At 42.8% G+C, this 271,909-nt stretch overlaps 5 protein-coding genes across 10 annotated transcripts in view; 3 read left to right on the top strand and 2 right to left on the bottom strand.

The window, feature by feature from the left end:
- Positions 1-1,223: 1,223 nt before the first annotated feature.
- Positions 1,224-13,116, top strand: LOC111146070 (zona pellucida glycoprotein 2). The gene is made up of 18 exons (XM_022501447.1): positions 1,224-1,310; positions 1,400-1,488; positions 2,518-2,601; positions 2,986-3,080; positions 4,879-5,031; positions 5,828-5,869; positions 6,246-6,410; positions 7,175-7,271; positions 7,366-7,547; positions 8,520-8,646; positions 9,287-9,474; positions 9,558-9,649; positions 9,751-9,875; positions 10,031-10,220; positions 10,836-10,971; positions 11,043-11,139; positions 11,743-11,826; positions 12,946-13,116. Exons 1-18 carry the CDS (start codon positions 1,234-1,236, stop codon positions 13,089-13,091), a joined length of 2,169 nt encoding a protein of 722 aa, XP_022357155.1. The 5' UTR covers positions 1,224-1,233; the 3' UTR covers positions 13,092-13,116.
- A 9,269-nt stretch (positions 13,117-22,385) lies between these two features.
- Positions 22,386-42,748, bottom strand: LOC111145909 (transmembrane protein 159). 5 transcript variants are annotated; one of them, XM_022501214.1, is made up of 6 exons: positions 42,673-42,732; positions 42,000-42,151; positions 39,963-40,162; positions 32,314-32,482; positions 30,529-30,667; positions 26,565-27,451 (listed from the first exon to the last, which is right to left on the bottom strand). In XM_022501214.1, the coding sequence occupies exons 3-6, from the start codon at positions 40,056-40,058 to the stop codon at positions 27,370-27,372; spliced, it is 486 nt and encodes a 161-aa protein (XP_022356922.1). In that variant the 5' UTR covers positions 40,059-40,162; positions 42,000-42,151; positions 42,673-42,732; the 3' UTR covers positions 26,565-27,369. The 5 variants fall into 5 exon arrangements, with proteins under 5 accessions (XP_022356925.1, XP_022356922.1, XP_022356923.1 ...); XM_022501216.1 differs by lacking the exon at positions 42,673-42,732 and adding an exon at positions 28,742-28,782 and having other exon boundaries at positions 27,384-27,451; positions 42,000-42,438; XM_022501217.1 differs by lacking the exons at positions 26,565-27,451; positions 42,673-42,732 and adding an exon at positions 22,386-22,441 and having other exon boundaries at positions 42,000-42,438.
- A 22,210-nt stretch (positions 42,749-64,958) lies between these two features.
- LOC111145753 (dynein axonemal heavy chain 3) lies at positions 64,959-229,039 on the top strand. Its single transcript, XM_022500938.1, has 61 exons — positions 64,959-64,988; positions 69,081-69,185; positions 69,721-69,949; positions 73,129-73,198; positions 73,570-73,744; positions 75,588-75,777; positions 77,832-78,027; positions 81,368-81,493; positions 82,602-82,797; positions 84,758-84,937; positions 89,313-89,449; positions 91,291-91,396; positions 91,588-91,766; positions 97,144-97,328; positions 98,536-98,659; positions 102,277-102,430; positions 103,224-103,368; positions 108,877-109,088; positions 113,156-113,247; positions 117,590-117,704; positions 120,206-120,322; positions 121,134-121,313; positions 122,967-123,103; positions 126,622-126,823; positions 128,763-128,855; positions 130,530-130,640; positions 133,507-133,621; positions 136,523-136,721; positions 138,397-138,505; positions 138,732-138,845; positions 139,559-139,735; positions 142,101-142,192; positions 143,075-143,294; positions 143,864-143,998; positions 145,365-145,476; positions 147,394-147,635; positions 149,699-149,799; positions 152,366-152,471; positions 154,927-155,056; positions 157,730-157,975; positions 176,782-176,885; positions 179,735-180,029; positions 181,824-182,003; positions 186,660-186,783; positions 187,310-187,466; positions 187,708-187,851; positions 188,789-189,455; positions 191,407-191,572; positions 193,269-193,485; positions 194,766-194,948; positions 200,967-201,165; positions 204,452-206,593; positions 211,453-211,678; positions 214,188-214,432; positions 216,131-216,247; positions 220,512-220,666; positions 221,453-221,620; positions 223,216-223,358; positions 226,136-226,340; positions 227,016-227,153; positions 228,686-229,039. Exons 1-61 carry the CDS (start codon positions 64,959-64,961, stop codon positions 229,037-229,039), a joined length of 12,213 nt encoding a protein of 4,070 aa, XP_022356646.1.
- Positions 229,040-233,487: 4,448 nt separating this feature from the next.
- LOC111145754 (LYR motif containing 1) lies at positions 233,488-252,106 on the bottom strand. Of its 2 annotated transcripts, none has more exons than XM_022500940.1 (4): positions 252,075-252,106; positions 239,577-239,736; positions 235,363-235,455; positions 233,488-234,237 (listed from the first exon to the last, which is right to left on the bottom strand). In XM_022500940.1, the coding sequence occupies exons 2-4, from the start codon at positions 239,733-239,735 to the stop codon at positions 234,121-234,123; spliced, it is 369 nt and encodes a 122-aa protein (XP_022356648.1). In that variant the 5' UTR covers position 239,736; positions 252,075-252,106; the 3' UTR covers positions 233,488-234,120. The 2 variants fall into 2 exon arrangements, with proteins under 2 accessions (XP_022356648.1, XP_022356647.1); XM_022500939.1 differs by lacking the exon at positions 252,075-252,106 and adding an exon at positions 238,342-238,477 and having other exon boundaries at positions 239,577-239,635.
- Positions 252,107-252,648: 542 nt separating this feature from the next.
- The window catches only part of LOC111146138 (defective in cullin neddylation 1 domain containing 3), a 35,746-nt gene continuing 16,485 nt past the window's right edge, over positions 252,649-271,909 (top strand). Inside the window, exon 1 of the mRNA XM_022501548.1 lies at positions 252,649-252,784. The gene's annotated coding sequence lies outside the window, so the exon portion shown is untranslated. The remainder of the gene's footprint in view (positions 252,785-271,909) is intronic.

Here is a 271,909-nt window from a genome sequence, read left to right as displayed (position 1 = left end):
AAAGATATGTCGATTGGGCCTTAGAAAATCTGAGTTCTCAACATGGCTCTGACACTCGGTTGTCAACAGGCTGGGACAAGTTGCTTTGCCTCCTTTTTCCCATGTGTAAACTCCCCACTGGTACAATATGACACTCTTATTTAGATCACTCCTCTCTTTGACCCAGAATTTCTACCTCCAGGAATTCATCCTGGATGAACTGGAAAACGAAGCTTTTTAATGTCCATCATTAGGAACAGTTAAACACTGATTTATCTAGACATTGAACATGAGGCATCCTTAAAAATGGTAATGGCAATCTTTATGTTTGATAAAGAAAATGTCCACCACATGTAAAATAGTGAAAGCTGGTTATGAAACAACTTAAACTTTGATCCGAAGTTGTTGGTTTTAAGTGTGTGTGGTGTTTGTATAAAAAGTCCATAAAGTTACATACCTAAATCTTAGCAGTGGCAAGATTACAGGTGACTTTTTCCTTTGCTCTGTAGCCTTCTATAATGGCCTGCATTTTTTTGCAGTAGTTTTAACTTTTATACTTGGGGTAAATAATATATCATCCATTTTCTTTTTAAAGATTTTATTTATTTATTTGACAGATAGAGATCACAAGTAGTCAGAGAGGGAGGCGGTGGGGAGGGCGGAAACAGGCTCCCCACTGAGCAGAAAGCCTGATCTGGGGCTCGATCCCAGGACCCCAAGATCATGACCTGAGCCAAAGTCAGAGGCTTTAACCCACTGAGCCACCCAGGCACCCCTTTATACCATCCATTTTCTGTAAAGGTTAGTTACCAGGGTAATGTCTCCAATAGCCAGGAGACTAGGGGGATTACTTAAAGGAAATGTGGTATGAACAAGAGATATTCATTCCTCAATAAAACCCACCTCCTTCTTTCACTCTACATTGGAGTTGTAAATATTTTGCCCAAAGAAACTAATTTTGCCCAGTGTTATGGAGAAAAACACCAATTCATTCACCTGGAGCCAATTTCAGGGAGCTCTGGTTTCATGGCAGCCTGCAGAGCACCTGGTAGAATAACAGAAATGCAAGTGTCAGAAAGGGCAGAATGATGCTTCCTTCAGGCCTTCCAGAAGGCCTCTTCTGTTCCAAATCCCTCTTTCTCAGCTGGGAGGGCTGGAGAAGACTCAGGTGTCTCCAATGGGAGAGGGCAGGGTCACATCCTGTTTTCTGCTATAAAAAAAAGGAGGCGCCCACCCACCTACCTGGCTGATTTGATGATACATTTGGTCATGGCGTGCGGACAGAAGGGAGTGTGTGGGAGCCCCTCAAGCTGGTTTAGAGCAGATTGGAGGTGAGTAATCCTGACAGTAGAGAGAGGGGACACGATGGCCTTATCTGTTGAAATTCATTCCTCCTTAATCCTCTCCAATCCCCTTTTAGCACCTACAGGTCACTTTCTTTATTCTTCATCCTTGTGACTTCAGTGAACTCAACAGGTGCTTTTCAGTTGGGAGATCCTGTCTTCCCAGGTATGCCTGTTGGGTGAGGGGAAATGCTCTTAGCATCTCTAAAACAGGTTGCAACTAGATAGCTAGGAAACCTGAATACGGCTCAGATAATCTCGACTCACCCCTTTCTTACATTGATCAAGTCAAAAGATTTTTCCATTGCTCTCCTATGGCTTGCTATACTAGCTAAACAAAAGATCTCGCAAAACACCCATACTACTTTCTACTCCCTCATTACCTCAAGATTTATGGTATCTATCTAAAGAACAGTGAAACACAATACTGAGCCCCCAACTTCAGGAGTAGTCATTTTCAAACCCAAACTCGTACTTAAGGAAAGCATCAGCATAACCGACAAAACTGAAATTGTTCCACTCATAAGAGCTTTTCAAACTTTCCCCTGAGCGAGAGGATGTAGAGTAGCAGATTATAAGTAGAATTTAGCCTTTAAAAAAAGGCTAAAAAAGAATTTAGCCTTTAAAAAAAGGCTAAAAAAGAATTTAGCCTTTAAGAAGTGTCCTTTGGCTTACATGAGGCATTTTATTTGAAGTTTACTTAAGTAATCTCTACACTCAACATGGGGCTCGAACTTCCCACCCCAAGATCAAGAGTCTCACATGCTCTTCCGACTGAGCCAGCCAGGTGCTCCATGTAGGGTTTTTTTTGTTTTGTTTTGTTTTTTAAACTGCAAGTTCAAAAGTGTTTAGACAGAATATTTCTTCTCTAGTTCTTCACAGACCTACCATCCCCACCTCCATCAGCTCTGCTGTCAAGGTTCTAGCCTGGTCTCTGTATGCGTGGTTAAACCTAAGCTAGAACTTCAGAAAGCCCCAGGCATTTGATATCTTTCTTATAGTTAGTATCTTGCACAGTAAGTACATCTTTTCCACCAATCTGTGAGCTCCTTGAGGGTGGGGGGGGTCAAGCTTTGCCTCTCAAAAATGGTACCCTTCCTTGATACCTATTGGAGAAGAGGTCCTCCATATACTTCTGGAGGAATCCTGTCTCCTACAGCTCAGATATACTCCAGTTGCTTCCTTTTCTCTTCAGGTACTGTCTTTTGCAATGAAAATAGAATGGTAGTGGAATTTCCAAGCAATCTGGGTGCCGAAAAATGGCATGCATCTGTGGTGGGTAGGTAATGTGTATATTCTTATCTTCGTCTTAGTAGGAAGGCCTGGGCTCAAGGCTAGCCCCATTTTTCAGGTGAACAGAATACACACTCGGGAGCAACTGGCATCCAATTACCATGATGCCCTAGGGGTCTCTGATTTGCATGATACCACCAAGAGTGGAAGACCTTGTCTTTCCTCAGAAATTTATCTCCGAATCCCCTGGGAATTTTTTTAGTTGCAAATCACAGCATCTCTCAAAGCTTGGGTCCTATCACCAGATGGGACAATAAAACGTGAAGTGGTTTGAAATAACTTAGAAATGGATTGGCAGGACTGGCTATGTAGCTTTGGTTTACTTTGCCACTGAAATGTACTTTTTGGCTCTTTGCTCTGGCTTCTGTAGATCCCATTAGTTTTAAATCATGGAACTGCATTTCCATCCTGGACTCAGAAAAGCTCATCCTGAATGTCCCATATGAGACCTGTACCAAGAGAGTGGTAAGTAATAGCTTTGAAGAGTGATTTGGGAATTAGTAACCTAGTAGTTACTACTAGTAACCCTACTAATTAAGGGTATAGGCTTGAAGGAAGAGCTTTTATTCTCAACCAGGGTTGCTTAATGTCCCTAAGCATTGGGACATTGGTTGGTTGTTTTTTTGTTTTTTGTTTTGTATTGTTTTGTTTTTGCTTTCTGTTTTGTCTGCCCAGGGGATATTTGGCAGGGTTTGGAAACATTTTGAAGACCTTATTGGCTGCCACAACTAGAGTGGGGGGGCTGTCTGTACAAGTTGAGATTGCAGCTAAATAGCCCACATTGCACACGGGGCCCCCTCTGACAGGGATTTCAGGCCTGAAATGCCAATAATGCTGAGGTTGAGAAATCCTGAAGTTGGAGCCTTGGTGTGAGTCCTGGCTTTGCCACTATCTAGTTGTGATCTCTAGCAAGTGAGCTAATCTTTCTTTGCTTGCTCATGGCACCCTCTCCAAAGGGTATCTAAAGATGAATGATAAGATGCAGATAGAACAAACGCTCAAAAGGAGCTATTTTGATCTGTAACCTCCATGGGAAAGGGAAGGCTATTTTGGTGCTGGCAAACAGAACTGCTATGCTATAAAAACAGGTGTGGGAAGGAAAACAGCAGCTGAGCAATAGGGTTTTCTCCATTGCCAAGCAACGGTATTGCCTAATCAGGGTTATTGGGAGCCGTAAAAGAAACCTGTCAAGCAGTTCTCCAGCTTGTGTGCAAAGACTCCCTTGGGGAATTGGGAAAGTATAGACTTAGTTCCTTTAGTTCCTTTAGTTGATGACTTAGGTCTGAGATACATGGTAGAAATCTGTGTATTTAACTGACCACTTCATCTAATTACATGGTGAGGATCTTTAGTAATTTTTCCCTTTCTGAAATAGCCCTTAGCAACTTGGGAGCTTAGGATTGATTTCCTGTAGATCAAGGGTTTGCAAACTAAAACCTGGGGGTGGGCACATTTAGCTCATGGTATGCACGTGTGCATGTGTGTAATGGTCCTTGAGCTAAGAATAGTTAGGTTTTTTGTTTTGTTTTGTTTTGTTTTGTTTTTAATATATATTTTTTTTATTTGTCTGACAGACAGATTACAAGTAGGCAGAGAGGCAGGCAGAGAGAGAGAGAGAGAGAGGAGGAAGCAGGCTCCCCGCCGAGCAGGGAGCCCGATGTGGGGCTCGATCCCAGGACCCTGGGACCATGACCCGAGCTGAAGGTAGAGGCTTTAACCCACTGAGCCACCCAGGCGCCCCAAGAATAGTTAGGTTTTTAAGGACTTAAAGTATATGCTAGAAATCATATGTGGCCTAAGATGCCTAAAATATTTACTGCTATTTTATAGAAAAAGGGTGGCTCTCCCTTACTTGAGACTATGACTTCCCTAAACCAGGGGAAATACCAAAGTTGGCTCTGTCTACCACCCGGAGCAATGGCTGCTATGTAGGTGCTCAATACATGTGAGAATGACTTGGGTAGAGACTCCAAATTAGCCATAACTATGATATTCTGACAAAGGTAAATGTCAAGAATTCAAAAATAGAACTCCAATCCCTGAAGCTCAAGGAGCTATTTGCTGCCAAGACTGGCGTCTTCCTGGGGTACCTAAAAAGTCTAGTTGTAGAGTCTGTTGATAGGGGAATGAGGTACCTTCCAGAACCTGTGGTACTGGTAACCTCAAGAGTTGCGCCACTCAGCTGGGTCCAATGATATCACGGATTTGGCTTTCCCACGGAGGTCCCAGCACTTACTCTTCTTATCGTGCCATTTACACACAGCATGGCCAGCACCTGATTGCCATCGGCCTCCTGGACAATACTACTGCTTTACCATCTACGACTTTCATATATCACATCAGCTGTCCAGTTGCGCAAGCAGAAGAAACTCAGGAGCATGTCGGATCCACTATCTGCACAAAGGATTCCATGTCTGTGAGTGAAGCAGGGTGACTGCTTCTCATGGCTACTGCAGGGGAAATGTGCTGGTCTACACAGAGCTGGGGTTAGGAACAGGATCAGGCTTACAATCCTGTATTCAACTACTAATTTGTTGAGTGGCTTTGGATTGATTTCTTAACCACACTGAGCCTTTGATTCCAGATCCGAAAGAGGGGGCAATAATATCTCAGAGGGTGGCGATAAAAATTGAGAGGGTATATACAGTCCTCAGCACATCATACCTGGTAGTAGAAAAGATTCCATTGGTAGCTGCAGTCACGTTAATAATAATCATTCAGCAAATGGAATAGCTATCATGTCCCAGGTTCTATGCCAGATGATAGGATATAGTTAAAAAGCACAATATTCCAGTCACCTATTTAGGAAGTTTATAGTCTAACCTAACAAATATTGATAATGGACAACTAAAATACATTCATGTTTTATTAGAACAATGATAGAACTGTGTGGTTTGACCTAATTCTTGATTCCTATGCATGAAGGTAAAAAATGTGCAACTAAGAATCCACTGTCTTAACTTAAAACTGGAAGGGAGCTTAGATCTTCCGATCAGAAGCTCAGAGATGAAATGATACCTAAGAGGACAGCTGGACAGCTAGTTTTCATGAGTCGACCTGTGCCTTTTCTTACTATACCCACTATCAGGCCTCTTGGTGTAAGAACTACATAGCAGTTGCTCTGGGCATCTTGCACATGCTGTCAGGTAGTGTGATTTCAGAAACTTGCTCCTCTAAATCAACACCTCACATCATGGTTTCTTTTTTTCCAGTTTACCTTCAATGTTATTCCGGGCATGGCTGATGAAAATTCGGTATGGAAGTAACTGTTTAAATTACCTAAGTAACTTTACTTTTATAGTGAAAGTAACCTAACTTGAATCCTGATTTTAAAATATTAAGTATAGGATGCCTGGATGGCTCAGTCGGTTAAGTGTCTGCCTTCCGCTCAGATCATGATCGCAGGGTCCTGGGATCGAGTCCCGCATCGGGCTCCTTGCTCAGCGGGGAGCCTGTTTCTCTCTCTGCCTGAGGTTCCTGCTGCTTGTGTGCACACTTGTTCTTTCTCTCTCTCTCTCTCTCTGACAAATAAAACCTTAAAAAATAAAAAATGAAATAAAACATTAAATAGACAAATAGTCTCGGGGTTAAGGTGAGCACCAGCCCTCTAAATGAAACTTGTGTCTTTAGGATTCCAAGACTCTGATGAGATGGATAATGGAGGTTGGTGATGGTGCAAAAGTCCAAACTCTGACTTTTCAGGAGGCCGTGACCCAAGGATATAGTATCTTCTTCAAGAAACAAAAGCTGAGCATCCAAATGTCATTCAATGCCACCGGAGTGACTGACTATGTGGTAGGTGTGAATCTCCTTGTACCACCACCCAAGCACAGACCAGTATTTCTAAGTCCAAGTGTCCTCTCAACCATGTGTTCATATGAACTGAGAATACAACTGATTTAACAGGTATCTTAATGTGCTAAGCCCTGCACTGAAAACTAAAGATGCAAGGGTGAACAGAACAGATCGTTCTTCCAATAGATGAATACTGATTCTATAATGTGATGGGAGGTGGCACTAAATTCTTCTATGAATTAAGGTGTTCTGTTTTCTCATTTTCCTATAATATGGTTCTACTGTAGGAATTGGTGCTTTGGGGGCCAGCAATCAAGACATGAAGTTAATGAGTTAATGTGCCAAAGTACTTGGAACAGGTCTTGGCACCTAAGAAAGCCCTTAAATGTCCGCCATCTTAACAAGAACAGTCCTGTTAGACATTGATTATATGTCCTGCAAACACTTTCTCTGAATGCTGTTATCATAAAATCAGCTTTTGCTCACATCTGCCTAGCAATCACCTATAAGTCCTATCAGTAAAACACTAAGTTTACTTTACCTAAGAGTAAAACACCAAGCCTCTTGCCAGATGTTACGAAATACAAGATTTTAAAACTAGAACACCTGTTGAACAGTCCCTAGACAAGATGCTCAAATTCTACTTGGGCCAAAATAGTGCCAATACTTAAGCATGTTTGCCCTGACGATTCTTCCAGTGTTGGTTAGAAATTCAAGTAAACAGGTGTCTTTAAAACTGTTTCTACTCCAAATCCCACCCTCAGCAAGGTAACAGGCACCTCTACACAGCGCCTCTGAAGTTGATACAAGAATCTACTGGGCAGAAGCTCATCTTAATAACACGAGTGCTTTGTATATCAGGTAAGGCCCTAGGAAAGGGCAACTCCAGTTGTGGGAGACACTGTTCCGGGGCCTTAAAGCTGATCACAGGCATCATGTCGGCCATTCCTTCTAGATCCCGTGAACTGTAATGCCACACATGTGACACTCACCATACCGGAGTTTCCTTGGAAGTTAACATCTGTGAGCTTTGAAAACAGGAGCTTTGCTCTAAGCCAGCTGCATGACCATGGGATCCATAAGGAAGAATCCAAGGGCTTGAGATTGCACTTCAGCAAAACCCTACTCAAAATCAAAGTATGTTCCAAGCATGAACCACTGAGCTTTATGGAAGCCTAGCTTGAAGCACAGTCTTGAGGATACAGTTGATGACTTGACCATAAATTCTTTTTTTTTTTTAAAGATTTTATTTATTTATTTGACAGAGATCACAAGTAGGCAGAGAGGCAGGCAGAGAAAGACAGGGGAAGCAGGCTCCCTGCTGAGCAGAGCACTTGATGTGGGGCTTGATCCCAGGACCCTGAGATCATGACCTGAGCCCAAGGCAGAGGCTTAACCCACTGAGCCACTCAGGCGCCCTGACCATAAATTCTTAGTTATCCATATAATGGATTCAAATTCTGGAAGGCCTCATTTGATCACTTTGCCTAAGTGAATTTTTAAATAACTGAAATTCACTCTCAAACACCAAGCCTCTTTGAACCACTGCAATGGAAGTTTTCTTGAGTGTGGTTTTTTCCCCCACTCCGTTCATTGCACTGCTTTTAAGTTGCTAATGATGACCCTCCTACGACCTATTTTTAATAGGGCAGCTTGATCCAAACAAAACTGTCATCAATTGTTCTCACTGAGGCCATTCTTAACAGATGCATTTGCCAGGGAGAGCAGAGAGTAATCTTATGTCGGGGTATGGGTGGTTTGCAGTAACATCTGACAACATTTGCAGAGTCCTTTTTACTCAGACCTGGCTTGGCAGACTACTCGGCTTTTTGGAATCTGATCTGTTAATTCAGGCTTCAGTATCTAGTACAAAGAGCATGCAGAGCTGGGTATTTCAGGGCATGAGTTTAAAGCAATAAATTTCCTGCCTAGGAAATCATCCTGATCTGGAGAAGTGATAGGCTCTCTCTGGTTCTGGTTTAAAGGGAAACCCGATTAATTCTGGAGGGTGTCCTACAGGTATTCAGTATACTTCCTTCCTGCCTCACTCTGGGCTTTGCTGGGCCCCCATGGCTGCAGCTGCTCATCGACATTCTTGTCTCCTTTCAGTCCTCTGAAAAATGCCTACCCCATCAGTTCTACTTAGCTTCACTCAAGCTGACCTTCACCTTTAAACTTGAGACTGTATCAATGGTGGTTTATCCTGAGTGTGTCTGTGAGTCACCGGTTTCTGTAGGTAAGAAATCTCTTCTCCCTCAGCTCTTGTGTATAGGGGAAAACATACAGTGTTTCAGACTCTGTATTGCTTACATTGTGAGGAAACTGATATGATCAGAAACCTCAGTGTAGCTGCCATGACAGAGCCTTAAGAAGATAATATCTCCAAAATATACATACGTGTAGATCTCACTATAATGGATCCATGTTTAAGTAGCCTGGATATATTCTGCATTAGGAGCCTGAGCAAATTATCTAAATAAGATTGATTCCAACCTGTAATTAGGACTACTAAACTTTAAAGGACATCACCCAAATGCCTACAAATTGCTTAAGGATGTGGAATATGTGGTTTTGTTCAGTATTGGCTCTGTCCCTGTGCTTACTTATTTACCATATCCCATCAGGCCAATGGGAAAAACTAGTTCCTGCATCAACTAACCACCCCCCACCCATTTCCTTCCTCAAACCACTCAGGATTTGTGAGACTTGAAAGAAGGTACATAATGACACAAGACATTACACTTGAAGCCATAATCTGACCCTCAACTCACTTTAGCCTCTCAGTTTTCTCAGAGTTCTTTTCATCCACACTTGAAGGTTGGTAGATGACCATTAATATGGCAGACATGTTTCTTTAAACTCTCAACACCATCTAGTTATAGGTGACCTTTGTAACCAGGATGGGTTTATGGATGTCAAGGTCTACAGCCACCAAACAAAACCAGCTCTAAATTTGGATACCCTCAGGGTGGGGGGCTCAACCTGCCAACCTACCTTCAAGGTTCCATCTCAAGGGCTGACAGTGTTTCATATCCCCCTGAGCAGATGCGGAACAAGACATAAGGTGAGTACCAGCAGACTTCGAGGTGTTAAGACTGGACTGTAAGATCACTGGTCACCCACTTCTAACCTTCCTCTAATTTTAAGTTCAAGGACGGCAAAGTCATCTATGAAAACGAAATACATGCTCTCTGGGCGGATCTCCCTCCACGCACAATTTCCAGAGATAGTGAATTCAGGTGTGATGAAATTGCTACTTCTCAAGCTCCATGTTAGGTTAAAGCAGTCTTCTAACCTAAAATTCTTCTTACCACTTGGCCCCTCCCCACATTCATTACAGAATGACTGTGAGGTGCCACTATAGCAGAGATGACCTGCTAATAAACACTGATGTCCAAAGCCTTCCTCCTCCAGTGGCCTCCGTGAGGCCAGGTCCACTTGCCTTAAGCATGCAAACCTACCCAGGTGAGCCTAAGAAACCCTGCTTAAATACTTTCAGAGAACTCTGCCCCAACCTGAACTTTCTGATGCTGCCAGACTAATGGAATAGTAGTGATGCTTTAGCTCCTACTGCAACCATCAACCACTTGCATAGTGAAGATGTTTCTATTCCATTTCAGACAAATCTTACCTTCGACCTTATGGGGACAAGGAGTACCCTGTGGTGAGATACCTCCGCCAACCAATTTACCTGGAACTAAGAGTCCTTAATAGGGCTGACCCCAATATCAAGCTGGTCTTAGATGATTGCTGGGCAACACCCACTGTGAACCCAGCCTCACTTCCCCAGTGGAATATTATCATGGATGGGTAGGTATTCTCCACCCATAAGGTAGCTCAGTTAATGAAAAATTACCAGCGAAAGGGAGCCTGCCTGGCTCAGTCAATAAAGCATGAGACTCTTGATCTCTGGGTTGTGAGTTCGAGCCCCATGTTGGGGGTAGAGATTACGTTAAAAAAAAAAAAAATCTTAAAAAAAAAAGTGACAGTGAAGAGGAGATAAAACCCTCCTGGGTTTCAGAAGAGCACAGTCACAAAGGCCCTAATCTTTGTCTGTGGTCATTAGTAACCAGTCTAACTGCCTGGGACATACTAGGCACTCAGATTAGTAGGAAGAATTAAGCCAATGTAAAAACTACATATAAAACTTGAGGCTCCTGATAGGTTTACCTGGCAAACTAATCAGTACTTAAATTGTATTACTATGTTAGAAAAATAGAACTAGTATGTACAACTCATGACTTGATATTGTTGGGTAGACCACATCAGAAAGTATATTAAATAAAAGGCACAGGTAGAAGGTAGAACAGTTCACAAGGTGTTAGAATACATGTGGCTGAATTTGGGCAAATGTTGAGTCAAACTTGTGGGGCGGGGGGGAGGGAATAACGTTGCTGATGTTCTTCCCTGGTGTGTACCTCCCAGCTGTGAATACAATCTGGACAACCACAGAACCACCTTCCATCCAGTTGGTTCATCTGTGACCTATCCTAATCACTATCAGAGGTTTGATGTGAAGACCTTTGCCTTTGTATCTGAGGCCCAAGTGCTCTCTAGCCTGGTAAGCAATTAAGTCCCCTGGGACAGACTGAATATAAGTGCATCAGTTCCACTCGACTCTTCTATCTCCAGGTCTACTTCCACTGCAGCGCGTTAATCTGCAATCAACTCTCTCCAGACTCCCCTCTGTGTTCTGTGACTTGCCCTATGTCATTCAGACACAGGCGAGGTAAAAACTTCAAGTCTTTGTTACCATGAGCCCTCAAAGCAAGACTTATCTTCTCAGAACTAGAAACCTTAAGAATGAGGGCTATGGGGAGCCTGACTGCCTCAGTCAGTAGAGCCTACAACTCTTGATCTTGGGTTGCTGGTGGGTACCAATGAGTGTACAATTCACATAAAATGAAAAAAAAAAGTGGGGGGGCTTTATTGGGACTCTTTATCAGTTCTAAGAAATGTTCTCAGGTTTCTTGTTCCAAGAAACCTCAGGGAGGACTGCCTCCCTGCCCATAGGATAAGGCTGAGATGGCAAGTTCTAGATCAGACTATGAGCAAGTCTGGTTTGGCACATGGACTGGAGCCTGATCTTCTGCACAGGTGACTCTGAAAAGTTACTCTTGCGGAGTCTGGGTGGACTGGGAACTTAATCTTCTTGGGGATATTCCTGGAGAGTTTATTCTGTTTTTACAGTAAAGTATATGCCGTCTCCTGCAAAGGTGGGCAAAACCCACATAGAGCAGGGAACTGGGCAGAGATGTTTAAGTTCATCGACACACCTCCCTATTGGTCACTATTCTCAAGGTCAGATACTAACTCCCATCTCTGTCCCCAGCCACAGGTACCACTGAAGAAGAGAAAATGATAGTAAGTCTCCCGGGACCTATCCTCCTGTTGTCAAATGGCTCTTCACTCAGAGGTATGGATTTAAAGCCTAGGGCACTTCCTAGACTCCAGTTCTTGGCTTTGTTAAATTTAACCATGCACAAATAATACATGCCTATGGTAATCCTAAGTAATAAAAGAATGAGTCTCTCTTCCTAGCCATAACTCTAAGTTTTCTCGTGTACTCTTCCAAAAACGCCCCCTTAAAAAAAAAAAAAATCTTTTAATGCAAGTGGAAACATCATTATCACATATTCTACCTACTTGCTGGAATTTTTTTTACTTGTTTTAAACCATTTAATCTGCACAGAGAACTACCTCACTGCTAACAGCTATATAGGATTCCATCCACACGGCTCTGTCTTAACCACAGTCTTCATTCATGGGTGTCCAGGTTATTTCCAATTTTGTCACTAATGCCCCAGTAGAATCCTCCTCTTAAATCTTTGCCTACTACACAAATTCAGGATAGCTTTTTTTTTTTTTTTTTTTTAAGATTTATTTTAGAACACAAAATAGAGGGGTAGGGAGAGGGGGAGAGAATGTCAAGCAGATTTTGGCTGAGCCCAGAGCCCATCCTGGAGGCTCTAACTCAAGACCCTGAGATCACAACCTGAGCCAAAAGCAAGAGTCAGACACTTAACGGACTGAAACACTCAGGCACCCCTGGGAATCTTTGTAGACGTGAATTATTAAATCAGAAGGCATGTGACTTACTCCTGCCAAACTTCATTCTGTACTAGATTGTGTTCTTGTTAATATCTCCTATCTTGATCCCAGCTGGTCTTAATTACAGACCCATAATTTGAAAGTAAGTGGCCTTAAATCCCTAACAACCTGCAAGAAATCATGCACTTGGGATCATTTCTATTAGTGCCATAATGTTAAAAAGGCTGAAACAGTAAGGTTCTTTTCGGGTGTCAGCTCATCTGATTGTAGAAGGAAAAGAAGCAAGGGGGAGGTGGGAACAGCCGTGGGAGCAGAGCAGAGAGAGGAGGAGGTTGGCTCCAGGAGTAAGACTACATACCTTGCTGTGAGCTTCCCAAATGAGCCCTGTGAGGCTTCATATCACTTCTTTGGGCAGCCTCAGACTTTAACTTAGGCCTTTTGATTTTAAATGATCTTAAGACTTGAATGTCTCCTTCCTTCCCAGATGCTGTGGACTCGAAACGGCCCAAGGCTGCCGGATATGTTGCTTTTAAGACTGTGGTGGTTGTAGCTGCCTTAGCAGGCCTGGTGGCAACTCTAGGCCTCATTAGCTACCTCCGCCAAAAAAGAATCATGATGTTAAATCACTAAGGATTTTCAAATAAAGTGATTGAAGCAAGCTGCTTGCTCTTACCTCATTAAACTTACATGGAGTTCAAGGATGGCTTCTTGGGGTCACACTCGTAGAGAGCATGTAGAACCTCTCCACAATCCTAATGGGCTTCGGCTGTGTAGATGAGGTTAAGGAAATTCAGGACTTAATTGTTTCCTGTCATTCAGCTTTCTCTGACCTCCACTCCCCAAACTGGCAGTGCCAGAAAACTGAACCAGCAGCAGGTCTTAGCTACAGCCCCCCTCTGGGGCTGCCTTCAGGCGACTCCTCTTTCACCCCTCCATTCACATATGCAAGATGTGGAGATGAAAGCTCACCCTTAGTCATGGGCACGATTTCCCTTCCCTAGAAGGGCAGGGTAAGGAGGTGTTCCCATGGAATTAATCTAGCGTTCTGCTTCCATATTTCCTAACTCAAATTACTCTTTGAAAGAAACTTTGCCTAAGAACTTAAAGGTTTTCAGTTACATTGTTCCCTGTATTCATCATGCAATTCGAGACTAGCAATCTCCCTGGGGGGATGGAAATGAATAAAGGTTCTGGTTTTCTTAGGTGCAGTTACAACATTCCTAGTCTCGTTAAGACTCCACAGCTGTACACCAGCCCCTTAGCTGAGCCTGGAGAGTGGCTTTCCCACTGCCTATACGCTATTATTCCTTCCTTCTGTGTCTTTTCCCCTTCAGGGTCCCCCAGCTTCTACACTGCAATTATATCAAAAGGACTAGTGTTTGCTTCACACTGTAGCTCTTAGCAGACTATGTTCAAGATAATACAGAAATGAACTCGCTTGTATCCTTCAACTAGAAAAAGCAGAGATTGTAAGAGAGCTTCAGCTAGGAAAAAAACTCAAAAAGCTTTAAAATATCTGTATGGGGCTAGGAGGTAAAAACAAAGTCTTCAGTGTGTTGGGAACTTTTTTGGGAGTAGTCATAGTCTCGCTTTTTAAAATTTGAAGAATATTAAATATACTGTAGCTCTTTTTTTTTTAAGATTTTATTTGACAGATCACAAGTGGGCAGAGAGGCAAGCAGAGGGGGAGGGGGTAGCAGGCTCCCTGCTGAGCAGAGAGCCCGATGCGGGGCTGGATCCGAGGACCCTGAGATCATGACTGGAGCCAAAGGCAGAGGCCCAACCCACTGAGCCACCCAGACACCCTATACTGCAGCTTTTTGATATGCATTCTGCCTCTTCCAATACACCTTTTCATTCTAAATTATTTGATTACATTTATACAGTAGAACTCAACCATGGTGTGGAGAAGGAAACTACTCACATAGTGTGAAAGCTCTGGTCTTTCTAGAGTTCTAAGAGTCAAAAGTTCAAGTTAGTCATCAAAGCCATTCTTGGGATATTGCTTTAGAAGGGAATAAAGCCTTAATCTGATAATGATAAATGATCTTGGAGTCAAGCTTTTCTGTGACTGACAAGGCACAGTGTTCCACATTAGAACCAGAAAACCCGCGTATGTTGTACTTTTTAAAATGGCATTTAAATTTGGCCACTTAAGGGCTTCCTGATCCCCAGTGATAGGCTAAATAATGACCACCCCAACAGGTCCACTTCCTACTCCCCAGAATCTGAATGTTCTCCTTACATGGTTCCAAATGGACTTTGCAGGTGTGCCCGAGAGTCCTGACATGGGGATATTATCCAATAAGACCCAATCACAAAGGTCCTTATAAAAAGGGCAGAAGGATCAGAGTCAGAAGATGTCCCAATGGAAGCAGAAATCAGAGTGATGGGGGCCACAAGCCATGGAATGTGGGTAGCCAATATTAGCTGGGGATGGCAAGGAAATGGGTCTCCACTAGAGCCTCAAAGAACACTGTTCCACTGCTCCATTTTGGACTTCTGAATTCCAGAGTTGTGAAATAACCTGTATCTCAAGATGCTAAGTTTATATGAATTTGTTACAACAGCAATAGGTAGTAAATACAAACTCTAATGAGTCCCTAAAGCCATCACTTTGCTAGAAATGCACACATTTTACAGAAGAGCAACATAGGCCCTAGGGTAGCTTGTCTGAGATATATGATCTTTTTTTTTTAAGATGTTATTTATTTATTTGACAGAGAGAGATCACAAGTAGACGGAGAGGCAGGCAGAGAGAGAGAGGGAAGCAGGCTTCCTGCCGAGCAGAGAGCCCGATGTGGGACTCGATCCCAGGACCCCGAGATCACGACCTGAGCCGAAGGCAGCGGCTTAACCCACTGAGCCACCCAGGCGCCCCTGAGATATATGATCTTGATGAAGGAGCTGGAGCCTCTCTTCTCCAGGTTGGTCTGTTTGTGTATGGTCACAAGTCAGGTTCACGGTGACCTGGCCTCCAGCCTGTCCCCACAGCAGGGCTTGGTTCTGATGTTTGCCACAAATGCTGGGGCAGAACTTGGGAGAAAAGCTAAGTCAACTGTGGAGCAGCTGCTGGGATGAACACTTGTTGCCATGGAAGCCAGGAACAAGTACAGTAAGTGACTGACTCAAGTTATGCTCTCAACTTCCGAAGGTTCACATCCTCCTACTGTATGTGGGGGAGGCAGCCTTGTGCTGTGGGGAGAGAGGGAGCTCAGATTCCAAGAGACTGCTCCCTCACCAAACTCGTGTTTGCAATCTTGCTTTTGTAGTAGGGATGAGCCATAGTTGTAACATAGGTCCCAGGAGGTAGATGAGGGGTATGTGGATTCTAACACTCTACCCAACAGTTTGAACAGCAAAGGTTACAGGGGCTGGGAATGGACTTGCATGCCTTGGGAAGGCCCCTGTCATGTTGAACTTTCCTTCCCTGACCTGATCTGCTGACTCAGGCAGTTTCATGAAATTTGCCAGGTTCTAGAATAAGAGCTGTGTTTGGGTTCTGGATCTATGTCACTCTTGCTGTGTGACCTTAGGCAGGTGGAACAATCTCTGAGCCTATTTCCACATCTTTAAAATGAGAATAAAACCTATTTTGATAAAAACAAAACAAAAAACTTATTTTGGGGGCACACAGATGGCTCAGTCAGTAGGACATGGGACTCTTGATCTTGGGGTTGTTGGTCTGAGCCCCATGTTGAGTGTAGAGATTAGACAAAGTCTTAAAAACAAAACCTACTCTGAAAGCATGTGAGGGTTCAATGAGATAGTCAGTAGTCAAAGTCTTAGTGTCTGAGCTGCCCAGTCAGCACTGGAGTCATCTAAATAAAACCCCAGGGATAAAATTATAAGCAACTGAGGGTTGGATAAAGCTATGTGCTAGATGAGAGATTCTTAATCAGGCCCATATTTTGAAAAATATACATGTCCTGACCCTATCTACTAAACTAGAACCTTTAAAGAGAGGGGTCTAAGCATGTTTAGGCTCTGAGGCCAATAATGGCCCCAAAATATCTATGTCCTAATCTCAGAAACCTGTGAATGTTCCCTTCCATGGGAAAAGGGACTTTATGTACATGATTAATTTAAGGATCCTGGATGGGGAAATTCTCTCGATCATCCAGGTGGGCCCTAACTGCAATCACAGGGATCCCTATAAGAGGGAGACAGGGTGAGATCTGATGACAGGAAGGGAAGGTAATGTGATGATGGAGGCGGGGACTGGAGTGATGCACCATGATGACGAGGGAGGGGCTACCAGCTGAGGACCACAGATGGACACTGAACTAAAGGAGTTCAGGAAAAAGACTCTCCTCTAGAGCCTCTAGAAGGGACCAGCCTCACTGGCACTTGGACTTTAGCCCAGTGAAACTGATTTCAAACCTCTGACCTCCAGAATAAATTGGTTATTTTTAAGCCACTGACCTTGTGATAATTTGTTACAGCAGCAAGAAGATACTAATACAAGCTGCTCCAGTGATTCTGACATACACCTCTGGGTAAGAATCGCTGTGTTAGACAAAGGCAGAAGCCAGCAAACTTTGTCACAGACAATGTGTTACAAACTCACACTGTTGCTCCTACACAGAGACTAAGAACATGGGAACAGTTTATTGTCTCAAGAGCTTGACAGATTCAAATTGCAACCAGCTTCATTTCTAAACCATAGTATATCCTGGTGGAATTGAAGAGTTGCTGAGAACACAAGTCCATCCTGAGATGGGAATTGAAGTTGTAACCCACTGAGGTACCAGAATTAGAATTACCTTCTACAGTGGTCACTACTGTGCCAGTAAGCAGAAAATCCATGGGGTTACATTGCTTCTGGCTTGAAGGTGGTGGTGCATGGAGTGGGAAGCTACCTCACTGCTGGAGGACAGGAGATCAGCAAAAGGTAGAACATATCCTGGCATATCCGTAGTCTTGGTCATAGCAGCTTCCCCCTGATGAGTCAATGGACTCCAGTGTGTGTAGGCTGGGCTCTTGGGTAGCCTAAGTACCACTTCCTCTCTTGAGAGTAGATTTCCCTGCCAGAGGTTAGAATTCTGCCTAACCTCTCCTTGACCCTGACCTTTGATCACACAACACACAAGGAACTTTGCTTTGTGAATAAACTCATGAGTGAACTGCGACTAATAGTTGGCGTAGGCTGCTTAATCTGAAAAGGTTTCCTTCCCCCTTTCTCTTCCTGCGATATTGTGATTTATAGTAAGAAATATGTATTTGGTCTTTGTCCCCCTGTAGCATAGAGCTCCTAAAACACTTGGAATTTCTTAAGTGTTGAGAGCAATTAAGGAGCCTTTTGTTACATTAACAGATGACTTTGGGAAAGCCCCTAAATAACTTAGAGAAGGGGGCTGGTTGCCAGGGAAACCAATCTTGAACAGAGAGTAGAAACTTTCAGTCTCACCCTCTTGATTTCTGGGACTTGGCCAGTTGATCATGCCTATAACATGAAGCTTCCATTAAAACCCCAAAGCAGAGGGTTCAGAGAGCTTCCAGGTTGGAGAACATGTAGAGATTTGGGGAGAATGGTGTTTTCAGAGAGGACATGGAAGTTCCTTGTCCTTTCTCCATCCCTATGCATCTCTTCCATCTGGCTGTTTCTGAGTTACATCCTTTAATAATAAACCAGTAATCTAGAAAGTACACTGTTTTTCTAAGTTCTGTGGGACACTCTAGCAAATCAATCACACCCAATAGGGTGTCATCAGAACCTCCCATCTGTAGCCAGACCGTGAGGACCACAGGTACCTGGACTTGTGACTGGCATCTGAAGCGGGGTAGGGTGGGTAGGGACAGTCTTGTAGGAATAAGCCCTTAACCTGTAGTATCTGATGCTATCTCCAGGTAGGTAGTGACAGAAGTGAATTGAATTGTAGGACACCCAAATGGCACCAGAGAATTGCTTGGTGGGGAAACCCCCATACACATTGAACTGGGTCCCAGAATCCTCATTTTCTCCCTGTCCCCTTCTTCCCTAATAAGAGAACTTTGACTGTTCTGGAATGGCATAATATATCCCTAGGTGACATACCCTGATGGTGCTAAATAATCAAAACGAAGTCTCACTCCCCTTGCAGATCAGCTACCAGGAGGCATATGTTTCTGTTCAATGAGATTTAAAGGGATATTGCAAGGGAAACATCTGTCTTTTTCTTCCTTGTTTAAAAAAAAAAAAAAAGTATGTAAAGCTAGCCCCTTTTCTTCCTCTCTGTGGATGTGGTGGTGTGACATTGTGAGTCTTTGAGCTGCGGCAGCCATCTTGTGACCATGAGGAAACAGCCTAATGACACTGAGAACGGTAGAGTAAAAACATGGAAAACCTAGATTCCTGATTACTTTGTTGTGTTTCCTAAATCAACCCTGCAATCACTTGCATCTTGTCAAAAAGAAAACCACAGGCCCTCAAAGGGAGTAACTCGTGGTAGGCCAAGTCACCAAACTAGAGCTTAATACCTAATCTAATTACAGTTTTAACCTTCCCCAGAAATGAAGTCTTAACTGGTCAGTCAGGACTTTTCTAGTCAGCACTAATGAGTCAGCACTAATGAAGTAATTGTCACATGGGCCCTCCATTCCCCAAAGGAAGATGAGGTCATCTGTGTAAGACCCCCCAGCCCTTCGTCCTAAGGGAAAGTGACCTTGCCTAAAACAATCTTTTCTTTAGCTAATAACTTCTTTGCTCCACCCTCCTTCCTATAGAAACCTTCCATTTTCTACAACTCCTCAGAGCTCCCCTCTACATGCTAGGTGGGATTCATGACTCACTTGCATGAGATATTCAAGTTTACTCAGTTGAAATTTTGTTCTTTAACAAACTTTCATGTTTAGTAGATGCTAAGGATTCCCTTTTTTAAAGGGATGTAGTCTGTTTCTTGCAGGTAAAAGCATTCAAAATGATTCAGGATTAAAGCAGCATTACTTTTAGGAGATCAGCTATGGCTATAATGTGCATCTATAAGAACACAGCAAGTTACGTGTAAGGTTTCCTTTGGATTAATAGCCAAATTTATATAAACCACAAATAAGAACACCTTCTGTTAACAAATTTACTTTGCTTTGGCTCCCCCAAGGCGCAAGAGAACCAGAGTCTTATTCTGTTCATCTTTGGATTTCCAGTGTTCCTTATGGGAGGGAAGTGATTTGACCAAAAGTATAGTACAAAGAAGCTTGATTCTGTGAAAATTAGTAAAGGGAAACCCCACCAAATGGAACCAGGAAGTTTGGGCAGGGGGAGTTCCCACACCCTACCACTCCGAATCAATTGCAGACCCAACAGGAAGAGATTGACTTGACTGTGAACATAGATACCACTCTTCTATTCCAGCCAGAGGAAGAGCTGCTCTCCTCATTCCCCACCCCCACCCTCTAGGCAACAGCCAATGAGAAGCCACTATACTTTCGACTCCCAGTTTTCTCTAATGGACTTTCAGTTCATAACAGCATTCCCAACTCACCCCTTCTCTCCTTATAAAAGTGAGCCTTTGGGCACATGGGTGGTGCAGTCGGTTAGTTGTCCGATTCTTGGTTTTGGCTCGGGTCATGATCTCAGGGTGGTGAGATCAAGCCCTACATCAGGCTCCACCGTTTAGTGGAGTCCGCTTGAGATTCTCTCTCTCCCTCTCCCTCTGCCCCTCCCACTTGTGTGCTCTCACGCTCTCTCTCAAATAAATGAATGAATAAATGAATGAATGAATGAATGAATAGGCGTGCCCCTCCTTTATTCCCTGGACTTGCCTACAGTTTTGCTGTAGTTTGTTTGCCCCAGATTGCGATTCTCTTTGATTCCCAAATAAACACCTCTTTTGCTGGTAAAGTAACTGGCACTGTATTTTTGAGGTTAAGAATTCAAAGCAGACAATATGGTCTCTTTATGGTCTCATACCTAGGGATGGATCCTCCCCACTGCATTCTGTTAGGGTCAGAGGAGCAGGGAAGATGCTGTGAAGCAAGCCCCAGATGCAGGAAACATGGGTCCCAGCCCAGGTGCTGCAGACTTGCAGTGGCTTCAGGTAGAGTCATGGCCCCTCTCTGGCTTCAGGTGTGCCATCTTTAAAGAATTTTTTTTAAAGGCTTTATTTATTTATTTGACAGACAGAAATCACAAGTAGGCAGAGAGGCAGGCAGAAAGAGAGAGAGAGAGGAGGAAGCAGGCTCCCCGCCGAGCAGAGAGCCCAATTCGGGGCTCAATCCCAGGACTCTGGGATCATGACCAGAGCCGAAGGCAGAGGCTTTAACACACTGAGCCACCCAGGCGCCCCCAGGTGTGCCATCTTTAGAAGGAGGACCGAAGAGGGCTTCTATGGCCTTGCTACCCAAGGTGTGGTCTGTGGAAGGCTTTCCCTGGAAGCTGGCAGAAACTCAGACCTACAGACTTAGGACCTGACTTTTAGCAGGACCCCTTGTACAGATGCACATTAACATCTAAGATGCACAAGTGCAAAGTCTCTTTCAGCTCTAAGGGCTGTTCGCTGCAGAGCCAGCTTCAGATTGCTAGATGTGAGCTCCCTCTTCTGGCTCAACAAGTAAGCACCGACTTTAGGAAACATTTCTGTTCCATTTCCACCTGCTGGTTTTTTGTTTGTTTGTTTTTAAGGGTTTCAGATGGGGCTTGAAGCTCCAGCACCTAAGTCGGGGCATAAGGTCTCCTAGCACATGTGTATGGGGCCTTGAGTCTCCTCCCAAGTCATGGGAAGCCAAACGACACCCACTGTCCTCTCCAACCTAGATGGCTCTCCAATTCCCAACTGCCAAGTAGCCCAACTTCCCTATGTCTCATCCTTCTCATTTCTGCTTTAACAGAAAAGCAGGGAGAGAGGAGCAAACCACGCCTGAGCTGGAAGCCAATGATGCTGTTCTCGTAGCACAGTCACTAGCCAGCTCTGAGACATTTGGCAAATTATTTACCTGTTGGCCCAGTTTCGTCTTCTGCCAGTTGAGGAGTATGGCAGGAAGATGGAAGAGAGGGAACTTGCAAAACTGTTGTGAAAGGTCAAAAATGGTAATGGGTATGTATGAAAGGTCTTTGGAAACCTGACATATTTCACAAATGTCTAATTTGTGAAACCATTACTGTATACCATTACTGTAACTGGCAGATCTAGTACAGGCCTGGCCAATACCAGCCTCATCCCAGATGAGCTCTGCTATCGTGAAGCCTAATGTTCTTAATTCTTGTCTCCATCAGGATTTCTCAACCTTGGCACTGACATTTGTGCCCAAATAATTCTTTCTGTAAGGGGCTGTCAGGTGCATTGTAGGACAGTTAATAGCATCCCTGGCCTTATCCCCCACCAGGAGCATGCCAGAAGGATGCCAGGAGCAGCCCCTCTCCCAAACACACACAGTCATGAGAATCAAAAATGCCTCCACATGGGGTGCCTGGGTGGCTCAGTGGGTTAAAGCCTCTGCCTTCGGCTCAGGTCATGATCCCAGGGTCCTGGGATCGAGCCCCGCATCAGGCTCTCTGCTCAGCAAGGAGCCTGCTTCCCTTCCTCTCTCTGCCTGCCTCTCTGCCTACCTGTGATCTCTGTCTGTCAAATAAATAAATAAAATCTTTAAAAAAAACAAAAAACGCCTCCACACGCTGCCAAATGTCCTGGGATATATAGGCTCTAGATTCACACCTCTCAGTATTTTCTAGTCAATGGAAAATGTTGTCCAGGGGTTTCTATGTATAAGGTTCTAAGCTATCCAAAGTGAATATGCAGGCCTTGTTTCCATGCCCACAGCACTGGTGGAGAGGGGGCAGGTAGGGAGGGTGGGAGGAAAGGTAAATGCAAAAGAATAGCAGCAAATGAGAGACACATCAGTTGAGCAGGGGTATAATTGTTTGATGGTGTTGTAGCACTTTTATAACTAGAGACCACTTGCCTCAGTTTCCCAAAGACTCCAGTCGGATGGCGTTCTCTTTACAGACTGAGGAAGTCAATGCACAGAAAGGCTGTCACTTGCTCAACAGGCCTGTTCCACGAGGGCTGTAAGTATAAAGAGAGCGCACAAAACAAGACATGACTTCACAGAGGTATGAACCTGGAGCTGGGTTGTGGAAGGTGGAAATCTTTTGAGATGGGAGGTTTGGACAAGGGATGCTCCAGCATCACTGGTTTTCAACTTTTTGGCCACACATGATGGATACTATCCACCATAACAACACACCCAAGAGGCCCACCAGATTTGTATGTAATCCCCACACCCTTCCCCCAGGAAGGCAAAGAGAGCACTTCATTAATTCATAATTGTCACAACTCTTACCAATCACTCCAGACGTGTGTGTGTGCGTGTGCGCACGTGCACGCCTATTGAATCACTCACCATACGTATATGCATGCATGCACGTGTTGTGGGCGGTACCATGGCATAGGTAAGGGAAAGCAGGTTATTCTCAAATTCTACCCCCTTTCTCTAGCTCCACCTTTTCTCTCCCACTCAAGGAGGCACAGCAAAACCTACATGAAAGTACTCAACCTTGTGACAACTCACACCCGATCATGCCTTTGCCAGAGTGTTGCAACTTCTGGGCTGAATCTCCTGTTCCTTTTTTTTTTTTTTTTTAACATTTTATTTATTTATTTATTTATTTATTTATTTATTTATTTATTTTGGTAATCTCTACACCCAATATGGGGCTCAAACTCACAAGCCCAAAATCCAGAGTCACATGCTCTACCGAATGAGCCAGCCAGACACCCCTGAATCCTCTGGTCTATGCAGAACAGACAACAGAAGCCACACACAGTGCTAGTTGAAATGGTACCTCTTTGGGGACAACTCTAGGGGAGCCAACCATTCCCATTGCATTTAATGAAACCAGTGATCCCTGGAGTCATTTGACACAGCGGCAAAGGTTACGGATACTGTCAGAGACAGCATATATTAGGGCATGGGTCCAAATCTCATAAGGCCTCAAAGGCAGGTGGAGGAGTTGACATTGAACCACATGCTGAGTACGAGGATGGGTTTTGCAGTCAGGCAAACTGGGCTTGCATCCCACTTGTTTCCATGTGCCCTTGACAACTTAACCGCTCAATCTGTCAGCATTTTCATCTCTAAGATGGGTAGTAGTGAGGACTGACAGAAAATGTGTATTGATTTGTAGAGGGTTTAAGATAGCGCCCAACACATGGCAAAAACAGACACCTGGGGGCGCCTGGTTGGCTCAGTCATTGGGCATCGCCTTCAGCTCAGGTCGTGATCTCAGGGTCCTGGGATCAAGCCCCGCATCACGCTCTCTGCTCAGCAGGAGCCTGCCTCTCCCTCTCTCTGCTGCTCCCCCAGCTTGTACTGTCAAATAAATAAAATCTTAAAAAAAAAAAAAAAAACAGACACCTGGACAAACTAACTGATAAATTAACATTTTGGCTGTATAAAGTCATGGTTTTCATGCTGTAAGGATAAATTACCTTTCCAAATGAGCCACACATTGAACTATGCCTAAAAGGCAGGCACCTTTTGAATAATCGGGGAGTCCTAAAATTCCTCCAAGCCTGGCTGACAGCCTTTCACACATTTCTGTTCCAGTCAGTTTTAAATGATGGTGCACTGTGCATTTTGACAACTATGCTTTATGGCCCTATTCTGGGGCAGGGGTTCTGCTGGGTTTTGTACATTATTTTACTTTGTTTGATCAGAAAAGGCCTTGAGCTCTAGCCAATGTGATGGAGAGCCTGAACTGCAAAGCCATGATTTAGATGCCACGTTTTCTGGCAGAATTAGTCAGTTCTGCTCTAAACTTTAGTTTCACCTCTAAAATCCAGAGGCTGATGGGATATAAAAAATGAGAAGCCAGTAGAGGCAGCTTGTGATGGGTCTTACCCAAGTACAGTGGGAAAGGGAAAGCACCTTGCACTTTGCAGAGTTTGAAGCAAGGATGTTTATGGAATCAGAAATATATTTTAAAACGATCTTTTGGCTACTTCTGGGACAGCATTCCATAAGATGGCTGTGTAAAGCTCTCAGCACTGAAAACACTTCCAAATCTTATATCCCCTGCCCAGACTTACACTCTAAACCAACTGTCTACTTCACACACCCTAGTAGTGTTAAAAAGGCCTACCTGACTTAATATGAGCAAAGGAGATCTTGAATATGCACCCAGCCCCATCTCAGAAAATAGCGTCCCCATCTACCTTTTGGCTCAAGTTTAAAAATTTAGGTGCCATCCCATGTTCTGCTTTCCTTCATCACCCACATGCAACCAATCACCAAATGCTGCTGGCTCTCCAAACAAGGAAGGTCTCCATACCTCCATCCTTGTGTGGTGCCATAACCATCTTCTGCAGACCTAACTGGCCTTCATCTCCTGATCCATTGGCCATGGAGTTATCTTTAAAAATCCAAGTCTGATTATGTCCCTTTAAAGTGCATCATCTTCCCTTTGCTCTTTGGAGTAAATTTCTTACTCTAAGGGGCCCTGAATGATGGGCTTCTGTCTCTCTTTCAACTACCCTTTGCTCACCAGGTCCAGCCACACTGACATCATTTCTTTTCCGGTCTTTGGGCCTTTACATCCCCGTGCCCTGTGCTGGGAACACCCACGCCCCGCCCTTGGCATGGCTGTAACTTCTCATTCTTTGGTTCAGAGAAGAAATCCTTGCTTGCTCTGATGAAAGTGGCCTCCCCTGGTTGTATGTCACCCTTTTACTTTCTCCTGATATGCTTATCACAATCTACTATTTTGTTTACTGGTTGTAGCAGGTAGCCCCTCGAGTTGAGTCCATGATCCTGACCTCTGGTGCACATGCCTTTGTGTGATTCCCCTCTTGAGTGTGGTTGGGACTCGCGATTGCTTCTAACCCATGGAATATGGTGAAAGTGACAAGATACATGTGATACCACATATGTGCTTCGGCTACATAAGAATGTAATGCCTGCCTTGCTAAGAGAATCTCTCTCTTGGTGGCTTCAAAGATGCAAGCTGCCATGCGTGAGGTCCCATATAGCCTGCAAAGAACGGGATGCTGCCCATGGCCATGTGGGTTTGGATGTGGATCCTTCCCCAGTTGAGCCTCAGATGAGAACCCAGCCCTGGCAACACTGTGCTTGGAAGTTTTGCAAAGGACCTGGCTGAGCCAGGACTACTAACACTCTGAAAATGTGAGATAACATATGTTCTTTTAAGTCTATAGTTTGTGGGAAACTGTTATGCAGCAACAGTTAATACACTAGTTAGGCAACTCTTGTGTTAGAAAGCAAACTTCTGGAGGCCAGTGACCTTTTCATTTTTCATTACTACCCAGCTGGGTAGATAGCAGTAGACAGATGCGAGCAGACAATTGCATGAAGAAAAGAAAAATGTAATAAACACCAATTACTACTTCTCCTCGTGCTGGCAGGAAGAGGCAGTTCTTTTCCCTCTAAGAAGGAAAGCCACCTTTAAGGGACAGCCATGGCTATCATAGGATTCAGAAGTTTCCAGATTAAGGCTTTTATGTCCTGCTCTCACAAGTAGCAGGCTTTATATTTTGTCTGCCCAGCAAATACTTCCTCTCCGTCTCATATTCCTTTGGTAGTATGTACCCTACCCCATGTGAAACCAGTGGGGCTTATGTAAACCACCCATGGTTCCGGCTTGAAACTATGGCCCAGCCCCACCCCATCATCATAGTTTACCCTCCTGACCCCTATGACTGGTTCAGGATTGCTCACATGACCCAAGTCTGTCCAATCAGGGCCAAACCCAGATCATCGGCCCGTGCTGTTGGACAAGAGCAGGTTCCCCACTGGTGCAGGTGCAGAGCGCTAACCATGAGGCCGACGTACAGTCAGAGCTGCTGGGACCTCCACGTGTGCACGGCCTTAGTGGAAAAGCAGCTCACACAAGGAAAGCAGTGCTGACGGATAAAGGGAGAGAGATGCCTCAAGATGCTGCTTGAGCCCCTGGATCCAGCAGTGCCTGAAAATCTATCCCCTGGCTTTTCAGTGGAATGAAATGAACTCCCCCTCTTGCCTCCGCCCGCCCATTAACACTACTTTGGGTGGAGTGTCTGTCATGAGCCCTATTACCTGGGATTTGCCATGAAATCAACGAGAAGTAATAAGGCAATCTGATGTCTAGGGGGTGAAAGAAAGAGTAAAGAAAAAAAGCTCATCCAAATAAATATTTAATAAAATGCCACAGCAGGACCACTGAAGGGGAAATCCCACAGGACTTTAAAAGCTTGTTTAGTCCTTAAGCATTTTCATAGGATTTTTTACACAAATGGCTTAACAAGCCACGTTCTTCAAGACAATACAAACGTATCAAGTGCAAGTATTTTAAAGAGTAACGGCACTTAACAGTACTCCACATATCTTTAGATTTTTTCAAAAGTGCCCTTGGCCATATAGTTAACTTTTCCAACTTTGTCTGAAGAGCCATTATTGCCAAATGTTGCTGGTTTTTCTGATAAAATGCTAAGGCAGAAGAGCTTGCTCTGTTCTGCTCTGTCCCCACCTTGTTTCAAATAAGTGAAGATATAAACAGCTTTTCTCATTTCTGAAAGAAAGAAAGAAAAAAAGAAAAAAGAAAAAAAAAATCCACAGTTGCTCCAAACTGGGCCCTCAGCCACAAGATCTAAGTCTTTGGGATGGAGCTGCCCAGGCTGTAGAGGCTCAGGACTGGGCCAAGGTCAAGTCTGCATACTAAGGAGGGCGGGTCACAGGCCAGGAAGTGCAGAGTGAAGGCCAGTCTCTGCTAATTCTCCTGGGAAGGTGGGCCCACCAACAGAACCAAAGGACTCCTGCAAGAGCAACAAGAGCCCCACACTGGCCCCCGTGGGATCCTATGATTATATGAAAAAGCTAGAGGACACTTTCGAGTAGTGCTTGACCACCTAACCCCCTTCTGACTCATAATCCCAAGGGCTGAGTATGATCCACAGCCTTCGAGAGGTGCTTGGGAAAAGCTCTGGCTCCACTGGGCCGGTCATTCCTGGTAGAGCCCCTCTAAGTCTGCGGACTTCATAGCCAGCTGACAGTCGCCACTGGAGTTCTGTTGTGTCAGAGGTCTGTTTGGTAACAAGAAGAAATGGTTAGCTTTAGGGCCTCTTTCAAGAGCTTTACTGTGCAGAGTGCACAACGCTGAATATATGACATTCTTTGTTGGTTTATTTGCTTTGTTGGTTTATCTGGTTCTTGCAACCACACCAGATTTAAGGCTACACCTATTTTAGAGATGAGGAAACTGAGGGCATAAGAGATTAAAGTGACTGGGTTAGGGGTAGGGATTCTGGCCCCTTCCCCGTATTCTAATTTGGGTATTGCAAATGAGCAGAGCATGAAGTTACAAAAACATGTATGGTAAAGGTTCTTTAAAAAGTACAAGACAGACCAGGATACGTTAATACAACAAAGTACAAAAAGGTCACATTTCAATTAACCTTAAAGAAACTACAACTTACTGAGTTCTGGTGTACTATTAAAGAAGAACATCCATAGTTATCTGAAAAAGCTTTTCTGCCCTTTGCCACCCATACCCTTGTGAGGCTGGGTCTTCAAAACCCAGCTGACGTCTACTAAGGCAGACATTAAAGATATTTGTGAAATACAGGGGTGCCTGAGTGGCTCACTTGGGTAAGTGTCTGCCTTCAGCTCGTGTCATGATCCCAGGGTCCTGAGATTGAGACCTGAGTCAGGATCCCTGCTCAGTGGGAAGTCAGCTTCTCCCTCTCCCTCTGTCCCTCCAGCACCCAGGCTTATGTGTACTCTTTCTCTCTCTCTCAAATAAAGGAATAAAATCTTAAAAAAAAAAAAAATTGTGAAATGTAAAACAATGCCACTCACTCATTTCATTTTGTATTGGAAAATATAGTTTTCTTTTTTTTTTCTTTTAAAGATTTTATTTATTTATTTGACAGAGAGAGAGGGAGCACAAGTAGGCAGAGCAGCAGGCAGAGGAAGAGGGAGAAGCAGGCTCTCCACTGAGCAGGGAGCCCAATGCGGGTCTTGATCCCAGGACCCTGGGATCATAACCTGAGCCGAAGGCAGCCACTTAACTGATCGGGCCACCCAAGCGCCTCTAGTTACTTTTCATAAAGATGTTTTTTATATCAGCAGGTAATACTGTCCCTTTTTAAATAAGTATTTTTCAAATTTGTTGTTAATTTCTACTACAGTAATTACTGATATGTTTAAAACAACATGAACAAAACCTTGAGAAGACTCAGTAATTTTGAGAAGCAAAATGTGAAACGCTTGAGAACCACTGCCCTGGTGAAAACAATGGGTCCAGATGCCTTGGTTAGGAGGAGGAGGGGAGTATAAGGAGATCAAGGACAAATCTTGGAAATCTTTTTCACCTCTTTGTTGACAAACAGGCGGTATGCAGATTTTGTTACACCTGTGGTAGAGCAGAGCAGGGTTCAGAGGCAGGGAGAGATTTTGGCTCAGAAGCATCAGCTTTCATAAGCCAAATTTAAGCCCACATTTCTTCTTTTAACTCCTTTAAGACTGACAGTGATCAAAACAATTTTTAGGAAGGGGGACTGCCTGGGTGGCTCAGTAGTTTAAGCATCTGCCTTCAGCCCAGGTCATGATCTCGGGGTCCTGGGATCGAATCCCGCATTGGGCTCCCTGCTCTATGGGGAATCTGCTTCTCCTCCTGCCCCTCCACTCATTCTCTCAATCCCTCTCTCCCTCTCTCAAATAAATAAAATCTTTAAAAAAAAAAAAAAAAAAAAAACAATTTTTAAGAAGTTGGATGTAACTCCAGAGATATCAACCAGGCAATCCTATGACAACCAGCCCTGAGCTATTTTTAAATTATACCCACCTCACATTTTATTTTCTAACCTGAGTAACCACAGGATAACATTTTGGTAAAGAGTTCAAGGGCTACTCTACAGAAAAGCAAAATTCAGGATATTGGTTCTTTTAGAGCAAGGGTTGGCAAATTCCTTGGGGCGAATGCAGCTTGCTGCCTGTTTTTATAAATAAAGCTTTATTCGAACAAAGTCATGCTCACTTGTTTTCTTATTGTCTCTGTTGCTTTTTGGCTGCAACAGCAGAGTTGAAGAGCTGCAGTATGGACCACATGGCCTACAAAGCCTAAAATATTTATCCTCTAGCCCCTTACAGAAATTGTCTGCTGATGCCTGTTTTGGAGTCCCTCGGAATCTTGGTTAAGAGGCTTTGGAGTCAACTGACCTGCATTAAGTCCCTTCTCTGCCACACTTTGCTTTGGGACTTGGCTTCATTTCCCTCACCATAGGATGGAGCTAGTACCCCCCTCACAGGGTGGTTGTGAGGATTCCGTGAGCTGATAGGGCCTGGAAAGTGCATAACAGAGTCCCTGGCACAGAGCAAGTACCTGATGGGTATTAGCCACTGTCATTAATTAAGCAAGAGCTTAAAGGAAGCACAATGGAGTTATATTCTATTTGAGACTTAGATTCTAAATCCAACAAAGAGAAAAAGATAAAAATCAAGCATTAAAAAAAAAAAGTCATCTCTGAAAATCCCTTAGGAGGGCAGCCCATTACAGACAAACATACTGTCATACAGTAATTCCAACACAGCTGGTTTTCCCTCCAGCATTAAAAGAGATCACTGTTCCTTCAGCAGAGGCTCCAGATGGGATGTAGTTGGCATTAGGGGCCATAATGTAGGAATAAGATCCATACCATCCAACCGTCACCACGAGCGTGGTAAGACACTCACATTCTGAAGAGCAAAGAGGATGAAGGTGGACATTGGGAATAGCAGCTTCACGGCCCCCTGTATCACCCTCAGGTATGTGCATGGTGAGTGGAATAATGGCTCATTATTCTTGTAGCCCCCCGCAAAAAAAAAATGCCTTATTTTGAAGTATTGTAAATTTAATGGTGTCTTTTAAAAGGAATCAGTAACAATTACTTCATAGCATTGCCACGACAACAAAATCAGTTAACTGTGTGTGGTGAATGATGACAGCATTTTGTTTGAAACTCCATTGTCAATTTTCATTTGATGTTTGATGTGTACAGGAAACTATATAGAACTCTGGCCTCTCACAATTTTACTTCTAGACATCCAGCTAGGGTCGGGTGGTATTTGTGAAAATCCCCTAAATGGTGAAGATTAAATTACTGCATTAATATGTATTTACCTGGGAGGAAACCAGTAGTTAAAAAGGCTGGAGACCATGACGTAGGACACTATGATTGTCCCTGACATGGCGAGTGATACGAAGCTCAAGCCACAGAGGACACAAAGCAGTGAGAGGCCGCCCACAGAGATGACCAGTCCTAGAGGAGAGCATAGTTAGAAAAAGTCAGCTAAAACAAACAAAGCTGCCAGACCCCAGGCCATTATGTTTATGACAGTTAACTCAGAATTTTTTTTTAAGTGATATTTCTCCTAAAAATCCCGATTTGCCTGGGTGGCTCAGTGGGTTAAGCCTCTGCCTTCGGCTCAGGTCATGATCTCAGGGTCCTGGGATCAAGCCCCACATCAGGCTCTCTGCTCAGCAGGGAGCCTGCTTCCCCCTCTCTCTCTGCCTGCTTCTCTGCCTACTTGTGAGGTCTCTCTGTGTCAAGTAAATAAATAAAATCTTTAAAAAAAAAAAAAAAAAAGGAGGTCATCTAACCACCTGAGTGGGCCTCACTGCAAGGCAAATATCCTTTTCCTTGCTTTGGGAGGGGTCGAACAGCTTAGAACTCCCATCTCATGGCTACAGTGATATAATTTCAGGGATAGACCCTGCAAAGGAAGGAAGTCAGAGACTATAAATGGATGTGCTGCTTTTAACAAAGATTGACAAAATCCTGGATCCATGTTTTTCAAAGTGGGGCCAACAACCAGTGTATCAGAATCAGATGCCTCAGGAAGGCTGGTGAAAAATTCTGATTTCTGGACCCCACTCCAGAACTACTAAAAAACCATCTCTGGATGAGGTCTGGAAGTCTGCATTTTCAAAAAACAAGTAAGACTTACACACACTCAGGTTCTAGACTACTGTTCTAAAGGCTTTGTATGTGATGTGCTGTCCCTCCAGTTCAGTAAGTCTTTCCTTCCCCAAAAGAAACAAAAGTTGTTACATGTCTTTAAATCCTGTCCTCTGTAGAGCTTTGCATGACAGGACCAAAAGTGGCTCCCTTCTTCTAAATCTACTCTTGCCACAGTACTCGTGCACTCCTCCACCCATTCATTCATCCGTTAATATTTCCTCAACAGCTACTCTGCCAGGCTGTATTTAACTCATCCATCAATGATGCTCACCTTCTCCTTCAGAAGCAAACTGCCTTATCTATGGTCCCCTGAGCAGGAAACAACTCTGGGTGCTCTTGGCTCTGGGAAACCAATGAAACAATGGCAACCAGTTCTATAGCCAGTGTCTTGTGATTTGGATCTGATACGAAAAGGCAATCTGAGCCAATCAGATCTGCCTTCTCAGTAATTTTACCTTAGCAACAAAGGGAGAAGGTGACAGTTGGCAGCGTGACCTCAGGAGGAAAGGTGGAGAAGGGGGAACATTAGTGCCTAGCAAGACACCTGGCATGCAACAGTGTTCAATAACAAGGTGTGGAGTAATTGGACTCTGTTACCATTCGTGCACAAGTCACTCTATGCCACGGGCTCTGCTAAATATTTCATAGGACTCTAAGTTTTAATCCCTACCACAACACTTTGAGTCAGTGTTATTATTTCCTCAGTTTATATATGAGGAGTTTGAGGTTCAGAGAGGGCAAATAAATTGTCCAAAATCGCACTGGGGAAGGTAGGATTCTAATCCGGACACCAAAGTCCATCTTGTAACTACTGACAATCTGCCTGGGCCACTGTTGATCTTTTCAAAAACAGGAGAATTTGATAAGAGTGGCAGGTACCCAATACATACTGTGCTCCCAACTGAAACATTTTCCGAGGCAGTGAACAAATGAACAGGATATACCTTCCAGTAAAATGACTCCCACAAAAGCAGCCAGGGCGGTAAGCACCACGATGAGCAGGAAGAACCCAACAGGAATGGCTGACATAGCCACAAACACCAGCACGGTGAGGGCCATGAAAGGATGCCTGTCCAGGTACTGACCCACTGGAGACTTCATAAAGGCAATCACCTGCGGGCAGGGGAGAAAGAGCCAGGACTGAATGCCATGTCTGAACCCCAGGAACCCCATCTGAGCTGCAGGAAGTCAAACCAGAGGCTGTGAAGTTGGACGGCTCATCGGTAACATAACAAGTCAATGCTAACAAGTCTCCCAAGACATAAGTCACCCCGGCAACAGCTTAAGGCAGCTGTAGACAGGTGGCAAGTTTGAGGGTCCCACCCAACCTCAAGTCTTGTGAAAGGAGGAAAGACCTGGCCATGGCTCTACCACTTCACACACACCCTCTCAAGAGACCCTCAGCATGTGTGTGCACGGGTGTAATGTACACACAGTTGATCTCCTACTCCACAGCTGAGCGTTCAGAGTCAAGGCCACCGAGGCACAGAGAGGTTAAGTCCTAGCTACTTGGCATCACCAGGGAGCTTGTTAGAAGTGCAACATCTCAGGGGCGCCTGGGTGGCTCAGTGGGTTAAGCCGCTGCCTTCGGCTCAGGTCATGATCTCAGGGTCCTGGGATCGAGTCCCGCATCGGGCTCTCTGCTCAGCAAGGAGCCTGCTTCCCTCTCTCTCTCTCTCTCTCTGCCTGCCTCTCTGTCTACTTGTGATCTCTCTCTGTCAAATAAATAAAAAAAAAAATTTAAAAAAAAAAAAAAAAAAAAAAAAAAAAGAAGTGCAACATCTCAAGTCCTGCCCCAGACCTGCTACATCAGGTGCTGGTTTTTAATGAGATTCCCCAGGTGACCTGTACACACATGAAAGTCTGAGAAGCAATGGGACTTGCCTAGAGTCACACAGTATCCAAGTGGCAAAATCTAGGCATTCAAAGCTGAATCTCTTCACTTGAAATGTCAAATACTGGTAAGGGCTGCCACCTGGTTAGGAAAAAATGCTTTCACGTTGTCAACATGGATACCGCAGTCAGGCCACAGCCTGATGATTACTGCAAGCTTATGTAATGAACACGTGGTCTTCCTTCACCAGGCAAAAGAGTTTCTGGATCTAGCTCAGTGGGAGGAGGGCTGCTTTAAGGCAGAGCTGACCCTAGAAAATCCACAAGGATGGCCTCTTCTTAAACCCCATTCTGTCTCTCTCCTGACTACAGACATGTTCGTTCCTATTCTCTTAAAAGGTTCCATCATTCCAGAACTTTTCCCCATCACAAACTTCCCAGGTCTCCTTCCTTAAGGCTTTAGAGGGCTGCAGCTGAAATGAAGAGGAAATTCAAGCTACAGTGATCACAGGTATCACTACCCAAAACACGTATGCCTCTTAGCGACTCCAATGCTGGGAATCTGGGGGCCAGCTGGAAGACGGTTTTAAGTTCAAGTTGATGGTGATCAAAGTGCAGTGTTCATGCTGCTTAACTAAAAAAGGCTGTCGTTCCAAGAAGCCACTGCCATCGGTCTTGGGGCTTCACCATTGCCTCCTTAGGAGAATCTCCAGGCATGACAAATTCCACTTCCAGTCCGGCCATAAACAAAAGGCATGATGTCCACTCGCTGTACTGCCTCTAGCTACTCCTACCCGAGAAAAGCTAGGAGACTTGGCTATTCAGCTTCTCTAGCCAGAGGGGCTATACTAGGGATGCCTGGCTCAGATCATCAGAACCCAGTGAGACTCCTGTTAAGGTAGCTGAAGAAGGGTGGGGGATGGGGGGTGCAGGGTGGGGGAGCTGGTCCCTGGAGCTGTCTTAAGTCTTGATTGCTTTCCGGCTCTAGTCCACACATATTCTTAGTAAAACCACCCAGGTATCCTATGATAGACTGAACGGTTCTCTCTGATCCGTTATAATCAAGACACCCAGTATCCACAGTGGGGAGCAGATGAGGCTGGAACGCTCAAAGGCCAGGCTTGTGAGTTTACACGCAGACACCCCAGCACAGCAGCCACATGTGTCCCCTGCATACCTGAGGTGTAGCTAGTGTGACTGATGAACTAGATTTTCAACTTAATTTATATTTAAAAACTGACAGATGCTTCAGTCACTGGAATATTTTTAATTACATTTCACATAAGTTAGGAATGTTTCAAATAAATTTTTTAAAAGTAAATTTTATGAAATCTGAATAGAGAGCAAGTATTTTCAATGAAAATTTAGTATCTCAATTGAGACTTGTGCTAAGCATATTAAAAAAGGTAAATTATCTCATCATTCATTTTTTATATACAGGTTGAGATTATATTATTCTGGATATACTGGGTTATATAAAATATAGTGCTAAATTTAATTTTTCTTCTTTCTTTTCATGCTTTTTAGTATGACTACTAGCAAATTTTAAAATTCCCTACACTGGTTGCATATTATTTCCACTGCAAAGCACTAAAGTTTAAACTTTTAAGTTTTAACTAAAGCTTAACCTTTATCTAGAAAAAAAGAAGCAGCAAACTGTTGGCATTTGAGGATTACAATATAATCAAAGGACTAATTTAAGAAATATAAACATGGCCATCATGTGCAAAAGGCAATTAAGAAGATTTGCGGAAAGTCAGGAAGAGAAACTGATGGCGAAATCTAGGCTGCTGGGGAATATGAAAGTGTAATGACAAAAGAAAAATCAATAGGACTTGGGGACGGTTGGGCACGGGGATCCAAAAGGAGAAAAGCAGATCTGTTCTTCCAGATCCCAAGGAATCTATTTTTCTCTTAGCCTCTCACGAGTCTGAGCCCTACAACCAAAAAACAGAAAGTCATTCAGATATGCAGAGACCATTTAAGATGCAGTTAATTGTAGAAATTGTCTTCCCTCAGGAAGGAGGGCCCTCCCTGCTCAGGCCAGTCTGTCATAGAAGGGAAGGACAGGATTCAGTCACACATAGTAATAGAGAACATTCATTAAACACTGAAGGGCCAAGCACTGTTTCAAGTTCTTTCAATGTATTCCCTCATTTATTTCTCCCTTCAATGCTCAGAAGCAGGTAATGAGGAACATTATTTAAATCCAGGGAACTAGAACATAGCAATTAACGTCTTATTCTCATGGCAACAGGGAGGGATACAGTGGAAGGATGGAAAGGAAGATAGCTTATTACACAGTAACATGAAATGCAATTTTCCATCCCTATCCTGGAAGCAGACACAGGTCATCCAACCTGGATTTTACAGGCATGTTACTGTGCTGAAGAACTCAGGAATGCCAGGCTGGGACAGATGAGCACCATTATGTGCCAAGCTACATGCTACAGCCTTCTTGAACAGCTCCTGAGATTATCCTCACAACAAAGCGATGAGCCCGGCATTGCTTATTTGAGATAAGAGGTGATGGAGATTCAGTGACCTAAGCAACTCGCCCAAGGTCAGACAAAGGCAATTTATTTTAAAATTCACATAAGTATGGCAAGTTCCAAAGTAGGAGTAATGCGGCCAGTATTTAAAGACATGAAGTCTCCATCTGGAACTATTCAGGAGACAGGCCAATTCCCTGGTGTCAGAATGCAAAAGACAACCACTGTCCCCTGCTACCAGACAGGAGGAGGATGAAGGCGTCAAGATTATTTAAAACCACCGGTAAGGGTGCCTGGGTGGCTCAGTTGGTTAAGTGTCCGCCTTTAGCTCAGGCATCCTGGGATCTCAGGATGCTGGGACTGAGTCCATATTAGGCTCTCTGCTTAGCGGGGAGTCTGTTTCTCCCACTTACTCTCCCTCTGTGCTCTCCCCCTACCTCAAATAAATAAAATCTTAAAAACAACAACAACAACAACAATAAAAAACTGGTAATGCCAACTCCAAGGTGCTGTGTTAACATCTCCCAGACCACAGCTTGGGTGTCCCCTGGCATGTGATTCAGGGTTGGCACAAAGATGCTGGAGATGTAATTCAAAAACATCCCTTGTGGAAGGATGGGTCAGCATGGGAGCAAAACTAGTCATAGGTAATCCACAGGTGGAGATGCCATCAGGAGGCATCTGCCCACCCCATGTTCCTTATCTTCCCTCCTCTTGGAACCCTGCTCCCTCCCAGAGCAGAGGCACGCTCCTGAAGCCATGTTTCCCTCCATGTAATGAAAAGTCCCAGTCCAGCTGCCTCCCTAGCCATAGGTGACTTGGTCAAACAGATCCTTTTTTTTTTTAAGATTATATTTATTTATTTGACAGACAGAGATCACAAGTAGGCAGAGAGGCAGGCAGAGAGAGAGGAGGAAGCAGGCTCCCTGCTGAGCAGAGAGCCTGATGTGGGGCTTGATCCCAGGACCTAGGATCATGACCTGAGCCGAACGCAGAGGCTTTAACCCACTGAGCCACCCAGGTGTCCCAAAACAGATTCTTGATCCTAAGAATCAGGTATTGCCAGAGCAAGCCGCTTCGAGGGCTTCAGCTGGGAGCTAAGGGAGACAAAGGGAGTTGCAGGTGCCAACCTGGGCAGTCACAATGGCTCATGTGATTGGAAGAACAAGAAAACCAAGCTGTAGCGGGAGGAGAACGAATCTGATGCATAAGGAAAGTTACAACCAGAAGAAACATGGCCCAAGAGAGGGTGTTGAGAGTAAATCTGACCCCAGTGACCTGCCAGACCCTGATTCACTTCCAGCCCTTGGCTTCTAAGATAGCCTCCCAGTTCTCCAAAGTCTCAGCAGGTCTCAGTATTCATCTGCTTAAGCTATTTCAAGCAGGTTTCTGACTCTCTCAGCCTATGTCAATGAAGACTTGACATTCCAGAGGCTTCCTAGAATAAATTATGGAGCTGTTTCACAAACACTTCATGTGGAAGCCCATCTGGTCTTTTCTGGAATTATGAGGGCCTATTAACTCTGAGGAAAGGTTAAAAATTATCTGGGGGAAAGAAATCATCTAAATATCGTGGAAACAAGGGGATGTTTATATAAATTATGGTTAGGTCAATCTGATGGAAGGTTCTATTACCAAGCAACTGTTCTAAGGACCTAAGATTCAATATGGAAAAACACCAATATGCAATACCAAGCAAAAATAAAAATATAGGACTATATCTGTCATAATTACAACCACTTACATATGAAAGTTACATACTTAAGGTGCCTAATAATAATAGTAATCACAATCTATGGATTTGTTACTGATGGGTTTACAGGTGATTTGCTTTCCCTTTTCCTCAATATTAATCTACTGAGTTAATACAACTCATATTAATACGATTAACATAATAACAAATTTTAAATTTTTTTTTTTTTAAAGATTTTTATTTATTTATTTGACAGAGAGAGATCACAAGTAGACGGAGAGGCAGGCAGAGAGAGAGAGAGGGAAGCAGGCTCCCTGCGGAGCAGAGAGCCCGACGCGGGACTCGATCCCAGGACCCTGAGATCATGACCTGAGCCGAAGGCAGCGGCTTAACCCACTGAGCCACCCAGGCGCCCCATAATAACAAATTTTAAAAGAAACTGCTCTGTCTTAGGACTATCCAAAGAACATCAGGGCTTAGCCAGCTGATAATCTGTCCCATCACTCTGGGAGTCAGCTGGCCTGGAAGCCCATATCTATTCCAATGACCATAACTGAGAATCTACGACAAAAAAGTAAAGAAATGCCAAGAAGGCAGAGGTCACATGCTTTGAAAAGTCTACTTCAGAATGTGGACATAAATTTAAATAAAACATGCCAAATGCCTAACACAGTGCTTGGCATATAGTACTCCTCAATCAGGGTTAATCAATGTACCGTCAATCCCTATTACTTGCAGATTCTATATTTGCACATTCACCTACTCACCAAAATTTATTTGAAGCCCCCAAAATCAGTATCTGTGGTGCTTTCAAGAACATGTACAGAGCATGGGAAAACTTAAGTCACCTGACACACATGTTCCCAACTAAGGTCAAACTAGGGAGTGCTCTTATTTCAGCTCTTTATACAACTGTCCTTTGCAAGGTATATTTAGTACCACCTCTTCTCACATCTTAGGTTTTTTGTTGGTAATTTCACCATTTAAAATGGCAGAAGTACCGTCTAGTGTTCTTCGCTGTAAGAAGGGTGTGATCTGCCTTAAGAGAAAATGTGTGTGTGAGTAAGCTTTGTTCAGGCAAGAGCTAGAGTGCTATTGGCCAGGAGTTTGATGTTGATGAATCAACAACATATACTGAATAAGTTGTCTTTAAATGGAAATATACATGCAACAGTTTATAGGTGTATCAGCTGATGAAAATACTGTGACCAGAAATTTGCCAGAACCTAATCCTGTAGTTCCCCTAGGAGAACTTGTTCAGCATTTGCTAATCTGTTGTTTGCGGTGACCTCAGAGAACATAACTAACACATCTAATGAGAACCAAATGCACAAGGAGATGAGCAGAAGGACCTTTCCTACTAAGTTAACTTTTAGTAACAAGAGTCTCAGTCTGCTGACTAGAAAGCTGCTTGGCCGATTTAAAAATAGCTTGCTAAATCCATAAAGAGGGCCAGAGGCATTTTGGGATGAGTCCAGGAAAGATTTCCATGGAGTATATTGCTCTAGACTGCAAAGTCCTGTCTCTTCAAATAGACCTGAGGGGAACCATGCTATCTGATACAAAAAAACAGATCACAAACCAGTTCATCTTGTTACATACATATATATATTTTATGGGCATTCCGTACAGGAAAAAAACATCTAGAGGGGAATACAACAAACTGTTAGTATTATTTCTGAGAGCTGTTTTCCTTGACGAAATGCTGAATGACATATAGAAGAAAGATAAATTCAAGAAAGCAGAGTATACTATCTCAAGCCCCACTGTCACTGAATGGCTACTAAACACCTGAAAAGTGGCTAATTCAAATGGAAATATACTGTTAAGTGTGAAATACTCACTGGATTTTTGAAGACTTACTACAAAAAAAGAATAAAGAACATCTCCATAACTTTTTTTCATTAGACATTTTTTAGGATTACATATTGAAATATTTAGATCTATTAGGCTAAATAAAACACATTATTAAAATTAATTTCACCTGCTTTTTACATTTTAAATGAGGCTACTAGAAAATTTTAAATTACGTATGTGGTTCATATCATACTTCTATTGGATGCTGGGTTTCTAGTGGAAAACTGGACTCAAATTTTAAAGTAAGCTTTAGCCCCCCTCAGTCTCAGGGTAACGGGAAAATTAACAAAACAAAACCAAACAAGGCTGGTATCTGTGGCATAGACTGAGACCCACCCTCTGTAACCACCTAAAGAACCGCATTTAATGTGAGGGGAGACACACAACAAAATTTTAGTCTATGAGATAGAATTGGAAATGCTGTGTGTGTGACTTCCAGGAAGTCATCTTAAATTAGAGGTGGCTTTTACGTCTTTCTCCCCTTCCCTCCTCCATCCTTATTGCCTGGAATGTGAATACAATGGCTGATGCTTTAGCAGCCATCTTGGACAATGAGTTTGAAGATCACAATTTAGACACCAGGGCAGGGTGGTGAATTACAAAGATTCCTGACCTACCTCCAAATTTCTCCTACTTCAGAGAAAAATAACCTTCTATGGGTCTTTAAGCTGCTGTTATTTGGGGATTTTTCCATTACAGGGCCTGATCGGAAACTGACCTTTAAGTTATTCTGGATGGACTCTACCAACAAAGATAGCTTCTTCTGCAGCTCCTTCAAGTCCTTTGAGGTACTCAGAGGCTCCTCTTTTGCCATCCTGAAATCCACTCCAGTCCCTTTAGGGATTAATTCTTCTACCGGTAAACTGTCCAGGGCAGGGCGCAGTCGAATCACTCATGTCACCCAGTCTCTTGCTGTCACTGGTGAAACAAAAAGTATCTTGAACCATTAGTAGTATTCACCCAGCTAGTTCAACAAAAGCTTCCACTATCCTCACACACTGATGGTAGGTGTGCAGGAGGAAGGAAGGTGGCATGGCAATATCTATCAGAATTTCTAAGTGCACACGCCTTCATCCAACAACTATTTTCCAGGAATCTGAAGGGAATAATGAAAAAGGGATAACAAAACAAGAAGGATGTGCAGTGCAATTCTATGTATGGTAAAAACAGCAAAACACTGGAAAGATGCTAACTGTCCACTAGCAGGAAATTGGTTAAATAATGATAAATTCATAAAATGGAGTACAGCATAGCTGTTAAAATGATGATGTGGACATCTAGTTAGTGATATGAACATACATTCAAGGTAAGTGAAAAAAATTATAAGATATCTCATATGGTTACAGGAACATATGTATTTTATGTTTACATTCCATAGTAAAAAGACTTAGAAGGATATAGATTATTTAATACCGAAATGTTAATGGTACTATCTCTAGGGACTTATGTTTATTTTTTAGCCTGACAAACTGCTGCAAAGAATATAGTAGAAATCTGAATACACTATTTCAAGTCCCATTGCCTTTTCCCCAGGAAGCCTTTCTTAAACAGTGATGGTGGCCAATTTCTTTATTTACTACCCACACTGTACAGGTTGGCTTCCAACCACATAAATCATTCTCTATTTACTTGTAAGTCTCCTCTTAATGGGTGGGGTGTCTCAAGGGCAGACCAAGCCACACATACTCTGTGACTCAACAGCCTTTAATTTCCAGGACTGTCCTAAGTTCGTGCAATTATAAAACCAATTTGTTCAGTAAGGTATCTGTTTTTCTAACCCTTGTCAGATTTTCATATAAACAAATATATTGTTCTTCTTTTCTTTTTGTTTTTTTAAGATTTTATTTATTTATTTGACAGACAGAGATCACAAGCAGGCAGGGAGGCAGGCAGAGAGAGAGAGAAGGAAGCAGGGCTCGATCCCAGAACCCTGGGATCATGACCTGAGCTAAAGTCAGAGGCTTTAACCCACTGAGCCACCCAGGTGCCCCTTGTTCTTATTTTCTATTTCCCAGAACAGCTGTAGGGCCGGACACTGTCTCTTCCTTACAAACGATCTCCTAACTACTGATAGTAAAAAAAACCTCAAAGATCCTATCACAGTGGCCAAAATTTAACTGAGTGATGCTGACATCTGTTTACCGTGTTGACTATACAACATGGCAATTATGTGAGTTAAGGGGGAGGAGTTACTTTATTAACACCTATAGGGTCTAGAATGCAGATTAAAGTGCATTTTCATTACCCCAGCTAGAGAGCCTCTGCTACAACCCGGTTTGTCAAACAAGAACCCTTTGGTCAGGAAAGGACTGACCCCGCCACAGCCATATTCTGTCTTTGAAGCTACAACTGGCACAAACCTTTGATTTAGGATGTTCCCAGGACGTAGCTCCCCTAATCTCATCTCTGCTGCATGCAGATACAAGCCCAGCTCCCCTTACAGGTCTCCAGAGGCCTAGGGAACCCAAGGGCCACCCAGACCGGTTTGGGGAGTCGGATGGGACAAACCTAGGTAGAATGCCAATGCCACAGCCGTCAAATGCAACCACTTGGCTACCAACCCCAGAGACCCTTGTCACTCACTCTACAGAGGGGTTTCCCCAGTAACTGAGAAGTCTCTGGAGGCAAGGAGGCAACCCTCAAGTTCCCCGCCTTCTCTGCTCCCTCCAGAGATCACTGGCCATCCCGCCCCTCCCGGGGCTAACTAACGTCCACCCTGAGCGTTCCAGCTGGAAGGGAGAGGGGGTGCACCTACTGTTGGCGGAAAGGAATGCTGGGCGCCTAGGGCCTACCCAGGCCCCTCCTTCCCCATCTGCTTCCAGTCTCTCGGCCTTTGAAGACACGAGGGGGAGCCTCCAGACGCCCAGCTTCTAGGTATCCATGGGCAGAGGTGAAGAGGAAAGGAGGCTGTGGAGAGAGGGTCCGCACCAGAGCGCACGGAGGCTGAGAAAGGGGCGTTCACGCCGGAGTGGAGTCATTAATTTGGGGAGAAGAGTCCACCTTTGTTACTTGGAGCACCCTCTTTGCAGTGACCGGGGAAGGGGGTGTCCCTCGGTAGAGAAGAGGGTCCTGTGGGAAAGAGGGTACCTATTTTCATTAATCCTGGGGAGAGGGTTTGGAGATTCCTCCTCCAGGTTTTCCAAGAAGGGGCAGGGTCTCGGGGATGGAATGGGGCTGGCAACCCTTTTTACCAAATCTAGTGGGGTGTGTGAGGGTGTGCGCGCGCCTGTGGGCGTGCGCTCCTAGCCCGTCTTGGGGACTCGAAGGGGTAAGACTTCCCTTTAAACTGCGAACTGAGGGCCACAGCTCAGGACATCCGTTGCCCGCTCAACCCACGCCCCGGCGCCCCTCCATTTGCCCCTCCCCGCGAGGGGGGTCTAGCCAGCCCGGGCATGCTGTACCCTAGCATCTAAGCTGCGAGCTCTCACCGGTCCTGTCGGCCGCGTTGGCCGAGGTGTGCAGGCGGAGAGGAGGGAGGCGGGAGTGGGGGAACTAGGAGGAAGAGGAAAAGGGAAGAACTCTCTTGGGCAAGGGCGGGAGCTGGAGCCTGTTTCCTGCCCCGCCCAGGCTGCATCCTTCCTCCGCCCCCCCCGCCCCTTCCTCCGCCCCCCCCGCCCCTTCCTCCGCCCCCTCCCCGCCCCTTCCTCCGCCCCCTCCCCGCCCCTTCCTCCGCCCCCTCCGCTGCAGGAGTCTGCTACGCGCGCGCAAGATTTGGCTCTCCCCGCCCAAGGCTGGGAGGAGGTGGCAAAAGCGCACGGAGTCCTCCGGCTGCACGTTCCGCCAAGTGAGCTCTCCTCCTCGGCGTTTTGAAGCCACCCTGACAGGCCCTGAACAGTTTACAGATGAGGAAACTGAGGCCCATCCTACACTCCTGGCTTGAAGTGAGAGTGCCCGGGCCACCGCCGAGACAGGTGGACTGGCCTCGGAGCACGGGTTTGCGCAGTGATTTAGGGCTTCCCCTGCCTAAATAACCTACACCTGGGCCACCTGTTTTGGAAGCATTCCTGGAGCCCAGGACACCGAAGGATGAGGTATGGCCTTGACCGGCAGGTTTTAGCCATTACTTCTCACACAGATAACATGAACCAGCGAGATCCTTAAAGATGGGTTGGGTTGTTTCCTCTGTTTTTTTGTGTTGTTTTTTTTTAAATATTTTATTTATTTATTTGACAGAGATCACAAGTAGGCAGAGAGGCAGGCAGAGAGAGAGGAGGAAGCAGGCTCCCCGCTGAGCAGAGAGCCCCATGCGGGGCTTGATCCCAGACCCTAGGATCATGACCTGAGCCGAAGGCAGAGGCTTTAACCCACTGAGCCACCCAGGCGCCCCTCCTCTGTTTTTTTTAATAATTGAAAAAATCTAAACCCAAGTCCCTCAGCTCCACGTCAGAGCCCGACGACACATGTTCCCTGGCCCCATATCCGTCCCATAGAGCAGGGTTTCTCAATGGCAGCGCTATTGACATTTGAGGCCGGGAAAGTTTGTATTGAAGGGGCTGCCCTGTGTTTTGTAGAAAGTTTAGCAGCATCCCTGGCTTCGACCCACTAGATGCCAGGAGTCATCCCCTTCCTCCCAGTTGTGACAACCAAAAATGTCCCCAAACATTGCCAAATGTCCTGTAAGGACACAATCTTCCTATTAAGAACCACTGCCATAGGGGCACCCAGGTGCCCCAGTTGGTTAAGCATCTGCCTTTGGCTCTGGTAGTGATCCCAGGGTTCTGGGATTGAGCCCCGCTTCTGGCATCCTGCTCAGTGAGGGCCGTAGCGGGGCGGGGGGGGGGGGGTTAGGAGGGGTCTGCTTGTCTGCTTCTTCCTCTCCCCCTACCCCTCCCTGTCTCTCTCTCAAATAAATCTAAAAACAAAAACAAACAACAACAACAAAAACACTGGTATAGACTGTGGGCTGGGGGAGGGAGGTTCCAACAGTCCTGGACCCTGATCTCAGGGCTGACTCTTACTGTGTGACCTTGGATAAGTTACCTCTCTGGTCCAGGGTTTCATCTGTAAAATGACAGACCTGAACATTGCCTGAGCATTGGCCTGCTACTGCGTAGTTCTCAGGCATTTTTCATCCAGGGACCTCTGTGGACCTCCCTTTCCTCTGTGACCTGCGTCCATAGCAGCCTGGGAAGCAATCACAGGGTTTTAGAGAGGACGGATGCAAAAATAGCTGTAAAGAACTTAGTACCTACCTCGAGTATAGGAGGGATTGAAAAAGATTCAATGGTGCAGTCTTCTACCAACTAATATCTCTAGAAATAAACAGGCTAGTGGATAAAGGAATAAGCTTGAGGACAATAATAATAAAAAGGAGCTAAGAGAGCCCATCTAATTCCACAACAGCAAAAGAGGAGCTGATGGTGGAGATAGGACATGGACAGATAAATGCCCCTAGATTCTTAAGTTTCAGACAGTCCTGTGTGGCTTCATGCATTTTGTTCTGCAGTATAATGAGTACCCCACCTAAGAAAATGTTGTGGGGTTTTTTTCCCCTTTAGAACAAAACATTACAACTGCCCTTACCTGGCTTGGGAAAGCTGAACTGGGGCCTTCCGGAGTATTTTTGTTCAAGGGTGCCATCTAGAGGTGTCTTTGTGAATCCTCTATCTCCCCTTCCCCCATCCCCCAAAACACTGCACACCTCTGTCATTGCTGGGACAGCCGGGTTTTGCTTTTTTCCTTTTATGTTGGCTACCTTTTTCACCATATTATGGGGGCCCTGATGGCTGGGATCTTAGCTTTCTCCATATCATCAGGACTTGGCTCAGGCAACCATTGATGGGTCAATAAAATAAAGCTATATGCAGACTCTTCTATGCTTTTCAAAGGTTATTTACTCTGGCTAAGCAACCATTTCAGGTCTTAGGAAAGACTGCCAGGAGCACTGGGCTCTGAATAAGAAATGTATGAAAATTTCCCAGCAACACATTGAGACCCTAATCTGTTAATATCACAGAGATGGGGACAACCCAGTCTCTAGCTGACTTCTTCTCTCCAAATTGCCAGATTTAGCAAATAAAAATCCAGAACACCCAATTCAAAGTGAAGATAACTTTTCAAATGTAGGTATGTCCCAAATATTGAATACTCACACTAAAAATTTATTTGTTGTTTACCTGAACTTTTAATTTTACTGGGTATCCAGTGTTTTATCGAGCAACCCTGTGTACTTGGAGTTGAGGGATTGAGGGACTTGAAACCTGCATCCCTCTAGGGAATCATTACATAGAAAGTTAAGTCAGACAATTCTGGTGCAGATGAGGTAAGCAAGGTTTGAAGTGTGTGTGGGGGGGGACATGGCATTTTCATTCTCCTTAGTAGCTATTTTATTTATTTTCTACCTTTCTTCAGACCATATGTATGTTTTTGGTTAAAGCTGGGGAGCAGATTCCATAGTCAGGTTCAAATCCCAACTTTGCCACCGACCTCGCTGAGTGACTATGGGCTGGTTACTTAACCTCTCTGCGCTTCAGTTTCTTCAGCTATAAAACTTGGGATAATAATTTTATTTATTTTCTGGGTTATTGGGTAGATTTGGAAAGATGATGCTCATTAAGTGCTTAGCACGGTGCCAGCAGACACATAGAGCTCAACTACATAAAAGCCATAATCATTGTTTTTCTATTTTTGAACACAGGTTGACTTAAAGTACACTGACTTTGAGATGCAGACACGTCTCCTCACCCACAGGATCATGAGGCTCATTAGCATCCTACCAGTCCCTTTCTTCTAATTCACTTTGTTGAGTTACAGCTGCTGGTTTTGGTGGGACATTGGGTTCATGCCCTGTTATAGGAGGCCTGGTTATAATCCCATTTCTGTCTAAACCAAAGTTTCAAACCCTGTCACTAATTCATTTATTCCAGATACTATTTGAAACTGTATATATTATGGTGTCCGATTGGATAGGGGCCCCAGATATGGGGTGACGATCGGGTGGAAGCTGGTGGCATAGTCATTGAAAGAATCCACCTGAAGCAAAACAAAGGAGAGAGCAGTTTATTGAATACACTGCAAGGGAGGGGTAGGTGGGACAGGGACAGCAGAGGAGAGGCTGTCTGCAAGGAGCCAGTGGGTGGGGGCTGTTTTTAAAGGGGGAAGGTGAGGGAGGTGTGGGGACAGAATTCTCCCCTTTTTGGTAACTGTGTCTGGTTGTAAGTAGCCCATTGTTTAGTTAGAGCCTGTGGATATTCTGGGTCTTCTGAGGGGGTCGCTGTGGGCCCCGCCTACATTCCATTGCCCAAGCCTGTTCGCCTAAAAGCCTGCCTCTACGTATTTGCCTGATGATAGAGACTACAAATACAAGAGGTGAGCAAGCACAAGGTTATTTTGAAAGTGTGGAGTGCCCAACTTTGAGGAAGAAGTGAGAAAAAGGAGCAAGGGAAGTACTTGGTGCTGTACAGTGCTCAGCGTAGGATCTCAGAAATGTTTGTGTTCTGGGCAGGTCCTTTGTGCAAAGAGCACTGGACTGGGGTCATGAGGACAGGCTTCGACTTGGATCGGTGTTTCTTAGGACTCGCATCAACTGCGGAAAGTTCTGTATCTTGCTCGATTTTGATTTTCTCGTCCACAAAATGGGAACAACATGGAGTTTGGAGAAAAATTGAATGAAATAACAGATATGCATGCATGGCACCCCAAGAGAGCTCAGTAAGTCTAAACTGGTTTTGACTTAAGAACTTTGAATGCGACCAAGGAACACGTGCTTTGAATGTTTGGGCAGTCCCTAATATTGTAACCTGTGAGTACACATCTGTGCAAAGGTATGTGTTTTTCTGCATTTATAATAAGGATTACATTAGCCTCAACGTCTGTAGAGTGCGTCCTGTATCAGATGACCAAACCATCTCACTTTGCCTAGGATTGAGGGGCTTCCCACGATGCAGGACTTACACTGTTAAAACCCAGAAAATCCCAGGCAAACTGGGGCAACTTGGTCATCCCCCTGCTATGTGCAAATTGTTTTACAGACGTTATCTCCTTAACCTTTAAACCTACCCTCTGAGGTGGGTACTCACATGGTTACCATTTTCTGTTTAAAAAGGACACTTCAGAGAGATTAACAACTTGCTCAAGCAGCTTAGCTAATTAATGGGAAGGGTGGGATCTGAACCCAGCTGTGCCCAGCCCAAGACTTTAACCACCACACTGTTTGCCTTTAGACTTCACCAAAGCCACAGTCTTTTATTGCCACTCACCTCCACATGCCCCATCATTGCTGAACACCCTCCCATCTTCCCTTCTGTCATCAACAATTTCTGCTGCCCAGCCAGGCCTCCAGCAAAGGAAGACACCAGCTGAATCAAGCCCCGTCTTGTATCTGGGCACAGCTGAGGTCCCTCCTTCCTTAGCAACAGACGCTGAAGCCTGGTTACAGCCCCAGAGCCTGGGTGTAAGCAAGCACCTCCAGTGTTAAAATAGCCCAAAGAAGAGGAGAGAGAAGAGCTCAGGCTGCCAGGGTATTGTTTGGTAGGGTTTTTCCTCCCTCTTTTCTGTATTAATATGTAACCCTGCTTCAGTTTTTCTACAGCGAACTCGGTGTGTTCCTGGAAAAGTTCCAAGAGAGGAGCGGCTCAGTGGAAGGGAAGACTGCCCAGACCAGGAGGTGTGGGAACCATAGCAGAAAACCCCAGCAGAGCCCCAGTGCTGTCCCTTCATTCTGTAGCTTCCCTTTATTCTTCTTCTTCTTTTTTTTTTAATATTTTATTTATTTATTTGACAGACAGATCACAAGTAGGCAGAGAGGCAGGCAGAGAAGGGGGAAGCAGGCTCCCCACTGAGCAGAGAACCCGACGCGGGGCTCGATCCCAGGACCCTGAGACCATGACCTGAGCCGAAGGCAGAGGCCTAACTTCCTGAGCCACCCAGGCGCCCCTCCCTTTCTTCTTCTACCAGGGAGCTCCCCAGGGGGCCGAAGTCTATGACCTCAGAGAGGCAGCCCTGTGAACAGAGCTTTCAGAACATTTAGAAAGTTCCATCTTCTGTGTCATCCCCATTATGCTATAAGGAAGTGTGAATTTCAGAGCCACTGGTAGGAGAGGATCGTCTCCCAAGAAACTGAGAGCTCTTTATTCGTATTGTAATAGGTCCAGTGAGAATGGACAATATGAGTGACATGGGTTGCTCATCTCCGAAGGTAGGTATGAATTTTGAGGTGTATTTCTTCTTTTTTTCTTTAACCTGTATTTTCAATATGTAGGAAATTGGAGGGTGGGCGGGAAGGGGATATTTCAATGGTAGACTAATTACTAATTGTCATGTCAGATCCCCTGGACTGAGCAAGTGTGTTTGCCACATTTTTATGTGTGTCCTTTGAAATATGCTCTTTGCTGAATTAGGCTTTTGAGGTTCCTCAGGTTTTACTGTGAAAATTTTAGGGACAGACACCTCTTGTTCCTTTCCCTTCCCAGGCCATTAGATGATCTCTTCCATCCAATAATTCCCAACACTGGGTGTGCATTAGAATATCCTAGATAGCCTCTTGAAAACAGAGACTTAGCCTCACTTCCAAAGGTTCTGATCCAGAAGGGTTGCAGTGGGGTCCCCAAATCTGTATTTTTAACTAAGAATTGAGTGTTCCTGTTATAGCAGGTGAGCATTTGGGAATGGCCCCCAAGAAGAATGTGCAAAGGACATCTGAAGTCAGAAATCAGCCCTCTGAAAGTAATAGTTCCTCCTGATCTAGGTGTCTGAATCTTGATTTTAAAAGCCAAGATCCACTAGGTTGCCATACACTAACATGCCCAAAGGAGCATTTTAAATTGGAACTTTATGAAATTAAAGTGGATTTGTTGGTAATGGCTGAATCTACTACTAAAATGAAAACTCCCTACAGTTTACCAGAGAAACCACTTAAGCATTAACATTTTTAACAAACCATTTTGCATACTGTGTAGTTCTTACAAAAATCACTGTCTCTTACACCTTGAAGATGCCACAGAGAGTTCTTAGCCAGGTATGGTCAATCAAGAAAAGTATCTTTGGGGTGGCTCAGTGGGTTAAAGCCTCTGCCTTTAGCTCAGGTCATGATCTCAGGTCAGGGTCCTGGGATTGAGCCCCGCATCAGGCTGTCTGCTCAGCGGGGAGCCTACTTCCCCCTATCTCTCTGCCTGCCTCTCTGCCTACTTGTGAGCTGTCTGTCAAATAAATAAATAAAAACTCTTTAAAAGAAAAAAAAGAAAAGTATCTTTGTTCTGTTCTGGAATTGATTTCCAGATCTGCTGATGCTGTGTGTATAGGTTTTCCTGTCCCATGCACTGAGATGTTTTCTGCTCTCAGAGTAGTTATGGCTCTGTGTGCGTCTTAGCCTGTGCTTATAAACTAGCTCAAACTTAATTTGTTCTTCAGAGGTTCTGCTTCCGAGGTTCTGCTCTATTACGTTCTGTAAAATTCTTAATGTTGGCTTTCTTGCGAAATGCTTTGCTTTTCTTTCTTTTCCCAAGAGTGGTTTATCTCTTTGTATGATGACTCAGCTGCTTCTGTGTCTGCCCCTTGGGTGACCATCTCTCAGTATGGAGGAGCACAAATATAATTCAATCTGGCTCAAACCCAAAAGGGAATCTCTGGGCTCAAGTAATTGAGAAGTCCAAATTGGATCCCGGAGTTAGCTGATGTCACTGGGAGTCCATCTTTCGCCTTCTGGTTGTTAATGCTTCCTTCTAGGTTGGCTTTATTTTAAGGAGAGCTTTATTCCCGCATCAGGCAGAGATGGGTGTTGAGAGTGCCTCTCTCTCAGTAGGTCTGGTGAAAGTGTCAGGAAAGACTCTGATCAGCCCAGCTTGGGCCACATGCCTGTCCCTGGGCAATCACTGTGTCTAGGAGGACGGAGTGCCCTGATTGGCCAGACCTGTGTTACATGTCCTTCACTGTAGCCAGGGGCTGGGATCAGCCTATTGTGTAACATGGACTGAAATTGGAGAAGAGCCAGTTATGTCCACTTAGGGCTGTGTTCTACTTCTTGGTAGGAAGAATAACTTCCCAACTGGTGTCAGGGCTGATGTCAGGTTTACTCCCACCACGAGCAGAAGCATGAAGGCCAAGGCATCTCCTGAATAATATTAACATCCTCCTCGACTGCAAAAGGTCAGGGTTTGGGGGTTAGTTACTCGTTACCGCTGTTGCTAGTCACTTACTCAAGATGTCTGAAACTTTTAATGTTTGCTTTTTGCTCGTTTAATGAAGACATCTTATTTGAAACAGATTTAAAAGCTAGGCTAAGGGGAGAGATTTCCACGGACCACAAAACCTTGCTTGCAAAGACAAAAAACAGGCAGCTGTAACTTGTCAATCAGTATATGTTGTACATCTGGGGTCCTGAAGGAAATCATAAACAACTTCATGGTGCTAGAAGTGTGTTGTCAGAATCTGCCCCAGATGGTATGGTACCCACTTTGCATGACCAGGTTCTTTTCAGGCTGATGTCAGAGTTTTCTCATTTGTTCAACTGATTGGTGCAGATCTGACAATAATTTTTTTTAAGATTCATTTTATTTGCGAGAGAGAATGTGCACACACGTGCATGCACACGAGTGTCGGGGGAGGGGAGTGGCCAAAGGAGAGACTCTTCAAGCCGACTCCCCACTGAGCACGGAGCCCGACACAAGGTTCAGTCTCACCACCCATGAAATCATGACCTCAGCGCAAACCAAGAGTCCAATACTCAGCACACTGAGCTACCAGGCACCCTCTGATACTGATTTCAGTAGAGAAAATCATCTTGGAGATAATTGATCAATTCTTAGGTCCTCGAAATTGAGGTCAAGAGCAGAGAGAGAGATGTAGTTATTTAAATCAACAAAGTGAACACTCCAAGCTACAAACAAGGTCTGTAGGTCTCAAACTCATCTTGTTTAAATTGAATCCCATGCAACCTGATTTTTAATGAAGTTCTGTTGGTGAGACTGGTGTGCCACCATTTTTGAGAATAACTGGAGCATCAGACCAGTGGGCCTGTTGTATGTTTTTAAAGATCTCAGGCTTGCTTCATATCTGTGTTTATGGGTTTGCATGTTTTCGTTTCATTTTAACACCTTCCTAAAACAACTTGTCCTGTTAGTGATACTTGCCGTTTCCAGTGTGTTGGGATGGAGTCATGTGTATTTAAAAGCACCTCTGTGTGGCTAGGATGTGTTACCTATATTCTCTGAGCTTTAGTTTTTTTCAGGTTGAACATGGGTATAAAAAAACTCATAGGGTTCTAGGTTGCCTAGAAGGAAATAATTCAGAATAATGATAGTGTTATTATTGCTAATATTTTCTGAGGTTGAGTCATCAGTGAGCAGTTGGTTAGGGCATGAGGGTGGCTGACATCTGCTTCATATATCCCCTGTCTGCTACCCCCTGCCAGTTACCCTGCATGACATAATTTGCTGACTCAAGTAAATCAAATCAATCCAGTAATGTCTCATCTTACAGAGTTCAGTCCAAAGTCATTGCCTAAGGTGAAAAATCATGGAGAGTCAAAAGTGCCCTTGAAAATCCCCTAAACCATCTTTAAAGAGCCTTGTAGAAACTCCTCTAAATTAAGCCCAGCCCTGCAGTTTTCCTCTATGTTGGAACACATTGCACTTTCTCCATTGCAACCTCACGTAAGTAGTGGTCGTGCATGCAGGGGCTGGGTCCTAGGACAGAAACACACATAGAATTGCTCAACACTGCATTCGCTTTCAACTCTGCTCAGGAGAGGTGCTTGGAACTGAGAGTGGCCATGGGAGCTACAAGTTCACCCCTACCTGAGGGTCACCCCTAAGTGCACATTCACTGAAGGGATTGGTGGACTCAGATATCCATACCATTTAAGTGATTTTTTTTTTTCTTTTTACAGGAAGCGCAGAGAGCTGCTCATGTGTATGTTACACTCACAATGCCCCTGCATAAGCAAATTTCTATTTGGAATTGTGTATTTGTGAAATGCAAGAGTCCATTTTTTAAAGTTAGCCCCTTGAATCATGACCCAAGATAGGGTAACTTGGGGTCTTCCTGGGAAAATATATGTTAATTTGCTCATAGAGAGGTGCCCAAAGAAAGGACACTAGAGGAGAGATAGGTTGCTAATTTAAAAATGAAACCTATACCATGGATGGATGGATGGATGGGGGTGAGAAGGGCATTTAGTGGACAAAACTCTCTCTAACCCCTTTCTTGGGGATCTCTTTACTCCATGCCCAACCTAGAGGTTTGGAAATCTTTCCTAATTCCTAAAGAGTGGCTTTGTTCCCATTTCCCACAGATCACCAAGAGTGACTCGATACATCATATGAGCCATTCCCAGATGCAGCCAGAGCTGCCGCCTCTGCCTGCTTCTGCTGGAGAGGAACCATCTGAACTCTATCAGGTATGTTCATCTGGCTACTGGTCTTCTGCTGTTACTGGGCAGGGGTGGGGTGGGGGAGGGGAGTGAAGGATAAGCAGTCAGATTTGACAAGTGAGGTCAATGGCTCTTTGGTCACCTCTGCTACCAGAAAAGACTCCAGCTGTGTGGAGGGAAAAGCTATCCCGTAGCACAAAGGTGAGTTAAGATCCAGCCTTCTCCCTTCTCTGTGCTATTGAACCTTTCCAAACTTCTGCATCTTCCATCATTTCTACCTTATAGCCATGTCTGTAAAGAATAAAGACAATAGAAATAAATTACCTGACTCACAGATACACGGTTTATTGAAAGCCAGCTGTTGTCCTTGACATCAGAAATCATGCTCATAGTCGACAGAGAAGCGTAATTGGTGACCATCCAGGAAACATTTGCCTGAGTTTGTAGAAGGTAGAAACAGCATAAGGCACGCGGGTCTCCCTGAGTCTCCACGTGAGTGAAGCTTAAGCTTCTCCAAGAGGTGTCCTTCCCCGCATCATACTCTGTATATCTTCCCTTGTAGACCGTCATGTCACACAGCTTTTATCCCCCCTTGATGCAACGCACATCGTGGACCCTGGCTGCACCCTTCAAAGAGCAGCACCACTACCGTGGACCCAGCGACTCCATTGCCAACAACTATTCTTTGACGGCCCAGGACCTGAAGTTGAAGGACCTGCTGAAGGTTTACCAGCCGGTCACCATCAATGTCCCTAGGGAAAAGAATGTTCAGGGGCTGCCATTAGGTATTTGTAGCAGTGTGCCATACCAGCTCAGAATGGGGTGTTGGGTGGGATTTTTAGTCCTGGGTTCTACTTCTGTCTCCTTGGCTTGCTGCAGGTAACCTTGGATAACCTCATAGACTCTCAGTCAGTGAAATAAGAATGATTGTAACAGCTAAGATTGCATTTACCATATGCCATGTCCTTTACATTTACCACACACCAAACACTGTGTTATTGATTGCTGCATAACAAATTACCCTGAAGACTTAATGGTTTAAAACAACCAGTATTTATTATCCCACAGTTTCTATGAGGCAAGAATCTCAGCATGGCTTAACTAAATGGTTCTGGGCCGGAGTGTCTCACAAGCGCGTAGTCAAGGTATCAGCCAGAACCACAGTCATCTAAAGGCACCCAGGGAAGGATCCTCTTCCATGCTTACTCAGGTCCACAGGTTCTTGTTGGCTGTTGGCCATGGACATCAGTTTCCTCCACATGAGCCTTTCCATGAGGGCAGCTCACAACATGGCTTCTGGCTTCCCTCAGAGGGAACAAGGGAGAGAACAAGAGAGAGAAGGGAGCCAAAAAGACAGAAACCACAGTCTTTTGGGAACTTACTAATTTTGGAAATGACATCCTATCGCTTTGGCTGTATTCTGTTTGTTAGAAGTGAGTCTGTAGGTCTAGCCCACATACGCAATGGCTTGATACCAGGAGGTGGGGAATCCTTGGGGGCCATCTTGGAAGCTGCTTACCATAGTACTTTATTAATTTATTTAATACTACTAGGTACACTTCAATCTACTTATTCTTCAGTAATTCTTACTGCATGTATGTTGGAGACTCTTCATCTGCCCTCTGTCTCAAACTTATTTTCATATTTTTCTTTTTTCTCTCTTCTGTGTCTGGGTGAGTTCCTCAGATGTATCTTTTTTTTTTTCTATTAAGAATTTATTTATTTATTTAACAGAGAGAGACACAACAAGAAAGGGAACACAAGCAGGGGTAGTGGGAGAAGGAGAAGCAGGCTTCCCACGGAGCAGGGAGGCTGATGTGGGGCTTGATCCCAGGACTCTGGGATCATGACCTGAGCCGAAGACAGATGCTTAAGGGCTGAGCCACCCAGGCGCCCCCACATGTATCTTCTAATTCAGTTATTTGCTCTTCAACTCTGTTAAGACTTAAGTTTATCATGTCTAATGAATGTCTTTTTTTTTTTTCATGACAATATCTTTACATTTTCAGATTTTCTAATTGGTTCTACTCAATGGGTGCCACCCCTGCCAATTTCTCATTTTATTCTTATGGGCATAGCTTTTTCAATTCCTGGGAGGATCTTAAACATTTTTTTTGGAGCAATGTTTATAATGCTGTATTATTTTCACTTTGTGAATCTATCCCTTGATTTTTTAGTTTATTAGCTATCTTTCTTAGTATCGGGGTTTTTTCTGGGAGTTTAGTTTGCTGACTTGTGTTGAAAGGTTTTTTTCCGTTCTTGCTACATGATTCCCCCCCCCCATTATTTTTATTGAAGTGTGATTCACATACAGTAAGATGCATAGATCTTACATGTTCAGTTCAGTGAGTATTGGCAATTGTTTATACCATATAGCCACCACCCAAACAGGATACGGGGCATTTCCTTCACTAGAGAAAGTTCTCTTGTACTCACTGCCAATGAGTTCTCTCTCCTACCCGATACCATCCCCGTCCAACATAACCACTTTCTGGTTTTTGTCACCATAGATTAGTTTTGCTCGTTTTCACTTATAATTGTAATCAATGTGTACCTTTTTGACACCTCCTTCTTAATCTGATTTTTTTTTTTATTCTTATGCCTTCATCTGTCCACTTAGGACCTCAACTTAGTATCAGACCTTGTATGGGTGATTTAGGACTCCCATGCTAAGGTGATATTTGGGTCATGTAGATGTGGTCCCTGAGCTGTGTGAAGCCCAGCCTAATTATTATCTGGCTCTCTTGTTATCTCTGGCTGCCATATGAATTGAGTATCTCTGTGCTTTATCTGTATGGCAGTGCTGCTGTGTCTTTGTGGGTAGGGCAGTCTTGCTTCAGTCCTGGCTTTATGCTGTGAGCCTAGTGCCAGTCTCCTACATCATGGAGTATTTTTGGATTCTCTGACTCCCCCAAGTATCAAATACCTAAACTCCTCCCTGCTCTTGGACACAGAAGCCAAGTTTATAACTTTTACTTCATCCTCTGCATTTCTGGTCCACATAGGGAGCATCTTGTTGAATATTGTAATTTTTTTTTAATTTTTAAAGAGGCTATTGTTGTATTTGGAGTCAGTTGAGGAGCTCAAAGTATGAACTCAGAATACATCTAGATTAGGGGTCTTCAGTTCTCTCTGATTCTGTCAAAATGTCGATATAATACTGTCTTTAACATTTCTATGTTACTTGTTAATTTTTTTAGGCTAGAGACTTAAGCAAGTGACAGTATCTAGTTAAAGTTTACTAATATAGTTTTATATCATCTACCAAATTTGTTTGTAGTTACCTTGTATTTATTGCAAATGATATTGGTTTTTTTATTTGTAATAATCATATGGTATTTCCTTTAAAACAAATATACTAAGTTTGAAAGTCCGCATCTATTTAAAGAAAAACATTAAGGAGTAATTTCCAATGTTTAGAAAACAGGGCATACAGGATTAGTGAGTGAATCAAGTAGACAGTTCTCTCTCTCTCTCTTTTTTTTTTTAAAGATTTTTATTTGTTTATCTAACAGACAGAGATCACAAGTAGGCAGAGAGGCAGATGGAGACAGAAGGGGAAGCAGGCTCCCTGCTGAGCAGAGAGCCCGATGGGGGTGGGGGTTGATCCCAGGACCCTGGGATCATGACCTGAGCCAAAGGCAGAGGTGTTAACCCACTGAGCCACCTAGGTGCCCCAAGTAGGCAGTTCTTAATACTTGTCAGTTGTATAAATGAATGGAAGTTATGTGCGTCCACATTTCACAGTGGAGGAAGCTGAGGCCTGGAATGTTGAAATTACTTCTTCAGTCATACAGGTGTTTAGTGGTGCATGTGGGGCGAGATAGCCCATCTCCGGCCTCATCCCACTGTGCCAAGTCTACTCCCCTTAGTATGTTCTGGGACTGTCCTGAGAGTCCTGTCCCTATGGGCAAAGGTTGGCCCAAGGCTACTAGCCATCCCTGATGTGTTTCTTTTCCACTGTTCTAGCAGCTAACTACTCTTCAGAACCCAACAAGAAGAAAAGAAAGTTCTCCACTAGAGGCAAAGAGAATTCCACCAGGTAAGTGTTCCTGTGGGTGTTAGGTTTGCAGGACACCAAGCTGAACTACAGAAGCCTATAGTCTCATTGAAACCCTGCTATGTGTCTTGATTTCAAAGCATTCTCAGATTCCAGGTAATTCATTTTTTTTTCTCATAGTACTCTTAACCCAATTCTTTAAGGCTCTGAATAAAACTAAATTAACCAACAAGTAAAACGAATGCTAGCATCCCTGTGGGTGTTCCATGGTTAGAGGTTGTCACTGAAGGACCCATGCTAGTAGATGACACAGAGGAGAGGGGCTTCCACTGCAGAACAACTCTCAGCAGCTTGGAGACAGTAGACCCAACACAGAGCGGAGAAGCAAGGGCTGAGCTGTGTCTACTTTTCAGGACCAAGCTGGCCTTCAATATCTCAAACTCATCACCCACAAAGAAGGAGGTGGTGACATCTTCGACCCTTGCAGAAAGCAGGCCAATGAGTCCAGAAGAACAAATTAGTGTGATGTTACAGCGGGAAATGGAAATAGAAAGTAAAGAAACCCAGCCATCTGATTCAGACTTAGAGGTACGTTTTTGTTCCTTCCTTTCTCTCAGTTTGCTGAGTATGATTCTTGGCATCTCAGTGATTCAAAACTCGGGGAGAACAGAATCACCCAGGAAATGTTTTAAAAATACCAAAGTCCAGACCCCATAACAGACTACTGAATAACAGGGGTGTGTGTGTGTGTGTGTCTGTCTGTGTGTGATTTTAGTAAGTCTTAGAAACCTTTGGGTCTCTTAGAACTTAAGTTGCAAAATGCTGGCCCATAAGCTAGGGTTGCCAGATTTTGAAAAACAAAACAAAAAACAGGGCACCTAGTTAAACTGGAATTTTACATACACAATGAGTGATTTTTAAAATTACAGCAAAGTACTAAATGTATAAATATAGCTCACTTCATCCTATATTTTATATGGCAATTCTACCATAGGCTGAATTTGGCCTATAGATGTGTTTTAAAAATGAGAGAAATCTCACATAAGCTGGATTTCTAACCTCTTTGGAAAAAATTAAGATATTTGAAGCTGAGAAGTAGCTACTTCCTTTAGATGAAAAGTACATTTTCCAGTTTATGCACGTCTCTAGTATTCTGTATTATTTTCTTATGTGCAGCCAACTTTCAACAATTAACTACCTGCTTGGTTCTAGATAGACTTTTGAGTTCCTAACCTATTTTAAAAGAAGAGGAACAAAACTTTAGAACCAATACCTTATGAGTTTATAGTATGTATAATAAACCAATTTATAATAAAAATCATAGCAACTGAGTATGTGCTACTGGTAAGATTCCACACTAAACCCTCTAGATGCTTGACCCCATTCAAGACCTGGGTACTATGACGATTCCTGTTGTCCAGGTGTGGAAATTGGGGTGAGGTCTGATTAAGCAACTTGACCAAGGTTACACAGTCGATGAGAGGCATAACTAGAACTTAGACCAGCTCTGACTGACAGTAAAGTCTCTGTGACAGCATTTCTCGCACTTGCCTGAAGATAAAAATCACCTGGGGTGCTTGTTGAAAAATCCCGAACTGATTAAGGGGGTCCCATGGATCTGCATTTTAATAAGAGCCTCTCTCCCCACCCCACACGGTTCTTACAATGAGGGAAGTTTGGAAGTTTCTTCTCTCTAAGGAGCTTCCATTTCAGATCAGAGCAAGGTGAGCTCAGCCTCCTCTGACCACAGGCCGTAGTCACTAAAGGTCAGACCTGATTTCCTACACTTTGTGCTTCTCATCCGTCTTAAAGTTTTGGTTTCTAGAGCTCATCAGCCATCCGGCAGCTTAGTGCCCTAAACACACAAAACTTCCTGAAGTCACCAGGTCACACTGGCCATTTCTGTTCAGTTTGTGCATTTGTGTTGCTTTTCTAAACTCAGAAACCCACAGTCAGATTAGAACTACTGTAAGTCTCACTTGGACTTTGGGGAGTTTTCCCTCACTGGCAGCTTTAAGCCACACGATCAAAGTGCTTTGTAGGGCGGGCACTGTTGTTGTTGAAGAGGGTGAATCACTGGGTCCATTTGAGAGCTTGTTAATCATCTTCTTAAAGTTCACCAGATAGGTTCCCTCAGTCCTGGCCTAGTACTCATTCCACTGTTCCTATCTGCATAGCATTTGGCAGGTCCATCCTTATACCCCACCGAAATCTCTGCCTCTGGTTGAATCCTCCAGAGTCAAGGAGAAACTTGCCCACCATCACACTGCAGTGAGTGTGTGGCGATGGGCCCAGAAAGTCCCAACAGCAACGAGTGAAGGGTGAGGATGGGTGCTGTGTGAACGTGCCCCTTGGAGGCTGACAAGTATGGGCAGGTGGGCACCGTTAACCAATCACAGTCATTGTCTTGCCGGTGGTTTGTTTATGGAAGAGGTACTATTACTATGTGACCAATGGCATCCGAAAAGACATGATTGCCCCCGAGGAGGATGAAGTGATGCATCAGATTTCAAAGCTGATTCCTAACACACTGCTGACAAGTCCCTCGCTGGAACCCCTGATGAGCAGCCTAGTGAAGGAGAAGGAAAATGACTACTACAATAGCCTCATGAAAAGCATTGGTAAGGCTGGGGGTAAATGGGGCAAGGGGCTCCTTGGCGGAGGACACCGTCTTTCTTTCACCATCAGTCCACCCTGGTTCCTCTGAAAATGCCAAAAGCATCCTTTTCCTTCAGATGCTTTCCCCCATATCATTCAGGTCAACACCAGCACTTCCTGCCCTTTGATGTGCATCTGCATAACTTGGGGATCTTGCTGATCCTGATGAGACAGATCTGGGGTAGGGCCTGAGAGCCTGCATTTCTTTTTTTTTTTTTTCCTTTTTTTTTTTTTTTCCTTTTTTTTTTTAATCTTTTTTTTTAATTTATTTTCAGCATAACAGTATTCATTGTTTTTGTACCACACCCAGTGCCCCATGCAATCGCTGCAGGAGTCTGCTACGCGCGCGCAAGATTTGGCTCTCCCCGCCCAAGGCTGGGAGGAGGTGGCAAAAGCGCACGGAGTCCTCCGGCTGCACGTTCCGCCAAGTGAGCTCTCCTCCTCGGCGTTTTGAAGCCACCCTGACAGGCCCTGAACAGTTTACAGATGAGGAAACTGAGGCCCATCCTACACTCCTGGCTTGAAGTGAGAGTGCCCGGGCCACCGCCGAGACAGGTGGACTGGCCTCGGAGCACGGGTTTGCGCAGTGATTTAGGGCTTCCCCTGCCTAAATAACCTACACCTGGGCCACCTGTTTTGGAAGCATTCCTGGAGCCCAGGACACCGAAGGATGAGGTATGGCCTTGACCGGCAGGTTTTAGCCATTACTTCTCACACAGATAACATGAACCAGCGAGATCCTTAAAGATGGGTTGGGTTGTTTCCTCTGTTTTTTTGTGTTGTTTTTTTTTAAATATTTTATTTATTTATTTGACAGAGATCACAAGTAGGCAGAGAGGCAGGCAGAGAGAGAGGAGGAAGCAGGCTCCCCGCTGAGCAGAGAGCCCCATGCGGGGCTTGATCCCAGACCCTAGGATCATGACCTGAGCCGAAGGCAGAGGCTTTAACCCACTGAGCCACCCAGGCGCCCCTCCTCTGTTTTTTTTAATAATTGAAAAAATCTAAACCCAAGTCCCTCAGCTCCACGTCAGAGCCCGACGACACATGTTCCCTGGCCCCATATCCGTCCCATAGAGCAGGGTTTCTCAATGGCAGCGCTATTGACATTTGAGGCCGGGAAAGTTTGTATTGAAGGGGCTGCCCTGTGTTTTGTAGAAAGTTTAGCAGCATCCCTGGCTTCGACCCACTAGATGCCAGGAGTCATCCCCTTCCTCCCAGTTGTGACAACCAAAAATGTCCCCAAACATTGCCAAATGTCCTGTAAGGACACAATCTTCCTATTAAGAACCACTGCCATAGGGGCACCCAGGTGCCCCAGTTGGTTAAGCATCTGCCTTTGGCTCTGGTAGTGATCCCAGGGTTCTGGGATTGAGCCCCGCTTCTGGCATCCTGCTCAGTGAGGGCCGTAGCGGGGCGGGGGGGGGGTGGTTAGGAGGGGTCTGCTTGTCTGCTTCTTCCTCTCCCCCTACCCCTCCCTGTCTCTCTCTCAAATAAATCTAAAAACAAAAACAAACAACAACAACAAAAACACTGGTATAGACTGTGGGCTGGGGGAGGGAGGTTCCAACAGTCCTGGACCCTGATCTCAGGGCTGACTCTTACTGTGTGACCTTGGATAAGTTACCTCTCTGGTCCAGGGTTTCATCTGTAAAATGACAGACCTGAACATTGCCTGAGCATTGGCCTGCTACTGCGTAGTTCTCAGGCATTTTTCATCCAGGGACCTCTGTGGACCTCCCTTTCCTCTGTGACCTGCGTCCATAGCAGCCTGGGAAGCAATCACAGGGTTTTAGAGAGGACGGATGCAAAAATAGCTGTAAAGAACTTAGTACCTACCTCGAGTATAGGAGGGATTGAAAAAGATTCAATGGTGCAGTCTTCTACCAACTAATATCTCTAGAAATAAACAGGCTAGTGGATAAAGGAATAAGCTTGAGGACAATAATAATAAAAAGGAGCTAAGAGAGCCCATCTAATTCCACAACAGCAAAAGAGGAGCTGATGGTGGAGATAGGACATGGACAGATAAATGCCCCTAGATTCTTAAGTTTCAGACAGTCCTGTGTGGCTTCATGCATTTTGTTCTGCAGTATAATGAGTACCCCACCTAAGAAAATGTTGTGGGGTTTTTTTCCCCTTTAGAACAAAACATTACAACTGCCCTTACCTGGCTTGGGAAAGCTGAACTGGGGCCTTCCGGAGTATTTTTGTTCAAGGGTGCCATCTAGAGGTGTCTTTGTGAATCCTCTATCTCCCCTTCCCCCATCCCCCAAAACACTGCACACCTCTGTCATTGCTGGGACAGCCGGGTTTTGCTTTTTTCCTTTTATGTTGGCTACCTTTTTCACCATATTATGGGGGCCCTGATGGCTGGGATCTTAGCTTTCTCCATATCATCAGGACTTGGCTCAGGCAACCATTGATGGGTCAATAAAATAAAGCTATATGCAGACTCTTCTATGCTTTTCAAAGGTTATTTACTCTGGCTAAGCAACCATTTCAGGTCTTAGGAAAGACTGCCAGGAGCACTGGGCTCTGAATAAGAAATGTATGAAAATTTCCCAGCAACACATTGAGACCCTAATCTGTTAATATCACAGAGATGGGGACAACCCAGTCTCTAGCTGACTTCTTCTCTCCAAATTGCCAGATTTAGCAAATAAAAATCCAGAACACCCAATTCAAAGTGAAGATAACTTTTCAAATGTAGGTATGTCCCAAATATTGAATACTCACACTAAAAATTTATTTGTTGTTTACCTGAACTTTTAATTTTACTGGGTATCCAGTGTTTTATCGAGCAACCCTGTGTACTTGGAGTTGAGGGATTGAGGGACTTGAAACCTGCATCCCTCTAGGGAATCATTACATAGAAAGTTAAGTCAGACAATTCTGGTGCAGATGAGGTAAGCAAGGTTTGAAGTGTGTGTGGGGGGGGACATGGCATTTTCATTCTCCTTAGTAGCTATTTTATTTATTTTCTACCTTTCTTCAGACCATATGTATGTTTTTGGTTAAAGCTGGGGAGCAGATTCCATAGTCAGGTTCAAATCCCAACTTTGCCACCGACCTCGCTGAGTGACTATGGGCTGGTTACTTAACCTCTCTGCGCTTCAGTTTCTTCAGCTATAAAACTTGGGATAATAATTTTATTTATTTTCTGGGTTATTGGGTAGATTTGGAAAGATGATGCTCATTAAGTGCTTAGCACGGTGCCAGCAGACACATAGAGCTCAACTACATAAAAGCCATAATCATTGTTTTTCTATTTTTGAACACAGGTTGACTTAAAGTACACTGACTTTGAGATGCAGACACGTCTCCTCACCCACAGGATCATGAGGCTCATTAGCATCCTACCAGTCCCTTTCTTCTAATTCACTTTGTTGAGTTACAGCTGCTGGTTTTGGTGGGACATTGGGTTCATGCCCTGTTATAGGAGGCCTGGTTATAATCCCATTTCTGTCTAAACCAAAGTTTCAAACCCTGTCACTAATTCATTTATTCCAGATACTATTTGAAACTGTATATATTATGGTGTCCGATTGGATAGGGGCCCCAGATATGGGGTGACGATCGGGTGGAAGCTGGTGGCATAGTCATTGAAAGAATCCACCTGAAGCAAAACAAAGGAGAGAGCAGTTTATTGAATACACTGCAAGGGAGGGGTAGGTGGGACAGGGACAGCAGAGGAGAGGCTGTCTGCAAGGAGCCAGTGGGTGGGGGCTGTTTTTAAAGGGGGAAGGTGAGGGAGGTGTGGGGACAGAATTCTCCCCTTTTTGGTAACTGTGTCTGGTTGTAAGTAGCCCATTGTTTAGTTAGAGCCTGTGGATATTCTGGGTCTTCTGAGGGGGTCGCTGTGGGCCCCGCCTACATTCCATTGCCCAAGCCTGTTCGCCTAAAAGCCTGCCTCTACGTATTTGCCTGATGATAGAGACTACAAATACAAGAGGTGAGCAAGCACAAGGTTATTTTGAAAGTGTGGAGTGCCCAACTTTGAGGAAGAAGTGAGAAAAAGGAGCAAGGGAAGTACTTGGTGCTGTACAGTGCTCAGCGTAGGATCTCAGAAATGTTTGTGTTCTGGGCAGGTCCTTTGTGCAAAGAGCACTGGACTGGGGTCATGAGGACAGGCTTCGACTTGGATCGGTGTTTCTTAGGACTCGCATCAACTGCGGAAAGTTCTGTATCTTGCTCGATTTTGATTTTCTCGTCCACAAAATGGGAACAACATGGAGTTTGGAGAAAAATTGAATGAAATAACAGATATGCATGCATGGCACCCCAAGAGAGCTCAGTAAGTCTAAACTGGTTTTGACTTAAGAACTTTGAATGCGACCAAGGAACACGTGCTTTGAATGTTTGGGCAGTCCCTAATATTGTAACCTGTGAGTACACATCTGTGCAAAGGTATGTGTTTTTCTGCATTTATAATAAGGATTACATTAGCCTCAACGTCTGTAGAGTGCGTCCTGTATCAGATGACCAAACCATCTCACTTTGCCTAGGATTGAGGGGCTTCCCACGATGCAGGACTTACACTGTTAAAACCCAGAAAATCCCAGGCAAACTGGGGCAACTTGGTCATCCCCCTGCTATGTGCAAATTGTTTTACAGACGTTATCTCCTTAACCTTTAAACCTACCCTCTGAGGTGGGTACTCACATGGTTACCATTTTCTGTTTAAAAAGGACACTTCAGAGAGATTAACAACTTGCTCAAGCAGCTTAGCTAATTAATGGGAAGGGTGGGATCTGAACCCAGCTGTGCCCAGCCCAAGACTTTAACCACCACACTGTTTGCCTTTAGACTTCACCAAAGCCACAGTCTTTTATTGCCACTCACCTCCACATGCCCCATCATTGCTGAACACCCTCCCATCTTCCCTTCTGTCATCAACAATTTCTGCTGCCCAGCCAGGCCTCCAGCAAAGGAAGACACCAGCTGAATCAAGCCCCGTCTTGTATCTGGGCACAGCTGAGGTCCCTCCTTCCTTAGCAACAGACGCTGAAGCCTGGTTACAGCCCCAGAGCCTGGGTGTAAGCAAGCACCTCCAGTGTTAAAATAGCCCAAAGAAGAGGAGAGAGAAGAGCTCAGGCTGCCAGGGTATTGTTTGGTAGGGTTTTTCCTCCCTCTTTTCTGTATTAATATGTAACCCTGCTTCAGTTTTTCTACAGCGAACTCGGTGTGTTCCTGGAAAAGTTCCAAGAGAGGAGCGGCTCAGTGGAAGGGAAGACTGCCCAGACCAGGAGGTGTGGGAACCATAGCAGAAAACCCCAGCAGAGCCCCAGTGCTGTCCCTTCATTCTGTAGCTTCCCTTTATTCTTCTTCTTCTTTTTTTTTTAATATTTTATTTATTTATTTGACAGACAGATCACAAGTAGGCAGAGAGGCAGGCAGAGAAGGGGGAAGCAGGCTCCCCACTGAGCAGAGAACCCGACGCGGGGCTCGATCCCAGGACCCTGAGACCATGACCTGAGCCGAAGGCAGAGGCCTAACTTCCTGAGCCACCCAGGCGCCCCTCCCTTTCTTCTTCTACCAGGGAGCTCCCCAGGGGGCCGAAGTCTATGACCTCAGAGAGGCAGCCCTGTGAACAGAGCTTTCAGAACATTTAGAAAGTTCCATCTTCTGTGTCATCCCCATTATGCTATAAGGAAGTGTGAATTTCAGAGCCACTGGTAGGAGAGGATCGTCTCCCAAGAAACTGAGAGCTCTTTATTCGTATTGTAATAGGTCCAGTGAGAATGGACAATATGAGTGACATGGGTTGCTCATCTCCGAAGGTAGGTATGAATTTTGAGGTGTATTTCTTCTTTTTTTCTTTAACCTGTATTTTCAATATGTAGGAAATTGGAGGGTGGGCGGGAAGGGGATATTTCAATGGTAGACTAATTACTAATTGTCATGTCAGATCCCCTGGACTGAGCAAGTGTGTTTGCCACATTTTTATGTGTGTCCTTTGAAATATGCTCTTTGCTGAATTAGGCTTTTGAGGTTCCTCAGGTTTTACTGTGAAAATTTTAGGGACAGACACCTCTTGTTCCTTTCCCTTCCCAGGCCATTAGATGATCTCTTCCATCCAATAATTCCCAACACTGGGTGTGCATTAGAATATCCTAGATAGCCTCTTGAAAACAGAGACTTAGCCTCACTTCCAAAGGTTCTGATCCAGAAGGGTTGCAGTGGGGTCCCCAAATCTGTATTTTTAACTAAGAATTGAGTGTTCCTGTTATAGCAGGTGAGCATTTGGGAATGGCCCCCAAGAAGAATGTGCAAAGGACATCTGAAGTCAGAAATCAGCCCTCTGAAAGTAATAGTTCCTCCTGATCTAGGTGTCTGAATCTTGATTTTAAAAGCCAAGATCCACTAGGTTGCCATACACTAACATGCCCAAAGGAGCATTTTAAATTGGAACTTTATGAAATTAAAGTGGATTTGTTGGTAATGGCTGAATCTACTACTAAAATGAAAACTCCCTACAGTTTACCAGAGAAACCACTTAAGCATTAACATTTTTAACAAACCATTTTGCATACTGTGTAGTTCTTACAAAAATCACTGTCTCTTACACCTTGAAGATGCCACAGAGAGTTCTTAGCCAGGTATGGTCAATCAAGAAAAGTATCTTTGGGGTGGCTCAGTGGGTTAAAGCCTCTGCCTTTAGCTCAGGTCATGATCTCAGGTCAGGGTCCTGGGATTGAGCCCCGCATCAGGCTGTCTGCTCAGCGGGGAGCCTACTTCCCCCTATCTCTCTGCCTGCCTCTCTGCCTACTTGTGAGCTGTCTGTCAAATAAATAAATAAAAACTCTTTAAAAGAAAAAAAAGAAAAGTATCTTTGTTCTGTTCTGGAATTGATTTCCAGATCTGCTGATGCTGTGTGTATAGGTTTTCCTGTCCCATGCACTGAGATGTTTTCTGCTCTCAGAGTAGTTATGGCTCTGTGTGCGTCTTAGCCTGTGCTTATAAACTAGCTCAAACTTAATTTGTTCTTCAGAGGTTCTGCTTCCGAGGTTCTGCTCTATTACGTTCTGTAAAATTCTTAATGTTGGCTTTCTTGCGAAATGCTTTGCTTTTCTTTCTTTTCCCAAGAGTGGTTTATCTCTTTGTATGATGACTCAGCTGCTTCTGTGTCTGCCCCTTGGGTGACCATCTCTCAGTATGGAGGAGCACAAATATAATTCAATCTGGCTCAAACCCAAAAGGGAATCTCTGGGCTCAAGTAATTGAGAAGTCCAAATTGGATCCCGGAGTTAGCTGATGTCACTGGGAGTCCATCTTTCGCCTTCTGGTTGTTAATGCTTCCTTCTAGGTTGGCTTTATTTTAAGGAGAGCTTTATTCCCGCATCAGGCAGAGATGGGTGTTGAGAGTGCCTCTCTCTCAGTAGGTCTGGTGAAAGTGTCAGGAAAGACTCTGATCAGCCCAGCTTGGGCCACATGCCTGTCCCTGGGCAATCACTGTGTCTAGGAGGACGGAGTGCCCTGATTGGCCAGACCTGTGTTACATGTCCTTCACTGTAGCCAGGGGCTGGGATCAGCCTATTGTGTAACATGGACTGAAATTGGAGAAGAGCCAGTTATGTCCACTTAGGGCTGTGTTCTACTTCTTGGTAGGAAGAATAACTTCCCAACTGGTGTCAGGGCTGATGTCAGGTTTACTCCCACCACGAGCAGAAGCATGAAGGCCAAGGCATCTCCTGAATAATATTAACATCCTCCTCGACTGCAAAAGGTCAGGGTTTGGGGGTTAGTTACTCGTTACCGCTGTTGCTAGTCACTTACTCAAGATGTCTGAAACTTTTAATGTTTGCTTTTTGCTCGTTTAATGAAGACATCTTATTTGAAACAGATTTAAAAGCTAGGCTAAGGGGAGAGATTTCCACGGACCACAAAACCTTGCTTGCAAAGACAAAAAACAGGCAGCTGTAACTTGTCAATCAGTATATGTTGTACATCTGGGGTCCTGAAGGAAATCATAAACAACTTCATGGTGCTAGAAGTGTGTTGTCAGAATCTGCCCCAGATGGTATGGTACCCACTTTGCATGACCAGGTTCTTTTCAGGCTGATGTCAGAGTTTTCTCATTTGTTCAACTGATTGGTGCAGATCTGACAATAATTTTTTTTAAGATTCATTTTATTTGCGAGAGAGAATGTGCACACACGTGCATGCACACGAGTGTCGGGGGAGGGGAGTGGCCAAAGGAGAGACTCTTCAAGCCGACTCCCCACTGAGCACGGAGCCCGACACAAGGTTCAGTCTCACCACCCATGAAATCATGACCTCAGCGCAAACCAAGAGTCCAATACTCAGCACACTGAGCTACCAGGCACCCTCTGATACTGATTTCAGTAGAGAAAATCATCTTGGAGATAATTGATCAATTCTTAGGTCCTCGAAATTGAGGTCAAGAGCAGAGAGAGAGATGTAGTTATTTAAATCAACAAAGTGAACACTCCAAGCTACAAACAAGGTCTGTAGGTCTCAAACTCATCTTGTTTAAATTGAATCCCATGCAACCTGATTTTTAATGAAGTTCTGTTGGTGAGACTGGTGTGCCACCATTTTTGAGAATAACTGGAGCATCAGACCAGTGGGCCTGTTGTATGTTTTTAAAGATCTCAGGCTTGCTTCATATCTGTGTTTATGGGTTTGCATGTTTTCGTTTCATTTTAACACCTTCCTAAAACAACTTGTCCTGTTAGTGATACTTGCCGTTTCCAGTGTGTTGGGATGGAGTCATGTGTATTTAAAAGCACCTCTGTGTGGCTAGGATGTGTTACCTATATTCTCTGAGCTTTAGTTTTTTTCAGGTTGAACATGGGTATAAAAAAACTCATAGGGTTCTAGGTTGCCTAGAAGGAAATAATTCAGAATAATGATAGTGTTATTATTGCTAATATTTTCTGAGGTTGAGTCATCAGTGAGCAGTTGGTTAGGGCATGAGGGTGGCTGACATCTGCTTCATATATCCCCTGTCTGCTACCCCCTGCCAGTTACCCTGCATGACATAATTTGCTGACTCAAGTAAATCAAATCAATCCAGTAATGTCTCATCTTACAGAGTTCAGTCCAAAGTCATTGCCTAAGGTGAAAAATCATGGAGAGTCAAAAGTGCCCTTGAAAATCCCCTAAACCATCTTTAAAGAGCCTTGTAGAAACTCCTCTAAATTAAGCCCAGCCCTGCAGTTTTCCTCTATGTTGGAACACATTGCACTTTCTCCATTGCAACCTCACGTAAGTAGTGGTCGTGCATGCAGGGGCTGGGTCCTAGGACAGAAACACACATAGAATTGCTCAACACTGCATTCGCTTTCAACTCTGCTCAGGAGAGGTGCTTGGAACTGAGAGTGGCCATGGGAGCTACAAGTTCACCCCTACCTGAGGGTCACCCCTAAGTGCACATTCACTGAAGGGATTGGTGGACTCAGATATCCATACCATTTAAGTGATTTTTTTTTTTCTTTTTACAGGAAGCGCAGAGAGCTGCTCATGTGTATGTTACACTCACAATGCCCCTGCATAAGCAAATTTCTATTTGGAATTGTGTATTTGTGAAATGCAAGAGTCCATTTTTTAAAGTTAGCCCCTTGAATCATGACCCAAGATAGGGTAACTTGGGGTCTTCCTGGGAAAATATATGTTAATTTGCTCATAGAGAGGTGCCCAAAGAAAGGACACTAGAGGAGAGATAGGTTGCTAATTTAAAAATGAAACCTATACCATGGATGGATGGATGGATGGGGGTGAGAAGGGCATTTAGTGGACAAAACTCTCTCTAACCCCTTTCTTGGGGATCTCTTTACTCCATGCCCAACCTAGAGGTTTGGAAATCTTTCCTAATTCCTAAAGAGTGGCTTTGTTCCCATTTCCCACAGATCACCAAGAGTGACTCGATACATCATATGAGCCATTCCCAGATGCAGCCAGAGCTGCCGCCTCTGCCTGCTTCTGCTGGAGAGGAACCATCTGAACTCTATCAGGTATGTTCATCTGGCTACTGGTCTTCTGCTGTTACTGGGCAGGGGTGGGGTGGGGGAGGGGAGTGAAGGATAAGCAGTCAGATTTGACAAGTGAGGTCAATGGCTCTTTGGTCACCTCTGCTACCAGAAAAGACTCCAGCTGTGTGGAGGGAAAAGCTATCCCGTAGCACAAAGGTGAGTTAAGATCCAGCCTTCTCCCTTCTCTGTGCTATTGAACCTTTCCAAACTTCTGCATCTTCCATCATTTCTACCTTATAGCCATGTCTGTAAAGAATAAAGACAATAGAAATAAATTACCTGACTCACAGATACACGGTTTATTGAAAGCCAGCTGTTGTCCTTGACATCAGAAATCATGCTCATAGTCGACAGAGAAGCGTAATTGGTGACCATCCAGGAAACATTTGCCTGAGTTTGTAGAAGGTAGAAACAGCATAAGGCACGCGGGTCTCCCTGAGTCTCCACGTGAGTGAAGCTTAAGCTTCTCCAAGAGGTGTCCTTCCCCGCATCATACTCTGTATATCTTCCCTTGTAGACCGTCATGTCACACAGCTTTTATCCCCCCTTGATGCAACGCACATCGTGGACCCTGGCTGCACCCTTCAAAGAGCAGCACCACTACCGTGGACCCAGCGACTCCATTGCCAACAACTATTCTTTGACGGCCCAGGACCTGAAGTTGAAGGACCTGCTGAAGGTTTACCAGCCGGTCACCATCAATGTCCCTAGGGAAAAGAATGTTCAGGGGCTGCCATTAGGTATTTGTAGCAGTGTGCCATACCAGCTCAGAATGGGGTGTTGGGTGGGATTTTTAGTCCTGGGTTCTACTTCTGTCTCCTTGGCTTGCTGCAGGTAACCTTGGATAACCTCATAGACTCTCAGTCAGTGAAATAAGAATGATTGTAACAGCTAAGATTGCATTTACCATATGCCATGTCCTTTACATTTACCACACACCAAACACTGTGTTATTGATTGCTGCATAACAAATTACCCTGAAGACTTAATGGTTTAAAACAACCAGTATTTATTATCCCACAGTTTCTATGAGGCAAGAATCTCAGCATGGCTTAACTAAATGGTTCTGGGCCGGAGTGTCTCACAAGCGCGTAGTCAAGGTATCAGCCAGAACCACAGTCATCTAAAGGCACCCAGGGAAGGATCCTCTTCCATGCTTACTCAGGTCCACAGGTTCTTGTTGGCTGTTGGCCATGGACATCAGTTTCCTCCACATGAGCCTTTCCATGAGGGCAGCTCACAACATGGCTTCTGGCTTCCCTCAGAGGGAACAAGGGAGAGAACAAGAGAGAGAAGGGAGCCAAAAAGACAGAAACCACAGTCTTTTGGGAACTTACTAATTTTGGAAATGACATCCTATCGCTTTGGCTGTATTCTGTTTGTTAGAAGTGAGTCTGTAGGTCTAGCCCACATACGCAATGGCTTGATACCAGGAGGTGGGGAATCCTTGGGGGCCATCTTGGAAGCTGCTTACCATAGTACTTTATTAATTTATTTAATACTACTAGGTACACTTCAATCTACTTATTCTTCAGTAATTCTTACTGCATGTATGTTGGAGACTCTTCATCTGCCCTCTGTCTCAAACTTATTTTCATATTTTTCTTTTTTCTCTCTTCTGTGTCTGGGTGAGTTCCTCAGATGTATCTTTTTTTTTTTCTATTAAGAATTTATTTATTTATTTAACAGAGAGAGACACAACAAGAAAGGGAACACAAGCAGGGGTAGTGGGAGAAGGAGAAGCAGGCTTCCCACGGAGCAGGGAGGCTGATGTGGGGCTTGATCCCAGGACTCTGGGATCATGACCTGAGCCGAAGACAGATGCTTAAGGGCTGAGCCACCCAGGCGCCCCCACATTTATCTTCTAATTCAGTTATTTGCTCTTCAACTCTGTTAAGACTTAAGTTTATCATGTCTAATGAATGTCTTTTTTTTTTTTCATGACAATATCTTTACATTTTCAGATTTTCTAATTGGTTCTACTCAATGGGTGCCACCCCTGCCAATTTCTCATTTTATTCTTATGGGCATAGCTTTTTCAATTCCTGGGAGGATCTTAAACATTTTTTTTGGAGCAATGTTTATAATGCTGTATTATTTTCACTTTGTGAATCTATCCCTTGATTTTTTAGTTTATTAGCTATCTTTCTTAGTATCGGGGTTTTTTCTGGGAGTTTAGTTTGCTGACTTGTGTTGAAAGGTTTTTTTCCGTTCTTGCTACATGATTCCCCCCCCCATTATTTTTATTGAAGTGTGATTCACATACAGTAAGATGCATAGATCTTACATGTTCAGTTCAGTGAGTATTGGCAATTGTTTATACCATATAGCCACCACCCAAACAGGATACGGGGCATTTCCTTCACTAGAGAAAGTTCTCTTGTACTCACTGCCAATGAGTTCTCTCTCCTACCCGATACCATCCCCGTCCAACATAACCACTTTCTGGTTTTTGTCACCATAGATTAGTTTTGCTCGTTTTCACTTATAATTGTAATCAATGTGTACCTTTTTGACACCTCCTTCTTAATCTGATTTTTTTTTTATTCTTATGCCTTCATCTGTCCACTTAGGACCTCAACTTAGTATCAGACCTTGTATGGGTGATTTAGGACTCCCATGCTAAGGTGATATTTGGGTCATGTAGATGTGGTCCCTGAGCTGTGTGAAGCCCAGCCTAATTATTATCTGGCTCTCTTGTTATCTCTGGCTGCCATATGAATTGAGTATCTCTGTGCTTTATCTGTATGGCAGTGCTGCTGTGTCTTTGTGGGTAGGGCAGTCTTGCTTCAGTCCTGGCTTTATGCTGTGAGCCTAGTGCCAGTCTCCTACATCATGGAGTATTTTTGGATTCTCTGACTCCCCCAAGTATCAAATACCTAAACTCCTCCCTGCTCTTGGACACAGAAGCCAAGTTTATAACTTTTACTTCATCCTCTGCATTTCTGGTCCACATAGGGAGCATCTTGTTGAATATTGTAATTTTTTTTTAATTTTTAAAGAGGCTATTGTTGTATTTGGAGTCAGTTGAGGAGCTCAAAGTATGAACTCAGAATACATCTAGATTAGGGGTCTTCAGTTCTCTCTGATTCTGTCAAAATGTCGATATAATACTGTCTTTAACATTTCTATGTTACTTGTTAATTTTTTTAGGCTAGAGACTTAAGCAAGTGACAGTATCTAGTTAAAGTTTACTAATATAGTTTTATATCATCTACCAAATTTGTTTGTAGTTACCTTGTATTTATTGCAAATGATATTGGTTTTTTTATTTGTAATAATCATATGGTATTTCCTTTAAAACAAATATACTAAGTTTGAAAGTCCGCATCTATTTAAAGAAAAACATTAAGGAGTAATTTCCAATGTTTAGAAAACAGGGCATACAGGATTAGTGAGTGAATCAAGTAGACAGTTCTCTCTCTCTCTCTTTTTTTTTTTAAAGATTTTTATTTGTTTATCTAACAGACAGAGATCACAAGTAGGCAGAGAGGCAGATGGAGACAGAAGGGGAAGCAGGCTCCCTGCTGAGCAGAGAGCCCGATGGGGGTGGGGGTTGATCCCAGGACCCTGGGATCATGACCTGAGCCAAAGGCAGAGGTGTTAACCCACTGAGCCACCTAGGTGCCCCAAGTAGGCAGTTCTTAATACTTGTCAGTTGTATAAATGAATGGAAGTTATGTGCGTCCACATTTCACAGTGGAGGAAGCTGAGGCCTGGAATGTTGAAATTACTTCTTCAGTCATACAGGTGTTTAGTGGTGCATGTGGGGCGAGATAGCCCATCTCCGGCCTCATCCCACTGTGCCAAGTCTACTCCCCTTAGTATGTTCTGGGACTGTCCTGAGAGTCCTGTCCCTATGGGCAAAGGTTGGCCCAAGGCTACTAGCCATCCCTGATGTGTTTCTTTTCCACTGTTCTAGCAGCTAACTACTCTTCAGAACCCAACAAGAAGAAAAGAAAGTTCTCCACTAGAGGCAAAGAGAATTCCACCAGGTAAGTGTTCCTGTGGGTGTTAGGTTTGCAGGACACCAAGCTGAACTACAGAAGCCTATAGTCTCATTGAAACCCTGCTATGTGTCTTGATTTCAAAGCATTCTCAGATTCCAGGTAATTCATTTTTTTTTCTCATAGTACTCTTAACCCAATTCTTTAAGGCTCTGAATAAAACTAAATTAACCAACAAGTAAAACGAATGCTAGCATCCCTGTGGGTGTTCCATGGTTAGAGGTTGTCACTGAAGGACCCATGCTAGTAGATGACACAGAGGAGAGGGGCTTCCACTGCAGAACAACTCTCAGCAGCTTGGAGACAGTAGACCCAACACAGAGCGGAGAAGCAAGGGCTGAGCTGTGTCTACTTTTCAGGACCAAGCTGGCCTTCAATATCTCAAACTCATCACCCACAAAGAAGGAGGTGGTGACATCTTCGACCCTTGCAGAAAGCAGGCCAATGAGTCCAGAAGAACAAATTAGTGTGATGTTACAGCGGGAAATGGAAATAGAAAGTAAAGAAACCCAGCCATCTGATTCAGACTTAGAGGTACGTTTTTGTTCCTTCCTTTCTCTCAGTTTGCTGAGTATGATTCTTGGCATCTCAGTGATTCAAAACTCGGGGAGAACAGAATCACCCAGGAAATGTTTTAAAAATACCAAAGTCCAGACCCCATAACAGACTACTGAATAACAGGGGTGTGTGTGTGTGTCTGTCTGTCTGTGTGTGATTTTAGTAAGTCTTAGAAACCTTTGGGTCTCTTAGAACTTAAGTTGCAAAATGCTGGCCCATAAGCTAGGGTTGCCAGATTTTGAAAAACAAAACAAAAAACAGGGCACCTAGTTAAACTGGAATTTTACATACACAATGAGTGATTTTTAAAATTACAGCAAAGTACTAAATGTATAAATATAGCTCACTTCATCCTATATTTTATATGGCAATTCTACCATAGGCTGAATTTGGCCTATAGATGTGTTTTAAAAATGAGAGAAATCTCACATAAGCTGGATTTCTAACCTCTTTGGAAAAAATTAAGATATTTGAAGCTGAGAAGTAGCTACTTCCTTTAGATGAAAAGTACATTTTCCAGTTTATGCACGTCTCTAGTATTCTGTATTATTTTCTTATGTGCAGCCAACTTTCAACAATTAACTACCTGCTTGGTTCTAGATAGACTTTTGAGTTCCTAACCTATTTTAAAAGAAGAGGAACAAAACTTTAGAACCAATACCTTATGAGTTTATAGTATGTATAATAAACCAATTTATAATAAAAATCATAGCAACTGAGTATGTGCTACTGGTAAGATTCCACACTAAACCCTCTAGATGCTTGACCCCATTCAAGACCTGGGTACTATGACGATTCCTGTTGTCCAGGTGTGGAAATTGGGGTGAGGTCTGATTAAGCAACTTGACCAAGGTTACACAGTCGATGAGAGGCATAACTAGAACTTAGACCAGCTCTGACTGACAGTAAAGTCTCTGTGACAGCATTTCTCGCACTTGCCTGAAGATAAAAATCACCTGGGGTGCTTGTTGAAAAATCCCGAACTGATTAAGGGGGTCCCATGGATCTGCATTTTAATAAGAGCCTCTCTCCCCACCCCACACGGTTCTTACAATGAGGGAAGTTTGGAAGTTTCTTCTCTCTAAGGAGCTTCCATTTCAGATCAGAGCAAGGTGAGCTCAGCCTCCTCTGACCACAGGCCGTAGTCACTAAAGGTCAGACCTGATTTCCTACACTTTGTGCTTCTCATCCGTCTTAAAGTTTTGGTTTCTAGAGCTCATCAGCCATCCGGCAGCTTAGTGCCCTAAACACACAAAACTTCCTGAAGTCACCAGGTCACACTGGCCATTTCTGTTCAGTTTGTGCATTTGTGTTGCTTTTCTAAACTCAGAAACCCACAGTCAGATTAGAACTACTGTAAGTCTCACTTGGACTTTGGGGAGTTTTCCCTCACTGGCAGCTTTAAGCCACACGATCAAAGTGCTTTGTAGGGCGGGCACTGTTGTTGTTGAAGAGGGTGAATCACTGGGTCCATTTGAGAGCTTGTTAATCATCTTCTTAAAGTTCACCAGATAGGTTCCCTCAGTCCTGGCCTAGTACTCATTCCACTGTTCCTATCTGCATAGCATTTGGCAGGTCCATCCTTATACCCCACCGAAATCTCTGCCTCTGGTTGAATCCTCCAGAGTCAAGGAGAAACTTGCCCACCATCACACTGCAGTGAGTGTGTGGTGATGGGCCCAGAAAGTCCCAACAGCAACGAGTGAAGGGTGAGGATGGGTGCTGTGTGAACGTGCCCCTTGGAGGCTGACAAGTATGGGCAGGTGGGCACCGTTAACCAATCACAGTCATTGTCTTGCCGGTGGTTTGTTTATGGAAGAGGTACTATTACTATGTGACCAATGGCATCCGAAAAGACATGATTGCCCCCGAGGAGGATGAAGTGATGCATCAGATTTCAAAGCTGATTCCTAACACACTGCTGACAAGTCCCTCGCTGGAACCCCTGATGAGCAGCCTAGTGAAGGAGAAGGAAAATGACTACTACAATAGCCTCATGAAAAGCATTGGTAAGGCTGGGGGTAAATGGGGCAAGGGGCTCCTTGGCGGAGGACACCGTCTTTCTTTCACCATCAGTCCACCCTGGTTCCTCTGAAAATGCCAAAAGCATCCTTTTCCTTCAGATGCTTTCCCCCATATCATTCAGGTCAACACCAGCACTTCCTGCCCTTTGATGTGCATCTGCATAACTTGGGGATCTTGCTGATCCTGATGAGACAGATCTGGGGTAGGGCCTGAGAGCCTGCATTTCTTTTTTTTTTTTTTCCTTTTTTTTTTTTTTTCTTTTTTTTTTTTTTTTCTTTTTTTTTAATTTATTTTCAGCATAACAGTATTCATTGTTTTTGTACCACACCCAGTGCCCCATGCAATCCGTGCCCTCTCTAATACCCACCACCTGGTTCCTCCCACCTCCCATCCCCCCACCTCTTCAAACCCTTCAGATTGTTTTTCAGAGTCCATAGTCTCTCATGGTTCACCTCCCCTTCCAATTTCCCCCAACTCCCTTCTCCTAACTCCCCATGTCCTCCACGCTATTTGTTATGCTCCACAAATAAGTGAAACCATTTGATAAGCTCCCAGGAGCTGTGGATACTGCTCACCCTGGGCAGCACTAGGAATAACAAGGATCTACTCAAGTTTTAAAATCTAGCTCAAGACCTGCCTCTTAAGTACTTTTCTCTCTCTGCAGCCCTCAGGGGTCCCTCCATCCTCTGCAAGCACAAGACTTCCTGTCTCTGCTTTCAACTCACCCTGCTTTGGAATATCTCCTGGGCCATTATTTCTCTTCTATTATGTAACACTGGCATTGTCTTTTCATTTCTTGTGGGTCTTGGCTCCCTTATCAGACTGTCAGTTCTCTGATGGTGAAGGACATGTTACTGATCCTAGCTCCCCTTCATCCTTAGGGCCGCATCTTGTACACGCAGGAGGTCACTGGGAAATATTTAATGATGGTGAGGAATGTGAGAAACATATTAAAGGCGAGTGGTGATCATATGAGTTCCTCGCTGCCTTATTTTATCTGGACAGCAGCTGTCTATACCAGGCAGCCTAGTTATTTTAAATTTCCTAATTAACTTCCTAATGCTGTCATTGCAATGGCCTCGTGTCTACACTAGGATAGAACCAAACTGATAAGGATAAACATGGATAGTCCTTCAAATTCCAGCTTCAACCTACTTCTGCAATCTTGTCACCTTGAACTTTACCACTTTCGTCTGATATTTCTGCCCCCAAATAACTCCCAGCACCTTGAGCATGTTTTACAGAAGTCCTAGAACTGCACTTCATTACATGCTGTTTCTTCTGACCCCTGTGCTCTTCCCTTCTTATCCTATCTCCAAATTACTACTCATTCTTCCAGTCCAGCTCAAATGTCACTCCCTCTGTGAAGCTTTTCCCATCTTTCTTTCCTTAGTGTGTGAAATAGTTGGTCTCTAAGTTTCCATTTTTTTTTAAGGTTATTCATTTTAGAGAGGGAGGGGGAGAGAGAGTGATCGTGAATGCGGGAGGGAGGGGCAGAGGAAGAAGGAGAGAGAAACCCCTGAGCAGACTTCCTGCTGAGCACAGAGCCCAACACAGGGCTTGATCCCACCACCCCGGGGATCAGACCTGAGCTGAAACCAAGAGTCGGATGTTTAACTGGACTGTGCCACCCAAGGCACCCCTAAATTTCCATTTCTAAGTATCTGATGTCATCTGTTGTGTTGAATTTTTTGTGTGACTGCTTAGGTGTGAGAAGTCAATTAATGATTAATGAGGCATCAGCAAATACTAGTTCATTGTCATACTTGATGCTGGATATCCAAATAGAGCTCAACCCCCGGTTTCTAAGCCTCGGACTGTGAAGTTACACTCCTCCTTCCCCCTGAAACATCTTCAGAAAGAAAAACCAACAGAGTGGCACTTCCCCAATTTGGTTATGCCCAAGGGATTATCAACATCATGGATTTTATCAGTGTAAATGGTCAGAGGCTCATTTACATTACAAGCTGCAGCTTAGAGCATGGGGTGTTCAAGGTCCCTACTTACTAACAAAGTGTTTGCTCTGTTGGTTCTATAGTTGATTACATCCTCATGGACCCAACAGAGAGAAAAAGACTCTTCATCGAGAACATTCCCCGCATGTTTCCTCAAAGAGTGATCCGGGCCCCTGTGCCCTGGCGCCACATCTACAGGAATGCCAAGAAGTGGAACGAGGAGCATCTGCACACGGTGAACCCCATGATGCTCAGCCTGAAAGAACTGTGGTTTAAAGAGTAAGACATTCCTCCCCTCCCTTTTCTTTCCCTTCTTGAATGTTTGGCCACAAAAGACAGTATCTTATGCTGGGCACAGTGGGGGTAGCCTTCCCCTTGAAGGGAAATGACAAATATCCTAGACCCAAAGTGCGTGGAAACTCTAAGTGACAGCTCTCCACGCAGTGAAGTGACCCTGCTTTGTGCTCCCGTGACACCCCAACCCTGTCGCTAAGCCCTGGCGTGTACTGGTGAAGAGCTTAGTCTTGGAGCCAGCCCGCTTGAGCCCAGATCTTAGCCCGGCTGCTTCCTAGTTAACATTGGGGTGTTACATCATCTGTGTCTTGCTTTCCTTACCCCTAAATTTGGGATAATAAGAGTTCCTGCTTCATAGGGTTGGTAGGAGGAATAAAAACTTAAAATAAATAAAAATAAATAAAAAACTTAATACATTCAAAGTACTTAGAACAGTGCCCAGCAAACTGTAAGTACCCATTAAGTGTGAATGAGCTATTACCTCCATGAGGACATGTATTGCACTGAATTAAAATTGTGTGTGTGCTAGTTTGACTCTCTAGCTTCCAAGACATATGGAGGATTGGGTCTTATTCCTTAGGTAACTCAGGGCTAGCCCAGGGATGGCAAGCAGGGGTCTTGGTTATGTTCATCAATGACTAAATTGGCCACAGCAAGTGAAGGAGTTCAGAGAATATAGGAGCTGTTTTTTTCCCTCCTTCACTTTTTTCTAAATTGAGATATAATCCACACACCATAAAATTTGCCCTTCTGAAGTGCACAGGACCATTGTTTTTAGTGCACTCCCATATTTGTCCAACTCTGACCACTCTGTCCTTCAAAAATATTTTCATCATCCCAAAAAGAAATGCAGTATCCATTAGCAGTCCCCCATTCCCACCCCTTCTTCCTTCCACTCAGCCCCTGGCAAACATTAATCTGTTTAATGTCTCTACAGATTTAACCTATTCCAGACCCTCCATACAAATGGAATTACACAATATGTGACCTTTCATGTCTGGCTGCTTTTTTACTTAGCACATGTTTTCAAGGTTCATCTGACATTGAATGATGTATCAGTATTTCATTCCATTCTACAGCTGAATATTACCCCACTGCATGGCTGTTCCATGTTTAGTTTATCCACTCATTAGCTGCAGAGAAAGACTGTCTTGAGGGGGAGGGGGTCTGTTAAGGGAGGTGTAAATCCTGGTGGGAGAATGAGGCCACCAGAGTTCACTGGAAGGTCAGGCTGATGACATGATGAGTTGCCACCATCTGAGTTTTTATTAGAAAAACTGGAGGCAAATATGCTTACTTAATTTTGATTGACCTTACCAGTAATTCAAGGTATTTTATTTTGGGGAGTCTCTGTAGCTTCGAATGTGTTTAGTCTTAAGGGAGACCTGTTACTTGGAGAACTCAATTGTTTATCACATTCTTAGTTGTACCTATATTTCCAAAGACAATTGAGGGGGAGGTCAAGCTGGCATGGAGCCCACCAATGGTAAGAAATAAGCACATTTCCTTCTTTGGACTGAATTCAGTTTTCTAAGTCATTGGAGGTGTCAGTCAGGACACTGAAAAAAAAATCACTTTCTAATGAGGCAGAAGTGTTTAAGGTAATAATTTATAGAATGGGCTCCCAAACTACACTGCATAGGTTCTGGTTCTTGCTTCATCAATAACAGATGGTGTGATTTTGGGGAAGCTAATCTCTCTAAGTCACCGTTTATTTATATGTAAAATGGGAATAATAATAATACACACCTCATGGGTTTTGTTTGATGAGTTGCTTAGAACAGTTTTGGCATATAGTAGTTGTTCAATAAATGAAGGTACTGCTTTAACTATAAGCATGTTTATGACCTGGAAATTAACAAAAAAAGATGAGTCTCAGGGATGGTAAAATTTGCCAGATACTCACTGCCAAGGAGATGTACAGATGCATTTAATTTTATCATGTAGTAAAGATGGCAAATTATTCAATCTATAGCTTCTGAGAAGAAAGGATCCTTACCACTTGCTTTTAGGGGTTCCCTAAAGATTATACAGGCAACAAAAGCGAAAGTGAACCAAAACCATTTAGAAGATTTTTGTCAGTTGAACAACAACAAAAAAACAACAAGAAAGATTTGTTAGGGAAATGATACAGACAACTTTTCTCTGTGACCTGCATGATTTAATTAAAAAAATTCTAAGAAGTCACCTAGTGACCAGTGAAAGGTAAGGGGCTTGGGGGCCAGAATGAGAGTTGTGGTCTGAAGAGCCACTGTAGGACGTTTGTTAAGGATTGAATTCAAGATAAGTAACATAATTACCACGTGGTAACAAGGGCCATACTTGGTTTGGATATCAAACGTGTGGTCAGGGAGCTCTCAAGTTCTCTCCTTCCTTCCCTAACAATGCTTTGTGGCTGGCCAGACAAGATGGGGACCAAGTTCACCACCTCCACCAAGAAGAAATGAAATATAGGCTGTGGGATTTAGGAAGGATGAGGAAAAGTGCCCAAGAGGTCATTCCAGTGGATGATGAAAATGAGAAGCAAGAAATGAGATGAGCTGAGGGAGTGAACAAAGATCTAACTGGGGAAGTGAAAGACAGTGATGATTTAAAAGACTGATTTATAAATGGATGGAATAGACGTTAGGAAGAGGTATGTGGCCCTCTGAGCTGAAAGACACCTCTTGGAATATGGTAAAGGACAACACATCCATTGATCTGAAAGAAATAGGAGAAGAGCCTCATAAGAGAAGATGCAGGGAGTTTCGTGTGTTCATTCCGCAGATACCTATTGTGTGCCTGCATTGTGTAAGGCGCTGTGCCAAGGGATAATGTGTGTGTCTTGGTGAGCCTGCCAATCAAGGGTAGGTCTATAGGGGGTTTTGTGTTTGTTTAGACCTAAGCAGTCCTCCAAGTTGCTTGAGTAGCTCACCTGGGACCACACTGAAGATTAGAGGAACCCCCTTGATCATGAAGGTGTTGCTTCTCTTGACCTATCTTCTCTGTCCTCGCTGTTAAAGAACGTTGATTAGTCCATTTGATATTCCAGTTCCCAGCAGGGCAAATTCCAGGTTGGTTCCAAAACCCCACTCCCCAGATGGGTTACCCAGAGCAGAACACACAGGAAGGCTCAGCAAACACCAGCTGAGCTGGCTCATCTATCTACCATTTGCAAGGTTCCTCTGGACTTTCTCCTCCCTCCTCAGACTCTCAGATTTCTCAGTTATAATTAGTTTTACTCTCCTTGAAAAAAAATAAAGATACATGCCCTTTGAACTTAACCTACGGAATTCATTTTTAAGTGTCTTCTCGGCCCAGGATGTTTCTCCCTCTCTTTTGGCAGATTTAGAGACCTCAGGTTTGTTCGAACAGCAGAATTACTGGCGGGAAAACTGCCTCTGCAGCCTCATGAATATCAGGATGTGATCCAGAAACACTGCATGGAAGCACGCCAAATTCTTCTCAACAAGTCAGTATCTGGCCCCAGAATGGGACTGAATCACAGTATCATAAACTCTTTGGAGTGAAAACTAGTTCCCTGCCGGTCTTTGTGACTCCCCATGTCCACTCTTCTTCAACCCTCACTCCTGGTCTCCCTCTGCCTTTCTGAAATTCTCATTATTCTTCTTTGTTGGGGGTACCACTTCTCTTCCCTTCCTCTGAAGTCCATTAGGACTTGCTAGGTTACACAACAGTGCATTTGAATGACATGTGTTCAGGTGGCCCAGATAAACAACTACAAAGTTTGGGGGTTAGGGAGGTGACAATTCCTTTTTCTTTTGCAAATGCATGAAAGACTATGTCCAGAGCCAGAGAAATCACCTTCGCAAAATGATGGCAGTAATACCTACTGCAGGGTTTTTATTATCAGAGACAATGTATATACAACCATTGGCACATGGTAGTTGCTTGATAAATATCCTAGTTACTGTCTTTACAACTATGGCTGTTCCTAGTACTTTTCTGGTTATTAGAGGAGTACTTTTCTAGCAATCAGAGAGAAGATGGGATAGGATGAAAAGGCCAGTGGTTCCCACTGGGAATTAGAAACTGGGGGAGGTAGGAAGAAAGAACAAAGTGTCCATTTCTTCTTTTGCTTTTCTTATTTCTAGTCCCAACTTCTGAGCAGCAGCTGCTGTCATACTGGAGTTTCTCTTCTTAGGTTTTCTTCTTTTTCTCCTCTTTCTCTCTTTCCCCCTATAAAATCTAAACAGAGGCAAGGCATTTGACAGAGAGAGAAGTTGGATGGAACATTCCAGTTCCTTATGCCCCTTCACCACAATCTCTGATTATAGTGAAGAAATTAGAGACTCTTGGAGCAGGACACACCACCAGCATCGCTTGTGTATTTGGGTATTACCACTGGAAGAGTAGTCTCTCAATTCAGATCTTACTACTTTCTTCTCTGGAAAGGGATGTTGGCAGGTTAGGTGGCCAAGGATATGAAAATACTGATTTGGAAAGGTGCTTAGTTGGGAAGTGAGCCATCTGCCCAGTCACAGAGAGTGGGGACTATCTGATCGGACTTCTCTGAGCTCAGAAGAGCTTGTAACTTGGGTACCCTCCTGTCTTTACAGGTGGATCCCAACCTGTGCCCAGCTTTTCATCTCACAGAAGGAGCAGTGGGTCCATTTTGCTCCCAAAAGTGACTATGACTCCTCTCATAACATTGAGGAATATTTTGCTTCTGTTGCTTCCTTCATGTCACTCCAGCTGAGGGACTTGGTCATTAAGTCTCTCGAGGACCTGGTCTCCTTTTTCATGATACACAAGGTATGTAGGGGATCAGCAGTAGGCCCTTTTGTGAGGAAACAATTGAGAAAATCAGAATTCCATCACGTAGGTTCTCAGCTGTGAGGCAAGGACAAAAAGTAAATTTCTTGATTGCCACACACATCGGATCATTATCAGCTCATGAAAATGATTTCTGTGAATCACAGAAATCTTTCCTGAGATAATAACTACTAAATTGGCCAAGTTCTCTGGAAGTGGAGAAATTGTTAAAATTATTTAAGGAAAGATTGAGTAAAATGGAATTCATACCCTTTATAGGAGGGAAACAGGTCACTTTTTGATCCACTCTGTTAAAGGAAGGAGTTGAAAAAGTTTTATTATAAATCTTTGGCTTGATATTTAGGGAGTGTTACGTGTATCATTGCAGATGTTGACTTTTTGTTCTTCGATCTTTGAAAGGGGCATCTCTGATAACAAAAGGCTTTGTTGACCTAATTAGTAACTTTCTTCATGAAACTCCTTCAGTGAAGTCAAAATAAAAGCTAAAAGCACCGTGTCCTGGTTTTCAAAACATCATAGCATCCCCTGAACTAGGATAGCCTGAGGATTAAGGAAGATTCATTTGGATTTCACACCACGTGCACATTTTACCTTAAAAAAAAGTAATAAAAATATAAAATTGCCTGGTTACAAAAGGTTAAATTCTAAGTATTTTTCCAAATGAAGTCAAGATGAACAGCTGACCTTTTGCTCAAAAAAATGTAGACACCAATGCTGCTGAATTTAGACTGTGATGTTAGCTCTCTGACAAGAACCCATCTATAGATGTCACTGTAATCATTTACTTTGCTAAGCAGAAGAGACTCAGATGTGGGAACAAATCCCACTCTAAAATTCCACACAAAGGGAAAAGTAAAATCTTTGTATGTCTGAAAGAAGGGGAGATTTGTGGGTATTTGATGCATGATAGCTACTCAACAAATGTTTGTCAGTCATCCTTAAACAGATCTGGAAATGTCTAACATCATTGGCTTAGACAAGTACTTTGCAAGCTGCACTATGAACAATTTCTTTAGGCAGCGTAGTTTATGAGAGGTAACTTATATTAATAGCCTAATAGGGAATTCTAGATATCTCCCTGTTGTAGGAAGGCAGACATTTTGAGTATGTAAAATAGACTATTCACTCATTAGCAAGCTCCATTTGAGGCATTCAGATAACTATTTATACTTTCGGATTCTGTCAACAAATTTTTATTGAGCACCAACTATGGGCTAAATACTGCCTCAGATATTTTGGAGGAAGTACAGGGTTCAGACACGGATCCTGCCCTCAAGGTTAGAGTAGAGAAGATAAGATGTACATATATATATATATATATATATATATATATATATATATCTGCAAGAGAGAAAGAGAAAGTCCCATGAAGGAAGTGGAAATTTAGAAGTTAAGAAGTGGAAGAGATTCTATCTTGCTGAAGAACAGGGAGGCTTCCTCAAGGAGGGGATTTTGAGCTGAATTTTGAAGGATAGGAAGAATTTGGAAACACTAATGCAGGAATTTCTAAGCAAAGTAAGCATTCCAAATAAAAGCTTTGGGAGGGGTACCTGGGTGGCTCAGTAGGTTAGAGCCTCTGCCTTCGGCTCAGGTCATGATCTCAGGGTCCTGGGATCAAGCCCCGCATCCGGCTCTCTGCTCCGCAAGCAGGGAGCCTGCTTCTCCATCTCTCTCTGCCTGACTCTCTGCCTACTGATCTCTCTCTATCAAATAAATAAGTAAAATCCTTAAAAAAAAAAAAAAGGCTTTGGGAAAGGGCAAGTAGGTGAGCTCAGGGTGGGCTATGCCATACTTAGCCCTTATTTGAACATGTGTAGTGTGTGAGACTCTGCATTTCCTTTTCTGGTGTTTGGTTTGTACTGTGAATGGGTAAAATTCACTCCTTTGATTCTGGAAGGTCTTACCTTGTGACAGCCACCATATCTTATGTCTCCTAAAGGCTGGAAATGATTTTGAGGAGCCTTACCAAGAGATGGAGTTCTTCATGCCTCAGCTAATCATGATCAAACTTGAAGTCAGTGATCCCATTATCGTCTTTAATCCATCTTTTGATGACTGCTGGGAATTAATACACAACTCTTTCTTGGAAATTATTAAGAACTCTAGGGAGATCCCCAAGGTATAGTATCAACTTAATCATTTGTTTTGCTTTTATTTACTTATTGAATAAAATAAATTTTAAATGGCTGTTTGTATAAGGTATTCAGTTAGGGGAGTTTTACTTTGGGAGATAAACACCAAAGTAAAAGGGAGTATGCCCCCCTTTGGTTTCTAAAGATTCTAAGAGCTCAAACCCCATAAAGATTTGGGCCATAAAGAAATGTCCACATATTTGAGAATTGTGCTTTTATTTTTTTATTTTATTTTTTAAAAGATTTTATTTATTTGAGAGAGAGAGAGAGAGAGTGAGTACATGACGGGGAGAGGTGCAGAGGGAGAAGCAGACTCCTTGCTGAGCATGGAGCCCAACATGGAGTTTGATCTCAGGACCCTGAGATCATGACCTGAGTTAAAGGCAGATGCTTAAACAACTTAGCCACCCAGGTGCCCCTACTTCTATTTTTTTTTAAAGATTTATTTGTTTATTTGAGAGAGAGAACACTTGTGCACACAAGCAGGAGAAGGGCAGAGGGAGAGGGAGAAAATCTCAAATTGACTCACCATTGGCTTGGAGCCTGACATGGGCCTTAATCCCAGGACCCTGAGATCATGACCTTAGCCAAAATCAAGAGTCAGACGCTTAACCAACTGAGTCACCCAGGTGTCCCAAGAATTGTACTTTTAATAAGAGCATTAAGAGTTACTTTGTGAGCAAGTAGAGTCCCCCCCACCCCTGTCCAGCCCACCATCATCCAAATTCAAAGGAGCAGATATGTCCCAAATCATATCCAACTTGGGTTAATTGACGATGGAACAATGCCATGAACCCACTAGAACCTTCATAAAACGATATCCGATTTAGTTCTTGACATTCCATGTGTGTGTCTGTTTCTTTGTTTGTTTAACCACTAAAGGCATCAAAGGGAAAGATTGAAGCTTACCTTCCTGGTTCAAGCCCCCTCCAGTTTCCTTCCCAGGATGACATTGCTAATCATGTTCCAGACACTTAGCAGACTTTTAGAGCTGGGCAGGATCACCCACATGAGTGTGACTCTTTTGTGATCTGTCTTCTATTTCCCTCTGTGTGGTTGATGTGGCAAGACCAGTGTCTAGCCCCACATGGGGAAGGAAACTGGGGAGTGTTTTTCTCTCTCTCTTCTCTCCTACCGACCCTCCCCAGGAATTATGTGTGATGCTCAGATGCTCTTAAGTACTCTTCTCTTTGCAGTCATGTACTTAGAGGATTCTAAGAGTCAAGATTAGAGTTGGAGGCTATAGGGTAACACATAAGGCCAAATGTTCCAGTTGATTTCACCAGATAACTCTAAATTTGGGGTCTCAAGCCCAACCAAGCCTGGTTAACAAGAAAACTGGGTGTGTAGAGGGGGAAGAAACAGTGGGCTACTCTCCTACCCATCCACATTCCTAGGAAGGAAATGAAAGAGAGGACCATGTAATTTGGAAGGATAAGTGTGGGGCTTGGGGACAGATGAAGTACATACCACTCAAGTTCTCTTTCACTGCTGTTGATTAGCAGTGCTTGCAAGCAGCTGGGCTAGGAGAGCCCAGGGCTCATGTGGCTGCTCCAGCAAACACCCAGCAAGGATGGTAGTAGATTTAGTGGATTGTCATGGCAAGAAGATACAATCACAGGTCAAAGTGTGTACCGGGGTTGAAAACTAGACCCAAGTGAATGCCAATGGGACTTTATCAGGCTGTGAGGAAAAGCAACCCAGGCTAAGCATTCTCCATCTAGAATGCCCACAGCACTGCCTCTTGCCTCAAACCCCTCACACTATTTTATCTCCAAACTGGGTATTATAACTTTAAAATAATAGCCCCTCAGGTTGAATATCTAATAAGATCTAAGAACAACAACAGGTGGACAGTATCCCCAACCCTTGCCAGAATTGCCTTTTTTATGGTTAAATATAAGTTTTGTTTTATTGAATTAATTTTTTAAGATTTTATTTATTTATTTGAGAGAGAGTGAGGGAGAGAGCACAAGTGGGAGTAAGGGCAGAGGGAGAGGGAAAGGGAGAAGCAGATGTCATGCTGAGCAGGGAGCCTGATGCAGGCCTCGACACAGGACCCTGAGATCATGACCAGAGCTGAAGTCAGATGCTTAACTGAGCATCTGAGTTTAACTGAGCTTAACTGAGTTTAACTGAGCATCTGAGTTTAACTGAGTTTAACTGAGCTTAACTGAGCTTAACTGAGCCACCCAGGCACCCCTTTATTTATTTTATTTTCTTAAGATTTTATTTTTAAGTAATTTCCATGCCCAATGCGGCTTGAACTCCATCCCGAGATCAGGAGTCCCATGCTCCACTAACTGTGGAGCCACTAACTGTGGCAGGCAGGTACCCCCTAAACGTAAATTTTGGGAAAGTTGGAAAAAATGTTAACATGAGGCTTTGAAAATAACTGTTTCAAAGTGCAGAAGAGAAGCCTATTTATGAGAAGGTTACTAAAGGAAACCAAAGTAAATATTAGAAAATAGTTGTCTTAGCAAAAAAAAAAAAAAAAGAGAGACATAAATGCTATAATACTGATTGAAATGAAGAGGAGAATGAGAGGCATAAATAAAATGAGGTGAGGTGAAATAAGGAAGGGTTTTCTAAAACTAAAAATGCAATAAGGAAAATTTAAATCAGGGGTGCCTGGGTGGCTCAGTGGGTTAAACATCTGTCTTCAGCTCAGCTCATATTCCCAGGGTCCAGGGATTGAATTCTGCATGGGGCTCCCTGCTCAGTACAAAGCCTGCTTTTCCCTCTCGATTTGCTACTCCCCCTGCTTGTGCTGTCTTCTGCTCTCTCTGTCCAATAAATAAATAAAATCTTTAAAAAAAAATTTTTAATCCGCACTAGCAACCATGTTAACATATTACTTTCATAATCAGAAATACACACTCACACACACACACACACACACACACACACACACACACACACACATTATTGTGGAAAGGGTCTACTTGGGCCAGTGTCTCTCTTGATGGGAGAATTTTCTCACTCCAAGTGCCAGGGAAATCCCAAACTTGGGCAAGGGTGTAGACGTAAGCTCTGAGGGTGACCACAAGACCAGGAAGTCAGGGACCGGAGAGTCAGGGAGATCCGCAGATCATAACCATGATTATCTGGAAAAGACACCACTGATCTCAGCTTAGTTTTACAGACTGCCCAATTTAAAGGGCAATAAAAGGTGTTACTTCCTCTTTCAACTGAAGACTTCTTCCAAAGAAACAATCCTGTATGCTGCCCACATGTAATCTCTTATGTGGCCTGGATGTGCCAGTTGTGTGTCTTTAAACCATTTCTTGACCAATGCCAGATCCTTCATCCCTTTGCTTTCAACTGCTGTCTTCCGTATGGCCACAGCCAAGAAGTTGTTCCTCCACTGGCTTAAAAACTGTTGGATTGTCCAAAGAGGGAACACAGACTATTTGCACTAGCCTTTCCCCCTTTCTAAATCAGTGCATTCCTATCTGTTGTATATAATGGCTGTCACCAAGTAGAGCTCTCTGTCAGTCTTTTCTGGGACCAATCACTGTTAGCTTTCTTAGCGGGGAGGGCACTGGATCCCCAGCAGGGACTTGGCAATCTTCATGAGTCATGCAAGTGAGAACATTTCTCAGGGACACACACATGCCATGAAGAAGTTAGAGAACTTGAATTATCAGAAAAGATACTGTTCTAGCTTCAAGACCATAAAGCCATGGATTTCCACCCCCACCCCCGCCACCAAGCTGAGAGAAGCATCTAGTATCTCTCCTTTTCCTCAGATGGAAAATGCAAGTTCAGAGAGGAGAAGTAGCTTAACTAAGGTCTCATGGTTAGTTAGTGGCAGAATCAGAATTAGAACTCATGTCTCTAGTAGTTTTTCACTAGGAAAAGCTGATGTGGGCAGGGGACAGGGAGCATCGCTATAATATTCAGTCACACAGTGTTTATTGAGCACTTACTATGTGCCAAGCACTTGTTGAACCCTTCACAATACTGACAAAGTCAGATAGGATCCAGGCCTTCATGGTATTTAATCCCATGACAAACCCAGAGCAGCTCATTACACATTATTTAATTATGATTGTGCTGAGTGGAAAAAGTTCAGAATGTGAACCTTAAGCAGGGAAACCTAACATCCTAACTGGAGGCACAGGGTGAATCTTCATGGACCAGAGACTTGAAAGGATGAGGAAAAGATGAGTAACCCAAAACCAGGGAGAAGAAAGTAGATAGAGGATGGTTCTGGCATTATCCAAAAGGAAAAAGAGTGAAAATGTATCTGGTGTCCCTGAAAATGTGTCTGCTGCAAAAGGTTTTACATTATGGTGCCATCCCCTTCTTGTATCTCGTGGATGTCCTGTGACATCAGAGGTGGTTTCTGTTCTTTAGGTAGAATCTATCCTGTTCCCAGAGCTGAAAGGCTATAACTTGATTCTTGGAACTGTGAATACTGAAGAAAAACTAGTTTCTGATTTTGTGGATCAAACCTTTGAGGTATATCAGAAAAATCAAGTTGGCCCCCACAAGTAAGTTGGTTTACTTGTAACTTAGCCATTTTCATATTGGTTTGCTTATCAGCAAATACATGGTCACTATTCCCACGCATCAGAAACACATTCATAGTAATAATAGTCAATGCTTACAATGGTATTACTGCTTATCCCCATTTTACAGATGAGGAAGCTTTCCCAATATTACACTGCAAATAAACAGGAGAGCCAGAATTCAAATTCAATTTACAGGTCCACATCCATTATCTGAAAACTATGAGGCCAGACAGGTTTTGGCCTTTAGAAATTTCTGGATTTTAGAAAAGTAACATAATGATTATATCATATACAATGATGCAGCTTCAGCAGGATCTCAGGAAGCATCCCTTAATGAAACATGTTGATACTTCTATAGTGAAAAATATGAATATTCCCCCAAGTAGCCTCACATTGGTTTAGGCCAGCTTTTGCCATCCAATAAAATTTTGAAGCAGCTTTCTGTTTTCAGAGGTTTTTGGATTTAGGAATTAAAGGAAGGGGATTGAGGACAAGTTATCTGAATGCTCTTTAATCATCGTACCGTAAAATGTCTCACAGTTGCTCATGTGAGCTGTCCCTAGTTTAGGGGCTCGTACAATATAGCTTGCAAAAGGAGACACTTTGAGAATGAAGAGGGCTTTATTAACAATTGCTGTGGGACAACAAGTGTAAATCTGGGCTCTTCCAGTCAAACCAGAACACATGGCTCTTGACTGCGGCTCTGTCAACATTTTAGACCAGAAAACTCTGAACTGTGAGGAGCTGTTGTGCCATGGTAGGATGTTTAGCAGAATCCCTGACCTATACCTATTAGATGCCAGCAGGATCCTCCTGTGATGGTCATTACAACCCAAATCATCCCCAGACATGGCCAAATGTCCCCTGAGTGGTCAGATCACCCCCAATTAAGAACTACTTCTGGTCTGAAAATCGTAGACTCAATTTGGAATCTCTGTCCTTATGAATTTGATTTGGAGACATCTATCTGAAACCTCTATTTTCCCTGTTCTTGGAGTTTAACACACAGTTTGTTTTTTTGTTTTTTTTGGACTGACTGGTCCTCATATTATATCTCAGCTTTAGAATCTCTGAAGTATTGGCCAACACCTGGGCCCGACAAAACTAATTCTGCTTACTCCATTATCATCTTTATTTTATTTCACTATTATTTTATTTTATTTCTTATTATTTTTATTATTTTAAGTAGGCTCCACACCCAGCATGGGGCTTGAACTCATGACCACAAGATCGAGAGTCACATGGTCCACTGACTGAGCCAGCCAGGTGCCCCTAATTCAAACTTAAAGTCACAGCATCCCAAATACAACCTCCAATTTGAGAGAAATCTGTGCAGCCATTTTTGCATGATCTTTTAAGAGAGGAAAACTTAATTTTATCCAATAGATTTTAGGTTTGTTAGTTCCAAATTTTCATCTTAAAATTTAGACATAGAATTTTAGAGCTGGAAGAAGGGATAGGAACCAATGTTTATTGCATATTTACTGTATATCAGGCATTGTACTAGATGCTTTATATGCACATTATTATAGGTAAGCCTTAAAACAATACTACGAGGTGTCATCATTTCCACTTAAAACTAAAGACACTAATTTTTGGAAAAGAGAAATATCTAAGTTCATGCAGCTAGGAAGTGGCAAAATTGGAATTTGTAGCCAACAGTCTAAATTCCCAGTTCACTACACTTTTTGCCACATTCTGTTTCCCTTTCCTGGCTTGGGCTAATTTTTATGATCTTCTGTCTTCATTTGCCACTCTTCCTAATCTGACTTGGTGACCCGTATTTGCATGTCTGATGTTATGCTCTTCGATTATGGAAGATACTTAAATGTCTACAAAAAGTATGATGACTTATTGGATAACATGGCAGAACAAAACATCACTGCGTTCCTGAAAGAAAACCATGAAATTGAGGATTTTGTGGTGGTAGGACATATCATTTGATATTTTATATCTTGGTGACACGTGCTGCAGACAATCCAAGACATAGTCAGTGTATTTGTTAGTATATATGTTGTGCTCAGCATTGGACTAGGTTGGCTGGTGGGGCGGAGGCTGGGGTCAGGTGCACAGAGGCTAAAGGCAAATCAAGCTACCAACTGTGCTCCTTTCTACAGAGGATCCGTAGCATAAAAAGGCGGAGAAACGAAATTGCATCCATGCACATTACCGTGCCTTTGGCCATGTTCTGCCTTGACACCATGAGCCTAAATTATGACCTCTGTGAGCGAGCCCAAAATCTTAAAGACCGTCTGATCCAATTCCAAGTGGATGTAAACCGGAACATGAATACCAGGTACTGTTATTGTGGACAGAGAGACAACAACAACATGAGGCGTGAACGGGAGAATGAAAATGTGGCCAGAACTTGCACCTCCCAGCCATGACCAGACAGAACTTCTGGCTCAAGTTGTTTCTGCCCCAGAGTGAGGGTGGCAGGGAATTCAGGTTCAGGCTAGAAGGTGAACATGGGGCTTGGAGCAGGAGGGTGGGAGGCCTCCTGCAGCTGTCCATCTCTGATCCCTCAGCCTTGGCTTTCTTGGAGACATCTTCAGGGAGATGCTGCCCCATGGGCTTTGCTGTCTGAGGTCAGAGGCCCTCTCCCTGACCATCTAGCATATATTCAGAGATAGAGGGTGCTTACTGGCTCCCCCTGGAATCACTCCTGTGCAGGTGTCTGCTGTATAGCTCTGAGGATTCTGTTGGTCAATCTTAAGCTCTATGCGGTAGCTTCATTTCACTGGTGCCTATATATTTGTCAAAATATTTTGGTTTCTAAGGGATAGAAGCTCATATAGACTGGCTAAAATGAAAAAGGGAATTTGGGGCTCACATATTGAAAAGTTCGGGAATTGCTAGCTTCAGGCCCTCAAACCTGCAGGTAGGATGCAGCGTCTCTTCCTCTACTCAGCTTTTATCTCTAACAGGCACTGTCCTGTTTGCGGGCCCAGAAGCTCCAGGCTTATATCCTCTCAGGTTCCCATCCAGAGGGGAAAATGGTTTCTCTCTTTCCAGTTGCCTCAAAAAGTCCTGGCCTGTGTGACACCAGGCTGACATGGGTCTTTTGGGCAGCACTGAACCAAACACCATGGTGAACTGTTTGAAACTTACAAAATGATTAATCCACGTCTTTCTAGCTTTCTTCTTCAGAGTGCTTTTAGCTATAGACTAAGATGATTTAGTAAGCATCACCATACTAACACTGTTATATGCTGTATTATTCTTATTACATATATACATATGTGTATATATATATATATATATATATATATATATATATATAAATGTAGAGAGAGAGAGAATTTTAACATTATGTAGCACCTTAAGTTTACAAAATACATTTCAGAAACTCATGAGCAAATTTTGGATAATAGTAAGCTACCATTTTTCCAGCACATGTTATAGTCCAGGCACTGTGTAAGCATTCTGAACAGTATAGATCTAATCAAGTCTTTAGAACAACCCTAAAAGGTTGTTCACTGATCTGTCCATTATGTTGATGAAGGAACTGAGACTTCCAAGAGGTTAGTAAGTAGCACATACAGGGCTTCACCTAGTTTATTTTGACCCCAAAGTCCTTGCTGTCAACCACCGCACTCACCACACTCAGCTTTCTCACAGAGTAATGAAATGGTAAGGTTCCAGTTTAGGAGCCAGAAGATTTGGTTTTGAATCTAAGACCTTCTGTATATTAGTTGTGTGTCCTCTGGCTTTACCTACTAGATCTTCAGTGTCTTTGTTTATAGAATTAAGGTTTGGGACCAGGACAATAGAAATACTTCAAACTAGTAGGATGCTTTCTTTGGGAAGTTTGAGCATCAAAGAAAATTTATTTTGTAAGCAGTAGTCCATTTTTTCATGTTAAATCAAAGCAACATGATACTTTGGCCAGTGTATCCATCCTCATCAAAATAAGTATGTAATTAGGCCTTTTAGATGTAAGTAAAAATAAAAGTCTCCTTGTGAACCCAAGGATTTCTAAGGATGCAGAAACCCCAAGGTGGTGGCTAAGATTCTTTCTTTCTTCCTTAAAAATAAATAATGACTCTGACTCACTGAACTCTCTCAACAACCCCAAGAGTAAGTAAGACAGATACAAGTAAGATCCCTTACTGAATGGAGGAGAAAATGAGGCCCAGGAAGAAAACCTTACTTGCCCAAGTAAGTGGGTTTGAATTTAAGTCTTCTCATCCCAAACCCTGTCCTTGCCACTTCATTGTCCTGCCATTGCCGGGAGTGGGGTGCCTTTCTGTTGCCAGTGACTAGGTGCACCCTAGAATGGGGGTGCTCTGCACATAAAGGCAGGGAGGGCACTTTGGAGTGCACTGTTAGGAAAGTGGGCATGCCATTCATACCCACTGCAGGTACGTTGCTGCTAAAGGTCTCTGCTGCTAGGTCTCTGCTAAAGCTGAGACCTGAAATACTGATGAAAAATTCAAGGACCTGCATAGAGATAAATAAAGTTATCCCTGTGGTCCAGCTGCTTGTTTCCTTCAGTGTAAGAGCTCTTACCCAAATAATGACAACAGATAGAGAGAGACCACAGACTGATGCAGGGTTAATTGGTCTCCCTTATGTTATCTTCTACACCAGAGAATAGCCCTGTGCTTGTGGGACCTCTGGCCTTTTAGATTTTAAATAACATCATCTGTCTATGTAGAAAGCAATGTTTTCTGTCCTCACCTTATCCCTGGATATTGGTAAAGTGTTGTGTTGGTCAGATGCCTGATATCAATGACCCATACCAAGGACTTTTTGGAGAGTTTAATAGGTAGTGGTCTTCTACCACTCTTCTGGGCCTTTGCAAGAAGCTGATAACTAGTAGCCACATAATATTTATCCTCTGAATTCTCATACAAAAGGGAGGAAGGATGGATTCTCATCAGGTAAGAGTCTGTCAGACTGAGAGGACCTACCTGTATTAGGCTAGGCTAGATGGTGTAACAAATAGAATGAAGATGTCATGACTGAACACTATAGAAGTTTTTTCTTCTCAGGGTAGCTCCAGATTGGTGGGGGTGACCTACTATGGTACACCCAGAAATTCAAGCAGATGGTGACTTTACATCTTTAACATGTAGCTTTCAGGGTCATTCTAAGTGCTGACACACTAGACAGTTGGAAGGAGGAAAGAGCGTGAAGGGATATGCAAGGACAGTTTTATGTGCTGTCCCTAAAAGTGATACTCATCCCTGCTTCCCATTTCAGACTGACTGCAACTCAATCACGTGACCATACCTGCAATGGACTGAACTGTCCCCTCCTCCAAATTCATGTGTTGAATTCTGTCTTAGTCTGTTTGGAATACTACAACAGACTACCATAGGCTGAATGGCTTATAAACAACAGAAATTCATTCTGTCAACAAAACATTCATTCATTCATTCATGTCTCTCAGTTCTGGAGGCTATGAAGTCCAAGATAAAGTCTCCAACAGATTTGGTATCTATTGAAAGCCTGCTTCCTGGATCTATGTACATGGTCCTCTTCTTACTGTGTCCTCACATGGAAAAGTGAGTGAGGGGGTATCTCTTATAAAAGCTCTAAACCCCTTTATGAGGGGAAGCTCTCATGAGCTACTTACCTCCCAGAGGCCACCTGGGACCATTACACCATTACAACATTACACTGAGGATTAGGTTTTAACATTAAAAATTTGGGGATGCACATGCATTCAGTTTACAGCAAAACACTAGTGCCCAGTGCGTGACTACATTTGAAGCCAAGGCCTATGAGGAGATGATGAGGTTAAATGAAGTCACAAGAATGGGTCCCTAATCTAATAGGGCTAGTGCCCTAATAAGAGGAAGAGACACCAGAGCTGTTTCCCCCTCCACCACATGAGGTCACAGTGAGAAGGCAGCTGTCTGCAAGGAGGGAAGAAAGCCCTCACCGGGAACCAAATCAGTCAGTACCTTGACCTTGGACTTCCCTGCCTCCAGAACTGTGAGAAAATAATTTTCTGTTGTTTAGGCCACCCAGTCTGTGATATTTTGTTATGGCAGCCCAAGGTGACAAGTAAGATATCCAGCTAAAAATACAAAGGAGCCTAGAAGACATGTCTTCTAGGTCTGAAGTGGAGAATACCATGTAGTAGAGCAGTAGGTAATGTTTCTCTGCAGAAAGTTTATAAATTGTATAAAAATTCATTTCTAAAATCCTGGAAGCATCTGCAAAGATGGTTTAATTATTTTTTTCTTCAGTTCGATACATACAATTAGCTTCACAATGGGGGCGTCTCCTTACTTTAAGAAGGAATATAGAGTGTCACTTACAATTAAATTAAAAAAAAAAAAAATAGGGGCACCTGAGTGACTCAGTGAGAAGCCTCTGCCTTCAGCTCAGGTCAGGATCCCAGGGTCATGAGATCAGGCCCTGCATCAGACTCCCTGCTCAGCAGGGAGCCTGCTTCCACCCACCCCGCCTCTCTGCCTACTTGTGATCTCTGTCAAATAAATAAATAAAATCTTAAAAAAAAAAAAAAAAGGAATATTGAGGACTGAAAATACTGAGAGAAATAGTTTTTTTTAATTATGTTATGTTAGTCACCATACAGTATGTCATTAGTTTTTGATGTATTTTTTTATCTATAATGTGTGGGTGTCAACATGTAATGATTATTTACTAATGACAAAAACTGTGGTAGCTATCGCTAACATTTGAGGGCCACTCTGTTAGGAATGGATGTATTGCAGATCATTTGTTCCTAATTATAATTAAAATATGGATGAAAATCATCATTTTTTAAGATTTTATTTATTTATTTGAGAGAGTGTGGGGGAGAGAGAGAGCATAAACAGGGGGAGCTACAGAAAGGGAGGGAAAGCAGATTCCCTGCTTGGCAGGGACCCTGGGATCATGACCCAAGCTGAAGGCAGACACTTAACCAACTGAGCCCCCCAGGCGTCCCTCCTCATTGGTTTTTGCATAAATTAGAGCACGTTTGAATTATACTTAGAGTAGCATCCTTTTCTCATAATCTTCTGTTTGGGAAGGGGGCAGTTCGATTTAGTGGTCCTGGTGGCTGAATGTCAGTTTCTCTTTGCCATCCAGGAACTACCTCCAGCACACGAGGATAAGTTTGCTGACGTACTTTGAAGAGTAGTGATTACCAACTAACTTAGTGCTCTACTTCAGCATAAAAGTCAAGGAGCCGCTATTCGTGGTGGTGGTGCTGTTCATATTGTTGTAGTCTAAATCTGGGTTCTACCCATGGTACATTTGTTAAGGGAACAAGCTTTGGAATCGATTGAACCAAGTTCACATCTTGTCTCTGACTCCTCCACACCATGTTGCTTTGGATAAAGTGACTCAGCCTCACTTTCTTCCATCCCAAAATATTGGTTATAATAGTCCCTACACCTTAGAACTGATGTGGAGATTACATGAGCTAATCTATATCCAGTGATTAGAATGGGGCATGGCACATAGTAAACCCATGAGATATTATTTCTTTTATTACTGTTTTTTGGTTGTTGTTTTTTTTTTTTTTTTTTTTTGCTTGAAGAGTAGCGTGCGTGTGAATATTACCCATCACAGATCTGCAGGTAGAGAAAAGTTGGAAACCATTTTTCTAGTCTCCAAATAAGAATCATGCCTGTTTAGCATAATGGATCTTATAAGAAAGTAATTTTAGAGGATATTGGTGATAATAGCTGTTTCTCTCTCTGTAGCATTTGTAATCAGTACAACACCATCGCAGACAAAGTCAGTGAGATTCCTGCCAACACAGAGGAGCTGGTATCCCTCATTGAATTCTTAAAGAAATCCAGTGATGTCACCGTGTTCAAACTCAGGAGGCAACTTCGAGATGCAATTGAGCGGTTGGAGTTTCTGATGGACTATGCAGACTTGCCCCGTAAGTCCAACCCCTAAAGATTTATATGTGAATATATAAGTATATCTATATTTTTTGAGATAAGGAGTTAGGAAGGGGAGTTAGCGGTCCTACCACTTCAATGTCAATATTGGGAGAGCTGCTTTTCAAGCGTCCCCGGAATGTTAGAGGCACTAATTCCATGCTCTTATCCATAGGAATTCTAATCAAGCCAAGGGGATCTTATTGTTAGACCACAAGAAGAAGTATCTAGGGATTTGATGAGTTCTTAGATGCCTGTCTTGATATCTTGTGGCTGGTGTTTCTGAAAAATTCACTTCTAAATGCAGAGTCCTTTTATAAATGGATAGATTTCATTCATCTATAATCTTAATACAGTCCTGCCTTTAAGGAGAGGCCAGGGCACTTCCCTTCATGCTCCTGCATATCTTAAAAGAAAAGAAATGGCCAGAGCCCCTGCAAGCCTTACTGGTAGAGATTTGTAAGGATCACGTTCTGAAGGAAAAACTGTGACACTCTCCACAAGCCAAGTTTTCAGATCCTCCTTCCATCTCAAAATATCTGTGAATTACCTGGTGTTCATGGTATTTGGGGGCAAGGATGATGGGAGGAAGAGATAGGGACTGGGAGTGGAAAACAGTGCCCTAAACTGCACATTCATGAGCTGTGCCCTTGACCTTGTGAACCCACACCGGACCTCTGCTTCCTGAGTTTGCAAGGGCACAAAGGGAACCTAGGACATTTCAGCTGACCAGAGCCTTGGGATGCGTGGGGCATCTGGCACTGATTTTATTACTGACATTTAACCAAAAGGGAGACTGGGACTCAGAAGAGGTGACAGTTTTTAAAGAGAAGAACCAGAACTTGAGCCCAAGGCTACCCTGCTCAGACCCAGCCTGGGAAAGCAGTGAGTATAGTGGTTAGAACATTCGGCGTTGGTTAGGCTGGGTCTGAAATTGCCTCTGCTTCCCTCTAGCGGTGACTACTTGGCTTGACTACCTGGCTCAATTTTGTTTTCCCGTCTGTGAAAACAAGGATGCTCTTGCCCTTCTAGCCTGGCACTTGGAAAGTGCTCAGTAAATGTTGGCTATCATTCATCCATAATGGCCTCGTATTTCATTTCCACCCCCTCACCCACTTCCGTTAACCTCTTGTTCTGCCGAATTAATTCCCCGCACGCTGACCTATGGTGAGCAATGTCCTAGAGCAGACTCTATGTGTTTTGCAGAAGAGGATATCAAATTGAACAGCACTCTGTTCCTCTGGCCAGACCAGATTGAAGATATCTTTGAAAACAGCCGAAACTTGCTCCTTAACAAGAGGGATCAGGCCGAGATGGACCTCATTAAAAGGTACAGAGAGAGTGTGAGGTTGTTTCAGAAATGATACCCAGCTTGATAACATGCTGCGGGTTCCTGGTTCTGCTCAGAGCCCCCACGGCAAGGCGTGGGTGAAGGCTGAAGACAACTGGTGGAGAGGGAATTTCCTTTTGTTTCCCGCTGAGAGAAGTTCTCTTTAAGCCTGCTTCACTATAGTGACCCTGCCAGTGCCTTCCCTCCCTGCCTTGGACAACCGGAATTTGGCGGTGCAGGGAGAAAAAGACAAAAATAGTGGCACAGAATAATGGCTTCTCAATAATAATAGCAAAATCATCAGCCTTACACTGCAGACCGCAGATCTGGGAGACAGCAAGATGAGGATAATACAGGCGTGGTAGGAGGCTGAGCAATGGCCTGTTTGACAGCTGGTTTTGTTCAGTGCTCATGTGGCCATATCATTTATTCATCCATTATTTGTCAATACAACCAGTATTTATTATGGATTTTTACTACGTGCTGTGCTGTATTCTGGACATGTAAGTGTGTTTGGCTGCTAAATAAAGATCTCAGTCCAGTGGCAGAGAAAATACAGACCTACTGAAAAATCAAACAATGTTCAAGTGAAGAGGGCCAAGTACCAGGTGGGTGGGGAAGACACACGTGCACACCTGGCCGTCCCAGCTTGTGACACTTGGTTTATGACTGTGGAGTCATTCCCATTACTATCCCCTTCACACATGAGAACACTCCCCCCCACACACCCCTGACCCACCCAGCTTTAAGGTCCTATAATCCCAGCAAATACAAGAAAGGAAAAGAGTAGATAAAAGCCAGGAGGGATAAAAGCAGGATTTCTACCCAGAATTGGAGTTTGGGCTGAAGGAGAAAACTCTTTATTCACCGCCTTCAGAATATGGCCTAGGTCTGCCATCCAGAAAAAACAGTAACAACAACAAAAATGTGTGTGTACAATTGCGTGCACACAATTTTTTTTCTTCCAGCAGCCTTCTTCTCTCTCTCTACCCAGAACTTTAGGCCAAATGGATGCTACTGATATTTTTTAATTAATAGACTTCATTTCTTGGGACAGTTTTAAATTCACAGGAAAATTAAGAAAGTACAGCATTCCCATTTACCCCATGTCCCCTTATGAAGAGCCCCCACCATGGAACCGATCTGTAGGTTAGATGAACAGGAACAAGTTTTTCTTCATCTTTTTGAGCTTCCGTATCCTCATCCAGAAAATGGGATAACAGAGCCCATCTCAAATCATCTCATTATATAAGAGGTTATTATTTTTTTTCTTTTTTCTTTTTTTTTCTTAATTTTTTAAATTTATTTTCAGCGTAACATTATTCATTGTTTTTGCACCACACCCAATGCTCCAGGCAATCCGTGCCCTCTCCAATACCCACCACCTGGTTCCTCCACCCTCCCACCCCCCGCCCCTTCAAAACCCTCAGATTGTTTTTCAGAGTCCATAGTCTCTCATGGTTCACCTCCCCTTCCAATTTCCCATAAGAGGTTATTATTGTGCAGAAGGTTGAAATGAGATGACCTGAGATTGTGCCTGAGTGGTACCCAGCACCTGGTAGGCATTCAAAATCTGTCTACTTCCTTCATCCTTTGGGTAATAACTTCTTTGGGGAGAAAAAAAATGCTTCACTTCTAAACCACGACCTTGCAAGCATACTTTTGGAACAGTGCTGCAAGACTGCTTAGAGGCAGTAAGTGCTGTTAAAGTTCAGAGGAGTGAGGAGAGGCCCTGGGAGAAATGAGTACTGGCACTTATGATGAGAGGAGAAGGGTACTGGCCATCCCCTCTTGGAGGGGTGACTCTCACTGATGGCCCGGCTTGTTCCTAGGCTCTCCACAGCAGATTCATTCAGCACTGGAGGAGCTCCAAGAATAACCCAAAGCCCTGGGCTCAGCCTTCTCTTTGGTGAACATTTAAACCTCACATCCATCATTTTTGCATTAATCCTGAGAAAGGCCATGTGAGGGGGGCTGAGAAGTATTCATTTATTCATTCATCTTCTGTGAAACCAACCCCATTCCCTCTCTAAGAAACTTGACCTATTTTATAAGCCCACATTAATTTTTGGCTTCAACACTATTCTCAACTTGCTGTCCCCCACCACACCCCACCCAATTCCTTCTTGCACCTCTTCCTCCCCTATCTACATAGTGCCTGGTTGACCAACACCCCAAGCCACTGGCTCCCTTGACTCTTGGATTCAGGCAGGGTTCCCCCAGTGGAGAGCCCTCAGGAGTTTGGACAGTGATCACCTTTTCCCCTCTCCTTTCCTGTTTGGCCCTGGTGCTCAGGTAGGAGCTTCATCCCTCCTGGATGACAATTCTTGCTTCTCCGTGGTTTCAGTTCCCACTGTTCTCTTGGCCCTATGGGTCATGATAGCTTTCTTCTGAGGCTACCCATATCTTACCTGTGTAGGTAGTCCCTTCATTAAAAACTCTCTCTTTGGGGACACCTGGGTGGCTCAGTTGGTTGAGCAGCTGCCTTCGGCTCAGGTCATGATCCCAGCGTCCTGGGATCGAGTCCCACATCGGGCTCCTTGCTTGGTGGGGAGCCTGCTTCTGCCTCTGCTACCACTCTGCCTGCCTGTGCTTGCTCTCATTCTCTCTCTCTCTCTCTCTCTTTTGGGAAAAAAAAAAAAAATCTTTAAAAAAAAAAAAAAAACACTCTCTTTGAACATTGGAGTGAATTCCATTTCATGCCAGAATTCTGGCCTACCATTTTTAAATCCCTAAATTATCCTCCCTTAGAATCCAGGTAGTCCCACAAATACAACTCATTTACTCAACCTGAGTGCCCACTATTTACTGATGACTGTACTGTTGTATGAAATATATATATATATATATATATATATATATATATGTATACATTATGGATATGAAAGTACTTTAGAAACTACTATGTGCTAAGCAATTACAACTTAACACTATGTAATATATTCTACTCTGTTAGAAAAAGGGAGAAGTAATTGTGCGACTTGCTTTGTTGCTAAAATTTCTTCCCTGATCATTCTAGCCAAAGTAGCCCTCTGTTTCCTTCCACTAGGCCTTTTGCCCTATTTTCTTCAGACCCTTTATGCTTATGAGGAATATCCCATTTTATCTTTATCTATGTATAAATTTATCCATCCATCCATCCACACACCTACCCATCCATTAATCCATGTGTTTCTTATCTAGGTCTCCCCACACTAAAATACAAGCTCCATGAGGATAGAGAGCTTAATAACACATATCACAAATGTATCCCTGATGCCTAGACCAGTCCTTGGAATGTATCAAGCCCTTAATAATAAATACCTAATGAATGACTGAATAGCATGTGTATATATACATTTTGTATAGGGTAAGTATTATATAGATTTCATATATACACACATATATATATTTACCCGTACAGGTAAATATGAGGAAATGTTTAATCATCAATAGGGTCACAGCAGACATCTCTGGGAAGTAGGATTTTAAGTAATATATATATATTAGTCTATATGATATATAGAAGATCAGAAGATCAGATTCTCCCCAGGCTTGAATATGGGTGAGCAATTGCTGATATTTTGAATATCAAAAGTGGAAAGTCCAAATATGATTGATCTGTCCTTTGCTTTTAGGTGCTCAGAATTTGAGGTGAAACTTGAAAGCTACAACAAGGAACTGGATGGGTTTAGGAAGCGTGAAGTGATGAGCACAGAAGAAATGAAGAACAATGTTGAAAAGCTTAGCGAGCTTTCAAAGAACCTAGATCAAGCCCTGATGGAATTTGAGGTTTGGGGTCTTGGGGTCTGGGGTTGGAGACTTATGACTGTCCTGCCCTGTTGGTTCTGCTTCTTGATTTTGTGTTTTCCTAACATCACCTGTCAGGTGGATAGTGTCGATGGGTGAATTGACCAGTTCTTTCATTGGTGCTTTCAACTATGTTTTCCTACAACCCTACATTATACCAACTTTTTTGTTAGTCATTTGGGTACGCAAAGAAGAAATGACAATAGAATAATTGCTCACATACACTGAGTATTTATTATGTGCTCAGCAATGTACAAAGGGCCTCTTGTGTGATATATCCCTAAATACCCCTAACAAACCTTTGGGGTAGGTACTGTTATTGTCCCCATTTATCCCTGTTTAAAATAGGAGAACTAAGGCTTGGAGAAGCTGAGTAAATTGCCCTGAAGGTCAACTAGTAAGTTCTTTAACCATTAAAGTTCTTATCTTTGAGGCAAGTCAACATAAGAAGGGGCAGCGTCATTTAAACAGCTAAAGTACATATATGAACATTGCAAAAATGGGGATATGGATATGGTAGAGGAGGATTAAAGATGATGGAGCAAGTAGAAAATTATCCTAGAGCTTCATCCTGCTAGATCTTAGCAATCACAGCCCTCAGAGGTAGCAGAGGGACTTTCTGACTTGAGTCCATGTCTTGTTTTCCTCTCTCGCTCTCCAAATGAATGACCATCTTCCTCAACTTGGTTTTCAAAGCACTGAGGATTTTGCCATGGGGGCTTCTAGGGCTCAGAAAACCACTCACCCAATAAAGAGCAACCCTTTTGCCCTGCAGTTGATCAATAAGGAGGAAGAACTGTTAGAAAAGGAGAAGAGTACCTTCCCTCTCCTGCAAGCCTTGATCAGCAACAAAGTGCCTTATGAGCAGCTGTGGCTGACGACATACGAGTTTAGCATCAAGTCAGAGGAGTGGATGAACGGTATGGTACACTCGGGCTCAGTCTACTGGGATATGGTGGCTGCTGAGGCAATGGGTCCAACCCAGCCAGTTCTAGAATAGGGTTTAGACTTCAGATTTAAGCTAGATTTTTTTTTTATCATATTCTTATAGTCTGGTTTAATGCAGCCACACAGTCAAATTTTTCTGATGTGATAATGATGGAAAGTGGGGATTGAAGAGCCAGACCTGTTGCCAGGGTATAACAGAAGAGGAAGCCGCCCAGGACCATGGATTGTAGAGAGGGGGGAATAATAAGATAGCATTTCCATCACCGTGCTGTTGCAAGAAGGACCAGAGTGCCAGAGACATCCATCTGTAAACTACTCCTTTTTTCTCTAGATCCCAGAGGCTAGAAAGAAGGGGAGGTTGGAGGCGGCGGAGCAGGGGGAGGGGGAGGGGTAGAGTCAACAGGACTTAATGACTGATCTGATACGGGGCAGGTGTCAGGGAGGGAAAAGGAAGAACCTAGGATGACTTTCAGATTATTGGCCCAGGTAATTTGGTGGATATTGCCATCACTGAATAAGAGAAGTGACAAATTTGTTAGGAAAAAAGACCCATCAGCTTGAATATACCAACTTCAAGGTGTCTGCAAACACCCAATGGGAATATGAGGATATCGGCCTGAAGTTAAGTTATATGTTTGGGGGGAAACTTATATTGGGGAATAATTGAGTGTAGATTACAGTTAAAAGCCATGAATGATGTCTCCTGGGGAGAGTGTATATGAGCAGAGGACCAACTCTTGAGACCTGTAAAGCTGAGCCTGAAGTTTTTTTCCACCACTTCAGTGTTATAATAAGCACAACTGTGGTGAACATCTTTGTGACCAGTGTAATGAGTACAATTATGATTGTTTTCTTAGGGTAAATTCCTGAAAAGTGAAATGGCTAGATCAAAGATCATGGGATGAAAATAATCAGGATTTTAAAAACTTTTTGTTGTTATTAACTATCTTCTAGAAAAGTTATGTTTTAATTTATTGCCCTTCTAGCAGTACCTAAGAGTACCCATTCTTGACACCCTTAACAAACCTGGGAGTAATAGCTTTGAAAACGGTTTTTGCCAATTTATTTTATTTATTTTTTGCTGATTTGATATTTAAAATTTCTTTTTCTTTTAAAAAATTTTCATTTTCACTAATGCCTTTTTTGTATTATTTCTTTTTTTTAATTTATTTTATTTTTTCAGTGTTCCAAGATTCATTGCTTATGCACCACACCCAGCACTCCATGCAATACATGCCCTCTTCACTAGCACTCTTTTTTTTTAAATCTTTTTTTTTTTAAGATTTTATTTATTTATTTGACAGGCAGAGAGGCAGGCAGAGAGAGAGGAAGGGAAGCAGTCTCCCCGCTGAGCAGAGAGCCCAACGCGGGACTCGATCCCAGGACCCTGAGATCATGACCTGAGCCGAAGGCAGTGGCTTAACCCACTGAGCCACCCAGGCGCCCCTTCACTAGCACTCTTAATTTTCCCAAGTAATCAGCCATATCTGTGCAATTATATTATTTTACCTTATTTATTTGTTCGTATACCCCTTTTTTAATTCACTCTTCTGTGTTGACTAGCACTTCCACATGCTCTACTGACTGAGCCAGCCAGGGGCGACTAGCACTTCCAAAATAAACAGTGGTACTAATGGACACCCTCGTCTTATTCTTTATTTTAATGGGAGCTCTTGCAGAGTGTCACCTTTAAACATGCTGCTTTTTTTGGTTTGAGATACAAAATTTTTATGGTGTTAGGGAAATGTTTTGTACTTTACCAGGTCTTTTTATTAGAAAGCGATATTGTATTAAAAATTGTTTTGCATTTAATTTTTTAATTTTAAATTCATACACAGCAGAAAGGACATTTTTGGCATACAGTTCTCTAAATGTTAACACATATATAGATTCACCACAATCAGAAGGCAGAAGTTTCATCACTTCAGTAAAATTCCTTGTACTGCCCACTTCGTAGTCACACTCTACCCCCAGCCAGAATGCCTGGCATTGTTGGGCTCTTCATTGTTACAATGGTTTCCTCTTTTTGAGATTGTTATACAAATGGAATGATATAGTGTATAACTTTTTGACAGTGCTTGCTTCACACAGCATACTACTTAGAAATCCATCCCAGTTATTGGTTATAAGGATCAGTCCTTCCCTTTTATGCTGGATAGTATTCCATTGTATGGATATACCAGTTTTTTTACCCATTGCCCCATTGGTAGATATTTGGGTTGTCTCCAGTTTTAGGCTGTCATGAATACAGCTGCTGTAAACATTCATACATGAGTTTTCATGTTGACATTAAGTTTTCATTCCTCTGGGGTAAATGCCCAGGAGTAGATTGCTGGACTCTATTTAAGGTTTATATATAACTTTATTTCAAAAATGTCTTGTAGGGGCGCCTGGGTGGCTCAGTGGGTTAAGCCGCTGCCTTCGGCTCAGGTCATGATCCCAGGTCCTGGGTTCGAGCCCCACATCGGGCTTTCTGCTCGGCAGGGAGCCTGCTTCCTCCTCTCTCTCTGCCTGCCTCTCTGCTTACTTGTGATTTCTCTCTGTCAAATAAATAAATAAAATCTTTAAAAAAAAAAAAATGTCTTGTAATAGTAAAGCATCCCTAATTCCTCCCTTCCATCTGTTGTGTCATTTCTGGTATTTATTTCATCTGTATATAAACTGTAATCATCAAATATATTGTTGCTATTATTATTTTGAACAAACTGTTACTGTTAGATCAGCTAAGAATAAGAAAAATTAAAGTATCTCTAATGCTGTTCCTTTCCTTACCTAAGTCTGAGTTTCTGACAAATCCTTCTCCTTCTTTCAAGAACTTCTTTTAACATTTCTTGCAAGGTAGGTCCCCTGGCAACAAATTCCCTCAGTTTGTTTGTCTGAGAAAGTATTTCTTGCTCCTTCACTTTAGAAGGATAATTTCCCAGGATAGAGAATTTTAAGGTTGGTGGGTTTTTTCTCCCAATACTTTAATTTCATTCCACTCTCTTTTTTTTTTTTTTAAGATTTTACTTATTTATTTGACAGAGAGAGAGAGTGGGAGAGGGAACACGAGCAGGGGGAGTGGGAGAGGGAGAAACAGGCTTCCCACTGAGCAGGGAGCCCAACATGGGGCTGGATCCCAGGACCCTGGGATCATGACCTGAGCTGAAGGCAGACCATCCAGGTGCCCCTACTCTCTTCTTGTTTGTGTGGTTTCTGAGGAGAAGGGGAATGTAATGGCTTATCTTTGCTCCTCCAAAGTTATGGTGCTTTTTCCCCCCTCCCTCTGGCTTTTTTCAAGTTTTCCTCTTTAACTTTGATTTCCTACAGTTTGAATATAGTATGTTTAGATATGGTTTTTGGTATTTATCCTGGATCTGTGGTTTGGTATCTGACATTAATTTGCAGGAAATTCTCAGTCATTGCTTCAGATATTTTCTTTGTTCTTTCTCTTTATTCTCCTTCTGGTATTTCCATTACTTGTGTGTTGCACATTTTGTAGTTATCCCATATTTCTTAGTCATTCTGTTCCATTTTTTCCCCATCTTATTTTTGCTTTAATTTTGGAAGTTTCTGATAATATATCCTCAAGCTCAAAGATTCTTTCCTCAGCTGTGTCCAGTCTACTAATGGAGCCTTCAGATGTCTTCTCATTTCTGTTACAATGTGTTTGTTCCCTTGCAAAGATTTTGTTATTGCTGTCCTTTGCTTTTTAAAAATATTTATTTGAGATAGAGAGCATGCACATGTGAGTGCAGGGATGAGCAGAGAGAGAGAGGGAGAGAGAATCCTCAAACAGACTCCCTGCTGAGAGCAGAGCCCAACACGGGGCTCAATCCCATGACCTCCAGGTCATGGCCTGAGCAGAAATCAAGAGTCCGAGGCTCAGGTGCCACATTATTGCTCTTCTTTAGATTTTTCTTGGATCATCCATATAAACAGTCAGGACATCCGGAAAACTAAGACATTTTATTTCTTCTTTTCCAATCTGTATGCCTCCAATTTCTTTCTCATGCCTCATTGCACTGTCTAGGACTTTAAGTATGATGTTGATTAGGACTTATGAGAGTGAAAATCTTTGCCCTGTTTCTGATCTTAGGGAAAAAGTATTCCATCTTTCACCATTAACTGTTAGGGATTTGTTTTATTTGGGTTTGGTTTGTGGTATGATTGATGTGTAAAGAGCTGTGCGTATTTCCAGTATACAAAGGTATAAAGGCAGTTAGTATAGGCTTTTCATAGATGCCCTTTATCAAGCTGAGTAATCTCCTTTCTATCCTTAGTCGGTTTAGAGGTTTTTATCAGGAATGGATACTGAATTGTGTCAAATGCTTTTTCCGCATCATTTGATATTGTCATGTGATTTTCTTTTTTTAGGCTGTTAATATAGTTTATTCCATTGTTTGATTTTTTTCAAATATGAAGCCAGCCTTGCATTCCCATGAAAAACCCAAATTGGACATGGTGTATTATTATTTTTATATATTGCCCAGACACTACATACATTTCTTTTTTTCTTTTCAAAAAGTTTTAAATTTTGATCACTCACCTCAAAAACGTCAGGCTGATGAAGCATGGGAAATCAACAAGGCTTTATTTAGTCTCAGTAGCCATGAAAGAAAAGTGTTTCTGAATCAATTTGCAACATCATGATGCAAGAGTTAATGCCGATTTGAAATGCCCAAGGGGAAGAAAGCTGCAGCATGGAAGGATTTTGACTGACTATGGAAACCCACATGCTAGAAGATCCCTATGAAGAAAAGGAGGAGAAGGAAATTAATATTTTAGAGTACTTTTTTTAAATGAGGGGTCATTGTTTTTTAAAAATTATCTTAAGAGGGGCGCCTGGGTGGCTCAGTGGTTAAAGCCTCTGCCTTCGGCTCAGGTCATGATCTCAGGGTCCTGGGATCGAGTCCCGCATCGGGCTCTCCGCTCAGCGGGGAGCCTGCCTCCTCCTCCTGTCTCTCTCTGCCTGCCTCTCTGCCTACTTGTGATCTGTCTGTCAAATAAAAAAAAAATCTTAAAAAAAAATGATCTTAAGATAATTTCAAGCTTACAGAAAAATTGCCAGAGCTGTACAAAGAACTCCCCCACCCCCCGCTCGTCAGTATTTCACAGGATTTGTGGGGCATCTTTACTGCTTCTATAACAGCATCTGTAACCACCGCTAACAGTTGATTCCCTAACTGCACTTGCATTACATGCCAGGCATTGTGTTTGCCACTTAGCTTACTTAATGTTCACGATCACCTGCCAGGCTGTCCGTTATCACCCCTGTGTCATAGGTGACACTGTTGAGGCTTAGAAAAGTTCCAGGAAAACACCCCTAGGGTTTTATCAGCTAAGGAAAGGTTTCAGATCCAGACCCAACTCCAAAGCCTGTGCCTGTTCCAATATCCATACCATAGGCACCATTCTAACTTCGGGGACTTAAAAGTACACAGGACTAACCTCCACTTGGTGGGCCTGACCCTTCCCTCATCCCATGTTTTCTATTTCAGGACCCCTTTTCTTGCTGAATGCTGAGGAGATCTCCGAGGAAATAGGGAACATGTGGAGAACGATATATAAACTGACCAAGACCCTAGCTGATGTACCCGCACCCAGACGGTTAGCAGAGAATGTGAAAGTCAAGATTGATAAATTCAAACAGCACATCCCTATCCTCAGCATCTCCTGCAATCCAGGAATGAAGGAGCGGCACTGGCAACAGGTCCCTGTCACCCCCTACCCAGCCCAATCCATACCCAACCTATACCTAGTCCTGGTAGCACTTTGAAAGACAGGAACCAATACTGGGTCAAGCTTCTCCTTTCTGAAGGGGAGATTCTACTTGAGGCTAAAGGGGAAGTAATGGAAAGAGGAAGGGAACAGGCAGAAATGCCTGCCTTTTCACGTGAATAGGTTGACCCTTTTCTTTGGAGACCCTGTTGCTGATGGTTAAGTATGGTCCAGCCAGTGACCACAAAGTCTTTCCTTATCTGCCTTCCTCAACAAACGGCTGCTCAGGGTCCTAAAGGGCGATAAGGGCACTGAATTCCAGTGGGAGGGACCTTGATTTGTCCTTTGACCTAGGACCCACAAAAGGGAGAGCCACACCTTTTCTGGGGGCCTCCTGACAGCGCCAGATGGTTTCTGCTTGAGCTGACTCTACTGTAGAGCCTCACTGTCCAACAGGCTATGTTCAGAAATAACATTTCACTCTTCTTTCAGCCCTTTGAATCTATAAATGAGAATAATAAATATTCTCCCTAAAAATAGTTGGGACTTTTATAAGCAACCAAGTGTGAGGGTGATAAGTGCGGTGTGAACACTAAGCAGAAAAAAGAAAACTCGCTGTGTTTCTAAAATAATCACCACGTTCGAGGGCTAGCAATGGCCTTGAAACGTCCTCTACTGAGAAGTTGCTCTGTGTGGAGGTGGAGATGAGACTGGCTCTCCGTAGGCAGTTTTCTCTCTGATTTGGCCTGGAATTCCTCTCTGGGAGCCACGCACATGTCTGAGGTCGATTATCTGGAAGGACCCAATCTGACAGCACACCCATTCCCTTTCAGAGAATGAAGTCTGAGCTAGGAGTGTTTTGATCTCTCTGGGAATACAGAGATCTTGATACGTGAGAGATTCTGAAGTTTTCTGTTAAAGGGAACTGCTTTTAATTTCCCAGGAAGTCTTGAAATGCAACACCTAAGCAAAGGGTGTCAAGGAGGACAAGGGAGGGTTCATCTGAGCAGACTTCTGGTCTTGCCTTGCCCCAGCAGAAGTGCTCCCACTTAAAGGTGCACCTAGTGTGCCTCTCCCCATGGACCTAGCCCGACTAGAACATTGACCCATTTGGAGGGCTGGGGAGATTGGATAGACAAGTTGCCTTTGGTAATGCTGGGTTCTCTCCATGAGATGACACTACAGAAAGTGCCCTCGTCGGTGGTGCATTTAAACAACCATCCCAGGAAATTCCTCGGCTTGGTGCTTTCCCTGTAATGATGCTCTTCTCACATATGGGCACTTTAAAAATCCCAACCATTCCTAGACATTCATAATTCTCATTTACAGATCACTTAGATGGACAGATTGGAAAAACTAGAGAATTAAAAAGCATAACAGTAATAGCTCAAACATCTTGAACACCAACAATGAACTAGGTTCTGTGTTATATACTTTGTGTGGATTCCCTCATTTTATCCTCCCAAAAGCCCTTTGAAGCAGGGACTATCATTGTCTCATTTCACAGATTTTAAAACTGAGGCTTAGAGAGAGTAAATTGTCACAAGGCTAGTAAGTGGTGAGAGAGGGAATTGCAATCTAGGTCTGTTTGACTGGGGGAAATGGGGCAAGAGATATCAGGTTAAAGGGATTAGTAAACTGTAGATAAGAGCAGAGTATTAGACCCAGGGTGGGGGCCCCGGAGTAATGAGCCCCTAAAGTGGAAACCCAAGGGCCTGAACAATTAAAAGTGAGCTCAGAAAGGAGAGAAATCACCAAATACACAGAGAGCCCTTCCTGCCTGCACTGTAGGTCAAACCACACGCCACCCCATTTTTAGCCACCAGCCTGGGGAAGCCATTCTCTGCCCCGATGCCTAACTCAGGAGATCTATATGCACTGATTCTGGCTGTGGCAGGGGACTCTGAAGGTTAAACCACCTCTAGTTCTTAAGGCTACAGGATGGATCTTCCGGGGGACATGGGGTGTGGGGGTGGCTGTGCTGTGGTTTCTGATCATTTCCCAGAATTTAAGAAGGAAGGGCTAGTCCCTTGGGTTAGGGCACAAATATCAGCAAAGCGGTTGTTACTGTGGTTTAAAACAAGATGAACAGGGTGACATTTGACCTTAAGAGGAAACCACACTGATGTGTACCAAAGCTGGCTCTCTAGGACAGTGTTGCCCAATGGAAATGATATGAGCCATATGTCTAATTTTAGAGTTTCTTGTAGCCACATTAAAAAAAAAAGGCACAAACAGGTGAAATAAATTTTATGAATATATTTTATTTAACCAAGCATATTCAAAATATTATTATTCAATAGGTAATCAGTGTAAAAATGTTAATGTGTTCTCCCACATATTTCATACTAAATCCTTGAAATGTGGTATGCTTTTACACTTAGAGCACATCTCAGTTTGGGCTAATCACATTTCAAGTTCTCAATAGCCACAAGAAGCTGATGGCTCCATATTGGACAGGGCAGCTGTAGGCTTTTAGAATTAGAAAAACAGATACTTTGTTAGCCTCTGTAATTAACAAGGAATTTTTAAAAAACTACTCATCTCTGAGTCTTTCCTATGGGCCAAGTATTATGCCAAGTGCTTCACATAGTTATGTCATTTAATCCTAGAGAGAGCACTTTCAAGTATTAGAGAATAAATCAAAGTCCAGGGTCACCAGGAACAGTTGTGCAGGTTGTGTACTCCGCAACTCGGGGAAATGCGGTTTTTGTGAACTACACTGTGAATTGTACTTTTTAGAGTTATGCAGTGTATAACTTTCACAACTGTACATAGACGACCTGAGAGACTCACTAGATGTGATGGAGAAGAGCTTTTTAGGCAGAACTGGGTCCAAGTTGCAATTTTGTCATTTATTAGCTGGACAAGATACTTACTTTGTCTCCCGTTTCCTTATATGTAAACAGGAATAATAATACATTTGTATCTTCCTCATCATATTGGGGGAATGAAATAAGTGCATAAAGGTCTTAAAACACTGCCTACTTCCTAGTAAGCCCTCAATAAATGTTAATTACTTCTATGATTTCTATTATCTTGGTGGTCCTCCAGGTGTCCTCAGGACCCGATTGATAAGCCATTTGAATTAGCTGGTTCACGCATGCTTTCACTCCATAAACACTTTCTGATTCTTATTAAATGCCAGGCCTCAGGGACACATGGCTAAATAAGACAGAACAGGCCCCAGCTCTCATATTCCTTCCCCCTCTGACATCCTATAATCCTCCTGGGACTAGACAGAGACAGGTGGGCAGCAGGTGAGGTTTCTCCTAGAGCCTCATTATCTTTCAGGTCCTCCTACTCCTCTTGAGCACATGGAACCCTCATCCTCCCAGATCTCTCAGTCCTTGAGAAAAGTGTTCAAAGCCGTTAAGAGACTTCATGTGAGACCCCCTTCCGGGATATTTTCAGTTAAAATACATGCATGGGGCAGTATTTACACCATAGGAATGGGCACAATGAGTGCTAACCATTCCAGCAAGTTAGCACGCTGAGGTAGAAAGGAAGCTATTTGGGCAGAGGGGGTTTCTTCTTCCTTCCCAGCATCCTCAGATTGTAGAATTGGGGGGTCTGCTTGTCCCATGTGCTCATAACTTCCTCCTTTTACTCAGCAAACACTTACTGCAGCTTTTGTCATAGACCAGGCTTTGCACTAGGCTCTGGGAGCACAAAAACAAACCAGGATCCAGTTTCACCCCCCTGGGTACTCACAAGTTGGCACTAGGCAAGTGTTGATAGGCAGTGATCCCCAGTAAGCCAGATAGAATTCAGTGTGGGCCCTAGGCTGCCTCCCACTTTTTTTAGACCTACACCATCCAGTTCAATAGCTACTAGCTCTGTACAGCTATTTAAATTTAAGGTAGGTAAAACTAAATAAAAGTTAAAAATCAGTTCCACAGTCACACTGGCCATATTTCCACGGCTCAATGGCCAAATGTGACTGGCATCTACTATAAGGCACCGTGGGGAGTAGAACACATCTCTCATCATGGAAAATCTACTGGCCAATGCTGCTACCTTGGACAACACACATTTGTTTTCCTCTCTTTTCTGCAGATAAGTGAGATTGTCGGCTATGAAATAAAGCCCACAGAAACAACTTGCCTCTCGAATATGCTGGAATACGGGTTCGGCAAATTCGTTGACAAGTAAGACTCCTCCTCCCCCCTTCAGGAAGCTTTTCAGTCCAAGTATCTGAATCCCCACAAGATATGACTGGCCTCCTACTGGGCTGCTTTTCTCCTTCTGGTTCAGGGTGACTTAGGTTCCTGGTGAAACTCACTTTCAGTTGCCGAGTGGATGACAGATTGTGACTAGAAAATTGAGTCAGATTTTATTTCAAAGGGAAAAAAAAAAAAGTTCTTGGAAACGGAGCTCCAAGCCCAGGTCTGAGTGACTTCAGGTAAAATCATTCCACTTCCCTGGGCTTCAGTTTCCTCTTTTAAACAAACAGGAGTGGCTCTTTGAGCCCTTAGGAGTCTGAAAAACACAGTCAAGTGATAGAATTCTTCACTTGCTTTCTCCTTTTCTCCGAATGCCCCTGGAGTCTGTATGCAGGAATTGGTGCTATTTGAATTGCTATTTTCAGGACTAGATATTCTGAGGACTCTGATGGTTTGTCTGCACCTCTTTCAGGGCAGAAGATGGGAGGTGCTGTATGACGTGGACTAGAATCCCTGTTAGATGGTGGGGTTTGGGTCTAACTCGACACACACGATTCTCCGGGCATGTCCCCAGACCAGCTGCATCAGCATCCCGTGGGAACGTGTTAGAAATGCACGTTCTCAGGCCCCATCCCAGTCTACTGAATGAGAAATTCTGAGTGTGGACCCTGCAATCTGTGTTTTAACCAGTGTTTCAGGTCAGCACCTTCGTGTGGGAGCCACCAGCCACATATCCTACTGAGCCCTTGAAATGAAACTATTCTGAATTAGAAGTGCTGGCAGTATAAATAGGAGCTGGATTTCAAAGGCTTATTAAGGAAAAAAGCAAAATAATAAGTTTTAATATTGATTGCATGTTGAAATGGTAATATTTTGGATATACTAAGTTAATTTATTAAAATTAATTTCCCCTTTCTCTTTACTTTTTTTTTTAAGATTTTATTTATTTATTTGACAGACAGAGATCACAAGTAGGCAGAGAGGCAGGGAGAGAGAGAGGGGAGAGCCCGATGCGGGGCTCAATCCCAGGACCCTGGGATCATGACCTGAGCCTAAGGCAGAGACTTTAACCCACTGAGCCACCCAGGTGCCCCTCTCTTTACTTTTTAAAAATATGGCTCCTGGAAACTTTAAAGTGGGGTACTCACCTTTTATCTCAAATGGGCAGCGCTGCTCTAGGTGATTCTGATGTATGCCATCTCCCCTTCTCCATTCCCATGGGAATGCTGGGTCTAATCTAATGTGCTCCCAAGCCCCCAAATCTCTCTGCCACCTGAATGCTCTGATGCTCTCCACCCCCCACCCCCCCTATACAACCGTCACAGGCTGTCTTTAAGGAGCAACCTGGAGACAGGTGCCTTTCTACCAGGTGTGAGTTATTTCATTAAAAGGCCACGTTTTCCCCCTTGAAGATGTTTCTAAGTGATACCAGCTATTGAATATTTATGCTGGACCAAAAATTTAATAAACATTAACAAACTTCTCCGTCACTCTAACCTAAGGTTGTAGCTACTATTATTATCCCTGTTTTACAGATGAGGAAATAAGTTGATCCGAGTTGTTAGGTAACTAGCCAGAGGTCACAGCAGTAACTGAAAGAACCAACACCTAATCCCAGACTGGCTGACTCCAGAGCCATATTGTACCACCTAAAGAACAAACCCATCTAAGGAGACCAAAAAACCAAGTGAACACACAGCAACTGTGCCACGGTCCATGCCAGTGGGCTCAACTATGACAAACCCAAACGTGGTAACACCTTGGCCAAGTTGTTTACCTCTCTGTATTTCAGTCTCCTTATCTGGTAAAGTGGGAAGAAGACTAGTAGCTGGGTGATTAGAGTTATGGTGGGGATTAGGAGACAAGGCATGTAACCTGAACTGAGTTAACATCAAAGTTCTCAGCCATTACCTGTGAGTGAGCTGGGATGTCCCCCTAGACCCCCATCCCACAGTTAATGCAGCGTTACCACATGTGGCACAGAGTTCACCAGCTTCTTTAGCCCTTTTGTGTAAGGTAAACTCTTGTTGGGCTTCGAGAACCCCCAAACCCATTAATCCTTCCCCTGTGCAATTATTTGCAAAATTATAAGTCCTAAAGCATGTTGCAAACATTTTACTTAATTATACCAACAATCCCGGGTGTATGCCGATGGGGGGACCTAAGGACTGTCAAGTGACTTGGGCAAAGCCACGCAGCCAGCCTCCTTGTCTCACACCCACCTGGGTTGGCACCTGCTTCTATTAATTATTTCCTACATGCACACTCATGGTGGTCATCTCCCAAGAAGGCCACATTTAGGATGCTGACCCTGCTGCTGAGGTCTTGATTAGTCATGCTTTGGAATGTGCCTCCTCCCCTGCCCTGAATGAGGCCGCGTGAGGTTCTCAGCTCTGTTTAGTTGGTTCTATTTGGTTGACCACATGTGAATAATTCTCTTGCTCCTTCTGACAGGGAGAGGGGAAAAGGCACATTGCGGGGGAAGAAGAAACACTGGATTAGAAGCCAGAGGAACTGGTGTCTAGACCTGGTTCTGGCACTCCCCAGCTGCATGTGTGGCTCTGGGCACATCACTTGCTCCATCTGGGCTGGAAAGACCAGACTGTTTCTTCTGCAGTCGGGCTTGCAATGAAAGACAAGTGCTGAGGCAGAGAGACTAACCCCTCCTTCTCCTTCCAAGGACTTGGCTTCTGGGTTCTTCCCAATTCCCAGGTCACACCTGAGTTTAGGACCCATCTCCCCATGTGGAAGCATGAAGAAAGAAACTTGTCTTCCCTCTTTCTGTGGATCAGAAAGGCTATAGATGTGGACCCAGCATATCAGGAAAATAGCAGTGGTTTTTAAAAAGGTGGGGACAGGGGTAAGTGGGTGGCTCTTTTGGTAGAACGTGCGACTTGATCTTGGGGTTGTGAGTTCAAGCCCCACATTGGGTGTAGAGATTATGTAAGAAAAAAAAAAATAAGTAGGGACAAGAAGTAGAGCAAAGCCATCGTGTAGGTTAACAGAAGTTCTAAGATTCAAATAGGAAGTCAGAATAATAATTCTGGAGTAAGGAGTAAATGCAAATGGGGGAAAAGGAGGTCTTGTTTTAATGGCTTTAAAGGAGTAGTTTTCACCTGGGGACACCTCCCCCCCCACCCCCAACTAGGAGACATTTGACAATATTTGGAGACATTTTTGGTTGCCACAACTGACAAGAGGTGGGAACAGGGGCAGTCTGCTACTGTTGTCTCCTTTGAGTAGAGCGCCCAGGGATGCTGCTAAATGTCCTACAGTGTATGGGACAGCCCCGCCCCCCATATTGGTTTGCTAGGGCTGCTATAACAAATGCCATAGGCTGTGTGGCTTAAACAACAGAAACTTATTTTCTCCTAGTTCTGAAGACTGAAAGTTCAAGGCGTTGGAAGAATTATTTTCTTCTGAGGCCTCTCTTTTTGGTTTGCAAAAGGCCGCCTTTTCCCTGCCATCCTTGCATGGTCTTCCCTCTGCCTGTGTCTATCTTAATCTCCCCTTCTTTTTTTTTTTTTTAAGATTTTTATTTATTTACTTGACAGACAGAGATCACAGGCAGAGAGGCAGGCAGAGAGAGAGGAGGAAGCAGGCTCCCCACTGAGCAGAGAGCCCCATGCAGGGCTTGATCCCAGGACCTTGGGATCATGACCTGAGCCAAAGACAGAGGCTTTAGCCCACCGAGCCACCCAGGTGCCCCTTAATTTCCCCTTCTTGTAAGGACACAAGTCATATTGGATCAGGAGCCACCCTAATGACCTCATTTTAACTGAACTACCTCTTTTTTAAAATTTTAATTTCAATGTGATGAGTACTGGGTGTTATACGCAACTGATAAATCTTTGAATGCTCCTTCTGAAATGAACGATGTACTATATGTTGGCTAATTGAACTTAAATAAATTTTAAAAATAAAAAAATTTTAATTCCATTATAGTTAACATAGTGTTATATTAGTTTCAGGTGTACAATATAGTGATCAACAACTCTATTTGTTACTCAGTAACTGAACTACCTCATTAAAGACACTATCTCAAATAGGGAACCTTGCATTCTAGGATACTGGGGTTTAGGACTTAAACACATGATTTCAGGGGGGACAATTCAGCCCATAAGATAGCCCACAGGCTGCTAGTGCTGAGGGTAAGAAACCCTGCAAAACATCAGAGCTAGCTGGTGCATCTTAGATTTGAATAGTAAACATTTTCGTAAAATTAAGGGCCTTTTAAATTTGTCTTCAGGGTGAACCACAATTCCTCCTTTGCCGTGTTTTCACTGCCCTCCGCCTGTTGACATTGCTATTGCTGTGTTCTCTTTAGACTGGAGCCCATTGGTGCAGCCGCCAGTAAGGAATACTCTCTGGAGAAAAACTTAGAGAAAATGAAGTCAGACTGGGTTAACATGACATTCAACTTCGTGAAGTACAGAGGCACTGTGAGTGTCATTCCCACCGCCCAGCCCCCGCTCAGGAAGGAAGGATCCCTAACATTTTTTTTTAATTTATTTTTATTGAGCTATAATTGACATGCAACATTGTATAAGTTGAAGGTGTACAAGTGTTGATTTGATACATTTATGTATTGCAATATGATCACCACCCTAGTGTTGGCGAACAGCTCTGTGATGTCCCATAATTATCATTTCTTTTTTTTTGTGGTGGGAACAATTAAGATCAGTCTCTTAGCAACTTTGGAGTTTTTAATGCGGTCTTGTTGTCTGTAATCACTATCCTGGGCATTAGATTGTTTCCTCCCATCTGCCTTCCTGTGCCAGTCATTCATCCTTCCAGGCCCCACAGGAAGGGTGCATTTTGTAAATGAGAAAGGGCTTTTGATTCAGAACAACAAGCTTTCTCAGTGCAAAGGAACTGAACGAGACTGCTGAATTAGCACCTCCCAGGGAGGGCTTACCCACCACTGTCCTTCAGGAGCATCCTGGTCAACAATGCTTAAAGCATCTCAAAACAATATATTTCTTTTCAGGCTGCCCTGTTTTTTCTAACGTGCAGTGCAGGTTAAGAATCTCCCTGTCCTCCAGGCTGCATGTTATCTTTTTGTGACTTCTCCACTGTTTTACTTTGAATGGTCCCGTTGCCTCGATTTTGTGTGGATAAGAACTATAACTGAGGGTGCCTGGGTGGCTCAGTGGGTTAAAGCCTCTGCCTTCGGCTCAGGTCATGGTCCCAGAGTCCTGGGATCGAGGCCCGCATCGGGGCTCTCTCCTCAGCGGGGAGCCTGCTTCCTCCTCTCTCTCTGACTGCCTCTCTGCCTACTTGTGATCTATCTCTCTGTCAAATAAATAAATAAAATCTTTAAAAAAAAAAAAAAAAGAACTATAACTGAGCCAATGCAAGGGAAGAGAACTGGGGCCTCCCTCAGCAAGACCAGGCACCTGAGGGTGTCAGCAGCTACTTGGTGCTATACCCCCTGATGGGATTAGATACTGCTGGAGGCTGTTGGGCTGGGTTGAGGGGTTGAGCTAGGGAACCTGGCAACAACTCAGTTGCAGTAGGCCCATCTTAAGAGTTTTTGAGTGATGCAACTAATAGGCAAGGCTTGACAGGCAAAGGGACTCACAGTATCATTTTATTAAAAGCTAGACACACTTTCCAGTGCAGAGCTACTGGTAGAAGGTAGATGAGAGAATATATCCTAGCCCCAATTTAACCATCCAGATGTAGGCTTCAAGGAAGTGAAAACAGAGCCAGAAAGGCCAGACCTGCCAGAAGAGGGGCAGACTCCCCTCAGCTTGGCTCACCAAGGTGGCCCAGGAAAAAGAGTGCCATTTGGAGGAGCTGCCCCTCACGGCACAGTAACCTGTACTACTAGTAAAAACTTAGAGTATAGGGGTGCCTGGGTGGCTCAGTGGGTTACAGCCTCTGCCTTCGGCTCAGGTCACGATCTCAGGGTCCTGGGATCGAGCCCAGCATAGGGCTTTCTGCTCAGCAGGAAGCCTGCTTCCCCCCTCCCACCCTCTTTCTGCCTGCCTCTCTGCCTACTTGTGATCTCTGTCAAATAAATAAATAAAATCTTTAAAAAAAAAAAAAAACTGAGAGTATAGGCAGAGGTTCCCAAACTTTTTTCTGTTTGTGGCGCCTTTTGTGTCTTAGTACTTTTTTCATAGTTCCCCTCCCTGGGCCAAAAGAAATTCCTAACAGCTTTGTTTATGAAGTAATTAGGTTCAAACAACTCTAGTAAGTAGTTGTATCCTATCCACAACTGCTTTTAAAAAATACATGTAAATTGAAAGAAAAAATTTGTATTTCATTTTTGAATGAAATTTCTGAGTTGGCTGCAGTGCCCAGCAGCCTCTCAGCACACAGTTTGGGAACCACAGGTCAAAGGCCAACCATTGAGATCAGCAGCTGAACCCACCTGAGGATCAGCTTGCCAGCAAAGCAAGTGGCCAGGGAAGTAGAACATAGAGAAGATAGAACCACATGCTCTCCCCTTCCCCCCACCCCGCCAATCCCCAACAGATAATAGTTGCAGGTATGGGCTGGGATCATATTTGATTTCTGCAAAAGAGGTTGAGAATAAATGTCTTTAAGAACACTTTCCAGGAAGGGTATCTGGGTGGCTTAGTCAATTATTAATTATCTGCCTCAGGTCTGTGATCCTGGGGTCCTGGGATCCAGCCCCATATAGAGCTTTCTGCTCATTGGGAATCCTATTTCTCCCTCTCCTTCTACCCCTACCCCTACTTGTGTGCTCTCTCTCTCTCTCTCTCTCTCTCCCATAAATAAAATCTTAAAACACACACACACACACACACACACACACACACACTTTGAAGGAAGAAAATAGAAATTCCATCCTCTGTGAGATAGATTTCTGCCCCACTTGGGTGGACAGCAGAGCTGTGGGGCCTTTGGAGATCAACATGAAAATTGGGGGGTGTTGTGGTTTTAACATCTGGGCAAATCTTTTTTTCAGGATACAAGCATCTTGTGTGCAGTTGATGACATTCAGTTATTACTTGATGATCACGTGATAAAGACCCAGACCATGTGTGGCTCCCCATTCATCAAACCAATAGAAGCAGAGTGCCGGGTAAGAGGAAATGAGGTAGAGGTTTTGTGATGTCTCATTATTAGCTCTGGGTTTGTTGGAGGAGGGAGAAGATTTTTAAGTTCAGTTAACAAAGAAGCTCAGTTTTTCCTGATTGGAAAAAATAAATAACACAAGACTGAAAGCCGTAACCATCCAAGTAAGCATATGGCACACTGTGTCTTTGCAACAGTCTGCCAAAAGAGAAGATGAGATGATTTTAATGCACTGAATAAAAATACATTTGGAAAGTATTTTATGGGCTAGAGTAATCTAGAATGTAAACTACACAAGGGTACAGGTTTGGCCTCCTCTGCTCATTGTTTATAGAAATGGCATAAGCTAAGGGCACAGACTCTGGAGCTAGACTGCCTGGGTTCAAATTCTGGCTTCACCCCTTGTTGTGTGGCCTTGGACAAGTTCCTTGAACTGTGTTGTATGTCCATTTCTGCATCTGTAAAGTGAGTTTTGTAATAATATCTCCCTCATAAATCTGTTGGATTAATTGGTTTCACTTACATAAAGCACTCGGACCATCACTGGTCACAGAAGATGTATTATGGCTGTTATTATTGTTATTATTCCACTAGAAAAAGAACTACGTGAGGGTAAGGATGCTTGTCAGTTACTTTCTTTGCTGAATCCACAACGCCTAGAACAATGACCAGAACATAGGGGGCAAATACTCAACAAGTATTTGCTAAACAAGTGAATGAGCAAATGAATGAACGAATCCATCCAATTTGTTCAGTCAGTGCGCCTGTGTTGCAGAGTGGCAGATTAATGATTCAGATATGAAATGCTAAATTCACAGAAGTGGGAAGAAAAGCTAGTACGTGTGCAGGAAATTTTGGATGCCTGGTTGAAATGCCAAGCCACCTGGCTATACCTGGAACCGATCTTCAGTTCAGAGGACATCATAGCCCAGATGCCAGAAGAGGGCAGGAAATTTTCCATCGTTGATAGTTACTGGAAATCAATCATGTCCCAAGCGGTAAGTTTTTAACTCCCTAGCACATCTCACCATCAGGAATGTGGGATGCCATACAGATGTTCCTCATTGTGTATCATAACCATGTCCCTTGAAATTTATAAGTAAACCAGATTTTTTTCCAAATTCAATATTTTTATAAATTTTTTTCCTGATTTTGAAACTTATTGTTACTAAACATTCAAACATAGAGATATGTAATACAGAGAATGGAGGCCTTTTGAAAGCCCACCTCCCTAGAGGCAACTGTTAGCAGTCTGTATAATTTAGCTCTCATTCCTAACAAGGTAGGAGACTTTTGTCACAGGATAATGCAATAAAACTTTTATAGATAGAGGATCATTTTAGAACTCAAATTCTCCTCCATATTCAGTTACTTATTTAACAAATATTTACTTGATACTCAGCATTGAATTAATAGTCAGAAAATACTTGAAGAGGACTAGAATATGATTTCTGCCTAGTCACTGTCTTGTGAGGAGAGAGTCTTAGGTAAATAGGAGAGCTATTGTAGGAGTATATACACAAACAGCTTTTAGAACACAGGAGAGTGATTTTGTTGCCTGGCAGTGTCAAGGAAGTCCTTCAGAGGGGTGCAACATTGGAAACAAGCCTTGAAGGGTGAGTTCACTGGGTATACAAGGCATTCAGGAGTATCTATTAAGAGATGGTATCTTTAACGGACGAATGGATAAGGAAGATGTGGTCCATATACACTATGGAGTATTATGCCTCCATCAGAAAGGATGAATACCCAACTTTTGTAGCAACATGGACAGGACTGGAAGAGATTATGCTGAGTGAAATAAGTCAAGCAGAGAGAGTCAATTATCATATGGTTTCACTTATTTGTGGAGCATAACAAATAACATGGAGGACATGGGGAGATGGAGAGGAGAAGGGAGTTGAGGGAAATTGGAAGGGGAGGTGAACCATGAGAGACTATGGACTCTGAAAAACAATCTGAGGGTTTTGAAGGGGCAGGGGGTTGGGAGGTTGGGGGAACCAGGTGGTGAGTATTAGAGAGGGCATGGATTGCATGGAGCACTGGGTGTGGTGCAAAAACAATGAATACTGTTATGCTGAAAAGAAAAAAAGAGAGAGAGAGAGAGTGGTATCTTTTTCCTTTTTGAAGCCAAATGTGCTCGCTCCATTGGGGCTCCCTTGTAGAGAACATATCCCAAGAAAATTTATCCACTCTAGTAGGCATTTATATTGCCCCGCAAGTGGAGCCAGGATTCATGACATCCTGTTTCCTCCAACTCTGTATTAGTTCAGATTTTTTGGTTGCAAGTATTAAGTAACACAAATTCAACTGATCTTAGTTATTAAAGATCAAATTGGCTGATTTTAAACTTTAAAGAGCAAATTGACTTTATTAAACAATCCCTAAATCAGGCAGCATTGCATCTAACAAATAAAAGGTCACTCCGAGGAGTTGCACAAAATGGAAGGTTTTTGTAGAAGGAAGAGCCAAACGTGTCCAAAGGAATAGAATCGTGTTGTATGAGCATTTCACCCTTGCAGGATTAGGAGGCTAAGTTAGCTGGGCCGGGAGGTCAATATTTGTTGGACTGGTTGTACACTCATTACAATGATCAGTGTCAGAATCTGGGACCCCCATGGTGAATCCTCACTTTTTTTGATGGAACCTAGGTGAAAGATACCAGGGTTCTGGTCGCAGCAGACCAGCCAAGGATGGCTGAGAAGCTTCAAGAAGCCAACCTTCTGTTGGAGGACATCCAGAAGGGGCTGAATGATTACTTAGAGAAGAAGAGACTGTTTTTTCCGAGGTATTTGGTACTTTTCTTTTGTTCAGAGTTGCCTTTTTGACCCATTTATAGGTAGAATTACATTTTTTCATCCTGAGAGTTGGCTTCTACCAACCTATTTCATAGTCTTTCCTGGTTCTCCATTCTCCACAAGACCGCTCTCATGGGGAGGGCATGTCTTCACGGTCATTACTTAGAATGAAGTTGAATGGACACCAGTAGGGGCCAAGTCCACATCGTTGCCAGCCATCATGGTCCAATACCCAACCGAAGGGATACAGTAGTCATTATTAAGAGCTTAGACTTTGGAGTTAAACAGACTTTGGTTTGAGTCCCAGCTCTTGCACTTATTAATCTCAAGATCCTAGCAAGTCTATCTGAGCCTCCGGTTCTCCACTGTAAAATAGAAACACAATAATGGCTCTTACTCATATATTTATGTAGATCAGTGAAATAATGCATGTAAAGCATTTGGCTGTCTAAACTGTTTAAGAAATGTCAGTTGAATTTCTTTTCCATCAAATGTTGTAGTTTCTGGTAGGTATGCTTATAAATATTTGACTATTTTTTCTCCACAAGAACCAGTGTTCTTCTAAATAAAAGTCAATTTTAGAGGGCTGGTTCCAGAAAAGAGGGTCCTTGCTCCTCATAATCTGTCCATGTCTAGCTCACCATGGATGGTCACTCCATGTCATTTGGATGTAGGTTTGATCCCAATGTGCTTTTAAGAAAAGGAAATTTCAGTGTTCCCTTATTTGGAGACAAAGTTAGTTTCTTGCTTTCCACCACAAACTTTTAAAAAGTGATTTGTGTAGGATTCAGAAATGTCCTGGTGTACCTGAGAAAGTGAATTTTTGATTTATTTGATATTAATTTTGTGATGTAGCTAGCCTATGGCTAATGTCTTCAGGATTGGACAACATGAATACAGCACAAATAGTGGAAGAAACTTCAGCTTGGAAGCACAAAACTTAGGAAGAGGAAACCCCTGAGATTTGGGCTTTTAGTCCTATTCCTACTAGTGTTATTCCTTATAAAAATATGAACAATAGCCAACACCGCCACAGCATTTACCGTATGTCAGGACACTGCCCTAAGTGCCTTACCTGCATTAACTTATTTAAACTCACAAGAATCCTATGAGGTTAAAAACATTATTATTATCTGCCTTTTACAAACAAGGAAATAGTAACTTGCCAGAAAACATAAGACTGGTAAATGGACAAGCCAGAATTCAATCCAGGCAGTCTATATAAAATACTGAGTTATTTGACATCTCTAAGCCTCATTTGTTCCCTACGTTACACACACACACATACACACATTGTCTCTCTCTGTCAATGTGTGTTTATGCATTTTTACAGGATAAAGTCAAGCACTCTGAGAAAACACTTTGGAAAATGTTATTGAATAATTTCACACATTTGAAATTAATTTTATCTTGAAAATGCAGAGTGCTAAATAACGATTTTATGGTAGGTACACAAGTTTTTTACATAATGACTCTTATGGCCATTGAGTCATATGCTTTATCACACATGATAAATCCATAGAGACCACCTGTTTGAATTTTACTTGGCAGTGGGAGAAATGGATATCATTAATTATTGGTAAGTTAGTCAGTCAACAAATAATTATGGAGCTCTTCCTACCTGCTCAACACTGCAGCTATAATGCATTAGTTTGCTTTGCTGTGTAACAAACCTCCCCAAAACATAGAAGCTTGAAACAGCAACTATTTATTTAGCTCACAATTCTGTGGGTTTGCAAATAGGGCTGGGCTCAGCTGGATGGTTCTTCTGGTCTAGCCAGGTGGTTCCTTTGATCTCAGCTGGATGGTTCCAAAGGTCTCATGAGGGCTCATTCATATGACTTTTGCCAGCTGGTAGTTGATGGCTTCAGTCACTGGTCTAGTGGTTGGCTTCCTTTTGGCTGGGGCAACCAGGATAGTTGGGCCAGAAAGCTAGCCTGGATTTATTCACATAGTGGTGGTAGTGGGATTCCCAAGGCCAGCTAGATCTAGGCTTGGAACTTACATGAGTTCATATTTACTACAGTCTATTGGCCAAAGCAGGACAAAGAGCCAGGCCAAGTATGAGACATGTGAAAACAGACTCTACCTCTTGTAGAGAGGGTCCATAAATATTGTGGCCATTTTTATAATCCACCATAATCAGTGAAGACCATAATCGCGTGGTCCCTCCACGCTTGGGGACTTTCAGCTTGGTGGTTACAGTAAAGGTTTATATACCTTTAGTATTTCCTAATGGTTTGTGGTTGCTGCTTGAAGGGTCTGAGCAAGAGAATGAGCTTATCATTTCTAACTTAAAACATGGTCAGAGCCTCTGCATGTATAGTGATGTGATATGTTGTGGGATTCAGGAGCAAACAGTCAAGAAAGAATTCTTGAGATGTTTTTAGTGCAAAAAGGTGGTTTTATTAAATCACAGAGATAGGACCCATGGGCAGAAAGAGCTGCCCCAGGATTATGAGGAGCAATTGATTGTATTCTTGTAAATTTGGGGGGGGTGGGGTAGAGACAAAGCAAGTTTCCAAAAGGATTGTCATATGTTAAGACTTACAGGATCCTGGAGGTCTGGCTATTGTCAAGCAAAGGTTGCTTTTTGCCTTTAGCAAAGCATTAACATTAAGACAGTTGTGCGTTCGTGGAGGAATGTCACACTCTACCTGTCTCAAGTATTTGTCAATGGGCTATAAAATGTAAGGAAATTTAATTCTACCTACATTTCCTTTTGCCTTTGTTGTACACATCAGATAGGTTCATTAATAGCATACTTCTTATTTCACACCTGTGACATATCATACTTTGAGATAAGGAAAGATAAGGAGGTCTTCCCTCTCCTTCTCAGTACTGACTATATATTAGAATCACCTGGGATTTTAAAAATATAAATCCCCACGAGAGCCTGTGTGGCTCATTTGTGGGGTGCCTGGGTGGCTCAGTGGTTGAGCGTCCGCCTTCGGCTCAGGTCATGATCCCAGGGTCCTGGAATCAAGCACCACATTGGGCTCCCTGCTCATCAGGAAGCCTGCTTTTCCTTCTCCCACACTCCCTGCTTGTGTTCCCTCTCTCACTGTGTCTGTCTCTGTCAAATAAATAAATAAAATCTTTCAAATCAATCAATCTATCTGTCAATCCCCAGACACAACCCCAAATCAATTATATTAGAAACTCTGGGCAGTGCAACCTTGGCATTGGAGTTTTTTAAAAAAGCTTCACAGGTGATTCTAAAGTACAGCCAAAGTTCAGAACCACTGTCCCAAAAGGTAGTATCCTACACCCAAACCATATTGAATTCATATATACCAGCTTTTTTACTTTCTCTTGCTCTGAGTCAAAACTGTGTCCACGCTCTATGCCCCAGATGAAAAATGGTGAAAAGGAATGTGCCTTAAAAAGACTCTAGAACATTGCTGGTGTTCCTGGGGTGTCCTCTCCCTTTAGAAAATATCACCTTGTTGGGAAAAGAAGTTCTCAAAAGAGACTCCAGTTGCCATCTTTGTTTGCTTTGAAATAGGTTCTTCTTCCTGTCAAACGATGAGCTGCTGGAGATCTTGTCAGAGACGAAGGACCCCCTCCGCGTGCAACCACATTTAAAGAAGTGCTTTGAAGGAATTGCCAAGCTAGAATTTACAAGCAGTCTGGAGATTGTGGGAATGATCAGCTCAGAAAAAGAAACCGTTCCATTCAAACAGAAAATCTACCCAGCTCAAGCCAAAGTAACTCTCCTCTTACTCATTTTCATTCTTTTGTCCCTGGCAGAGCAATACAGAGAGAGGCAGAGAGCATATTGATTGTTTAAGCCCTTGCTTGGACTCAAGTTCCATACTGCCTGGGTGTGGAACACCTGGGTTTCACAGCTTACTGACTGGGTGACTCTGGGAGATTGTGTAATCTTTCTGAGTCTCCGTTTGCTCATCTCTACGATGGGGGTTATACTGCAATCCACGCAACCCACTAAATTTATGGGAGGATTTCAACCAAACCTGATGTGGAGGCAATAGTAGGCATCAGACCCAACAGCAGATGCTGTTCAGATCTCCATGAGTACAGCCCAGTTAAAATCGATCTGCTTTCAGGGGCACCTGGGTGGCTCAGTTGGTTAAGTGTCAAACTCTTGATTTTGGCTCAGATCATTATCTCAGGGTCATGAGATTGAGCCCTGTGTCAGTTCTGTGCTAAGCATGGAGCCTGCTTAAGATTCTCTCTCTCCCTCTCCCTCTGTTCTGCACCCCCCACCACCACTGCTCATGTGTGTCTGCCTCTGTCTCTCTCTCTCTCTCTCAAAAAAAAAAAAAAAATGATCTGGTCAGACAGACAGACTCCATCTGGAGTAGGTGGGGTTTTTTATAAATTACTTTTATTAACATATAATATTATTTTCCCCAGGGGTACAGGTCTGTGAATCATCAGGCTTACATGGGGTAGGTGTTTTTTTTGTGTTTTTTTTTTAATATTTTATTTATTTATTTGACAGACAGAAATCACAAGTAGGTGGAGAGGCAGGCAGAGAGAGAGAAGAGGAAGCAGGCTCCCCGCTGAGCAGAGAGCCCAATGCGGGGCTCGATCCCAGGACCCTGGGACCATGACCTGAGCCGAAGGCAGAGGCTTTAACCACTGAGCCACCCAGGCACCCCGGGGTAGGTGTTTTTTAAAGGTCAATAAAACATTATGGAATTGGAGTGCCTGGGTGGCTCAGCTGGTTAAGCAGCTGCCTTCGGTTCAGGTCGTGATCCCACAGTCCTGGACTGAGCCCTGCATCAGGCTCCCTGCTCAGTGGGGAGCCTGCTTCTCCCTCTCCCTCTGCCTGCCGCTCTGTCTACTTGTGCGCTCTCTATCTCTCTGTCAAATAAATAAATAAAATCTTTTTTTTTAAAAAGTTATGGAATCAATGCTATTTTACTCAAGTTTTTATAAAGTGTCCTTATATAATGAGTAAAATGTAAATTTCTCCCACTCCTGCTGAACATGACAGCACCATGGAGTAGAAATAGACAAGCACTCTTGGCTTTACTTCGTGAGGCATTTTTGCCGGCCACACATCTAAGTTGTAATAACCAGGAGTCATGTTACCAAATAGACCCCAGCTAGCTAACAGGTGCCTGAAGTTAAGAGCTACAGTGACCTGAAATTCTAAAACTGAATTATTTGCTGCACATCTGAATTACCTGTAGAGCTTTAAAAAAAAAAAAAATCCAAATGCCCATTGGTTTTGCATGAATGGTTGCATGAATGGCTAGGAACGGAAGTCAGGTGTCCATATTTTTTAAGAATCTCGAAATGATTCCAGTGCACAGCAAAGTTTGCAAACCACTAGAATAAGGCAAGAATTAGGATTGTTCATTAGAAATGAGCAATTTATTTTATGAACTGAAACATAAATGTATCATTTGCTTCCAAGAAGTTGTGTTTCAGAAAATGACATGAAACGCATGTTAAGTATTCCCTATTTTTCCTTTTACATCACACATACATCTCAGAATAAAAAAAGAGACATAAGCAAATAAATATAAAATGCATAATTAAAGAATATTGGCTTGAGGGGGTGTCAGACCTTTGACCTCCCTCCAGCCTTCCTCCAGAGAGAAAGCTGGGTCTGTCCATGATCCCTCCCTCTGGGCTTGGCTAACTTGTGGCTGCTTTGTCTCACCCCTATAGGGCATGGTGGAGAAGTGGCTCCAGCAGGTGGAGAAGATGATGATTGCCAGTATGCAGGAGGTTATTAGACTTGGGATTGAAGCATATGTCCAGGTAAATGAGAATTGGGGTACAGGTGCCAGGGTGTTAGTACAGCGACAACAACATTGGGGAGAAGATTAAATGGATCAATTCTAAGCACCCCTCTTGCCTTCTACCAAAACCCACCCGGATCCTGCTGGGTAACACCTGACCCTTCCATGACCCTGCTGTGCCTCTCTCTTCTTTCCCTTTGAATCCTGGGGTGATGCACATATTTCTGGTAAAACAATTAGAAGCAGGTGGCACAAGATTAGATGGTTAGCCAGAACCCTCTGGCTGCTAGCTACAAGTCCCTTCTGTGAAATGAAATGATGGCAGGAGGTCTTTTTAGAGCACCTTCCAATTAAGTGTTTCTCCCTCTAGGCTTTTCGTTTACAGTACACATGCCATGAACAGTACAATTCATTAAACTCCCCAAGTATTAGGGGAAACAGGTATGACCGAAGAAAGCCAAAAGAAAAGAACTGTTGGTGATCACTCTTCAGCCAGCTCGTAGCAAGGTTAAATATAGGTAGACCAGTCTGGTAGACTGGTAGACCAGTCTTTGTGCTCCTTGACTTTGGGTGCCTTTTCTTCTTACTTTTCAGGGCCTCACCCCCACGATCACTTCCATTGAATGGAAGAATATTCAGTTAACACCTTCCTAGTAAAGTACAGGGTACTGACCCTGCTATCCCTCTTAGAAATACTGCATTGTAAACGAAAGGCCGGTCCTTTGTCCTATGATTTATTTTAAATAAAAATTAAGAATTTTTAAATTTAAATTTTTTTTAAATTTAAATGTAGGGGCGCCTGGGTGGCTCAGTGGGTTAAAGCCTCTGCCTTCAGCTCAGGTCATGATCCCAGGGTCCTGGGATCGAGCCCCACATCGGGCTCTCTGCTCAGCACGGAGCCTGCTTCCCCCTCTCTCTCTGCCTGCCTCTCTGCCTACTTGTGATCTGTCTCTCTGTCAAATAAATAAATAAAATCTTTAAAAATAAATAAATAAAATAAAATAAAATTTAAATGTAAATTTAATTTAAATGTAAATAAAAGAAAAATGGTGACCTGTATGGAAGAACCTCATGCCATTGCATCCAGAGCAAGAGTCAGCAAACGTTTTCTGTAAAGCAAATGTTATTATAATGTCTTCAGCTCTGTGGGCTGCACATACTATTTATCTTGGCCTTGGTAGTGCAGAAGCAGCTGTGGATGATCGGTAAAGAATGAGTGAGGCTCTGTTACAGTACACCTTTATTTACAAAAACAAATGCAAGGCCACATGCAGCCCTCTGGTGTAGTTTGCCACATCTATAGTTTAAAAACAAGTTTGGGGGGTTGGGGTTCTGGGCTAGGCTGAGAAAACTGGCCCAGCACTGCAACATTGTGTAGCCTTCAGAAAGGGTAGTTATGAAAACTCTCTGTGAACAACACCTTGATGATAACTATGTAAAATCCTTGGATTGGGAGCTTAAGGAAAAAGAAAAAAAAAGTTGATGAGATTGTTGATGATTTTTTTTTTCCAAAAAATTCAGGGAGGAAGACATAAATCAGTAATCCCAAAGATGTCAAGTCTAGTAGCTTCCGAGAGTGGGGGAGGGTTGTGTGTTTGTTGAGGGGATATGGCGGTGGGGAATGTTTTTCAGAAGTGGGTTTTGGTCCCACAGGATGAACTGACATACCACATGACCCCCTGCACTTTCCCAGGTACGTCGTAATCAGTGGGTCTTGCAGTGGCCTGGCCAAGTGGTTATCTGTGTTTCTTCCATCTTTTGGACCAAGGAGGTATCCCAAGCCCTGGTGGAAAAGACCCTACCAGTAAGTGAACATGTCATGAAGCTAGTGGAGGAGAGTCAAGCTTGATTAGGATCTGAAGGACATATAATTAAAGTAGCCATGTTTTTTAAACAATAAAAAATCACAGCATCCAACCGTGGCATAGAGAAGTTAGGGTTTTCATGGGGACAGTGGGATGGAGAATCTGGCGTTGGAACTGACCCATGGAGTTCTCCGTTGTAATACCCACCCTGGTCCTTCCCAGGCAGAAATTCTAGGCTGCAGTATTTTAAGTTTTTATCAGTCTTTGCTTTCAAGGGTCAACTTAGTAGAATTTCCACCAACAGAGACCTCTGGTCTTCTTCCTGGGCCAAAAGATCACCTGGTCCTGTTTCCCCTCCTCCTCCACCATTACCTACTTCCTGCCACCTGCAATTGGACACAAACCCACCTACACAGCTCTTCCTTCCATGTTCCCTTGAGACCAAGAGTGCTCAAGTCCTACTTGTCTTCAGATCCAGGCCTGTATATTTCCAGTTAACTCTTGCCATTGAAACCAGTGTTTGAGAGTTCAAGACATGGATGGACTTGGGTTCGAATCCTGATACTTTCCTTTGTTAGCTGTGTGACCATGGGCAAGTTCCTTAACCTGAATCTCAGTCTCCTTGACTATATAACGTGCTACAGTACACCGCGTTGTATTACAATGTCATAGTACTGTATTGTGGGAGAGTTAAATGAGATGCTGGCAAGTTAGTCAGTACTAGAGCCCATGCTATGAACCCCACAGGGCAGAGACCATGCTTGTTTGGCTCACTATTATATCTCCTGGGGTTATTGCAATGCTGAGCACATAGTAGGTGCTTAATAAATATTTACTGAAGAAATGAATGGTAACTCCATTCCCAAACTTTTCACCATGGTATCATTTCCCATGATGATCTTATCAGACCTTCTGTTCTTTCTCCCTATAGATGACTGGCTGTGGACCAGAAAATATTTCATTTTACCGTATTTTGCTTTATACCTTAAAATTAGAACATGAGCACTTGACCAAGGTTCAAATTTATACACATTCCATGTTGATAATTCCTACAAACATATTGCACTCGACACTTGCACACTGCTTTCATGTATTTCATTTCAAATTTTTGAAACACTAAAAAATTCTGATTTTTGTGACGGCATCTCTGTGCCCCAGTTTTCACTACCTATAAAAAGGGGAGACTGCTTCCCATCATACACCCCTGCCCTGACGGATATGGATGCTGAATAATGTGGCTTAGCATCCTAAAGGAAGCAGGTATTGGTATGGGATCGCCATCCATCCACCCATCCATCCATCTATTGTTCATTTAACAAATATTTGTTTGACATCTGCTCCATGCTGGAATGAGGCTACTAGGCAAATGGATTTGGAGTTGAATGAGAGAGACATGGTGTCTGTCCTCATGGGTTTACAGTCTACTGGGGGAGATAAAAAGTGTCTTTGCTAGAACTGTGATAAGGAAAGTACAGGGATCCAGGAAGCATGGGGAGGAAGGAGAGAAATAAGAGAAGCATTAGAAGTGGAGACAGTTTCCCAGAAAAATGGTGTCTAAGAAGAGACATAAAATATAAATAGGAATTAGCCAAGCAAAGAACAGGAGAAAGAGTGTTCCAGAGAGAGAGACCAGAAGGTGCAAAAGTCTGAAGACGAAAAATATGTGCATTCCAGCAAGTGAAGGCACTTGGGTCCAGAGTAGCTGTGGCATGGGTGTGGTTCAGAAAGATGTGCAAAGCAGCCCTATCACCAGGGGTTTTCCAGACCCACAGCAAGGGCAGTGGAAAAGGACTGAAAAGGTTGTTTGTTTTTTGCTGCATGTCAGGTACTTTATTAATAACAACAACCATCAGTATTTACTGCGTACTTTATTCACATTGTGCCAAGTGCTTCACCATCTCATTTAATCTTCAAAACAGCTCCAAGAGGTAGTTGTAATTATCTAGACTCGACAGACCAGGAAACTGAAACTCTTTTGCCTGGACCTGCATAGGTAGGAAGTGGGGAAGGTGAACTATGAACCTATAAAGTTAGTCTCCATTTTTTTTTCCTTTTTTACAATTATTTCTGTGTTTTAACTCTTTATTTTGAAGTAATGCCAGCATTACAAATAATGTTACAAAAATAATGCAAAGAATTCTCATGCACCCTTCATCCAGAATCCCCCAACACTAACATCTTCAATAACCACATTACAGTTATCCAAATCAGGAAACCAACATTGATGCAAGATACATTTTTATCTAATCCATAGACCTTTTAAATTGGCTAATCTAAATTTAGCCATTTGCCCCACTAATGTCTTTTTTTGTCTGGTCCAGGATCCACTCCAGGATTATCATTTACGTACATTTAGTTTTCACATCCCCTGTGTCTCCTTTAATCTGAAAAATTTCAGGTTTTTTTTTATTAATTCATATTTATTGTGTAATTTCTATACAGTAAAAGTTACCCTTTTTAGTGTACAGTTCTGAGTTTGAACAAACACATCCTTTTGTGTAACCACCATCCCAATCAAGATATAGAACTGTTCCATGCCCCCGCAAAAATTCCCTCAAGCCCCTTGAGGTAACTCCTTCCCCCGCTCCATGCCTCTGGCAATTACCAATCTGCTGTCTGCTCCTGCAGTTTTATCTTTTCCACGATATCATAACAATAAAATCAAGGTATCTAGCCTTTGAAATTTGGCTTCTTTCAATTAACATAATGCATTTGCAGTTTGTCTAGAGATTAATGAAGGGGTTAAGGGAAAGGCACCCAGAGGGATGGCTTAGACCATGGGGTGGTAGAGGGTGCCATTCCCCAAGAGGGGGTTACAGAGGAGAATCCAATTTAACCAGTTGTCTCCTCCTATGCCCCTGCCAGGATTTTCTGAAAAAGAGCAACGATCAGATTGCAGAGATTGTCCAGCTGGTCCGAGGGAAGCTGAGCAGTGGGGCTCGACTCACCCTCGGGGCCCTCACGGTCATCGATGTCCACGGTGAGCAAGGGGGCTTCCCTGGCGTTGCTGACTGTCTAAGAATAGCAGCCAAGCTTGCCGTTCTCCATTCCCCTGGATGGAGTGGTTCAGGGTCCCCTTTGCCATTAGGGAGGGGCTTCTCCAACTGAGAGTGAGGTGAGGAGGTAAGGAGAGAAGCCAGAGCTTCTCTGAATCTCTGAATCTCCAGTGTGTTTTCCCCTCCCATCCCCACTCTTGTTTCCAGGAAACCTCCAAGCAGGGCTCTCACAGAGACAATGGCAGCCAAAGCCATTTCTGAGATTCATCGTCTTAGAATGATCTCTTGAGACTGACCATGGCTAATATTTTTGAATACTCACCAGGTGCCAGGCTCTGTGCTAAGTGTTTGACACACATTATCTCACTTTTATACACACTTCTCAAATTAAGAACCTGAGGCTGAGGTAAATAACTTACCCAGAGGCATACAGCAGCTACTAAGGAGCAGAGGTTGTTTTATAATTTGATGTAATTGATTTAATTGTAATTCTATGTCTGATTCCAAACCCAAGAGACTGAAAATGGGCAGTGTATGCAGGGATTTAACAGGAGAGAGAGATAATGCCTTCCAGCACTTTCCTTTAAAAAAAAAAGAAGAAGAAGGGGAGGAGGAGGAAGAACTGGGGTCTTTATATAAAACAAACCACCCCCTCACCCTCACTCCATCACCACCAAGGAAACTAGGGCTGGACTAGCTGGTTGCCTGGAAACAGTGTCTCTCTTGTTCACACACCAAGCTTCCTCCTGGCATTTCGTGGCATCTTAGTCTCCCTAAGGTTGATGCTCATTTCAATCTAATTTCTCTTGGATAGACTAGCATGAAATCAGGGAGAAAGAAAGAAAAATGTGTTCTTCATTTGGCAGGAAGTGCAGGTGCGGTTACTGCCCCGGGGGGTTGCGTTCACACACATGCACACACGCACATACACATGCGTGCATGGAACATACATGCACCTACACACTGCATCACGCAGGCATCCCCAAGTCATTTCCTTGAGACTTGCCTTCGTCTTGGGTCCCTCATGGCAACCCCTACTCCTGCTACCACTCTGTGATTTCCCTCAAGAACCTGGAGGGGAATTAAGTTCCTCAAGAAGGATGGAAGAGCTGTCAGTGTAATCTTGAAGGACTCTTCTTTAGAAGGTTTTGGATTTCACTGTCATAAAGACTTCTCTTCTCAGACAGGCAGTAGACTTGCAGAAACATCCCTTTACAAAGTTTTATTTCTGAGATAACTAAATTAGAGCTGCTGTCCTACTTTTTTTTTTTAAGTAGGTTTTGTGCTCAGCATGGGGCTTGAACTCACAACCGTGAGATCAAGACCTGAGCTGAGATCAAGAGTTAGAGGCTTAACCAACTGAGCCACCCAGCCACCCCTACTGTCCTAGTTCTAAGATCTCAATAGCTCTCACCTAAGAGTTCCCTGAAAAATCGCTAATGATTCTTAGAGATCTTTGTGCACTCTTCAACATCAAGGCCTCCCATCATTGTGAGAAGATTAAATTAGGCTCATAATCCTGTGAGAGAAAGAAGGAAACCCAGAAGTATATCTCCCATCTGGTTTCTCAGGCCCCCAGATGGAAAGACTATATCTAACCATAGGTTCATGAGACCCTTTCCCTTGCCAAGCTGACTGTTTTCTCCTAGGATATCCTAGAAGCCTAGAACATGGCCAAAAATGTCATACTGGAGATATGACAGCATTTGGGGTAACTACATATTGCAACACTCTCGGGGTCAGTCCCCCAGGAATTTGGGAATTATAACAGTATCTAATATTTATATAATCTCTCTTTTCTTCCTTTCATCTATCTATATACGTGTAGATGTGTAGATATTTACATATGTACATATATATGTACGTGTAGGTATATATATGTGTGTGTATACAGTTGATCCTTGAATAACTGGGTTTGAACTGCACAGGTCCACTTACATGGGAATTTCTTTTGATAAATACAATACTGTAAATGTATTTTCTCTTCCTTGTGATTTTCTTAAATATTTTCTCTAGCTTTATTGTAAGAACACAGTATATAGTACATATGACTTACAAAAGATGTCTTAATTGGCTATTACCTGTAAGGATTCTAGTTGACAGTAGGCTATTAGTAATTAAGTGTGAGGGGAGTCAAAGTTCTACACAGATTTTTTTCCTGTACCATGGGTGGGCACACATTGTGTGGCACACATTAACCCTCCCTGTTGTTCAAGGGTTAATTGTATGTACAGTTACTCCTCCTGATAACCTTATAATAACCCTATAAGGTAGGTACTGTGTTATTCCCATCTTACAGATTATGCAGCTCAATAGAGAGGTGGAGCCAACTTGCCCAAAGTCATGTAATTAGTTCATGGCAGATTCAGAATTAGGATCCCAGCAGTCTGATTTCAGAGTATGCTTTTTTTTTTTTAGATTTTATTTATTTATTTATTTGACAGAGACAGATCACAAGTAGGCAGAGAGGCAGGCAGAGAGAGAGAGAGAGGGAAGCAGGCTCCCTGCTGAGCAGAGAGCCCGATGCGGGACTCGATCCCAGGACCCCGAGATCATGACCTGAGCCAAAGGCAGCGGCTTAACCCACTGAGCCACCCAGGCGCCCCTCAGAGTATGCATTTTTTATGCCTCTGCTGTACTGCTTGCCGACAACACAGCAGATTCTCTGCATGGCTTCTCGGGTGAAACAAAGACCAGCCTCCAAAAGAAATTGCTATGTGCAGGTTAGGGGTAGGCAGGGAGGCTGGTTGAGTCTGAAACTGTTTGTGGAGAGTGACTGCTGGCCTGGATGATGTCCTCAGACCTCCTCTGAGCAGTCTGTGGGCATAGGAGTATGCTGACATCTCTGCATTTGTGTGTTTCCATGTCTGTATCTGTCCTAACAGCTCGTGATGTGGTGGCCAAGTTATCTGGGGATAACATCTGTGACCTGAACGATTTCCAGTGGATCTCCCAGCTGCGTTACTACTGGGATTCAAAGGACGTGCAGGTGCAGATGATCACCACAGAAGCCTTGTATGGCTATGAGTACCTGGGAAACTCCCCCCGGCTGGTGATTACGCCCCTCACGGACCGCTGCTACAGGTAACCTCTGCCCTCCCCCTCCCTCCCAGATGCAAAGGGTGAATAACAATTCCAGAAGAAAAAGCTTCTGGGGAAGAAGGTGTGGGGCATCTTGAGTTTGTGACTTTTACATCTATATTTCATATTCTCAGATTTTAGAATTTTGCCCTTAGTTTCCATGGTCCCACAGATGGGCATGGAAATTGGGCCTTAGGCCAGAAATGAGAACCCAGTAGGAGTCCTAATGCAAATTAATGTGACCAAACCAACAAGCGGAATGTTGATGCCTGTCCTTAAAAATACCACAGTACTTAAATAGAAAGCTCTCTGATGGCAGGAATCAAGATGGTGCCTGGAGATCGCATGGAGGAAAGATAGAAAAGGGGCCAGATGAAGGACTCTGGCAAGGAGTCTCCAAGCTCAGCCAGCCAGTCTGTTGGTGAGACGTAGTCATTCTATGCTGAGCAAAATGCTTTATACTTTTCTTGATATTCATACCATTAGAAATCTGACCTCTGTGAATGTGTCAACTTTGTGATACTTAGACTTTCTTTGATTTTTGTATATTCCTTTTTTTTTTTAAGATTTATTTATTTATTTGACAGAGAGAGAGAGAGAGCACAAGTAGGCAGATAGGCAGGCAGAGAGAGAGGAGGAAGCAGGCTCCCTGCTGAGCAGAGAGCCCAACGTGGGGCTTGATCCCAGGACCCTGAGATCATGACTGGAGCTGAAGGCAGAGGCTTAATCCACTGAGCCACCCAGGTGCCCAATTTTTGTATATTCCTTAAAGTGGAATTTTTTGTAATCATAAAGATAATTCTTGAGAATTTTTTCATTCAAAGCTCTCAATCACTTATTTTCTGTGTTCTGTGATTTTTGGTCTTCATTCATGCATTTATTTCACCTGTTACTCAATAGCCATTTCTTAAACACTTCTGTGCACCATGCATGCCATCAACCCTCAACCTAATGGGGTTAGGGGACAGAGACGTAGTCGGATGAATATAAGATGGTGTGTTAACTGAAACCATAGACGCTCATACAAGGGTTGTAGTGCCTCAAGTGAAGAACACATCATTAATTTCTAACATTTATGTTTGCCCTACTCTTACGAAACTGAATGAAATACAGATCCTGAACTCAGGAGTTCATAATCCAGTGAGAGAAATATATTTATTTCCACCACTCCATTAGCACTGTTGATCTTTCGAATCTGGAGTTTATGAAGACTTTTAACTCTTATTTGATTCATTTATGTATGTATTCATTTATCCATTCAGTCATTCATTCAAACAAGTGTTTATGGGTGCCCACGCACCAGGCTCTGGGGTTACGGTGCTGAATAAAACATTTTTTTTTTTTTACAATGATGATATGTTTATCATATAATCAGAAAAAAATTAAAGCTATTTGTACGAGTCAGAGCAAAATAAAGCAAAAGTCCATTTCTTTCCTGCGTCTTAGGACTTGGGTACCAAATTCTTTTTTTTTTTTTTTAGAGAGGAAGAGAGTCAGGGGAGGTATAGAAGGAGGGGGAGAATCTTAAGCAGGCTCCACATCGAGCATAGAACCCAGTGTAGGGCTTGATCTCACAACCTAGAGATCATGACCTGAGCTGAAATCAAGTCATTCACTTAACCAGCTGAGCCACCCAGGCACCCCACTGGACACCAAATTCTTATTTTTTTCCCCTTAGGACACTGATGGGGGCTTTGAAGCTGAACCTTGGGGGAGCTCCAGAGGGACCAGCTGGTACAGGCAAGACAGAAACCACCAAAGATCTGGCCAAAGCTTTAGCCAAGCAGGTAGGGAAATGCGGTCTATTCTTAACCTCTCTTCCCATTCCTCTCTGGACTTCTGTCCAGGAGAGTTGGCGTGAAATTCAAGATGGTTTAGGGGGAGAGGTATAGTGGGGCCCCAGCTCCTGCAGTGGAATAGGAAGAAAGGAGACCTACCTGTATTTCATGTGCAGAGTAATTCAGATAGGAGAGAACCCATCCCTAATGGTGCCCACATCCTCCCTCTCTCTAGTGCGTGGTCTTCAACTGCTCAGATGGTCTGGATTACAAAGCCATGGGGAAGTTCTTCAAGGGGCTGGCCCAGGCTGGAGCATGGGCCTGTTTTGATGAGTTCAACAGGATTGAGGTAATGCAGCAATTGTCCTGCAGAGCAGGGGTTGGACATGCAGTGGCCTTTTTCTGGGCTCTCAGCTCCTCAGAGACAGGGCCTTATGTGTCCTCTAAGACCCCTGCACAGAATAAGTACTCAACGAGATAAACAAAAACAGTCCCAGGAAGACAAAGTACATATACATCCTCACTGTAGTCATTCACGCACTCATTCAAAAATTTACTGAGCAGCTAGTATATGTCAGATACTCTGCAGTTGTTCAGGACACAAAGCTAAGTAAGAAAAGAGTGATACAATTTTAGCAAAGGCAAATAAAAGTTAAGCAAAACAAATAGTAAATGCTGGAAGTCTATAGTCGTGGTATAAAGGAGCCATCATAAAAGAGAGGGGGTGATTAATTCTATTTGGGTGGGGAATTTAGGTGAGGAAATGTAAACATGCAATTAGAACTAATCAATACTATTTGAATCCATACGATGGGTCAAACATTATGCTGGGTGCTAGAACAAAGATAAAATACTAGGGAAAGTAGTAACACACACACACACACACACACACACACCAATTTTCTTTTTCTTTACCAAAACCCCGAATCATTCTCCTCATTTTGATGAGGAAGGTCTGGTTCTCAGATGTGTTTTGTCGTCGCCAAGTGAGGGGGCCTCGGGCAGTGTGGGGTAGTGGCTGTCACAGCAGGGGCTTGCATCAGCCAGCCACTCTCACCCCAGGTAGAAGTGCTATCTGTGGTGGCTCAGCAGATCCTCAGCATTCAACAGGCCATCATCCGGAAGCTGAAGACATTCATCTTTGAAGGCACCGAGCTCTCTCTCAACCCAACCTGTGCTGTCTTCATCACCATGAACCCCGGGTATGCTGGCAGGGCTGAGCTTCCAGATAACCTCAAGGTAAATGTCAGCATGTATAAAATCTGTGTATACTTTATGGTATTGAAACCTCTGGAAGTAACAGGGATCTCACGGAGAAGGCAAACAGTGGGTGGCATTTTTTTGTCCGTGAGCAGTAGTCGTGGAGCAACAATGGTGGTAAGATAGGCCCCAGAACATAACTATACCCCCAACAAGGTGTCATGGGGAGGGGTGTATATATATACAGGATGAACCATGGCAATTAGGAAACGATGGACACTGGAGTAAGGGTCACCAATTCGTCTACAGGGGGTGAAACAGCTAATATAAATGAGAGGAACCAGCTGGGCATGGTAGGGACTCTGACAAATGCCCCATCCAGAGCAGCAGCCCCTCCTTAGCCTACTGCTGCCAAGCAGGAATTGTCAGGTCTTCTCATTTTTCAGGAAAAACTGGAAATTTGGATTTCTACATCTGATTTTGTGATCCTGGCTCAATGAAAAAAAAAAAAAAAGTCCCTGTAGGCCAAAAAAAAGCATCTAATTATAAGACAGCATCAAAGTTAGACACAGAGAGCTCTGGGAAACCTGGGCTGAACCGGGGGCACTTGGGTGGCTCAGGTCTTGATCTAAGGGTCCTGGGATCAAACCCCGTGTCAGGCTCCCTGCTCACTGGGAAGTCTGCTTCTTCCTCTCCTTTTGTCCCTCTCCCCACTTGTGCTGTCTGTCTCTCTCTCTGTCAAATTAATGAATAAAATATTTTTCTTAAAGATTTTATTCATTTATTTGACAGAAAGAGAGATCACAAGTAGGCAGAGAGACAGGCAGAGAGAGAGAGGGGGAAGCAGACTCCTTGCTGAGCAGAGAGCCCGATGCGGAGCCGAATCCCAGGACCCTGAGATCATGACTGAACCTAAGGCAGAGGCTTAACCCACTGAGCCACCCAGGCGCCCTAAATGAATTAAGTCTTAAAACAAACAAACAAACAAACAAACAAAAAACCCTAGGCTGAACCACGTGGAGCTCCCCTTTATTACTACAGTTAAGCCGAGGTGGTGTCCATACCAAAGCAGGCTGTTCCAACCAGCTGCAGAGATGATAAGGAAGCATGTATGTCTCCAGTGCCTATTGCTTAGCTGGCTCGAGTTATAGCATTGCAATAGTCCTTGGTCCTGCTGCTAGTGGAGAAGGATGGCACCTCTGAAGGGAAGAGAGAGAGTCACCAAGGCCATGTTCAAGGGAATAGGCTGTGATGACCTTAGCCTGCTGCTCTCATAGGAGGAAAAACCCCAAAGTACAAGATGGCTTGATCTCCTCCTGTGGGAAGAGACCCTAGCAACACCACCGCATGAAAAGAGGTACCAGAGAGAGACTTCCAGGCCTGCTTCTTTATGGAATTTTCTTCTAAGACATTGATCCATCCCATTGAACCAAAGACACAAGAGAGACGTAGCCAAACCCACATTAGTACTTAACCTGACAGAAATGCATCCACTTTCTTTCCACCCTCCGGATGGAAAAGGGTCAGGGGGATCTTAGGAATGGCTCCTCCCCTCTAGGCCAGCATAGACCAGTGAGTACCAAAGTAGAATTTGGACCCACAGTTCTTTTTATCACTCAACTGTTGTGACTCACTACCCCCTGCACACACACATCCCTCCCAGCCAACAAGCTTGTTAGGTCTACTTTCTCAAGAAAGTAGCCTTTTTGAGATAGTGTGGTATAGCAGAAAGCACCAGGGGTTGGTGTCAGGGAGCCTGGGTTCTAGCCCTGGCTCTACCTCTAACTAACTGCTTGACTTCTCCTCTAAAATCTAAGGTAATATCAATAGCTGATGTTTATTGATCTCTCACTGTTTGCCACACACTGTTCTAAACACTTCACTTATATGATATCATTTGTTCTCATGAGAATGGTACGGTTGCTGGCCCATATGAGATGAATTAACTGGAGGGGTTACATTACTAGCCCACAGCCACTAGATAGCGAGTCATGATGCAAATCAAGATCTGTCTGACTTCAAGATTCTTCTGATACATATGGGTCCTGCATTCCTAACTGACTTCCCATGTCCCTGTTGGACGCAGGAAGGGTCTGATGGTTGGAGGATGCTCCTTTGGCTTAGATGTTGTTAGAATACCAGTGCCTAGGGCCTTCCACATAACCATTGAGGGACCTGGTGTGACGATAAGTACCTAGCCAACATCAGTAGGGAAGTTGGCTGAATAGTGGATCTGTCCAACAAAGGTAGTCCCTCTGCATTGGCTTCTCCTCCCACTTTCCCTTCCTTCATTTTTACTAGAGTGGCCTGAACAACCATGCTGCTTCTCTTTGCATCTGTAGACATACCGCCACCCATTGCTCACTGAACGTGTTCAGGTTCTCAATCGCTGTTTCTTTTCTAGGCCTTATTCCGGACAGTAGCCATGATGGTGCCAGATTATGCCCTCATTGGAGAAATCTCCCTCTACTCCATGGGGTTTCTGGACTCTAGAAGGTATGTTACATGGGCTTTCCAGTAGATTCTAAAGGTTCTGAAAGAGTGCCTTCTGTGTGTTGGATTCAAGGTAGGTTGCCCAATGGAAGAAAGGAGAGAAACTTGAGAAATGGACTTCCATTCCCTAGTTGATCTGAAAGTACATAGCCCTGGCTTTTGTTCTGACCCCATTCCTGGCCAAGAAATAGCCCAGATTCCCAAGAAAGGTCCTCCTCTCTCTTTATGTATACTTGGACTTCTCTTAAAGAAATTGGCCTTTCTATCCCAGCCCCTGCTACACACACACACACCACACACACACACACACACACGCACACACACACACACTGCTTAAAGCAAGACTTTAAAACATGAAATTATTACAAGATTGAATAGGAAAATTTTAGTATAATTTGGAATTAACATTGTTATCATCATAACATTTACTGACTTCAAAAAGTAAAGCATGAACATGGAAAAAAAAATGTCATGTCACAGACGTGAATAAAGGGAGTTTCTACTCAGTGACCTTGAGTCCCACACTCTGGGGGTTAACATTGTTAGTAGTTTGATGTTTCTTCCAAAATGTGTGTATGTGTGTGTGTGTACTTGTACATTCATGTTCATATACTCAGAGAAGTATTACACACATAATTTCTTCTACGGTAGATTTTATACATATATGTGTGTGCTTGCTCTTTTCCTCCTAACCTTGAAAGAGTCAGAATGCTTCCTTATCTCATCATGGTAACTATTAAAAGGACTTCAGATGATAGGGCTTCTCCATCAAGTCCATGAGCAAGCCTGATTCCTGAAGGGACAGGGCACAGGGATGTTGGGAATGTTTGCAGGCCGGAAGCTGGTGCTCTCTGGTGGTCTGCAGTGGTGTCCCTGCCCTCCTAGCCTTGCCCAGAAGATTGTCGCGACCTACCGCCTGTGCTCAGAGCAGCTGTCTTCACAGCATCACTATGACTACGGCATGAGGGCAGTCAAGTCTGTGCTCACTGCTGCTGGCAACCTGAAGCTCAAGTATCCTGAAGAGGATGAGAGTGTCTTGTTGCTTCGGGCCTTGCTTGATGTCAACCTGGCCAAGTTCTTGGCCCAAGATGTCCCTCTGTTTCAGGTGAGGGCTTTGGGACCTCGACCAAGTCCTGAGTCTCATTTTTTGAAAATGAACTGTATCTCTGGCACCCTCTGCATTTCCAGCCAGCAACCCCACCAACAGATACCCTCTCCCAAATGTTTGATCATGGTGATAGCGCTATCTCTGTCTAGCTCCTGATTTTACTAAAAATGATCACTGATAGAATAACATCTGCTATTGGGTTTGGGTAAGTTTTTGTTTTAACCAAATGTAGTTTTCTTTTGTAATTATTTTAATGCCTCTCTTCCTAATCAGGTGGGAGCTCCATAAATACAGAAATCATGACTATCTTATTCATTCCTAGTACATTCATTGGTAGATAATACAGACTTATTAAATCTTTGCCACCTTGTAAATTTATTTGGGACGGAAATCATGTCTTACAGATAGTGTTGGACTTTGTAATTGTGGATGAGTTTTGGCATAGAAAAATGAGGTTTGGAATTTTACAAAGATTTCTGCCATCTGTAATCTCATTTTCAGAAGATGTTGAGGTCATACCTCTGACAATTCATCCTTTCCACCTTCTCTTGAATTCTTATTAACAGGGGATTATATCAGACTTGTTTCCTGGAGTTGTTCTCCCAAAGCCAGACTATGAAGTTTTTATAGAAGTGCTGAATGAGAACATCAAAAAGATGAAGCTCCAACCAGTACCTTGGTTTATTGGGAAAATTATCCAGGTTTGTTCCCTGCATCCCTATAGGGATGCACCTGTTGGACTATACACAGAAATCAGGAATTGGAATTGTGATAGATTGAACTCAATGATGGCAATCCGAGGTGCCTGGTTACAGTGGGAGGTGACTTCAGGTCTCACTTCCAGGAGCTGAAGTTGAAATTCACTGTTTTTCCTCTGACCATCTCCCTTGGGATTCTTTTTTTTAAATTTAGGTATGAAACAAAACCTTTGGAGGCATTGGGCTTGAACTAGTCAGGACTTTATCAGTTTCCAGTGATACAAACCCAACTCAAACCACCTTAGTCAACAGAAGGGAATCTGTTCACTTACCTAACTTGAAAACCCAGGTGTAAGTTGACCTCAGACACAGCAGGATCCGAGAACCTTTCTCTTCATTTCTGGGCTCTCTGATTTACAACTTCATTCTTGGTTGGGTCCCCAGTAGCCTCAGTCTTTGATTGTCCCAGGTTCAAGCCCAGAAGGAAGAAGAGCATTGCTCTCCAAATAGCTTCAGCATAGGTCTCAAGATTAGCTTTGAACTGTGCTGGTAAAGTCTCATGACCACCCCGGGACTAGTAACAGGGAGGATCATTTATATTTGACGGCATGGGTCCTAGCTTAGAAAATACCTTTTACCTGCTGAGAGTTCTAATCAAGTCAGAACTGCATTTAGGCATCAAAAAAGAAAGTTTCCAATTTAAGTGCAATTTGCTAAAATGACCACTGTTTCCTTTTCCCCTTTAAAAGCAAATACAAATGGCCTAATGAAAATTTTAGAGGCAGTAAAGTCAGACAGCCATGTGTCCAAATCTGGGCTCCACCACTGAGGAGCACGGACAAGTTATTTAACGTCTCTCGGGCTCAGTATTCCCACCCCTAGAAGGTGGTTAATGATACCTGAGTGGATTAAATGAAATAATTTGGTAAGTCACTTGATGCTTACTTAGCACATTGGTAGGTACAGAGCAAATAGGAGTTCCCATTTCTGAAATAATATGAAAATACACATATACTTATTTATCCAAAAGATATTCATTTATTCATTTATTTATTTATTTATTTTAGAGAGAGCACCTGCAAGTGAGGGGGGAGGAGCAGAGGGAGAGAATCTTAGGTAGTCTCCAAGCCTAGCACAGGGTCAGACACAGGGCTCAAGCTCACAACCCTGAGATCCTGACCTGAGCCAAAAATCGGGAGTCAGACACTTAACCAACCGACCCACCCAGGTGCCCCTATCCAAAAGATATTTAAACTATAGATCATCAGACGTAGAAGTGACTGTCCCTCATTCATCATTGACTTCTGACTAGCTTGCAGTTCTGGGAGGTCTGCAAGGATTAACTGCTTAAAATGATGTCTTCTTCCAGATCTATGAGATGATGCTGGTAAGACATGGCTTTATGATTGTTGGAGACCCCATGGGTGGCAAGACCTGTGCTTATAAAGTGCTGGCTGCAGCTTTGGATGATTTATATGAAGGTAAATCTCACATCTCTGGCTTCCCAGGAGCACAGGAGTCCCCAGTAGGTTGGCTGGCTCTGTGGAGATAATGCCAGACTGTTAGTCCTGCCATCTCTGGATTGTGACATCAGAGCCAGAAATAGAACCTGGCATACAGATGTCTGCAAGCAGAAAATAAAGGTGGGGGGTGGGGGAGCTTCTAACAGGGATTTTATGTGCATGTCATTAAGTGGAGGAATTTTCATGAATTTCTCAAACGCTGAATAGTGGCTTCTCCAAAGGCTTTCCTATGAGAAACTCCTGCCACTGTCCTGAACAGATTATTCTGGAAGCCAGTATTGCATGGTTTCTTTTTTCTCCTTTTTCTTTTCATCTCCTCTTCCCTTCTCTTTCCTTCCCTTCCCTTTCGCTTTTTCCTCCCTCCCTCCCCTTCCTTCCTTCCTCTCTCCCTCCTTCCCTTCCTTCTCTCTCTCTCTCTCCCTCCTTTGCTCCCCTTCTTTCCCTCCTTCCATTTAATGTAGAAGATAAAACTTCAGATTTTTGAATCAGACCCAGAACTTGGACAAATAATTGAATCTCTCTTAGCCTCTGTTTTCCCATCTGTGAAATGGGATTGTCGTGAGAATTAAATGAGATTATGTGGGAAAATAACCTAGCGTAGTTCCTGCTCAACAAATGGAAGCTACATGAATTGCCAGAGAAACAATTTTGGGGTTTTTTTTCTTTTATAAAAAGCAAGCCTGTGGTGTTTGTTTATTTGTTTGTTTTGTTTGTTCTTAAGATTTATTTATTTATTTATTTTAGAGAGAGAAAGAGAGAGTGGAAGGGAGAGAGAGAGAACCCCAAGCAGACTTGGTGCTGAGCCTAATGCTAATGTCTCAAGACCTTGAGATCTTGAGCCTAATGTAATGTCTCAAGACCTTGAGATCAGGACCCAAGCTGAAACCAAGTTGAAACAAAGATGCTCTGATGCTCAACCAACTGTGCCAGCCAAGTGCCCCACAAGCCTGTGGTTTTGAAAAGCAATACCTTCTCTTTCCACATTCCCTTCTAGTACTTCATCTTAACATGTTTTTTCTTATAATATTTGTTGATTTACTGTTGAATTTTTACAGTTTTTTGTTTTGGAGACTAACTTGGCCCTAGTAACAAATTAGGGCATTTCAAACTTAATATTCTGGTCATTTGAACCCAGTTTAGGAAACTAAACAGAGAAAAGAGGCTACCCCATTGGTTTTGCCTTGGGATTCTGCAGAAATGGTTCTTTCCTTAGTTCATGGCTCAGGCACTCCAACCTCTCCTTACTTTGAAGGATCATTAAAAAGCCTGGTTATTTTCGGGTCTGTTATCACATGCACCAGATGTGCTACCTATCAGCCTGTGCTGGATCAAAAATATGAAGACAGTTCTGGATGACATTGGTGTGAATGTCTCAGGGGCCACTTGCCGAACAGCTAAAGAAGAGGTTTCAGGGCTATACTTCAGTCCTTCAGGTAGAGGAAAAGTAACCAGTATTTTCCAGAATCTTTTAAATGTCAGCTGTTTCCTCATCACAAGTCAAAGCCAAGTTTCTTAGGGTAGCTGTGAGAGCCAGGTACATAAAGACACCTGGTAGCATGGACCTCTCTCCCTTATTGCTTGAGTTCATTTAGGCTCAGGCAGATTTCTTTGGATCTGACAAGCACATTTGCCCTGTTTGAAATGAGACTCAGAAGAAAATATGATGAGAAACTAATGGGCAAAAGAACCTAACAATTTAAGTCATTGCCCACCCAGATATTGTAATCTTTAAAGGACTGAGTACGAATTTTATAAGGACTCTCCTTGGAGGAGATATTCATGAAGGTTGGTTGGTCTTCGAGGTGACATTATCTCTTATTTAATGTTCTGGTCTCAACAGAGCCTTTGTAACTCATGTTGGACTTTCTTTCCCAGCCAAACAGATGGACGAATTTGCTGTAGAGTATGAGATCATCAACCCCAAGGCCATCACCATGGGGCAGCTCTATGGGTGCTTTGACCAAGTGAGCCATGAATGGACAGACGGTATCCTTGCCAATACTTTCCGGGAGCAAGCGTCTTCAGTATCTGATGAACGCAAGTGGATTATATTTGACGGGCCAGTAGATGCTGTTTGGATCGAAAATATGAATACAGTTCTGGATGACAATAAAAAGGTACTACTGAATCTCCTATCAATTTTACATAGGTAAGGTATAAATCCTCTTATTCAAGTGAGTAATTAACCAAAACTATATAATACATACATTATTAAACAAAGAATAAATGCCCCACAAGAAAGTAACAGCTTATGAGTTATGCTTCCATTTGTACTTGTAGTGGGTAAGCTATGTGTGTTTAGGGATTAGTTTGCATCATGGTTAAAAGCCTTGGTATTGGCATCTTATTGGACCACTAGCTCTAGAATTGAGCTGTTGTATTGGGCAAGTCACATAACTTCTCTGAACCTCAATTTCCTCATTTGTAAAAAGGTAGTAATAAAACAGGGATATTGGCAATTAACCAAGTAGCACATACATAGTGCTTGATATATGGAATGGATGTTGGTTATCCATTTCTGTGTCCTTAGAGACTTAAGACAACCATTTACTTTATTGATGATATTATGGATTATAAACTTTGGAAGGGCTTAATTGGGCTCAGCTAATCATTGTGATATCCATGAGGGCAGCCATGGCGGGAGGATCCACACCCAAGGGGGCTTCCTACCTCGGTGCCTGAGGGCTCATTCCTCATTGGCATATCTCTCTCTGTCTCTTTCTCTTCAGATAGTATCATCCTCCAGGCCTTTCCAGTTGGCTTGGGTGTCTCACTTAGTGATCTTGGAGTAGTCCACTTCTTACATGGTGGTCAACATTTCCAAAAGTCAGGAAGTGACAGCTTGCAGGAAATTGAGAACTGTGCTTGGAACTAGCATAGCCTCACTTTTTCTCAATTCCATGAGTCCAAGTAGTCACAGGGGCTGCCCAGATTCAAGGGAGTGGGGGGAGAGGCTCCACATCTTGATGGAGTGGGGCAAGGCCACTTGGCAGAAGCACACACGGGATGGGAGCTATCACTGCATCAGTCTTTGGAAAAAACATTCTGCCACCGTAAGCATAGTGCCTAAAGAGCTTAGACCCCAAACCGGACAGCCTGGTTCCAACCCCTACACTGCCACTTGCCAGCTGAATGAACCCAGGCAAGCTATGTGCCCCACGTATTTGCACCACTTTCTATAGGGACATACCTACTAAACACTAGGACTTCTGATGGACTTTCCTTCCATTCCAGAAGGATTTGTGGAGATGTCTTTGTCCTTCTAGGCCTGCACTAGTCCATGACAGATTCCAGAAGGAGTCTCTCATGGGAAACAAGCAAATAAAACAGGAAGAAGGTGTGCAGTTAAGTTCTATGTGAAAAACTGAGTAAGAACCATGAGACTTGGCATAATCTGATAACCTTGATCTTCCATCTAAGGCTGCAATTCAGTGACTCTCTGACCTCCCTATTTATTTATTTTAATTTTGTGGGGGTTTCTCTTTTTTTGGTGGTTTGTTTTTTTTTGTTGTTGTTGTTGTTTTGTTTTTTTAGAGAGAGAGAGAGAGCATGCATGTTTGAGCAGATATGGGAGGTGCAGAGGGAAAGAGAGAATCCCAAGCAGGCTGCCTGCCCAGCGTGGAGATCATGACCCGAGCTGAAGTCAAGAGCCAGATGCTTGGGTCATCTGGGTGGCTCAGCCCCACATTGGGCTCCCTGCTCAGTGGGTCTACTACTCTCTCTCCTTCCCACTCATGCTCTCTCTTGCTATCTCTGTCTGTCTCCCTCTCAAATAAATAAAATCTTTAAAAAGAGAAAGAGAGAGAGAGTCAGACACTGACTCAACTATCCAAGTGCCTGCCAAACCCCCCTATTTAAAATCACAACTCACCCAGCCCTGGCTGAGCATTCTCCAGCCTCCTCTTCTATTTAATTTGTCTCAAAAGCACTTTCATCATTTTATATGCTGTATGTTTTGTTTATCATCTGTCATCTGTTTCTTCCCAGCAGAATGTAGATCCCAAGAGCACAGGGATTTTTGTCTGCTTTATTCCCCGCACCTGCTCCTGACACATAGTTGGTGCTCAAGAAATATTTGTTGAATTAATTTGAACCATCTCTGTCTGCACTGAGGCCTTTCACTTGGGGATGGAATTTAACCACTTTGCCTGACCTCCCCACCTCTGCTTTTCACTTTCAGCTGTGTTTAATGAGTGGAGAGATTATCCAGATGAGCCCCAAGATGAGTCTGATCTTTGAGCCAGCGGACTTGGAGCAGGCCTCTCCGGCCACTGTGAGCAGGTTAGTTGGTCTTGCCCTGGCCCCCTGAGGGAACATGTGGCCTCACTGACCCAAAAAACCCACAAATGTGATTAAGCCCTAGCAGATCACCTACAATATTTATTGTCCCTACAATTTATCCTAAAACCAGTCTGCAGTCCACAGTGCTGGTAGGAGTCTAAAATCAGGCAAGCACTTCGGAAAGGAATTGAACATTATTTCCTAAGATTAAAACTTCACATGCCTCATGACCAGCAATTCTACTTCTAAGAAATTTTTGCTCACCTTACAACAAAATTCATATATGAGAATTTTCTGACTGGCATAGTTAACAATAACAAACACTTTGAAACAACCCAAATGCCCATTAACAGGAGTGAATTCATGTGTAATACAGTCGCAAATTGTGTTTTTTTATATTTTATTTTATTCTATTTTATTTTCATCACAGTAAGCATACTCTCTAATCCCCATCACCTATCTTACCCATCCCTCACCAACCTCCCTTCTGGTAACCATCACTTTGTTCTCTATAGTTAAGAGTCTGTTTCTTGATTTGCCTCTCTCTTGCATTTTCTTTATTCCTTTGCTCATTTGTTTCTTAAATTCCACGTATGAGTGAAATCATATTGTCTTTGTCTTTCTCTGACTTAGTTCACTTAGTGTAATATTCTCTAGCTCTGTCCATGTTGTTGCAAATGGCAGGATTTCATTCTTTTCATGGCAGAGTAATATTCCATTGTATAGATATATCACATTCTTTATCCATTTATCTATAGGTTGCTTCCATGATATGGTTATTGTAAATAATGCTGCAATAAACATAGGGGTGCATATACCCCTTTGAATGAGTGTTCTGTAGCAAATTGTAATATTTATATATCATTCAAAATAAATGAGTTGTTCTGACATGGAACTCTATGGATAAATCTTATTAAATATGTTAAGTATAAAATCTCAGCAATATTATATATTAAGTAAGCCCACAATATTATATACAACATAGTGTCTCCCTTTAAACCTCTAAAAACAACTAAAATAAATGCATATACATTTTAGGAACATATAGAAATGTTATAAAACTATGTAAGAAAGATAGAAATCAAGAGATGGGTAACCATGAGATCCAAGATAACTGTGTTATCCAAGGTAACTATTTCCCCTGTGGGTAAAGCCAGGGGTATAGGATAAGGGAGACCATCAGGGTTAGATGAAGGTTATTGTCAAGATCCTAGCTTCTGGGGCGCCTAGGTGGCTCAGTGGGTTAAGCCGCTGCCTTCGGCTCAGGTCATGATCTCGGGGTCCTGGGATCGAGTCCCGCATCGGGCTCTCGGCCTGCTTCCCTCTCTCTCTCTCTCTGCCTGCCTCTCTGTCTACTTGTGATCTCTCTCTGTCAAATAAACAAATAAAATCTTTAAAAAAAAAAATGATCCTAGCTTCTGTGTGGGAGATGAGTTTATGGGCACTCACTACATTATTGAAAACAGCTAAGAAAGGCCATACATGGGCTAATGGTGGTATGCCAAGGATGATCATTAATCTAATCCTGTGCACCTGAAGTTCATAAAAAAAGTAAAAATCAGTCCACATTCCAAAAAGCAATGTCAAGGAGTAGAAAGAATATTGGCAAGTTAGACCAACTTGGACTCCCACTCTGGCCATTGCCAATATCTAGCTATGTTACCTCTTCCAAGTCCCTCAGCCTCTCTGAGCCACACACTCCTCATATCTAAAAACATGACCATTAAGAAGAATATTGAGAGATAAAGGCCATTAGGACCTGGCATAGTGCTTGACATGCAGTAGGTACTCAATGAATAGCAGCCATATTAGTAACAAACAAGAGAACACCTAGATGTAACAGAATGGGGGAAAAATGTACTACGTAAAATATTAGTACATGCTAATGGTAATGTTAATAATTTCTATGGATAAAGAGTTTTCTGTGTCCTAGAAATGGTGCTGAATTATTTATTGGCATTTTCTTATGTAACCGCTACAATAGCCTTATGAACTATACATTGTTTTTTTTGTTCTGTTCTGTTTTGTTTTGTTTTGTTTTTAAAGAATTTATTTATCTGACAGAGAGAGAGAGAGAGAGAGGGAGAGGGAACACAAGCAGGGGGAGTAGGAGTGGGAGAAGCAGGCTCCCCGCTGAGCAAGGAACCTGATATAGGACTTGATCCCAGGACACTGGGATCATGACCTCAGCCAAAGGCAGATGCCTAATGACTGAGCCACCCAGGCGCCCTGAACTATGTGTATTTTATATTTCTTGATTTATGACAAGGATGCAGACTTTCAGAGACAGTAAAGAAACCTTGCCCAAGGGTACTCCGATAGTAGAATCTAGGGCTGGGATTTAAACCCAGGTCTCTCTAATTACCAAGCCCCAGCTGTTATCACTGGTCTCCATCCTTTCCTGACAAAATCTGGGTACCTTCCCTTTGGACTGGAACTGGTGAGGGTCTGTGCCCCAACCCAAACTCCAGCCCCTTACCTTATCAGGACTGCCTGTATTTACCTCACCCCTATGTGCTTGGGAACTTGGGTGTGGACCACGCTGTCCTTTCTTTGTGCCTACCAGGTGTGGGATGATCTACATGGAGCCCCATCAACTAGGCTGGAAGCCCTTGAAGGACTCATACATGGACACCCTGCCTGCTAGCCTCACTGAGGAGCACAAGGAATTGGTGAGACCATCATATTCCTCTTCTTCCCCTCCCTCTCTGTCTCCATACTCCTCATTACTAAGGCCTTCTAGTTACATCTTCACCTTCCTAATTCCAGGATGCAAGAAGGAGCAGGGAATTCCCTGCCTGTCTCTAGTTATCATCCTTCCTGGCTGCCTGACATTTTTTCAGCTTGCTTCTCCCTGTGGCAGGAGTGGGATAGTATGGTCAATTTCTCCTTCTACCTTCTCCGTCACTCCCTGTCTCCCCAGTGGAGAATTCTGATGCTTGAGAAACATTCCACATGTTGGATGGAATGGCACACCTTTCTCCATTGCCCTACTTGTGGAAATGTCTCTAGAAGTTGCTCTAGAGGTAGGCCAAATTAGAAGGAGCTGTCTTCTGCTCTGTACTGCCACTCCCCATCCTGGTGACCTCAGCTTCATACCTCCCATTGCTGTGGAGCTGGAACCAGTTTAGAAAAGTTGTATTACAAGTACTAAGAGTTTCTGTCCCCTTCTTCCCTTCCTAAAAGAGGGGTGAACATTCAGGTTACATGAGTACCTGAGCACAGTCTCAGACTAGGGAAGCAGGAAGGGAGAACTCAGGCTTTTGGTGCCTTTTGTCCTCCCTGTGTTAGTAAATAAAGTTCCCTAGGAAGGTTTCCCATTGAAGAAGCCAAGAAAGGATAAGTTGGGTTCTCTTCCCACTGCAGAAGCATTCTGGTGAGCTATGTAGGAAGGCCCTGTTCCTGTCCCATTTATATGCATATACAGTGAGTATAATCACATACATTTATATGCACATCCAGAGACATCTATGCACCTGCACTGGAACCCTTCAGGGACTCCTCGGTGTCCTTAGCTCAAAGTCTAACTTTTTTTTTTTTTTTTAAGATTTTATTTGAGGGATTCCTGGGTAGCTCAGTCAGTTACGTGTCTGCCTTCAGCTCAGGCCATGATCCCAGGGTCCTGGGATCGAGCCCTGTGTCGGGCTCTCGGTCAGTGGATAGTCTGCTTCTCCCTCTTTTCTCCTCCCCGCAACTCGTGCGCATGCTCTCCCTCTCTCTTTCTCTCAAGAGAGGCTGAGGGAGAGAAAGAAAAAAAAGCAGACTCCCTGCTGAGCATGGAGCCTGACTGAGTGGTTCATCCCACAGTCCCAAGATCATAACCCTAACCAAAATCAAGAGCCAGATGCCACCCACCTGTGCCACCCAGGTGCCCCTTAACGTCTAACTTCTTATCAGGGCATCTGAGGCTGGCATCTGGCCCTACTCACCTTTCCAACCTCATCTCCTGCCTTCTTCCTCAGCTCATTACCCTGTAGCCCTTGTGTTTTGTTCCATTCCTGGAAGACCCCAGGCTTCATCACCTCAAGGCTTTTGCACCTTTTCTTACTCTTCCTGAAAATGTTTCCTATTTTATTGTGTGAGGGATGATTCACCTTCATCATCCAGGTCTCAACATAAAGGCCTCCTCCTCTAAGAAGCCTTCCCTGACTTCCCATATTAAACCCTTCCTGTTATTTCCCATTGTAAAACCTTTGTTTCCTGCTAGTACTTGACATGACTTGTAAGTATTTTATTTATTTCCTTGCTTGTTTAGTTATTTGTCTCCCTGGCCCCTCAGTAATCTCCACAAGGGTAGGGACCTTATCTATCTTGTCAATTGTTTATCCTCAGCACCTACAACACTACAGTTAGCAGATGCTCAATAAATATTTGTTGGCTGGATGCATATACCAAATCCATGTACACATCTGTATTTATGTACACATTACTGTGTCTACTTATAATACAGATAGATATTCATCTATATACACATCTATTCACGTATTTATTTAGTGATGACCTGCCTATTTCCAAAAAAATGACTTAAGATAAATTTTCAGTGACAGCTACAAATATGGTATAACAAAAATGAAAAAAAAAACCCTCAAATAAGAGGAGAAAGAAGGATTTTTTTCTAAAAAGAATAACTGGAGTAAGGAGCAGAGACAAGAATCATTATACCCCCAAGTAAGTACATACAGAGAATTACTGAAAATGAGCCCTGAACTTAGCTCTGCCCTTCCTGTGGCCACTTTATACAGGAGTCCAGCCTCAAAAATGCACAACAGTCATTTGAAAATCTTTTAGAATTCCTAAGGATTCTTGTACAAGCAAGTCAGATACTCAGTCTGGGCCCTAAAATTTTTTGTGCATCTTGTAGCTGGCCCACAGTAGCTCCAAGCCTCTCTGAATATCCAGCTCTGGGCAGTGAAATGGAAGGGATGGGCATGGCCTACGGTCTGCACAGTCCATTAAGTAGGAAGCTAGAGTCAGAGGCCTCGGTGCCCCTTGTCTTTTCCCCGATATACTGACACTCTAACCAGCAACCATATCAGCATCTCCAGCCTTCTAGAGGTGTACCCAGCCCTTAGTCTTAAACTCATTTTTTTTTTATAACATCTCTTCAAATTTCATTTCTACCTTCAGGTCAATGACATGTTCATGTGGCTTGTCCAGCCCTGCCTGGAATTTATTCACCTTCAGTGTAAATTTGTGGTCCAAACATCTCCTATCCACCTTGTCTTCTCAATGATGAGACTGTATTCCTCCCTGTTTGGTATGTGCTACCTACAATTCTTAAGCCAAGTGAAGGTGGGTAGGTGCGGGATATTTCTTCTGTTCCCATCCCTTCTATTCCCCCCACCTCCATGGGTCACAATGAGACCAGAATTTTCGTCTAGAACAAGTAAGCATTTGGAGTGTAGATAGCAAAGTTTAGTGGAAAGAGTCCATGGGTTTTGGCTTTACCCTTAATCTTGGATTGATTTCTCGGGTATTTTTATGCACTTTACTCCATCCTTTCTCATGTTAGGTTCCTCATCCACACAAAGGGAATAACAGTTTCTGTCCCTCTTTACCTAACTAGAATATCCTAGAGGGAAAAGAATTTAGATGATACATGTGAATGTGTCTGAGCAAAAAAAAAAAGATCCCCCCAAAAAATGAGACTGCGAATTTTCCCATGCTAAAGAAAACTGACAAAAAACAGTGTAACATGGTTACACTGTTAAGAGAACTGATCATATCAGTATACAAAACTAGGGACCCTTCTTTCAGACATGAGAAGTACAATAAATCATGGAACCATTTGTTTAATGGACCTAGAGAAGTTCTCTGTAATGATCTCATATAAATCAAATTTTGTTGAATTCTGTAGAAAATGACCAAAGATGTGTCAATTTGGAGAACTTTTTATTGGATGCCATTTCTTTCTCAAGATGGCACATAATTCAAATTCAAGATGGATCTTCCTACGACTCCTGTTACATGGACATTTTCTCAGTTCATTTCTTCCAAAAGCATTACAGGTGCAGATAAAAAAAATACAACATGGTGAACAGTTGACTGGAGACTTTCTTTGGCTAACTATTATGTGATTTTCTGAAGTTAAAATTACAGGAATTATAGGCAATTTTTTCAAAAGCACACTAACTTTATACGGTGCCAGATATTTGCATCATTAGTTGTAGATTTTGAGTATTTTCTCAAGTTCTGTTTCCTGTCCTTGTGTAGTATCTCCTCCAGGAAAGAAGGCATCTATGAAATACTGATTCATTGTCCCCAACACTGAGTGACCTAATCTCTTGCCTTCCCAAATATATAGCCATGAGTCCTTATCAGGAGTGCTGAAAGACACACAACTACTAAATACTGGGGACTGGGTTTGAGTGCACACGTACCTAATTTCAGGGCCCTAACTTTTACTCTGTCAGTGCTAAAATGCAAGAGCACGGTAACTATGATCAACAAGGCCTTGAGATAAGGAATAATAAATACATTTTTAGCCTTGCAAAAAAAAATTGCTAAAAGACTATATTGAGTCACATAGCTCTTCACCTAGCCTTCTTTAACGTTAACATCTTATATAACCAAGGCACAATGATCAGAATAAGAAAATTAACACTGATAATATATACTATTAACTATACCACAGACTTTATTTGAATTTCAACCATTTTTCCTCAAATGTCCTTTTTTTGTTCTAGGGGGGTCACTTTTTTTTTTTAATTGTTGCATCTTATTCATCTCTTTTAATCTGTTACAGTTCTTCAGCCTTTCCTTGTCTTTTCTTTTCTTCTCTCTCTTTTTTTTTTTTTTTTTTGACTCTACCTCCATGGGGCCTCATGACCCTGAGATCAAGATTGCATGCTTCACGGACTGAACCAGCTGGGTGCCCCTTTCCTAGTCTTTTATAACTTTGTCACTTGATAAATACTGGCCATTTATTTCATAGCATGTCTCTCAATTTAAATTTACCTCATGTTTTCTCATAATTGGATTAGGGTTATGCATATTTAGTAAGAATAGCACAAAAGTGGTGATGCATTCTTCTCAGTGCATGATTGGGGATACGTGAAGATAGATCTTATGACTGGTGAAGGCTCTTTGTCCAAGTTAGCTTTGGCCAGAGCCACATTTCTCCACTGTAATGTTCTGATTTTCCCTCATAATTAATAAGTATCTGGGGGAAGATAATTTAAAACTATGCAAATATCCTATTTCTCCTCAAATTTTCACCCACAGATTTTAACATCCATTGGTGGGCCTTGCCTACCACAGTTAGAACAGTGGCATTTGCCTAATGTTTATTTTCCATTTCTATGTGTATTCCTTTTACATTTACTAATTAGAATTCTTCTGTAAGAAAGACTGTTCTTCCCTATTTGCTAATTCAGTTATTTACTGATTAAAGTATGGGCTCACGGATGTTTATTTTATTTTATGGGTTATAATCCAATTCTGTAATTATTTTGTTCCTCAAATGTCTTCAGCCAATGAGAACTCCTTCAGGTTGGTTCCCATGTCCTTTTACAATTACAAAAACATTATAATATATATACAAATATACAAAATATATTAACATATGTTTAAATATAAAATACATAAAAAATAAAAATAAGAAAAGGGACACCTGGGTGGCCCAGTTGACTAAGTGTCTGACTCTTGATTTCAGCTCAGGTTTTGATCTCAGGGTCATGAATTCAAGCCCTAAATTGGGCTCTAGACTGGGCATGGAGCCTACTTAAAAAATAGAAAAAAAATAGAAAAATTATTAAAAACTAAGAAAAAATATATGTGGATAAACGATCTGGCAGGTGATGGCCACTCAGCCACTCTCAGTCCCCTCCCCAGAGCCCTCGAAGAAAAGACCTCCCAGTTTCCATCGTTTAGATCTGTATATAAGCAGGTATATGCAGCTTCTCCTGAGGTTCCTTTTTCTTGCTTTTAGATGAAATCAAGAAAATAGATGAGGAGGAAAGAGAATTACATGAAGGCCTGACAAGTCAACAGATCTTTCTCTGGCTGCAAGGTCTATTCCTCTTTGCCTTGGTGTGGACCGTGGCAGGCACCATCAATGCGGACAGCAGAAAGAAATTTGATCTGTTTTTCCGGAACCTGATCATGGGTATGCATGATAACAATCCAAGGCCCAAAAGTGTCAAACTCACCAAAAACAACATATTTCCAGAAAAAGGTAACAGTACCTGTTTGATTTGTCTTGCTCTAATAATTTGGATCATATGGTTCCAAATCCAACCAAAACATTTGGGCCTAGTAAGGGTGTCACAAAGGCAGGGGGAGATTTTATAGTTTGCCTGGTAGGGTTCAGGTCTTCAGAGCTGACCCACATATATAAGAGATGGGTGATCCTGAAGTCAGGGTCTTATGGGATGTTTTAACTATTATTTTCATTCAGAAAAGTTGAAATACCTTTTTTTCAAAAATTACCCATAATTCCATCACTCAAACAGGCCCCAGGATAGTTTACTTATGTTTTTTCTTATTCCCTTCTAGTCCTGTTCTGTGTTTACCTTCATCATATCATGGTGATTATGACATTAATATCTGTTATAATTTTGTCATTGTAACCTAATATCATATTGAAATGTTTCCATTTTTGCCATATACATTATCTTCAAAATGATCACTTTAATGACTAAATGTTCTATGTGTGCCATCATTTACTAAAATATCAAAAGATTTTTTTCTTTTAAGTAACTTTAATTTTTTTTTCCTTATCACCATTATAATATAGAAAACACAGAGAAGGAAATTGCAGAAAATAAAAACCAATGATAATCCAGTTACCCAGAAATAATCACTTTTAATATTTTTTCTTCCAGTTTATTCTATATTTCTGTACTAAAAAGGGCATCATACTATAAATGCTTTCCAAATAGCTTTACTTTTTGTGATTATTAAATAGTATATAAGGGGCCATGAAATAACTTCTGGAGTGATATATGGAGAGATACTTGTTTTACACTAGATATTTGCATTTGTCAAAATTCAGTGAATATACACTTAAGATTTGTGCATTTCATTGTAAATTTTATATCAAGAAAAAATGTAAACAAATATGGAAAAGTAAATTATATAAAGGGTCAAGTTTATGAGGAAGTGTATAGATGTATACAATTTACTTTGAAATCTGTCCCCCAAAATAAGATGGCTTAATTGGTGGATAGAGGGGTAAACAGGTATATGATAAAACAAGTGAAAACGAAAACAAACCAAAACAAAAATAAGTGAAAACTAATGGTAAAATCTAGGAGAGGGTATACAAATGTTTTCTGTATGATGTTTTCAGTATTTATTTTTAAAACTTTACATAATAATCATAATAAATGAGTGAATAGGGGCGCCTGGGTGGCTCAGTGGGTTAAGCCGCTGCCTTCGGCTCAGGTCATGATCTCGGGGTCCTGGGATCGAGCCCCGCATCGGGCTCTCTGCTCGGCGGGGAGCCTGCTTCCTCCTCTCTCTCTGCCTGCCTCTCTGCCTGCTTGTGATCTCTCTCTGTCGAGTAAATAAATAAAATCTTAAAAAAAAAACAAAAAAAAATGAGTGAATAAGTAGGTGTCACCGCCTCTCTACACAATCTTTCTTCAGCATAAGTGGCACACTTCATGCGATATAGTCATCTGTCAGATAAACTGCATAGAGGCCCTGGACCTTTATTTAGATACTAGTACATTCATTCTTTTTTCTTTCTTTTTTAAAAGATTTATTTATTTTCTTTATTTGAGAGAGAGAGCAGGGGCCAGGGTGTGGCACAGAGGGAGGGGGAGAAAGAAACCCAAGCTGACTGCACTGAGCATGGAGCCAGAGCAGGGCTTGGTCTCATAACTCTGAGATCATAACCTGAGCTGACACCAGGAGTCAGACGCCCCACCATCTGTGCCAACCAGGTGCCCCCTTTTTTCTTTGTTTTGTCTTTTACTCTCGTCCTCCACTTTTTCCTTTGTCTTTTACATGTTCTTTGATTTAGAAGATTATTTTTTATTGTGCTAAAATATGCATAACATAAACATTTACCACTTTAGAGGCGCCTGGGTGGCTCAGTCAGTTAAGCAGCTGCCTTTGGCTCAGGTCATGATCCCAGGGGTCTGGGATCCAGCCCCGCATCAGGCTCTCTGCTCAGCAGGGAGCCTGCTTCTCCCTCTCCCACTGCCTGCCGCTCTGCTTACTTGTGCTCTCTCTCTAACTCTCTGTCAAATGAACAAATAAAATCTTTTTTAAAAAAAAACATTTTTAAGTGTACAGTTCAGCGATGTTATACACTGTTGTGCAATTATCACCACCATTTATCTCCAGAACTTGTTTCATCTTCACGGACTAAAAATTCATTTTCAGTGAACACCATCTCCATATTTTCCCCTTCTCTATCCCCCTGGCAACAACTATTCTACTTTCAGTCTCTATAAATTTGACTACCCTAGTTACCTCATGTATGTAGAATCATATAGTATCTGTCCTTCTTTGACAAGTTTATTTCACTTTGTAATATCTTCAGAGTTCATCCATGCTGTAAATATCAGAATTTCCTTCCTTCTTAAGGCTAAATAATATTCCATTGTATGTATATACCACATTTTGTTTCTCTGTTCATCTGTTGATGGACACTTGAGTTGCTCTCGCCTTTTGGCTATTGTGAATAATGCTGCTATAAACATGGCGTACAAATATTTGTTCAAGTCTCTTGCTTTCATTTCTTTCGGCTATATGCTCAAAAGTGGAATTTAGGGATCATTTGGTAATTCTGTATTTAAGTTTGTGAGGAATTGCCACAGTGTTTTTCATAGTGGTTGTACCATTTTACATTTCCACAAGCAATGCATAAGAATTCTGATTTCTCCACATTCTCATGTATTGTTTTGTTTTGCTTCTTATAACAGCTACCCTAAGTGTGAAATGCATTCTTGATTTTTTTTTAGAAAAAATGAATAGATCATATAATAAAAAAGATATATGTTTTTAAAAAGACAACCACTATTAACATTTTGATAACCATCCTCTTAGACATTTCCCTTTTAGACATTTCCCATTTAGACATATATGTACCTTTAGATTTATTTTCTCAAACATGATATTGTTCTACTCTTGTTTTCATCATTTTCTCGTTTTTGTAATCATTAATAACACTGTGATGAACAGTGTTCTGGTGGCTACCTACTTGCTTAAGCCACGATTATTTTCTTAGGATAATTTCTTAGAAATAAAATAGCTGCATCAAGGATCAATAAAATTTTAAGATTTGATTGCTAAATTTCCCCTGTGCCTGAGTGTTACCATTTTTTAAAATCTTGGGCGATTTGAAATATGAAAATGCTCTTTCATTTTAACTTTCTTCTTTTTGTAAAAAAATATTTTAATAGACTTTAATTTTAGAGCAGTTTTAGGTTTGTAGAAAAAAATGAGCATAAAGTACAGAGTTCCCACATCCCCCTTTCCCAAACCACCCCTCCCTTCCAGTTTCCCTGTAATTAACATCTTGCATTAGTGTGGTACACTTGTTAAAATTTTTGAACCAATATTGATAAATTATTATTTAACTAAAGTCCATATTTTACATTTTCGCTCTTTGTGTTGTATACTTTTAAGGGTTTTGACAAATAATATCATCTATTCACCATGACAGTAGCATACAGAAGAGTTTAACATTGCCCTAGAAATCCCTTATCTCCACCTATCATCCCTCCTCCTACTTAACTCCTGGCAACCACTGATGGATTTCCTCTCTGTATAGTTTCACCCTTTTCAGGATGTGACATAGTTGGAATCATAGAGTGTGTAGTCTTTTCAGATTAGTTTAGGCATATGCATTTAAGACCTTTTACATCTTTGTGTGCCTTGATAGCTTATTTCACTGAATAATAATCCGTTGTATAACTATTTATCCATTCATCTATTAAAGGTCCTTTTGTCTTATTCCAATTTGGGGAAATTTAAAATGAACCCGGTATAAACATTCATGTAAAGGTTTTTTTATATGGATATAAGTTTTCACTTCATCTGGTACAAACCTAGGAGCGTGATTACTGCATCATATGGTGAGCCTGTGTTTAGCTTTGTAAGAAACTGTCAAATATGTATACCAAAGTGATTGTGCCATTTCGCATCCTGACCGGCAAAGAATGGGAGTTTCTGTTGTTCTTCATCTACATCTGCCTTAGCATTTAGTGTTATCGGTTTTGGATTTTAGCCATTCTAATAGGTGTGTAGTGGTATCTTGTTTTAATTTGCAGTTCCCTAAAGACATAGAGTGCTGAGCATCTTTTTTAAATATTTTTTATTTTACCATAATCCCTATACCAAATGTAGGCCTCAAACTTATAATCCTGAGATCAAAAGTTGCACATTCCACTGAGTGAGCCAGCCAGGTGCCCCATGGCATCTTTTCATATTTTTTTTCCCACCTGTATATCTTCTTTGGGGAGTTGTTATTCATATCTTTCTCTCCTTTTTAAATTAGATTGTTTTCTTATTTTTGAGTTTTTCGTGTTCTTTGTATATTTTGGATATAAGTCCTTTATCAGATACATATTTTATAGATATTTTCTCCCACACTATGGCTTGTCTTTTCATTCTTTTTTTTTTTTAAGATTTTATTTATTTATTTGACAGAGAGCGATCACAAGTAGATGGAGAGGCAGGCAGAGAGAGAGAGAGAGAGGGAAGCATGCTCCCTGCTGAGCAGAGAGCCCAATGCAGGACTCAATCCCAGGACCCTGAGATCATGACCCGAGCCGAAGGCAGCGACCCAACCCACTGAGCCACCCAGGCGCCCTAAGTCTTTTCATTCTCTTAACAGTATCTTCCATAGAGCATAAGTTTTGAATTTTAATGAAGTCACCAATTTTTTTCTTTGATGGGTCATGCTTTTAGTATTGTATCTAGAAAGTCAGTACCAAACCCAAAGTCATCTAGACTTTTTCATATGTTATCTACTAGAAGTATTTTAGTTTTGTGTTTTGGATTTAAATCCACTACCCAGGGGTTCCTGGCTGGCTCAGTCAGTCAAGCGTCTGCCTTTGGCTTGGGTCATGATCCCAGGGTCCTGGGATTGAGCCCCACAAACAGGCTCTCTGCTTAGTGGGGAGCCTGCTTCTCCCTCTGCCTACCACTCCCCCTGCTTGTGCTCTGTCTCTCTCTGTCAAATAAATAAATAAAATCTTCTTTTAAAATAATAAATAAATCTATCCATTTCAAATTAATTTTTGTGAAAGGTGTAAGATCTGTATCTAGGTTCTTTTTATTTGCTTGTCTATAGATGTCTACTTGTTCCAGGGCTAGTTTTTGAAAAGACTATTCTCAATTGAATTGTCTTTGCTCCTTTGTCAAAAATCACTTGACAATATTTGTGTGAAAATATTTCTGGATTCTCTGGTCTGTTCTACTGATCTGTCTATTCTTTTACCAATGCCATTATTGTCTTAGTTACTATAGCTTCCTACTAAGTCTTGAAATTAGATAGTGTAAGTCCTCCAACTTTGTTATCCTTCAATATTTTATTGACTATTCTAGATATTTTACCTTCCCATGGAAACTTCAGAATTCAGGGCACCTGGGTGGCTCAGTCGTTAAGCATCTGCCTTCGGCTCAGGTCATGATCCCAGGGTCCTGGGATCAAACCCAGAGGCTTCCTGCTCTCCCTCTCCCATTCCCCCTGCTTGTGTTCCCTCTCTCACTGTGTCTCTTTCTGTCAAATAAATAAATCTTAAAAAAAAAATATATAGAATCAGTTTGTCAGCATCTACAGAATAACTGGCTGGGATTTTTATTGGGATTGTATTAAAGCTATAGATCAAATTGAAAAGGGGTAGCATCTGAACAATTTTGAGTCTTCTTATTCATGAGCACGAGTTCTGTCTCCATTTATGTAGATCTTTTTTGATTTCCTTCATCAGCATTTTATAGTTTTCCTCATGTAGCTCTTGTACATTTTTTATTAGATTTATACCAAGTATTTCATATTTTTGGTGCTAATGTAAATGGTATCATGGCTTTAAATTCAAATGCCTATTTTTCTTTACTGCTGTCTAGGAATGCACTTGACTTTTGTATATTAGCTTTATATCCTGCAATTTTGCTATAATCACTTTCAAATTCCAGTAGTAGTGTTTGGTTGATTCTGTTGGGATTTCCTGAATGGATAATCATGCCATCAGCAAGCACAGTTTTATTTCTTCCTTCCCAATCTTTTTATTGCCTTTAAAAAAAAAAAATCTAATTGCTTAAGAGAGGACTTCCTGTATGATATTGAATAGGAGTGATGAGAGGGGGCATCCGTATCTAGTTCCTGACACTAAAAGTATGATGTTAGCTGTAGGTGTTTAGCTGATATTCTTTATCAGGTTCAGGAAGTTCCTCTCTATTCCTAGTTCACTGTCATGAGTGGGTATTGGCTTTTGTCAAATGTTTTTTTCTGAATCTATTGATATGGTCTTGTGATTTTTCTTCTTTGACCTATTTCTGTAATGAATTATGTTAATTGATTTTGTGCCTTACATAACTAGAATAAATCCTGCTTGGTTGTAGTGTGTAGTTTTTTTTTTAATATATTGTTGGATTTGATTTGCCAGTATTTTGTTAAGGATTTTTGCATCTGTTTTGATGAGAGATACTGTCTATAGTCTTCCTTTCTTTTGGTTTTGGGATCAAGGTTATGCTGACCTCATAAAGTAAATATGCTTTTATTTTCTGGAGAAGATTGTAGGAAATTGGTATAATTTTTTTTCCTTAAATGCTTAGTAGAATTCATCATCTGGGTCTGATTCTTTCTCTTTTGGAAGATTATTAATTATTGATTCAATTTCTTAAATAGAGACCATTCTATTCAAATTATCTACTTCTACTTATATGAGTTTTGACAGATCATGTCTTTTGAAGAATTGTTTTATTTCATCTAAGTTATCAAATTTGTGGTCATAGAGTTGTTCCTAATATGCCTTTTACTTCTTCGTAATGTCCCTGGTGTCAGTCCTGATGGTTCTTCGTTTGTTTCTGATATTAGTAATTTGTGTCTTCTCTCTTTTTTCTTGGTTGGCCTGGCTGGAATTTTGTCAATTTTGTTAATCTTTTCAAAGAAACAGCTTTTGGTTTTGTTGATTTTTATCTGTTGATCTTCTGTTTTCATTTTCCTCTATTTCTGCTCTAATTTTTATTATTTATTTTCTTCTACTTATTTTGATTTAATTTGTTCTTCATTTTCTAGTTTCCTAAGATAGAAGCTTAGATTATTGATTTTAGAGCTTTCTTCTTTCCTGACATATGCATTCAATGCTATAAATTTCTCTTTAAGCACATCTTTCACTGCATCCCACAGATGTTGGAAAGTTGTGTTTTCATTTATTTCAAATATATAAAAATTTCTCCTGAGACTTTTCTTTGATTCATGTATTATTTAGAAGTTTGTTGTTTAATCTTAAAGTATTTGAGGATCTTCCAGCTATCTTTTTGTTACCGATTCCTAGGGTTTTTTTTTTTTAAGATTTTATTTATTTATTTGACAGAGAGAGAGAGAGATCATAAGTAGGCAGAGAGGCAGGCAGCGGGGAGGAGGGGAAGCAGGCTCCCCGCTGAGCAGAGAGCCCGATGAGGGGCTCCATCCCAGGACCCTGAGATCATGACCTGAGCTGAAGGCAGAGGCTTAACCCACTGAGCCACCCAGGGGCCCCTGATTCCTAGTTTAATTGCATTGTGTTTGAAAGTATATACTGCATGATTTCTTTTTTTTTTTAAGATTTTATTTATTTGAGAGAGAGAGGGTGTGAGAGAGTGATTTTACAAACAGGGGAAGGCGTAGAGGGAGAAGCAGACTCCCCGCTTAGCAGGATGCTGAATGCGGGACTCGATTCCAGGACCCTGGGCTCATGACCTGAGCCAAAGGTAGATGCTTAACTGACTGAACAACCCAGGCATCCTACTGCATGATTTCTACTCTTTAAAATTTTTAAAGTGTGTTTTATGGCCCAGAATGTGGTCTCTCTTGGAGACTGTTCCATGTGAGCTTAAGAAAAATGTATTCTGCTGTTGTTGAAGTAATCTATAAATGTCAGTGAAGTCCAGTTGATGGTGATGATGCTGTTCAGTTTAACTATATCCTCATTCATTTTCTGCCTGCCACCTGTCAATTACAGATAGAGGGGGACTGAAATCTCTAACCGTAATATTTGATTTTTCTATTAATTTTTGCCATCCTATCAGTTTGCCTTATGTATTTTGGTGTTCTGTTCACATTTGTAGTATGCAAATAGTCTCTAATTTTAATTTCTTCTCTTTTTTATTATAAGTGAGATTGAATTTTATATATATAGCAGCTGTTTGTTTTTCCTATGTGCTGATCGGTTTGTGTTCTTTTTTTTAATGCTCTGTTGTAGGGGTTTGCTTTGTTTTTTTTAACAGACTTTAAATGTTTGTTTTCCCTGGATTGTGATGAGTCCTTTCTGTCATTGTCATTGAGGGAAAGCTTTATTGTCTGGCTTCCATATATATAATCTCTTTTCTTGTTTATGTGTTTTTGTCTTTTTTTTTTTTTAAAGATTTTATTTATTTATTTGACAGACAGAGATCACAAGTAGGCAGAGAGGCAGGCAGAGAGAGAGGAAGGGAAGCAGGCTCCCTGCTGAGCAGAGAGCCCGATGCGGGACTCGATCCCAGAACCCTGAGATCATGACCTGAGCCGAAGGCAGCGGCTTAACCCACTGAGCCACCCAGGCGCCCGTGTTTTTGTCTTTTTAAGATAGATTTTTTTTTTCATTTTAATGTCACCCACAACTTCAGTTATGCTTTTACCGCCTTCAATGATTTTAGTACTGCTGTTGTTTTCTCTTGTTTCCCTGTTATCCTTTCTTAGTGTAACAAAAGCAAGTCACGTTGTCAGGGTTTGAATCCTGCCTCCAATACTTACTAGTCAGCCTTAAGGAAGTTACCTGTCCCCTCTCAATTTCCTCAATTATAAAACGGGAACAATAATAATAGTATGCAGTCATGGTGTTCTTGTGCAAATTAAGTGAGTTCATGGGATGCCAGGATGGCTCCATTGGTTAGGCATCCGACTCTTGTTTTTGACTCAGTCATGATCTTGGGGTTGAGATTGAACCCCACATTGGGCTCCACACTCAGTGTGGAATCTGTTTGAGATCCTCTCCCTCTGTCCTTCCCCCATTCATGCTCACTCTCTCTCTATCTCTCAAATAAATGAATAAGAATAAACTTTAAAAACTAAATGAGTTAACACATGTAAATACATTTAGAATAAAAGCATGACATACAGAAAGTTAAATATTAGCGATTTCTGTTGCTGTCTTCTCATCATTGTCATCACCATTCTCATCTATTAGCTCATCCATCTTCCTTTTTTAAATCTCATCTTGCATTTTTATCTTAGCCTCCTTATAGCTTTTTTATTTATTTATTTATTTTTTTGCTGTTTAATTTTTTTTTTTTTAAGATTTTTATTTATTTATTTGACAGAGAGAAATCACAAGTAGGCAGAGAGGCAGGCAGAGAGAGAGGAGGAAGCAGGCTCCCCGCTGAGCAGAAAGCCCGATGTGGGGCTCGAACCCAGGACCTGGGATCATGACCTGAGCCGAAGGCAGCGGCTCAACCCACTGAGCCACGCAGGCGCCCCTACTGTTTAATTTTTTTTAAATGGTGTCTTTTTGTACTCTATTTAGGACTCCAAACAGTTTCCTGAAATTTGGTTTTGAGTCTTACATTAAGCAAGGTTCAGAGGTATACTCTTCAGGTATAATCTCCATATTATATTCCTTTACATTGCAGCATTTTTTTTCACAATTATTTTATACTTTCCTCATCCTTCCAGATCAATCTGTTTGTGCTTTGTGTCCATAAAGATGATGCACAAAGTAAACTTGACCCCATTCTTGGCCCACTTTGTGACAACATCTTTCCATTCCTTCTGCAGCTAGGGGGCTCATGATGTGTCCAGTTCCCACTCAGTTTCTAGGTAACTTTGCCCTGCAATATCTATCTATTGTTATGGCCTTGCTCCTCACTCCATATCCTACTCAACTGATATAAGAAAAACAGTAATTTCCACATGTACTACAAATTGGCTTCTTCATTTACCTTCTTTTGCAGCAACTACTTTACTTAAAATTAAGCAAGTTTGGTTCTGAAAAGGCCATTCATAAGACTACAGTGACACCTTGCAAGTGATCAATGCAAATTTTCCACAGAAAGTTAAGCTTCATTTTTCAACATGGTAAACATACATCTCTCTTTCTGCTAGCTTTCCAAATTCTCACTGCTTTTGGACATGATTAGGGTAAATAATATTCATATAGCACTTTTATTTTTTAGAGAGATTTATTCATTTATTTTAGGGAGAAAGGGAGAGAGAGCATGCGTGAGCACAGGGGTGGGGTATGGAGAGGGAGAGAGAGTCTTAAGCAGACTCCCTTCTGAGCGTGGAAATCAACACAGGGCTCCATTTCATGACTCTGAGCCAAAACCAAGAGTCAGATGCTTAACCAACTGCACGACCCAGGTGCCCCCTTATAACACTTTTAAAATAACCCCAGATGCTGTAAACTCTGCTGTAGAGTAAGGAACAATCGAATGGCCAACATCCAATATCCACGCATGATCAACTAATGCCATCTGTTGGAGGCAGCCTTTTCTATTTGTTTCATCTGTGAACATTCTAGAAAAGGGAAGTTCCTCAACAGAGGGCCATCTGTGACTCTTTACTCTGGAAGGCCATATCTCACTGAATCTAAGGTGCTCTGCCTGACTCCTCCTTACTCATTATGGACTGGGACCCTGCTGCCCCTTACAGCTAGAGAAAGATGGCCTGGTGAGGAGAAAATGAGACAGTCCTCCCGGATTAATACCTGGCAGGGCAACGGAACAGCTACCCAGTTTTCTGTGTGGGTTGTAACCTGACTCTGTGCATCTCAGTGGCCTCCGTTGCCTTTTCTCATGCAATATTTTGGGGTAAGATTTCCCATTCCAGCTGTAAATTCTGCTTGGGTTTTTTTTTTCAGGGTTTTTTCTTTCCCAAATGACATCATTCCACTTCTTTCTCTTGTGCCTTAATAAGTATTTTAGTTTGAAATTTCAAAGCTCCTGGCCAGAACCCATTTGAATCAAAAGACATGTTTCAAGTACTAAGTATGCCTTTTCTATATATAACAACTTTATTGAGGTATAATTTACATACCATAAAATTATCCCATGTAAGTGTACAAATCAGTGGTTTTTTAGTAAATTTGCATAGTTGTGCAACTGTCACCATAATCCAATTTCAGAACATTTTCATCACCCTGGTAAGATCCTTCAGGCCCATTTTCAATTCATCCTTGTTCCCATTTTTTTAGCCTCAGGCAACCACTCACCTGCTCTCTGTATATTTGCTTTTTTCAGGTATTTCATATGTATGAAATCATGGAGTAAGAGACCTCTTATGTCTGACTCTGAGTATACTTTATTACCACCTTAAAAAGCTTATAATGCCTTTCTAGCCTTTCCTCAAGGACACGGGTTAAAATTCTCCTGATAAGAGCTCCAGGGAGGCCTCCCCTGACCTTACTGGACATTGTGTTCTAGGTTTTTCATGCTGAGATGGAGATGTGGGATAAGTGGACTTCTGAGACAAATGCTGGTGGAACTACATTGGGGAGCATATATGAAGGAAAACAAACAGGCTTTTGAGGAGTCTCTCAAGGTCGGGTTCACGTAATCTGACATGGATCCTTGTTTGTCAGCCCAGAGATTTATTTGTCAAAAAAAGTGCTAACTGTCCCTTTATTCACCCATTCACTGTGTGCCCTTTGAAAACTTACTTCAGGGGCGCCCAGGTGGCTCAGTGGGTTAAAGCCTCTGCCTTCGGCTCTGGTCATGATCTCAGGGATCGAGCCCCGCATCAGGGTCTCTGCTCAGCAGGGAGCCTGCTTCCCCCTCTCTCTCTGCCTGCCTCTCTCCAACTTGTGATCTCTGTCAAATAAATAAATAAAATCTTTAAAAAAAAGAAAGAAAGAAAGAAAACTTACTTCATTGTTGAAAATTTACCTACTCTCTCAAGTGCCACAGAGGAACATAGAGTGAAGCAGGGCCTGGTCAGAGGGAGTAGAATTACCTGGATTTCTACTATTACTACTCTTCTCTCCTTTCTGCCCTCATAGCTGCACCAGAGTTTGGGTTAAAAATCACAGTGCAGAGTGAACCAGAGACCTAGAGCTAAATCGTCTCAGTGCCTATCTGTGCTCATCTATGCTGCATGTTTGACATGTGTATCTCATTACCCTCTACAGTGATTTTCTGAGCTTGACATGAAATCAGGCCCATATTATAGGTATACAAATGGTAACCTTAGCCAAGGTCACATAGCCAGTAAATCTAATTTTACTTAGTTGAACTTTTTCTGTTTGGCCTTAATGTTCCTGTATCAAGCCACAAACTAGCTCTAGCTAAATCCTATCGGCCAAGGAAGGGAGACAAATACTTTTCTGATTCATGCTTTTAGAGTCTCCTTTTTTAATTCTTAAAAAAAAAAAAAAAAAATCAATTCCATTAAGTAAAAATGACCAAAAAGTATCTTTGTCCATATTACCCTGTTACAAGTGTTTCAGTTTTCAAAAGATTTTCTCTGTCTTGCCCCCCTGATTTCAGCTCTCTAGTTACCATAATGGCATATTTTTATTCTATTTTCATCTGTCATTCTTTTGTTTTTAAGATCATCTTTGAGAGAGAGGGAGAGACCACTAGTCAAGGGAAGGGGGAGTACAGAGGGAGAGGAAGAAGCAGACTCCCCTCTGAGCAGGGAGCCCAAAGTGGGGCTCCATCTCAGGACCCTGAGATCATGACCTGAGCTGAAGGCAGATGCTTAACTGACTGAGCCACCCAGGTGCCCTGATCTGTCATTGTTTCTTAAAAGCATTTTTTATGTTAATACTTAGTTTTTGCAAAATAATCCATTCATCTCATAAGACATAATTTTGACTGGTCTCCTAATGTGAGACATGTAAATTATTTCCAAATTTTTTGCTATCACAGATGGTGCTGCATACTCATGTATAGAGATTATTTTCATTGTGAATTATTTCCTTATGATAAATTCCCAGAAGTGGGATTTCTGACTTAGACTACAGAACATTTTTGTAGCTCTGTAAGCATAATGCCAGATTGCTTTCTAAAAGTGTTATGCCAGATTAACTTCTAGGTAAAGCTGCAGAGTGATGTAGGATAACAGAGCTCCCTCCTTTAATACCTAATGAAATAAACAAAATCAACAACAACACAATAAAGCCTAAACATTTCCCTGCAACAGCTAGGGAAAATGATTAATTCTATAAATATCCTGATTCTCTAAACATTGAAAAGTAGTGGACAAGAAGAGAAACATAAGATCTGGTATGCTGCCATTTCCCAACCCAGAACCCACCACACCACACTGTTCTAAGAGCGATGTTGGGAGGAATGGTGGTGAGTTGACAAAATCTTGAGAGTTCTCACTGGTCATCACCACTGTGGAGAGAAGTGGATTACAGTGGTGCCTGTTGATGCAAACAATGTCTAAGAGAAACCCTTGGACATGAAGCCTCTGCTTCATAGGGAAATGCCATTGGGAAATGCAAATCAATAACACAGTGAAATTCCACTTCACAGCCAGGCTGAGAATAATAAAAAAACATGGAAAACAACAAGTGTTGGTGAGAACATGGGAAAATTGGAACTCTCACATATGTAAGGGAAATGTAAATAGTACAGCAGTGTTGGAAAGCAATATTTGATAATTCCTCAAAACTTAAACAGAGCTACTGTATGACCCAGCAGTTCCACTCCTAGGTATATGCCCAAGAAAAACAAAACCATTTGTCCACACAAAAACTTGTACATGAATGTTCATAGCAGCATTATTCATAATGGCCAAAAAGTACAATCCAAATTTCCATCAACAGTTGAACGAATGAATAAAATAGAGTATATCCATACAATGGAATATTCTTTAACAATAAAAAGAAGTGAAGTAATAATAATACATGCTACAACATTTTTAGAATGAACCTTAAAAATATCATTATGAGGGATGCCTGAGTTGCTCAGTCGGTTAAGTGTCTGACTCTTGATCTCAGCTCAGGTCTGGCTCTCAGAGTTGTGAGTTCAAGTCCCACATTGGGTTCCACACTGGGAATGGAGTCTACTCTTAAAAAAAAAAAAAAAAGCAGGTTTGACATTGAGACAGTGTAAGTAAATATTGGGGCTTTGTGTTTGCTGAGTCCCCTAATATTGGTCACACAGATACTTTCAACCCTACTTCCTGAAATAAGTGAATGTGTTAATCAACTAGAAAAATAAAGTAAAAAATTTTTTAAAAACATATAGATAGGTAGATCGATTGATAGATTGAACATGGAGTAAAAGAAGGTAGTCACAAAATAACATATATGATTTCATTTACATGAAATTTCCAGAATAGACAAATCTATAGAGACTGTAGATCAGTGGTTGCCTAGTGCTGGAATTGGAGGGGGAGATGAGGGATAACAGCTAAAAGATATAGGGTATCTTTTCCATATAATGAAATGACTTAAAATTGGTTATAGTAATGGCTGCACAACTATGCTTATTAGTACATCACATATACATATATTTTTTAGTAAATCATTGATATGTGTGACTTTTAATTTCAATAAAACTGTCTTTTCAAAGTTTATAGATGAGGTGATAAAACAGAATTAGAGGAAAAGAGGGATTAAAAACCAAAGAAACAGGTGCACCTGGGTGGCGGAGTCAGTTAAGGGTCCAACTCTTGATTTCAACTCAGGTCATGATTTCAGGGTCATGAGATCGAGCCCCACATTGGGCTCCATGCTAAGTGCAGAGCCTACTTGGGGTTCTCTCTGTTCCTTTCCCTCTGCCCCTCCCTCTCACCACCCCCCACCAGGTTACACACACTCCCTCTCTCTCTAAAAAAAAAAAAAAAGAAATCTTACCATTTGCAATGATGTGGATAGAACTAGAGGGTATTATGTCAAGTGAAATAAGTCAAGCAGAGAACGACAATTATATGATTTCACTCATGTGGAATTTAAGAAACAAAACAGCAGATCAGGGAGGGAAGCAAAAAGACAAAATCAGAGAGGGAGACAAACCATAAGAAACTCTTTTTTTCTTTAAGATTTTATCTATTTATTGGGACGCCTGGGTGGCTCAGTTGGTTAAGCAGCTGCCTTCGGCTCAGGTCGTGATCGCAGTGTCCTGGGATCGAGTCCCACATCAGGCTCCTTGCTCAGCAGGGAGCCTGCTTCTCCCTCTGCCTCTGCCTGCCATTCTTGCTCTGTCTGCCTGTGCTTGCTCTCTCTCCCTCTCTCTCTCTCTGACAAATAAATAAATAAAATCTTTAAAAAAAAAGATTTTATCTATTTATTTATTTTTTTATTTTTTTAAAAGATTTTATTTATTTATTTGACAGACAGAGATCACAAGTAGGCAGGGAGGTAGGCCGAGAGAGAAGGAAGCAGGCTCCCTGCTGAGCAGAGAGCCCGATGCGGGGCTCGATGCGGGGCTCGATCCCAGGACCCTGGGATCATGACCTGAGCTGAAGGCAGAGGCTTTAACCCACTGAGCCACCCAGGCACCCCAGATTTTATCTATTTATTTGACAGACAGAGATCACAAGTAGGCAGAGAGACTGGCAGAGGCAGGCAGAGAGAGAGGGGGAAGCAGGCTCCCTGCTGAGCAGAGATCCCGATGCGGGATTCGATCCCAGCACCCTGGGATCATTACCTGAGCCGAAGGCAGAGGCTTTAACCCACTGAACCACCCAGGTGCCCCAAGAAACTCTTAAGTATAGGAAACGAACAGGGTTCCTGAAGGGGTGGGAGGTGGAGAGATGGGGTAACTGGGTGATGACATTAAGGAGGGCATGTGATGTGATGAGTAGTGGATGTTATATACAACTGAGGAATCACTGAACTCTACCTCTGAGACTGTTAATACTCTATATGTTAATTGAATTTAAATAAAATAAAAGTAAATTTAAAATAAAGAAAAACCAAGGGAACAAATTGACAATGAAACAATACCATTAATGATCTAATAAATACATTAGGAATAGCAAGGAATAAAGTGTAGACATCTCATAAATGGCTTAGAGGGAAGGATTGCGCGTACTACACTTACTATACAAGAAAATCCAAATATATTAAAATGATTATCAATAATATGATTGATATGGAGGCCAAACAATGCTAATTCCTTAAGTAGGTAACCCAGTAAATAGTATAGACAATATATACAAAAATATAAATGAGAAATTGTTCCTAAAATGAACATCTGCTTTAACAAATTATGAGCATGCCATGTTTCAAGAAAAACTGATACAGAATAATTGACCAGTGGGGCGCCTGGGTGGCGAGCCCCGCATCGGGCTTTCTGCTCACTGAGGAGCCTGCTCCCTCCTCTCTCTGCCTGCCTCTCTGCCTACTTGTGATCTCTGTCAAATAAATAAATAAAATCTTAAAGAAAAATTGACCAAAAGACATGCTGATTATATGATTGGGCTTACAGATAAAAGAGATTGCATCACACATGTAGGTAAGGAAACAAAGTCAGTGAAGGGGGAGGATCTGATGGATCTCACACGTCCATACAGCAACTTCGTGCACAGGGAAACGTAAGAGAACAGTCAGAAGTTAGAGAAAAAGAAAATGTGAAATGAGAATTCACTCTCAGCCAAGTCACTGTTCAAAAACAAAATCAGCTGACTGATATTACCGAACTTGCAAGAACTTAGAGAATGAAGCACCTATCAGGCCCTTCTTGGGAAAAAAAAAGAAAAGATATCAGCCAACTAACCAATCAGTCAAAATAAAGAACTGTTGAATGGTCTGTGGTAGAAGCCATAAATTTCTGCATTGACTCTATTGAAATAGAGACCTCAGAATAAGGAATGGGAGAATTATGATTCTTCTCCACAACAAAAGGCACCAGAGGAGGGGAGATGGAAGGAAGAGTGAGTTAATCACCTCATAGCTTATAACCGAATCAATGAAATTGATCTAATGTTGAGTCACTTGAATTTACAAATGAAATGTAATGTCAGGATTTGCTTCAAAATACTCCAGACAAAGAAGAAAGAAAAGGAAAGGGAGGGGGAGAGGAAGCGAGAGAGGGAGAGGGAGGGAGGTAAATGAATATGGTGGTGGTTGATGGTGGGAACATGGATGAGACAAGAATAGCAAAATGCTATTATTGAAGCCAGATAATGGGTACATGGCAGTTTATTATACTATTCTCCTCACTTTCATGTCTTTAAAGTAAATTTTTTGCATGATAAGTTAAAATACAATCACAGAGTTGGACTGAATGATTTTTTAAAAGCATAACTTTAATCCCATTATACTTAAAATTATTCTTTAATTAAGAAGCATCATGCGGCTCCTGGTCGGCTCAGTTAGTAGAGCATGCAACTCTCAATCGGGGGGTCATGAGTTCAAGCCCCAGGTTGGGTGTGGAGATTTTTTTTTTCTGAGAGAGAGAAAGAGCACGCACACATGCACACACAAGTTGAGGGAGGGACAGAGGGAGAGCAAGAATCCTAAGCATTCTCCACGCTCAACACTGAGCCTGACGTGGGGCTTAATCTCAAGACCCTGAGATCATGACCTGAGACAAAATCAAGAGTCAGACACCTAACCCACTGAGCCATCCAGGGGCCCCCAAAGATTATTTTTCTTAAAAAAAAAAAAAGTTTGTTAGTGCCTGTTGGTGATGGTTAAAAGTTTAATAAAGATTTTTTTTAAGTGTCTTGCTAAGAGAATAGATCTTAAAAGTTCTCATCACAAGAAAAAAAAATTTGTAAGTGTATGTGGAGACGAATGTTAGCAAGACTTATTGTGGTGATCATTTCACAGAATATACAAATATCAAATCATTATGTTGTACATCTGAAACTATTATATGTCAATCATACCTCAATTTTTTTTTCAAAGAGCATCTTTTAGGAACTAATATCTCTTGTAGTAAATCATGATTTATCTGAAGTTCAGTAGGTCCTTCGGTTTTACTTCAGTTTTTACTCTCCTTTTCTTCTGCTAGAGTTAAATGTAATGAAATTTAACATCTTTATTTTTTTAATAGTATAATATATATATCATATATAATAATTTTGATATGTGATATGTAAGTATATAATATATGTGATCCTATCCTTACCAAATCCTTACTTCCATCTGACCTTCAGTGTTCAATGTGTTTGTGTGCCTAAAAAGAAAGCCAGGGGGGCACCTGGGTGGCTCAATGGGTTAAGCCTCTGCCTTCGGCTCAGGTCATGATCCCAGCGTCCTGGGATCAAGCCCTGCATCGGGCTCTCTGCTCAGCAGGGAGCCTGCTTCCTCCTCTCTCTCTTTGCCTGCCTGTCTGCTAACTTATGATCTCTCTCTTTCTCTCTGTCAAATAAATAAATAAAATCTTTAAATTTAAAAAAAAAAAGAAAGCCAGAAGGATTGCCACCAAAAGTTATTTTGGGGGGTACCTGGGTGGCTCGGTGGGTTAAGCCTCTGCCTTCGGTTCAGGTCATGATACCAGGGTCCTGGGATCAAGCCCCGCATCGGGTTCTCTGCTCAGCAGGGAGCCTGCTTCCCCCTCTCTCTCTCTGCCTGCCTCTCTGCCTACTCGTGATCCCTCTCTCTCTGTCAAATAAATAAAATCTTTTAAAAAATTTATTTTTGGGTGTGAGATTTGATTTATTGCCTTCTTTTATTGTTCTTTTCAATACTTCCTGTTTTACCTTATTAAAATAATTATTTGTGCAATTAGTACCTATCATGTTTTATACAATAAAGTTACTACTCTTTAAATGCTATTTTTCCAGTTTATACAGTTATCATTAATGTGTAAGTTCCTCCACAGCTCTGTCAGTATTGGTAGTTATACATACTCAGATGCCTCTAGCTGAGGTGGCAAAATACCTGAAGTACGAAATGTAAACCCTTGGCGTGCTCACGACCTGTTCTATGTCTTTTAATCCAGGAAGCATCTATGATTTTTATTTCCTCAAGCAAGGTAATGGACACTGGTACACATGGACAGACTATATCACCAAAGAGGAGGAATGTATCCCAGCTAATGCAAAGGTAAAAAGAAGGCGGGGGGGGATTTGCCATGGAGCTTTGGTTTCTAAAATTGCCTGAATTTTCTCCAAGGTGGAGTAATGGATGTCAGTTCTCTATTAGCGTTTATAAGAACTTTCTTTTTTTTATTTTATTTATTTATTGGACAGACAGAGATCACAAGCAGGCAGAGAGGCAGGCAGAGAGAGAGGAAAGGAAGCAGGCTCCCCGCTGAGCAGAGAGCCCGATGCGGGGCTCGATCCCAGGACCCTGGGATCATGACCTGAACTGAAGGCAGAGGCTTTAACCCACTGAGCCACCCAGACGCCCCCATAAGAACTTTCTTTTAGAAAAATTTCAAACTTGAGCTGGATCAGCCTTCAAAAGCATGGACTTTAGAATTAGAGAGCCTCAGATTCCTTACTCAACCTTCACGCTCTCTGCCTCAGTTTACTCAATGACACAGTAGCAGAAAAAATACTCGAAGGGTGTTTGCGAGAATTGAAGGCATTCTACGTGAACACATGGCATGCATTATGTGCCAGATCCGTGTTGGTTGCTGTTCTGATGATGACCATTGTCGTGTGGTCAGCAGCCAACACCAGGTGGTCATTGGCCTTACCTCTCAGACATCTCAGCCAAAAAAGATTGTTTTCTTCAAAATTCCCAGAGAAGGTTTCCTTGATGAGAATTCTTAGAGAAACAGGTCCGATTAATGGGTTTTCTGGTTAGCAGATGAGTCAGCTACAACTCCTCATTTCCCTGTGGAAAATTTGCCTCTGTTAGTAGTATCTCGTGGACATACTTTCTTTTTCTGGGGGTGATTGGAGACCATTCAGGCCCCAAATGGAGTGGCGGAGAGTGAATGGAAAAGTGGGGATATTGACAATCAAGTCAGACAGCTGGCAGGACCACAGCTGCTCCTGAAGATGGTGTGATAAGCAGAGGTGGATGTGTGCTGAATCCAGGACCCACTCTGGGGGCTGAGTGTTGTGCAGAAGCCCCAAGCACATAGGTCCAAAACTTTAATTCTCCTTAAAGAGCTTTGTCACCTGAACTCCAGAGGTTTGGAATTGTGCTGAATTCATGCAAATAAGAGAGTTCAATTCAGAGAAGATTTTAAGATCTGCTGAAAATTTTCCCCTTGTCAAACAAGTGTTCTCGTCTCTGAAAATAAAAATCTCTGAAACCCAATTTGCTTTAAACTCCATCTTGGTAGCAAAACAAGCACCTTGTGCCTGATCCTGCACTCAGAACCCCTTACCAGCTACATGGCTTTGGACAAGTGAGCCAATAATTCTCCAACCTCATATAATTACTGGTAAAACTGCCAAGAATAATATAGGGAAAACTTCATAGCTCAACACCTATTCTCTTCATCTATACATCAATTCCTGCTCTGTCTATTCCTTTTCCTTTGAGCAAATTACTTATCAAAAGAAGCCCAGCCTTTTTCTACCAGTATACACAGAGCTTCCATGTTGCACAAACTCAGTTGGCACCATTGACATTATGGTCTAGCTTTGCTTTAGGGGCATCATTTACATAAACCACAGTGTGAATGATGCTTTCTGGAGTTGTGCAAACAGTGGCTCCATGCTGGCCCCTTCCAGCCTAGACATATAAGGAGATGTCAGCATATGATAGACATCTTCCATTCCCTTCCTCTGTTTCCATGGAGGAACCAAATGTCACCAAATGGTTGATGACAAGGTTCAGGTTCAGAGAAGCCAAATTAAGGTAAGGTATTCCTCTCAAAAGTAATAGGGATTCCAGGAGCCCAAGACCAAGCCCTTAGATTCTATCTGGAGTCTGAATAACAGGAAAAGTGTCATAATCCCCATATTGGAAAACAAGTTTAAATGGGGATGGCTCCTAGAACCAAGCATCTGAGTGTTGGAAAAAGCAGATCAAGAATAAGTGCAGGGGGGCGCCTGGGTGGCTCAGTGGGTTAAGCCGCTGCCTTCGGCTCAGGTCATGATCTCAGGGTCCTGGGATCGAGTCCCGCATCGGGTTCTCTGCTCGGCAGAGATCCTGCTTCCCTCTCTCTCTCTCCCTGCCTCTCCATCTACTTGTGATCTCTCTCTGTCAAATAAATAAATAAAATCTTTTAAAAAAAAAAAAAAGAATAAGTGCAGGGAATTGGGGCTGAGGATCACACCCCACCCTCCCAAGCCAGGAAGTAGGATGACATATGAGAAGTGGACCTTGCCTGGGGTGAGGCAGACAAGTTGATTCAGAGCAATGATCTCAGAGGGCAATAGCTTTAGACTGGTCCTTAGTGAAATTGGTGTCTATGCTATGGTAGTTTGGTGGCTAAGAATATAGACTTTGGGGGCACCTGGGTGGCTCAGTGGGTTAAAGCCTCTGCCTTCAGCTCAGGTCATGATCCCAGGGTCCTGGGATCGAGCCCTGCATCGGGCTCTCTGCTCAGTGGGGAGCCTGCTTCCCTTCCTCTCTCTGCCTGCCTCTCTGCCTACTTGTGATCTCTGTCAAGTAAATAAATAAAATCTTAAAAAAAAATAAAAGAATATAGACTTTGGGATTAGACAAGCTGGAATTCCAGTTCCTGCATTTCCACTTACTTGCTATATTACTTGGACAAACTGCAGAAGAACTATAGACCTCAGTTTCCTCATCTACAAAACAGAGCCAATAATGCCCATCTTGACATGCATGATCTCATTTAATCCTCAAAACAACTCAGTGACCTGGGTGCCATTATTATCCTGTATCACAGATGAAGAAACTGAAGCCCCTGGGGAGGTTAAATACTCACTCAAAATCGTAAAGATAGTAAGGGATGGAGCTGAATGCCAAGACCCAGCCTCCCTAGGCCAGTAACAAGACTGTCCCATGTCTTTGTGGTACAGGTCTCAGAACTCATCATCTCCACAATGGAGACAGCCAGACAGTCCTTTTTTTTGAAAACCTACGTGGACCATGAAATTCCAGTGCTGTTCGTGGGGCCCACAGGCACTGGCAAATCAGCCATTACCAACAATTTCCTTCTCCACCTTCCCAAAAGCACCTACCTGCCCAACTTCATCAATTTTTCTGCCCGAACCTCAGCCAATCAGACTCAGGATATCATCATGTCCAAGCTGGATCGACGGCGGAAAGGCCTGTTTGGACCTCCCCTAGGGAAGAAAGCAGTGGTATTCGTGGGTAAGGCATTAGCCTGAATATGAACATAACCAGATTCTTCTATGCTGCAGCAAACCAGAATCTCCCACCATACAGTCCTTCTACTCTAAGGGATAATGTATTTCTGGTTAATGTAATTTAGTATTCCTTCCCTCTCCTTTTCTTCTCCATCCTTCTTCCCTTCCTTTCTTCCTCCCACACTTTTCCCCTCCCCACTTCCCTCCCTTTATCTCATCTTTAATTTTGTCTTTCCATTCTTTCATTACCATGTATTTGTTGATCAAGTATTATATGTCACATTTTCAGTAAGTAAGACATAGTCCAGGTCTTTTTACCTCAGTTAGGCTCCCAGATTCTCCTGAGGTGACAATGAGCCTTTGGATCAGGGAAGGTTACCTTGTAGTGAGAATTAATTCCAGAAACGTGTTTACCTTCTTGCATCTCCAGAAACAACGCTCACTTTGTGATAAACACCTTATTCCATTTTCGTCAGATAAAGGTTACCAGTAAATGTAGAAACTTAATAATTGATAAATAATTATTTGTGAAATAAGCACATTGAGTTTCCAGGATTTTACCTGTTTACAAAATACTTCCTCATTTATTTCGTTTGAGCCTAGCATCCCTATGAGGTTATTAACCATCATTACCATTTTACCAATCAGCTAATTGAGGCTCCAGAAGGTTAAATTCTCTGTCAAACACCTAGAAAATTCTGGAGCCATGACCCAAACCCAGGTTTTTTTTTTTTATTACAAACACATCCTATTTTCCACTGTCTTACTGCTAACTCATAGGTTTGTCATTTAGTAAAAATAATGCCCTACTGTTCTGAGTTATCTCATGTCCTTTCCTTAAAATTCATGTATTGATAGTGTATTATGTGTATTTATATCCTTGCCCACTAACATTAGCTTCCTAAAGGCTGAGATCCAATTTTATTTTGTTTTCCCTTTCTTTTCTTCCCTTTTCCCTTTCCTCCAAACTGTTCTCCCTTCCTATATCTATGGTATTTTCAGAAACAATTTAAGCTTTGCATCCAAATAGATCAAGGTTCAAATCTCACTTTCTAACCCTAGGCCTATTATGATTTAACTTCCATGACCCTTAGTTCCTCACCTCTAATGTAAAGGTAATACTACCTTCCTTATAAAGTTATTATTTGGATTAGATGAGATAATATGTATAAAACTCCTGAAATTTTATCTGACACAAACTTGGCATTCAGTCAGTGTTCATTAGAGAAAAATCAAGAGAGCTTCCATCTACTAGTGTCTTCTATGTGCAGTGACCTGTTCACAATATGCTATTGGGGGAAATCAAACTCTGCCATTGAGAAAGTCACTATCCTTGCCATTCTCATTTTGCTCCTCAAAAACCCTAGCTCAAAACCTTTCTCCCATTGAGGTTCAATTTTTTCTTGGTGATCAAATTATATACCCTGTAGGCTGGGATTATGACTGTCTTCCTCACCATCATATCCCCCCAAAATTAACAAAATGTCTAGCACATAGTACAGAATCAGTATACTGTGGTCGATGGAATGATAAAAAAAAATTAAATACCTGTTTTTTGATGCCAATCCATGCATCCTTAAAGTCACAGTGGGCAGAGATCTCAATGAGGCAGGAGAATGCAGAACCTAGGAAATCCTCTTCTTGTATGGTCAGAATGTCCACTGGCTGAGCTCTGACTAGAGTGAGAATGGGACAAGTAGGCACAGACTCTCCCAGGAGGGAATAGTTATCTATTGCCTCCTATGAGAACAAGGAATCCCAAAGACTTAAAATATGTGGCCATGCCTTCTTTCCCCAGATGACCTCAACATGCCAGCCAAAGAGGTGTACGGGGCCCAGCCCCCCATTGAGCTCTTGAGACAATGGATCGACCATGGTTACTGGTTTGACAAGAAGGACACAAGCAGGCTGGACATCGTGGATATGCTGCTTGTGACAGCCATGGGGCCCCCTGGGGGTGGAAGGAACGACATCACTGGTACGTGAAAGAGAAAGTTGTTTCCTCTTTATCATCCAGCAGAGCCAGACCACCTTCATGGATGGAGGGTTGGTACAGGGCACTCTGTCCTGATGGAAGGTGGAGAAAAGTATATTTGGGCTGTAGCTGGAAGGGTTTGGGCTAGCTCCAGGGAGTGGAATTTGAAGACTTCATGTTGAAAGTTGTGTGAAATGGACTTGAAAAGAGAATGTGAGAGTATTTCCCTCAGCCCTGGAGGAACTCTCCATATGAAAAGGAAAGTTCAGTGGGGTGATGGATTCATGTGTTGTGTTTTTTTACAGTTCTTCAGATTGCCAAAGATCGAACAACTAACCCAAAGTGGCCTAAACAAAATAATACTAATACTACTACTAATAATAATAAAAATAAGAGTTCCCCCTATCATCTAACAGTTCAGGAATGCATTTGCTTCAGGTGCAACTGGATTCTTGTAGGATCTGTATTTTAATTCTGAGATACATCCTTGCTTAAGAACATTAATATCAGGGTGCCTAGGTGGCTCAGTCATTGGGCATCTGTCTTTGGCTCAGGTCATGATCCCAGCGTCCTGGGATCGAGCCCCGCATGGGGCTCCCTGCTCAGCAGGAAGCCTGCTTCTCCCTCTCCCATTCCCCCTGCTTGTGTTCCCTCTCTCGCACTCTCTTTCTGTCAAATAAATAATTAATCTTTAAAAAAAAATATAAAGAATCTTAATACCATTTCTAGGCTTAAGATTCTTTGACCTCACTCTCCCCTCTGACATTTAGCTTTCTTACCTATAAAATTTTTCATAAGGAAAATGAACAGGATAATCTTATTTGGTACATTGTGTACCTAAGAATAGAGACTCAAAAATGATCACTACCAAGACATGTACTAGTAAAACTGCTGGACTTTAAAGGAAAGGAAAAAGTCTTTTGGGCATCTAGGCACAAAAGACTACATGACTTTTAAGAGAAATAAAATTAGATCATCTTAAAACTGTTCAACCATAATGCTTTATGCCAGAAGGAAATGAAATGAGAATCAAGGATTTTATAGCCAGGAAAGCTGACTTTCAGATATAAAAGGAAAACTGTTATCAGAATGCAAGAAGTCAGATTTATGTCTACAAACCTTTTTTTGGGAACATACTAGAAAATGGGTTTCACATGATCAAAATTACTGTAAAGAAATAAGTTTTATGTGCAACTAATGAATCATTGAGCACTACAACAAAAACTTATGAAGTACTATATGTTGGCTAACTGAACATAATGAAAAAAATTTTTAAGAATAAAGTATTTCACTATGCAGCCCATCAAAAAAACCAAAATCCTGCCATTTGCAATGACGTGGATGGAACTAGAGGGTATTATGCTGAGTGAAGTAAGTCAATCAGAGAAAGACAATTATATGATCTCTCTGATATGAGGAATTTGAGAGGCAGGGTGGAGGGTCGTGGGGGGTTGGGAGGGAAAAAATGAAACAAGATGGGATCGGGAGGAAGACAAACCATAAGAGACTCTTAATCTCATGAAATAAACTGAGGGTTGCTGGGGAGTGTGGGGGTAGGGATAGGGTGGCTGGGTTATGGACATTGGGGAGGGTACATGCTATAGTGAGTTTGTGAAACGTGTAAGCCTAATGATGCACAGACCTGTACCCCTGGGGCAAATAATACATTATATGTTAATTTAAAAATAAAGTATTTCAATATTCAAAATTTATTTGAAAAAAAGAAATAGAACAACTGGTAGTAAACATTAAATATATGGTTATTTGCTGAACTAAGACTACCTGGGAGAGATTACAATATGTAAAGGCTATGAGACCCAGTCTTGTAGATTCAGAACAGTTGAAAATGGAGGGGAGATTAGGATAGCAAGTACAAAAAGTTTTAAATTGTTTTCAGTTCTCATAATTGGTAGTGGTACTATATTCTTATTCTAAGATCTTTGTGTAAAGTAGGATTATACAAACAAGTTATTGTGAAATTTTCTATTTCCGCTGACCCTTGTGTCTTTGAGAACAGGGAGTCTCAGTATGGAAGAAAGGAGATCAAGATGTAATATAAATGAAATTAAGTGAAAGCCCCGTATTCCTAAATTAGAAATACCAGTAGTAACTCATGAGGTACTAGGTCTGGGAAATAATAAACAACTCATTAACACTGAACATGCCTAGCACCCAGATTGTTTTGAAATCCAATTTCCTACTAAAAGGAACCACAGCTTCTTGAGAAATGGCTGATTGCATCTCTAGGACAGAAAATATACAAAATGAGCTTGTAACTTCTTGATATACCAGATAATGAGAAAGCTTTTAAAGGTTTAACAGTCATGTCAACAGAACTCAGTTGGTAACATAAGGAGGCCCTCACTGGCCAAAGATGGGAAAATTTGAGCTTCAACAATGATTGCAATTTTAATGGATTGGAATTTATCAAAATATACTTAAATCCATTAGTCTATTATAACAATGATAGTTGTTCATTTTCAGAGGATGGTAAGGAACCCATTTATTATCTTGAAAACTGATAAATAAATGAAAAGAATCAAATATTTATCCGGATTTTCTTATACGAAATGTACCATGGTATAAGCAAATCCTAGAGGATTGAACTATAAAATATTACAACTAATATATGAAAAGAGATGGTAGAGTCAGAATATCACCATTTTACACTAATGAGTGAATTAGTGGATCTAGCCATTGAGCATCCATAGCTACCAACGTCACAAAAGGAGAGATATCGTTATGTCTCTAATGAAAGAATATACTATCATCTACCATCTGGCCCTAGATGGAATCTTAATCTGATCAAATCCCTAGATCCAGCTGCAAATTACTATGAAATACACAGGAGGACAAAGGAAAAGAATTAACTGTACCATGAGTATGCAATGAACAAAATCCTAACTGTGGAAACTCTACTGATCAAACAGCCCAGATACTCATCAGACAAAAGATGAAAGAAAGGGATGGAAGGGGAACCTATAGATTAAAAGAGACTTAAAAGATATCAAGTTTTTTTTTTTTTAATTGGGAGGGTTAAACTCTGGCATGTAGGAATGAACACTTGGGAGATAAAAACATAAAGAAACGCAAGACGGCAAATTATTATAAAAGTCAGGATAATAGTAACCTTTGGAGAGAGACAGAGAGAAGGCTATGATTGGGATGGAATATATGGAGGGACATCTATGAAGGGCTGACGAAGCTTTATTTTTTGACTTAGATGGTAGACATCTAAGGGGGTGCTGACCTTATGATTCACTAAACTTTATATTTTTTTTGTCTGGTTTTCAGTATCTGCATTTTATTTTATGTAATAAAATTCTTTTTAAAAACAGATATGCAGACAAATTTATAGAAATAGAAAATAGGTTGTCTGTTGCCAAGGGCTCCAGCGAAATGGAAAGTGACTGCTAATGGGTACAAGATTTCTTTCTAAGGTGATTAAAATGTTCTAAAATTGATCATGATGTTGTTTTCACAATTAAAATATTAAAAAATGATTGAATTGTGTACTTTAAATGGGTGAATCATACAGTATGTGAATTATATCTCAATAAAGCTGATACATAGATATATAAATATAAATATATAGATATCTAATATTAGACAGGTAGGTAAATACAGATATAGGTAGATATGTAAGGATACCAAATTAATAGTGGCTAATTGTGGGAAGAATGGATTTGGTATGTGGGGTTAAGTCAAAGATGATGCTCACTTTCTATAAAAATATTTCTGAATTGACTAGTTTATAATCACATATTACCTTCACTTTTAAAAACAATCTTGGGGGCACCTGGGTGGCTCAGTGGGTTAAGCCTCTGCCTTCAGCCCAGGTCATGATCTCAGGGTCCTGGGATCGAGCCCCACATCGGGCTCTCTGCTCAGCAGAGAGCCTGATCCCCAACTCTCTCTGCCTGCTTCTCTGCCTACTTGTGATCTCTCTCTCTCTCTGTGTCAAATAAATAAATAAAATCTTTAAAAAAGGTGGCGCCTGGGTGGCTCAGTGAGTTAAAGCCTCTGCCTTTGGCTCAGGTCGTGATCCCAGGGTCCTGGGATCGAGCAGGGAGCCTGCTTCTTCCTCTCTCTCTGCCTGCTTCTCTGCGATCTCTGTCTGTCAAATAAATAAAATCTTTAAAAAAAAAAAAATCTTGAACACCAGTTTAGTGCTGTTAATAGGATTTCTGCAATCATGGAGATGTTCTGCATTTGCATTATGTGATACAAAAGCCAGGCACTAGCCACATGTTACTCTTGTGCACTTGAAACATGGCTAGTAAGACTGAGGAAATTATTTTTTAATTTAATATTAATTAGGTTTAGAGGTGCCTGGGTGGCTCAGTGGGCCTCTGCCTTTGGATCGGGTCATGATCTCAGGGTCCTGAGATCGAGCCCCACATCAGGTTCTCTGCTCAGCGGGGAGCCTGCTTCCCCCTCTCTCTGCCTGCCTCTCTGCCTACTTGCGATCTCGGTCTGCCAAATAAATAAATAAATTTTTTTTAAAAAATATTAATTAGGTTTAAATAGCCATCTGTGGTTAGAGGCTGCCATATTGGATATCACAACTCTAGAACAATAAGGCAGAGGAAAACTTACCCTTTCATATCCCAGGATCCCAAGGCCCAGGAGGTATGTGTGAGTGTGTGTGTTTTCCAGGACGATTCACTCGCCATCTAAATATTCTTTCCATCAACGCCTTTGAGGATGACATTTTAACCAAGATTTTCAGTTCAATTGCTGACTGGCACTTTGGGAAAGGATTTGACGTGATGTTCTTAAGGTAAGAGGTTTCTGTGTCTATATACACTATGGAATATTATGCCTCCACCCAACTTTTGAATCAACATGGATGGGACTGGAAGAGATTATGCTGAGTGAAATAAGTCAAGCAGAGAGAGTCAATTATCATATGGTTTCACTTATTTGTGAAGCATAACAAATAACATGGAGGACATTGGGGAGATGGAGAAGAGAAGGGATTTGAGGGAAATTGGAAGGGGAGATGAACCAGGAGAGACTATGGACTCTGAAAAACAATCTGAGGGTTTCAAAGGGGCGGGAGGTGGGAGGTTGGGGGAGCCAGGTGGTGGGTATTACGGAGGGCACATATTGCATGGAGCACTGGGTGTGGTGCATAAAAAATGAATTCTGTTACGCTGAAAAGAAATAAATAATTAAAAATTTAAAAATAAATAAAAAATTAAATTAAAAAAAAAAAAAAGAGGTTTCTGTGTCTTCCACAATATTGGCCCCTATCCTCAGTTCTGGCTCCTTCTTGATGAATCTGCCTTTCCCTTCCTCCCAAGGTATGGAAAGATGCTGGTACAAGCTACTATGACAATTTATAAAGCTGCCGTGGAGAACTTCTTGCCAACCCCCTCCAAGTCTCATTACATCTTTAACTTACGGGACTTTTCACGAGTTATCCAAGGGGTACTGCTCTGCCCGCACACTCACCTGCAGGTCAGACACTATCATTTCTGTTATCAAGTTCACTCAGCAATATCCTTGGCTGCATGGAATAAAGAGCATAACAGTAATAGCTAACTTTTATTAAGCATTTATCTCTGCTAGGCCTTGTGCTAAGTATTTTATAAACATTATCTTCTTTAATATACTTCAGTCAACCCTAGGATTTAGAAAGAGAACTATCACCTCTGGTACCACCTACCATTCATACAAATAATTAACCCTGGATTTTCAGGATGTGGAAAAATTAATCCGGCTGTGGATCCATGAGGTTTATCGGGTATTCTATGACCGTCTGATTGACTATGAGGACAGACAGGTCTTCTTCAACATGGTGAAGGAAGCCACATCCAATTGCTTCAAGCAGACTATGGAGAAGGTAAGCCAGACCCTATGAGCATTTGGCCCAAGAAATGGTCCCAAATACTTGTCTATGTTAGTCTCAGATTTCAAGTTTGCTTGCTAGTGGAGACTCATAGCTCTGCTTTCTGAATCTCAAGAAATGGGATTGAGTCATCTAGTCACTTGATATTATACTTGGCCCAACTTTGTTTCACTTCCCTGATAACATATACATTTGTATCCATTCAAAGTGGTTTATGATCTGATGTAATTGTTTATAATTAACTTAAAATACGCTTTTAAGGTTAATTAATTTGTGAGTTGAGAAATGAGCTATGAAATTTTTACAGTTTGAGGCCCTGGTAAAGCCCAAGTAGAAGAGTGTCATGGTTTCCATTTGTAAATATTTTCTCTTTCCCGTTTTGATGTAAGAAAAGTTGTTTTAAGCCTATGCATTTATATCATCTAGTTGTACCTCTGTTTTTAAGAAGCTGTGATTTCTCCACAGAAATATTGCAGGTGTTTCATGTTGCATCCAGAGGCTAAGTGCAGAAGCACTACCAGGTTCTAATATCAGGAAGAGAAAGCATCTAGAACATTCCTACTCTAGCCACAGAGTGGGGACCAAGGGTAGCACCTGTACCTTTGTTTGGTGAAGAAGCAAGCACATAAAAAAATTGGTGCCTATCCTTTTGGATGATCCACTGGGATCTCACAGTCTGACCACCAACATTTTAACAATTTGGCAAACAGATCAACTCTCACTTTCATGCTTTTTTCTCTAATGCCCTTTTATCATAGTCTTTATACCCATCAGATCCAAATATAATGTTATTAAAAAATTATTGATGAACCCTCACTTTGGAGAATATGTTCAAGAGGAAATAAGCATATCTCTTGTTCCCCCCCTCTATACCTGCCATCTTGATTGGGCCACTGGTGGAATGCCTGGCTGAGATTTATCTTTCCCACAGGTCCTCATTCACCTGTCACCCACTGGAAAGATTGTTGACGATAATATCCGTAGCCTCTTCTTTGGAGATTATTTCAAGCCACAGAGTGACCGCAAAATCTATGATGAGATCACTGACCTGAAACAGCTCACAGTGGTCATGGAGTACTACCTGGAAGAGTTCAACAACATCAGCAAGGCCCCCATGTCTTTGGTCATGTTCAGGTTTGCCATTGAGCACATCTCCAGGATCTGCAGGGTCCTGAAGCAGGACAAAGGCCACTTGCTCCTGGTGGGCATTGGGGGCAGTGGGCGACAGAGTGCCAGCAAACTGTCCACATTCATGAACTCATACGAGCTATACCAGATTGAGATCACCAAGAACTACTCAAATCATGACTGGCGGGAGGATCTGAAGAAGATCATGCTGCAGGTTGGAGTAGCCAACAAGAGTACCGTGTTCCTCTTTGCTGATAACCAAATCAAGGATGAATCCTTTATCGAGGACATCAACATGCTTCTGAACACAGGGGATGTGCCCAACATCTTCCCGTCTGATGAGAAGGCTGACCTTGTAGAGAAAATGCAAATGGCAGCCAGGACAGAAGGCGAGAAGATCGAAGTCACTCCTCTTTCTATGTATAGCTTCTTTATTGACAGGGTGAAGAAGAACCTTCACATTGTCCTTGGTAAGAAGAAGCAAACTCAGTTTGCCCCTTTTCTCTGGAGTGCCCTAAACTCAGTCCTCTTGCAGTAGTCCAAGGATTAATCTAGCCATGGCAACCACCCAGGGGTTTGTGCCTAAATTCCTGTGGAAAATGACCTTCTCCTAAACCACTATTTTATTTTATTAATTTTTTTAAAGATTCCATTTTTCTATTATTTGAGAGAGAGAGAATGAGAGAGAAAAGCATGAGAGGAGAGAGGTCAGTGGGAGAAGTAGACTCTGTGTCAAGCAGGGAGCTCGATGTGGGACTCGATCCTGGGACTCAAGGATCATGACCCAAGCCGAAAGCAGTCGCTTAGCCAACTGAGACACCCAGGCGCCCTAACTACTATTTTAAAACTGTTCCACTTGTCTCAATTCTTTTTTTTTTTTAAGATTTATTTATCCATTTCAGAGAGAGAGAGGGAGAGGGCGAGAGAGCAGGGGAACAGGCAGAGAGAGAAAGAGAGAGAGAATCTCAAGCAGACTCTGCACTGAACACTGTGCCCAATACAGGATCTCACAGTCTGACCACCAACCTGAGCTAAAATCAAGAGTTGGACGACTGGGGCACCTGGGTGGCTCAGTGGGTTAAAGCTTCTGCCTTCAGCTCAGGTCATGATCTCAGGGTCCTGGGATTGAGCCCCGCATCAGCCTCTCTACTCAGCAGGGAGCCTGCTTCCTCCTTGCTTTCTGCCTACTTATGATCTCTGCTGTCAAATAAATAAATAAAATCTTTAAAAAAAAAAAAAGTGTTGGACCACTGACTGAGTCACCCAGGCGCACTTCCTTTTTTTTTTTTTTTAATTTAAATTTTACTTAGTTAACATACAATGCAATATTGGTTTCTGGAGTAGAACAATACCCAGTGCTCATCACAAGTGGCTTCCTTAATACCTATCACCCACCTAGCCCCTCCCCACATACTTTTCTCAATTCTCTCAATTCTCCTCTGAACCTTCTCCTTCCTTTAAGTGCATCTGAAGTTCTTCACTCTGAATGGCAACCTCAATCTATCCAAAAAGCCTAGGGGTTGTATTTAATACTTTTCTCTCATGTTACCATGTCGTGTCAATTTTTACCTCCTTTTTTCTTACAACCACCCATTTATCTCCATCTCCACCCACTTTGCATTAGCTAAATGCCATCATCTTGCCCAGCCTCACCTCTGCAAACTTCTATTCTCTCTATGTCTACTCTTGTCCATTCCAAACCTTTTTGTTCCACTGACTCATGGTTTTTTTTTTTACATGTATTGCAAATTTGATCGCTGTATGTACACACACACACACACTTAATATGCCTTCTATCAGGATAAATGCCAAAATTCCTAATCTATGGTTTTATAAGGCTACCTTCCATACTTTCCCCTTTATTCTCTCCACTCTCCTCTCAAACCAAGCTTCCCCTTCTCTCTCTGTTCTTCAGCCACAGTGACCTCCTCATATTTCCACCTGTCTATCATGCTTCCTCCTACCACATTAAGCCTAAATAAAAATGTACGGAATTTAGCCAGAATTTGTGCTTGGATGGAGATGGGGTCAGAAACAAGCCGATGGCCCCCACTCAGTTTCCATAAATAACTAGTATGGGGCATCCATGGTTCCCTTATGTCTGAGTCAACACAAATAGAGCAAGAAGATCAAAGGGCACAAGCCATGCTGGCTAAGGGATGCAAAATATCTGGAAAGGAGAACAAATGGGCTTGGGAGACCATTCAGAAGGTTATTATAATATTCTGAATTCCCATCATAAAGTTGAATGAAAATACCCTATGATTCTCCTGTGCTTCCCAGGCATTCATCATAACTATTCCCATTACACCCCTGGAGTAGCTACAGGAAACCAACCCCTTACTCACCAGAATCCTTGGAAAGAACTGCCTGGCTCCTTGTCTTGGAGGAAGGAAACTAACCAACTCTGTTTTTCATCAGCCATGAGCCCAGTTGGGGACGCCTTCCGGAACCGGCTGCGGATGTTCCCTTCACTGATCAATTGCTGTACAATTGATTGGTTCCAGTCCTGGCCCACGGATGCCCTGGAGTTGGTAGCCAACAAATTTCTGGAAGATGTGGAGCTGGATGACAATATTCGGATAGAGTAAGCGTTAGCTGCATTTTAGTACCCTAACCAAATATTCCAGAATGAAAATCCAGATGTTGGCTGTGTTGTTATTATTGTTTTAAGATTTCTCAATTTCTGGGATGCCTGGGTGGCTCAGTTGGTTGGGCCGCTGCCTTCGGCTCAGGTCATGATCCCGGCGTCCTGGGATCGAGTCCCACATCGGGCTCCTTGCTCGGCGGGAGCCTGCTTCTCCATCTGCCTCTGCCTGCCACTCTGTCTGCCCGTGCTCACTCTGACAAATAAATAAATAAAATCTTTAAAAAAAAAAAGATTTCTCAATTTCTGCATAGAAAATCACATTTAGTTAGATATTTAAACACCTTTGCTGAAAAAGAATGAAATTTCATTGTTCAGAATTGTTCTGGAGATGCACTGTTTTCATAACTATGAGAACCTAGCTCTAATAATATAGCTATTTCAATAGTTATAGAGCATACCTTCTCAGCAGGGGTGACATCGCTGTCAAGGAGATGAAAATTGGTTATTATGAGGGTAAAAAAAAAAACTTAGTCTTTTATATGTAAAGTGCAGATATACAAAAACAGCCCCCAAAGTGCACTTAATTTTAGCTAGAGTAAGGGAAAATATGGGAAAGTTGACCTTCCTGGGTGCCCCATGAAGCCAATGGTCATGTCATCTGCTTTGTCTGATTCTATATCCTTAGTGTTTAGCAGGTGCCTGGACGTAGTAATTCAGTTACTGTTTATTAAATGAATGAATGGAAAATGAAGAAGTAGGTAAAGGTCAGAATATTGATGGCTATAAATTCCATTTTAAGAACGTTGCACTTTATGCTGTCAGCCAGAAGTCCCTTAACTTGGGTCCATAAGCTCATGAACAGAATTCAGAGGATCAGTTAATGTGAATGGAGAAAAATTATATGTTTATTTTCACGGACATCTAACTGGCATATTGAAATTCTTTCAATAATGAATGTAGATAGTATATCCCAGTAGGATTAGCAGGACTTGTTACCAACAGGACTCACAATTGTGTGTGTTTTTAATAATTCACTCAGTCATTATAGATACGTCAGTATATCATTTCCAAAATTGTGGTGGGTTTTAGATCTGCTGCCCAGTCTTATCATTTAATGTAGAGGTCAGCAAAGTATGATCTCCTGGCCAAGTCCAATTCACAGCCTGTTTTTATAAATAAAGTATTATTGGAACACAGCCATGCCACTTTTCCCCCCAACACAACAGCAGACTTCAGTAGTTAACCATTATTCAACCATGCGGACCATTGATTTTACTATTTGGCCTTTTCCAGAAAAAGTTTGCTGATCCCTGGCATATAAAAAATTTGGTTTTTAAAATATTTTGAAAATAATTTCAACATAATTGGTTCCTTTTGTAATCCAATGTATTTTGTTTTATGCATTTTAAAACATCATTCATCAGACTGCCAAAGATGAAGAGTTTCTGCTTAAGCTCTGGTGAATCACCAAAGTGATCAGAAGTAGGAATTACTCCCTTGAAAATCATTCTAGTAAGGATATATACATCTCCAAAACTTCTCACAGCTCTGTTGACCTGTCTTTGAGGATTTGGGGCTCTACCAGGCCATAGTCAGTGTGTACCTTCTCAGATCCTCACATGGATAGCCACAGCTGTGCTAGGTCTATCTGGAGAACACTGCACCTGCCTAACCATCCTCTTGTCCTCGGTAGGGTCATCTCCATGTGCAAATATTTCCAGGAGAGTGTGAAGAACCTGTCACTTGATTATTACAACACACTTGGCAGACATAACTACGTCACCCCCACCTCCTACCTCGAATTGATCCTAACCTTTAAGACCCTCCTCAATACCAAGAGGCATGAGGTTGATATGATGAGGAACCGTTACCTGACAGGTCTGCAGAAACTGGAGTTTGCATCTTCACAGGTGAGCACTGCTGCAACAGAATGGGGACAGAGAGGTCCAGGATTAGGTGGATGCGGTGAGGTCACTATGTAAAGACAGCATCTACTCCTGGACTTGCAGAGCTCACCTTGCTTGCCTCAGCCTCAACCCAGCCCTAAGAGATTCTGTCTTCCTTTAAGATTTTGGTATTTTATTCATCATGGATGAACCCTGAGTATGTTATCTTACCCCCTGGGCCTCAGTTTCGTCTTCTGTCTGAAGGGGCTGTTTTCCACACAAAGAAACCACGATACGGAGAGGCCAGAAGATTTGACAAGACCATACATGCAGCTTCATGAGTAGGCAGTGCAAGTGGTCAGGCCAAAACTGAAACTCAGCTCTGCATAATTCCAGAACCTGTGCTCCTAACCAGGCCAGCATGCTGGGCCTCTCTCAAATGCTTGCTGGAGACAGTGATTGCAAGATTATGAAACCCTTCTCAAATATGCATCTGAGCTGCCTTTAGAAGGTAGAATCAGGGCTGTTGGATCCCCAAAAATGGCACAATTCTCCTGAAAGGTAATGAGCTCTCCACCATTAGAGGTGTTCAAACACAGGTTGGAAAACCACTTAGCAGGAATGCTTTAGAGGGCATCAGACTATTGGGGAAAGTGGCCTTGAAAGTTCCTCTTAGGGGCGCCTGGGTGGCTCAGTGGTTTAAGCCGCTGCCTTCGGCTCAGGTCATGATCTCAGGGTCCTGGGATCGAGTCCCACATCGGGCTCTCTGCTCAGCAGGGAGCCTGTTTCCCTCCCTCTCTCTGCCTGCCTCTCTGTCTACTTGTGATCTCTCTCTGTCAAATAAATAAATAAAATCTTTAAAAAAAAAAAAAAAAAGAAAGTTCCTCTTATTCTGAGTATCTCAGACGTATATGTTTTCTTCATTGACTAAAAAAAAAAAGTAAGTTTTTTCCCCCTAACTTACTTTTATTGTATCTCTCCCTGCCCCCAGTACTAAAATTTAGTATTGGCTCAAGAGAACGGAGGAAACTGTACCTTTAAAAAAAAATGTTCAAGTTTACCATTCTCTGTCTAGTGTCTAGCCCCATGCTTGATAATTTACAACACCTAGTATGAACTCAGCAAGTAAGCATTGAAAGATCAAAGGGGAAAATTCCAGCCAACAAATGTATACCCAGTACCACGGTAAAATCATTAGTACTTTCTGCCTATATGACAGTTTGGAGAATTGTTTCAACTCCTGCTAAACATGCCACTCTCGGCATTGACATAACAACTCCCCTACCCCACTACCCCTATCCTAGGTAGCAGTAATGCAAGTACAACTGACTGCTCTCCAGCCTCAACTCATCCAGACATCCGAGGAGACAGCCAAGATGATGGTGAAAATTGAGGAGGAAACGAGAGAAGCTGATGCCAAGAAACTTCTGGTGCAGGCAGATGAAAAAGAAGCCAATGCTGCCGCTGCCATTGCTCAAGGAATCAAGGTATAAAAAGCCAAGAGGAAATGGGGGGGGGGAAGCAGCATTTTTCAGGCTTATCCCTTCTCTCACTAGAGCCTAATACGGCCCTGCAGGGTGTGTATGGTCAGGCCCACCCTGCAGCAGAGAAGAGTGAGACTTAAAAAAGACAGGTGATTTTCCAAGTATCATGTAGCTAGTAAGTGATGAAGAAGATCTCTGTGACATGTGGCTCTTCCCAGGAAGAATGATTGTTTTCCAAATATTCTCCATCTCACTCAGAGCCAAGGCCTTCAAGGCCAAACATGATCTAACCTCATCTCATTACTTTTTCCTCATTCACTCTGCTCTGGCCACACTAGCCTCCTAACTATTCCTCAGAGAAATACAAAGGCACTCTCCCACCCCAGGGCCCTTGCACTGGCTGTTTTCTGTCTGTCTCCTTCACCTCCATCATGTCTTTGCTCAGATGTGCCTGGCATGTTACAGGTGTGGAATCAATCATTGTCAAATGACAGAATGTTGAACCTAGAAGACCCTACTTGAAGGTGATTCGTATATCAAAGAATAGCCCTGGGAAGGGCTTCATCAACATTCTGGTATTAGAAGAAAATCTATTCATGTGAAATTCATGTGATATTATGTATTTCTCAGCACTTTCAGTTGCACAGTTCCATTTGACTATCATGACTGCCTTGAACTTAGGAATCACAGTATCAATGACACTGAAGTTTCATGGCGAAGCAACTTTTCAGAGTTGCATAGCTACTCAGTGGGTTTAGAATCCAAGGCTATTGGCACTTAGCTCAAGATACTTGACCCTACTCAGCAGTTAGAAAATCTTCCTTGACCATTCTTCAAAAAAAAAGCTTGAATGAGAAGTTGCTTGTGTCTGGCTTCTAGGATAAATAAGTCATGGGGCACTTTCTTGAAAAGGGCAGGCCTTGCAGACTGGCTTTTCTCCAGTGAGTCCTGAGACCTGGCCTCTAATACCTCCCTGGTCTCAGAGTCACACAGTGAATGCCTTGGACAAGAGAGATGGGTGCTTGCCCATAGTCCCAGGTGCACAGCCAGGAGCCCAATGGAACCATAAAAGATGGTGACCACCAGGGACCAGAATCCGGGGGGGTGTTTTGCCAGGCCAAGATGATAGTAATAGCTACTACTTATCAGCACCATCCTGGTTTCTTGTAATCCTTCCTTTAACAAATATTTATTGAATACTTGCTGCGTGCTGGCCCCTTCCTAGGCAGTGGAGCAAGACAGACACAATTCCTTCCCTCATGGAGACTGTATTCACTCGTCCCTGATTTACGCTGCCTTTTATCATTCCATCATGCAACATGCAAAGCACATGGTGTCATTCCCAGCTTACAGATAAGGAAATTATGGTACAAGAACGGTAATGACTTCTCCAAGGTCATGCGGCTACCGAGTGATGGAATCTGGGTTCAGACCTAGAGTTCTCAGATTCTGAAGCCCTTGCATTTGACTCTTATTCCAGAAGTGGCAAACTTGCAGCGAGGGAGTGCATATTTACACTGTGACACACACAGTATTTTTTAAAAATCTGAAATAATCGTCCACTTGTAAAAAAAAAAAAATCAAGAGATTTCAAGTAAAAATTCTAAATGTTCTGTTTTTCTTACAAGAAAATCAAGCATTCTGGCAGCACTGGACCTGCATTCCCGAGTTGCGGCCATCAGCAGCTTTGACTAGACGCTGCCCCATGGAAGTTCCAGTTCAACAAAGCCCCACCCAGTCCACTTCCCACAGTCAGATCACAGGCTTGGCCCCAAGAGATGCATGAATTTGCAATTCTTCCATGGTTTTATACTAGAATTGGGGCTCGGTATTTGCTTTGCTCCTTTCGAAACTCAGTTTTCTCATCTATAAAATGGGGATACCAAGAGAAAAACATGTAAATTTTTTAGTGTGTGTCCAACACACAGAGTTTAGTGGCACACATTTATTCTCCAAAACTATCGTTCTTCACCTTGTACCAAGTGGACTTGCCTGTTTGAAAAAGGGCAGCCTCTTGCCACGTGTGGGTACCATCAGCCCCAGGATTCTGCTGCATAATGGCAGGGGCAAACAGGGACTGGCTGGAACAGGAGGGACGTTGGAGGTGACATGGAGATGACCCACCACACCCATTCCTGGGCAGTAAACGCTGCCTTGGGTTTCGGTGTCAGGGTTGAGGTCCAAGGTTTTGCCATCTCATCCCTGAGTGTCAGGAGTGACATCCTGGAGAGGTGAGTCACGAGGTGCATCCAGGGAAGAAAAAGAAGCTGTGCTTGCTCTGAGTTTCCCTGAGGACCAGAACCCCTCCCTGTACCTCTCAGAGCTACAGTCCTTCTCCACACAAGGACTATAATTTTCTCCAATCTCCTCCCACCCCTGGAAATGAGACATCCTCGGAGAGCCCCCAGTGTGGTGACTCCCGCAGCAGAGAGGCTCAGCCAGGCTTGTGGGATCTGTCCAGAGACAGGGAGGAGACTGGCAAAGAAGCCCCCAGCACTTGCTTTCCAAGTACAGCAATTTGCTTAGAGAGGTCGTTTCTTTTTAAGCTAATGAATCATTTCTTTTCCCCCTAATGAGGATAATGACTGAAGCCAGAATCACTGCAGAGTTGACTTTTTGTGTGTCATCAGAGGGCACTGTGGTTTCTACCTTTCAAAAGTCCCTGATGCTCCTTGCATTGCTAAGCAACAGGGGTCTTTTTCTTTTCTTTCTTTTCTTTTTTTTTTTTTTTTAGAGAGGGAGAAAGAGGGGAGCGAGGGGGAGGGGGCAGAGGGACAGGGAGAGAGAGAATCTTAAGCAGACTCCTCACTGAGCATGGAGCCTGACATGACCCTGAGATCGTGACCTGAGTTGAAACCAAGAGGCAGATGCTTAACCAACTGAGCCACCCACGTGCCCCAGGGGTCATTTTTAATCAAAATGCTTTTTATCATAGAAACAAATGATAACAGTAATAACACGTATGAAAGAATATTTAAGAACTCAGCTTTAACACCTTTTCAATTTCCCAAGTTTCCTTCCAGCCTGTCTATACACATGAGTAACTTCCTGTGACCGCAATCATAGTAGCATGGCAATTTGCATCATGCTTTTGTATTTCTTTAACATCCCATCACAAATATTTTTCCAAAATGTCATATAATCATTTTAATGACCATGTCAAGTAAGTGTTTCTCTCATCACGTAGCCATTCTCCTACTGGGCACGGAAGTCTATCCCTTCATGCCCTATTTTCAGTGTTTTGAGTGTATAAGCTGGAGTTTCTCAACAGCGCCGTGTGTCAGAACCACCTTTGGAGTTTGAAAAATGTGGGTGCCCAGACCTCACCCAAACCGCATGAATCAGAATCTCTGGGTGTGGAGCCTGACCACGAGGATGCCCTTAAATGTTCCTCAGTGACTCTGCGGCAGAGGCAGGGTTGAAAATCACTGTTCCCATAATAATATAATTAGAGACTTTTCAAGGCACTTGACAAGGAAACTTGCTGGGAGCCAGGCTGTGCTCCTTAGGAAAGGGAGCAGAGCTTCTGGGCCACTGGAGGACAAGCAGCATGTGTGGGTCACTAGCTGTCTGGCACATTGCAGGAAAGGAACATGGAACTATTGATAGCACTTGTGGGTACCTGGGACCACTGAAATCCACCAAGCCACAGCTGTGGCTGAGCCAACACCTGTGGCCTCCTCTGCCACCAAACTTTATCTGAAGCTGACTGTAAGAAACAGTGGGTTTTGGTTTCAACTTCTTTTCTTCCTGCCTTACCCTCTGGCACCAATCCTAGGACTGAAGAGGGAGCAAACCAAGTTGCCCCTGGGACTGAGGCATTTCTACCACCTGAGGCAGAGCATTCCATTTTAATATTGGGAACATCTGTCAGTGGTCATGGGGACAGGGCTGTTGTTTTATTATAATAAAACCAAGGGACCCCCTGGGTGGCTCAGTAGGTCAAGCATCTGCCTTAGGCTCAGGTCGTGACCCCAGGGCTCCCTGCTCAGTGGGGAGCCTGCTTCATCCTCTCCCTCTGCCTGCCACTCCCCTTGCTTGTGCTCTCTCTGTCAAATAAATAAATAAATAAATATCTTAAAAAAAAAAAAAAAAAGGGAATAAGCCCAAACAAAACATTGCTGCAAGTGTATTTAAAAAACAGAAAACCTGGGACACCTGGGGGCTCAATCAGTTAAGTGTCTGCCTTCAGCTCAGGTCATGATCCCAGTGTCCTAGGATCAAGTCCCACATCTGGCTCCTTGCTCAGCAGGGAGTCTGCTTCTCCCTCTGCCTGCTGTGACCTCCTTGTGCTTTCTCTCTCTCTGACAAATAAATAAAATCTTTAAAATAAAAAACAAAAAAACCCAGAAAACCTGAAATAAAGAATCCATAATGTACACACATGTACACCGAGGCACACGTGTGTACACACAGATGTAAGAAGCGGCACCTACCTTTATTTTGCTTCCATACCATAAACCTGTGGGATGTGGACTTCCGTACACATTGCTTTGTCTAAGAATCCTTGTTCCCTTGTGACACTTTGCTTCAGTCATGGCAGTGTTATCACTCGTTGGGCTGGATGACCGAGAGAGAATTCACTGAGTGGGAACTAGGGGCCCATAGTTGGAGCTTTGTGACCTGAGTTAAGTCATTTTGCCTCCTGAGACCTTGTGTTTTGTTTGTTTTATTTTGTTTTTTTATTTGGTAATTTGGCTACTAAATAATCTATAGGGTCCCTTCCAGTTCAAAAATCCTATAACGTTAAGCTTTCTTTTAAAAAAACATTGAGGGGGTGCCTGGATGACTCAGTCGGTTAAGCATCCGATTCTTGCTTTCGGCTGGGGTCATGCTCTCAGGATCATGGGATCAAGCCCTACCTCAGGCTCCTCGCTCAGTGGGGTGTCTGCTGGAGATTCTCTTGCCCTCTCCCCTGCCCCTCCCTACTGCTCTCTCTCTCTTTCCCTCTCTCTCTAAAATAAATAAATCTTAAATAAATACACACTGAGATATAATTCACATACCATCACCTTTTTAAGTTGGATTTCAGAGGTGTTTGGTACAACCACAGAGGTGTACGCCTATCACCGCTAATCCTAGATGATTTTTGTCACCCCACCAAAACCTAGATCTGTGAGCAGTCATTCCTCATTGCTCCACCTCCACAATGCTTGGCAACCACTAACTCACTTTCTGCTTCTATGGATTTTCCTTTTGTGCACATTTCATGTAAATGGAGTCATAGAGCAGGTGGCGTTTTGTGTCTGGCTTCTTTCCCTTAGCATGTTCTCCATGTGGTCACGTGAATCAACACTTCATTCCTCTTTATGGCCGAATAATTTTCCATTGTATTAATTTTGTCTCTGAATGAATAATGGACAAAACATGCACCATCTCCTTTTCCCAGAGCTCACTATCCAGCTCTAATCTCTGTTCCCATTCCTCATCCTTGAACTCTTGCCTTAAACTCCACCCTATCTCCAAGCTTCACTTTATCCCTGACTCTACCCCTGCTTCATCTCTGAGTTACAATACATTCCAACCCTCGCTGCATCATTGACCCTCTCCCACCCCACCCCCATGCCTTATTTCTCCCCCAAACTTGCCCTAACCCCCTCCCCAGCTGTCACTCAACCCCCCGGGGTTTCATCCTTTTCCATTTCTCCACCCATCTTTGGTGCTCGCTTCGGCAGCACATATCCTCCACCCATCTTTGATCAGCAGGTGTGAAGTTACCCACTGCATGTATCTCTTGGGAATTTGCTTAAAACCCAAAGCTCGATTTTTTTTTTTAAAGATCACAAATCGGGTGAATTCTCAAATGTTCAAGGCATCAAAACCACAGCCCCCAAAGTCTGTGCACACCTCCCTGCTGCCACTCAGCCCTTAGAGCCCACCTCCTGTGCTGACCTCCAGCAGGGGGCGCAGTACTGGGAGGCCAGGGAGGGGAGGAAGAGCTTCTTCCAGCTTCCTCTATGAAGTGAGGGCTGGTCCACTGGGCACCAAGCACTCAACCCTCTACCCCCTTGCTGCCCGCAGGATGAATGTGAGGGGGATCTGGCAGAGGCCATGCCAGCACTGGAGGCCGCGCTGGCCGCACTGGACACCCTGAACCCAGCAGACATCTCACTGGTGAAGTCCATGCAGAACCCGCCCGGCCCCGTCAAGCTGGTCATGGAAAGCATCTGTGTCATGAAAGGGCTGAAACCAGAGAGGAAGCCCGACTCCAGCGGCAGCGGTAACCTCCTTTGCCCCCCACCGCCCCCCGACCCACCCGGTGGCCTTCACAGGCTGCTCTTCCCTCGCAGGAGGGGTACTGCTGCCTCCCTCACCCCCAAGCCCATGGGCAGGGTCTGGAGACTCCAAGGAAACCAGAGAGGTGACGGAGGTGCACGCCCATTAGGAGGTGCACAGCTCTCTCCTGTGCCTTCACCTTCCTTACTCCTCTCAGTCACTGGGGTGGGGATCCAGGGTTGGGGGACAGGCATCTTTAGGTGACGCTGAGCTTAGTCACAGCAAATCAGTACAAAAATGAAGGTCGTGGAGGGCCCCTGGGTGGCTCAGCTGATTGAGCATCTGCCTTTGGCCCTGGTCATGATCTCAGGGTCTTGTGATCAAGTCCCGCATCGGGCTCCCTGCTCAGCGGGAGAGTCTGCTTCTTTCTCTACCTCTGCTGCTCTTTCTCAAATAAATAAATAATATATATATTTTTTTAAATGAAGGTCATGGGTATGAAAGGACTGACAGAGTACTGAGTGGTTGCAGAGGAGAGAAACAAAAAGAGCTAGTAGAGAAAGATAGAGAGAGAGAAGGTGACAGATAACCGGAGAAGGAGAGACAGAATAAGACAGAGCTACAGAGAGATGGAAAGAGACAAACAGCTAGATGGACACACAGATAATGAACTGAGCAAGAGGTCAGGAGGAAGGAAGGCTGAGGGAACAGAAGAGCTGGAAATGGAGACTTAGAGGCAGAAAGACGGGGCAAAGGGAGGCAGAGGTAGAAATTGAGGTGTGGGGAGACAAGGAATCAGAAATAGGGAGAAAGGATTAGGACAGGGAGGATCTCCCCCTATAATTGAACCTAGTAGCATTAATAAATAGAGTATTCGTTCTCCTTAAAATCCGAATGAGATGTAGGACTTTGTATTATTAATAGTAGTGTCTTAGAACTGAACAAGGACCTTAAAAAAACAGCCTCAGTAATAGTCCCTGCCTTTTAAATGCTCCTGTCCTGGGAACAGTCCCGCTCTTCCTCCGTTTCTTCTGAAATGCTTGGAAATCCCTGGCTTCAGAAACCTCTGGCTTCTGCTTCCCAGTGACTAGCATTTCCTCTTCCCTAATTGGTGTCAGGCCAAAAACCTCAAGAAGAAGATGCAGAGGTGATCGGGAGTGAACAAGCAGGAAGTGGACTTCATAGGAGAATCGTTTAGGGAAGCGGCTCAGTAAGGATGAGCCAGCCCAGGACCTCTCCACCTGGCTGCACCCTAGAATTGCCCAGGGCATGTAAAGAATGCTGAAGCCCTTGCCTCCACTTCCGGAGACTCTTACTCCATTGGTCAATGGGTATAACCTGAGCTGTATTTTTTCTTAAGTTCCCAAATGATCTAAGGGGCAGCCAGGGTGGAGAATGGCTAAGATACATAAAACATGGCCAAGGTCACAGAAGGTCATCCTCTTCTTGGATCATTGATGATCTGCAAAGGGCCCACCATTCACCTTTCTTATTTTAAAGTTGAAGCAAATGGTGCATATTATTCATTGATCCTGCAGATTTTTAGCCAGGACATGAAGATGGAACAAAAGAGCAATTGAATTCATTTTGGGTACCTTGATTGTAAATGAAACAGATCCTTTTCCTGAATGCAGACAAAAACCTTCATGAGAAATATTTGTTTGGTTACTGTGCTTGCATTAGAAACAGGACACATCTGACCCATTGTACTTAATATGATTTCTCAAGTATAAATTTTTTTGATAAGCCTGAGATTGGCAAGTGTTTACAGTGCTGTGAGCCAAAAGAGCTTCCAACTCATTTCCAGCATGTGAACGAAATGGGTACAGCCCCAGGATGGGATTGAGACTCACTCAATCATTAGTCAGCAGGATGGGTGCTGGGGAGAATAAGGGTCCTGCTTTGTTCCTGGGTAGGGCAAGGACAGCCTTTGGTATAGTTTCAGGCCTACATGCTGCTTCCCCACCCTTTCTCTTTCTCTTGAGATTGCCTCACTCAGGGGGACTGATTGGGTCCCATCCAATCCAACTCCCAGACTTGAAAAGGAATATTCAAAACACAGACCCATGGCTCCTTTTCCTTCTCTATGACTGGAACAAGGGGCAAGAGTCATTCAATACATATTTATTGATAACAGTATCAGGCACTGTGCCAGATTGTAGTAAACAGAGCAGAAGCTTATAGTTTTAAGGGAGAGGCAGACAATAAAAACGAAACGAAGAAAGGTTGCATAAACAGGTTGCATAAACACGGTCAAGGGAATGGACATTCTAGCAGCTGAGATGAAAGAAAATGCTGGGAGAGGGGTAGAGTGGCCCAGCTTAATGACAGAAATCTAGGGAAACCTCTCAGTGGAGGTGATTTTTATCTTTTTTAAAGACTTAATAATTTATTTTTTATTATTATTGATTTTTATCTTTTTTAAAGGCTTAATTATTTATTAGAGAGAAAGAGTGGGAGGGGCAGAGGGAGAGAAAATCCCAAGCAGGCTCCCTGCTCCCTGCTGAGTGTGGAGCCCCACTCAAGGCTCCATCTCATAGCCTATGAAATCATGACCCATAAGACCATGACCTGAGCGAAAACCAAGAGTCAGAGGCTAGACCAACTGAGTCACCTAGGCACCCCGGAAAAGTCTAGTTAGGAACCAGCTAGATGCCATTTATAGGCTAGGTGATGGGCTCTCATTAGGGAAGCACTTAAGATCAATGCGGAATTAAAGGAGGGTTCTTCCTGACTGAAGCCTAAGAAGCAAGGCAGAGATGAGGTAGATGACTTCAGTTGGCCTCCTGGACCACTGTGAGAAGCTTAGATTTTTCTTTATTTTATTTTATTTAGATTTTATATTTATATTATATTTTATATTTTTTATATTTGTTTTATTTTATTTAGATTTTATATTTTTGAGCAATTTTAAGGTCACAGCAAAATTGAGTACCCTTCTGGGTACAGAGATTTCTCATATACCCCTAACCCATACAAATGCATAGCATCTCCTGTTACGGTACCACAGTGGAACATTTGTTAAGGTTGATGAACCTACATTGACACATTATCATCCTGAGTCTATAGTGTATATTAGAGTTCACCCTTGGCATTGCACATTCTATGGGTTTGGACAGATATATAATGACATGTATCCATCATTATGGTATCATACAGAGTATTTCCCTGCCCAAAACTTCTTGGCAGGACTTTGGATTTTTTCCCCCAAATAGGAGTAACCATTGTAAGCTTTCAAGTCTCGGCCAGAAGGTCTTAGTAGTCCAATCTCCATTTCTTGTTCCAAACAGGTAAAATGATAGAAGACTACTGGGGAGTTTCAAGAAAGATTCTTGGAGATCTGAAATTCTTGGAGAGTCTTAAGACATATGACAAAGACAACATCCCCTCAGTGATCATGAAGCGGATCCGGGAAAGATTCATCGATCACCCAGATTTCCAGCCAGCTGTCATTAAAAATGTGTCATCTGCCTGTGAAGGTCTGTGCAAATGGGTGAGGGCCATGGAGGTGTACGATCGTGTGGCCAAAGTGGTGGCTCCCAAACGGGAGCGGCTGAGGGAGGCCGAGGGGAAGCTAGGCACGCAGATGAAGAAACTGAACCAGAAGCGAGCAGAACTGAAGCTGGTGGAAGACCGCCTCCAGGCCCTGAACAACGACTTTGAAGACATGAATACCAAGAAAAAGACGCTGGAGGAAAACATTGAAATCTGCTCCCAAAAGCTGATCAGGGCAGAAAAGCTGATCAGTGGTCTTGGCGGAGAGAAGGACAGATGGACAGAAGCTGCCCGGCAGCTAGAGATCCGGTATATTGATCTGACAGGAGATGTGCTGTTATCCTCAGGGACTGTGGCTTACCTTGGGGCCTTTACTGTGGATTATCGGGCACGGTGCCAGAAGCAGTGGTTGGCCCAGTGTAAAGAAAAGGTCATCCCCAGCTCCAGTGACTTCAGTCTCAGCAACACACTAGGAGATCCTGTAAAAATCCGTGCCTGGCAGATCGCTGGGCTGCCCGTTGACTCTTTCTCCATCGACAATGGCATCATTGTGTCCAATTCCAGACGCTGGGCCTTAATGATCGACCCTCAGGGGCAGGCGAATAAGTGGATCAAGAACATGGAGAAAACAAATAAGCTGTCCATCATCAAATTCTCAGATGCCACCTATGTGAGGACGCTGGAAAATGCTCTGCAGCTTGGCACCCCTGTCCTACTAGAAAATGTTGGAGAGGAGCTGGATGCCTTTATTGAACCCATCTTGCTCAAGTCCACGTTCAGGCAGCAAGGGGTTGAGTACATGAGGCTGGGTGAAAACATCATCGAATACTCCAGAGATTTTCAGTTATACATCACAACCCGTTTGAGGAACCCACATTACCTCCCTGAAGTTGCCATGAAAGTCTGCCTCCTCAACTTCATGATCACACCCTTAGGCCTCCAAGATCAGCTCCTTGGCATCGTGGCTGCCAAGGAGAAGCCAGAACTGGAAGAGAAGAAGAATGAGTTGATTGTGGAAAGTGCCAAGAACAAGAAGCAGCTAAAAGAAATCGAAGATAAGATCTTAGAGGTCCTCTCCCTGTCTGAGGGCAACATCCTTGAGGATGAGACTGCCATCAAAATTTTGTCCTCCTCCAAACTGCTGTCTGAAGAGATCTCTGAGAAACAGGAAATTGCTTCAGTAACGGAAACACAGATCGATGAGACTCGGATGGGCTACAAGCCAGTGGCTGTCCACTCTGCCACCATCTTCTTCTGTATCTCCGACCTGGCCAACATCGAGCCCATGTACCAGTACTCCCTGACCTGGTTTATAAACCTCTATGTGCATTCACTGGCAGACAGCAGTAAGAGCGAAGAACTGGACCTTCGAATTGAGTACATCATTGGACATTTTACCCTCAGCATCTACAACAACGTCTGCCGCTCTCTGTTTGAGAAGGACAAACTCCTTTTTTCCCTCCTCCTGACCATCGGCCTCATGAAAGAGAAGAAGCAAATTAATGAGGAGGTTTGGTATTTCCTTCTAACTGGAGGAGTCGCCCTGGACAACCCCTTCCCCAACCCAGCTCCTGAATGGCTGTCTGAGAAGGCGTGGGCGGAAGTGGTTCGTGCCTCAGCGTTGCCGAGAATGAAGGGCCTGAAAGAACATTTAGAACAAAACCCTGAGGCATGGAGGCTCATCTATGACTCCACTTTGCCCCACGAGGAGAATTTCCCTGGAAATTGGAAGTTCCTTAAGGGATTGGAGAGGATGGTGATCCTACGATGTTTGCGGCCTGACAAAATCATTCCAGCCATTCGGGAGTTCATTGCTGAACACATGGGTGACGTGTACATCGAAGCCCCTACATTTGATCTCCAGGGGTCCTACAACGATTCCAGTTGTTGTGTACCGTTGATCTTCGTGTTGTCTCCGGGTGCAGACCCAATGGCAGGTAAGGGCAGAATGTTGTATAAAGAACATAAATGGCCCAGAATGCATGGTCAGGTAACAATAACATGTCCCTTATAGCAGGAATCTCAAACTCAGATGCTTTGAAAGCCAGACCATTAACAGGCTCATGTGCGGCTGGAAGGAGCCACTGAAGATTTCTCCTCCCCACCCCACCCCCCCGCCCCCACAAAGGAAGCAGCAGCTGCTCAGCTCCCAAGCTTTGTGCTGATAATGTGAGCTCAGGATGGCCAGATCATCTGATTTTTCTAGAGAAATCAGAAATATGGAAATCACCCATTTTTACGTCTTGATAACTCATTCAAATTTTTTCCTAAAAATTGTGAGGACCAGACCGGGTCTAGTTTTAAGCCTGCTGGCTGTGAGTTTATCATCTTTGTCTTAAATCATCTTCTCTGACTATTGCTTCTCCCAGTTAGGCTTTTCTTTTGATTTTTAAAGTAAATTCCTTTGGATAATTATTACTGTGCATAACTTTGTATAGTTGAGAGAAAAAAAAAAAGCATTGCATAAAAGTATAGAACTGTGGCTCAACCGGTACCATTTTCCCCCCTCCAGGGACATTTGGCAAAGTGGGGAAACATTTTTTTTTTTTGTCACAACTAGGGGGTGTTACTACAGTCTGGTAGATTGAAACTGAGGATGCTGCTAACCGTCTACTGCACAGGACAGTCCCCCACAACAAAGGATTATCCCCAAATGGCCCCAGGTGTTAGTAGTGCTGAGGTTGAGAAACCATCGTGCAGAGTGAAAGGTACATCTTCCTTCCAGAAGTAACCATTATTACCAGTTTTTATATCTTTCCAGAAACCAATTATTGCATATGAACAGGTATGAGTTGTTTACAGGAATAGATTAGTTTTCTGTCCTGTTGGGTCTCAAAGCTTTAGTTTTGTCTCTTGCTAAATGATGAAAGAGGACCAGAAAGGCAAATGACAAAGCTTGCCATTCTGCTGTGGAAGTTGGGGAGTTTGACACCTGCCCCGACCCAGATACCCCTGGATCAGCACCCCTGCCCCACAGGGGAAGTCAGAGGAGCGAGCTGAAATAAACTGGTACCCTCTCCCCTTTCCCGTACCACCATCCAGTTGTCAAAGATCAATTCATGGCCCCTCTCTAGTAGCTTTGTTTTTTCCCGTGTCCCTCACGTGACAGATTTAAACAAGAGAAATGAGGGGAAACCAGGAAAGGTAAAGAAGACAAATGGAAGAAAGGTTAGGGTTTGTTCTGTAAAATGTTGACAAGCCGGTTACATCCAAAGCCCTATGTTGCATATTCCTGTCTGTCTGTGCTAGAGGCCTGATCAGATTCAGCTTGGATAACTTCCCAGGAGACCTCGTGGCTACTGTGTCCCTCACAGTGCCTCACACTAGGAAGCACCTGCTATCTGGTTGTCTTTCCTTTCCTGATTGAGATTGGTCAGGGGACTCAGGCATTGTCAGTGCGATCCGCCTCCCCATTGCACTTCCCTCGTACAGTTCCCCATCAGGCTCACACTTAATGTGATGATGGTTCTTAATCTTGGCTGCTCATGGGCATCACCTGGGAGGGCTTTAAGAAAAAGCTCCAGGTGCAGGCCATGCCCGCAACCAATTAAATTAAAATCTTTGTGAATGAGGCCCAGGCATTGTGCTTTATAAGCTTCCCGTGTGATTCCAGTATGTTTTGGAAACAACTGACCTGATGATTTTTAGCGGCCTTAACAAAATCGTTCCCCAGATCCCTTATTTCATTAGGGGCTGAAAAACGGTATTTTAATTCTATCACTCCTTCCACATTTATTAGCTGGAACTCTCCTACTAAGAAGAATTTTCCTTTGTCAACTCTTTGGTTTACTTGGACTATAGTTCAAAAAGGACCGGCAGAATAGACGTTTAGTTCATTCCCTTGATTTCTCAGCTTTCGGGTTAGTGAATTGGTGCCCTGGTCACCTGCAAAGTTATTTAAGCTGTTAAGATTTTCTTTGCATCATTGTGAACGTACAGATTTTTTTTTTAAAGAAATTTATTTATTTGAGAGAGAGAGGGACAGAGAGAGAGAAACAGACTCTGCTGAGGTCAGAGCCAGATGTGGGGCTTGATCTCACAGCCCTGAGATCATGACCCAAGGCAAAATCAAGAGTTAGACGCTCAACTGACTGAGCCACCCAGGCGCCTCATGAGCGCATAGATTTTGACGTAGTGGGTGTTTCAAACGTGGCGGTGTTTTATTATTTATCAAGCTTCCTGATTCTCAAGTCATTTAGTCCCCAGCCTGTGGGGGCTCCTTCACGCCTAAAGTTCTCACATAATCTCAGTAGTTTTTTATAGCTTCCTTGTTGTATAGAATTACCATGTATGCCGGGCTGAGTTTGCATAAGCATTTCTCAAAGGACTCTTTCCGCAGAGGCCGTAGCATTTGGAAACCACTGTCTGGGTCCTACCAGATGGATCATTGATTGCAGACCTTAGTGTTTACTAATTCTCTTTCTGGCTGTGCCTACCCTGTTCTTTTCATCAGTGCTTTAAGTTTTTATCTTCAGTGACAGTGCTTTCCATTTCCAGAAGTTTTATTTGTTTTATTCCAAATCCATGTATTTTTTTTTCCCACAGAACTCTGAATTTTATTATGCTTTGTGGTCCTTCTTTAATGATTTTGTTAGCTGTGTTTCTTTCATGGTCTTTTTTGCTAGGACTGCTATAACAACTACCAAAGACTCAGTGGTTTAAGCAAGAGAAATTTATTTTCTCCAAATTCTGGAGACTAAAAATCCCAAATCAAGGTGTCGGCGGGGCTAGTTTCTTCTAAGACCTCTTTCGTTGGCTTGTCTGTGGCCTGCTTCTCCCTGCATCTTTATATTGAAGTTTTCTCTCTGTGAGTGTATCTATGTCCCAGTCTCCTCTCTTATAAGGACACCAAATCTTATTGGATTAGGACCTGACATAATGACCTCATTTTAACTTAATTATCCCTTTCAAAACCCAACTCCAAATACAGCCACATTCTGAAGTCCTAGGACCACTTAACTAACTGAGCCACCCAGGCACCCCTCTTTTTCTTTTTCTTTTTTTTTAAGAGAACAAATTGGAATGCCGGTATGGCTCAGTTGGTTAAGCATCTGCCTTAGGTCATGATCCCAGGGTCCTGGGATCAAGCCCCACATCAGGCTTCTTGCACAGGGGTAGTCTCCTTCTTCCTCTGCCTGCTGCTCTCCCTGTTTGTGCACTTTCTCTCTCTGTCAAATAAATAAATAAAATCTTTACAAAAAAGAATAAAGATAACAAATCTACACCTTTATTGACTTTTCAGTCAGTTTAAATCCTTAAGGGGTATAGCATCACCCAATGCTGTGGCCAGTGGCTTAACAGGAAAGTTGCTTTGGATTTTGGCACAAGCTGTACCACTGTTTCCATAAGCACGGGTTACTTTTCCTCACATTACTCTATTTTTGTTCGGTTTGCCACCAGGAGTCACTATGTTGTTCTTTGCTTCATACACATAATCACGTCTCTTGCCTAGACAGAATTCAGTTTCATGTTGAGCATAAAAACCTCCAATTTTAAGAAGAGCCGTCTGCTCTCTCAGGTTGCAAAGAAAAATGGTCTTGGACCACAGCCTTCCAGATGCATTTGTCGATTTGGGAGTCCTGTTCCCAGCAGACTCCACAGGCTCCAACATGGGAGAAAGAGTATCGTTGCCATTTTCCAAACAACATTTGCTCACTTCATGTCTCTGGGTCACCTTTGGGTAATTCTTGACCATATTTCAAACTTTTTCTTTATTACTATATTTGTCATAGTGATCTGTGATCAGTGATTACAACTTACGGAAAGCTCACATGATGGTTAGTATATTTTGGCAATAAAATATTATAAAGTTAAGGTAAAATGCACTTTTTTTAGACATAATGCTATTGCACCCTTAATGGATAACATATATCATATACATAACTTTTATATGCACTGGGAATCTAAAAAAAATCATTTGTTCACTTTATTACAATATTCGCTTTATTATGGTGGTTTGGAACCAAACCCTCAGTATCTCTGAGGTATGCCTGTATTGATGCAGAAAAGATCTAAGTGAGAGAAGCAAATGTAGTTTTCTACAATTCTCATAAGTATAATCATATATATGCATTCATTTAAATGTATAAAATACTCTGGAAAGATTCACAAAGAGCTAGTAACATTGGCTGCTTCTGAGGAAGAGAGAAGTGAAAGAGACTTACTTGAAATTTCACTATAAAAACACCTATTTTTCTAGTAAAATACATTAGTAACAACCCAGTTTCTAGTTCTTTGGTTGTGTGCTCACCTCTCTAGTTTTGAGTTCCCTCTTCATTTTTGGCACCTGGGAATTTCTCTTTCTTTCAGACTCTGAATTTTTTTCCGACGTGTAATTTTTTTTAAAATCAAGACTGTCTATATATTCAGAACAAAAGAGGAATCAACAATAGCTTCATTTACCCTCTTACCCAAAGTCCAAACTTCCACATAGAGAGGCTTTTTTTTTTTTTTCAGTCAACAGGAGCCAGTTAGTTTCTTTACATATCCAGAATTTTTTTTTAAGATTTTATTTATTTATTTGACAGACAGAGATCGCAAGTAGGCAGAGAGGCAGGCAGAGAGAGAGAGAGGAGGAAGCAGGCTCCCTGCTGAGCAGAGAGCCCGATGTGGGGCTTGATCCCAGGACCCTGGGACCATGACCCAAGCCGAAGGCAGAGGCTTAACCCACTGAGCCACCCAGGCGCCCCTCCATGTCCAGAATTTTGATGCAACCCTTTTTTCTGCATTGTTGTTGTTAATATGGTCTTAGTTGGCCTGCCCTTTTTCAAAAGCCCCCTTTTCTTCCTGGTTGCAGGCCTGCTGAAGTTTGCTGAGGATCTTGGCATGGGAGGTGCAAGAACACAGACCATCTCCCTTGGCCAAGGCCAAGGCTCCATTGCTACCAAAATGATCAACACTGCCATCAAAGATGGGACCTGGGTGGTGTTACAGAACTGCCACCTGGCCACGAGCTGGATGCCCATGCTGGAGAAGATCTGTGAGGAGGTGATTGTTCCTGAAAGCACCAACATCAGATTCAGGTGAGGTGTCCTCCCCACCCAATCCCCACAGCCTGTTTCTTGAGCTGCAGACGTCATGCTGGTGGCTGCGCATGCGAAGGTGAACACAGTTCTGCTTTTAAGAAGCTCTTAGTCTAGCGGAAGACAGACCACAGATGAGTGATATTGACACCATACACTACCTACCGGACTTGTTTGCACAAGAGCCATGGAGCACAGAAAAGGGAAGGGAAAGTTGGGGAATGCCTGGAGGCCTGACAGTTGTCTGGGGTTTTGAAAGATGAATAAGACTTTACTAGGAAGGACACTGTAGGCAGAAGGGACAGCATCTGTAAAAGCAAAAGTGTGTATGAGATGTTATTCTGTGACTATGGGGTATATGCTGTGAGACATTGTTGGGGGATGTATTATGAGATGTGTCTGGGAAGGTAGATTCAATGTCAGCAAATGTGACTTTTAAAATATGTGGGTTTTGTTTTTTTTTTAACCTGGAGTGTGGGCACCATTGTCCAGGCTGCTCTATCCTATATTTCTTGGGCTCTGTAGAATTTTAATCAATATTAGAATCAGCTACTTGTTTTTTCTGAACTTTAACCCCAGCAACACTGGGCTTTGGTTTTTGCATAAACTAGACTTCAAAGCCATTTCCAACTCAAATGTTCTCTTACTCCAGGCCAAGGGGTCAGCAAACAATGGCTTGTGGACGAAATATAGCTTGCTACCTGTTTTTGTGTATCTTGTAAACTAAGTAGAGTTTTATATATTTTTAGATGATGGGAAAAAAATCGAAAAAAGAATAATATTTCATGACACATGAAAATTGAATGAAATTCAAATTTCAGTGTCCAGGGGCACCTGGGTGGCTCAGTGGGTTAAGCCTCTGCCTTCAGCTCAGGTCATGGTCCCAGGGTCCTGGGATTGAGCCCCGCATTGGGCTCTCTGCTCTGCAGGGAGCCTGCTTCCTCCTCTCTCTTTCTCTGCCTGCCTCTCTGCCTGCTTTTGATCTCTGTCGAATAAATAAATAAAATCTTAAAAAAAAAAAATTTTCAGTGTCCACAAATAAAGTTTTATTGAAACACGGCTATGCTCATTCATATACTGTCTGTGACTGCTTTCCCATTACAAGTCATTGTGACCGAGACCACATAGCCTGCAGAGCCTACAATATTTACTCTTTGATCTTTTATAGGAAAAGTTTGCCAACTCCTGTTCCAGGCCACAAAACTTGCTAGTAATTTTCATTTTAGTCATCTCTGCCCGAAAACAGGAAGGTGTTTGGTGTTTATTTACAAAGCCAAATTAGGCCATAGCTTATTGTATTCATGAAAGGCTCATATAAAATTCATGGAAGATTTTGAGGGCGATCCATCAGTTTCAGGAATTCTACCTGGTTCAGGATGATGAGTTGACTAACTACCATCAATGACACACTCAATGAACAATTATTCATGTTGTTATTAAGTTCTTCTATATTACAGTCCTAACCCAAAAGTTGTTACCTCAGGTGCCTACAGGAGGCAGGAATATAACATACATGAGTGGAGAGGACAGGCACAAGAAGTCTTGCAGTTCCCACAGTACTCTACCAGTCATCACAGGCTGTCATCCTTGCTATCAGACATCAATGGAGAGATATGGGGACTGCGGTGAACTAGCAGCCTATGCCCTTTAAAGATTTTATTTATTTATTTGACACACAGAGAGAGAGAGATCACAAGTAGGCAGAGAAGCAGGCAGAGAGAGAGGAGGAAGCAGGCTCCCCGCCGAGCAGAGAGCCCGATGCGGGACTCGATCCCAGGACCCTGAGATCATGACCTGAGCCGAAGGCAGAGGCTTTAACCCACTGAGCCATCCAGGCACACAGAAGCCCATGCCCTTTAGAGAAGTGACTGCCTAATACCAAGCAACTGATGCCATACAGGAAGGCGGGCCCCTTGTGATCAGATTTTCTAATATTTTCAAGGGAAGGTGGGAATCTAGAATTTAAAAAAAAAAAACAAAAAAACAAAACTCGATTTTTACAAGTTGGCAACTACTTCAAAACTATACTTTAACATTGCATTGATTTGCCTGGTATGAGTGAAACACCACATAACTGCCTCCTGACGTAAGGCCTCAGTCCATGTGTTCATGGCCTCTTTCCTGCCTTCCTGGCCACTCCTGGGGTTCCAGGGATAGTATCTGGCCATCATAGATGCTCAGGTAGTCTAGCAAGGGAGGCAATGTGGCATGGCATTTAAGAGAGGGCCTCTGGAGTTGCATCCCATGTCAGTTGCTTCTAGGTATTGTGTCCTTGAAAAACCCACATGACCTCTGCGTGCCTCCATTTCTTCAGTGGTACCAGGTGATAGCTAATCCCTTCACACAGGGTGGCTGTGAGGGTTGAAGTGAAGGAAGGGCACATATTTAATTTTTAGCATGGGTTCTGACATCTAGTATGCTTAATACACGGGGGCTATTGTTTTTTGTTACTGTTTTTCAGTATAATTTCTTGTATCGCTCTACCTGCTTAGGTCTGTTTTTCTTGCAGACTCTGGTTAACCAGCTATCCAACAGAGAAATTTCCAGTCAGCATCCTCCAAAATGGGATCAAAATGACCAACGAGCCCCCCAAAGGGCTCCGGGCTAACCTTTTGCGCTCCTACCTCAATGACCCCATCTCGGACCCCGTGTTCTTCCAAAGCTGCACAAAGGCAGTCATGTGGCAAAAGCTGTTGTTCGGCCTTTGTTTCTTCCATGCCATTGTTCAAGAGAGGAGAAACTTCGGACCCCTGGGTAAGAGGTGACAGTGCCCCTGGGCTGCTGGGGCACAGATCACACACAGATGCAGGTGTGTGTTCAAGTTCATACTCAGGGTTGCCAGTAAAATGCTGTATAAGTACATTCCACAGACTATTTGGGACATACTTAGAATAAGCATGATTTGTTTATCTGAAATTAAAATTTCATGGACTGTCCCGTACTTTTATTTGATAAATCCAGCAGCCCCTACATAGACCAGGTCACTATCAATGTCAGGGAAAGAGCTGATGCTCCAAAATCAGAGGTCTCCTAGTTACCAAAGTAATAGGTTGTTGAGAAGATTTGAGGCCTTTCCCTTTGATGGGCATGTGCCTATCTTAGTCACAATAGCCACTTTCCAGGGAGTTGTCTGCAGCTAATTTATGACATTGTAAGTAGTTCTCTACACATGTGCGTAAGAATGAGAGAAATACAGCCGGGACCTTTGTGCTTCCTCTTGAAAAAATAAAAATAAATTTCATTATTAATGTAACCTCTCCATGGCCTACCTTAATTTAATACTTTATATTAACTTAACACTCCTGTTAGAGCAGAACATCAAACTGCTAAATGCAGATTTGACATCTACATGGTTTTAAGGTTGGGCTGCCTCTGATTTTGTTCAAAAGCCTTGAAATGTATTTTTAGCTGTTGTTTTGGGTTAGATAAGGAGGCAAACTGTCCTCTTGGTGATTCTCTCTGAGCATCTTCTTTCCTTCTACCATCCTGACCCTTCCACTTAGGGGTGAAGGGATGAGACAGTTTGGGGGGGGACACTCCCCCTGCATCTGCGTTTCATACATCATGTTCTCCCACCACTGTTCTCCCACCTACATCAGATTTCCAAAAATCCATGTAACGGTTTGGCTTGCAACCAACTGGCCAGTTGTGTTTTCTGTGCCAGACCATGAATTTTATTATTTTGCTACATTTCTTTATTTGAATGTAAATGTTTGGGAGGAAATTAAAGGTCTCTGTTGAGCACAGATCCGACTACCCTTCTGTCTCCCACCACGCCCAGCTGGTTCATGCATTTGTGCCCCTTTCCCAGACCCACTGGGAATTTATCACTGTACCCTTGAAAATAAAAGCGGTAGTTTCTTCAAGGCCGGCCATCCCATTTTCCCATGAGTACAATGAGGGGAATTCTCAAAGCTGACTTCGTTCTGTTGCCTAATCATAGATACTGCTGTCTGGCTACGCTTTAGTGTTATTTTTGGAACTCTGTGCATTACCACAGTATTCCAGCCAGGGAGAGTAATTCTCATTCCACAAATCCCACGATATTAACATCTACCTTAACAAATGGGGAGATCCATAAGGAAATTGATTTTAGAATGGATGTTTTCTCAGGCAAAATGGCTCCCACGTTGGCAGTAAATGTCAGGGCTAATAGTTGGCCTGGTGCTTGATCTTCATGGGTCTGAAAGAGGCTCCTGATCTGTAATGATGCTTAACTTACATCTTAACTTACATCTCGATGTCGGAATGGAAATTATGAGCTCTCAGCACTGAAGCCTCTGATTCTTCCATGCTTTGTGCAGGTTGGAATATTCCTTATGAGTTCAACGATTATGATCTCCTTATGATCCTTATGATGCTTAACTTACAGCTTAACTTACATCTCGATGTCGGAATGGAAATTATGAGCTCTCAGCACTGAAGCCTCTGATTCTTCCATGCTTTGTGCAGGTTGGAATATTCCTTATGAGTTCAACGAGTCTGACCTGAGGATCAGTATGCGGCAGATCCAGATGTTTCTGAATGACTACAAGGAGGTGCCATTTGAGGCTCTAACTTACCTGACAGGTACTTATGGGAGGAGGCTTTCCAATTACAAATCTCCAGTATCGTACTCCACCCTTCTGCTCTTCTGATCCCATCTCTATCCATTTATTTACTCACTCATTCAGTCAGTCAACAAAAATGGAGCTCTTACTAATGCTGGTCACCATGCCAGATGTTGTAAAAAACTAAGATACAATTCCTACCTTCAAGTGGCTCACAATCTGCAAAGTAAAAAATATATATAAAGAAGGGTAGGGGTGCCTGGGTGGCTCAGTGGGTTAAGCCTCTGCCTTCGGCTCAGGTCATGATCCCAGGGTCCTGGGATCGAGCCCCGCATCGGGCTCTCTGCTTGGCCGGGAGCCTGTTTCCCTTCCTCTCTCTCTGCCTCTCTCTCTGCCTGTCTCTCTGCCTACATGTGATCTCTGTCTGTCAAATAAATAAATAAAATTAAAAAAAAAAAAAAAAAAAAGAAGGGTACCTGGGTGGCTCCATCGGTTGGGTGTCTCTCTGCCTCCAGCTCAGGTCATGATCTTTGGGTCCTGGAATCGAGCCACACATTGGGCTCTCTGCTTAGCAGGGAGTCTGTTTCTCCCCCTCCTTCTGCCCCTCCCTGCACTCGGGCTCTCTCTGTCTCTCTCTCTCTCAAGTAAATAGATAAAATCTTTTTTAAAAAATGCTTTTGAAAAGAAATAAAAGACAATACAGTGATAAGTTCAACAAGAGAAATATTTATAAAGTAGAAAAGTAGCACAATGATTAAATCTCAGAGAGGGGGTAGGGGATTATCATGGATAACTTCATGAAGACATAAAGGATGAGTTTTGAGGGATGAATGAGTTCATAAGGGGCAGAAGATAGTAGGGTAGGCCGTGGGCGGGAAGAAGGAGAGCACTCCCAACAGAGGTTCCCTCCGGTGAAAAGGGCACTTGCTGTTTTGTATTAAAACAGTCTATCCGAGGGGCGCCTGGGCGCCTCAGTGGGTTAGGCCTCTGCCTTGGGCTCAGATCATGATCTCAGGGTCCTGGGATCAAGCCCCGCATCAGGCTCTCTGCTCAGCAGGGAGCCTGCTTCCCCCTCTCTCTCTGCCTGCCTCTCTGCCTACTTGTGATCTCTCTCTATGTCAAATAAATAAATAAAACCTTTAAAAACAAAACAAAAACAGTCTATCTGTGACCTTTTATTAGTCACCCAATATAGACTAGTGCATAATATGGAAGAATGTAAATGTATAAGACTTGGTTGCTTCCCTCAAGGAACAGATCACATAACCCCAAAGAGAGGAGATAAACTATAGATGGGCTAAGTGAGTGCAATCCCATGGCCAGAGGTCAAAATGCGTCTCAGCAGGAAACCCTGGGCATTTTCAAGATTACACACGAGTTCCTTCCTCAGCTCCATATGTTCAGGGGTTTGGCTGGATCCTTTCTCCAGTCATGCGGCAGGTGCTCTCTATACGCAGTCGTCACACCCAGTCTCCATAGCAACTTCTGAGCCTCACGTTAGTTACCCCGTTTTATGCCTGACAAGACTGAGGCCTGAGGGCAGTGGTTCTCAACCAAGGGCCGTTTTTCCCCCCGAGGAGACATTTGGCAACATCTGGAGACATTGTTGGCTGTCACCACTAAATAGGGGTACCACAGGGTAGAGGCCAGGGGAGCTGCTAACCATGCATCAGTGTCCTACAAAGCACGGAACAGCACCCCCCCGCCCAACATACACACACAGAACTACCCAGGGCAACATGTTCATAGTGCTAGGACTGAGAAATCTTGCTTCACAGTAATCATCAAGTTCAGTTGTAAAAGGTCACACAGACCTTAACTCAGCACACTGTCTCCTGAACAAAATCCCAAGTGACACACACAGCATAAATGCAGTGGCTATTAGACATTCTCTAAAGAACTGAGTCATATTCCTAGCATTTCAGGCCATTCAGAGTCACACGCCAAGGCTCTTCTTCAGAAAGCAGAACGAATGTGTCCTTGCCCTGGGGTAAGGTCTTGGTATGGGACTGTCTGCAGCTCATAAGACGACCCGCCTCCATGGTGTCAGCCAGCTGGAGCATACTCACTTTCCCCCTGTACCAGTCAGAATGGATTAGTTAGGCTAAGATAATCAACAGTCCCCACATCTCAAGGGTGTAAGACATCAAAGATCCATTTCTTGCCCTCTTTACATGTCCATCGTGAATCGGCAAGGGTCTAGGCTCATTGCTATTATCCCTCAGGGGCACAGCTGGCAAAAGCTCCACCGACTCTTGATGCCACGTGTCAGGACACACGTGTGTGGTCACTGCCACAGGGATAGCACTGAAGAGCTCATGCCAGGAATCAAATGCACACGAACACCTCTCCCACACCCTACCCCCTGCAAGGGACCCTGCCACCTATATGTGCGGCAGGAAAGAAAAAAAAAAAACAGATACAGATGATCATTAGAACTCTGTACTGACACTGATCAAAGAGATCTCTTTGATAGGTCTCTTTGATATCTCTTTGATAGGTCTCATCTTTTGGATAGTGGTTATCAAATTAGATGGCCCAAAGTCAATACACTCTTAATCTGATACCCCCAGTCCTTGAGCGGGGAGAGTAGAGACCTTAGAAAAGATAAAACACATCCTGGTGCCTGTGGGAACTTAGACTCTTGTTACCAGAATAGACACATAAGTAGCTATAAAGAAATGCACCTTCCTTTTTTTTTTTTTTTTTTTTTTAAGATTTTATTTATTCATTTGACAGAGGGATAGAGAGAGCACAAGCAGGCATTGGCGGGGCGGGGGGGTGTGCACAGGCAGAGGGAGAGGGAGAAGCAGGCTTCCTGCTGAGCAGGGAGCCCAATGTGGGGCTTGATCCCAGGACCCTGGGATCATGACCCGAGCTAAGGCAGACACCCATCCAACTAAGCCACACAGGGGCCCCAAGAAGTGCATCTTCCTAAACAAACATAAAACCCAAAGCCTGCAGGAAATTTCACTGATAAGGAAGTGCCCCATGACTCTGTGCCTGAGATTAACCTTCAGTTGGGTTCCCTCTTGGGAGCCCTCAGCTCTGCCACACTGACTTCAGTGAGGGAAAAACCACTGTCTCTTTAATGTCATATTTTGATTATTGTATCTAATATAGTGCTATCAAAAACTTGTTTATAGGGGCGCCTGGGTGGCTCAGTGGGTTAAAAATTTGTTTATAGCCAGGACAAGCTGTAATGTTCAAACTGAGCTTTGCTAAAGCCTTGGAAAAGTCCACAGGTAAAATAGCTTCTGCCAAGGCTCAAATGACTCAAGAAGTATGAGCTTCCCTTTAGACCTTTACTTCTCCCCTAATGAACCACCCAGGTCCTCCTCTCAGACATTTAGACACTTCCAAAACCAAGAGAAGTTGAGGCGTCTGGCCCCAAACTTGGGCCGTACTTCCTGTTTCCTGTCTGTAGACCTGCGTCTTCCTGGAATCGTTGGAATTGGAAGTGAGCCCGTCTGTCACACACACTATATACACAGAAGTGTTTCCTCCCTGCAGACTAGCGTGTTGTCCATAACTACGCAATGCCAGGTGGCACCCACATACTGTGGAATCTGGACCAGCTAGAAAATGTGTCATGGGGTTACTGAGAAGGATTTGATGTGGCTTCCAAAGAATTACCCAATTCTTTTTGTAGAAATCTGAGTGTAGAAACCTGAGTCTCAGCGAATGATATTAATGAAGTGGGTGGAGTATCCCAAAGCAGGATGTATGGGATAATCTCAATTTTCTAATATATATATGTATTTGTAATAGCTGTAATAAATTGAATGCTTTCTGTGTGCTAAGCATTGTGCTAAATGTTTTATAAGCTTTATTAACCACAACCTTGTAAAATGGATACTGCAATTATCTCTGCTTCTTGATGGATGAGAAATTGCTGGAATTGGAACCCAGGACTATCTCATGCCAGAGTGCTTGTCCTGAACCACCTTTCTGTAATGCCTTTCACGTACATATACACACATACACGCACACATGAAGAAGAGACTTAAATGTTCGTAATTACCTCTGGTGGAATTATTGGTGATTGTGTTGTTTTTCTCTCAGTTTATTTCTGCTTCCTGATTTTTCCTATGGTTAATATGTACTATTCTTGTAGCAAACATAATACCAAAAAGACCTGGTGTCATCCCAAGGTGAGCATTGGTTTCAGCAACCCTGTTTCTCAGCAGAGCTCCTTGGCTGGAAGAATCCTGTTTTAGGTTAATGACCAAGTTCATTATGACCTTCCCTGGGCTCATCATCTTCCTGTTGGTTGTCCCCAGGGGAATGTAATTACGGAGGCAGAGTGACTGATGACAAAGACAGGCGTCTCCTGCTGTCCCTTCTGTCCACGTTCTACTGTAAGGAAATTGAGGAGGATCATTACTGTCTTGCTCCTGGAGACATTTACTATGTCCCTCCTCATGGCCCCTACCAGGTGAGGGGCTCTGCAATCCTCATGTGGCTCGGGGCTGCAGTGTAAGCAAGGAGGGCCCAGAGGTAGCCTTGGGCTTTCTGACTTAGGTCCATAAGCTATTTTCAATATTCCAAAAAGCCTCTAAGAGGGACATTATTACTGTTTAATGAAAGCTGGGCATTTGATAGATAAGGTCTTTTCAGAATGTGGGGTCCATCTTGGGAGTTTAAGGGGAAGGATGGCTAAGATGAGGGTTTAGCAGTAAATAGGCTGGAAATTGGTACTTGAAAACAAAGGCTCAAAAGGTAGTCAAAAGAGAAGGACAGAAAAACTGGAAGGAAGAATGAGAACAGGAAGAATAGAATGGAATTCTTTTATCGAATACCTGTTATATGCCAAGGCCCATTCCTCTGTAACCTCACTTATCTTCCCATTTACAAATAAGGAAACTAGGGGTCAAGTTTACACAATTAGTTTGCAGTGGAGCTAGGATCCAAATCCAGCTCTGTCTGAATGCAAAGCCAGAACTATGAGGAGGAAATAAGGAAAAACTAGGGGTGGGAAGGGAGATACTCAGACCTCTGTCTTCATTTTCACTCCCCAGAAAACCATATGAGAAAGAGCTTGGTGTTTACCCTGTGTGTGTGTGTGTGTGTGTGTGTGGAGGGGGTGGTTGGTGTGTGGGGTGGTGGGAAGGTGTGCTACCAACCCAGTGCGATTTGCTTGGGTTAGGTCCAGCCCATCCCTCAGTGATCTCTGGGACCCCAGGGAACCTGGGTTTGTGTCAATTGAAGATTTCCTTTCCAGTCCTATATCGACTATCTCAGGAACCTACCCATCACAGCCCACCCAGAAGTCTTTGGCCTCCATGAGAACGCTGACATCACCAAGGACAACCAGGAAACCAACCAGCTATTTCAAGGAGTGTTGCTGACCCTCCCTAGGCAGTCAGGAGGGAGTGGCAAGTCCCCTCAGGTAACCAGGTGTGGGGCAGGAGACCTAATTCTGTTTCCCAGGCAGTTTTCCACCTGGTGGTCACACAGGATTGTGGCTGATGACCAGGGAAGCAGAAGAGGGGAGGTCTGGCAGACCCCTGAGTGAGGACATGGGTTCTTGAGTCTTCCTGCTAAGAGTCCTCAGATACAGAGCTGGAAGAACACCAGTGTTTCCGGATACTCCTCATGGTTCATTGCTATACCCATATATCATCTATACTCCATATATATAATATTTAAAACTAAATCTCTTTTGCTTAAAAACGTTTCATTTAAAAGCTGCTCATCAGTGCCATAAATGGAAACCCAGTGTCATTTCCATAAAGTCATGACAGCCACAAAAAAGAAAATGAAAGCTAATGAAAGTTATTAGATTCCTTGCAGATGACGTTGCTGAGGCCCCGCTGGCTCCTTGTGGAAAGGGGAAGCTCGGCCAGTGTTACAGCGCATTTAATTAGCACTGGTCTGAGACTTTGTCCTTGAGAAGAATGAAAAGAGAAAGGCGGCTGAAACTCAGAAAGAGAGTGACTTTCTCATCATGTGATTCAACATGATTTGCTCCATGTCCTGGAAACACCTAGAATCAATCATTTTGGGTGCCTTTCCCAGTTAGTGCACACTTTATGAAGTGAAGACCTGGTCCACCATCCTCAGTCTACAGAAGGGGGTGAAACGAACCCAGTAAAGGGAAGAGACCTGCTTCATAGCTTTCATAACTCAGGCTGAGCCAGACCCAGGACCACCATCTCCTGACGCCGCCATACCCTCTTCTTTCCTGTCCTTCCCTTCCCTTCTCCACCTTCTGAGCTAACCCATGTTGAAGCCCTCTCACCTGTGGGTTTCTCTTGCTTTGGCTCATAGTGCCATAAGTGATAACAGGTAGGAAGATAAAGCAGCCTGCTTGGTCTCAGTTTAGGGATGGAAATTCACCTCATAGGAGAGAGGAGAGGGAAGGAAGTGCATGTTCCAAGCCTCTCAGATCCACCGGATGGCTGAGGTCTCTGCCTCTCTCACAGCCTGGTCCTACTCCTTGTTCTTCTAGGCCTGTCCCCTCTCCACTTGGCCAACTCCATTGCCCTGGACTATTCTTGCTCAATCCTGAGGAATGGCCTACTACCTTCCCAGGTGTCCTGGCCTGTCACTGGCACTGAGCAAGAGTCCCATCTGTACTGTGAACTGGTTCTGAGACACTGGCTGAGGGAGCTGTGGGAGATGCTCTACTAGAGCTGACCTCAAAGACAGGAGCTGGCAGGGTTCAGTTCTGCCCTGAGGCTACCTGACAGAGCAGGAATCCCTGCCTAGCCCTCAGGCCCTTGCTTGAGGTGTGAAAAGAGGGCTCTCATTGCTCTGCTCTTTTGCTTTCTGGGCCAAGAGGGGATGCCTTCCCAAAGACTGGTAGAGAGGTAAGGGCCCTCCTTTCTGCCAGGCAGAGTTGGCTTCTGTGGGAGAGCTCCCAGGAAGGTCATACAGACTGTGATTAAAAAGACCAGTGCCCATTGGTTCAGATTTACCCACACAAAACCACAATGTACAGGCCTTGTTTCTCATTCACTTCTCTACTGTCTGTGCTTTAAGGAAGTGATTGAAGAGCTGGCCCAGGACATACTCTCCAAGCTTCCCAATGACTTTGACCTGGAAGTGGTTGTAAAGTTGTATCCTGTGGTCTATGAGGAATCCATGAACACCGTCCTAAGGCAGGAGCTCATCAGATTCAACAGGTGGGCCAGATGGTCTTACTTGGATCCTGAGAACTTGAATCCTGGGAGTTGGAGTGTAGGGGTATGATCTAATGGGCAGTAACAGATGTGTACACTTGATAAGGGCTGCTGTGCAGAGGAGGTGTTTGCCCCTCCCATAGGGAGGGCTATAAGTAGGACCATCCCAGCATGTGTTCACCTACTGTTAAATCATTTTTTCTATTCATTCTCATACTCATTTTTTCTATTCATTCTCGTACTCATTCATTCATATGACACCTGTAAAATAGGGTTAAAACCAATACCAAGCAGACTAACAGTAAAAGTAACTGTTAGAACCACTTTTCTTAAGCCCTTATTGCCAGGTATGGCTCCAAGCACCATGCATGTGTTTGCATTCAAACCATATAGTAGTCTTTTGAAATATGCACAGTTAGTAATCCCTCTGCCACCATTTTACAGATGAGAAAACTGAGACCTAGAAGGGTTAAGTACAAGGTCCCATAGTCATTCAGTGACAGAACTGATTTTGAACCCAGGCTGTCTGATCCCAGAGCCCATGCACTTAGCCAATATGTGAAATTAGTATGAACAGAGAAAGTGGTGGAGAGAAGTTCATCCCATTACCCCAACCACAGAGTTAGGGAAGGGTTGTTATGGGCTGGCCATGGGACTAAGGATCTCGGGCCCTCCTCACTTCTCCAATTACTATATATAGCATAGAGCCCAATAGATATCTTGATTTGACTTCTAAATAAAAATGAAGGGATTCTCAAAGACCATCTGTGCCAAATGAGAAAACTCATCACTTCTGCCTTCAAGTCCAAGGTTCCTACTGCTCCCAGTTCTTTATCTGTTAATTGTCTCCCTTTTGCCTCTTTGGTCATTGCTCAGCTTTAGGGACAGCCCTGACTCTGAAGGACTAGAGAACTGGAAGAATGTTATATAAAAATTCCTTGCCTTCCAGTCTTAGGATTACTCTCTAGAGTCAACAGACAGTTGGCCATATGGGGGAACCAAGCAAAGTATAGGCTGTGAGCTAGGATGTAGCAGCACTGCTGTGAGTCAGATACCTTGGCATGATGGAAAGAGAGTTGTCATTCATCCAGATACTAAGCCTCATGGCTTCCCTCTTCTAAGGTCACTGGAGCTCTTCTTAGTTGTTGCAGGGGCCTTCACTAGCCTTTCCCACTGGTTATTGTACTAGAAGAGAACAGGGTAACAGCCATCTTATTTTCCAAAGATGGTCAGGATTAATCACATTGAGTAATACTCTTACATTCCCCCCCTACTTTTTTTGACCTATTCACTGAGTGATATGAGAAGCCTGAGATGATTAGGTGACAGTTCAGTTTCCAGTTCAGGGGAAACATTAATGTGTCTTCTGGGGCAATTGTTCCTTCCTTGGGTACTAAAACCTTGAAACTAGCAGAGCTCATAGTTGAAAAATAGAAAAATCTCTTGCAAGTAGGTCTTTAGGTGTAATAGCTACAGGTCTACGGTATCATGCCTCAGATAGTCACTTTGCCCCTTGACTCCTCAGCAAAGCACATACACCAAATGTCTGACCCTTAAATTCCTCTTAATATGAATATTTAGTGATTACACATCTAGGAATCTCTTTCTTGTATTTGATCATTCTGGTATCCACTTGGCGGGCATTCCAAAAGTCTTTGGAGGTGACAAGTTCTCTCTGGTGGCATTTTTTTTGGCACTCTCAGGTGCATTCCCTTTAGGCTTGGCTAGGTCTCATAACATAGAGGCCAATGAGAGAGACAGGCAATCTTGGCATCTCTCAGGATGCCCTTCAGCTGCCTTTTCTCAGGCATAGACCTCATAATCCATAAAAAGAACAACTTTGACAATATGGAACAAACCCTTTAAAACTGTGTTACCTTTAAAAAAAAAAAAAGATTGGGGCACCTGGGTGGCTTAGTGGGTTGGGCCTCTGCCTTCGGCTCAGATCATGATCTCAGGGTCCTGTGATCGAGTCCCGCATCGGGCTCTCTGCTTGGCAGGGAGCCTGCTTCCTTCTCTCTCTCTCTGCCTGCCTCTCTGCCTACTTGTGATCTCACTCTGTCAAATAAATAAATAAAATCTTAAAGAAAAAAAAAGATTTATTTATTTATTTCAGAGAGAGAGAAATAGAAGGAGAGAGCATGGGGCAGAGGGACAGAGGGAGAGAGACTGCAGACTGCATGCCCAGTGCAAAGCCCAACATGGGTCTTGATCTCTTGACTCTGAGATCATGACCTGAGCTGAAACCAAGAGTCAGACACTTAACCTACTGTGCCACCCAGCACCCCAATTGTATTACCTTTTGACCCAGAAATTCTACCGTTACTAGGAAAATCATTAAAAGTTTCCACAAGGATTGATATGGATGGATGTTCCTAACAATGTTTTTACAGTGACAACAAACCTAGAACTAACATGTTCCAGCAATAGGGAAATAATTCAATAAAATGAAATAACTTGCAGTCATTATAAAAGATGATTTAGGTCTCTAGTGAGTTGAGAAGATGCTCCCCATATGCGAAGAGAGAAAAACAGATACAAAAAAATGAACGTTTAAATATAGAAAAATATGGGAAAATAAATATCTAAGTTACCTTTAGGTAATGAGATACTGGATGATTTAATTTTTTCTCATCTTTATAATTTTTCTATCATGAGTGTATATCACTTGTAAGGACCTTTGAAAGAGTGGAGGGAAAGTGAAAGGAAACCTGGAATCAGCATACTTGGGTAGAATAAAACTGAAGAGCCTGTCTGAGCCAGCTCCTTTGTTCTTGCAGGCTGATCACAGTGGTTCGCAGAAGCCTCATTAATCTTGGCCGAGCCATCAAAGGACAGGTCCTGATGTCCTCAGAGCTGGAGGATGTCTTCAGTAGCATGATCGTGGGTAAAGTGCCAGCCATGTGGATGGCCAAGTCCTACCCATCACTAAAGCCACTGGGGGGCTATGTAGCTGACCTGCTGGCCCGCCTGGCCTTCTTCCAGGTACCTGGGAGTCAGGGTAACTGGGTACCTGGCATGCTCATTCAGGTGGAGAAGACATTCTGAAATGGACCGAGCATCTACTAGAGATAATCTTCCCAGCATTGCAGTGGGGAGAGGGGGCAGGGGGGGATTTTTCAGAATCTTTGGAAAGATTATAGCCTATAGAGACAAGAGTAGGAACTAGAATATATGTCGTGAACTAGTGGCTCATGGGTCCGATTCAACTAGTAGATATATTTGGTTTGGCTGCCTGGTAATTTAAATTTTTTGAGGTAGCATGTAACCATTGAAGTATTACACATAAAACTCCAGATATTTGTCCTACAAAAAAAGGGAAGACCTGAAATTGGACCTACATTCCTGAATGGCCAGTATTATGAGATGAGTGGCTGTTGCTCAGTTTAGACAAGGCACCTAGTTTCCACTGCTACAGTCCCTGCCAGTCTCTATTATATTCCTGACACCAGCTTGTACCTATGCTTTTCTTAAAGTGGAAACATATATCTTTGTACCTTCATTTCACAAGTGGGAAAATATAAGCTAAACTTAGAGTACTGCCTGTTTTAAGAAAAATGAGAAAAACCATTTTTCTTAATGGCATTCATTTACATTATCTGCCTTTGAACTATCTTTATGTGCTACTGATTTTGAATTTTTATTTCTGTGGCTCTCCAGGAATGGATTGACCATGGGCCCCCTGTGGTCTTTTGGATCTCTGGATTCTACTTCACACAGTCTTTTTTGACGGGTGTCTCTCAGAATTATGCCCGGAAATACACCATCCCCATTGACCACATCGGATTTGAATTTGAGGTAGAAGTGCTTTGGGTTAGACCAGCTCATGGGACCAACCAGGGAAAGCAGTGTTGCCTGTTTCTTAAGGAGTCCAAACATTTGGATGTGTTAAGGCCCAAATGTTTCTGAGATGGTACAAGTAAAATATTTAGCACAACTTAAAATAGCTCCAAAGTTATTCCTGACAGAACCAGAGGATTCCCAAGGCTTTGTCTCTCTCTGTGTGTGTGTATGTATGTGTGTGTGTGTATATATATATACATATATATGTGTGTGTGTGTGTATATATATACATATGTGTGTGTGTGTGTGTGTGTGTGTGTGTGTGTGTGTGTATATATATATATATATATATATATATATATATGTAAGGAATCTTTCCAGAGGAAAACTCTGCCACCATTGTACCAAGAAAAATTAAAGCATCCTCCCCACTGTTTATTCACCATGATGGATGCTTCCTTTGGAAGGACTCTTCATTTGGTCTTGGGTAATCCTTTGCTTGGAGTGAAGTCAAAGGAATGTCCAGTAATGAAATATCACTCTGCCCATATATGGAGAGAAAAGAGTAAGATCATCTGTTGAGAGGTTGCAGACTGGTTGCCTAGGTCTTAATCTAGTTTATGAATGAAACTGATGGTCTTTGAAGACAATGTTAAGCTGAAATTAATGCAATAAAGTAATGAAATAACTGGGATAAACATTGGAGGAAAAAAAGATAAAACCATCTTTTTTGATGTTGAAATGATTGCATACCTAGAAATCCTAAAGACTCTAAAAACACACCTGTCAGAATACTGATAAGTAATAGGTATCAGAATACAGATACGGTGGCTGGATCCTGGTTAAATATACAAAAATCAGCAACCTTTTCCTATTCTGGCAGTAAGTACTTAGAAGTAAAAATAAGAAAAATATCCTATTCACAGTAAAAAAAAGTTTACAATTTGAATGAATTTAAATGGAACTTGTGATCTCTGGTTCACTATAATCCACACCACTCCTCATCTTCCTGCACTTATACCATTTTCTGTGCTTAACTGAAGGAATTTGACTTTACCACCTTGGAACCTAAACAGTGGTATGCTGGAGCTGGCCCATATCAACTCACCAGAGCCAGTCGTAGCTCCTTATTACATAGTTGATAGCCTGAAACTGACTACCTACACTATAGACATCAACAAAAACTACAAATCAAGGCATTATTTCTCCCTACCAGAGGACTGTTTTATGAGCATGCATCTGAATCTAACCTCTCCCTTTACAGATCCAGGTCCAGAAAGGGGAAGGACTGTGTAAAGGTTGCTAAGCTAGTTATAGTTAATGTGGCCTCCTGACTCCTACTTTAATACATTCCCTATGCCTACTGTTCTGACTACGAATCAGACCTGGTCCATGTACGAAGGCAGGAGTATTATCATGGAAGTCCCAGGGTCCTGGGGAATGCATATTGGAAAAGGCAGACTTTGCAGCAGATTTTCTCATCTCTTAATGCTGCCCCACTCTAGGGAAATGGCAGGTAATAGAACTTACAGCTTCCTCTCTTCCAGGTAACCACACAAGAAATGGTCATGGAGAGTAACCCAGAAGATGGGGCCTACATAAAAGGCCTCTTCTTGGAAGGTGCCCGCTGGGACAGGAAAACAAAGCAGATTGGGGAGTCTTTCCCCAAGATCCTCTATGACCCATTGCCCATTATTTGGCTGAAACCTGGAGAAAGTGCAATGTTTCTGCATCAGAACATTTACATGTGTCCAGTCTACAAAACAAGTGCCCGAAGAGGCATCCTGTCCACCACGGGCCACTCCACCAACTATGTCCTGTCCATTGAACTACCAACAGACAGGCCCCAGAAGCACTGGATAAACCGAGGGGTAGCCTCTCTGTGCCAGCTGGATAATTAATGGCATCTGTCTCAACGCAGAAAATAAAAGGCATTTCATTCTTGACCACAACCTAACTTTCCTTTCCTAAGAGGCACAGGGTATGACGATGATGGTAGCAGTTATGTTAATAGACACCTGCTGTGAGCCAGTATTTCAGAGCACCCCTATAAAGTAGGTTATTATTATCATCCTCATTTTATGGCTGAAGAAACCATGATACAGAGGATGTAAGATCTCCCAATTCAGATAGCTACTGAAGTAGTGGTTCGAACACTGACAATGGGACTCTTTTTTCAACCTAGACCTTTAGCTATTTGGTTAAGCTCCTCTGTGGTTTTCTCTTGCTGCTTTTGCTCTACCACGGAACTTTTAATTGCTTCTTTCCTACTCTGTTTCCATGCACTAACATCAGAGTCTCTCAGGTTGAAAGAGGACTGAGCTGCTTTCGTTTTTTAAGGTTTTGACATATTTGAAAATCACTTCTCACAACAATCTTATGTGGCAGGGTATTATTATGTCCATTTTAGAGATGCAGAAATGGAGGCTTCGAAAAATAAGGAGCTCAAGTTTCCACAGTTCATCAGTGTAGAACTGGGACGCAAATACTTCTCTATTAGCCTGCAACAGATGCGTGGAAATTTCAGGAAGAAAGGAGACATGAGAGAACCAGTATTTGTTGCAGGCCTCTTGTGTGCTATGGGTTGTGCCTGGGCCTTTAGGCGTTTGTTCCTGTGGTAGGTACGACAGTCTCTCTCTCTGGAGGTTCAGGGAGATTATGTAACTTGCCTAAGATCACCCAGCTCTTTCACATTGCAGAGCGAGGATCTGAGGCAAGGGCTGTCTGGCTCTAGAACCCATGCATTTTTCACTGCCACAGGCTGCCTCCCTGCCAACAACTTGTCTGTGTTATGATGTAGAATCTTAAATGCGTAGCTGCAAGAGCCATGTCCAAAGAATTTCCAGTTTATCACTGTTTTCCTCTAGGGCCAGTTAGAAGAGAATCCTGGGGGATACAAAAATCACATTGTTGATATATTTACTCCTCAGCTAATTCCTTCACTTAGCTCTTTGGCTCTAAGTGACTTCCTTCATGGCATTCCATTGGTCAGTTCATTGTTGAGCAAGGACATAAGGCTGCTTGAGAGCCTAATGCATCTGCTGGTTTCTCTGCCTCTTCACTAGAAGAAATGTCCTCAAGGTCTTTGATTTTTCCTGAACGTGGGAAGCTTCTGAGAACCAAACCAACCTTTTCCAGAAACCTTTTCATGGAAACATGGAATCGATCAAATTCTGATTAAGAACCCTGAATTCTGAGATCAGCAAATTATCCCAGCGATCCTAGAGATTAAGTACGAAAGGGCAGTTCTCCAGATCTTGCCAGGAGGCAATAAAGAAACAGCAAAGAGGAGCAGTCTCTTACAGCTCATTGCAGGTAGCTTAATAGTTTTTGTTGTTGTTGTTGTTGTTAAGAAAGACAGTTCCCCGCCCTCCCCCCTCCCCAGTGGGGGAAGGAGAATCAGAATGAATAGAGAGCTGAAACTGCCATTATCTTTCCAAGTAAGATTGTTAGTCATGTGAGATGGAAAGATGGTCTGGATCCCAAATGCCTGAATCTTGGAATGGTTAAGTCATATTGTAAGCTTTAAGGCAGTGAGGGGGTAGCTGAGAAAACAATTGAATTTTAATTCTCTAACCCCCGGCTTCAGCAACAAAAAAGCTGAGGGAAGCAGGGACTGGCTGTTTCATTCCTCAGGGGTCAAGGGACAAAATGTTTCTGTACGATGGATTAAATTTTTGTAATTTAAAAAATTTCTTCCACTTTGCAAAGAAAGAGTGCCCTGAATTTGAGGTCATTTTCTACTGGGGCCAATGTGGTAATTAATGTCTCCCCCCCTGGGAAAGAGCAGTATGTTCTTCAGAAATCCTGGTGAGTTAGAGGCTGGAGTCCTGGGGCAGAGATGGCCAGAAATCAGCTTAGTGAGAAGCTGCAGGTCCTGCCTATAAATAGTTCAGCAGATAACATCAGAGGAACACTGTCACCAAGCTAGTCCTTGCTCTTTAAAAATCTAGCTGTTGGGTAAATAGTTTTCAGTCCTTGTTGGTGTTGGAAGAAAATTACATTGAAAGAGGGGACATAGGGAAGATAGGTTCTGCCTTTAAAAGACCAAAGATGGGAGATCTTACAGTGTTTGAGAAAAAATGGAGGGGTGAGGGCGGTGGGGGGGGGGCGGGGAGAGGGAACGCTATTATAAGCATAACTTATATGGAAGTTTTGGTAGTAAATTGACAGTTGTGTTTCTGTGTATTAGGATATGCATTTTTGCAAAGGAGACTAGGCATATAAAATGAACATTTAGGTAAAGTTCCTGGCGCACAGAAGATACTCAGGAGGCTAGCTAGCAATTAGATGAACTTCCATTTTGAAAGAGGCTGGGGAAGGGTGGTTTCTGCAGATTCAGCAGCGTTAAAGACAAAAGTTGCACTGTCAGAAATCACTCTGAGTTACTTAGAAAGGGACCAGGAAGGAGACAGGCAACCCATGCCTCACTTCGGTCTAGCAGAACCAGTTTTTCCTCCAATGCAAGAACAGATCACTGTTTCAATGGTTGACTGTCGGATGAAGTACTTGATTTCACAGGCCCTGTGTTGCACGAGAAAATGCTTAAACACTAGAACCACCTCTGAGCAGGGAGATGCCTCTTTCACAGTGAGACCAGGTAGAAGGAAAGTGACTAACAGAATAGCAGATTGGGGGACACCTGGGTGGCTCAGTGGGTTAAAGCCTCTGCCTTCAGCTCAGGTCATGATCCCAGGGTCCTGGGATCTAGCCCTGCATCACTGTCTCTCTGTTCAGCAGGGGGCCTGCTTCCCCCCCTCTCTCTGCCTGCCTCTCTGCCTGCTTGTGATCTCTGTCCGTCAAATAAATAAATAAAATCTTAAAAAAAAAAAATAGCAGATTGGTATCTCCAAGTCAAGTGAGGCTAGGGTTTGTGCTCCCTCAATGGCCAACACATTTGCAGGCACGTTTAAATTTCTCTGGTCTCTCTTCACCGAAGCCCTGTAGCTGCAATTGTGTTCCATATGCATATGCTGTTGCTACAGTGATGTGTTTGTTCTCCAGGTCATTGACGAACTCTGCAGTACTTACTCTCAGCATGAAAAGTGTATGCTTCTGCTCACAGGAGCAGGTTTGGGGATTGAAATATAACTTTTTTTTTTTTTTAATTTAATATATTGGACAGAGACAGACAGAGAGGGAACACAAGCAGGGGGAGTGAGAGAGGGAGAAGCAGGCTTTCCGCTGAGCTGGGAGCCGGATGCGGGGCTCAGTGCCTGGCTCGATGCAGGGCTTGATCTCAGGACCCTGGGATCATGGGATCATGACCTGAGCCGAAGGCAGACACTAAACAACTGAGCCACCAGCTGCCCCATAACGTTTACTTTGAATGAGAGGATCTGTGTGACAAGGGAATCCTACATCTAGGTATAGGTAGGAAGTTATCTGCTGCTTTTGAGGGTCACAAAGCCATTTTGGGAAAGAATAGAGAAACACCAAAACTGATACAGATTTGTGTTTATTGGTGATGCTCATCCTCTTTGGAGGTCAGAAGAAATGATGAGGAGGTACACGTGACTTGCCATGGGACTCCACACATGCAGAGGTATAAATCCTTTGTATTTTGATTTCTCTTTGTGACTTTTCTGTTTAGACATAATTTGAAAGCCAGCTTGGCCCTTGTACTTTCTAATCATGTTAAGATAAAATTCTTATGAATGCAGTATGGGTTTCAAGTGAGCCTTTCAGATCCTAAGTGCATCGTTAAGTGATCATAGGCTATAAGGTAAAGTAAACATATGCATTTATCTAACACAAATACTTTTGGGTATGTGTATGTTGGGGGCAGGGATGGGTCTCATGTAAACTTCCCATGAAAAAAATAATCCAATGATGCACCTTTTTTTTTTTTTTTTAAGGATTTTATTTATTTGAGAGAATGAGTGAGAGAGAGCATGAGAGAGGAGAAGGTCAGAGGGAGAAGCAGACTCCCCAAGGAGCTGGGAGGCCGATGCGGGACTCGATCCTGGAAGTCCGGGATCGTGACCTGAGCCCAAGGCAGTCGCTCAACCAACTGAGCCACCGAGGCGCCCCGATGCACCTTTTTAAAAAAAAAGATTTATTTTAGAGAAAGCACGAACAAGGGGAGTGGGAGAAGGGAAAGAGAATCCTCAAGCAGATTCCCTGCTGAGCATGGAGCCCAACACAGGGCTTGATCCCAAGAATTTGGGATCAGGACTTGAGCTGAAATCAGGAGGCAGAAGCTTATCTGACTCAGCCATCCAGGTGTCCCCAATGATGCACTTTTTTTTTTTTTTAAAGATTTTATTTATTTATTTGACAGAGATCACAAGTAGGCAGAAAGGTAGGCAGAGAGAGGAGGAAGCAGGCTCCCTGCTGAGCAGGGAGCCCTATGATGCAGGGCTAGATCCCAGGACCCTGGGATCATGACCTGAGCTGAAGGCAGAGGCTTTAACCCCTGAGCCACCCAGGTGCCTCCCCAATGATGCACTTTTTAAGGGGAATTTATCTGGACATTGGGAGGGTCAAAAGATAACAAAACATATACAAAGAAACCCACGTTCAAGCAAGCCGTTGTTTTTTAAGCGAAAACTTTGGGGGAAAAGCCTAAAAATATTCTGAAGGTGGTGTACAGTTTTATAGTAGCTATGAGAACTTCCAGCAGCTGGCCAGTTTCTTCATATCAGCGGCCATGGCTGGTGAATGGCATTTCCACGAAAAAGCTTTGTCATCCTTGTCTTCCTTCTATAGGCCTTAGTCTTGTTTCCAAATGACCTTCAATGAGGGTCATTGGAATGAAGCTCCTTCTGATGTAACCTCTAGGGTTAGTGTCATCCATCTAGGCAATGAGACCCTGATGAACTGTAAGGATGTGTGAGTACAGATCATGGAGTGAATATTTTGGAGGTTTTTAAGAAGATACTTTAATTTTTGCCCCTAATCAAACAGAAGGGTTTTGTCATCTGGTTTACATTCAAGACCTAGTTGGCTCATCTTTCTGAGAAACAAATTTTCTTCAGGGTTAAGAAATCTCATCATGAGACTTGAGATATACTGGTTTGGAAAGTTTCCTCAGTTTTTCCTGGCTTCGAAGTCCCCGGCCTCGTAGTGGGGTAAGGCCCATTGGAGGCAGATGAATCTGAATAAGGAGAATAAGAATAATGATAATATTAAGAATTATAATCATTACAGCAGCTTATATCCGCTGAGGATTTACTAGGTACTGTGCTCTTTGCTAAGCTCTAAATCTGCACTGACTCATGAATCCTTAAGATCCTTATACATTAATCCTTACAATAATCTCATAAGGAATTAGATAGTATCTATAGATGAGAAATGGAGGCTCAGAAGTTAAATAACTTGCTGAAGCTTATATATACATGAAGTGGTAGAATCGGGATTTGAACCCAGATCTGATTCCACAGCTTGTGCTCTTCTTTGTCATATTGCCTGCATGGAGGGAAAATGACCACATCACATGGTGAGATGAGAATCCAAGGAAGGCGAGAAAAACAGTTTGTGTACAAAGCTGTCCTGGGCATAGTGGGAAACTGGGACCCATCTAAATGCCTACTAAATGGCTGCTGGGTAAATTATGGCACATTCTTGTAACAGGATACAGCAACAACCACTTAAAAAGATGGGAGGCAGAGATGGCCGGAACAGATGAAGTAAAATAAACAAGCAGCAAACAGTATGCCTAGGATTCCATGTAGGTTAAGAAAATGTATGTACACGAATATAGAAAAAAGACAAAGGATATATTGCCCAACTATTAGGTTGAGCCAGTACAGTATAAAATTATTGTTTTTGTAGGTTAAGAGTAGAACACTGGCAATTTCATATGCCCCAACCTAACAGTTACAGTGGTAACTTCCACAGGGTGAGAATTTTGGACCATTTTCACTTCTCCCCTCATGTACTCCTCTTTAAAAATGCTAACAACAAACCTGTCTTTCATTAAAAGAAAAAGAAAAATATTTCCATAAAAAAGATGAAAGTCAAAAAGAGAAAGCTATATAAATATAAGCTGGCTTTCCCTTCTAATGTGGGAAAGTTGTACGAGTAGGAGAAATCCGGCATTCACTGACATTTTAGTTTGTTGTGATGGGTTGGCGGCATGCAGGATAGCTTACTTCCAACATGCCTCCCACAGAAGCTCTGGACTTCTCGGTAAACACGAGCCCTCTTGGTACACATTCTTGGAAATAACTGGGTTGGTGAGGATAAGTACCCACCACAACTTAGCTGAAGTCACACTTACTGGCCTTGGATAAGGAATCTGGTAATGCAGTCCAATTTCAATCCTGGCTGTGCATTCGTCTATGCACTGTTTAATCTGGTCTGTGTCTGTGAGCTATTAAAAGAGAAAAACGGGTGAGGCTCTTAGCATCTTTCTAAGGTTCCTCATGTACAGGGGTACATCTTCAACTTGCTCAGTTCACCAGCCAGTAAATGAAATGTTGAGAATCTGAAAAATCAAAAGCAATTTAATATAATATTTACTGCGGAGTAAACATTTAAAAAGTTATTGCAAGAGGTAATACCAGCACACAGTAAAACATTATTCAAATAATACAGAAGGATATAATATAAAAACGAAGTCTCCCTTTTACCTTTGTCATAGTTCCCCTTCTCAAGGACAACAATTATTGGCAGTTTTTTGTTTGTCCTTCCAGGGATATTCTACGTAGATAAAAGCATGTATGTACCTATTTAGTTTCTTCCCCTTACACAAATGATAGCTCACTTTGTTTTAAACCTTGCTTTTTCTCCTAACAACGTGAAGCTCCTTCTGATGTACACAGCTGCCCTTTCTTTTTAATAGCTGCACAAAAATTCCAACATAAGGCTGTTGTTATAATTTAATCAATCTTTTCCTGATGGACATTTAGGTTATTTCCAGTCTTTTGCCATTATAAACAATTCTGTTATGGATCCCTCTAAAATTGTTTTTGGCTTCCATGCAAATATATCTAAAAGATAAATTCCTCGAGAATGCTGGGTCAAAGGGTATTTGTTCATGCATTTTAAATTCTTACAGATATTCCCTCTAGATTCAAAGTAGACCCTCTAAGAAGTTGTACCAGTTTATATTCCCACCCACACTGAATGAGGATTCTTCACATCCTCCCCATGTTGATCAAACATTAATCCAATTGTGGCAGCAAGTGCTGTCTAGAAACCCCAAAAGTAAGATATCAGAGAAAGATCCACGTCTTCTTTTGAACTGTAAACTGCCTTGCTCACTGGTAAGGGGAAGAAAGGGCTTTTTAAATTCCCAAATAGTCAATTCGTGGTAGTCCAGTTTCAAGTAAAGGAATTATAAGTTCATTCTGAAAAAGAGAATGCCAGGTAGAAGGGCAGAAACTCTTTCATTCCAAGGATGGAAAATGGCCTGACACGTGGCTCTGCCAAGAGTATGCAAGTGGGCCTCAAAGCAGAGCTGGGATTGCACCAGTCCCAGATGACACCCAGTGACGACTGTACCAGCAAGGCTTGGAAATTCCAAGGCGTGCCTGTCTTATGGTAACTTCTGGAGCAGAGAAGAGTTCTGGGAACTGCAATGCACAGAACTACAGCTGGGTCCCTGGGGGCAGAGGCTCAGCTCTCTGACTTCTGTGCTTCTCAGAATCTGTTGCTCTAATGTCCACATTGGAAACAGATTTCCATGTTCCTCTCTGCCCATTAGGATTCAGAGCAATTCACGAGATACCTCTGGATTATTATTAAACTGTTACAGCAAGTGAAGTTCCCAGAAACTACTTATGTCTGCATCAGGGACTGGGGAGAAAGAAGCTCCTGATAAAGATATGTATGGTTATGGGGGCTGAGAGATCCTGGGACTCCAGCTGTCCTTCTGAACAAGTCGGGGTTAGGGTTGTCCAGATTCAGTCGTTCAGAGTCTGCCTTCATGATTCTGCTATATCCACACACCATTTATACTAATATTAAACTTTTTCTTTAAATGCACTGTCTCAAAAATAAATAAATAAATAAATAAAGGTACTGCCTCCTACGCATAGTATCTGTAAAATTACCTGATATTCTATTTTCTTTCTAATACACGGCAAAACAAGTACATATCTTAAAATTAAAAACCCATATATCTCCTTCCCAGGTATACAAAATAATCTCACTCATGTAGCATCACTGGCACATACACTTCCGTCGGGCTCACACCACACCGGGCCAGTTCAAGCAGAGGCAAAGGAAGGACTGATTACTGCCGTAACTGAAAACGCAAGGGTCTTGAGCAGTCCTCACATGAGTCAGCCTGAAAAGGTTTACTGGGCCCATCCTGCTATGGTATCTCCAGCACTGAGCTAGACACGGAGGCCATGGTCCCTGCCTTCAACTATCAAGGTTACTACCTGGGCAGAACAACTCTGAAGCATGAAGCTCCAGAAAAGGCACAGAGGCATGTAGTCAACAGGGTGACTACTGTACACGGCTACATAGGAATTCAGAACAGATTTCTTTTTTTTTTTTTAAGATTTTATTTATTTGACAGAGAGAGATATCACAAGTAGGCAGAGAGGCAGGCAGAGAGAGGAGGAAGCAGGCTCCCTGCTGAGCAGAGAGCTTGATGTGGGGCTCAATCCCAGGACCCTGGGATCATGACCTGAGCCGAAGGCAGAGGCTTTAACCCACTGAGCCACCCAGGCGCCCCTCAGAACAGACTTCTGCTGGGGGCTGAGTGAAGGTAGAGAAGTTGAGGAAGACTTCCCTGGAGAAGGTAAGTCAAGCCAAAGTATTTGTAAATGCTCATGAATTTAGTGACAACCACAAGGCAGGTCCCACAGGATATATAAGAAAGTATAAGACACTGTGTGTTCGAGGAACCGACAATCTGGTTGAGGAGACCACAGCAACAGAAATGAAACAAGAAAAGAGGATGACCAGCTCCTCAGGCGTAGGCACAGATTAGTGGTCTCCCAACTTTTTGATTATCTACTCCTTTCAATAAAAAGTTTCTGAGCTCATGGCTCCCACTAATGTCCTTATATTGACTTATAAATATACTAATAAATTCATTAAGTGTACCCATAAGCTCATAAAAAAACAGAACAGACATTTTCAATACACTCTGGTGTGTGGCACAAAAAGTCGGAGAAGCTGGAGGTCAGAAAGGCAGAGATAAGCTTTATAAGCAGGTTGGTTTTATGAAGCAGGGAGGCCTCAGGGCTTCTGAGAAGGAGAAGGTACTGTAGGGTGGGAGGGTTTCTTTTGTAGTGCTTACCCCAATTGCAATTTTACACTGCTTGCCATCTAACTCTGAAACATCTTTGAGGGATCCTGTCTTGGTTTCGCTCATTTTATATCCTCCATGTCTAGTCCAGTGTTTGGCACAGGATGGGCACTCCAACACTTGCTGACTGAAAGAATGAGAGCAAACAGTTGCAGAGTGGCCACAGGAGCTAGAGCAGAAATAGGCAAACTGGAAGAGGGAGGTGTCCTTGCGGAAGGAGGAGTTCTGCTTTGGGTCATCATGCCTGTCGTGAGCTCCTTCAGGTGGCTGGTGAGAGGCTGAGGCTGGGTATTCGGATATGGGAACTGGAACCAGAAAGTGGCTGCATGATCCCTGGGCCTCAGCGCGGACGGCTGACCTTCAGGAGATCCTTACAGCCAGCCGGAGGGTGTGTGGAGAAGACAGGGCCAAAAAGGATAGAGAAATGGGGGTCAGAGAGGGAAAAGAGAATAGATTGTCAGGAGATTTCATGAGGGGAACAGTGACAGCATTGACTGGGAGATCAATAAGAAGGAGGCAGGAAAAGTCAGAAGCTGAAAGTCTCTTTCCATGCTCAGTGCCAGGCAGTCTTCATAAGGCACTAACAGCTAATGCTTTATAGTTGGTTGGGATGGCTCAAATCAAGCCTCTTACAGATGGTCTTTGGCTCCCTGGTGTCTGGGTGGGCAGTTCCATTAAAGTAGCTAATGGAGGCACTATCTTACCCAATTCTGTGGTCCCAAAGGGCAAACTCAGTCTGCTAGCCAAAGAGGCTCGAGTTCAAAGTGAAGTTATGAAGGGAACCCTGTGTCTTAATCCTATTCTCTTCCCTCTGAATGGATTTATATTTGGAGGCCTTGAATAGTTTATGAACTGGAAACAAAAAAAGTTTAACTGCACACCTCCTGTGGGAGGGGGTGGTAAGAGGCACAGTGGGCAAGGAACCGCTCCTCCCCCGAACACCCTCACTGGCCTGGCTTGTGTCACCTGGCTCATGGGGTCTTCTGAGGACGCTGAGCCACTTACGGGCTGGACTGAGACCTGAAACAAATGGAGAGAGAAATCCAGGCTGGGCTCTGCTTCCCAGTCATTGAGCAAGGTAGCTGGGCTGTGCCTCTGCGCCCTTCCAGCCCCATACACTGCCACTGTGACCTGTACAGCTCAGTCCCTCAGTTTTCAGATGAAAAAGAAAAAACATCCCAAGAAACTGCCCTCCTCCTTACAATCTCCAGTTGGGGCCTACTTACATTTTTGTTTTTCTGGAACAGGGTTCTGGCTTCATTTAATATGTACTGTTTTTCTTTAATGGTGTCTTCCATCTGCCCTGATGCCGCCTGCCATTTCCTCGCAAGCCTGAAAATTCTGCGGTAGAGGCCAAGAACTTCTTGTCGTGTTGCTGTTGTCATCCTCAGACCCACCAAAATAGAAGAGGGTAAATTTGCATGAAAATTCAATTTGACAGTAGGCAGCTAGGCAGATGTACCTTTTTTTAATCAAGCCCTTTAATTAGTCTAGAAATAATTGCTCTTTCTCAACAGATCTGCTTGGTAGCATTGCCAGAACGGTGCTGTAGGAACACCAGCGATCTCTCAGCTGTCCTGGTATATCATCCCTTGTGTATACATGAAATACGTGGCATATACAAATGCCATGACTGCCATTCGTACAAACATGGTAAACCAAAATTCAAATGTGCTATACCTTAAAGCAGTAAATTCTTTACCAGACTATATTAGGTCTGATGCTTTTTGTGTGTATTTTTGTAAAACTACAGCCTCACCAGAGGACCTGGAAAAGGCACATTTCAAAAAATTAAATTTTCTAGTTAAGTAACTTGACTTGCATGCAGGGGTTGAAAACTCCAGCACCTCTAGGACCTAATGAGGGAATCTGGTTGGGTGGGGACAGTGGCCAAATGGAGAGGATGTTAATTGGCTCAGTTGGTTGGGCATCTGAATCTTGATTCTGCTTGGGTCATGATCTAAGGGTTGTGGGTTCGAGCCCTGCGTCAGGCTCTGCACTCAGTGCGGAGTTTGCTTGGGATTCTCTCTCTCCCTCTCCCTCTCCCCCCACCCTCTAAAATAATAAATAAAATCTTTAAAAAAAAAAGAAAAGAAATGAGGGCCTAGGGATACCAGATTTCCTGATACTTTAACAATAGGTAGCAATTCAGATTTTTAGAATATGAAATCTCAAAAAAAAGACATTATTTCATTCTTTTTTGAAAGTTTTTGTACAATGAAGGCCAAACAAAATGGGTCTACAGGCAACCAGAGGCTGCCAGGTTGTAATCTCTCTTTTAGTTCATCGTAACCTTATTGCAAATCTCTCTCAAAATTGCTGGTCTGCTTCCTCATTCACATAAGAACCATATAGTAAGTACAACTGAAAATCTTTCTGGTGACTGAAGAGCTTGTGGCCTCTTTGGGTTTTTACTCTGAAACATTAGTTTTAACTTCAGAAGACTTGGCTAAGTGAGTTCCAAACTAAGTATATCCCCCAACGCTAATTGCATTTTTAAAGAATAATTCCTGAAAAAAAAATTAAATTTGTCAGCTTTATTTTTATTATGAAATATTTCAGGTATGCAAAAAGATATAGAGAACAACTAACAGCCATATATTCACAGTGGATCTTAAAGAATACATTACATATATACTTGTATATACCCCTTCTAGTCAAATTTCCCTTCCCCTCTCCTAGAATGAACCAGTATCCTGAACTTTTTATCTTCTCACACATAGCTTTACATTTAACATTATACAGTATTGCTTAGCAAGTTTACAACTCTTATACCATTGACCCTTGAACAAGATGGGACTTAGGAGCACTGACCTCCACACAATCAAAAATCTGTGATTTGACTTGTGACTCCCCAAAAGCTTTACTGATCGCCTACTGTTGATATGAAACCTTAGGAATACCTAAGCAGTCAATGAGCACATATGTATGTATATGAATTATATGCTATATTCTTATAATGTAGTAACAGAGAGAAATGAAAATGTTATTAAGAAAATCATGAGGAAGAGGGGCACCTGGGTGGCTCAGTCATTTAGTGTCTGCCTTTGGCTCAGGTTTCTGTATCATGACCCCTGCATCGGGCTCTCCGCTAGGCGGGAAGCCTGCTTCTCCTCTCTGTCTCTCTGCTTGTGTTCCCTCTCACTGTGTCTCTCTCTGTTAAATAAATAAGTAAATAAAATCTTAAAAAAAAAAAAGAAAAAGAAAATCATGAGAAAGAAAAAATACATTTACAGTGCTGTTCTGTATTTATCAAAAGAAATCTGTTTATAAACAGATAAACCTGTTTATACACAGGTAGACCTGTGTAGTTCAAACCCATGTTGTTCAAGGGTCAACTCTCTCTCTAAGGTATTATGTTCTTCGGCAACTTGCTTTTTTTTGCCCATGTTCATCTAGGTTGTTACATGTAGCTCTAATTCATATATTCTCAACACTGTAATTCAGTCCACTGTTATGAAGATATCCCAGTATACTTGTCTTTTCTCCTCCTTTTTACTCATGCAAAAACTTCAGCCTATGTTTTATAATTTACGTCTACATCTAGAAGAAGACAGAAAAAAAAATTCCCATTATTAGAAGACGCTGATTAGTCAGATTTTAGAGAATGAATACTGTACTGCCTTTAACAAATGGGTAGGCTGGGAAGACAAGGACAGATTTGGTAAGTGAGTAAAAGGGCCAGGCACTGGAACACCTCATTATGAGTACTGGGCTTTCCTCAAACAGGCTCATCGGAATCAGGAAGTAAGCCCTTGGTAACAGGACCCATTTCCAACCCAAGGGGGAGGGGTATCATGTGGAGATTGTATGCTTTAGGATGGTCCTGAGCTTATGAGAACTTAGGCAGCTGAATAATGCAGATGGAAGCTGGAAAGAGGTATATTTATCTAGACAGAAATTCTAAGTACCTGCAAGGAATTTACCTTACAAGAATTACTATATGATTGCCCTTCCTGACCCTCGTGATCTTTCTTGAGCAACGCAGAATGAATCATGGCTTAATCATTTGCTGAAAAGCTTGAAAGCACTACTTCACCCAATTCAAAAGTTAAAAGTGAAAATTACAATCAATACCGATTCTGATGTCCATGATGTCTCCCAAAAAAATGCTTAGAAGAAATTTGTAAAAACCAAGAGAGAACATCATGCGTTGTGGCTAGTCGTAATAAAAATCCAGGAGATGATGAGATGATGACTTTTCCTGGTAAGGAAACAGGTTTCTGAGTTTCTGGTTCTCCCTAAAACTCCATGGTTTCATATGAAAATACGTGAGTCAGTTCCTGTGAGGAGCAGGGATTCTGTAATTTCTATTAATGATTGCTTCACTTCCCTGTCATTAACAGAGGAAACTTCCCTGACTGCATGACACTTGAGGAAAGTGAAGGAGGTCGGGCATATTAAAATAGCAGCAATTGTCTCCAAAGCCTGACTTTCATTGGTTTCCTTCCACGACTCCAAAGAACCACAGCTTCAAACTGTAACTGATCATACACCATAATCAGACATACAAGCCCTGCAATTAGAGTACTCAAGGTAATGAGTAGTACTAACAATTGGTACTTAATAGGGCTATTTTCAAACACTTTAATTAATGTTTTAAGTGTTCTGAAAACTAATCCTGAAAGGGAGATAAGTCTCCTTCTCCAACATCAGGTGACCCAGAAAACCCAAGTCCCAAAGATGTCCAGAGACAAGGGTCTAAAGCTGTCTTCCCCACTGTGTACTATTAGCAAGCCTAGCTTAATAACACTTCAAGTCTTCAGAGAAAAGACAAGAAAAATGCCTCTTTTGTTATTTTCTTATTGGATTTCTTTCAGTTCTTTGAGGGAATCTTGTTCTTCTTACTTCACAGGTGCATAACCATGTTGTTCCCCCTTTCTAGGAGGCTCTCTCCTGACCTCCTCCTCCCTTTTACCTGACCAGAAAACCCTCCCCTCTCCCCTCACCACATGCACTGGATCAGGTCTCTGTTGAACCTTCCTGTGGATCCTTGAATTTCTTCTTTGTAGCACTAATCATTTAAGTAATAATGGATTGTTAGTGTCTGTCTTCCCCCTATTGATCCTCATGTTTATCGGGACAGTAACCATGTCCATCCTATTTACTGCTCAATTCTGAGTATCTAGCCAGGCATATAACTGGTATTCAACAAACATTTGCTGAATAGATGAAAATATCTCATGATACAGAAAGCTTGGGATTCTAGAAACAAAACTGACCATATAAAATTTTTTTCTTTAAGTTCTTTTTCCTTTGGTTTATATTTTTGTCTTTGTTCCTATGAACCAAACTGTTCAGAGAAAGTGCCTTTTCCCTGAGTTTTCCTTCCAATAGATTTAATGGCTTGAAATCAACATTTATTCTTTTGATACTATCAATGATCTCTCACTACTGGCGCAAAGCTGAGGCAGCCCCTTTTCTTCACTAATCTCAAGGGTTGATCTGATGCAATGAGGTCTGCTGGGATTTTCCCACAGGCAACATGAAGAATATCAAACTGCCTAGAGGACCACCTTTTTTTTTTTTTTTAAAGATTTTATTTTTAAGTAATTTCTATACCCAACAGGGGGTTTGAATTCACAACCCCTACATTGAGAGTCACATGCCTCACTGACTGAGCCACCCAGGCACCCCTAGAGGACTACAACTGACCCACACTCTCAAGTCTCAAGTCGATTCCCTTTTTTTTTTAAGACTTCATTTATTCATTTGAGTTAAAAAGAGAGAGAGAGAACAAGCAGGAGAAGAGGCAGGGGGAGAGAGACAAGCAGGATCTCTGCTGAATGGGGAGACTGACACTGGGCTCGATCCCACGACCCTAATAAGATCATGACCTAAGCCCAAGTCAGACACTTAACCAACGGAATCACCTAGGTGCCCCACGAAGTCAACTATTAAAGAATTCTTAAAGTCTTGTAACTTTTATTCTGAGATTAACATTTCATCAAACTGTTTCATTTTACTTTCTTAACCGCAAAACCCCAGAATGAGGAAAGGTAAGAGATATGCAGTGTCCCTGGGAGGAAATGGGACTGAAAACTGGTCTTTTCTTAAAATCACCCCCCATATAAACACAGTACCAAGATAAAATTCACTAACAAGCATCTGCCAACTGCAGCCTGTGCCACTAAGCAAAGACTGACAAATGTTGCTGCTAGCATATTTTTGGCTTCTGGTCACAGTTATGAGATGTTACCCCTACAGCAGGTGTCCCAAAGATTGGTTAGGAAGGTGATTTTTTTTTTTTTTTTGGATGTACAAATATCTTCCTATAGTAATTCTGTTAATGTATTCTATAGTCCATCAAACCAGTAATTTAAAGCGATCTTGATATAGCAATATAGAGCTTCCTTTAAATAAATGTATTACAAAAGTTTTTAAAGCTGGTTTAAAATATGAGTAATTAATACTATAAATTGAGATACAGAGGCTGAAAAACAGAAGTTTCAAAGCTATTGCTCTAAGGCACTCGGCTGCCCTGCCCTGGTGTTTATTCTGGCTGAGCCATCCCAGTGAAACGCCTATTTTCTGCTAGCCACCCCACTGCCCTTAGTAGACACCTATTGGCTCTCAAGTTTTTCTGGGGGAACCTTTTTCTCTGCTATTATCACAGCCAACCATTACTATTTTGCACTTTCATTGTGTCTTCTTCTCCAGTCTCTGAATTCCTGGAGGGCTTGGCCTGTTTTGCTCATTAGAATAGTGATAATAATACAACATTTTGCTTTGTACCTACTCTGTGCCAAGAGGCTTTGCTAGGTGCTTTACATATGTTAACTTCTGAAATCATCACAGTTCTTTAAGGTAGATGACTACCATTATCTCCTTTATAAAGGAGGAACCTGATGCAGAGAGGTAAGTAACTAGTCCAGGGTCACATCAGCTGTTAAGAGTGGGGCCGGGGGACTGGACTGGCGGGCTCAGCCCTTCTTCCTCCGAGGCAACTGCCCTTCCTTGATAATTATGTTGCACATCAGCTCCTTTGAAGGAAGCTGTGCCCTTGGCGGGATGCAATGCTCTTTGGTTCCCTGACACTCCACAGGGAGCTAACATCATAGAAGAGGCACCAGGGCTCATTACAGTGCTCCCACTCTGCAGGCCTGACTGGTCCCTCCCAAGCATCCATCCATCAGTACCCACTGAGACTAGGCACAGGAGATTCTAGGGATAAACAATCTTACAATCAAGCAGCTATGGTCCCTTCCCTCCTGAAGCTTACGTTCTAGTGGCAGAGAAGACGAGACACAAGAAAAAGACAATTTCTGGTGGAGGTATGTGCCCTCTAGGAATGAAACAGTTAATATGATGAACAAATGAACAGGGGCAGGGTTATTTTATTTTGGGTAGTTAGTGGCATATGAGTCCTGAGTAACATGAAGGAGCCTATTAAAGGGAAGGGTTGAGGGAAAGGTGCTTCGGCAAGATTTGTGGGAACCAACAAAGGCTATGAGATTAAAACATCAGTGCAGCCAGAACCTGTCTGGGAGGTGAGGCCACAGGTGAGCAGAATCCAGCACAGGTGGGGAGGGTAGGTCCTGGAAAAGAGTTTGGTTTCTAGTGTAAAAACAAAAGGAAGACACTGGCAGATTTTAAGCAAGCTGGAGTACTATGGTCTAATTTAAATCTTTTAAAATGTGCTGGATTTCAAATTGTATCTTGCATATGGTGAAACAAAGTCTTGCCTAATGCCATCTAATTGACAGAAGAGTTGGCATTAAGAGCCAATAAAGCTACATGATTATTTCCTTGACCAAGAGCTTTCCCATTTTTATTTTGGAGTAATGGGGAAATAATCAATCTAAAACAAAACAAAACAAAACAAAACAAAACAAAACAAAACACACCACCCACACACCCTTCTACTCTATGGTAAGTGGAAATAGTGAAAGGTCTGGGTAGGCTCCAAGAACCCACTCTACACAGCACATGTAGGCACGTGGCATGTCCAGATTTAGTGTTACAGGAGGCTTATACGAAGATATGCTAGTATTAGGGGATTTACCCACTTCACCCTTTTCCCCACCTTTGAAAAGACCATCACAGCATGAACACTGAGGAGTTCAAGAGTAGAGACTTTGAAAATTCCTTCTCCAGATGAAATTTATAGAAGTATGACTCTGGTCTCAGGAATGTCAAAATTCCCAGTGTTGGACTCTCATGAGGTTTTGCCTTCTACTTAAGAAAAAGTGTTACAGTATAAACAAGGGACAGAAAAGGCAATGGGAATTAACTGCCTTTCAAGCCCCAGGTTGAAGGAAAGACTCCTTCCATTCTTTCAGTATCTGCTCCAAGGTGGAATTTTTTTTTCTCATAATGAACGTGATATAGTTAAATTTCTCTCCCAACTACTTTATGAGCGGCTGGGTGGGTGGGGGTGGTAGAGATAGTGAAACACCTGAATGAAATCACTGTCTTAGGTGTTCACTGGGCACCCACGCTGGCCTGTCCCTCTCCCTGCTGTCCCATCTCCTTAGATCTGACACCCCTTGTCTTTGTCACATGAAGGTCCAAATTCACAGAACTGAAATATTCTTTCTTTGCCTAGCTGCTGATTCTTATCCTTGAACTTCCCCTAGTTTTTGCAGGGTGCCTCCTTCATGCTGAAATGGGCAGGCACCTCCAGCACACTTGTGTCATACTGCTCATCCTATTCTATCCTAAATTTCTGTTTGGCTTACCTTTCTTCCTCCACTATGTGTGTTTTGGGGAAGGATAAATTAGAAGGTTAGGACTGTGCCTCATTCATCACACTCATAGGCCTGGTACAAAGTTGGAGCTTGAAATATACTTATTAGAAGAATAAATTTACACACACAGAATAGTCACCAGTAACACTCATTATCATACGTGGTGGTAATTTGGACCACTATTTAAAAATACTAAGTAACCCACACAAAGATGTTTTCAAGAGTGGTGCTATTGGGGCGCCTGGGTGGCTCAGTGGGTTAAAGCCTCTGCCTTCAGCTCAGGTCATGATCCCAGGGTCATTGAGCCCGGCATTGTGCTCTCTGCTCAGCAGGGAGCCTGCTTCCCCATCTCTCTCTGCCTGCCTCTCTGCCTACTTGTGATCTCTGTCTGTCAAATAAATAAACAAAATCTTAAAAAAAAAAAAAAAAAAAAGAGTGGTGCTATGGGGGTCAGGATGAGGAACTTAAGACTGTTATTTGGGGAGGAGGCCTTCTCAGTTCCATCTAAGGCAGTATGAGATACACAGTTAAATTCTTTAAAAGCCAGTAATGGTTGGTGCACTGGACTGAAATGATTTACTGTGTTTCCATGAAGCTTAGAACCAAACATATAGAAAAATGTGGTTCCGACACATTTTTTTCTTGGAAAAAAAATTCTTCTGGGGAATAGATCCATTGCACCCAAATTATCACCCAAACCTACAAAATTGTAATTTAAAGCTTCTGAAATTTGGAAAACCTCTAGGGAACTGAAATGCTCTCATAATGCCAAACCAGTTTTTCTTGCCCCAGAAAGCAGAATAGAGAATGACTGTCTTGGTTTTAGGCATTCAGAGTTTTTCCACATATGCAAGGAACAGAAGATACGATGCAACTAATGAGCAAATGGGTTCTGGAATGTTCATACCTGGGTTTGAATTCTGACTACATTGGTCAAGTCTTCCTGAGCCTCAGTTTCTTAAAAAATGAAAAAGGGTAACAACAGAACCCTCTTCAAAGAGTGGTGATAAGGATTATTCATGAGGTAATCCATGTAATCACTTAGCATTGGGAGCTAACAAAGGCAAAAGTTACCTGAATAGGAGGAAATAAAGAAGAAACCATGAGGCCTCTTTTATTCAAGCTAAGCTTTGTCTGCAGAGGAGGGCAAAGAAGCACGAGGCCTGTTGGCGAATTTATTGCTTTGTGATAGTAATGGATTTTCCTAAAGCTGTTTCCCTCTGATCATTAATAATCCCTGTACAGTAAAGGGCTATTGTTCTTCAGTATGAGTAAATAACCCTGTCAGAGGCACCGCTTATCTTCAGACCACAGCACGTACTTCTTACTGGAAATATAATGCAGGTGCCAACATCGAAAGCATGCCCAGACTTCCCTTCCTATTTTTTTTTCCTTTATCTCTTACTCCTTGCTTATCCTTTTGTGTGTTTTTCTCCTACATCTGTTATATATCCTACTTTCTGGTGTACACCCATACCCTAGACAGTACCATCCTTACCCAAATCGAATAACCTTCAACATAATCGGTGCTCCACACATCTCTCCCCTGTATCCTCTCTCCTCTTCATTAATAGACAGACAGTCGCAGACACACCCAATGGACTCGTTTCCTGTCCTGGGCTCAGTTTTTAGTTACTAGAATCCAAAAAGGGAAGTGTAAAGCCACACATTGTTTTGCAAATCTCAGGATATGCTTGTGTGGTGTACTTAATCATACCACAGCTATTCTCTGAAACAGCATCTTTCTACACAGAAAGTGACAATATGGTGTGTCAGAGATAGGAGGCAGGGAGAAGGTGGATCGTGGTTTCATTTTACTTAAAGGAAAGGAAATTAGGTTAGGTCCTGTAAATGGGAAATCTCCAGCACACAAGGAAAAACCAAAAATACTGATGTCTGAAAGACTTCTAAATTATCCCAAACAAGATCATAGGAGGCAAGTATGCTCATTCTAAATATACCAGCATAGGAGCACATGCAAGATTATACTTGTAAGGGGAACTCCAACAGGCTTTTGTAACCAAAAGAGATAAGCTCTTTTTCCCCTCAGAGACAAATTCTAAATGGAAACCAAGTTTTGGACCCCCAATTCAAAAGAAATGCAAGTATTTCCTTATCTGCATATTTTAAGAGACAAAGACAAAGGAAGGGTCAGTCAGAGGTAGTGAGAACCAGTTACCAGAAGTAGGAGGAGGTGTTAGACATGTGTGGGGGTGTGTGTGTGCTGGAAATAGATGAAAACTAGGTCAATGCTAAAAATCAACCCCAGTCATTCATTCATAACTACCCAGGATTTCACCCCTTCATAGGAACTGGGGAAGTCCAGAACAAGAAACACTTAGGTTTAAATTAACATTTAAATCCCTCCTTAGTGATAATTTCCTAGGGAAATGGATTAGAAAACCGACAAAAGAGTTTTGGTTAGAACATTAGATACAGCTGGAGCTTTCTAGCATCTGACCCTTGATCCAACCGTCTGATGAATAACCTCACCTTGCTTGAGTTGGGGGTCCCTGCCCTCGTAAGAGTTTCTAAGTACCCTCTAACTACCAGATAAGCAACTTTTCCATCTGCAGAGGCAACGGAGCTCCTAACTAGATAAAATTCCTTGAGAGTAGGAACAATGACTGCCCATCCTTACATATGTGCAACACCTGGCACCTGGAGTACCCTGAAGCTCCTCCAGTCTAGCGCTGGCCAACAGAATGTATTTCAATGACGGAAATATTCTATAACTGCACTGTTCAACAGGGTAGCTAGCCACTGGCCACATGTGGCTACTAAGCACTTGAAATATGGTTATTGCAACTGAGGAAGGACCTGGCATTTAAATTTTTATTTAAATAGCTACATGTAAAAAAACAAATAGCTACATGTAGCTAATGATTCTTTAGGAACAGCACATCCCTATGCCAAGAATTGCCAGTCAGATGCCCACGGGTCAGGCAGATAGTTGAAGAGGAGGAAGGTAATAAAGAGTGTGAAGAGGAGAAGCTTACGGGCTCTAGCTGACTATTGCAGTATAGAAACCTCAGGCTAGTTTTGCCAGATTGTCTCATTTTTCAAATGAAGCTGAAAATCTGAATTCTGATGTCCAATTTTTAAATGTTGGTAAGTAAATTTTAAAAAGAATTTAAATTTAAATCATTTTGTGGGATGAACAATATGTTTGCATGCAATATCTCTAATCTCTAATTTAGGCCAACCCCTCCAGCTCAAAGAAAAAGACCTTATCCAATATCACTGCTGGTCAGTAGCAGATACAAGACTGAAACCCAGGCCTTCTGAAACTTCTTCTGATCTCTTTTCTAGATTTTATGAGATTAACCATATCTGCATTGTAGTTGGCAGTGGCAGCAGCAGTGGGACAAAAGCCCCTTTGTCAGAACTGTTGAAGTCCATGACTAGTATCTTATGAATAGTGTCCCTCCCTAGCTATCATCATATAGTTGGCCCTATGGGCAAAGCTCTGTTATTAGGAGCCAGCAGGACACAAAGAAGAACTAGCCCATGGGGAGTCAGACATATGAACAATTAACAAGCAAAGTCAGGCTTGCTGTAATGGACACAAATCACCTGCGCATAAGTCCAAAAACACTGACAGCTGGAGTGGAAGGGAAGGAAGGGATTTGACCCAGGGCTTAGAGGATGAGCAGAAGCTGGCTACTGGGTGGTTAAGTCTCACTGATTGTGAGAGTGCGTCTCATTATTGTGAGATATTAAGGGAGCCTTCTTTTATCTCTGAGGCCTTATCTGTGTCAGGGGTCTCTGCTGGCTTCTCTTCTCTGGGTAGCCTCTAAAACCCCTCTATTTATTTTCTCTAGGGATTTCCCCCCTGACTTGTATATCTAACTTCTCGACAAATTCACCTGGATGGTTAATAGACTTAGCAAATCTAGTATGTTTCAAAGAGAATGTAGGATATTCCCTCCCAAACTGTTTTCCCTTAGGAGTCATCCTTGGTTCCTCCTCTTCCCATACACTTCACATCCAATCCGGCAGCAAGTCTTGCAAGCAATACTTTCAAAATGCATTATGAATTTAATTATTTGCATTTCCACTGCCACTACCCATCTCTCCCTTGGCCTACTGTAGCAGCCTCCTAATAGGTTTGCCAATGGCTACCCTTCTCTATCTAGCAGGCAAGAGATTTTTTAAAAATGTAAATCAGGTGACTGCCTTTCTCAAAACCCTCAGGTAATGTAACAGCCAAACCCTTACCTTGAGCTAAAATGCTATGCTTGACCAGGCCCTGCCATTTCTCCATCACAAACCACTCGGGCCCTTGTTCTTTCAGTTCCAGCCACTTGGCTTTCCCACCGTTTCCTTCCTCAGAACCCTTCCCGTTGGTTCTTTTCTCCACCTAGAAAGTCCATTCCCTAGCTTCTCCCTTTTCTTGCATCTCTACGAAAACTGGCCTTGTCTGAAAAGCTTTATCCGAGTTACTGACCCTCCTTCCATCTTCTACCCCTTCACCCGGTATTATGGTTTTCGGGGACATGGGGCACCTGCTGATATCTCACTTTGCTGAAATCATATCCTTACTGATTTACATTTTAATTTTCTTCTGGACTCGAATAAAAAGACACGGAGCAAAGCCTCCGTCTTGTTCTTGTTTGTGGACCGAGGAAATAAGCAGGTTCACACTAGCCTAGAAAGTCTCTGTAGCCTCTACCGGGCCTCGTTTGAGTCAACTTTCCTCGGCCTGACGCCTCTCGCTCCCGGAACTGCCCTTACTAACCTCCCTTTATATTCAGGGATCCAAAGGACTCAGGAAAGTCTCAGATGGACCCAACGGGCATCTCAGCGTCGCCACAACAGGCCTCCGCTTCCTGGCCCTCAGGCCGCTTTCCCTCGGCAGGTTCCCAAAGCCAGTGGCGATGACACCGAGCCGCCCTCGCGAGGCTGGGGTCACACAAGCACGTCGCCTAGCAACGTCGCACCCCCGCCCCCACCCCATCCCTGCCCTGGGGAGCCAACCCCTTCCCCCAGTCTCCCGCGCCAGGAGTCAGCGCCTCCATCCCCTACACTCACTCTGCGTCAGTCCCGCCTTCCCCCACCCACAGAAGTGCCGCAGCCTACCGCGGGCCAGGAGGAGGCGGTGCCGGGAGTTTAGCTGAGCTGCGGCCGACAACCGTCGGGCAGGTCCGGTAGGCCAGGCCGGACTAAACCACCGGGAGGATATCTGTGGGAGGATTAGTTTCAGGTCAAAGGTAGTCTCGAGTTTCTCTGAAACTTTATACTCTAACCCACCTTCCGCCGTATACGCAACAATATGGCCAACTTCATCCTCTCCCTAGTTTCCCTTTACCCTTTTCGTTATCCTTCCCCCTACTTCAGCCACCCCCCCAAAAAATGGTCCAGTCCAGCTCCTCCTAGCCCTCCCTCAGCGTCCCTAGGTCTTTGCCCTTACTTGGCGACGGCTTCGTACGTCTTTGCGTACGTCGTGACGCAATCTTCCACCCATTCCTCCCCGCCCCTCTTCTATTCTCCCTCCTGGAGCTGGCGGCCTGCGGGGTTACCGGAAGTGATGATGCAGGAGGCGATGGAGGGGGCGGGGCTTGGGGGCGGCCGCCGCCGGTGGGCCGCAGATGAAGAGGAGGCGGCGGCAGTGGTGGAAGAAGAGGCGGCGGCGGCGCGGGTAGGGAGCCTGGAAACGCGAGCGAGGATGGTAGGTGGTTTGGACCCGCCGGGCCGCCGTCGTTTCCAGAAAGGGTTTGACTGGAGGAACCTCTGGAGCAGCTGTGAGTTTGGGGGGGTTGAGGAAAAGCGGGGAGCATTGGGAGATGAAGGGGCGGGGGTTGGGTACCTTCGAGAAAAAGGGGGTGGAAGGGGAGGAGTGGAAATCAGCTCCTTGTCTGGACTGGTGCCTTTGGAAGAAGAGGCTGTGAGGGGAGCCTGTGGCGTGTCAGCCTCAGGGCTCAAGAAAACTTACCTACTGTCCCTGCCTCCTCACCGCCAGCACCCCTCACCCCAGGCCTGGGAATCTAGGGGCTGGAGCTGCCCTGGCGAGGGTCGCAGGCTCTGGTCCTCTGGCCCGGGTAAGCGCTGTGAGGTAGGAGTCCAAGCGGGAGGTGGTGGGTGAATCTCCAGCGCCCTCCTCCCTCATTTTCCTCCCCACCCCCATCTTTCTCTTTAATCATTAACAGCCTTGGAATTAAGGGGCTCAAACCTGAAGGCCTTTCTATGCACCTTTGCTATAAACGATAACCATCTGTGCCCGAGGTAATGGGGCTGGAAGCTTTGCCTGTATCCTGTATAGGAAGTGGAACGGGGTGACAAATGTATTTTTTTTTCCATTCTCCTTCACCCCTTACCTTCCCCCATATACACCCCTCGTTTCCACCTCAGATCTCCATGGCTAGGTGGTAATCATGGTGTTTTTTGTTTTTGTTTTTCCTTCATGGCACTTGGTACCTTGGTTACCTCTTTTGAATTTGGTGTTCAGCCTCTTTCCCAGCTCTTACTGCAAGCTTTGTAATACTTCAGTTACAGGCTGTGTCACATTGGGAGTACCTCTCAATGCTTGGTAGCTCCAAATTAAGATGAGCATTTTCTCTTATGAATACTGGAATTCCAAAGCCCTTGCAGGGATTCCTAAATGGCATCATAGCCCAGGAATCAAAGTCTCTTGTTCTAAATACTTTATGTGTGAGGAATTTACATGTTGTCAACTCTTTCCAAAATGATTTGATGTTAGGCTAATTCTGGATTTCTGTGTTTCTCTCCACCCACACTTCATGATGCACTTCAGAGAACAGAAAACCCCATATTACTTTTTTGTTTCTGCAATTGGACAATAGCTCTTTTATCTCTTTCTCTATTTGTGTGTGGGGCACACAAGTCTTCAGTGACACATTTGGCTTGTGCTGATTTCTGTCTATTTAGCTGATTGTTTGTGTATAGATGGACTTAAATGAGAAAATGTGATCTGTTTTGTTTTAAAAAAGAATATAAGCCAATAACAGAAAAATTATTTGAAGAAAGCAGAGAATGATTAGAAAGATCTCTTTACTGATATTCTGTTGGTTTAAAAAAAAATCAAGTAGTGCTCTTTTAGCTTGTTGTAGGAATTTTAGAGTGAAATGTAATGATTCCTATTTTGGTATTGATGTTTTCTTTGGAAGTCATCTGTTGAATGTGGAACTGTGTTTTCTGAAGAACTTTAAGAGATAGTGCCTGAATTTTAGGGATCCTTTGATTAGAGCGTGTCCCTAAATTCTGGCCCTCTATAACTGAGTTTATGTGTGTTGCTAGAAGAATTATAATGGATCCCATCCTACTCAGCCGGGCTTTCAGGCCTGATAGAACAATATTTAATGATTTGATTGTGCAAGTAACAGCATGTTTAGAGGTTTCACACAACTGTAACAAAAGAGAAGAATGACTACTGCTCTCACCTTAATTGATTTGGACTCATTGAATAAAAAGTCCAAAATTCATTCATGCAACAAGCATTATTGACCAGCTAATAAGTGCTAGCCATTATTTTGGGCTCTGGGTGGACGAAGTTGCATGCAAGCGTAAGGTCTGAGCTCTCACAGAGCTTACACCAGAGTATGTGGGGACAGAAGAAATAAACATAAATCAGATTTTGGTAAATGCTGAAGAAAGAGTGATGTGACAGCAAATGTCTGATTGGGATGCAGTCAAGGAAGCCCTTTTTGAGGAGGTAACACTTAAGTTGAGTTTTAAATAAAAAGAAGCCAGCCATGCAGGTATAGAGGAGGAGCCTTCCAGATTCAGGGACTAGCTAGTGCAGAAACTGACAGGAGTGACTGGCTAGTTCTAGGGTTTGGGAAGAAAGGGGTAGGGTGGAGAGGGTGGGTGTAGGGAGGTGAGGGAGAACGGGAAAGGGGAGGCAATAACAGCCAGAGCCTAGTGAGCAAAGAGGAAATGAAAAAGTCTGGGTCAGCAAGGTGGAGGCTGGGCTCAGAATAGGTAGGCAAAGTAAGAGTAAGAAGAAGGAAATAGCGATGCTCCTTTTCAATCAATTCTTTCTTTTCCTAGAGTATTATCACTTATTATTTTTCAGGTACTGTTGGACTATTGCAATTAAAATAAAAAAGTCATCGTGCTGAATGTGGGAGAGGAGGCAAGGCAGCTGTGGTCACCTGGGTCTTTTCTGGCAGATAAATGTCAAGCTGTGTTCAGAATTCAACGGAATGTTCAACTGAGAGCACACTTTTTTTTTCCTTACAGAATTTTGTCTCAGAAGCTGCTCTTTAAAATTGCATAACAAGTATCCTGCATATGTTCTAATATATGAATCCTCCTTCGTTTCCAGCTGTTTATGAATTGAGGATTGAAGATTGTGCAAATGATGATAACATACCCCTGTTGGTCTACAGAGATGTCCATCAGGATATAAGTTTCAAGTTGTTTTTTGCAGGGAGGTTTTATGTTGCAATATTTCCATTCTTGTCTGGTCTGCCTGGTGACTAATAACACTCAGCTGAGGTGTAGGTTGGTGCTAAAAGTTCACTCAATGGATTACATTAGATAAATGACCATTGTGGGCTCAATCCCACTATGTCCGCATCTTTGGGCTGGCATGTAACCAGGGGATGTAACCTACTTTTCCCTTCTGTTGGGGCTCTTCATCTCTAGTAGTCAGCTGCTTTTCAGCCTCACCTTGACCAGATTGTCCACTTGAGGACTCCTCCTTGATTTGGCCCTCTTCTGCTATGTCACAGTGGGCCGAAACAGAAAGAATACACTGTTTTTTTTCTTCTGAACCCCACAACAGTGACTAGTGTGTTCTTTGAGTGAATTGGCCCTTTGAGCCATGTGGTTGAGAGACTTAAATGTTGCTTGGGCTATTTGTAGTAAAGTCCATATTAGAAATGCTAAATAAGGGGCACCTGGGTGGCTCAGTTGCTGAGCGTCTGCCTTCTGCTCAGGTCATGATCCTGGGGTCCTGGGGTGGAGCGGTGAGCCCCGTGTCAGGCCTCGAGCCCCCTGTCAGCTCCCTGCTCAGTGGGGAGCCTGCTCTTCCACTCCCCCTGCTTTATGTTCCCTTTCTCACTGTATCTCGCTTTGTCAAATAAATACATAAAAATCTTTTAGAAATGCGAAATAAAGCCTTTAAGTGTTTGGAGAAAAATCAGAAATTGAGGACTATCACCTGTTTTAAGTTCTGGTATTTTACTAGCATTGGTAAATGGATTGTGAGAACTAATTTGAATAGCGCTTGCTGGGCAATCCTGAGGGTAATGAAGGGAGTGGAATACAGCGTGGTACTGAATTACTGAATTCCGACTTGAATACAAATGGAAAGTCTTTTAGTTAGCAAGCTAGTGACGAAAGTGAACAGCTAGGACCAGGCAAACAATAGACTCCACTCTGCATACTGCAGAGTAACACAAAGGAATGGAGAACTGATAATGAAATGTATATAACATATGTATACTGGGCTTTGGTCTGGGTTAAAGAATTTTGGACTTCGTATGCTAATGCTGGACTTCAAGTGCTTTAGCCAGTGGGTTAGTAAGGTGTCCGCTATTCATCTTCATTTCAGTGGTTTATTATAACGAAAGTATGAAAATATCTTGTAGGCTGAAATGTCATCAGCCAGTTTGGAGACTGGTGGCTTCCTTCTAATTTCTGAAAGGGGGTGGTTGGGTAGGAGGGGACTTGAACACAGGGAGAAGCCATTGACTCCTTCGTTGGCCACTGATTGTATTTGGGGAAAAAAAATCCACAAATCTAAATGAATTTGGAGTCTTGGAGCTGAGCTAGCCTTTTAGTATAGAGTACCGGTTGATTTCTTTCTTAAACTTTGGGGGTTTTGGGACACTCCTGTGAAAGACGGGCAAGCTAGGGAGCCAGTTGATGCCACTCACTCTTGAAGTTGTGGTGCTCTGTATTGCATTAGGTGACTTAAAATTAATCTGATATGGCTACTGTTTTGATGTCTGTGCTGCAGTAAGGAGAGTTAATTGTACACGAGCTGCCAGTTGTTTTGAGGTGAAGATGTGGTAACTCAGATTGAAACAATGGTAATTACTTGGTAACTCCTATTTCCACAGCTCTTGATAACTTACAATTACCTCTTTGTGTCTGTTTACAGATGTTGATACCAGTGCACCAGGACCAATTCTCCCTAAATGTTGCATGTGTTCTGAAGCTCTTTGCACAGTGGACCAGGGTGTTTGTGTGTGTGTGTGTGTGTGTGTGTGTGTGTTGTTGTTGTTTTGTTTTGTTTTTATGGACCAGGTTATTTGAGTTCGTGTCTTTCAATTCAAATCTAGTTTCTCTGGTTCTGTTGTCTGTTTTTTCTAGGTTATGGAGGGTCCTGTTTCTTTTTGGGGGAAACAAGATTACCATAGCACCTGACCATTTAATTAATGAGTGATTACAAACTAGAACTCAACATATTAATTTAGCAAAATGATGAGAGAGAAGGTTGGAAGTGGCTCAAACTCTAAGTCTTTGAAGTTGTGATATGCCAGAAGGAAAAAAAAAAGGAGAGGGGGAGAGTCCCAAAGAATCTTCTTTAAGATGTGCATGAATGAAACTTATTTAAAATACCATACATCAGAATAGAGAAACCCAGTAAGTCACTTCTTGAGGTGGTGATTAGCCCTTGTGGTGGTAAAATAAGCCACCTGTGGCCAGTGCCCTGGTACCAATCTGAGTGTGTGTAAAAGTAGGCATCATGTTAATGATGACGGCATATGCGTGGCTTTGCTCAGGACAGATCTGTGAGCTGTGCTGTGTTGGGTTTGGGGCTGAATTGCAGCTTGGAAGCTTAGATTACAGAGCTTTAGGAAACATCATCTGTGTTCCTCTTCTGCCCTGCTGGAGGGCTCAGCCTGAGGATCTAGGGACTGGAAATAATTCTGTCACTGAGGCCTGTAAATCCAGACCAGATATGATGACTGACCGAGAATCTTGGATTAGCAACCTTGCAGGACTTCTCGTTTTTTTGGGGAGCGTTTAGCATCTTTTGTAGCCACTGTCCGTCCTAGTCTCTGCCTGTCATTCCAGGAGACAGAATGCAGGAAAGACTTGCCCCTTTATTTTATTAATAGATTGCTTCCATCCTATCAGGATTAGAATTTGGTTATAAGTTTTAGCTCTTGTTGGTTAATGAAGGGTTTGGACTCTGCCTTGTCTACTTAAGGTGTGTTGGTGTGTGATCGTATTTCTAATTCTGAAGAACACTCAAGTCCTCGCATTTACTGAATTGGATGCAGCTCATTCCTCTTGCTTCAGTTTAGGAAGAAGCAGGAGAAAGACCCTCAAAGAACCTTAGAATATCTGGTGTGCTGTTTTTTCACACTGGAACCATCTTGCAGGTTGTTGCTGGAGTACATTGTCGCATGCAGGGATTTTGCTATCTTCTTCCCATTTCACCCCGCTATTCTTCATTCTGAAAGTTAACTTTAATATTCTGTTATATTAGGGCGCCTGGGTGGCTCAGTGGATTAAAGCCTCTGCCTTTGGCTCGGGTCATGGTCTCAAGGTCCTGGGATTGAGCCCCGCATTGGGCTCTCTGCTCAGCGGAGAGCCTGCTTCCTCCTCTCTCTCTCTCTCTGCCTACTTGTGATCTCTGTCTGTCAAATAAATAAAATCTTAAAAATATATATATTCTGTTATATTGGGCTTCCCCGGAAGATTTCAATCAAACAAAATGTTCTGAGGCTGAAAACAGGTTGAAAAGCAGTGATTTAGTAGGGAAATGTAAATCTAGAAAAGTTATAATAAAAGTTGCTTAAAGTTATAAAGCCAAGTACTGGCAACTATAGGACTAGAATCAGGTCTTCCCTGTACTAATTTTGTTTTCTCATTTACACTGCCTCATACGTGTCCTTGTAGGCACTTTGTTTGGGTTTGATTTGAATCCTTGTTGTTTGATTTTTTTTTTTTTTAAAGATTTTATTTATTTATTTGACAGAGAGAGATCACAAGTAGGCAGAGAGGCAGGCAGAGACGGGTGGGGGGGAGCGAAAGGGGGGAAGAGCAGGCTTCCTGCTGAGCAGAGGGCCCGATGCAGGGCTCGATCCCAGGACCCTGAGATCATGACATGAATGGAAGGCAGAGGCTTAACCCACTGAGCCACCCAGGCGCCCCTCTTTGTTTTTTCATATATCTGTGGTTCTTTTCTCAAACATTTTGTCACAAACTGCTGTTCTTTCAGAGAGGACTTTTAAAACCACCTTTGAAGCATATGCGAAATGAGGTTATAAATGAGTAATGGCACTAGTAAGTAGCTGGCCTTGTATCCTCAGAATGTTTCTGAAAGTGACGATAGTTCTTTCAAATAGGAGTTGAGGCTTTATCAGTCTAATTTTTGAAGATAAGTTAGCAGGCATGCTGCAGAGAATACCTATGCAAAATGCTGAACACATTACTTCCTTTTCCCTGTGACCTGCCCTGGAATCTGAACAGGAAAACCTGGGTATATCCATTGATATAACAGTTTTAGAATAGCTCCAGGAAATAACTATAATGGCTATATCCTCCCCTCCTTTTATTTTATTTTTTTTTGGTAAAGCAAATTTGTTTTCATTTAAATCTACTTGATGATTACCTACTGGCTGCTCTTCATTTATTTATTTTTTTAGAGAGGGAGCGGGGGAAAGGAAGGGAGAGAGAGTCTCTGGTGGATTCCCTGCTGAATGCAGAGCCAGACAGGGGGCTCGAGCTCATGACCCTGAAATCATGACCTGAGCTGCCGTCAAGAATTGGATCCTGGGTGAAAAAAAATAAAAAAAAATAAAAAAAAAAAGAATTGGATCCTGGGATGCCTTGGTGGCTCAGTTAGTTAAGCTTCTGCCTTCATCTCAGGTCATGTATCCCAGGGTTCTGTGATCGAGCCCCACATTGGGCTCTCTGCTTAGTGTGAAGCCTGCTTCTCACTCTCCTCCTCCCCCTGCTTTTGTTCCCTCTCTTGCTGTCCCTCTGTCAAATAAATAATTGAAATCTTTGAAAAAAATTTATTTACTTGAGAGAGAAAACACGTGCATGTGTGTGTGCACAAGTGGGAAGAGGGGCAGAGGGAGAGAATCTTCAAGAAACTCCCCACTGAGCACACTGTGGCTCATTCTCCGGACCCAGGAGATCATGACCTGAGCTGAAACCAAGAGTCGAACACTTAACCGACTGAGCCACTCAGGCACCCCAGCTAGCAGCTGCTCTTCAAACAGAAGAAGGTTAGCAATACCACTGCAGGGAGGGTGCTGGCACTCTAGTAGCGTAGGTTCTGTGTGTTAGGATCATGAACATGCTGGAAGTCCCAGGCCCTCACAGGAGACATTTTTCTGTTTCAGTGACATTTTCTTTCTTCTAAGTGAGTGGAATTCAAGAGCAAGAGGTGATAGAATGAATGCTCTGTGTCCATTTTTAAGAATGTTTCCATGGTTCTTTTACTCCTAGTAAATTAGTTTTTCTTTGTAATAACTAGTTACTGGTTCAGTCATTTACTCAAAATAGTTGGTTTACAACTGATGCCTGTCTGTGGTAAGGAGAAGTTCACTTGGGGGTTTCCTAACAGTTCATGTAAAAGTCTAAAAACTTCTAAAGGCATTTAGATAGGTAGATTGAGTTGTAGGGGAGGGGAGGATGTGTAGGACAGCCTGAGTGGGGGTTATTATGGGCTGGTGTATAGGGTGAAGAGAAATGCCCCCACCAGTGGTCCAGTTGGGAAAGGATAGGAAATGATAACCATGGCACATGCTGGGGGAAGAGTGGGTAGGGAAGGAGCAGGTCCACAAGATTGCCCAACTCCAGGGAACACCGTTCACAAGGAGCGGGGGGACAGGGAGCCTGTGGAGTCTGGTAATCCAGTGGCCCCAACCAGGGCTGTGACCACAAGTGTTCTTTCCCATTACTGGAAAGTGTATTTCTGATGGGGAGGGGTGAATGCAGGGATGCAGTGTCTGGTTTGACCAGACTGGTTTAAAGATTGCTTGCAGAGTGCTGGCCTAAGTTTTTTGAGATCTCTGTCTCTTTTGATTTTACTTTTGATGAATCAGAATCTGGTAAACAAGAGGGAATGTGATGTCCCTGGGCACATTAGAGTTTGGGTAAAAGTACATAATGAAGCAAATACTAGGTGATGGTCATGTCATTTAACAATATCTACTATCCAAAGGGAACAGTTTTACATGGAAACTATTGAAGTAATTGTTCTCTCATGGAGACTATATAAATGTGGAATTAAATCACAACTAAAATTATTAAAGAGTAATCATTTTTTACTTTACATTTCTACAACATTCCATGTTTTCTTTAGCCGATCAGATTAGTTCGTAAGTCTTTTCTCTTAAAAAAAATTTTATTCTACCAGATACTTGTGGATCTGTCCATAGAGCCAGATTTCCTACTCTCGCTGAAAATGGCAAGTAGTGCTCCGAATTGGTGACAGCTGTAGATGTAATGATTAGGTCAAGCAGGGAAGTGGCTTCTGAGCCACCAGTTTAATTGGTTTTAATGTGGGCCTCTTTTTCTGAGGTTATTAATTACATTGTTCCAACAACAATTGACACCACCTGAGTTTCCAGCAATTCAGTTCTGATACAAACTGCCTGGAGTTAGTGCATACCCCCAAGTTAATGACTCACTCTCGTAAGATTCTCCCTGATACCAGCCACAAGTATCAGGTAGCCTCAGGGTACCTGCACTTCTGCCTGGCAGACTGTAAATCCGGGGTTCCTCGCAATCGCCCTCCCCCAAGTTCAATAATTACCAGAACATATGACTCACAGAACTGGGGAAGGTGTATTTAGGAATATAGTTTGATTATAAAGGATACAACTCAGGAACAGCTGATTGGAAGAGATGCATGGGACAAGATATGAACTGGCACAGCTTCCTTGTCCCCTCTGGGCATGCCAGGCTCCCAGCACATCACTGTGTTCAACCAACCGTGGAGCTCCCCTAGCCTGGTTTTAGTTTCAGCTGAGGCCCCTTTAGGTAGGCCTAATTGATCTAATCATTGGCCTGGTGTTTGAGCTCCAGCCGCCCTCCTCTCCCCTCTGTGGTGGTCTGGAGATGGGACTAAAAGTTCCAACCTTCTCATCAAGTGCCTGGTCTTTCTGGTCTTGAAGCTATCTAAGGGGCTTCCCTGAGTCACCTCATTAGCATAAACCCCAGTTTGGTCCAGCAGGGGATCCTTATGAATAACAAAGGACACTTCTTTCAGTAAGGACATACCAGGAGTTTTAGGCACAAACTGGGGACAAAGACAAAGACCAAATATGTGTATCTATGTATCTATATATTTTTTTTCAAATGTATTTCTTAACTAACACATTAGTACTGCAGCTTTTGCATTGCATAAGTAGTAATGGAATAAACCTACCTAAAATTGATTTAGGTGATAAATAACAGTATGCATTTACTGTTACTTTGATGGAGTTTTTGGTTAAAGTGCAAATTGAATAGCTTCAGATTACAAAAAACAGATTCGTCCCTCAGTCAGTATGAAATGGCACTCCCAGAATGTGTTACTGTTTCTTGAATACTTCACAGGTGCTCTAGCTCTAGACTTCCCTAGTGTAAGAAATGAGCTCACTTTATAAGATATAAAATATACAGAATTCATGTTTCCTTTCAGTGTGACTTTAAAAAGATAGTGCACTGGTTAAGAACGTCAGACTAGGGACGCCTGGGTGGCTCAGTTGCTTGGACGACTGCTTTCGGCTCAGGTCATGATCCCGGAGTTCCGGGATCGAGTCCCGCATCGGGCTCCCAGCTCCACGGGGAGTCTGCTTCTCCCTCTGACCTTCTCCTCGCTCATGCTCTCTCTCACTGCCTCTCTCTCAAATAAATAAATAAAATATAAAAAAAAAAAAAAGACTAGTCAGTCTGGGTTTGAGTCTGAACTTTACCACCTACTTACAATTTGATGTGGGATGAACTACTTAACATCTCTAAGTCTCATTTTTATCTTCTTCATATACAAAGGGAGGATAATCATGGTAAATAGTTGTGAGGATTCAATAAGACAGTCCGTTTGAAGGATATGGCACGGTGCCTAGCATATATATGAAGAACATGAGCTGTTATTAGCTACATGCATACAGAGCTAAGCTCACCTGGGTTGGCAACTCCCAAGGAGCCAGGATCTCTGTCATTTTACTTTTATAGGGGGATGTGTGAGGCTGTGTGTGAGACATTGCTGGGGACACAGTAGACATAGGTTATCTATCACTTGAAAATCAAACCTGCTCTGGGTATCTGGGAATTATAGGAGTGACTCTGTGATGGAAACTTCCAGCCTGTTTCCAGAGCTGGCCTAAAATCAAGAGATGGAAAATCTTCCTGAAACTGTATAGAGCATGTGTGAGCAGTGGGGACCAGGGCTCTGTAGCACAGGTACTGTTGAACCAAAAAATGGGAAACTGCTCCAGGAGACTTTTTATCTTTACAGTAGACCTTGAGGTTCGTTGAGTTGGGCAAAACTACATGAGACTTTGGGAAGGAAACCGCAAATTTATTTTAGCTGGTGCAGAAAACCTTTGAGAGTCAGCTGGCAAGTACCATGTTGTGTGTGTGCTTCTTAGAGACTGTGAAAAGCCCAGGTATACTGGTAAAGAGCTTACCAGCTGCTTGAGGTTCACTTGTTGGTGAACTTCACTGAGGTCAGTCTCTAGTTCTTCCTGTCACTCACCCATCTGGGGCTTGTACTCTGGTGGGACCACCACTGGACTAAGTTTAGATCCTAATTAGGCCTCTGTCATCAGTTACTGTGTGTCTTTGGGCAAATTACAGCCCCTCTTTGAGTCTGTTTCCTTAACTATGGCATAGGATTTGAGACTAAATCACTGTTTCTCAAAGTGTGCCATTGGTTACATTTTTACTGTATCTGCTGCTGAAATGAGTATTCAGGAGTGTTTTTTTTGTACTGTTGATAGTACATAGGATTTTCAGTGGTACATGGATGAGTATTTGTTTACTAGTTCTGTATTTTAATGTGTATTAATGAAAACATAACTAGCATGTCAGACCTTTATCTTCATGGATAGTGTTGCTTAGGATGATGTTAAAGTGGATACGATTTTTTTTAAGATTTTATTTATTTGACAGAGAGAGACAGCAAGAGAGGGGAGTGGGAGAGAGAGAAGCAGGCTTCCCGCTGAGCAGGGAGTCTGATGCGGGGCTCGATCCCAGGACCCTGGGATCATGACCTGAGCCGAAGGCAGACGCCTAATTACTGAGCCACCTAGGGGTCCCTTTTTTTTTTTTTTTTGAAGCTTTTAAGAAAAATATTGGGGGAACAGTAGTTGGAATGGTAAATGTATATGGAAGATCATAAAGGTTGTCTAGAAAAGGCTGAAAATTGGAATTTCTGAGCTCAAGTAATTCTGCAGTACTACACCTGCGTGAAGTCCTGTGGTGATGGACACAGTAGAGCAGGTCCAAATTTGGGTGGATTTAAAGACTTGCCTCATTCAAGCAAATTGACAATTTTCTATTTCTGCATTCATGGTGAAGATACCCATAAGTAAGTGATGTAGAATTTAAAATATTGTAGATATTAGTAGTGATGGCTTTTTTTTTTTAAAGATTTTATTTATTTATTTGACAGAGAGAGATTACAAGTAGGCAGAGAGGCAGTCAGAGAGAGGAGGAAGCAGACTCCCTGCTGAGCAGAGAGCCGGATGTGGGGCTCGATCCCAGGACCCTGGGATCATGACCTGAGCTGAAGGCAGAGGCTTTAACCCACTGAGCCACCCAGGCGCCCCAGTGATGGCTTTTTTTAAAGGATGAAAAATAGGGGCGCCTGGGTGGCTCAGTGGGTTAAAGCCTCTGCCTTTGGCTCAGGTCATGATCCCAGGGTCCTGGGATCGAGTCCCGCATCGGGTTCTCTGCTCAGCAGGGAGCCTGCTTCCCTCTCTCTCTCTCTCTGCCTGCCTCTCCATCTACTTGTGATCTCTCTCTGTCAATAAATAAATAAAATCTTTAAAAAAAAATCAAATAAATAAATAAAATCTTAAAAAAAAATGAAAAATAAGTAGTATTGCTTCCTCTTTCACCCCAAGCAGTTTTCCTGTTACCTGGATTGCTCTTTTGTCCCTTTCACTCTTTGGGGTTGGGACTCCCCATGGAAGCAGCTAGGAATCTGTTCTGTTGACCTGCGAATGCCAATCCATTCTCTCTCTCTTTTTTGGCCAACTCTCTTTCTTGAATGCACGTCAGTGCATGTATTCTGGGTTCTGGAAGGCAGGGGCTCTGCCATATCTTAATGTCTTGTATGTTACTTTCAGCTGGTAACTTCTTCAAAGGTACAGTGTGACACGTGCCCTAAAATGAAGCTAAACACTGAGAAAAACTATTTAAATTTCATTTCATGGGATGCCTGGGTGGCCCAGTTGGTTAAGTGTCTGCCTTTAGCTCAGGTCATGATCCCAGAGTCCTGGGATCCAGGAGTCCTGCACTGGGATCCTTGCGCAGTGGGGACCTGCTGCTTCTGCCTGCAGCTCCCCCTGTTTGTGCGTGTGCGCTCCCTCTCTCTCTCTGACAAAATCTTTAAAAAAATAATAAAATTTCATTTCGCTTTCTGTCATATTGCTCTAATGCAATATAGTGGGGGTCTTGAAAAGTTAAATGAGCAGTGGTAAAAATGAAACAAAACTATTGTAGGAGATGCTTTCTTTTTAAGTAAAGCCCCAGAATAAAACTGAAATCTCGATTGTGTAAGAGGAGCCAAGAAAGTTGCTTTCAGATGTAGTCTGTGGTTACTTGAGTTTTTTTTTTTTTTTTAACTTTAATTACCTGTGTTCCCTTGACATTTTCTGTGTATCTTCACACTGTCATCTTTCATTATATACTTTGGTTGTTGGCCTGTATTCTGCAAGTGATTTTGTTCTATAATTACTTTAGCATAAAGGCCCATGCGTCTGGTATGGCTCCATATAATAAATTGTTTAATGTTTCAAATTACAATTTTTAAAAATTGTTATAAAGATGGTTCTACGTCTGTTATCTTTCTGCGCCATATGTTACCTAGTCAAGATGAGATCAAAATAGAGCAAAATGGTGGTAACGATATAGCCCAAGATTATTTTCCCTCCTTCGTTTATTTAATACAGAGTTTCTACTTGATTTCATAATGAGAAGCTCTCAGATGTTTCCCAGCTGAGGTGAAATCTAATGTTCCAAGCCACAAGCCCTCATACTTTGTAAGTTTTGGTTTTGTCATTCATACTGTCTTGTCTCCTGGGAGAAGTGGTGACTTGTGGTATTTGGCATGTTGGGAAAGGGCAGAAGCCTTTACTCAGGCCTATATTTTGCAGTATTAAAAAATCTCTTTTCCCACTAAAATCTGTTTCATGACATGTATGACATTCATCCTTTGTGCAGATTCACAAGACTACCTTACTCAGAGTAGACATCTTCCGGAGTCCATTTCCCTTGGTGCAGAGTTTAGTCATTATTTATAGATAACTGCTGATGAGTCTGGGGAAATTCTGAACGGGGCTGGAGGGGGGCTTGTGACATTTGCCCTTGGTCTCTAGACTAGGGTTTGCAAAGCTAGAGTGGGGTTGTTTATTTCCTTCTCATCTTGGAAAACTGCCATTGGATCAGTTGAGTCTTGGTTAAGATTTCTTGTGGCAGCTGAGTCTTTGGGGCTTTAAAGATGAGAGCCACATGAAAGACTATTCTTTCCCAGTCAGGCAAATAATTATCTCCATGGTAGGATAATCTCTACAGAAGTGTAGCATTCAAGACCACACATCTAAAAAGATAAAATGTAATTTAGAGTCAGAATGAAAGATGTATATACATAGTGGTAGAGTTCAAAACCTTTTCAAGCCATTCTTCCATGTTTCCAGCACTTACTGGAGTAAGACCACTGTGGTCTTCTCATGGTAAACTAACATTTTAAATCTTGTAGGAAACTTGAACTTTCATGGTAACTGCAAGTAAAAAAATACAAATATGTAATCAAAGACTTTAACTCTTAACTTTAAAACCTCCGTAGTCAAAGAACCAGAATAATGTTATGCAACAGGTAAAAAAATCTTTCCAGTTGCCTTTTCCCCATTTGGAAGGATACAGTTTTCCTTCCCTCTAAGTAGTTTAGCCAGAGTTCCTCCTCTTTCTGATTTGTAGCTTTACTATTTGCATACAGTGCTTAAGTTGACTCACTCAAAACCCAAGTTCTGCAGGTCTCCAGCATTTAGTGCTTGTGACTCAGCCTGGTTAAGCAAAAGAGCTTTTGATTATAGTAGCAGCTTAACAGAACAAAACTTTTAAAAACATGCTTTTAATAACACTCTTGATTTCCAAACAGATACAAGATATTTTCTAAGAGGAACCAGCCTATGTAGTTTTCAGATTAGTTGTATTTGAGCAGGGGACCGGCTTTCCCAGGCAGAATGTGGATCATTCATAGGGAACTTCTGAAACCCAAAACTAGTCTTGTAACCTAGGATAATTTGGCCTCCAGATTTGATGCTTTCACCATTGTATTCAAAGTGAAGTGTGTGTAGTCTGAATTTTTCTTAAGGACTGAGCCTAGGGTTGGATACACAGTGTTTCAGGAAAAATGTGTTTATGGGTTGCCAGCTCTTCATGCCAATACATTTGAGTGCCTTTTGTGGATCTTGTTCTTAAGGACCTTACGATGTGGTAGGAAAACAGATATCAGAACAATTAGAAACTGTGGTAAAATCAGCGCCCAAAAATACCAGTGCTGTAAATGAAGATGTGGGGAGTGGGGCAGAGAGGTTGTAGGTCAGCTTGAAGGAGTCAAGAGAGGAGTCCTGTAGGAGGTAAAATCTCAGCTGGGCTTGAAAGATACGGACTAGAGAGTGAGATGGCATTCCAAGTGGGGGTTAACAGTATGTGTAGAACTACAGAAGCATGAGAAGCTGTGGCGCTTTGGGGAACGGCAGGTGTTTCAGTATGCCCGGGGGATGCAGAGTGAAGGAGATGGGGAGAATGACAAACTCCGAAGGGCTTTCTTTGTATGCCTTGCTGAGTTTGTATTATCTTTCGTAGGTGAAGGGGAACTAATAAATAATTTTGAGTAGGGACATGGCATACTCACATGGTGTGTGTGTGTGTGTGTGTGTGTGTAAGTGTAAGATCATGTCAGCAATAGCGTGAAAGAGGTTGAAGGGAACAGTCCCAGAAGTAGGGAAGCTATTTGTGAACGTGCTGCAGTGAAGATGTCAGGGGCCTGAACTGTAGGGTTACTGAGGACGGGCAGATACTCAGGAGTAAGAATTTACAAAATCTGGCTTAATCGGCTAAAACTTGATTGCTTGCATGTCCCACACGGGTCAGTGGCCTGAAGGGTGCCCTGTTCCATACAGTCACTCAGGGACCCAGGCTGATGAAGATCCCACTATTGTGTGTTGTCTTGGTCACCGTGGCAGGGGGAAAGATGGCTGGGATGTCACGTGCCAGTTCTGTGCTTAGGCTTAGAAATGGGAAGAAACACATCTGCCTACAGCTCATTGGCCAGAAATAGATACATTTCCCCACCTCACTGAAAAGAGGCTGGGAAATTGGGGGAGCAGATGGACTGTTTGGTGAGCTTCTTTGTGCCACAGTGTAGGGATTTGAGTGAGGTGTTTTTTTTCTGAGATTATTTCTTCATCAGTGTAACAGTAGTACCAGCCTCAGAGGGTAGATGTGGGGATTAACTGCTGTCATGACTCTGTAACACCTGGTATTGTGTCTGGCACAGTAAGGCTGTTGGAGGGAACCTTTAAGTTTGATCTTGAGTTTGAGATTTTCTCATTATGGGTCGTATCTAATTAGTGGGTTATAAACAACAAAAACCAAACTAAAGGAAAGAAATAGCATAAATTAGAGTGAATCTTAGAAATGAGGGGAAATGCTGCTTCATGAAACTTTTGAGTTATACCTGTATTTACATATGTGTCTTTGGTCAGGAAGTGAAGTGTTACTTCTCAATGAAGGCTGTGCTTAAAATTTGGAAGACACTGGGCTATATAAAGCCTTATACATACCAAACAAAAAACTACTCATGTTTTATTTAAAAAAAATTTGAGGGGCACCTGGGTGGTGGAACTCCTGGACGCTTGGAACTCTTAGACGGTTAAGCATCTGCCTTCCATTCAGGTCATGGTCTCAGGGTCCTGGGATTGAGCCCCATGTCTAGCTCCCTGCTCTGTGGGGAGTCTACTTCTCCCTCTCCCAATGCCCCGTTCCTCTGCCCGCCCCACCCCACTTATGGTTGCTTGCTTGCTCTCTGTCTTAAATAAATAAAATCTTAAATTTTTTTAAAGATTTGATTTTTAAGTACTCTTTACACCCAGCATGGGTAGGATTTGAATTTACAACCCTGAGATCAAGAGTCGCATGCCTGGCCAGGCTCCCGAAAGAACTACTTTACTTAATATGTTTTTTTGAAAGAGGCAGTTTAAATTGTAGTTTAAATTTTCATATTTTTATTTTATTTTTTTTTTTAAGATTTATTTATTTATTTGACAGAGACTACAAGTAGGCAGAGAGGCAGGCAGAGAGAGAGAGGAGGAAGCACGCTCCCCGCTGAGCAGAGAGCCCGATATGGGGCTTGATCCCGGGACCCTGGGATCATGACCCGAGCTGAAGGCAGAGGCCTTAACCCACTGAGCCACCCAGGTGCCCCCAAATTTCCATATTTTTAAAAGAGTGGATTTGAAAAGCAGTATCTTTAATTATGAGAAAGAGTAGAACATGGGTTAGAATTTTAGCTTTGTCACTTGCTAGCTGTTTATCCTTAGGCAAGTTACTGGTACTTTCTGTGCCTTAGTTTTTTCAGGTGATGATAATACTTACATCATAGGGTATGTTTGTTGGGTTAGTGCATATGTGTAAAAATGTTTTGAAATTGATGGATATTACGTTGTAAAACTTACGTAAGCATTTTTGGACATGATTGTGTAAAAGTGGCTCATACTGAGCATGTGGGTAGATTTGTGCAGTGCACTTGGTACATAGTAGGTGCTTATTTTACATTAGATTCCTTTTTAAAAGATTTATTTATTTTAGAGAGAGAGAGAGAGAGAGCATGCAGGGGGATGGGCTGAGGGAGAGGGAGAAAATCTCCATCAGACTCCCTGCTGAACATGAGCCCGAATTGGGATAATCTCAGGACCCTGAGATCTGACCTGAGCTGAAATCAAGAGTTGGACACTTAGCCGATTGAGCTGCCCAGGCATCCCTACATTTGCTTCTTTAGAAGATGTTTGTCAGGTGCCAGTTAGCCCTTTCCATGTTACCGTACGCATTCCCTGCCTTCCTGGAACTCCTAATATAAGATGCGGTCACTGTAATAATAATGTCCTTTCTCTTCTGTGGACTTGTTATTTTTGACCACCTGTTTGGGAGCCATGAATATTCATGTTCCTGAGGAGTAAAGCATATATAATGCATTCAAGGCTTGAATGCATATTAGGAGTAACAAATTGTCTGTTACGATAAGGTGTCATAATAGACAATTCGTTAAAAATTCAGTCAGAAGAATTCACTGGGGAGAAACCAATGAAATACTTTCTGGTTTTTATTTTTACTTATTTATTTTATTTTATTTTTTTATTTTGTTTTTAAAGATTTTATTTATTCATTTGACAGGCAGAGATCACAAGTAGGCAGAGAAGCAGGCAGAGAGAGAGAGGGAGGTGGAAGCAGGCTCCCTGCTGAGCAGAGAGCCCGGTGCAGGGGCTCGATCCCCGGACCCTGGGACCATGACCTGAGCCGAAGGCAGAGGCTTTAACCCACTGAGCCACCCAGGTGCCCGTTTGCTTATTTATTTTTAAGATTTTTTTTTTTTTTTTAATTTGAGACGGTGAGTGAACAGCTGGGAGGTGGCGTGGGGAGCAGAGAGGCAGAAGCAGATGCCCCTGCTGAGCAGGGAGCCAACATGGGGCTCCATCCCAGGACCCCAGGATGACAACTGGAGCTGAAGGCAGACGCTTAACCCACTGAGCCACCCAGGCCCCCCTTAGTTTCTGGTTTTTAAAAAATGTTTTGGCCTGTTAAAAACAAGTATCAAAGTTGTCTTTAAGATTGTTAGGTTGGGGGGCGCCTGGGTGGCTCAGTGGGTTAAGCCTCTGCCTTCGGCTCAGGTCATGATCTCAGGGTCCTGGGATCGAGCCCTGCATCGGGCTCTCTGCTCAGCGGGGAGCCTGCTTCCCCCAGCCTCTCTGCAAATAAATAAATAAAATCTAAAAAAAAAAAAAAAAAAAAAAAGATTAGGTTGGCTTCTCCTGCGATGAGTAGCTGGTGTCAGCAGACTGATGAGCAGTGAGAGACGTGCTGTGCCTTTGAAGGGCAGTGGTGGATAATGACTGTTTCATTTCGATCAGCCAGTTGGTGATACTGAGTAAGAGTAGTGCCCTGGGTGAATAGGAGTTAATCCTGGCTGCCTGGCAGAAGTGGATTTGTTATATAATTTATGGCACCCAGAAGCCCTTTAGGGAGATCTTTATTGTCTTATTACCAAGACAGTATCCATCTAGGCCTGAAGATTAATTCTCGTTGCTCTCATCTAGTTTCGCCAGAGCGGCTCTCATAACTGAAAGGGTGGCAACTTGCTGTTACATGGCCGCACTTGGTTTTTGCTTTGACACAAAGGTATGTTAATCAAGAATGGGTATTAGAAATCTAGAAATGTTTCAGTTTTGATTTATTAATATTTAGAGCTCTCTTTTTTTTTTCTTGTTAAACTGAACTTCTGAAAAATGAGTCATATTCGGGGTTTCAAACATTTCCTCTTTGACTAGGCTCAGAAAACGTTTATTAACGTTTCTGTCTTATAAATTGCTGCCGCAGTTCATTTGTGTCAGTCCTGCCACAGCTGAAACAAACGCAGGGGTGTCCGGTTGGCTTTCCGTCATCTGACTCAAGTGGGCTTCTTAACTCTTAGTACTGGTGGATGTCCACTGTTAAACAAGCCT

Source organism: Enhydra lutris, unplaced genomic scaffold, assembly GCF_002288905.1.
Source record: "Enhydra lutris kenyoni isolate GAN:26980312 unplaced genomic scaffold, ASM228890v2 scaffoldscaffold13, whole genome shotgun sequence".
Taxonomy (NCBI): Eukaryota; Metazoa; Chordata; class Mammalia; order Carnivora; family Mustelidae; genus Enhydra; species Enhydra lutris.
This window is presented reverse-complemented; position numbering and strand designations above follow the sequence as displayed.

What these genes read in the sequence shown, in the direction of transcription:
- LOC111146070 (XM_022501447.1), top strand. Translation starts at nt 1,234, where the DNA reads ATGATACATTTGGTCATGGCGTGCGGACAGAAGGGAGTGTGTGGGAGC. An exon ending in ATGGCATGCATCTGTGGTGG is followed by an intron (nt 2,602 to 2,985) that starts GTAGGTAATGTG and finishes TGGCTTCTGTAG; the next exon opens with ATCCCATTAGTTTTAAATCA. An exon ending in ACGAGTGCTTTGTATATCAG is followed by an intron (nt 7,272 to 7,365) that starts GTAAGGCCCTAG and finishes CATTCCTTCTAG; the next exon opens with ATCCCGTGAACTGTAATGCC.
- LOC111145909 (XM_022501215.1), bottom strand. Translation starts at nt 40,058, where the DNA reads ATGGCAAAAGAGGAGCCTCTGAGTACCTCAAAGGACTTGAAGGAGCTG. An exon ending in CCATCCAGAATAACTTAAAG is followed by an intron (nt 32,483 to 39,962) that starts GTCAGTTTCCGA and finishes CCCTGCCCGCAG; the next exon opens with GTGATTGCCTTTATGAAGTC. An exon ending in AACTACTGGTTTCCTCCCAG is followed by an intron (nt 27,452 to 30,528) that starts GTAAATACATAT and finishes GTTACCAAACAG; the next exon opens with ACCTCTGACACAACAGAACT.
- LOC111145753 (XM_022500938.1), top strand. Translation starts at nt 64,959, where the DNA reads ATGAGTGACATGGGTTGCTCATCTCCGAAG. An exon ending in TGGGTTGCTCATCTCCGAAG is followed by an intron (nt 64,989 to 69,080) that starts GTAGGTATGAAT and finishes CATTTCCCACAG; the next exon opens with ATCACCAAGAGTGACTCGAT. An exon ending in GGGGCTGCCATTAGGTATTT is followed by an intron (nt 69,950 to 73,128) that starts GTAGCAGTGTGC and finishes CTGTTCTAGCAG; the next exon opens with CTAACTACTCTTCAGAACCC.
- LOC111145754 (XM_022500939.1), bottom strand. Translation starts at nt 239,611, where the DNA reads ATGAAGCCAGAACCCTGTTCCAGAAAAACAAAAAT. An exon ending in TGTTCCAGAAAAACAAAAAT is followed by an intron (nt 238,478 to 239,576) that starts GTAAGTAGGCCC and finishes TCATTCTTTCAG; the next exon opens with TCAGCAAGTGTTGGAGTGCC. An exon ending in AGATTCCTTATCCAAGGCCA is followed by an intron (nt 234,238 to 235,362) that starts GTAAGTGTGACT and finishes CTCCTTATTCAG; the next exon opens with ATTCATCTGCCTCCAATGGG.